At 47.0% G+C, this 265149-nt stretch overlaps 1 protein-coding gene across 1 annotated transcript; it reads left to right on the plus strand.

Annotated features, from left to right (window-relative positions):
• Positions 1–59142: 59142 nt before the first annotated feature.
• On the plus strand, positions 59143–240591 carry LOC147724856 (uncharacterized). The gene is made up of 21 exons (XM_086966351.1): positions 59143–59540; positions 86676–86739; positions 113750–113908; positions 114643–114765; positions 117042–117182; positions 120678–120803; positions 135051–135173; positions 137321–137443; positions 140338–140460; positions 150758–150880; positions 151334–151456; positions 156491–156616; positions 168250–168378; positions 178901–178993; positions 188005–188100; positions 189347–189442; positions 205361–205456; positions 213616–213717; positions 217160–217265; positions 223386–223502; positions 239756–240591. Exons 1-21 carry the CDS (start codon positions 59430–59432, stop codon positions 239841–239843), a joined length of 2388 nt encoding a protein of 795 aa, XP_086822477.1. The 5' UTR covers positions 59143–59429; the 3' UTR covers positions 239844–240591.
• The last annotated feature ends 24558 nt before the right edge of the window (positions 240592–265149 follow it).

Here is a 265149-nt window from a genome sequence, read left to right on the forward strand (position 1 = left end):
CGATTATGGGTTTGCAGAAGACTAGTGGGAAATACAGAATAGTGCAGGATCTTCGGAAGATTAATAATATCGTTGTTTCATGTTGTCCAGTGGGACCGAATCCATCAGTGATATTGTTTCAGATACCGTTCCAAGCTGAATGGTTCACAGTGATAGACTTGTGCCAGGCTTTCTTTTCGATTCCTTTAGATGAGGAGAGCCAGTATCTGTTCGCTTTTAAGCTGGAAAATCGCGTTTTAACATGGTATCGTATTCCCCAGGGGTATACAGAAAGCCCATCGATTTTTAACCAGCTGTTGAAGAAAAATCTTGAAAGCCTAGTACTGCCCAAGAACTCGGTTCTAGTCCAGTCCATAGACGACCTCCTAGTGGCGTCAGAAACTGAGGAAGCTTGCAAAGTAGACACCATCACCTTACTAAATCACTTGGCCGAGAACGGACACAGGGTGTCTCCAAGTAAATTGCAGTATTGTCTCACCGAAGTGCAATACTTGGGCCACAGGATTGAAAAGGGAAAACGGAAGGTGTCTCCAGACAGAATAGAGGCGATCATGAAAATGAACGCGCCTAAAACACAAAGAGAAGTCAGGATGTTTCTAGGCATGGTCGGTTATTGTCGGCAGTGGATAGCCAACTTTTCACTGAAGGCAAAACCTTTACTAAAACTGACGCACAAGGGAGTAAGTGATCCGGTACCATGGGACAAAGATTGTTTGATGGCATTTTTGCAGCTGCGGGAGGACTTATGTCGTGCCCCGGCTTTGGGAATGCCTGATTACGAAAAACCATTTTTGCTTTACTGCTGCGAAAGAGAAGGTTGTGCTTTAGCAGTTTTGGCCCAGATACACGGCAATGCGCGTAGGCCAGTTGCTTACTTTTCGGCTACATTAGATCCAGTAGCCGCAGCGTTGCCCGGATGTCTCAAATCCGTTGCTGCAACGGGTGTCAGCATTGAAAGATGTGAAAATGTGGTAATGGGACATCAGTTAGTGGTGTACGTACCGCATTCTGTGGAATTGTTAATGACCAGGACTAAGACTCAGCATCTGACGAATAGCAGGCTCACACGCTACGAGCAAGTCATATTGGCTGCTGAGAATGTGACCCTAAAGAGATGCTCTGTCTTGAATCCTGCTACTTTGATGCCACTTCCAAATTATATTGATGATGAAATTTGTACAGATCATGACTGCCTTGATGTGACTGAACTATGCACCAAACCGAGACCAGATATCGTAGATGAGCCATTGACTGACCCCGATGAAATATTCTTTGTTGATGGTTCATGCGTAAGAGACGATATCGGTCAGCTGAGAGCAGCATATGCAGTTTGTACAATTACCAGAGTTGTGGAAGCCGCCTGCCTGGAAGGAGTACATTCCGCTCAGGTAGCTGAAATCATTGCTTTGACCCGTGCTTGTTTGGCAGGTAACAAAATTCGAGTCACCATATACACCGATAGCCAGTATGGTTTCGGGGTAGTTCACGACTATGGGCAGTTATGGTCTCAAAGAGGTTACATGACCTCCTCGGGTTCTCCTATTAGGAATGGAGAATTCGTGAGATTATTGTTAGAGGCATTACAAGGTCCGACAGCCATAGCGGTTGTCAAATGCGCCGCGCACACGAAGAATACAGACTTTGTGTCGCAAGGTAACCGTTACGCAGACGAAGTTGCACGTTATTGTGCAGAACAGGGGTATTCTCACACCAATGTAGAAGTGGGGGGAATACAAGAAAGAACTGAGTTGACTATGTTGTTAGATACTGTAGATACGTGGGACGAATTAAAGTGTGTTCAGGAAAATGCTCCAGATGATGAGAAAAAAGCATGGGAGACAGCTGGATGTACCAAAAGTGAAATGAATTTTTGGATTTCTGCAGATGGGAGAGCAGTTTTACCAAACGAACTTGTTAGTCCAATGGCAAGGAGATTGCATGGACCAGCACACATAGGTAGAGATGCTATGGTGAGAGTATTCAGACAAACGTGGTATAACCCGAAGTTTAGAGTAGCGGCAGAAGCAGTATGTCAGCGTTGTGCGATCTGTCAGCAACTAAATGTAGGAAAGAGAACACCAGTTACTTTGAGTCACATAGGGAGGTCTGGGGGGCCTTTCAATAGAATGCAGCTGGATTTCATTGAAATGCCCAAGTGCAATCGACTCAGATATGTCTTAGTGATTGTCTGTATATTTTCCAGATGGGTTGAAGCTTACCCGACACGTAGGTGCGATACACTTACAGTAGCAAAATTGTTGATTAGAGAGTTGATACCGAGGTTCGGGGTGCCATCCTCTTTGGAATCGGACAGAGGAACTCATTTCAACAGCGAAATAGTGAAGATGCTATGTTCAGCCTTGAGTATAGACCAGAAGCTCCACTGTAGTTATCGACCAGAAGCTTCGGGGATTGTAGAGCAAATCAACAGCACAATTAAATCCAGACTCGCCAAAGTTTGTTCATCGACATCTCTGAGTTGGCCTGATGCACTTCCATTGGTTCTTATGAGCATACGTAGCACACCAGATAGAAGAACAGGTCTCTCTCCACACGAGGTGCTAATGGGAAGAGCTATGAGATTGCCATCGGTTCCGACTGCAGCGTTGTTGAACATCACAGACGATTTGATCTTGGACTACTGCAAGGGACTATCTGATGCCATTCATTCTGTGTCCCTCCAGGTCCAGGCTGCAGAGGTTCCATCAGCACAAGACTTGTGCCATGATCTGTGTCCAGGGGACTGGGTCCTGGTGAAGAAGCATGTCAGGAAGAACTGTCTAGACGTGCGCTGGAGAGGACCGTTCCAAGTCATACTAGTTACGAACACTGCAGTAAAGTGTGGAGGCTTGCCCAACTGGATACACGCCTCACACACCCGAAGAGTTCCAGCACCTCTGGAAGAAACAGCTCCTCTCTCGGATGAGAATCCAGCGGAAAGCGGAGAAGCCACAGAGGGGGAAAGCCAAGCTGTAGAGGTGATTGAAGAGGCTGAGCCTGTGTCGGAGCAGGCCGACGACGGTCAGGACACCAGTGAGACCGAAGTCGTCTCAGAAGAAGAAAGTAGCTGGGAGTTCGAGTCAGATACCGAACAAGCTGCAAGTGATCAAGAGACGAGTCCAAGAACAAGGAGCAGGAGGACAAGGAATGGAGAAGCTAGTTGGCCGGAAAGAAGGAGAAGGTCAAGCTTAAGAGTAAATCCAGAGAGCACCCTTGTCCCGATCTCCGAAGATTCAGAGCCAGACGAAGAAGCTACGGATTCAGGCTCTGAGAGTCCGAGAAGATCAAGAAGGGTACGTGTGCCCTGCAGAAGGTACGCCACCCCAGAGTGGACTTATCTAGCAGATGTCTTGGGGACAGAGATCTGGGAAAGTGAGAGAAGTGCAAGTGATCAATCTCAATCCATTTGTGGCAGTGGAGATATGGATGTTGACGCCTGGAATCGAGACTGAGGGGTTACTGACTTTCACACTTCCCATTCCCCTTTACCTAAGTCGGATCAAAGATCTAGTGCTGAATCGATTAGAGTTTCCGACTTTTGGGCATCAAATACCAGAACAAAAAGAAAAAGTCATTCGTTTAGAAATATTGGAACATGTTATTAGAGCTGCAGGTACGAGAATCATTGTAGATGCATAAAGACTTTTGTGTTTAAGCTATAAAGAAGAAGATAACCTAGCGCCGAGTGGAAAAAAGAATAAAATTAGGGATTACATTTAGAGGACGGAGAAGGGTTAGGGTTGTCTATTGCTGAAGATAAAAAGACATTGTTATGAAAAGAGACTTTTGTTGATTAAGAGCGCTTCACAGACTAAGAAAGCAAATAAAGCAAGACAAAGACTTGGAAAGAAAACTTTTCTTCGAGAAGGAAAGAGCTACGCTGTTTTGATAACATGGAGAATGGCAACCCAAACCGAAAAGCCAAATGCATAATAGGTACACTAATAGCGGTAGTAATTTTTCTTATTATTACAGTAGTTACCACATCGTACATGGTAGGACATGCAAGTGAAAAAGAGACAACAGATGTAAAGCCTGTAACGACTTTGAAACCTGCTCTTGTTGGGAATAAGGAGGAGAGCAATGTCATCCGTGAAAAGACGTTACTGGCAAATGAAGCTCGTAGGTTACACGTAGACGAGTCGCAGGGAAATTTTAGATCAAATGCATATGCCAAGCTATTGTATGAGTATATTGATGCCATGGAGGCCAAGGATTGTTATGTATGCATGCAATTGCCGGCTTCCGTAGACGAAGGCATCAGATATCATCATCTCCTACTGACATATGGGATAACATGTAGTTTATTGCTCAGTATATTTTATGGTAGAGAAGGGTTCGAGTACTACTTTTCAAATTATGATTCGGTACTGCCTGAAGTCCCTAATTATAAACAAATGAATAAGTGGGACTATTATAAAAAGGAAGACAGATTAACAAAATTCTTTCTTCCTTGGGATACATTAGATACTTCATATGCACGCAGAAATAATCTGACTTGCAAAGTGTCAGAGGTAGAGAAAAAGTTCATAGGACAGGTAGATGACCGATACAGAAGGCAGAAGATTCTAAAAATGTCAGGACAGTGGAAAACAGATTGGACCGAAGAAGAAAAAGCACACAAGAAGAAGGGTAGCAATGGTCCAATAGCTTTGGATAGAACGCAGAAAGGAAAGTTATGTTTAACTCGAAGCAAGACGTATTATGAGAGTGTATTTGTAGGTGAAGTAAATTGCGAACATGCTTTTCGATTAGAGTACTATACGAAAGATTTTATGAAAGGGATGCAAGCGATTCCTAATGTATATTTTGTATGTGGAAGAAATGCCTATGTAAAACTGCCTGACAATTGGTATGGTTCGTGTTACTTGGCAATTGTCTTCCCCAAAATATATCATGCAAAGGATTTAGCGATCATAGAAGGAAAGGCTTCGACAAGAACGAAAAGGGAAATAGGAGATGCTGAAGTAGTTGGAGACATATTTGGAGCAATGTTTCCTATGTTAGGTTTAATACTTAACGATGTTAAGATCAGGAGACTAGCTACAGTTGTAGATAGATTGTCTGCAAGTACTGCAAGGTCATTAATGCTAGTAGAAGGAGAGATGCAGTCGATTAGGGCAATGGTTCTTCAGAACCGTCTTGCTTTAGATGTTCTGCTAGCAAAAGAGGGCGGAGTCTGCAAGGCTTTGAAGGTCCAAGAATGCTGTACTTACATTCCAGATAATTCAAAACCACTTGAGAAAGTCATACAGAACATTACAGAGATACATAAAGAAATCGAAGATTTAACAAAAGTAAATGTTTGGGAAAAAGTAGATCATGGAGTGGGAAAAGTTGGTTTGCCAATCTTGGTAAAAGTGTTGTGTGGTACATATTGAAACCTGTTTTGATAATATTGATTTGCATAATTACATTGTTGGGTTTAGTGAAACTGTATAAATGGTATAGGTCGAACCGGTTACAAAGGTCCATGAGTGAGCAAGAAAGGAGATTAGCTGCTTTACAAGATCAACAGTATAAAAGTTTAAGAGCTCTCGAAACGATAAAAAGAGGGAGTCTTGTAACTAGTTCTGTGTAAAGTGTCATTCAAATTGATATTAGTGATGACCCCAGAGGTCATCAAAGGGGGGAACTGAGAGAGCGCAATTTGAATGAAAAATATATCTGTACCATATTTACAAGCATATCGCATAAACGTAAAAGTTGTAACATGAAGTAGCACTTGTAGCGTATAAGTTAGCCGATGTAACCTAAGTAATAGGAAATGTATCTGTATTCACTTTAGAATATGCCTTAGAAAGACCGTATATGTAGTGGTCTAATATAGAAATGTATAGAAATGCTTAAGAACGTTAGAATGTGCTAAACTGAATATACGTATGTAATCATTAGACGGAGAAAGAAGACAAAAAATAATGTAACATGGATTCAAGTATAATCACCGATTCGCTAATTCGATATATATATAAATGTGTGTTAAAGGTTATACTGTGTAGAAGAGTTGAAGGAGTTTTAGAAAGTGTGGTCATGTGTGATTTTAACCTAACTGACCAAGAGTTCGCAAGAGCGTAGTCCGCTGTATGTAATTTAGTGGGCTCACAGGAACAGGGGATAGCCTTGATCTGAACGTGCGAGACAAGAGTCAAAGGTCTTGTTAGATTTAAGGTGACAATGCTGGACGAAGTTTATGGCCTAAGTGAGATAAGAGACGCTTGGAATTTGGGTCTTGTTTAGAAATGACCGTTCACAGGACCAAACGAGGTTACGAACACAAACGTAAAGAATGGAGTTCTGTTGAGGTGATAGACTTTGCTCTGAAAGTGTCAAGTCAAGTCAAGTCAAAACATTTGTATAGCGCACTACATACCCAGAGGGTTTCAAGGCGCTTAGGAAGGGGAGTTGGATTATTTGTCAAATATCCACGTTTTAAGCTGCTTTCTGAACGCTAGGTGATTCTGGGTGAGGCGAAGGTAAGCGGGGAGTGAGTTCCATGTTTTGGCAGCCAGGTATGAGAAGGATCTGCCTCCCATGGTGGTCTTGTTGATGCGAGGTACAGTGGCGAAGGCTTGGCTGGAAGAGCGAAGTTGGCGGGAGGGGGTGTAGAAGGACAGTCGAGAGTTGAGGCAATCTGGTCCGATGTCGTAGAGTGATTTGTGTGCGTGGGTAAGCAGTCGGAAAGTGATCCTCTTATTGACGGGTAGCCAGTGGAGGTCTTTAAGGTGACCAGAGATGTGTTCGTTGCGTGGGATGTCTAATATGAGCCTGGCTGAGGCGTTTTGGATTCGTTGTAGTTTCTTCTGGAGTTTAGCGGTGGTACCTGCGTAGAGGGTGTTTCCGTAGTCCAGTCGGCTCGTGACTAGAGCGTGGGTGACTGTTTTCCTTGTTTCGGAGGGGATCCAGCGAAATGTTTTTCTGAGCATGCGAAGAATGTTAAAGCAGGAAGAGGATACGGCGCTGACTTGTCTGTTCATTGAGAGTGAAGAATCCAGGATGACGCCAAGGTTCCGTGCGTGGTCTGTCGGGATGGGTGCATTTCCGAGGGCTTCCGGCCACCAGGAGTCGTCCCATGCAGAGGGGGATTTACCTAAGATGAGGACTTCTGTTTTGTCTGAGTTCAGTTTCAGACGGCTTTGTTTCATCCATTCGGCGACTTCTTTCATTCCTTCGTGTAGGTTAGTTTTAGCGGTGCTGGGGTCCTTGGTGAGAGATAGGATCAGTTGAGTGTCATCCGCGTAAGAGATGATGTTGAGGTTGTGTTGTCGGGCGATGGCCGCGAGGGGGCTCATGTATACGTTGAAGAGGGTGGGACTGAGTGAGGATCCTTGTGGTTCGCCGCAGATGATTTCAGAGGCCTCGGACTTGAATGGTGGGAGGCGGACTCTCTGGGTTCTTCCGGTGAGGAACGAGGTGATCCATTCCAGTGCCTTTCCTTGGATTCCGATGTTTCTGAGGCGTTGTAAAAGGGTGCTGTGGCAGACTGTGTCGAAGGCTGCAGAGAGGTCGAGGAGGATGAGGGCGACTGTGTCTCCATTGTCCAGTAGAGTTCGAATGTCGTCTGTTGCTGCGATGAGGGCGGTCTCAGTGCTGTGTTTGGCTCGGAAGCCGGATTGTGAGGGGTCGAGTGATTTGTTGGCTTCGAGGAAGGCGGCGAGCTGGTTGTTGACCGCTTTTTCGATGACTTTGGCCGGGAATGGAAGAAGCGAGATGGGGCGGTAGTTTTTGAGTTCGGTGGGGTCTGCTGTTGGTTTTTTCAGAAGGGCGGTGAGTTCAGCGTGTTTCCAATCTTCTGGGAAGGTAGCGGAGTTGAGGGAGCAGTTGATGACGTCTCGGAGGTGCGGAGCTATGACGGAGTCAGCTTTGTTGAAGATGTGGTGGGGGCATGGGTCTGTGGGGGATCCAGAGTGGATGGAATTCATCAGGCGGATGGTGTCCTCAGTGGAGATTGGGTTCCAGGCGTTAAGGGTGTTAACGGGGGGAAGATGGTCAGTTGATGGTAGGGTGGGTTGGTCTCCGGGTTGGTTGTCAAAGCTGTTGTGGATGTCAGCAATCTTGTTGTGGAAAAAAGAGGCTAGGGAATCGCAGAGGGTTTGAGAGGGGGTGATGTCGTTGGAGTTGGCCGAGGGGTTGGAAAATTCCTTGACGATGTTGAAAAGTTCCTTGCTGTTGTGGGCGTTGTTGTCAAGTCGATCTTTGAATGCTGTTTTCTTGGCTTTTCGGATCAGTTGGTGGTGAGTACGGATGGCGCTTTTGAAGGCGTCCTTGTTGCTGGTGGATGGGTCTTTTTTCCAGGCCTTTTCAAGGGAGCGGCACAGTTTCTTGGATTTCTTGAGATCATCGTTGAACCATGAGGCCAACTGGAATGTCAATGAAGTCGCCAGCAAGATGACGAAGATGGTGCCTAAGAAGCAAGGTCAACTTAACGGACGACGCGAAGAGATGAAGCGATGGAAAAACCCAAGAATGAGAGCATGTGTAAATGTATACGTGGTGGGCGTCAAGGGGCGTTCCACCCATACTGTGATTGTGTATTTAGGGACAGCACCCCGGGGAGAAGTTAGCGCAGATGGCCTGAGGAGTCAGAGAGAGAGAGAGAGAGCAGAGCGCAAGAGAACAGTAGGCCGAGGACCCTTAGAGAGTGGATGGGTAGGCAGAGAGGGTACTGTTTCTCGATATAAGTTACCATTAGAGGCTAAGAGAGTTTGAACTTCTTTGGAAGCCAAACTGCTGACACCTTTTATAGGTAAGGAACTTGCGAAGTAGGGATGCCACCTAGTATAGAGTAGGGACAGAATTAACTTGTTATTCTCTTTTTATAGATGACACAACGGATCCACTTTGTGTCTATGCTTTTTAATCTGTTGATTCTGGAATTGATTTTAATTGTATTCTTTTGTAGACTTAGATTCTTTAGGGAATTTATGTTCCTTTTAGTTCCTGTATACTTGTTGAATCTTATCCTGAGAGGATTGTATATGCAATTAATTCTGATTTTATATTAAATTTTTAAAACTTTATCAGTCGTAAGTGGTTCTTCAGAGTTGCGTCAGTCTATGGGGTTGATTTAACCTATGTGGGTTTGCCTTTTACTCAATAACAGAAAATAATCGATCCAAAAAGGAAGAATGAGATAGGTATCTAGGTAATCAGAAAAGGTATCAAAATCTCATTCCCCGCAACTGCACATGCCATGCCTGCTGCACTGGCAAGGACATGAATGGAGGCAGCGTGACCCTACTGCTCCCAGCTAGACTTCTGCAAATACAGGTAATGGTTTCTGAAGATTACCATGTTCAACAGTTTTACTGTGGAATGTAAGAATTTTCCTTCCTTCTGGAGTTTTGTTCTCATCTCCCCACCCCGTAGGGTCCACCTAGCTTCAGGAATTATTTTTCAACAAATGGGTTCTCCCAGATCCAGCAAAAGCAGAGCAAAAACATTCATATAAGTATGTATGTATGTATTGGTTTTTATTAAGCGCCTATCTCACCCGTAGGTCTCATAGCGCTAGCTGAAAGCCAGATCAGGACAGAGTGTTTAGAAAAGCCACGTTTTTCAGGCTTTCCGAAATGACTTGTGGTTGGTTTCAAGACGGAGCTGTAGGGGTAATGTATTCCATAGCTCAGGCGCGGTTCTGGAGAAGGACCTGCTGCCGTTTTTCACCGTGCGGACCTTGGGGATGGTCAGAAGGTGCTTGTTGACCGAACGGAGCGTTCTTACTGGCTGATATTTAGTCAGTTTCTTTGCCAAATAGGTTGGGCCATTGTTGTTAATTGTTTTATGTACTAGACAGCATATTTTAAAATTAATCCCCTTTTTAATAGAGAGCCAGTGAAAAGTCTTTAGGCTGGGAGCCGATGGGGAGCGTGGAGGGAGATTTAACACCAGCCTAGCTGCGGTATTCTGCTGTACTTGGAGTTTAGATAGGAGCTTATAATTTATGGGTGCAAACAATGCATTTCCATAGTCCAGGCGATTTATAATTAATCCCTGAACAAGGGGCAAGCGAGAGTGAAGTGGGATCCATTTAAATTTTTTCCTGAGGAATCGCATTATGCCATAGCATGTGCGCGTAATGGTATTTACGTGGTCGGCCATAGAGAGTTTGTTGTCCATTATAACTCCTAGGTTGCGGACAGCTAGCTTGGGTGAGGGGCACGATCCTAATGAGGGTGGCCACCAGTTAGGGGACCAAAGGTTTTGGGCATCACCAAAGAGCAGAATCTCTGTCTTGCTCTCATTAAGCAGGAGATGGTTGTTGGACATCCAGTCATTGATGGTTATCATGCACTGTATGAATCTGTGCTGCGTATTGATATGATCGGGGTCAAGAGTGATCAATAGCTGTGTGTCGTCGGCGTAAGACACGTTATTGAAACCATGTGCTCTGATTATTTTAGCCTAGGGTGACATATATAGGTTAAAAAAGGGTAGGGCTTAAGATTGATCCCTGGGGAACACCCATGTCGATAGCCTGGCTTTTGGGCGAGAATCCATCAATTTTAACCCTGAAAGACCGGTCTGAGAGATAGCATTTGATCCACTGTATAGCGGGGCCTTCGACACCACACTCCCTAAGGCGCTCCAGAAGGATGGTATGGGATATGGTGTCAAAAGCCACCGATAGATTTAGCAGGATTAGGATGGCGGATTGCCTGGCATCTAGAGAGAGCCTGATGTTGTCGGCAATCTCGACTAGGGCCGTTTCCGTGCTGTGATGGGATCGGAAACCCGATTGTGATGGGCCGAGGATTTTGTTGTTTTCTAGATGATTCGATAATTGCTTATTGCTCATTGACTCTATTATTTTCCCAAACAGGGGGATCAGTGAGATAGGCCTGTGGTTCGATAGTTGTTTAGGATCAGCAGATGGTTCTTTCATGATTGGCCTAACCACGGCTTCCTTCCAATGAGAAGGAACTGTTGACTGCGCTAGTGATAGATTTCGGATTTTGGTTAAATTGGGGATGAGAATTTGTTTAATTTTAGATAGGATTTGTGGGAGCTCTGGATCCGCTGGCAAACCGGATTGCATCTTCCTAAGTGTTACTGAGGTGTTTTTCCTCTGTTATTGGATTGAAATTTTTCAGGTAGTTGATAGGGCTGGGGAGGAATTCTGCAGATTTTTGCTATGGTGGAGTGTTGTTTGTTAGAGGGAAGGCTTTATGGATATTATTTATTTTGGTGATGAAGAAATCTGAGAGGGAATCAACCCATTCCTGGGAAGCAGTTTGGGATGGTAGACTGGAAGGGGGATTGGTGAATCTCTTCACGATCTTATATAGTTCCTTATGGGAGTTTGCAGCTTGGTTGATATGGTTGCATAGATATGCTCTTTTGGTTGTTGCTATACTTTCCATGTAGTGGTGGTGTAAAGTTTTATAGTGTTGCCTATCCATGGTGTATTTTGTTTGTCTCCATTTGCGTCCTTACGATGAGTTTTTCACTTTTTAGATCAGGGATGTACCATGGGGATAGTTTCTTCGGACATTTGGTTATTTTCTTGGGAGCAATAATGTCCAGGGATGTACTAATCGCTAGGTCAAAGCTTTTGGCAGCCTGGTTGACATTCGTTATTTCAGAGACAACAGGCGGAATTTGATTGGCAGCGGAGGACTCTGGATTAATTTTATTCCAGGATCTGCTTAGTTAATATTCTTTCGTGGAGTGGGATTGTGTTAATAACCCATTCAGGTGAAACATTTTTACATGGTGGTCGGACCATAGGATGGGGGTAGGTTGCTCTATTTTAACTTTTGGGAAGTTGGTAAATAATAAGTCTAGGGTGTGGCCTGCGACGTGTGTGGGGCCGGTCACCATCTGTTTTAGACCTAAGGTTTCAAGACTGTTGATAAGGTCTGTATTAGGCTCGGCATGAAAATTGAAGTCGCCTAGTAGCAGAAAATTATCGGCAGCTAGGACATGTGGTGCTATCGTCTCAGTAAGGTTGCTAGGGAAGTGGGTTTTATTTCCGGGTGGCCTATAGAGAAGGGCGCCTTTCCAGGTTCCCCTTATTGCGTTCTCCATTGAAAAAATGCAGATTTCACACCAAGTGGCTTGCACGGCCTCTGCCATATGAATTTTGGTAGTGGTTCTAAAGGCAATGGCTATGCCGCCGCCTTTTTTGTTTTTTCTGTCCAGTCAAATTATTTAATAGTCAGGTGGGAGAGCCACTGAGAGGTCGGGTTGCGAGTGTTCGTTAAGCCATGTCTCGGTGATAAAGAAGAGATCAGGTTTTTCTGTGTCTAGAAGAGACCAGATCTCAAGTGCGTGTTTACGAGAGAGCGTGCGTTACAGTATAGACCAGTTAGTTGTTTGTGTTCTGGTTGTTCTGGCCTTAATTTTGTTTTTTATTTGTTTGTCTTGTCCTTTGATAAGAGGATGTTTTTGAATAGGAGTTGCCCTGATGATATAAGTGGGGATGGGGCCAGCTGCCAATGGGTAGGCTTTGTTGAGTGAGAAATGCTCCTTGCTGGTATATTGAATCGGAGTCATTGTTAATGGTACAGGTCAGTTAGGTGGGAGTTGTGGATGAAAAGGGCAGGGTGTCTGGCGTTTGGCGTCGGTCTGGCGAGGACGGGCGCAGACGGGCTTGCTTTTGGCGTGCCTTCCCGCTGCCCGCATCCGCTCGGCGCACCTCCTTGTAGCTAGAGGAAGTGGGCGGGACTACACTGGTGCATGGACCGCTGACCTAGCGTCCAGGGTGGCAAGGGAGCAAAGATGGCCGTGTTGATCCCCCTCCGCACAAACAGCACAAGCTGCGGCGGACCAGGGAGAACACGTACAAGGCAGGTAAGCGGCGCAGAATACAGTTTTTCTGAAGTGAAGATAAAAGCGCGTTGCTCTGTCTGACCTGGTGAATTTTTAAAAAGTTCAGTAGTGTGTCCGCTTGGCGCACCTCCTTTTAGCTAGAGGAAGTGGGCGGGACTACACTGGTTCATGGACCGCTGACTTAGTACATCCTGAAAAATGTATTTCAAATTCATAGATCGTTTATGGTGCCACCCTATGACGGAACATCTTAATTTGTAATCACAGTTCCTTACACTACAAATACAACAAAAAAAGTTTACCATTTCAAGTGTGGATTAACATTTTTTAATTACAACTATCTTTTAAAGTGTTTGTGTGATTTCAACGAAACCACGAAAAGCCTCTTCTCTTGCAAATCCCCAAAATGTTATATCAAATATGTTTTAAATGGTGGTGCGACTGGTTTGGTAATTTAATCGGTGCAAAAAATAACATTGGGATTTCATATGTGCACCCATGAAGTAAGTTTCCCCCAAGAACCTATGACTTCCTTCTCTAGTTCCACAAAGATTTTGAATGAGGGATTAGATTGCTGAAACCTGGACGAAATTTCATGTGGATTTGTCCAATGTTTTTTCCCGAAACAAAAATAACTTTTGCTACATAAAGTTCAACTTAACCATAACTACAGATGTCCCAAAGAGGAACAGATCTGCTCTGGACGCCTTCCACTTTGCAAATCAGTTACAATTTCAACTTTAGAGTCTGTAACATTTCAATGGTTTGCGACAAGAGTTACAATTGCAAACCATTAATACATCAGTGTACAAATTGCAATTTGGAACTCCCCTTCCAAAGTATTATTTGTAATCTTTGTCCAAGTACCCTTACTGGCTCGGAAAGACTTTCCCAATCGGTATTTTAGTTTAGTAAATACAAAAATGCTTGTCAGCTGTCACAAACCTCTGACTCCGAGGGATTGCAACTGTTAAAATGTTTCGTACATCTGGCCCTTAATTCTTCGAGACATATGACCATCACTTCTGGTGTTGGGAATGTCCTTCCCCACCATCCCTTTATATTTTTGGTAAAGCAGTGCTATGCACACTTTCCCTTCCTCTCCTGGTGACAAATGAGGTGAAGGAATAAGAGATTCCTTAGCCCATCACAGAGCCGACATAAGTAGCGGAACAATCAGTGAAACCTATCACTCAAGTCTGTTCAAGGCTTCTATTATATCTCGTGGTAGATGGTTGCTAATCTTTGTTAAAGGTACACCCTCACTACTTCGACCTACCACTATATCGACATCGACCTACAACTACGTAGCTTCCACTACATCGCATAGCTATACATCATCTAGGATAAGTTATATAAATGGGGCATATTATCAAGCCCTCTATCGCCACGTTATCGGCACTTTTCTGCCGATAATTTTATAGCCCTATTATCAAGGCAGCTTTAAGCCATTTAATGTGGCTTAAAGCCACGTTAATTGGCTTAAAGCTGCCTTGATAATACGGTCCCTTTCACAATAAACTTATTGGGAAAGGGGGCTTGCAGTGGGTGTTGCGGCGGGCGTTTCACCGCAACACCCATTCACTTCGACGCTGCCACCTATTATCAAGAGAGGTGATAATAGGTGGCAGCGCCGAACTGAAGACCAGAAAAACCCAGGTGGCGAGACGAGGAGAAATGCTTCATTTCTCCTCGTTTTTGCAAAATGCCTTGGTCTGTTCTTGTAGAGGAAGGTGTCCTTTCCAGTACATAAACAAACCTCTTTAAAAAAATGCCGGGGGCGAACCCATGATGGCGACCGCGGCAGACGCAAGTTCATGAGGCTCCTGGTCCCAGCCCCAGTTTTTGGCCCATGAATAGCTCTTAACCCCCCCCAAGACAACGCTTCTTGGGGCTCCCAGCACGGTGGTCACTGAGCTCAGATCGCCTTTGCAGAAAGGACCGCAGCGGCTGCCCAGCGCGACACTCTGCTTCCTGCGGCGCAGAAGCTGGCCGTGCGCCACGCCTCCTGGGTGAGACAGAGCCGGGGGATACAGCGCCTGGCCCAGCCTACTGACGAGAGCGGGGACAGCGGAGGCTGAGTGGGCCCGGAGCACTGAGGTCGGCAGCATTTCAAGGACAGCGGCCCTATTAACGGAGGTGAGCGGTGGGGTGAGCGCTCCCGGTCAGAGCTGACGCAGACCGCGGGAGCGCGAAAATCGATGTCCAGGCTTCGGGGCCTACCCCTGGTGGAGTGGACGACGGGGAGAGCGTCCAGTGTCCCGGGTACAGCAACGGAGGGCTCCCGAGGGTCCCCTTAGCAAGCGGTGGCCAGCGGAGGACGGTGAGGAGCGAGGCGGAGACGGCGACTGAGGAAGGAGACAGGCCGAGAGCGGGAGGCCTCCGCGAAAATTGAGGCCCAGGTTCTGAGGCCTACATCCAAGTGATTGGTTGGAGGTGGCTGCCGCGTAGTGGGCATCAGCAAAAATCGAGGTCCAGGCTTTGGGGCCTACGCCTGGGGGACTGTTGCATGGTTGCTGCCCCACCGTCCCGGGGCCCAGCGCTGCTCAGCGAGGGAGCTTCCTCACGACCGCGGTGGCCTGTTGGGGCTGGCTCGGACAAAAAGCGGCAGCATCTGGGGTGTCTCTGGAGCGCCCACTGCCGAGTGGCGAGGGGGCCCAGCAAGACGTGGGGGCCCGTCCATAGCTTGAGGCCCGGGCCTCAGGGACTATCAGGAGGGCCCTTCCTCAAGGGATCAGCAGGATTGCCGTGGTCTGGAGTGGACAGGGGGCACCGCCGCAGGCCAACAGAGAACACGCCACAAAAGGGGGGATCACTGCCTGGGAGCTGCGACTGGAGGGGTACGGACGCACATTCCCCTTGAGGGCCAGGCAGTGAAGGGAGTAGGGGCCCGGGAGTGGTGAACCTCCCTGAGGGTCTAGGACGATTGGGGCCTAGCTGACCAGGATTGTGATATCCCCGGTTTGGAGTGGTGCGGTGCGGTGTGATACTTGTGGAGACGGCTGGCCCACGAGACAGCGGTGAATCCAGTGCAATGGTGGACTGGTGAGGTGTCATATCTCTTCTGGAGCTGATCCGCAGTGGGGCCCCTGGGGAACCAGTGCGTGGATCGCCATGTCGACAGGGCCATGCAGGGGAGGCCGTACTATAACAGACATGCTGATGAAAGGGGCCCCTAAGGGGGAGAAGAGCCCGTCGGGCCCGGCCGGCAGTGGCCAAGGACACAGCAGGGCGGGAAGATGAGGGAGCCCCAATAACCAAAACATTCCTGGAATCCCTCTTCAACTCCTGGTGGGAGGATTTCTAAACCCTGAAACAGGATATGGCGGGCGAGTATTGTGAGCTCCACCAGGATGTGGACGGTCTGGGGGAGCGAGTGGCCGCAGTCGAAGATGCTGACCAGACACGGAGTGAGGAAGTGGAACGCCTACAGGAACAACAGGTGGACTTGTAGGCCCACGCGGAAGTTCTTGAAAATCGTTCCCGACGGAACAACATAAGAGTCCGTGGTGTGCCATCCCAGGCAGAAGGGGATAGCGTCACCCTTTATCTGCAGGGCCTTTTCAGGGTGATCTTTGGGGAAGGTGAGGACTTCATAATCCGCATTGAGAGGGCGCATAGGGTAGGCCTGGCACGCAGAGCGCCCGCTCCTCCCCCGGATATCTTAGCGTTCCTGTCTGACTTTCCATTGAAGGAGCGCATAATGAAGGAGGCATGTCAGAAACAGCCTCTTCGCTATCAAGGACAACGAGTGGCACTCTATTAGGACCTCTCAGCTATCACCTTGAAGTCCTTCAAAGTTGCCACTACGTTCCTACATGACAAGGGGATTCCGTATTCTTGGGGTCACCCCTTCCGACTTGTTTTCAAGTGGAATGGCGCCTTACAGCAATTCTGGTCATTGAGAGATACTTGTGCCTTGTTGGGGAACGACATGACCGAGAATTCGACAGGCAGCGAAGACGCAGGAGGCTCTTCACAGGGGAGATCCCCACGCTCCTCGGAGGATGGATGGCAGTGCGTGCGGCGCAGACGGTCAGCTAAGGCGTCACTCAGGCCGGACCCGACGACGATGGCACAGGAGCAGGCGGCGGCCATCCAAGAGGTGTCCAAGGACACAGCAACATCGGATTTAGGCACTTCCTCACGAAAGGGGGGGGGTTTCTCCTCTTAGCTCTACCTCCATGCGAGTCTGACAGGGGTTGGGTGGGGTCCATTGGGGTCGCCAGTGCCACGTTTCCCTCTACTGACTTATACCATGGACCTGAACAAGGTAGTGACTGGTCCGGGACTATTTTGAACAATTGAGGGTCCACGGTTGAGGTTAGGGAGGGCACTGGGTGGGGGCTGGGAGTTGGGGGGCAGGGGTTGATATGTGTTCTTAGGGTTAGCGTTGATGGGTTGGGGGAGGGGTTCAGGTCCGAATGTGGTTGGATGTGTGTGATGAGGTGACCCCGCAGGGGGCTGGTATTGGGGCATGGGAGAGTAAGGCGGTGGAGGCATGTCCAGGAGCAGGGGGCGACAGGCTGTAGCCAGGGCAATGTATAAGGATGCAAAGCTTGGGGGGTTGATGTTTGTCTATGCCGATGACTGAACTGCGCCTCCTCCCTTTGAATGTGCGAGGCCTTAACAACCCAGTAAAGTGCAGGGCGGTCTTGTCGCTCCTAGAGAACTCAAACGCAGATATTTGCCTCCTCCAAGAGACACATCTACTGCCCAAAGATTGCCATAGGTTGAAATCTCGCCACTTTCCAACGCAATTTTTCTCTTCCGCTCCTACAAAGACTGCAGGAGTGGCCATATTGGTGTCCCAACACTTTAAGGGTAAGGTCCTACAGAAGGGTGCTGAAATTAAAGGGCGGTTGCTTTCCTACAGGTTCTCACTGGAAGATGACACCTTTATAGCCAGCTCTGCCAACGCACCTAATGAGGGGCAGGAGAACTTTTTTCAACAAGTGCTCAGCGACACGGCCACCTCATCCGATAGACACATTGTCGTGGGGGGCGATTTCAATTTAGTCTTTGATAACCTTCTGGATAGGTCAGGGCAGCGCTCCTCGCAGTCAGGCACCCTATCAGAGGGAGGGCATTGTAGAATGAGAGAGTTGGGGATGACTGACCTTTGGCGGAGCTTTCATCTGGGAGTCAGGGATTACACGTACTACTCTAATGCTCACAAGACATATGCACGACTGGACTACCGATTTACATCCACTTCCCTCATGCCGCTGGCGTCTCAGACAGATATAGGGGCAATGGCGCTTTCAGATCATGCGCCGCTCACGGTAGTGTTCGCCTTCCCTCCCCTTACTCGCACTCCACGCTGCTGGAGACTGCGTGACGCGTTACTCCACCGGAAGGAAGTTGTACACAAAATCAAGGGGTCCATAATAGATTATCTAGCATACAATCAGCCCACTGATACCTCACTGGCTACACGCTGGGCGGCGCTTAAGGCAGTACTATGGGCGAGTTTATAGCGCTTTCGGCGGCGGAGAACGTGGAACGGGCGCGCAAGAGGGAGGAAATAGCGGCACGCACTTGTGAACTGGAAAGGATTCATCAGCGAACTGGGGCGCCGAGGGTCTGGAGACAGCTTTGGTGCGCCAACAGCTGGCATCTGTAGACCAAGATCGGGCCGAATATGTGGCCCTGAGGGTGAGTCACATGTATTACACGGGCGGGGACAGGTGCGGGCGCCTGCTGGGGCGAGCGCTCAGAGAACGGCAACAGCGACACACGGTGCAAGAGATCACCACTCCGGAGGGATGTAGAGTGTCTGGGGACAGGGACATAGTGAACGCCTTTAGCGATTTCTACTCCTTGTTATATGCCGGAGCCCGGCTTGACCCCGACGGATAGTGCAGCTTTATTGCAATCTGTCATACTGCCAGCCCTGTCAGCGGAACAGTCTGAATTACTGGAGGAGCAATCCGTCTGGATGAGGTAATATCAGCAATATCGCGCCTCAAATTGGCTAAGGCACCAGGCCCGGACGGCTTCATCGCAATTTTTTACAAAACCTTCTGCTCCCAGCTGGCACCGCTGTTAACCGCTCTTTTTAATTCATTCTCAGACCCAGGTGCTATCCCGAGGGACCTGATGGACGCCACTATCTCGGTTATCCCTAAACCATGGAAAGACCGCACGCAATGCGGAGCCTACCGGCCCATATCCCTCCTTAACATGGATCAAAAACTTTACACTAGTATTCTTGCGGCCCGATTAGCGCCGCTCATGCAAGGTCTGGTCGACCCGGACCAGGCGGGATTTATTCTTGAACAACAGACTGCCGATAATACTAAGAGAGCACTCCACTTGATTGAACGGGCCACGAGATTGCCCGGGGGATACATGATGCTTGCAATTGACGCCGAAAAGGCGTTTGACCGGGTCCTTTGGCCATATTTGGAACAAGTGCTAGTAAAGGCTGGGTGCCAAATTCCGCACTTGGGTACTGAATTGTTATACCTTCCCCATGGCGACGGTGCGCGTTAATGGGTGGTCGTCACCCCATTTCTCCATAGAACGCGGGACCCGGCAGGGGTGCCCACTCTCCCCTCTACTTTTTGCACTGTACATGGAACCACTGGCGCAGGCCTTGCGGACGGATCCCAGAGTTGAGGGGATCAAATTTGGCGCTTACACTCATATAATCAGTTTATATGCTGACGATGTACTCCTCTCTTTGGCCGCTCCAAGAGAGTCTTTGCCGGCCATTGTCGAGTTTTCTAAATGCGTACGCAGAGGCATCTGGTTTTAAGGTTAATATGGCAAAATCGTTGGCTCTTGATCTCTCTCTGGAACACCAGACTCGTTCCTCCCTGGAAGAGTGTTTTCCCTTCCACTGGTCGTCAGAGGCAGTCCCCTATCTGGGGGTACAGCTGGCAGCGACTCTGCAAGATACGGTGCGTATCAACTATGCCAACCTCCGCCACACCATCCGCACAGAATTGGGGCGTTGGCGGCATTTACCGCTCTCCTGGCTAGGGCGGGTGGCAGCGGTGAAGATGACTATTCTTCCACAGGTCCTGTATATCTTCTGGCTGTTCCGCTTCGACCCCCTGAAGGCTGGATTCGCCAAACCCAGTTCGAACTCGCACAGTTTATCTGGAACAGGAGGTGCCCTAGGATGAAGCTGCGGCTGGCAATGCTTACTCCCGAGAAGAGGGGACTGGGGCTGCCTGACTTGATGCTGTACTACCAAGCGACGCAACTCCGAACCCTGGTGGAGTAAGTGGGAATCGGAGCGGCACTGGCTTTTCCAGGACCAGGCGGTGGCGGGCCGCCCGCTACAGGAAGTCCCCTTCCTCCGTAGACAGCACCGACTTCCTAACCTATATTCATCCTATATCACCAGGGTGCCATTGGAAGTGTGGGACCAGACTAGCGTCCGGCACAACCTGACGACTTTCCCGTCGCCCTTGACGCCCTTGTTGGAAAATCCGGACTTTGGGCCCGGTAGAGATGTACGGGCCTTCGCTCGGTGGCGCCCGGCAGGTTGTCGGTTCTTATTCCACATGTACTCTGGTGAGGGAGTGGCACCCTTTAAGTGCTTACGTCGGGATCATGGCCTACCAGAAACCCTTTGACCAGATTTCCGACGAGCCGGAGCGTTGATTTCACAATTGGACCTTGAACCAGAAACCGTTTTGCATATTTGGATTAACACGTGGAGCAAGTTAAACCAAGGGATAACCTGTGGAATCCCCAAGGATACAAGTGATTCTGTACCTTCAAAAACATCCTCTGCGCTTTCTCCATTTATTTTATGAGGGTCTTTCATACTGCATTTAAAAGATTACCGTCCTGATGATGGTCTCTGGATCTAACGTGTGAGACCGAAACGTCGACACCAAAAGTCTATGTCTACATCTACATCAAACTTTCTGTTTATCTTTAAAAGGAGTTTTTTGTTTGTTCACTTACAGACTAGACTTTCTCTTATGTATTGATGGATTGATTTTACAGTTTCCCTATACCTAAGAGCTATGTGCATTTTTTTCTCAAATATGTACCCTTTTATAATTTGAATCTGATTTGAATAGATAAACAAGTTTCTTATAAATTATTCATTGTGTTGCTTTTTCTTTTTTTCCTTTTCTCATTTGTTGAATAGACCTACCAGTACAGTTGGTTAATTTGTCTAGGCTAGTGTGGTAGCCTTGTGCAAGGTCTTAAGTCAAAAAAAAAATTTCACAACAGTGGCTGATTGCTACGGTCTAATAGTTTCAAGTAATAGAGACTATACCATATTGTTTTCAAATAATCTTTTCCATAAAAAAATCCCTTGCTGGAACCTTTCTTTAATATCCTACCAGAAACAGAGCGTCTCCGCTACTTACAAGTGCGTCATATGGCGCTCAATCCGCAGGTTCGAGAAGGGGCTGACCGGAAGCTCAGTCGGTATGAGTACTGGCTGATTACACGGACGGTGGACAAACGATTCATGTCAGACCTCTATCGCATGTTATTGGAGCGATATTCCTGTGTCTATAACGTGGGGAGGTCGCGCTGGGAGAGGGAACTTGGAAGGGGCCTGAGCAATAAGGAGTGGGAGGACATTTGCTATCGGGCCAGACACTCTGCCTATCACATGGGACTGACGGACACTTTCACTAAATATGTGACGTACTGGTATTACACGCCTGAACGGTTGCATGAGATGGATCACACCAAGGACGCGTCCTGCTGGCGGGGCTGCGGCGAGACAGGCACACTGACACACCTCCTGTGGGATTGCACACACATTCAAGGATACTGGAAGTTAGTCCTCGATGAGATCGACGCTCACTTCGAAACAGAGGTCCCAAGATTTCCGGCCTATGTTCTCTTAGGGCTCCCCAATGTTATCACTTTTCCCTTGAGAGCATGCAGAGGCCGATTAATTGCAATAGCGTTGGGCTCCGCCACCCAGAACATTGTGGCCTTGTGGCGCACCTCACAGGTCCCTACTTTTCAGGGTTGGCTGAGTCTGCTTTGGTCCGTCCTGGGTATGGTAAAACTGTCCTTGGTTAAAGCAGGGGAAGGGGCTAAGTATGCAGAGCAGTGGCAACCCTTCTTGTCTCTGTTGGCCACGGAATTCAGGGAAGTGACATATCCCCGATACCTGCGGTTGCTGCGATTATCACAACCTGATGCTTGACTTAGAGTTGAGAGACTGGATGCGTGATTGGTGTGCGGTACTGGACCTGGACCGAGGGTGGAGGGTGGATAGGCCAGGGGATGCTTAGGGTTCGGGGGGGTTGGGGATGGGGTTGTTCCTTTTATCTGGCTCTTCTGATATTGGTTCTGAACCAGCTGCTTTACCGACTATATCATGAGTCTTTTTGGCAATATGGGCCTCCTAGACAGCTCTGTTCTGATGTTATCGCTTTTGGTCTGGGACTCATTGCTTATGCTTCGTATGCTGGATATTTTCTGCACTATGTGAGAGCCTAGTTTTCAATAAAAAGATGTAATACTAACAAAGTGCCAATTTGTGACTTACATGTGTGCTGCATGAAGCAGCACACATGTAAGTCGGAAAATTGCATTTAAGGTTTGTTTATGTACAGGAAGGAACACCTTCCTGTACGTAAACAAACCTTCCCTGCTCGCAGGCCCCCTTGCACTCCGGTGCAAGGGGGCCTGCGCTGGCGATAAGTGGTGTTACTTATCGCCATCGCAGGGGGGAACGCTAGGCTGCACCATATCCTTGGTAATATGGGGCAGCCTGGCGTTTCTGAATTGGCGAAGAGAGGCGTTAAGCCAAGACGGCCAACGCCTCTCTTCACTACATCTTTGATAATATGCCCCAGTAGGTTTTGGTCAGGGCTTAGTTAAATAAAAAATTGAGTCAACGTTTGACTTAAAAAAGAGCAGTCAGGAGGTTCTCTGCTGAGACAATGTACTGTGAGAGGATGTAGTGGAGTGGAATTAGTGGCATGGGATGATGTAACATACAACCCTGTTTCAGTCTGCTTGTGGCTGTTGATGGGGCAATTATGAGGGACAATTAGCTCCACTGAGTCATCTGTGGGCAGTCTCAGCAGTTTTCTACTCAGACTTCCCAGGCCTCTTAGTAATTCCAGGAACAGCTCTTCAGCGTGACATTCCTCTGAAGAGGAGACCACTGCCCTGAGTGGACAGAGCCCCATAGCTAGACACATTTGAGCATGCGCGTCATTTAGGGATCACCGGGGTTGCAGCTGCAACCCTTGGCTTGCCTCTTGTAACCCCTGGGACTTCCTTTGCGACCACCTGGCCTCAGAGTTGGTAAAGGCAGTGGCAAGAATAGAACAGAAGGTAAACGATGCTGCAATGTGCCCAGTTTACTTTCTGCAGCTCCATCTGTGAACCAAGGCTTTCAATTTAAAACAAGTATACAGAAGTGCAGTATAACATTATGAAAAATAAAAAATATAAATTTTTATACAGGATGTTGCATATTTTGATTATTGTGAGCATGTTCTGTTATGTTATAGGAGTTTATAATGGGTGCGGATACTCATGAGTGTCCCGGCCCGGTGCCAAACAGGGTAAGTGCAGTAGGCTTCAGGTAAATAGATGTGTTTTCAGTTTCCTCTTGAACGCAACATGAACAAAACCATGGGCCTGATTCACAAAGGGCCTCCGCACTCGCGGCCAAGGCCCCTCGGATGTGGGGGAGTCTCCGCACTCAGGTGGAATATCTACAATGAGAATTCCCATTGCGGAGATTCCGCCCAAGAGCGGAGACTCACCTATGACTGAGCGGCCTCCGCCACAAGCGCAGAGACCATTTGTGAATCAGGCTCCGAGCGTTTAAATAAAAAACTATCCCATGTGATATAATGAGCTACACTAACCAAAATGCATTAACAATGTTAAGGAACTACTTATGTCAATAACATTGTTCGCATTGACCTAAAAACAAAAATTCCAGTGGACAAAACCAATAATGTGTTTGAAATCTTTTTGTGTTTCTTTCTGTAACTTTTCAATTCATTTTAAGCTGATGGTATATACTAAGGAAACTAAAATCAGGTGTTTGAGGAGGCACTTCCCAGCATTTTAGTGCCTATAGTTTCCTCTTTCATCAAACACATATATTTATTTTTAAACTATATGTCTTGTTTTTTTGCAGACCTACAGTAAATATTTGATTTCCGTCATGCATTTGCTGGTTAGCAAGAGTTACATCATAAATCCTGATGCAGATACTCCCAGTCCCTCCTTGAGCCCTTCATCCATCTCTCTCTACTGCCCCTCCCACCAAACACATCATTTTTGAGCAGTAAAATAAACAGAGCTGTGAAATGTACCAATCGTGTCAGTACCCTATTTAAAAGATAAGTGGTATATAAAGTGGACAATTGTAAATTGAATCAATATGTACCTGTGCACATCAGAGTGTCTTATTTTCAACAATATCAGTTATTGTAATGCCATTGGGATTACGATCATGTGGCATCACTTCCTGGGAGAATTCAGTGTCAGACCATATGATGTCACCTCCTGTGATGTCTTTGTGTCAAAGGGAAGTTATGTAATGCCACTTCTGCTACCCCTGGCATTTTGGTGAATTGACGCCTATGTATTTGAGTGCCAGATCTGAAGCTCAACTAACAGCCGGCCTGCAGCAGCATCGATGACGTAGACTAGACGTCATGGTGCCTTTTAAAGGCGAAGAAAAACCAGGGTTTATTGGAGACATAGTCTTTGCTGGCCATAGTCATGTAGCACCTGACATGAAGGTAAATTCCTCACCTGTCATGACATTCATGGTGTCCAATAGAAAAGGCCTCTTTGACCCCACTTTCAAGAGCCAGCTTGGTTTTATCATCACGTTCAGTCAAACACTGCTTCCCATGAACAAGATTTTCAATTCTTGTCTCTCACTGTGTTCAGGGGATAAAGTTTGGTTGGATGTGCTGTTTTTCCTGACTGATTTCTCTGGTCAGTTTTTAGGTCGAGCCCTGAGCCAGCGTGCAGGCGCTGCTCTGGGGTTAATCTGTGCTAGTGTACTACATGAGGGAAGCCCTGCCCATCATTTCTATTGGCATGTGTCTTTGTCCTTCCAAAATGCTGCCTTCCTATTGGTTTAGAGGCTTGTTAGTCCCTCCTTATGATGGTCATGTCGTCATTTGTATCCTTCCATGGTTACTGGGCCTTTACTTTGAGAGTTGCATGGTATGTTTTATTTAGATTGTGAGCAAAAATGTTTTAATGTGCCTTCTCTCTCTCTCCACTCTCCCCCGCATTCTGTGGCTTCTCACCCCGCCCACACACCATTTGCAATGCAATAAGTCTCTTGTAAATGCGAGTTCTATTGCATTGCAAATGCTTGTTAGATCTGGTAGCAAGCTTTAGTGTTGTGCTTTTTATATTTTGCCCGCATGTGTTACTGCCCACGCATGCATTTCCTTGATCTGGCTAGCTGTTGGGTTTGCCACTGCCCACCTAAAGTGTGACTGCTAAATTTGACTTGACTGATGATTGCTAATCCTGAGCAGCGTTTGATTTCTGTATCTCATCATTCTTTTTATTGGATGTTTATTTTTGTTTATGCTGGTCTGTCTGAACTTATTCTGTCATTTTGGATAACCCCTGGTGAGTATGTATTTTTATAATTTGGCATTGCAAACACTCCAAATGACTTTAGGCTTGCGTCTGTAATAAAACTCCCTAACATTATTCCTGACTGGAGCTTTCTTGAACGTCAAATGCATCATAATGTTTAAAGTTATTGTTGTTGGTGGGTTTTGGTTGATGGTTCTACCACCCTCTATTACTGGGTCAAAAGAGCCATTTGGCCTCAGAGTGCGTTTGATGGCTGCAAAGGGTGAAAAATGCGACAGCACAAGCTAGAGGTCATTTGAGACATGCGCACTGCGAGATTTCAGACAGACGTCTTAGCTTGCCAAAGGGGAGATGACAACATAAGTGGTGCAGCCAGTCACCTAAAGGACATGAAAGGGTCTGACTGCATGTAATCAATGCAGATACAGTTTTTGACAAGTAGGTGCATGCCCAGAGCGTTGTGGTTATGACGCAGCAGGTCACACACCTCACTGCAAGGAAGGACAAGTGCAAGTTTTTTCGGGAGGGTGTGGATTATTTTTGTCACCATATTTACTGCAAAGGAATTGAACCCAAAATCAAAATTTTAGATGCCATCCAAAATGCACCTTCACCCACCAACAAGGATCAATTGCGTTCTTTCCTAGGACGTGTGGAGTACTATGCCAAATTTGTATGGAATTTTGCTGATAAAACTTCCTGTTTGCGTGAGTTACTAAAAAAGAATATTAAATTTGTGTGGTGCGAAAAATGTGTTAACCAATTTGATATGCTTAAAAGGGAAATCGTGCAAGCTCGCCCCTTGAAATTGGTTCTTCCGATGCAAGCAATATTGGCTTAGGCGCTGTTTTGATGCAGAAGAGGAGTGACGGTTGTGAGGAGATCATTGCGTTTGCTTCCAGGACACTTCATGGTGCTGAGAGTTCTTCCTCCACCATTGAGAAAGAGGCATTAGCTTTATGGTGGGGTGTCCAGTACTTTCGGAATTTCCTGCGGGGAAACAAATTCATTCTCAGGACCGATCACAAACCTTTGGTTGATCTTTTCACCACCAAAGGTGGTGGTCGTGTCACTCCACGAATTGCCACATGGCAATATAGATTACAGGAATTCAACTATCGTTTAGAATATGTTGCTGGTGTCAAAAACAACATTGCTGATTGTCTTTCCCGTTTACCCCTTGCTAAAGACATCAGCGAATTTTCTGAGGAGGATCTTGAAATGGTATGTGCTGATGGTGCTATTGTTGACATGGTGAAAGGTGCACTTTCTGAGCATGAATGGTTGAAAGCTCTATCTGAGGACAGAGATATCAAAATGGTTGTGGACTTTTTGGTTCGGGGGTGGCCTGCCAACAAGGACTTTCTTCTGAGTTAATTCCTTTCAAAAGAGTTTGTGAGAGTTATCTTTGGTGGATAGAATTTTTTTCAGAGGTGGTCTTTTGGTTGTTCCCACATGTATGCAGAAAAAAGTTTTATATCTTGCCCACGAAGGTCACCAGGGTATTCGAGCCATGAAACGCAGAATCCGTGAGAACTTTTGGTGGCCTGGTGTGGATAGGTCCATCGAGCGTTTTGTCAGGGACTGTTGTGCTTGTGTTCTCAGCGATAAGACTCAGGTGACCCATCCCTCCCCCATTGATCCTGTGATTGTCAAAAATGTACCTTGGTGCAAACTAGCTTTTGATGTTGCTGGCCCATTTGGGATTTCTGGTGGTTCACCTCTGTATGCTATGGTCTTGGAAGATTATATGTCCAAGTGGCAGGAAATTAAATTTGTAGAGTGTGTGAACTCTTTGTCTGTCATCAATTTCCTCAAAGAAGTGTTTCTCCAGGAGGGGTTTCCTGAGGAACTAGAGACAGATAATGGGACTCAATTGGTGTCTCTAGAAATGCAACATTTTCTCTAAGAACATGGCATCAAACATGTTCTAACCTCGGTTTATCATCCCCGCAGCAACGGATTAGTTCAGCGCTTTAATCACGTTATCAAGGATCAACTGCAATTAGCTTTGGTGAATGGCTTACCCTGGCGAGTGGCTATGGCAGACATGCTGTGGGCAATCAGAACCACTCATATTAGTACTGGGATATTTCCTTTTATATTGCTTAGAGGAAGAGTTGCTGGTTCCAAGTTGAATAAAGATTGGAGGTCCACGAAGAAGGTTCACCAAACTAAACTCAGCAAGGTAGTGGATGTAAGAACCGCTGTCCAGTCCAAGTACACCACTGTTTCTGAGAGAGTTTCTACTGTGTGTGTTGGCGATTGGATAAGAATCAAGAAGCCTGGTTTCATTTGCAAGGGGTTTTCTCGGTTTTCAGCTCCGGCTACAGTGAGAGAAGTAAAAGACAGTGTGGTAGTATTAGAGAATGGTAAGATTTGGAATAAATGTGTCATTTCTATTGTTCCTCAATCCAAAATGGTGTACGTTGGGGGGAAAGATTGGTGTTCATTTTGATTCCTCTCATGTAACTTCTGTTCTTCCAAGTTGTTCTTCTCCGAACGCAATTCCTCCAAATAGGAATGATCATCCGAACTATTCTTCTTACAGAAGATTTCCTTCAAGGATGAGATCTACACCTGCTAAGTTTCAAGGCTATGCCATGTATTGAGTATATACTATGTTTTCTTTCAGGTTCTGATCTTTTCCAGTAAAAGTCTGGACATGTTTTGAAATGTTGGTATCTTGGTTGTATATTCTTGCTCTTTTGTTTATCTCATTGCTCTGTTGTATATCTTTCTCTATTTTTAATTTCTTTTTTTGCTTTCATTTTGTGGGAAGGAAGGTGTGTTGTGTTGGGATCTCGAGCACTGTCCTCTCGTGCATTCCTTCTCGGTGTTCCCTGTGTGGAACCTGGAATGCGGGGATCGGACAGTTGCTGCCGGGGAAGCTGTGAGACCGGACTGTAATAAAGAAGACTAGGAAACTTACCTGGTATACCGTCTTCTTTTCAATGTGTACTCCAGTTGACTTCCTCCATCTACTTCTCTCCCTCTGCACTCTGTGTTGCTATTTGTCGCCTGTGTGGTTCTCCCCGACCATTCAATGCAGCACTTCCCCTCATGTACTTCTCCACCCTGACTGCTTTTATAACCTGTTTGGCTCTCCATAGCCTATTTTACGTTGCTTTTTCTTCTCCCAATCCCATTCAATTTGCTTCCATTCCTCGCTCTCTGTGTTGCTTTGCACCTCTTGAGTCCTTCCAAGTTGCTTCCTACCAACCATGCCCTTCATGTTTTGATGCCCTGCCAAGCCCATGATGTTTCCCTGCCCACATCCTTTGTGATGCTCTCCAACCCGCATCCTATGAGATGTTTTTCCACCCACCTCCTTTGTGATGCTCGCCCACCCGCATCCTATGAGATGTTTTCCCCACCCACCTCCTTTGTGATGCTCGCCCACCCGCATCCTACGAGATGTTTTCCCCACCCACATCCTTTGTGATGCTCTCCTACCTGCATCCTATGACATGTTTTCCCCACCCACATCCTTTGTGATGCTCGCCCACCCGCATCCTATGAGATATTTTCCCCACCCGCATCCTTTGTGATGCTCTCCAAAGTGCTACTTATTTTTTTTTATATTTACGGATCCAGTTTTTTTGTTTTTTAGCATTGCGGATGCTGTACAACATGGATAGAAACACTGGCAAAGCCAGTAGGACCCAAATGCGAGTCGTATTGGCTTTGCTAATGCTTGTAGTAGTTCTTGGTCAGCCAACAATAGGTATTTTGCTACCAGGCAGCTTGCACTGTGTGGTGGGCTTGACCAAAAAATTATAGCATTCAAAATGCTACTCACCCAAAACATAAGACTGCCTGTGACACATGGTATGTGGTATCGTGCAGGTATGTCTGTATACCTCTGTGTCTATACAAAACACACCATTTAAATGACTTGAGGTCCTTTGACACAAATCAGTCAAAAACTTTAGAAAGAAAAGCTGAATATGCTCTTCTTTGTCTTCTAAAACATCAGGAGTGCGGTATTGATGTGTCACTAATATCTTCTTTATTTTGCATTCGTTTTCATGTAGTCTTCCAGCTGTTATAGGAAAACTACAAGTCCCAGAATGCCCAGTGTTTTCCAGTTTACATTGGGAATACTTGAAGCAAGAGTAGGGTGACCAGGCGTCCTGGATTTGCCCGGACAGTCCTGGGTTTTCGTCAGCTGTGCTGGCAGATTTCAGGAAATTAAGCTCATGTCCTGGTTTTTAGAGAGGGTCGGCCGAAAACGGTGGGGAAATCTTTTTATGTTTTGCAAAGCAGGGATAAGAAAGCTATTTAATTAACAGGCATGCTACTGGCTTTTAAAAAATTGCATGTTATGTATGTTCTTACTGCCTCTTCTGTAGATCTCTGCTAAGAAGCACTGTCATTCGGTGCGCTAGGTTGAAGTAAAATTGTGGTCCTACTTCTATTTTTAGGAAATGTCCCGGTTTTTGGCTTTAAAATCCTGTTCACCCTAAGCAAGAGTCAAATTTAAAATCGGATGTCTAGACAATAAATGCCCCTGAAATCACTTGATGAGTACACTCTGCATGTCAGGCAGACAAATAGGTCTGACGAGCAGAGACTCTCTGCACTCAAATGCACCTAAATTCAGAATGACCAAGCCCAACAACAAAGGTTTTGAGTCACTATCACTCTCTTCCAGCAGGTGTAAGGACCAAAACTGTTTATTTGTCCTTCAAACGACAAGTAAGTGCACACCTGTTCTGACTGCACTTGAAATGAGAATGTCTTTCTGATTATTCCTACCCAACCTCTTCTGCACCCTGGATCTCTGCTGTGAATGATAATTATCTGTTGGAAAGCAGCTTCATACCAGGTGCACAGGAATCCTACCTACAAATGTTAAAGAAATAGCTTTTGGTGCCTCAGTGTGCGTGCCAGGCACACTACACCAGCGCCTAGAAACCCTCACGGGTGACACGAAGTGCTCTATAAACCTACTGATTGATTGATTGGCAATGACTGTTACATTTGAGGCATTTCTTCCTATCGAAAACTTTATTTTCCGCAGTTAGAAGACCCAGCGCGCCAAGTAGGTGTAGACTTTCTACTCCAGCCTCTCTTTGCCACCTTCAGCTCACACCAGGGGCCGTATTACAGATGATGCACCGGGAGCGCAGTGGGCGTTTGCACCTGCTTTGCGCGCCCCCCCCCTGGCACTTTGGTATTATAGAAGGGGGCATAGATGCTTGTGCGTCCCCTTCTATAATACGGATAGCGCTGACTTTCTGCAGCCGATGGACGAGCAGACGCGCAATACAGCGAAAATTGTTACAAACGACTCGATTAAAGGATTTTGCACCAAATCGGTCCAGGTGACTGATACGCACTTGGAACCGAGGACTGTCGTGCCCTGTACACTTGTCTTGAGAAAGACCCGCCGCGACCTCAAACATTGGCGCCCTAAGGGTCAAAACATCGACATATCTTCATAGGCCTTAGAATTCCAGAATTCTAGCGAATTGAAAGAAACAAATAGGATTCTGAAAAATCATACTAACGGATGGCCTTTATGAAATTAACATTTGTATATATTTGTATAGATTGCTTATATTGAAATGCATTATTATTGTATATATTGCATTTGTCACGTGATCACTATTCACCATTGTCACTTTTTGCACTTTTATCAATGTATTGACAGTCATTTTATTGATGGTATAAATTGTTCTAAATTAATCGAATTTAGATAAATATAAAATACAACAAGTTATATACAGGCTTTCTTCTCATTTATTGTAAGAACCTGTCTTGTGTTTTGCTTTTGTCAGAGGGAGGTTTCTTCGTTGCATGGAATAGCATTTGTATATCATTTGTGTTGTCACCCGACAGAACCCCTTTATATTTAACCATTGATTACCCAGGTTCTGAGGGCCACAGGGTCAACCCAGTCTTTCATATAAAATGGCGCACTTAAAGCGCCACGCTATCAACAGAGGGTGTTCCATATTATGCAGACCGTACATCCTTCAACCACACTCTGAGGCCTCTCTCCTTCCATCTGAGCGTTGGGTTGGATTTGCCATCGCCCTACGCCCCAAGCTCGCAGAGTCCATTCATACCTGTTGAAACGCGCTAAGACCTCAGTTCTTGGTCAGGGTATTAACGTTACAGAGCATTGGGTTATGTTGCCTTTCTAAGAGGTGTTCGATCTGATCTTAAATCAATGTTCATGCTTACTTGACGTACACACACTTGTATCCCATGTTGTACATGTTCATACTGTGACTTACTACTGCTCCTTTTTATCTGTGGCAACTTTACACCTGCAAATCTGGCTTCACCAGATTTCAGGGATGAAGACATGAAAGTCTACACTTTTGAGTAACGACCATAGTAAATGTGAATAGCCCAAAGTAGTAAAGTTACCCAAAAATGTAAGAGTAAACTTACTCTTGTAAATTTACTCACATGTAAGTGTACCTTTGTGACTAGTGCTCACAATGTAAACATGTGCAACAAGCACTGGCAAAGCCAATGGTTTTACCCATGGAAGTGTTATTGGCTTTGCCAATGTCTTTGAGCCATGTTGTACAGCAGCGTGGGGTGGAGTAGAGTAGATTAGAGTGGCTTGGCATAAAGTGGTGTGAAGTGGCTTTGACTGGAGAGGCGTAGAGTAGAGTGGAATAGAGCAGCTTGGTGTGGCGTACAGTGCCTTGGTGTGGCCTAGAGTGGTGTAGAGTGAAGTGACGTAGAGTGGCATACAGTGGAGTGGAGTGACATAGAGTAGAGTGGAGTACAGAGGTGTAGAGTGGATTGGCACAGAATAGAGTTGAGTAAAATAGAGTGGGGTAAAGTGAAGTGGGGTAGACTAGAGTGGCATAGAGTGAAGTGGCATGGCGTAGAGTGGTATGGTGTAGAGTGGCATTGAGGGGAATAGAGTAGAATGGCGTGGAGTAGAGTGATGTAGAGTAGAGTGACACTGAGCGGAGTGAAGTGGGATAGAGTGGTGGAGAGTGCCACTGTGTGGAGTGGAGTGGCATAGAGTGGAGTGGCATAGAATGAAGTGGCATAGTGTGGATTGGCGCAGAGTGGACTGGCATAGAGTATAGTGGCATAGCGTGCAGTGGTGTGGAGTATAGTGGTGCATAATGCTGTGGCGTAGAGTAGAGTGGAGTAGAGTGCAGTGATGTCGAGTGCAGTGGCATAGAGTGGTGTAGAGTAGAGCTGCATATAGTGCACTGGGTACACTGCAGTGGTGTAGAGCAGAGCGCAGTGGAGTAGAGTGCAGTGGCATAGAGTGGCGTACAGTCCTGGGTTGTAGAGTGCAGTGGCATAGAGCACAGAGGCATAAAGTAGAGTGGTACAAAGTAGAGTCGAGTGGCATAGAGTGCAGGGGCATGGAATAGACTGGTGCACAGTAGCACATAGTGCAGATGTGCACAGTAGAGTAGATTGCGGTCAAGTGGAGTGGCATAGAGTGAAGTGGCATAGAGTGCAGTGGCATAGAGTGCAGTACTGCAGATTACAGTGCACTGGCGTAGAGTGCAGTGGAGTAGTAGAGGGCAGTGGCGTATAGTGGTACAGAGTAGCGTGCTGTGGCGTAGAGTGCAGTGGCATAGCGTAGAGTGGTGCAGGGTAGAGTGCAATGGCAAAGAGTGCAGAGGTATAGCCTGAAGCCTGAAGCAACACAGAGAGGATTAGAGTGATGTAGAGTGCATTGGCATAGAATGTAGTGGTACAGAGTAGAGTAGAATGATGTAGAGTGCAGAGGCATAGAGTTCAGTGATACAGAGTAAAGTGTCTTAGAGTGCAGTGGTGTTGAGTGCTGTAGAGTGGTGTAGAGTGCAGTGGCATAGAGTGCAGTAGCGAAGAGCAGTACAAAGTAGAGTACAGTGGCGTAGAGTGCATTGGCATAGAGTGCAGTAGAGTAAAGTAGTGCATAGTAGAGTGCAGAGGAATAGAGTGCAGTGGTGTAGAGTTGAGTAGCTTTGAGTGCAATGGCATAGAGTGGTACAGAGTAAAGTGCAGTGGCATAGACTAGAGTGGCATAGAGTGCAGTGGTGCAGTGTGGAATGGTGCAAAGTAAGGTGCAATGGTGTAGAGTGGTGCAGCATAGAGTGCAGTGGTGTAGATTGAAGTGGCATAGAGTGTAGTGGTGCAGAATAGAGTAGAGTGATTATGAACGGGACACACTCCCTACCTCACCTAGGTCGCCATGTCGCTCAAGATCCCGGACATCTCCGACCGATCCTCCGGCCTCTCAAGCATCTCGGACTCCACCCTTCTCTCCTTCTTTGCAGGACCCAATCACAACAAGCGGAAAACCGGAAGGACGCCCGAATAACCCCGGAAGTCCATTCCCCTACTCGGAGCCGGAACACGGAAAAGACGGAAGCGAAGACGGCAGTTCGTTCAAGGAGTTGGACTCGTGGCAGGAGACAGCTGACGGTGTACCTAAGACGAGCATCGGTGAAGACGAGGAAGACGAGGAAGTTTGGACCGAGGACTGGTGGAGTCCCGTGGAGGACGCTGGAGAGCGGCCGCAACTCACGGGAGAGTTGCGGCGGGGCAAGTGGGTAACGAACCCTTTGTATAATGAAGAGTATAAATATCCGTAGCTTAAAACAATCACGACCGCATGTTTGCACTTACCACTGTATATATTGTATAGTTCACGTTCCGTCACGGACGTCGCTGTACAGAATCCCCGCACTTGTTCATGGCAGCACCAACCCCTCTTTCTCCCTGATACTCTTTTCCTCTCCATCTTGTCCCGTTCCCCGCCCTCCTCACGGTTCGTTCTTATCCCACACACCTGGTGACGGTATTCGGTATCAAGGCAACCTACAACAGTCAAACTAACGGCCCTTTCTCTTTCTCTCCTTCCCACACCTCCGAGGAACCACCATCCCGGCGAACGGCCAACCGGACCTGCTGGACGACCCCAACCAACGCCTACCCAAGAACCAACCCTTCCAAGGAACTACTGAGTGGTCGCTCCCCTGCCTCCCTGGCGAACTGTGGTATCGTTGTTCCGCTTTATCTCGAATAACTGCCTCCTATTGTTGCCTGCAGTCTGCCCTGCTTGCCGCTTTACTTAATTGCATTTTAAAAGCGCTATTGTAATTTTATCAGTATTTGCGCATTTCGCCCCAAGCGCTCCGCTCCGCTGACCCCTCCGCTGCCATTTTGGTTGTTGTGGTCGCCCTCTGGAGCCCGCCCCGCCTCCCAGCTGAGACGCCCTCCCACTGCCTACAAACAGCGCTCCGTGACCTAAACGCACTGTGACTCGCTTCGCTCCCAAGCTGAGTGGTCGCTCCCCTGCCTCCCTGGCGAACTGTGGTATCGTTGTTCCGCTTTATCTCAAATAACTGCCTCCTATTGTTGCCTGCAGTCTGCCCTGCTTGCCGCTTTACTTAATTGCATTTTAAAAGCGCTATTGTAATTTTATCAGTATTTGCGCATTTCGCCCCAAGCGCTCCACTCCGCTGACCCCTCCGCTGCCATTTTGGTTGTTGTGGTCGCCCTCTGGAGCCCGCCCCGCCTCCCAGCTGAGACGCCCTCCCACTGCCTACAAACAGCGGTCCGTGACCTAAACGCGCTGTGACTCGCTTCGCTCCCAAGCTGAGTGGTCGCTCCCCTGCCTCCCTGGTGAACTGTGGTATCGTTGTTCCGCTTTATCTCGAATAACTGCCTCCTATTGTTGCCTGCAGTCTGCCCTGCTTGCCGCTTTACTTAATTGCATTTTAAAAGCGCTTTGTAATTTTATCAGTATTTGCGCATTTCGCCCCAAGCGCTCCGCTCCGCTGACCCCTCCGCTGCCATTTTGGTTGTTGTGGTCGCCCTCTGGAGCCCGCCCCGCCTCCCAGCTGAGACGCCCTCGCCCCTCCCCCTCCACTATCCATATATGACAGTTGTTCCCGCGTGCAGCGTCCACGCGCAGCGACCGCGCCCAACCCGCGCCGAAGGTGCGCCAAAGGTAAGCCCGTCTACGCCCGTCCGCGCCTGGACCGCGCCCAGGGCCAGACCCCCTGCCCCTTGCGCTGCCCAGCCCTCCCGCATTACCTACGATGCCGCCTCCCTCCTAACCCTTAACCCCGGTCGCGCCCCCGACTGCGTCCAAGCCGCTCCTGGACACACCCATGGACCTTTCTCCTGCTACTCCTGCAAATTCTCCGGTACCTTCACCAACTACGCTACGATCACACCTCAGATTCCCGACCCCAACCACCTACATTGCATCCTGCTCAACACCCGATCGGTCCACAGGCACGCCATTGACCTATGGAACCTACTAGACACCATCTCTCCAGACGTCGCCTTCTTAACAGAAACATGGATGAACGCTTCCTCCGCCCCAGACATCACCATCGCCATCCCTGAAGACTATAAGATCACACGCAAGGACCGCACCGGCCACACAGGAGGAGGAATCGCTATCGTCCATAAAAAATCAATCCGCATCTCAACCAGCTCTGACGCCAACCTCGCCAACTCCGAACACCTTCACTTCCAGATCCACATCGACCCCAAGACCACACTCAGAGGCACCCTCCTCTACAGACCACCAGGACCCCGCGCAAAATTCAGTGAAGACATCACCGACTTCATCACTCCACACGCGCTCCCCTCCAAAGACTACATCCTTCTGGGAGACCTCAACTTCCACCTTGAAAAGATCAACAACCGCAACACCATCACGCTCTTGGACAACCTCGCCAACCTCGGACTTAAACAACTGGTCACTTCCCCAACCCACATCGCAGGTCACACACTCGACCCCATCTTCACCTCCAGCAATCATGTCTCCTTCAGCCACACTACGGATCTCCTCTGGACTGACCACAGCTGCGTTCACTTCACCTACAACAAGCCAAAACCCATCAACCACCTCCAACCAACTCTGCAAAGAAACTGGAACAAAATCACCATCGACCAGATCTCCTCATCGCTCCTTTTAAACACCCCAGCCCACTCTTCTAACCCAGACCAAGCCGCCGCCAACTTCACCCTATGGTTATCCAACACCGCCGACACCTTAGCACCACTGAAAAAACGTCCAAACAAACCTGGCAACAAGAAGGCCTCATGGTTCAACGATGATCTTAAAAAGTCCAAGAAACTCTGCCGCTCCCTTGAAAAGGTCTGGAAAAAAGACCCAACCACTAGCACCAAGGACGCCTTCAAAAACGCCACCCGCACACACCACCAACTAATCCGAAAGGCCAAGAAAACAGCATTCAAGGATCGACTTGACAACAACGCCCACAACAGCAAGGAACTTTTCAACATCGTCAAGGAATTTACCAATCCCTCGGCCAACTCCAACGACATCACCCCCTCTCAAGCCCTCTGCGACTCCCTAGCCTCATTCTTCCACAACAAAATTGCTGACATCCACAACAGCTTCGACAACCAACCCGGAGACCAACCCACCTAACCATATGCTGAACATTCTACCCCCTTGAACACCCTCAACGAGTGGAACCCAATCTCCACTGAGGACACCATCCGCCTTATGAACTCCATCCACTCAGGATCCCCCACAGACCCATGTCCTCACCACATCTTCAACAAAGCAGACTCCGTCATAGCACCGCACCTCCGAGATGTCATCAACTGCTCCTTCAACTCCGCCACCTTCCCGGAAAGCTGGAAACACGCTGAACTCACCGCCCTTCTGAAAAAACCCACAGCGGACCCCACCGAACTCAAAAATTACCGCCCCATCTCGCTCCTTCCATTCCCGGCCAAAGTAATCAAGAAAGCTGTCAACAACCAGCTCGCCGCTTTCCTCGAAGCCAACAAATCCCTCGACTCCTCACAGTCCGGCTTCCGAGCAAAACACAGCACTGAAACCGCCCTCATCGCAGCAACAGACGACATTCGAACTCTACTGGACAATGGATACACAGTCGCCCTCATCCTCCTCGACCTCTCTGCAGCCTTCGACACAGTCTGCCACAACACCCTTTTACAACGCCTCAGAAACATCGGAATACAAGGAAAAGCATTGGAATGGATCACCTCGTTCCTCTCCGGAAGAACCCAGAAAGTCCGCCTCCCACCATTCAAGTCAGAGGCCACTGAAGTCATCTGCGGCGTACCACAAGGATCTTCACTCAGCCCCACCCTTTTCAACGTATACATGAGCCCCCTCGCGGACATCGCCCGCCAACACAACCTCAACATCATCTCTTACGCGGATGACACTCACCTGATCCTTTCTCTCACCAATGACCCCAGCACCGCCAAAACTAACCTACACGAAGGAATGAAAGAAGTCGCGGAATGGATGAAACACAGCCGTCTGAAACTGAACTCAGATAAAACAGAAGTCCTCATCTTAGGTACATCCCCCTCTGCATGGGACGACTCTTGGTGGCCGGAAGCCCTTGGAAAAGCACCCATCCCGACAGACCACGCACGGAACCTAGGCGTTATCCTGGACTCTTCACTCTCAATGAACAGACAAGTCAGCGCCGTATCCTCATCCTGCTTCAACATTCTCCGCATGCTCAAAAAAACATTTCGCTGGATCCCCACCGAAACCAGAAAAACAGTCACCCATGCTCTGGTCACGAGCCGACTGGACTACGGAAACACCCTCTACGCAGGTACTACCGCTAAACTCTAGAAGAAACTCCAACGAATCCAAAACGCCTCAGCCAGGATCATATTAGACATCCCGCGCAACGAACACATCTCTGGCCACCTGAAAGACCTCCACTGGCTACCCGTCAATAAGAGGATCACTTTCCGACTGCTAACCCACGCACACATCACTCTACCGCATCGGACCAGAATGCCTCAACTCACGACTGTCCTTCTACACCCCCTCCCGCCAACTACGCTCCTCCAGCCAAGCCCTCGCCACTGTACCTCGCATCATCAAGACCACCATGGGAAGCAGATCCTTCTCATACCTGGCTGCTAAAACATGGAACTCACTCCCCACTTACCTTCGCCTTACCCAGAACCACCTAGCATTCAGAAAGCAACTTAAAACGTGGATATTTGCCAAGTAATCCTCCTCCCCTCCCTAAGCGCCTTGAGACCCTCTGGGTGTGTAGTGCGCTATACAAATTCTCTGACTTGACTTGACTTGACGTCGGACGACCCCACATCAACCCGGAGCCACCCCTGTCCTTTTCTTTCCTCACGAACTGAAATCTCTGTACACTAATAATAAAACCCGGCTCCGAAATAGCCCACTATATACGGCCTCCACGCCTGTTATTCCGGTCCGCACACAGCCCACGATCACAGGTGGTGTCAGAAGTGGGATCGTCCGGAAGCATGGAGGCCGCTGTAAAGAAACTAGCGGAGACCCAGGAGCAGCTGGGAAAGATGATGGAGCAGTTTCTTAAAACTGCCGAAGACGACCGAGGACAGCTACACGATGTCTTGAAAGGCCAAGGGGCAGCCCAGGATCAAGCTATGGTACGCCTCACCGATGTACTAGGCCAACAAAGACCTGTCGCATCACTCCCCTCGGTGGTTCTCCAAAAGTATGTACCCGGTGAAGACCCAGACTTTTTCTTTACTAATTTCGAGCGCCTGGCCCAAGCTGCTGCCTGGCCGCCTGATCGTTGGGGTCACTATCTGGGTCCACTGCTAACGGGCGAGTTACAAGCAGCATACCAACAGGCCAACATTCTGGGGCAAACCCCTTACGCTGATATTAAAACCTGCATTCTCGAACGTCTAGGCATAGATGATGAAACCTACAGGTTGAGCATACGACAGGCCAGAGAAGGGCCTCAAGAAACATCTAGGGCTTTATCTTTTCGTATTAAGGACTTGGCGGACCGTTGGCTACGACCTGACACTGCCACAAAGGAAGAAATCCTCTCTAAAATCTACCTGGAGCAGTTTCTGGCATCCCTGCCTCCCTCCACACAAAAGTGGGTTCGCCAACACGCCCGCCTTACCCTCGAGAACGCAATAGAAATCGACAGTGCCTACAGCCGAGCACAGGAATTACAAAAACCAAAAGATGAACAATCGCACCGTCCCCAGCCCCATAACCCGAACCGAGTTCCGAGACCTCCCCTACCCAAGAAACCGGATCCAATACCGGTACTCCCTTATCCCGTTATTCCCCGAGCACCTCTCCCCGGTCCTCAGTGCTACCACTGTGGAGGATATGGACACATCGCCCGAGTGTGCCCCCAGAAAGAAGAACCAATGGAGGTGGGTCTCGCCCAGAACTTTTTGTGTCTCACTGCGGACTCTAGCCCACCCAGATTTCACTGCCCGGTGAAGATCGATGGACACCCAGTCCTAGCCCTTGCTGACACTGGCTGTAGACAAAGCGTACTATGACCCCAGGAGTTCCCAAAAACCGTGGGACCAGTGACCGGTAGAGTGGCCATTCAGTGTGTACATGGGGACACAAAACTGTATCCTAACGCCCGGGTTAAGGTTCAACACCCTGCCGACCAAGGAAGCACACTAACTGTTGGTCTGATACCCAACCTACTGGAACAAGAAATATTGGGCAGTGACTACTCAGGACTCCCCCGTCTTCTCCATGATACCACCGAGTCCCTGGAAAAATGGTGGTCGGAAGCTCCATTTCCCCACGGCCAACCATGTCCGGAGTCATCAATCAGACCTCATAAAACCAAAAATCAAAAGAAGAAAGAAAAAAGAAGCTACGCAACAGTTTGTCCTGTTCGAGTAGAAGAGCATCCCTGGGAAACGGACAGGGAGTTTCGTGCTGCACAACAGGAAAACCCCGTCCTTCAAGATGCATGGGGGCGGGCCCTTGACAATGAAGACCCGCTACAAGTAGGCCCCTACTTCTTTAAAAAGAACGGCCTTTTGTACAGAAAAGGGGGGGCACAACAAACACCACAGTTGATAATACCAGGGCCCTTTCACGATAAGGTGTTGTTTCTTGCCCACAGCCATTTGCTGGGGGGTCACTTTAGCGACGAGAAGACAGGGCAGGCAATTCTGGAAAAGTTTTATTGGCCAGGTGTCTATCAGCAAATAAAACAATATTGTCGTGCATGCCCGATATGCCAAAAGAATAGCAGATACAGACCCCCCAGAGTACCTCTGCAACCCCTACCCGTTATTGATATACCCTTCAGCAGGGTAGGGATGGACATCATAGGCCCCCTCTTGCCCTCCAGAAGCGGGTGTCGGTATGCTTTGGTCTTGGTTGCCTATGCCACTCATTTTCCTGAAGCCGTCCCTTTAAGACAATCCACGGCTCAGAACATAGCCAAAGCCCTGATATCGATCTTCGCTAGGGTAGGTTTCCCTAGAGAAATCCTAACAGACCAGGGGACCCCCTTTGTGTCCGCTCTCATGTGGCAGGTGTGTTCTCAACTAGGCGTTAAACAGATAAGGACGTCCGCTTACCACCCCCAAACGGATGGGCTTGTTGAGCGCTACAACGCCACCCTAAAAACTACCCTGAAAAAATTGCTAGCCCTTGAGAGTAGGAGGTGGGAAGAAATGTTACCCCTAGCCCTGTTTGTGATCCGGTGCAAGGTGCAAAGTAGCACCGGATATTCACCTTATGAACTCCAGTACAGGCGACCCCCATGAACCCCGCTAGATATGGCCAAAGAAATGTGGGAGGCTGAACCAGATAGAACCAAACCGCTCCCCGGGTATGTGGAGAACCTCAAGACCCATTTAGGCCAGATACGGGATATCGTGCGGCAGAATTTAGTAACCGCACAAGCAAACCAGAAACAACAGTATGATAAGGGTACAAAACCGCTGTCTTTTCTCCCAAGAGACCTGGTTCTTCTCTTAATGCCCTCCTCAGACCACAAGTTGCTAAGTCAATGGCAGGGTCCTTTCTCTGTCCTACGACAAGTAACGCCGGTTACATATGAGGTAGAAACCGACCCTAGCCGGCATACCTCCCAGATCTACCATGTAAATCTACTTAAAAAATGGGTAGGTCCTCGTCCCGTACTATCCAGCACAGAACCCGAGAAGGCTCTGTCATATGAAGTCTGTATGGATCAGGATTTGACAGAAAAACAGAGACAGGAGCTCCGTAAATCCCTGAGCCCGCTGCAACAGATTTTCTCATCATACCCCGGTCGTACCTCTGTGATCGAACAAGCCATCATAACAGAACCCGGGAAAACAGTACAACAACGACCCTATCGGGTTCCTGAGGCCCATAGAGTTGTCATCAAGGAAGAGATTGACCAGATGATGCGTTTGGGCGTCATAGAACCGTCTATCAGTAGTTGGAATTCACCCATAGTCTTGGTCCCAAAACCTGACGGCTCGATCAGGTTTTGTATCGATTTTCGTGAGGTGAATAAGATCTCGTCCTTTGATACATACCCCTTGCCTCGTGTGGACGAGATGATCGAACGCATAGGGAGGGCCAAATATATCCGTACACTCGACCTCTGTAAAGGTTATTGGCAGATCCCATTAAGAGATGAGGACAAAAAGAAAACCGCATTTTCCACTCCCGATGGTCTGTATCAGTTCACCATGATGCCTTTCGGCCTTCACGGTGCTCCCGCTACTTTCCAGAGGGCCATGAATCATGTGTTACGGCCTCATTCCCAATATGCAGGCGCTTATTTAGATGACATAATCATTTACAGCGACGATTGGGATCAACACCTACATCATCTACAAGAGGTAGTCTCCTCCCTTGGTTCTTATGGCTTTACCATTAACCCCGCAAAAACCACCCTAGCTGCCCAAACAGTCAAGTACCTGGGTTACCTTTTAGGCGAGGGTGTTACCTGACCCCAGAACAAGAAAATCACTGCCATACAAGCAATCCCCTTTCCACGAACAAGAAAAGAACTCCGTGCATTTCTAGGGCTCCTGGGGTATTATAGGAGATTCATACCTAACTTTCGCAGACTGCAGCACCCCTGACTGATCTTTTGAAAAAGTCTACGAAGACTGAGGACTCTCTCAAACACTCCGACCCCCGTATGCTACAAGAATTTCACCAACTGAAGCAGTCCCTGATGTCTGGTCCTGTGCTCATCAGCCCAGACTATTCCCTACCCTTCATCCTTCAGACTGATGCGTCGGAACAGGGTTTGGGAGCCGTTCTGTCCCAGAAGGACCGCAATGGTGAAGAACGGCCCATTCTTTTCATGATCAGGAAGCTATTCCCTAGGGAAATGAACTACGCCGTAGTTGAAAAAGAGGCCCTGGCCATCAAATGGGCGGTTGAAAGTCTCCGATACTATCTAGAGGGGCGAGAATTTGTTTTGTACACCGACCACGCCCCGCTGGAATGGATGGCCCGCAACAAAGGACACAATGATTGCGTCCTTCGTTGGTTTTTGTCCCTACAACCTTATAGGTTCAAGACTTTGCATAGAAAAGGCATTGATCAGGGAAAGGCTGACTACCTCTCCCGTTATCCGCCCCCTCCACCCAGATCAAGAAGGACAGCTATGGGAAGGGGATGTGAACGGGACACGCCCCCTACCTCGCCTAGGTCGCCATGTCGCTCAAGATCTCGGACATCTCCGACCGATCCTCCGGCCTCTCAAGCATCTCAGACTCCACCCTTCTCTCCTTCTTTGCAGGACCCAATCACAACAAGCGGAAAACCGGAAGGACTCCCGAATAACCCCCGGAAGTCCATTCCCCTACTCGGAGTCGGAACACGGAAAAGACGGAAGCGAAGACGGCAGTTCGTTCAAGGAGTTGGACTCGTGGCAGGAGACAGCTGACGGTGAACCTAAGACGAGCATCGGTGAAGACGAGGAAGTCTGTACCGAGGACTGGTGGAGTCCGGTGGAGGACGCTGGAGAGCGGCCGCAACTCACGGGAGAGTTGCGGCGGGGCATGTGAGTAACAAACCCTTTGCATTTTGAAGAGTATAAATAGCCGTAGCTTAGAACAATCACGACCGCACCTTTGCACTTACCACTGTATATATTGTATAGTTCACGTTCCGTCACGGACGTCACTGTACAGAATCCCCGCACTTGTTCACGGCAGCACCAACCCCTCTTTCTCCCTGATACTCTTTTCCTCTCCATCTTGTCCCGTTCCCCGCCCTCCTCACGGTTCGTTCTTATCCCACACACCTGGTGACGATATTCGGTATCAAAGCAACCTACAACAGTCAAACTAACGGCCCTTTCTCTTTCTCTCCTTTCCACACCTCCGAGGAACCACCATCCCGGCGAACGGCCAACCGGACCTGCTGGACGACCCCAACCAACGCCTACCCAAGAACCAACCCTTTCAAGGAACTACTGGGACGTCGGACGACCCCACATCAACCCAGAGCCACCCCTGTCCTTTTATTTCCTCACAAACTGAAATCTCTGTACACTAATAATAACACAGTGATGTAGAGTGAATAGACAAAGAGTGCAGTGGTGCAGAGTGGAGTGAAGTGTCTTAGAGTGCAGTTGTGTACAGTGCTGTAGAGTAGAGTGGCGTAGAGTGCAGTGGCATAGAGTAGAGTGATGCAGAGTAAAGTAGATTGGTAAAGAGAGCAGTTGCCGAGAGTAGAGTGGTGTAGCATAAAGTGCAGTTGCATAAACTGCAGTGGGGTAGATTATGATGGTGCACAGTAGAGTGTCATAGAGTGCAGTGGCATAAAGTGCAGTTGTGTAAAGTGCAGTGACGTGGAGTGGTGCCAAGTTGAGTGCTGTGGCGTACAGTGTAATGCTGTAGAGTGGCTTAGAGTGCAGTGGGGTATATTACTGTAGGGTAGAGTGGCATAGAGTGCAGGTGGCATAGAGTAGAGTGGTGCACAGTAGAATGTCATAGAGTGCAGTGGCATAAAGTGTTGTGGCATGGACTGGTTTCCTTTTTTTTAGTTTGATGCATTATGGCACTTGCACTATTCATGGCACGTATATTCTGTTCTGTACATAATCTAAGTGGCTTTGGCCCCGCCTCCATCAGTCATTGGCTTAGGTCATCATACTAGGAGTAGCTCTTTTGTGCTAAACAGTATTCTTTGGAGGCTGCCTACTCCTAGCACCCCATGCCTCTGGTTCTCTTCCTCAGGTCTCCCCTGAGGTTTTGTGGTTAAACATTGGCTTAGTTGGCTAAGGACTGTTTCGCCATTGGTTAGGGACATTGTTAATCACTCTTTAACAGCCTACGTGAGTATTTTATACTTTCTGGCTTTTGATTGGCTGTTTGGATATATCCTTTTGGACGAGGGCCCATTTTATCGATAAAAGTTACACTCTGTAACAGGCCCGGTTCTAGCGGGTGGGCCAGGCCCACCCAAACATGAGCCTGGCCCACCCAAACAGGAGCCTTGGCCCTCAGCAGTGAGGGCTTGAAGGCAGGCGAGCAACGCACAGGTCGTGAGTGTCAGCCCAGGCCGAGACAGCTTCCCGGGCGCACACACAGAGAGAGTTTTAGAGATGATCGCAGGCGCACCCGAGTACATCACAGGTCTTTAAAGAGCATTAACATGTTAATGAGGCTTTGTTTATTTTTTCACCCCTTTAATCTCTGCATGGTGAAAGGTGACAAATCCTTTCTTTGACACTGGTAACCTTTGGTAACCTTTGCCTACTGTCCTGCTACATGGATATTTCTTTTTCTATGCAGCACAGGAGAAAATAAGTTTGTTTATTCCTAGTCACCTTCCCTAACCCCTGCAGCGGCTTATCACATCAGGCTGTGACACAAAATTTGACTAATGGAGTAGGTAAGAGAATGTGTTACTACATTTTTTTCTTTTTAAAATCTGCACAGGCCCAGCAAGACACATACTTCGTGTGTGCTTCATTTAAACAGTTTTTATCATTATCATAGCCAATGCAGGACAACAATAAGACAATACTCAATGCTTGCATGTGTCAGCTTGCCAATTGGATGAAAGAGCACTGTCTTAAATTAAATGGCACAAAAACGGAGGTTCTTATAATCGGGGGCAAGGAGACAAAATGGACGAAACAATGGTGGCCCAACTGTTTGGGTCCCTTGCCCACTCCCAACCGGGAAGCCAAAAACCTAGGTGTCTGGGTAGACAACAAGTTGTCTTTTAATAGTCATATCAAGAAAACAGTAGGCAAATGTTTTGGAGTAATGAAAACGGTTAATCGCACCTTAGACTTGCTGCCTCTGAATTCCAGGCGGACCATGACACAGGCACTTATCACATCCCGTATTGATTATGGGAATGTGTTGCTCCTGGTTACATCTGCTAAAAAAATCAAGAGGCTACAGGTCCTGCAAAATTCTGAAGCACGCCTGGTATTAAGACTTCCCCGTAGAGCCCCCTCGGGTCCCTCTTTGGCCTCCCTCCACTGGCTGCCTATTAGCAAGAGGATTGTTTTCAAAGCTCTACTATGGTGCCATAGGATAATTCATCAAAAAGCGCCGGCTTATATGTCGGATCTAGCATCCCTGTATGAACCTAACAGATCCCTTAGATCTAAAGGGATGGGCTTGCTCAGAACATCTCGCCCCAAAAAAGCCAGAATGGGAGGCAAATCCTTTCGTTCACTGGCAGCCAAGCACTGGAATCTCCTTCCAATGAACATTAGGCTAGAGATCAATGAGGCCTCTTTTAGAAAGATGCTGAAAACCTTCTTATTCACTTCTTAATGGTCCTGCTTTCCCCTCCTAACATTCTCTTCTCCACAGCGCGGAGACACGCCGGGAGGCGTCACCAGGCGCTTTATAAACTCCCTTAAAAAAAAAAAAAATACAAAATGCCCAGATAACGCTGGTGTTTAATGATCCTGCTGGAGAGCAATCATTTGTCTGTTAGTAGTTTTTAAATGCAGATGAACTGTATTTTATGTGGATAGCTCAGTGGGTTACTGCCTTTGTCACAGAGATCTAACTTGCAGTTCAGAAGTTACAATCGTATCATAGAACAGTGACCTATGAACTGTCATCGAAGAGCTGCCCACAAACATGAATGGTATAGTTAGAACTTCGCTTTTTTTTGTTTTGTGATACAGTTTGAACTTCCCCAGTCTTTCATTATTCTAATATTGCTAAAATGAGTATGTTTGGACAGATATACATTTTTATCAGTAAAGCTGACCCCCATGGAATACTCTTTAAATCCTAAGGTTGTGTTTCCCCATACCAAACCCTTTTAAAATAAACTGCCCACCAGTATGGATGACATGTGATTCATATACCTTGTAATCCTCATTGGCTTATGTGACATTCCCTATAGACTGATTTACATACTTGTATGATTCATTGTCTCTGTATAATGTGTGTGTGTGTGTGGTGTAAAGTACTGCGACACTCTACACTGATATGAGTAGCGCTATACAACAAATGAAATGTGTTAGACCTGTCCGCTTCTGGGGATGTTCTAACCATTATTATTTATTTTTGTCCCCCTTAGCCTCCCAGAGTTTCTATTTTTATTTCTATATATATGTCCACCAGGATTTTTCAGTGCTGTCAGGGGGCTAGGTGTTCCTTGGCTATGACGCCATTTTTCCCTCATATCCTATGAGGCCTAGTCAGCTCTTGAAAATCCAGGAACAACCAGAAACCTAAAATGGTGTCCACCAACTGCCATAACGGACACTACTGGAGGACAGGCCCATAGGCTAACATGAGGAACTGAGCCGGAACCCGCAAGAAGCACCCAGCGCGTCGGAAGTGCCCCCACCTAGGCTGACCAAACCCCACTGTTTCAGCAACCAACTTCAAGTTATCAGAGACTCTGCGACAAGTCTGTCAAGAACTGTAATCCCTGAAGTGTGGCTACCAGGGACCTGTTAGACCCATCCTGAAGGTCGTGTGCAGAGGGGGCGAGCTGAGACCCAGCCCCAAGCTAACTGACCCTAAAGTCAGGGGATAATAAACGGAGATACACGCGACTGCAGCGCTCCAGCTTGACACCCTCCCCTGACGGTGAAAGCGGCAGAACCAGCTGTCGTCCCTACCTGGAAGCGACGCTGCCGCCGAGTGCATTTCCTGACGTGAGGGCAACGGAAGAGGGAGAGCCCAGCTGTCTTGCCTCGTCATTCGAGGAGCTCCGTTGAGGCGCCGGAAGAGGCGGGAAGCAAAGCAGAGCCCAGCTGATTGTCTGCGTGGTGGTGAGGAACGCCGTCGCATCGGTAGAGGTGCGCTGAGCCGGAACCGGCAAGAAGGACCCAGCACGTCGGAAGAGGCGGGCGCAAGGCGGAGTCAGGAGGGGCCGGACGCGTCATCGGAGGTGCGCCAAGGCAGAGCTCCAGTCAGCGAAAACATCGAGGGGGCAGAAGCGCCACAACGGACGCCTCGGTGGAGCACCTCGGACTGGAGTAGGCTTCTCTGACACGCTTCGCCATCTGCGGGAAGGCTTCCCTGACACCGCGTGACACGGGCAACGCCAGCTGCATCGACTACAACGCCACAAGTAAGCTGGGGAGTGAGGGAGTGGGAGGCGGCTGTGCCGGCATTGAATAAACCCTGTGACTGAGCAGCAAACACGGCTAAGAAGTGTTGAGGCCTTCCCAGTAGACCTTGGGGAAACTTGACTTCAGATTATTAACTCCAGGCACGTTCTGTCAGGTTCAGGTACTTGTGCCAGTGGTCAAGGGACTGGGCATTAGAAAACCATTGAAGTCAGAACTTTCTGTCAGGTTCTCGATCATCACACCCCTGGAGTTGGAACCCTTAACAGAGAAGTGTAGCCATTCAATAAACAAGGGGGGGAAGCCTTATTAACTCCTCTTGTCTCCTATTTAGCTTTTAGTTGGCTGTAAGCTCTGAGGACAGCACTGCTGGGGGTAGGAGATTGTCGTGCTTGAACAAGAGCGCTGAGATCAAGAAGGGTAATGAAATGTACATGCCAGGTCTGTAATGTAAATGTGTAACCTGTATAGTGAATATTCCTGACTGTGCTGACTGATTGATAAAGTAATTTTGTGGGATTGATAACAGTTTCTTACAAAGGAAATGTACCTATGAATTAGCATTCCTAGAGTGGGAAAAATACTGTGGTTGGTGTAACACAGGTGCATTATTGCTAAACTAATTGTAAACCCATTTTGCAAAAAAGAAGAGTCATATTATTTTTATAAAAGGTAATGGTATTTTTCCAAAAATCGGTGTTGTGTCTTTTGTTTTAGTGGTTAATCACTGAGTTACTGTGAGTGGGTTTTGTAAGCACTTAACCAACGCCTTGAGTTTAGCTGTATCCACTACTGTGCCAGGCTACCCTATGTAGTCTAGGATACCCTAGGTCCAACATAATTGGTGTTGCAGCGGTGGGATCACGGATTTGTGCTTACACTCACTTAGGAGTAACGCAGTGCCTACCACGGGACCTCACCTGGAGTTTTCTCCCTGCGGCCCTCCTAATCTAAATTTTGCTTTTTCTAAATTAACTACTGGTGGTGGGTGGAGGTTGACCCCAGGTCGCTTTTTGGATCCCTCCTGTGTAAAAGTTTATACTCTAAATAGAAATGGAGATAAATGTGGAAGAGCTGGAAAATTATACCGTGACCCAATTGAAGGAATGGTGTCAGCAGCAGGGGGTGCTTTTTAAGAAAGGCGCCAGGAAAGTTGAGCTGCTGACCAGTATCCGGGCATGGGTGGAGGCTCATTCCGGGGAGGAAGTAGATCCTGAGGGGAGTGACAGGGACACTGTCCTGGAGACCGCAACACTGTACCAGGCGGGAGGGGGGAACCTTTTAACAGGTCCTAGGACACCTTCCAGAGTGGGCAGTAGTGTCTCGGAGAGGGGTTTGACCGACGCCGAGTTAGAGGATAGGAGGGAGGAGAGGAGGATGAGAATAGAACTAGCCAGGATGGACATGGAAAGGGAGGACAAGAGGTTGGCGCATGAGCGGACCATCAAAGAGATGGATTTACAAGCCCTAAACCTAAGAACCCCCAAATCAGAGAATGGTGGCAGCGATACCCAGACCAACATCAGAGAACCCAGACCTTACCTACCAAAAGATATTATGGCATGCTATGTACCCAGTGATGACATTGCAAAATGGCTAGCCGCCTACGAGGTTTCACTGAGGGCCCATGGGATCTTGGAAGCCCACTGGGGGGGTGGGTTATATAAATACATGCCCCCCACTGGCAGGGATACTTTGTTGGCCCTAGATCAAAGTGAACAGACCTACTACCCGGCTATGAAGTCAGCACTGCTAAGAAAGTTTGGATTGACCCCTGAGAAGTATAGGCAAAAGTTCCGGGGCAGCCACAAACTAGGCACGCAGAACTGGGTAGACTTTTTGGATTACTCCAGGAAGGCCCTGGAGGGTTGGGTGAGAGGCAGCGAGGTAGGGGACTATGAGGGACTATATGACCTCATACTCAAGGAACACCTACTCGAGAAATGTCTCCCCGAACTACGACAGCATCTGGTGGACAGCAAGCTGACCAGCCCCAGGAAGCTTGCTGAGGAGGCGGACATCTGGGTTAGTACCCGGGTGTCAACTAAGGGGACTGGAGGGGATTCCCAGAAGCATGGCCAGGGCGCCCCCCAGAAGAAAGAGGGAGGGGATAATAAGAGGGAGTTCTCAAAAGGTCCACAAAATACTTCGCAAGGAAGGGGCAGGGGATTCATCCCTAAGAGTAACCCCCCTCGCAACCCTACCCCTGGCCAAAGCCAGCAGCCAAGGGTTGTTCATTGTTTTGAGTGTGGTGGTGTGGGACACTATAAAGGAGATGTGAGATGCCCAAAAAGACCACCCCCTCCCACTGGAGGAAAAGCCCCGGGAATAACTAGTGTAGTGCTCGGGGAGGAGATGCCTTTGGGTAACGGAGGGGAGCGGGCGGGTGTCACTTTAGTGTCCCTGGGAGATAAGGAGATGGTTCCAAAGACCCAACTGCCCTCTAATACTACTAAGTATGAGCAGTGGGTCACCATCAACGGCCGTAGAGGGGAGGCTCTGAGAGATACAGGAGCCAGCATGACTATGGTAAGGAGTCAGCTGGTGTCTCCAGAGCAGGTCATCCCAGATGTACTCCATCCCGCCGTGATGGCTGACGGCAGATTGGGCCACTACCCTGTGGCTGAGGTTCCCTTTGAGTGGGGAGGGGTTGCAGGTCCACTTCGAGTTGCCGTAAGCCCTACCGTGCCTGTTGACTGCCTGTTAGGGAATGATATGGAGCACAATGCTTGGAGGAGGGTGGAGTACCAGACTCACTCTGAGATGCTGGGACCCCCTGACTGGACTTGTGTCAGCACAAGGTCCGCGACTGCCCGAAGGGGGAGTTCACTTACGCTGGAGCCTGGAACAATGGCCCAGCCGGCTGCCAGAGAGGAGAAGGACAGGAGGCCGGAGGACCCTGCCTCGACATCTCCACCTCGTGAGACAGACGGGTCACCTGCGGAGGTGGATCTGGAGTCCACAGGGGAGGATGTTGATTCCCTGGAGAACCTACCCATCCCTACTGAATGGCATGTGGAGGGAGGTCCTTCCCGGGAAGAGTTCTGCAAAGCTCAGAAGGAGTGTCCTACTCTCGAGGGGCTGCGGCAACAGGCCAAAGCCCAGGCAGCAGGGAACATTGTAGGGAGCTACCAGATTTACTGGGAGGATGGACTCCTCTACAGTGAGCCCAAGGCACCTGGACATGATTCATCCAGGGCCTTGGTGGTCCCTCAATGCTTTAGAGCCTTTCTTTTGGAACTGGCTCATGAGATACCATTGGCAGGACACCTAGGACAGGACAAGACCTTTGCCCGGCTTGTCCCCCACTTCTACTGGCCTCGAATGAAAGTGGCGTCTGATACATATTGTCGGACGTGCGTGTCTTGCCAAGCCAGTGGGAAAACAGGGGTGAAGCTAAAAGCTCCCCTGGAACCACTACCTGTCGTTAGCACCCCCTTTGAGAGGGTGGGCATCGACATTGTAGGGCCATTGGATCCACCAACTTCAGCTGGTCACCGGTTCATACTGGTTTTGGTGGATCATGCCACACGGTACCCAGAGGCAATACCTCTGAGGACCATCACTGCACCTGCAGTGGCAAGGGCCCTGATGGGGATCTTCACCCGAGTGGGTTTCCCCAAGGAGGTTGTGTCCGACAGGGGGACTAACTTCCTTTCAGCATACATGCGGGCTATGTGGAAGGAGTGCGGCGTTACCTATTGGTTTACCACTCCTTATCACCCACAAACCAATGGTCTTGTGGAAAGGTTTAACAAAACCTTGAAAGGTATGATACGGAGTCTACCTGAGAGCCTGCGGAGGAAATGGGACGTCCTCCTACCCTGTCTCTTGTTTTCCTACAGGGAAGTGCCACAGAAGGGAGTGGGCTTCAGCCCCTTCGAACTTTTGTACGGGCACCCTGTAAGGGGACCTCTCAGCCTGGTGAAAGACGGATGGGAACAGACTCCCAGGAAGCTTCCCCAGGACGTGGTGAACTACATGCTGGCCTTCCGGAGCCAAATGGCTAAGTTGTGGAAGCAAGCTTCAGACAACTTGGAGGCCAGCCAAGCAGTTATGAAAGAGTGGTATGACCACAACGCTCACCCAGTGGAACTGGAGCCTGGACAGAAAGTGTGGGTAATGGAACCTGGAGAGCTAAATGCCCTCCAGGACCGTTGGACAGGCCCCTTTGAGGTTTTGGAGAAAAAGGGTAAGTCCACCTACTTGGTGGATCTTAAGACCCCGAGGCAGCCCCACAGGGTGCTGCATGCCAATCGCCTCAAGCCACATCATGAGAGGCCCGAGGTTGTCTTAATGATGGTGACTGATGGAGCAGAAGAGGAGGAAAGCGAACCTCTTCCTGATCTTCTCTCGTCCCAAGAAAAGGATGGGTCGGTGGAGGGAGTGATTCTCTCGCCATCCCTGACTCCTGAACAGCAGAGTGATTGCCGCCAGATCCTGGAGCAATTTTCTTCTCTGTTCTCCCTTGTCCCGGGTAGGACCCACCTGTGTACCCATGACGTGGACACAGGAGACAGCCCACCTGTGAAGTCTAAAATCTACCGGCTGTCGGACAAGGTGAAGGCCAGCATCAAAAGTGAAGTCGCCAAGATGCTGGAGCTAAGAGTGATTGAACCTTCTGGTAGCCCTTGGTCTAGCCCGGTGGTTTTGGTACCAAAGGCTGCCCCACCAGGCACCACACCTGAATTGAGATTCTGTGTGGACTACCGAGGCTTGAACTCAGTAACCAAAACTGACGCACATCCCATCCCACGGGCGGATGAGCTTATTGACCGGCTGGGAGCTGCCCAATACTTAAGTACCTTTGACCTAACTTCAGGGTACTGGCAGATTTCCCTTACCGAGGAGGCGAAGGAAAGGTCAGCCTTCTCTACACCTCAGGGACACTACCAATTTCGTGTGATGCCCTTTGGGCTCAAGAACGCCCCTGCCACTTTTCAGCGGCTGGTGAACAGGGTCCTTTCTGGAATGGAAGCTTTTTCTGCTGCTTACCTGGACGACATTGCTGTCTTCAGTAGCGGCTGGGAGGACCATTTGCAGCACCTGCAAGCTGTTCTTCATGCCCTGCAACAGGCTGGCTTGACAATCAAGGCCAGCAAGTGTCAGATCGGACAGGGGTCGGTGGTGTACCTAGGTCACTTGGTGGGCAGAGGGACGGTGCAGCCCCTCCAGGCAAAGATTGAGGCTATCATCGCCTGGGAGCCCCCCAAGACTCAAACTGAGGTCCGAGCCTTCCTGGGCCTCACTGGATACTACCGTCGCTTCGTGAAGGGGTATGGCACCATTGTGGCACCCCTCACTGAACTTACTTCCAAGAAACAACCCCGACGGGTAGTCTGGACGGAGGCTTGCCAGCGAGCCTTCATGACCTTGAAACAAGCATTGTGTTCCCGCTCCCATTCTCAAGGCCCCTGATTTTTCTAGAGAATTCATTGTCCAAACAGATGCGTCAGAACATGGCATTGGGGCAGTGTTATCGCAGCTAAATGATGAGGGCTTGGATCAACCCGTGGTCTTCCTGTCCAGGAGACTACTCCCCAGGGAAAGGAGATGGAGTACAATTGAGAGAGAAGCCTTTGCGGTGGTTTGGGCTCTGAAGAAGCTGCGGCCATACTTGTTTGGCTCGCACTTCCTAGTTCAGACTGACCACCGCCCCCTTCGTTGGCTGATGCAAATGAAGGGGGAGAATCCCAAGTTGCTAAGGTGGTCCATCTCCCTACAGGGAATGGACTTTAGGGTGGAACATCGACCTGGGACGGACCATGCCAATGCAGACGGTCTATCCAGGTATTTCCGCCTTAGTGATGAGGACTCCCAAGGGGTTGGGTAGTTCTCCCCACTTTCAGCTGGGGGGGACGCGTGTTAGACCTGTCCGCTTCTGGGGATGTTCTAACCATTATTATTTATTTTTGTCCCCCTTAGCCTCCCAGAGTTTCTATTTTTATTTTTATATATATGTCCACCAGGATTTTTCAGTGCTGTCAGGGGGCTAGGTGTTCCTTGGCTATGATGCCATTTTTCCCTCATATCCTATGAGGCCTAGTCAGCTCTTGAAAATCCAGGAACAACCAGAAACCTAAAATGGTGTCCACCAACTGCCATAACGGACACTACTGGAGGACAGGCCCATAGGCTAACATGAGGAACTTTCTAGAAACAACCAGTGACTTCTGCAGGTCCCAGGCCACTCTATAAAAGGCCAGTGACCAGCAGCCATTTTGGGCATTACTTGAGATGACCAGTGTGGAGAGAGGCGATTTGAGGAGGAGGATTGTGCACTAGTTGTGACAAGATCGACCTGCGGGGCCGGCTGTCGCTTACTGGGAAGTGCCCCCACCTAGGCTGACCAAACCCCACTGTTTCAGCAACCAACTTCAAGTTATCAGAGACTCTGCGACAAGTCTGTCAAGAACTGTAATCCCTGAAGTGTGGCTACCAGGGACCTGTTAGACCCATCCTGAAGGTCGTGTGCAGAGGGGGCGAGCTGAGACCCAGCCCCAAGCTAACTGACCCTAAAGTCAGGGGATAATAAACGGAGATACACGCGACTGCAGCGCTCCAGCTTGACACCCTCCCCTGACGGTGAAAGCGGCAGAACCAGCTGTCGTCCCTACCTGGAAGCGACGCTGCCGCCGAGTGCATTTCCTGACATGAGGGCAACGGAAAAGGGAGAGCCCAGCTGTCTTGCCTCGTCATTCGAGGAGCTCCGTTGAGGCGCCGGAAGAGGCGGGAAGCGAAGCAGAGCCCAGCTGATTGTCTGCGAGGTGGTGAGGGACGCCGTCGCATCGGAAGAGGTGCGCTGAGCCGGAACCGGCAAGAAGGACCCAGCGCGTCGGAAGAGGCGGGCGCAAGGCGGAGTCAGGAGGGGCCGGACGCGTCATCGGAGGTGCGCCAAGGCAGAGCTCCAGTCAGCGAGAACATCGAGGGGGCAGAAGCGCCACAACGGACGCCTCGGTGGAGCACCTCGGACTGGAGTAGGCTTCTCTGACACGCTTCGCCATCTGCGGGAAGGCTTCCCTGACACCGCGTGACACGGGCAACGCCAGCTGCATCGACTACAACGCCAGAAGTAAGCTGGGGAGTGAGGGAGTGGGAGGCGGCTGTGCCGGCATTGAATAAACCCTGTGACTGAGCAGCAAACACGGCTAAGAAGTGTTGAGGCCTTCCCAGTAGACCTTGGGGAAACTTGACTTCAGATTATTAACTCCAGGCACGTTCTGTCAGGTTCAGGTACTTGTGCCAGTGGTCAAGGGACTGGGCATTAGAAAACCATTGAAGTCAGAACTTTCTGTCAGGTTCTCGATCATCACACCCCTGGAGTTGGAACCCTTAACAGAGAAGTGTAGCCATTCAATAAACAAGGGGGGAATCCTTATTAACTCCTCTTGTCTCCTATTTAGCTTTTAGTTGGCTGTAAGTTCTGAGGACAGCACTGCTGGGGGTAGGAGATTGTCGTGCTTGAACAAGAGCGCTGAGATCAAGAAGGGTAATGAAATGTACATGCCAGGTCTGTAATGTAAATGTGTAACCTGTATAGTGAATATTCCTGACTGTGCTGACTGATTGATAAAGTAATTTTGTGGGATTGATAACAGTTTCTTACAAAGGAAATGTACCTATGAATTAGCATTCCTAGAGTGGGAAAAATACTGTGGTTGGTGTAACACAGGTGCATTATTGCTAAACTAATTGTAAACCCATTTTGCATAAAAAGAAGAGTCATATTATTTTTATAAAAGGTAATGGTATTTTTCCAAAAATCGGTGTTGTGTCTTTTGTTTTAGTGGTTAATCACTGAGTTACTGTAAGTGGGTTTTGTAAGCACTTAACCAACGCCTTGAGTTTAGCTGTATCCACTACTGTGCCAGGCTACCCTATGTAGTCTAGGATACCCTAGGTCCAACAAAATGCATATGAGAGAAGGGCTGTGTAAAGATGAGGGGCGCTGTTGGAGGTTGGCAGTGAGGGAGTCAGACGAGGGGGTCATGAGGGGGAGGTGCTACAGAGAGATAAGGGTTACTGATCGCCGAGGAGGAGGTCATGAGGGGGAGGGGCTACAGAGAGATAAGAGTTACTGATCGCCGAGGAGGAGGTCATGAGGGGGAGGGGCTATGGGGATATGAGGGGCACTTGTGGCGTGAGGCAGTGAGGAATCCGAGGAGGAGGTCAATAGGGGGGTCATGGAGAGATGAGGGGCACTGTTGGAAGGTGGTAGTAAAGGTATTTACGGAGAAAGAGGTTATTGGTGCGGTGCCAAAAAAGACTTTCGCATCAGCGCTAAAGCTGGCCCTGCCATGGCCTTTCTGTTTTTGTTTATTAAATTAGCAGTCGGGTCATAAAGGCTACTGTGGAACATAATTTAAAGTGCGTGCTAATTATATTTACTGCTATATTCAATGTTTTAAGTTTGAAGGTGATTTTTCTAATGTTTTACCGGGAAAAATGAAAGTGGATCCCGATGGTGCCTGATATGGGGCTGGGGCCCAATGTCAGCTGTGAGAAAAGGTGCACTGGAGAGGAGTAGTGGATATTCAAGCCTGTAAGGGAGTGTGTTGCAGAGTCCGGGGTCAGGTGGAGGTAGTAATGAAGAGGGATTCTTCCTGAAGGCTCGCCCAGAGGGAGCCCGAAAAGTGTCACTTGCCTGATACTCCCACCTCAGAAACCTCCTCTTCCCATCAAAGGAACATTACATGGAAAAAACACTTTTTGAGAGTGATAACATTAAAAAGAGATTTGGAAAAGTGTGCGTTTTACTGGGCCTAGCAAGACTAAGAAGAGATAAAGAAGGGTCCTGAAGCAAGCCTGCCCAGACATATATGTGACACATCGAGCCCCAGAGGCCCACCCAAATACACCCTCTGCTGTTGGCACTTTTGTTTCTTTTGTCGGTGCTTAAATGGAAGGGTGAAACCAATCAGCTTTGCCAGTGTTTATATATGTAGCTGTTAAACTGTGGAACTGTTTGTCAGACTCTGAGCTGTGGTACTGTTTGTTAGACTTCGAGCTGTGGAACTGTTTGTTAGACTCCGAGCTGTGGAACTGTGCGTCAGACTCCGAGCTGTGGAACTGTTTGTTAGACTCCGAGCTGTGGAACTGTGCATCAGATTCCGAGCTGTGGAACTGTTTGTTAGACTCCGAGCTGTGGAACTGTGCGTCAGACTTTGAACTGTGGAACTGTTTGTTAGACTCCGAGCTGTGGAACCGTCTGTTAGACTCCGAGCTGTGGAACTGTTTGTTAGACTTCGAGCTGTGGAACTGTGCGTCAGATTCCGAGCTGTGGAACTGTTTGTTAGACTCCGAGCTGTGAAACTATGCATCAGACTTTGAACTGTGGAACTGTTTGTTAGACTCCAAGCTATGGAACTGTGTGTCAGACTCCGAGCTGTGGAACTGTTTGTTAGACTTCGAGCTGTGGAACTGTTTGTTAGACTCCGAACTCTGGAACTGTGCGTCAGTCTCCGAGCTGTGGAACTGTCTGTCAGACTAGGAGCTGTGGAACTGTCTATTAGACTCCAAGCTGTGGAACTGTTTGTTACACTTCGAGATGTGGAACTGTTTGTTAGACTCCGAGCTGTGGAACTAGGCATCAGACTCTGAGCTGTGGAACTGTTTGTTAGACTCCGAGCTGTGGAACTAGGCATCAGACTCTGAGCTGTGGAACTGTTTGTTATACTCCAAGCTGTGGAACTGATTGTTAGACTCCGATCCGAGCTGTGGAACTGGGCATCAGACTCTGAGCTGTGTAACTGTTTGTTATACTCCAAGCTGTGGAACTGTTTGTCAGACTCCGAGCTGTGGAACTGGGCATCAAACTCTGAGCTGTGTAACTGTTTGTTATACTCCAAGCTGTGGAACTATTTGTTAGACTCCGAGCTGTGGAACTGTTTATTAGACTCCGAGCTGTGGAACTGTTTGTCAGATTCCGAGCTGTGGAACTGTGTATCAGACACCGAGCTGTGGAACTGTTTGTCAGACTCCGAGCTGTGAAACTGTGCGTCAGACTCCGAGCTGTGGCACTGTTTGTTAGACTTCAAGCTGTGGAACTGTTTGTTAGACTTCGAGATGTGGAACTGTGCGTCAGATTCCGAGCTGTGGAACTGTTTGCTAGACTTCGAGCTGTGAAACTATGCGTCAGACTTCGAACTGTGGAACTGTTTGTTAGACTCCAAGCTATGGAACTGTGTGTCAGACTCCGAGCTGTGGAACTGTTTGTTAGACTTCGAGCTGTGGAACTGTCTATTAGACTCCGAGCTGTGGAACTGTTTATTAGACTCCGAGCTGTGGAACTGTTTGTTACACTTGGAGCTGTGGAACTGTTTGTTAGACTCCGAGCTGTGTAACTGGGCATCAGACTCTGAGCTGCGTAACTGTTTGTTATACTCCAAGCTGTGGAACTGTTTGTTAGACTCCCTGTGGAACTGGGCATCAGACTCTGAGCTGTGTAACCGTTTGTTATACTCCAAGCTGTGGAACTGTTTGTTAGACTCTGAGCTCTGGAACTGTTTGCCAGACTCCGAGCTGTGGAACTGTTTGTTATACTCAACACTAAAACAGCGCATAAACACCACTACCCCTGTGATATATATACTACTTAATTAATGTACAACTACCCCTGTAGTATACAGCTTCATTAATTTGATGCTACGCAGTGTGTGCGCCTTGGGAGGATGAAAGGCGGAGTTCGGGTTCTATTTAGTGACCTGCAGCTCCCACCTTGGGCCTTATTTATGAAGGACTTGCGCCACTTTTACGTGACTTTTAAAATGGGAAAAAGACACGCACCGGTGGCGCAAGGCCTTCATAAATGTATTTAACTCGCTGAATCCTGGCAACACCTCCCTCCCCCGCTTGCACGGGACGTGCCCCACTTACACCCTCTCACCGCCCTTGTCCCCCTCGGACAGACAGCGCTCCCTCCCGTCCCTGCCTGCACCTCCGGCCGCTGCTTCCAGTCACCCCGTCCCCTTGGGCTGTCAGTCTTTCTCAGGCTTTGCGTGTACCCTGCTGATCGCATGGCCGCTCCCCCCTAATTACTAACTTCTGCTGCGCCTGGGGGTCTCTGCTGGACTTTAATGAGTCCTGGGAATGAAGACAAAAAGAGGGGAGGGGGGCTGAGACTCCACTTCCTGCAGAGCAGCTGTGAGTGTCTGCACTCTGCGCCTCAGCCTGCACAGCTCTGCAGCTCCAGCACCCCCTCTGCAGCCCCCACAGCTCCCCAAAGACCCTGCACGCATCAGTTCTAGACTCATCCGACGCGTCCTGGTCCTCGTCCATAGTTCCTCTAGCTCCTCACATTTCCTTCGTCCTCCACAGCTCTTCGGCTCCTCTACAGCTCCTTTATCGCTCTACAGTTCCTCCTCTGACCCTCCACGTCGCCGGTTTTCCTTCTCACCCCCCCCCCCCGTTCTCTCCACAGCTCGTGTTCTCATCCACAGCTCCAGTCCACCTCCATTCTTTCTCTACTCTCAAATTTACGTCTTCACACCTCGTTGGCCCCCTACAGCGTCTACGTCTTTCACATCTCATCTACCCTCTACAGCTCTTACAAGGCTCTACAGCTCCTCTGTCTAACCCTCCACAGCTCCAGAGCGCCTCCATAACTCCTGTGCTCTCCACAATATTACGTACCCTCATCCCTGCCCCTCCACAGGTCCTTTACATCTTCAGTGACCCTTTCCCCCTCCACAGCTCCCGAACACCTCCGCCCTCTGTCCTCTTTACGACTGTACATCTCCTATTCTTCCCTGCACCATCCCGCCCCCACCAGTAGGGGTCAGTGGTGTTTGGCAACTAAATCTACCCCGGAGGACACCGCCGCCCCCAGCAGGAGGGATGCTTTCTACCTGGAGTCCCACGCTGCCCCTGCTGCTCCTCCTGGCCTGGGGGGTGAAGTGCCCCGAACCCAGCCCGGCAGCAAGGACTGGAGGAGACCCCCCGACTCCGGTGAGTACGCCATCCATACCTGGTACTGCTCCAGGTGCGTAAAAGTAAATGTCACCACCTAATAGAGCGTCTGGCATGCGTAAACAACCGCCTTCCAAGCATCCGTATTTTGCCATTTAAATGACGTGAGGCCCAAGATAATAAAAGTGAGTTGTCCAGGATCAGACAGTCAGAATGTAGTTAACTGGAGGCGCCAAGATTGTATCTTCCTCTCTAGGGCGCAGCAGCTAACAGCCAAACTATAAACATGGATTTAAAAGCTTCCTCCGTTTATTTTGCTCGCCAAAACACTGAGACGCTATCTTATGATAAAGGCATTTATAGATCTATTAAAGCTTCTTGGAAGTGACGTAAGAAGATGTAGTTTGTTTTAAAGTTAGTCACTTTTTATTAGGTGTTTTTCCAAGGCCACCGATCCTGGGTTGCTTGTGTTCTGGTTTATGGAGGACCTGACCTTAGGGTGGAGGGGGGTGGGGGGTAGGGGGGGGGGGGGGGGGTTTGGGGGAGGGTGGACTGTTTCTATTGGACCAGGGTCAAGATCGATTGCCTAATGGCTGAGTCCAAATTAAGGTGGCATGGTGCGTAAAATAAGATGGACCCTCGAGTAATTCTGATATTAATTCAAGCATTCCATCATTCACTTTTTCTGTATACTTCAATCTTTCCCAAAAAAAGAAGGAAAAAAAATGTAAGACGTGATTACCATGTGAAAGAAAGTTAAATATTAATAGCGGTGGATGCTTGTCCACCACAAGTAACAAAGTAATTAAACTATTAGGTCAGGCAAAAATGTCAGTAAGTCTGGGCGGCGAACTCTGCTCCGCTAGTGGAGTTTGATGAGTTTTCTGCACTCTGTGTTACGCGGAGCTCGCAGAGTTACGAAAAACTCAGCTCCGCGTAGCGGAGTTTATTCCCTCACTCGCGTCAAGTTGGCAAGCGAGGAAAATCCACCTCCCGAAGAGATTTTTCCTCGTTTGCGATCGTTAACATCGAGTTGGCAAGCGCAAGCATGGAAAATCAACCTCCCGGCGAGATTTCTCAACGCGGGCGATTAGATTTCTCATTGCGAGTGGTCGTGAATGCTCGCGACCAGTCGCGTTGAGAAACCCGCCCGTTCGCGTTAAGAAATCTCAAGTAAAAATCTTCTTGCGTGGCAGAAAGGAAGCAGCGCCCGCTTGCCCTGTGCATGGTGCTGTTCACGACGATTGCACAGTACGGACAAGCACATGGTACTGAAAATCACCGCAAGTGGCATTTATCTAAAGAAACTCCGCCGCTTTCGGAGCTTTGCGTAGCGCGGCAGAGTTTTTTTTGCACTCCGCGGGGTTCCGCCCTGGCTTAGATTACAGTATTTTAAATCTGAGCTGAACTCCTGATAGCTATGACATATAGCAGACAGGCTTAATTTAGAGAAAATGTGTACATCATTTAAAAGTACCAAAACCAGATACAAATCAAAAATGCAACACAAAAAAATCTATGCCAATTTATCAAATTAGACCAAAATTGAATCAACAAAATGACACCAAAACAAGAAAAAAACAATAAGGGGAGATGGAGATCAGGGACATCTTAAGAATGTTGGGGGCCCTGGGCCAAACGTATTTGGGGTCCCTGTTCAGAACAGCTTTGAATTTATGATCCAATTTAGGTTTTGACATCCCCTCTATGGCCCACGCACACTCGTCTAAATGTTTTTAATCTAATATTCAGGGATAGTGCTGTGTGTTTTCAATATTGTAGCACAGCAGCAGCTCACTATTATTACAAGTAATCTCTGTGACACCCTCCCATTTCTCACATATGAGGTCCTGTTTTAATCTAAAGGAAATTTTATTTATGGATGTTGCATGAAACATAAACACATTTCTCTTCAAACTATCTGTAATAGGCTCTCACACATCACCTACAATAAAAAATAATTTAAAGGAAAACGGTATTTAAAACAAACCCTTTAAGAATTATTCAAGGTCATCAGGGCAAGGCTTACTCCAGAACAGACAAGGCTCTATCAGGGCCCCCCCCCGAAAGATTGGGTTCCTGGGTCAGGGCCCACTTTCCCCATGCCTTGAATTTTTAAAAATATAAGAGAAAAAGCGCCAAGAAAAAGTAAAGCTCAATAGAAGCTACTCTCAGCGTGTGACTGGGTCATACGTGTAATTTCAGGCCGACTGCAATTGAGCGCGGGCTGGATGCATCAAACAGATTCATCCCGGTAAAAAGATTTTACCTTTTGTCTTAATCTCTGAAGTGGAAGTCAAAACCCTCCAGCAGGGCAGGGCTGCAGGTCGTATCCTGTGATCAGCTCCTCGATGCAGAGGGCCCACTCAAATGGATTTACTCCTGAGAGGAAGCTCCAAGCGGAATAAACTGTTTCTTCAGCCCAGAAAATTTGTGCCTTGGCCAGTTCAGCTCGGGTGGTTGGTCCCCGTTTCAGGAAAAAGGCCTCTTGCAGCCTATTGTGTTCCTGTAGCCATACAGGAGGTCAGCCAACTGACCCTTGGAGTCCACTTCTTTGTCCTGAGTATAAGTACGAGGAGGTTCAGCTCTTTAGGTCTCCATACAAGTCTCAAGCTGGCTGTGCAGTCATTCTTCTGTCCTTTCAAAGGTCCAGAGATTTATCTTTGGAGGGTGCTTTAGGGTGCCACATTTCTGATTGACAATAGCTAGTGCGTGTGGGTGACTCATAGCTCATCCCTAACCAATGGTGTAACAGTTGTCAGGAGTAACCATACCCACTTTTTCAGAAGTCCCTGTTTGCCCTAATGCGAACAATCCCACAGCGAACCTTACTTCTAAAGATGGGGAAACCCTTTGTCCCTTTTGCAGAGCCTGTTTGCCTGCCCAGAGGTGTGCCCAGTGACATGAGTAGCCTCGTCCTTTGTGGTCACTTTAAACTTGTTCTCGGAGTAGCTTCCCTCCACCTGGTTAGGAGCCAGCCTGCCTGGCGGAACAAATGTTTACCTTCTGCAGGTCTCACCTTATACTGTCTTGTGAAAGGTCAGGTTCTTTTCAAGTTAATGAACTTCCTGGGTCCACCCTGATTGATCTTTCTCCAAGGGGTAGAAAATCAAATCCCCACACCCAGGCCTTTGTTTCTGTCTGTGAGCAGTTTTCATACCCAAGCACACACAAGAGAAGTAGGAGTATATGAAAACAAGCTGTTATACTTGGTGGCAAGCGTAATTTGTTTAAACCTGCCTTCACCCACAAATTGTGGTATGCTTCATCATAGGGCTTATTAAAAAGCACCCCCGCGCAGACCAGCGCCTGAGGTGGAGCAAAAGGGAGTGGTAAGAGAATACAAACATAAAATTTAGGGATAAAAAAAAAAGAAAAATTGGTGCAGAACATAGAGTTTAAAACTGGCTCAGGAATATCCGCCTATATACTTTATTCCTGGCCTTCATGGTCATGATTAAAATAAATATAGGATGGTGGTGACAGGGATTATTAGTAGCCCTCCACCCCTCCTAACTACATACACATCAACATGTTTCAGCCGGTTTTATGTAGCCCTAAAGCGGGTCTTTACGACTTTCGCCATGACCTAAGATCCCCTTTATTCCCCTACTTTCCTACCTTAATTCAGTAGGTTGAGGATAGATCCATTCTGGTCTTGGGCTGTTTATACACACTGCGATAATACTGAGTGTCACTATTGTTGAAGCATCGAAAATGCACGGGAGCGATGGCGGCTCCCTGTAGTCAAACATTCATCAAGGTGAGGCCGCTGTCCCTGTACTTCTCTCCGCGCACCATGTGTGCTTGGATATTTGTAGGGAGGATTAATGTAGGAGTCTTTCCTCTTCCATACACCATTTAGGTCAAACACTGACAGGCAGCTGCTTCAAATAAGCTTCCCAGAGCTTCAGGCAAAGAAAAGGTAACTTTCTAAAAGTAACTGTTCCTAAATATTTATTACAAATCTTAGTTTTCCATAAGATTTGATGATGAATAAATATTAAAAAATAGGGGTTTAATAATTTTCTAGCTGGTTCCGAACCCAAAATATCAGAATTTATATTTAACCTGTAATTTTCTCAAAGGACAGCCATAGTCTTCCAAAGTGAAAATGGGGCCTTGCCACTGGAGAGACTTGGTAACATTACATTTTTACGTATCCAACTTTTAAATACAATGCACCCTACCTTGTTGGGTTACAAAGCCTACATGGGAGTGACTTATTAATATTTACAAGGAAGGTTTTTCTTCCGCCAGGTCAGGTTGCAAGTATGAACTGCATCAGTCAGGCTTCAATGGTATTCCTGAAGCCATGTTTTCCTTGTTCTTGGCACAATGAGTGCTGCAGTCCACAGATGATATTTAGCATTCCATGCCATTGGTGTAGTTTCTACACCATATACTATGGCCCTAGAGGAGCGTTAACTATGCCAACAAGTGGTTAGCCAATCTAGATGTTTTAGGGGCCAGAGCACATACACGGGGCACGGGGCACTGGGCTGCTGTGTCCAAGTGTGCAGAGTCTGAAAACCAACAATGAAAGGCAGCAAAAAATGGAGTTGACCATTGTTAGAGTTGGCATCTTTTGACACGTTTGCCAAGTCTTTTTGCTTTCTGACCTCCTGGTTTTTAAACTGTTTTTGCTGGTTTAGTGTCTCTGCGCACTTTCTCACTGCTGTTCAGTGTTAAAGTGGAAGTGCTCCTGTTGTAAATCTTGTTATGGATTGGTGTTTCCATGATAGGCATATTTGATTTACTAGTAAGTCCCTAGTACAGTGCACTCAGTTTGCCAGGGCCTGTAAATGAAATGCTACTAGTGGACCTGCAGCATATATTGTGCCACCCACAGAAGTAGCCCTGTAAAGGAAACTTAGACCTGCCACAGCAGAGTCTGTGCACAGTTTGTAACTGCCATGTCGACCTGGTAAGTGCACCCACTTGCCATGCCCTACTCTTCGCTTTTCTTACATATATGTCACCACTAAGGTAGGCCCAGGGTACCCTTGTGGGCAGGGTGCTTTGTATGTTGAATGTAGGATCGTGTACTGGTGTGTGTGGCACATCCTGGTAGTGAATTACAGTGCATTTCGTTTTTCATAATGGAAAGGAGATCTGTCCCATAGGGTAGAATGGGAGTTTATTTATAACATCTTATAAATACAACTTCCCATTGGGACTAAATGGGGAAATGGAGTTTAGTATGCCTGGACTCAGAATGTAAAAATGCATCTTTTAGTAAAGGTGATTTTTATGTTCTGTGTTCTGTGCTTCATTTAGAGTAGTAAGAGGAGATTTATTTGCACCTGAATGGGCCTGGTCTGCCTTGAAACAATGATGTGTCCACCTCATGCCAGGAAGCTGGGCCAGATAGGACAGAACCGGTTTGGGCTAAGCACAGACACTCTCTGCCTGAGAGAACAAAGGGATTTGGAGTATAAATATTGGGGCCCAGACCCCAGAACTTTAGAACTTGCTGGAAGCAAGGAACCTGACAAGAAGAAGAGCTAGAAGAGTTGCCAGGAAGAGTACTGTCCCTTTACTGTGTTGTTGCTTTGTTTGCGTTGGCCTGCTGTTGTTGCTTCTGCCTTGGGCAGGGAAAAGGATGGACTGAACTTTCTTTACTTGTGCTGAGTATCTCCAAGAGCTTGCCTCCTGTTCTGAAGTCTCAGGGACTGCAAAGACTTTACCAACCTCTGGGTACCGCTTCTGGGACCGCTGTTTCAGTTGCCACAGAGAAGGGAAATGTAACCGACTCCGTCACCAACTCCGTCGCTGGCTCTGTGTCCGGAAGGCACAGTAGAGGGCACCTCTGCATCTCACACCACAAGCCTAGTCTCACCGACAACCGCCGCCAACGAGCTGCGGCTTGCACTGTGGGCAACGCACTCTGCACAGCTGCTTCACTTCGCCGCCCTAGTCTCACTGATACCGTCTCTGCACGCTGAACGTGACTTCGGTGACCGCATTGTGGCTTGGGTGCACCGCTTGTAAGTCACACGACGCACCGCAGTCCAGACAGACCAATGCCAGCTTCCCGCAACCGGCTATGTCTTATGCACGTAATCTGTCAGCACTGCAACGAGCACCGTCTTCCCTCCGCACTGCAGCCCTTGTCTCACCGACACCATTGGCCGACAGTCACCAAGCCGTTGCCTGCACTGTGAATTGAGGGCACTGCACGCCGCTCCGCTTCACACAGCAACTGCGGCGGTTGCCACGACCGGCTCGCACCAACGTGTTGGCAGCAACACAAAAGCTATTGTTTACAAGTCTATTGACACCCCTGACCGACGCGGTCAGACAGAACTGTTGGATTCTGTTGTTTACAGCACTGCTGTAGCACCAGACAAAGCTACTGACTCCAAGGAATTGTGTTTTTTTAAGTATTCTTGCAAAGTGCAAATGTTTAAAGTACTGTATGTTGGACTTTTGTCATTTTGGTCTTGTTTTAGATATATAAAAATATTGCATATTTTTCTAAACTGGTGTGGTGTCCTTTTGTAGAGTTTTCACTGTATTATTGTTGGTTATGTGCAAATGCTTTACACATTGCCTCTGACATAAGCCTGACTGCTCGCACCAAGCTACCAAGGGGGTGAGGAGTGGTTATTTTAGGAGTGTAACTCCCTTACCCTGACTAGGAAGAAAGGTCCGTACTTGGATAAAGGTGCAAACCCTAGCCAACTAGAGACCCCCATTTCTAACAACCGTACAAAAAGGGGCGATTTCTCAAAGAGTGCATAATTGGCCAAATGGGGATACCAGGGATAAAAAAACGTTGTGCAAGGTTCACAGTTTCCAAATAACCCACTAAATCACAATTGAAGTCGCAATCCAGAGACCTACCTACCCCAGAAAACTGTTACTAAGTTGTGAGCTGCTGGGTACTCCTTCCTTCAACAGAGATACCTTGTGTGGTGGAGGCATCATGAGTGCATGGTGGTGCAATGTAAGCATGTTTTTCAAGAAGAGTCCAAGGTGAGGTATCCAGATTAGATATGGCATGGCCCAAGGGTCCGCTGTTACAATCTAATATGTTTTTTGGTGGCAGAAAAAGCCAAAGGGAGATTGGGCTGTTTGCGTGCCCTTTATGCCCCTAAACATGGCAGGGACACGCACTGCATTAAGAAGGTCTATAATGTGTTTGGAGTGATCATCATGTGAATTCTATCCACTAATTCCAACAAAGGGAGATTTAAGGAGGACTCTCGGTCCATGATATGTTGACAGGATTCTGGGAAGGACTCCCAGTTGGTGGCCACTGCTGAAGTACTTTGTGAATTTTACTTCTAAAGAATAAAGGTGAGTAAAGGATTTGGATTCATTTGATGAGGTCATTGTAGATGCCATGTCATCTGAAAGCATGAGGAATGGACAATGAGGAGGCTAGTTAGTTCACTGAAATGTGTATCATCATAGCACACTTTCAATAACAATGTTTATTACATAGAAAAGCTTGTGTGTACCACACGGGTGAAAGATCAGCAGGTCGAGCAGACCTAGCAGGAGATAGGGGGAGTTATCTAAGCAAACAGTAATTTGATAAAGCTGTCTAAATTTTTTTTTTCTTCCAATGTACTCTTCATTGCCAGATCCAGGTAGGAATTGCAGTCACCTTCAGCCATTAGGTAATTTTATCAGTCATTGGCAATGATATTTGCACTCTCTTTCCAAAACTGTGTTCAATCTGCATGGGAGAACAGATGTTAAGAACATGAAACACACAAAATGTGTTAGGAGTAATTCTTGCAAATAGTCTAAACCACTGGAAATTGCCCGGGGGAGCATTCTAACCAAAACTTTTACAGCCACTGTGCCACTCTCGACTGAGGCCAGCCTTATGCAGATCAGTACTGACCCTGCTCCTCATGGGAACAGTCCATCGCGAATGGCAGAAGGGAGCACAAGCAGCCCTAGAGCTCTTATGGCCTTAGTAGGCCTCAACAGTGAGGTCCAGCTTGGATCCTGTGGCACGGCGAGCAAGGGAACCAGATCTGAACACAGCATGGGCCACTTGTGGTGTTAGAACAAACACACAGAAGGTGATCAATCAATCAATCAATCAATGACATTTATAGAGCGCACTACATACCCGTAGGGTCTCAAGGCGCTGGGGGTGGGGGGGTGCCGCTACTGCTCGAACAGCCAGGTCTTCAGCTTCTTCCTGAAGGAGAGGTGGTCTTGGGTCAGGCGCAGGTCGGTCGGGAGGGAGTTCCAGGTCTTGGCGGCCAGGTAGGAGAAGGACCTTCCTCCTGTAGTCGCTCTTCGGATGCGGGGGACGGCGGCGAGGGCGTGGTTGGCTGATCAGAGGTGGCGTTTGGGAGCGTAGAAGTTGATTCGGCTGTTGAGGTAGCTCGGGCCTTGGTCATGTAGGGCTTTGTGTGCGTGGGTGAGGAGGCGGAAGGTGATTCTTTTGTTGACGGGGAGCCAGTGCAGGTCTCTCAGATGTCCAGAGATGTGGCTGGTTCGAGGGATGTCGAGGATGAGTCTGGCTGAGGCGTTCTGGATCCGCTGGAGTCTCTTCTGGAGCTTGGCGGTGGTACCGGCGTAGAGGGCGTTGCCGTAGTCCAGTCGGCTGGTGACAAGGGCCTGGGTGACGGTCTTCCTGGTCTCCGTGGGGATCCACCAGAAGATCTTCCGAAGCATGCGCAGGATGTTGAAGCACGACGAGGAGACGGCGTTGACTTGCCTGGTCATGGAGAGGGAGGAGTCCAGGATGAAGCCCAGGTTGCGTGCGTGGTTCGTCGGTTTGGGTGCGGTGCCCAGGGCGGGAGGCCACCAGGAGTCGTCCCAGGCGGAGGGTGAGGAGCCCAGGATGAGGACCTCCGTCTCGTCCGAGTTCAGTTTCAGGCGGCTGGTCGTCATCCACTCGGCTACCTCTTTCATCCCTTCGTGCAGGTTGGCTCTGGCGGCGGCGTGGTCGTTGGTCAGGGAGAGGATCAGCTGGGTGTCGTCGGCGTAGGAGATTATGTTGAGGTTGTGTTGGCGTGCGATGGCCGCGAGGGGGATCATGTAGACGTTGAAGAGGGTGGGGCTCAGTGAGGATCCTTGAGGGACGCCGCAGATGACTTCGGTGGCCTCTGACTTGTACGGTGGTAGACGGACTCTCTGTGTTCTTCCGTCGAGGAAGGAGATGATCCATTCCAGCGCCTTGTCCTGGATTCCGACGTTGCTGAGGCGCTGTACTAGGGTGCGGTGGCAGACCGTGTCGAATGCTGCGGAGAGGTCTAGGAGGATGAGGGCCGCTGTTTCTCCGTTGTCCATCAGGGCTCGAATGTCATCGGTGGCGGCGATGAGGGCGGTCTCGGTGCTGTGATTGGCTCGGAAGCCGGACTGTGAGGGGTCGAGGGATCCATTCGTCTCGAGGAAGGCGACCATCTGCTTGTTGACGGTCTTCTCGATGACTTTGGCTGGAAACGGGAGGAGCGAGATGGGGCGGTAGTTCTTGAGTTCGGAGGGGTCCGCTGTGGGTTTCTTGAGTAGAGCGCTGAGTTCGGCGTGCTTCCAGCTCTCAGGGAAGGTGGCGGTGTCGAAGGATGTGTTGATGATGTCTCGCAGGTGGGGTGCGATGACAGCGTCAGCCTTGTTGAAGACGTGGTGAGGGCAGGGGTCGGTCGGTGATCCGGAGTGGATGGAGTTCATCGTGCGGATGGTGTCTTCGGTGCTGATCGGGGTCCAGGCGTGGAGGGTGGTGGTGAGGGGTGGTTGTTCGGTCTTGGTGTGCGTTGGTTGGTTGTTGAAGCTGTTGTGTATGTCCGCGATCTTGTTGTGGAAGTATGAAGCGAGGGAGTTGCAGAGGTCTTGCGATGGGGTGATGTCGTTGTTTCCTGCGCTGGGGTTGGATAGCTCTTTCACGATGTTGAAGAGTTCCTTGCAGTTGTGTGCGTTGTTGATGGGAGGAGTGCTTGCAAATAATCCAAACCACTGGCACACTTGCTTCCTTCACTCCCGCCAAATACTGCATGCAATGAGTGGCAATAAATTGGGTGTAGGCCCTCTTGATTTCTTTTTCCAAGTACCTTATAAACATATAATACTGGGACACTCTTATTTTCTCTACAAAACAGTTATTTTCGTTCATAAGTGCACAGAAGATAATCTACACTTTTATTCAGATCAGTGCCACCTGCGCTGTTATGTTTCACTTGTGTGATCTGTAACTTTTATGGATGTAACTGGAGCCCTCCTATTGTAAACGGTAAAACACCGTCACTCCGCATTTTTTACTCCGCATACCTTTACTCCTCATACCATGATAACGCAGATACCGTTACTCCGCATAATTTTACAACGAATGCCATTATATATTATATGCTTTTACCACGCATGCTTTTACAACGAAATTCGTTGTAAAAGCATGATTGGTAAAAGCATATGTTTTTTATATTTAAGTGTAAGGTAAGTATATGGTTTTAGTTTGGGGGTGTTGGAGTATATGTTTTTGGGGTTCAGGGGTATTTTAAGAGTGGGTTTGGGTTATGGGGTGCAGGGGTATTTAAGGATTAAGGGAAGGTATGGGTTTTGGGGTACAGGGGTATTTTTAGGGTTCAGGGGTAGGTTTGGGTTTTGGGGTACAGGGGTATTTTTAGGGTTCAGGGGTAGGTTTGGGTATGGGGTACAGGGGTATTTTTAGGGTTCAGGGGTAGGATTGGGTTTTGGGGTATAGGGGTATTTTTAGGGTTCAGGGGTAGGTTTGGGTATGGGGTACAGGGGTATTTCAGGGTTCAGATATAGTTTTGGGTTTTGGGGTACAGGGGTATTTTTAGGGTTCAGGGGTAGGTTTGGGTTTTGAGGTACAGGGGTATTTTTAGGGTTCAGGGGTAGGTTTGGGTATGGGGTACAGGGGTATTTTTAGGGTTCAGGGGTAGGTTTGGGTTTTGGGGTACAGGGGTATTTTTAGGGTTCAGGGGTAGGTTTGGGTTTTGGGGTACAGGGGTATTTTTAGGGTTCAGGAGTAGGTTTGGGTTTTGGGGTACAGGGATATTTTTAGGGTTCAGGGGTAGGTTTGGGTTTTGGGGTACAGGGGTATGTTTAGGGTTCAGGGGTAGGTTTGGGTTTTGGGGTACAGGGGTATTTTTAGGGTTCGGGTTGGTTTGGGTTTTGGGGTACAGGGGTATTTTTAGGGTCAGGATGGGTTAGTGTTTAAGGGTGCTGGGGTATTAATATAGATATAAATATAATGTAATTTAAAAAGAATAATGTTTCATTTTAATAAAAAAAATATGTGTATATATTTATATTTATATATATATATATATATATATATAATATATATATATATATATATATATATATATATATATATATATATATATATATATAATATATATATATTTTTTTTAAATAAAGTACTTTTACAGAGTCTATGACTTCACCACAAATGCATTTGCGTTGTAATTGCATGCGTAGTAAAGTCATATGCGTTGTAAAAATTTGAGGAATTATGGCTTGTGGACTTGCGTACTAAAAAATGCGGAGTGATGGTATGCAGGATTTTTTAATGCGGAATGGGATCATATATTCATTGTAAACTGCTCGTATGACGTGGAACTTGTCCTACATGAAGTGCTCTGATACTCTTGGCTTATGTTTGCGTTGTGTAAAAATGCAAATAAATAAATATATCAAGACAGGGTCAAGAGCCCCCAGGCGTGGCTATGGGGCACTACGTCTGGCACCGAAGACATTAGGCTTGTGGTAGCCTATGCTTAGTGATTCACAGAACACAGGCCAGGGGATACCGGGAAAGAGGCAAAGTGGAGGTGCTTGAGGGTGGGCCCCACAACAATGAACAAACAGAGCAGCCATTATTAGCCAGAGACTACTCAAACTCACTGAATTGCCAAGTAACCCCTATTTTTGGCCACTTTGAGTTTCATGGGATAGTGAACCCAGAGATTGAAGCCTAACTCTTGGGGACGGGGTAAACATCAGTTTTAGAAAGGGCCACTGGAATTATGCAGCAGTGGAAGACCAAATTGTGCGGCAGGGTTGACTAAATTGCGCGGCAAAAAAGACCCACTCTATGCGGGCTATTTTGTGATAGCATTACTTAATTAATTTGTCATTTTTACATCCTAGTAACAGTGTAGGAAAAGACTGCTTAGTACCTCAACACTGCAATAAGCAGCCTAAAGATGAACAGTTCCTTGCGTAGGGCCTTCTGGTGCGCAGGACCAAAAAGCCGCCACAACTTTAGACCTAAAAACATTTTTTTGTTTGTTAAAATCTGCAGATTATGCTGCCGATGGAGGATTATAGTATAAACAATGATGAACCTGGTATTCTTATCATTTACACTTGTTTTGCTTAAAACAAACCATGCTATATTCCTTTATTGATTGGGTTTATTTAATCACCCTATTTTTTCATAATTTCATGATTTCTTTTGGGGAAGGAATCTGGCCTTCACATAGCTACACAACCAGTTTACAAACATATACAACATACATTTATATATAACACAATTTACATATATATATACAAGGAAAACAGATTATGACCACTGAAAAAGACTGTTACAATACTTTTCACAATACAACCACATAAGGAACAAAACCAATGTGGAACAAAGATTAAACTCTTTTTTTTATACACAAAAATTGAGTAAGAGTTCTTTTTTAGGTCTCGGGACCGTTAAGCTGCGAAGCAGCTTCCGGTCAGGAGAATTAATGTCCTCTAGTGGGGCTTCAGAACCCGCCTCCCTGCTCTGTCTCTCCACCATTGGCTGGCTTCCTAAAAGGAGGCCAGCCATTGGAGGAGAGAGCCGTCCCTCCAAAGAAGCTCCGTCTTTTTCGGATTCGGGGGCGTGATTTTTTGCATTCTTTAGCCCTGTGACGTCGTCTGTCACTCAGGGCGCAAAAAACACGCCCCCGAATCTGAAAATGGTGGCGCTTTTCTTTTGGCCATTTCTCAACAACAGCCGCCCCAAGAAGTCGCGGCCTCCTCCACCTAGCAGTCTCTGTGTGCGAAGATAGCACCCAGAGTCGTGGATGCACCAACAATAACAGTAAAACATATTCATTAAAACCCACTATGCTGTAAACATTGGGTAAAACGTCATTTCAGATTCAAAATGATTGCATTCTCGAGACCTCACAGAGGTAGGTTATGTACTGTTTGCAACATGCAACTTCAGTTGACTCAACTGTTACTGCGGATTTTGTCAATGCTTATTTTATTCCGTTGTTTCTTGCTTCATAACTATGCTCGTGCGTAGCCCTAGCAATACATAAAACAACAAGGAGTGACTTGTAACTATTTAGAGCGCACGCAAGTCTCCCTTATCAATGCTGCCAGCCAAGGAAACTGCTACTTGACAATCGTAGACCCTTGCTTTCACGGCGGAGCTCTCACCTTCTGAAGCGCCAGGGTATGGCCGGCTGGAGAGCCGGGCCTGGCGGAGAATGAGCGCTCGCTGCCGATTCTGTTCTATTTTCGCACGTAACGCGGCCGGCAGCGGTGCGGCTTCTTGTTCCTGCTGCTCCATGTTAGCATCCAGACTCCCGGCTGTTTCTAACCGAACCTCCATGTTTACGGAAATTAGATTTGATGGGACGCTATCGCTATTTTGTTTTCTTTTGCAGCTTTGTACAGCGCGAACTCGATTCGATTACGTAGCTGCTAACTTTTCACATTACTTACGTGTGACATTTTGTTGGTTTTCAGTTAAATCATTAGTGACATTCTATTGCTAAATGCGTGACACTTCGATTGCCACTTTGTGTGCGCCCGGCTCCTTTTATTAGGTCTCGGTAATTGCAGCGCAGTGGAAATGTTATACAAATATGTCTTTATTAATGCCACAAAAAGTACTTTAATTATATTTACGAAGATCAGAAAACGGGGTCACCTGAACTTTTCTTGAGATTCACAGCCGTGGGTCTGTTTTCATAAACTGGTTGCAGTTATGTCCAGGATGTTACTGTTTGTGTGCCCGGCGTTATTTTTCCACGCGCTTAAAGGGATGTATATTTAGAGAGGGATGGAGAACGCATGAGTATACGCTTGATTATTAGGTTGCATTTTTGTTCATCCGTGTTGTTTATCTTCCTATTGTTGTGGGGCAGTTTCTAACGTGCCATTATTTTCGCAAAAATGGATTTCCCCAGTGTTAAGTTCTCGGAACTCCGCCACTGAATTAGCCGTGCAGGCGGGAACTTTACTATAGCGTTATAAAATTGAATTTGTTATCCGGCTGGTGTTTGTGTACGTCTCCATCTCAGAGGGTGTTTTTTCTTGACCCTATCCGTGGCTTTATTGAAAATGGGGAGGGAGGGAGGGGGGAATGGACGCCGACATCATTTAGAGGGTTTTGAACGGCATCCAGAAAGTTCTTGCACCGATTCCTCAGAGATTATGTGGTACTTAACTCCTGTTTCTTGTGTGTATGAGCGAGCACTTTCAGACTTATTTACCATGTTTCACCCCGTGGAGTCCTGTATCTCTGCCTATTGAACGAGGAAACTCCATTTCCCAGGTGTGTGTGCAAAGAGCTGCCGACCTCCCGTCTTGGGCTGTGAAATACCTGTCCCGTGGGGTGCCTTGATCGTCCTACCAACGCCAGAGGAGGCTGCCATGGCCTCGGCACCCCACATGGGGGGCGGCCACGTCGCTTCTTGGCAGAGTGTGAGTGCAGAGTAGTGAGTGTGAGTGCAGAGTAGTGAGTGTGAGTGCAGAGTAGTGAGTGCGAGTGCAGAGTAGTGAGTGCAGAGTGCAGAGTAGTGAGTGCAGAGTGCAGAGTAGTGAGTGCAGTGGTGAGTAGTGAGTGCAGTGCAGAGTAGTGAGTGCAGTGCAGAGTAGTGAGTGCAGTGCAGAGTAGTGAGTGCGTAGTGAGTGCGTGCAGTGGTGAGTAGTGAGTGCAGTAGTGAGTGCAGTGCAGAGTAGTGAGTGCAGTGCAGAGTAGTGAGTGCGAGTGCAGAGTAGTGAGTGCAGTGCAGAGTAGTGAGTGCAGTAGTGAGTGCAGTGCAGAGTAGTGAGTGCAGTGCAGAGTAGTGAGTGCAGTGCAGAGTAGTGAGTGCGTAGTGAGTGTGTGCAGTGGTGAGTAGTGAGTGCAGTAGTGAGTGCAGTGCAGAGTAGTGAGTGCAGTGCAGAGTAGTGAGTGCGTAATGAGTGCCGAGTAGTGAGTGCAGAGTGCAGAGTAGTGAGTGCAGAGTGCAGAGTAGTGAGTGCAGAGTGCAGAGTAGTGAGTGCAGAGGAGTGAGTGCAGAGTGCAGAGTAGTGAGTGCAGAGTGCAGAGTAGTGAGTGCAGAGTGCAGAGTAGTGAGTGCAGTGCAGAGTAGTGAGTGCAGTGCAGAGCAGTGAGTGCAGTGCAGAGTAGTGAGTGCAGTGCAGAGTAGTGAGTGCAGTGCAGAGTAGTGAGTGCAGAGTAGTGAGTGCAGATTAGTGAGTGCAGAGTAGTGAGTGCAGTGCAGAGTAGTGAGTGCAGTGCAGAGTAGTAGAGTAGTGAGTGCAGTGCAGAGTAGTAGAGTAGTGAGTGCAGTGCAGAGTAGTGAGTGCAGTGCAGAGTAGTGAGTGCAGAGTAGTGAGTGCAGAGTAGTGAGTGCAGAGTGCAGAGTAGTGAGTGCAGAGTGCAGAGTAGTGAGTGCATTGTGCAGAGCAGTGAGTGCAGTGTGCAGAGCAGTGAGTGCAGTGTGCAGAGCAGTGAGTGCAGAGTAGTGAGTGCAGTGCAGAGTAGTGAGTGCAGTGTGCAGAGCAGTGAGTGCAGAGTAGTGAGTGCAGTGCAGAGTAGTGAGTGCAGTGCAGAGTAGTGAGTGCAGTGCAGAGTAGTGAGTGCAGTGCAGAGTAGTGAGTGCAGTGTGCAGAGTAGTGAGTGCAGTGCAGAGCAGTGAGTGCAGTGTGCAGAGCAGTGAGTGCAGTGCAGTGAGTGCAGTGTGCAGTGCAGTGTGCAGAGTAGTGAGTGCAGTGTGCAGAGTAGTGAGTGCAGTGTGCAGAGTAGTGAGTGCAGAGTAATGAGTGCAGTGCAGAGTAATGAGTGCAGTGCAGAGTAATGAGTGCAGTGCAGAGTAATGAGTGCAGTGCAGAGTAGTGAGTGCAGAGTAGTGAGTGAGTGCAGAGTAGTGAGTGCAGAGTAGTGAGTGCAGAGTAGTGAGTGCAGAGTGCAGAGTAGTGAGTGCAGAGTGCAGAGTAGTGAGTGCAGAGTGCAGAGTAGTGAGTGCAGTGCAGAGTAGTGAGTGCAGTGCAGAGGAGTGCAGTGCAGTGCAGAGGAGTGCAGTGCAGAGGAGTGCAGAGTAGTGAGTGCAGAGTAGTGAGTGCAGAGTGCAGAGTAGTGAGTGCAGAGTAGTGAGTGCAGAGCGCAGAGTAGTGAGTGCAGAGCGCAGAGTAGTGAGTGCAGAGCGCAGAGTAGTGAGTGCAGAGCGCAGAGTAGTGAGTGCAGAGCGCAGAGTAGTGAGTGCAGAGCGCAGAGTAGTGAGTGCAGTGCAGAGTAGTGAGTGCAGGTGCAGAGTGCTGTGTATTGGCAATGTAAATGACAATGGTATTTATTTATGATTTAAAGAAAAAAAAAGAAATGTCATGAGCAATGCCAATAGCTCTACCTTTAATGATGCCGAGACCATTGCATTGTAAATGCTTGTTTCAAATTGAGACGCGTTTCAAGCCCCACTGTTCTCTCTGTGGGCTCTCATCAGGGCATCTTATTTTCCCACATTGGACTCATCTGCCAATATGGTAAAGCTTTTTTTTCCTTCTGTATTAAGCTCTTTTAGTCCTCAAGTAAACCTTATTTTGGATGGACCTGCACTTCTGATTGTTCGATAGGAATTGTGATTTCAAATTTATAGGCATTCTCTCTAGGCGTTTTTCACTATTCACCGCCTGCTTTCTTTATCAGCCCGCCAGTGTGCAGAGTAGTGAGTGCAGAGTAATGAGTGCAGTGCAGAGTAATGAGTGCAGTGCAGAGTAATGAGTGCAGTGCAGAGTAGTGAGTGCAGAGTAGTGAGTGCAGAGTAGTGAGTGAGTGCAGAGTAGTGAGTGCAGAGTAGTGAGTGCAGAGCGCAGAGTAGTGAGTGCAGAGCGCAGAGTAGTGAGTGCAGAGCGCAGAGTAGTGAGTGCAGGTGCAGAGTGCTGTGTATTGGCAATGTAAATGACAATGGTATTTATTTATGATTTAAAGAAAAAAAAAGAAATGTCATGAGCAATGCCAATAGCTCTACCTTTAATGATGCCGAGACCATTGCATTGTAAATGCTTGTTTCAAATTGAGACGCGTTTCAAGCCCCACTGTTCTCTCTGTGGGCTCTCATCAGGGCATCTTAATTTCCCACATTGGACTCATCTGCCAATATGGTAAAGCTTTTTTTTCCTTCTGTATTAAATCTCTTTTAGTCCTCAAGTAAACCTTATTTTGGATGGACCTGCCCTTCTGATTGTTCGATAGGAATTGTGATTTCAAATTTATAGGCATTCTCTCTAGGCGTTTTTCACTATTCACCGCCTGCTTTCTTTATCAGCCCGCCGATGGAGGATTAGCACATGCGGCAAACCCATAATTATGCGGAGAATGTCACAGCAGCATTATCTCATAATTCCGCTGGCCCTGGTTATAGATAAGGGCCCTCATTTATGAAAAGTGACGCATCGCTGCGTGAAAACAGCGATGCGTCACTTTTTATTGCGCCCTCCTTGCGACACCAATGATGCGTCATATTTACATTATGACGCATCATTGCGCAAGGAGTTACAGATACGTCAGTATTTCTGACGTATCTGTAAGTGCAAAAGTGGTGCGTTGCTGGAGTGTGTCACAAAAGTGACGCAGCTCCAGCAATGCGTCCTTTCACATGGGCAAGCCCCATGTGAAAGGGCCTGTGTCAGTCTTACGCCTGCTGTGAGGCAGGCGCAAGATTTTGACGCAACGGCGTCCTAGAAGTGACGCAGTGAAATCTCATAGATTTCACTGCGTCACTTCTACGACCCTTTCTTGTGTCAATACGCCCCCTTGCATACATTATACCTGGCACAGGTATAATGTGGCGCAGGGGTTTACAAAGTGACGCATCTTCCTAGATGCGTCACTTTGTAAATATGGCGCAACAAGGCGCATTTTTTACGCCACTGGTGCGTCACAAAAAGTGACGCACCGGCGGCGTAAAAGTGACGCAAGGGCTCATAAATGAGGCCCAATGTATTTAGATTGCAATAAATACATTGTCTAATCAGTGTATTTTTGTTGTAAAATCAGTCTTGAACAGTGTTAATGTTATGCAAAAGGCTACAGCCCAAGTGCGTAAATCGGGTCATTAGTATATGTATCTCAGCAGTGCAGCCACATGTAGAGTGTCGTCTGTGGGATTAGGACAAAGCATCCAGGAAAGTGTTCAGTGCATTCGTACCGCTCTCACACTCATCAGTGCACCACTGTCCATCCGCAGTACTGGGGCTCGCGACTGGTCACATCCGTGGCCATGCACTGGGTGTAAAGGTGAGATCCAGAGCAAAGGGGAGGAAAGAACCAGCAAAGAGTCCAGGTAGAGCACTGATTTATTTATTTATATATTTTTTATTTATCTTGTAAAGCGCCCGAATCACCCCCGAAGGGGTATCTCCACGCTGTGGAAGTGCTAACAGGTCAGCAAAGGATTTTGGAGGGAGGTTACCGAGTCAGCAGGGAGATTTGGAAGGGTTCGGTTTTAAGAGACCGACGGAATTGTAGATAATTGGTACATTCGCGAAGGTGTAGAGGAATTTGATTTCAATATGAGGGGGCCAAGTGATAAGGCTTTCCCCCTGAACGTAATTTCTTTATCCGGGGCACCACAAGAAGAGATTTAAATCTGGATCGGAGTGTTCTTGAAGGCTGGTACCGTAAGAGTCTGTCAGCCAGATTGCTGGGGGCATTGCCAAGTAAATGTAAATGTCCAGTATTTGTAAAGCGCAAACAATTACCCGAAGGTGTCAAGGCGCTGGGGGCCGTCGGGAAGATTAAGCAAGCTATTGCCCAGAGTCACATGGTGCTGGGCTAATCTGCCGCCGGTGCCGGGTATCGAACAGTGAGTCCCCGGGTTCCAGAGTCAGTCACCCTGGCCGCCGCGCCACACCTCTTCCCGAAGCGCCTCATGTACTACACAACATATTTTGAAGTGGATCCACTTGGGAACAGGTAGCTAGTGTAGTCCCTGGAGTAGGGCAAGGAAGCAGTCCTAGCTGGAGAGTTGGAGGCCACTCGGGCGGCGGTATTTTGAACTACCTGGAGTCTGTTAAGAGAGGCTTCATTGGCTGATTACATTAGTTGAGACGACTGACTACTAATGCCTGTAGTAGGGTTTTTGCTAACTATCATAGGGAGGAAAGGGAAAACCTTCCTTAGAAGACTTAGCATATAGAAACAAGAGCTCACAGTGGTTGTGACTTGCTCTTTCATAGAGAGTTTCTGGTCTAAGTGTACTCCTAAGTTTTTCACCACTACTTTTGGAATAGGAGCGGGCCCTAAGTTATTGGGCCACCATCCTGGAGACCAGAGTAGGGGCGCTCGCCAAAGAGCATCATTTCAGTTTTGCTGGCATTCAGCTTTAGAAAGTTGATTCTCATCCAGTCCGAAATGGCAGTCATACCTTCAGAGACTGCAGACTGGGTATTGATGGGATTTCTGTCTAATGCCATTAGAACCCGGGTGTCATCCGCGTAAGAAATAGGGATGAAACCCAGATTCCTAAGATGATCTGCAAGAGGGGCCACATAAAGGGGAAACAATGTGGGACTCCGGCATGATCCCTGAGGCACACCTTTGGTCAACTCTGATGTAGTCGATTGGAAGGTGCCCAAATTGACAGTGCGATGTTTTAAAAAGTTTGACAGCCATTGGAAGGCTGGAATTTGAATACCAGCAATTCTTAATCTAGTTAATAGAATGGGATGGGATATTGTGTCAAATGCTGCAGACAGATCCAGCAGCACCAATAGTACTGCCTGTCCATTATCTAGGAAATGCCTGAGGTTATCTGTGAGTGAGATTAGTGCTGTCTCTGTGCTAAATATGCGACGGAAGCCGGACTGCGAGGAGTCAAAGCCTCCTGTTGCGTCAATAAAGTCCGAGAGCTGCTTATTCACATGTTTCTCTAAGAGTTTGCTCAAGTAGGGTAGCAAGGAGATAGGGCGATAATTAGACAAATCGTCTGGAGGAGCATTGGGTTTCTTCCTGATTGGAATTATTTGGGCTGCCTTCCATTCGGAAAGTAATATGCCCTTGGTCAGAGAGGAATGGGGCAGATCAGGGGAGTCAACTGCTTGTGAAGTTATGAGGATACCTTAACGGGTAGGGCATCCTGGGGTGAGCCAGATTTAACTGTTTTCATTAGGGACTCCACTATGTCTGTTGTGAGTGGTGGTGAGCAGAGGGGAAGCACCCGAGGGTCTAGGGTAGGAGAAGCAGCGCACTGTCTGGGGGTGCAGTGTCTGGGGTGCAAGATACAGAACAGAAGCCATGAGTTGGTTAAGAAAGAGTCCAGGAGAGCACTGATGAGCAGGGAGGAAGCACCGGAGGGTCTTGGGTAGGAGAAGCAGTGCGGTGTCTGTGGGTGCGGTGTCTGCGGGTGCAGTGTCTGGGGGTGCAGTGTCTGTGGGTGCAGTGTTTAGGGGTGCAGTGTCTGTGGGTGTGGTGTCTGCAGGTGCAGTGTCTGAGGGTGCGGTGTCTGCGGGTGCAGTGTTTGGGGGTGCAGTGTCTGTGGGTGTGGTGTCTGCGGGTGCGGTGTCTGGGGGTGCGGTGTCTGCGGGTGCAGTGTTTGGGGGTGCAGAGTCTGTGGGTGTGGTGTCTGCGGGTGCAGTGTCTGGGGGTGCGGTGTCTGCGGGTGCAGTGTTTGGGGGTGCAGTGTCTGCGGGTGTGATGTCTGCGGGTGCGGTGTCTGGGGGTGCGGTGTCTGCGGGTGCGGTGTCTGCGGGTGCAGTGTTTGGGGGTGCAGTGTCTGCGGGTGTGGTGTCTGCATGTGCAGTGTCTGGGGGTGCAGCGTCTGTGGTTGAAGGGTGCAGCACATGGTCCATGAGTGGGTTCAGAAAGAGTCCAGGGAGAGCACAGCACCGGGTGAAGTGGCCCACCCCACTGGAGCCAGGAGGTGAGCATCGCCTGGGTCCAGGAGGAAGGGCCGTACAGCGCCCAGGCCACTACAGCGCAGGGCCGCTACTTACATAGGCAGCCCATGGGCTCTGGACATTGGCCCTGGCTGTCACACAGACCCCTCTCATTATCAAACTTCTTTAGATGAGGAGGCGGAGGAGGCCATCTCTTGCACTTCAACAACTCCCCACACCAAAGTGTGGAGCTGAGGATCCACTTCCACAAGCACGAGTTAGCTCTGTAATTTCCAGAGACCAAGACCACTACAGACTGTCCAAATTGTAATTCCAATGAAATATACCCAGGGTGAAGAACCAGACACAAGCCAGGGATGGGTAGAGGGGACACCCAGTCCTAGGTCTACCTCTCCTGCGCACCTTTGTGCAATGCCATCATCGCTCACGTCACTATTGCGGGTCACTGCGCCTCTACCTTTCATGTGTTATCTAATCCAACCATCTGGCTGCCATTGCATAGTGGTGAGGCCAAGTGCATAAAGTGGATAGATGTGTTTGTACTGCAATGAATGGATGCTTCACCATCCAAGCATTTCAATGGAAGCACTTCTTTTCATTGGTTGTGGAAGATGTGTTGGAATGTAACACAGTTATGTGAGGGCACCATCAGCTGCCCACTGCCAGTCAAGAGGATCATGTGCATTAAAGGGGGCATCTGACTAATACATATAGGGCTTAGGGTACAGTCCTCATGGGTTCCTGGATGTGGTAACTGGTGTAATTAGAGTCAAGTTCCAATGGAAAATCATAGACTTGCTTGATAAAATAAGGGTGGCTACTTTCATTATCGCACTGGACCTCTTTAGGGATTCTGGCCTTTCATACCTGGTGCCCCAGCAGGCAGTTACATACAGAGCCTCTTATGAATGTGCAAACCCCACCTTCTAACCCATGCCTTCTCCTCAACAGCGCAAGTCTTTTCATGCACTGATGGTCACTGATGCTCTGCTCACAGGCTGCCCACCTCATCACTGGCAAACACAAACAAGACCACAACTGCTCCACCCTGGGGCTCTTCATTGCTTCTCATTCAAGCATGCATCAACTACAAACATCTGTTGCAAGATCATGCACGGCTGTAAACCAGACAGCTCATCTGATATATCATGTTTCTGATAACAACTGCATAACACACATGACAAAATGAGAGACCATGAAGGCATCAAAAGAACAAACAAGAAAATAGACCTTTACTGCTACTCTCATCACCTCCACCAAATAATTCCTTCTTCTGATACTAGTCCACATTTCTATATCCATCCAGCCAGAAGATGCTGCTGTCTCCTTTGGCTGCCATGGAAGGCATGAGTAACGTAGAGGGCAGAAGTGGGGAAGCAGCTCGCGCTGAGCTGTAGGTGGTTTTATGAAGAAAAACCAAAGGAAATGATGGACGGAGCGTTGACAATACAAGCACTCACCCCCAGTCAACTGATCTGGGTTTAATCCATCACCGTTCTTTAGCCCACTCTGCCTCCCGAGTTCAGACATGGCCATATGCAAATCAGTCTGACCCTGTGCCTTATGGGAACAGTCCAGCCCGAACTGCAAAGCCATGCCTTCCCTGGACCGTAAACAAGCTACCAAGGACCGGTTTCTGGCATTTCAGCCGTCGTCAGCCCGGCTTGCTTGAATCCAGTGGCAAAGTGAGCAAGGGACTCACGTCTGAGCATACCCTGCCAACTTATGGTGAACAAAGAAAAACCAAAGGAAATGATGGACGGAGCGTTGACAATACAAGCACTCACCCCTAGTCAACTGATCTGGGTTTAATCCATCACCGTTCTTTAGCCCACTCTGCCACCCCAGTTCAGACATGGCCCTATGCAAATCAGTCTGATCCTGTGCCTCATGGGAACAGTCCAGCCCGAACTGCCAAGTCATGCCTTCCCTGGACCGAAAACAAGCTACAGAGGACCGGTTTCTGGCATTTCAGCCGTCTTCAGCCCGGTAGCTTGTTTCCGGTCCAGTTGACTGGGGGTGAGTGCTTGTATTGTCAAAGCTCCGTCCATCATTTCCTTTTGTTTTTCAGTGGTTTTATGAAGCCTATGTGTTAGGGTACACATGGTGAAGTAGTGTGCAGGGCAGTATGTTGATGGTGCTGTAGGGTCTATAGGGTGGTTTAGGCATTGGCATAAGACACAGGTGGTGGGTGGTGTAGAATGGTTAGGCAAGGGTGGTTGGAGTGTAAGTACATGTGGACGTTAGGTTTGGTGTCAAAATATTGTGAAGTAAATGTCATCCGATACAAATATTGTGTCCTAAACATTGTTTACAAAAATATGGCCCCATTGGAGTTACTAAGCGGGAGGACGCTCATTCAAGCATAAGGCTCCTCTACTTTGGAATTCTATCCCTATACAAGCACGGTCCACTACGCATCATCAGTGTTTCCGCAAGCTAATTAAAACTTGGCTATTTTCATCAATATAATTTCGCTGTGCTGTGGAGGTTGGTATTACACTCTCTCTCCTCTCGCAGCCTCACAAACCATTCAGTCATGCATGTCCGTTGAGCGCTGGGAAGCCCCGTTGCTGGGGTAGCCATGCGCTATAGAAAACAACCTAACATAACATAGCATAATAGAAAATCTATACCCAATGGAACTATATTTTGTAATTGAACTTTATTTCACAGTATTTATTTCAGGTGACATTTTTATCAACAGTATTATGACACGCTATTGGATGTTGACAGTAAGTGGTGGTGAGAGTGTAGGTATAGTTTGTAGGCTTGGAATTGGGGGGTCTATGAGTGGTGTAGGTAGAAGTCTGACGTAAGGTGGTGGTGCAGCGTGTGACTGTAAAGTGACCCTGTAGAGTGTAAATGGAGTATATGTAAGGGTTTATTATGTAGGCTGATATGATGTATGGTATGAGGTAAAGTGATATTGGGTGTAGATGAAAGGTGGTGGTGTAGGTGATTTAGAAAGTAGTGTAGGCATACTAGCCTCCTTGCCCCTAGGCCCATCCCCAGATTCACCCCAGACTTCAGCCAAATACATGGACAGAAAAAAATCAGACCATCCCCTTTCTTACACCAATGTGCACTGCAGTATGAAGCAAAGGATTAGAAGCACTCTTCTTGTGGGGGTGGGGGATGTAACACACACTGCTACTTTATTTTAGCCCAGGTCGTACACATGTAATAATGTATTTCTAATGATGGTAAGAGTCACTAGGGTAAAAATAAAAAGAGGGAGGAATGAGGGTGGGCATGTGCAAAAAGTGCAAGGAATAATACGGGTGTACTTAGGAAGAGGGTTGTAGAAAGCATTGGGAAAATGGGGTTTACTGGAGGAGGGAGAAAATAAATATAAGTGGGCTGTTAGATCTGGCTTTTTCAGCGGGTTAATTCCCAGACTTTTTGCTTTTTAGCCTCTTGTGTTTTTTACCCTGTTTTTGTTGGTTTTATGACTCTGGGCAATGTACCACTGCTGATCACTGCTAACATGCATACGCTCTCTCTGTAAATTGTAATTATGGATTGGTGTTTCCATGATTGACTTGTTTGACTTACTGCTAAGTCCCTAGTCTAGTGCACTGTGCGTGCCCAGAACCTGTAAGTCAAATGCTGCTTGTGGGCCTGCAGCACTGATTGTGCCACCCACACAAGCAGCCTTGCAAAAGGTTCTCAGACCTACCACTGCAGTGTCTGCCTGCAGTTTTTACAGCCATGTCGACCTGGCAAGTGCACACACTTGCCAGGCCTTAACCTTCCCTTTTATAACACGTGAGTCACCCCTGAGGAACGTCCGAGGTACCACTGTCGGCAGGGTGCAGTATATATGAAAGCTCGGTCATGTACTGAAGTGTGTGACATGTCCTGATAGTGAAATACAGTGTATTTTGTTTTTCACTAGTGAAAGGCTATCTATCCCATAGGATAGAATGGGAATTTATTTATAACATCTTATGAATATAACTTCCCATTGGGACAAGATAGGAAGGTAAAGTTTAGTATGCCTGAACTCAGAATGTAAAGGTGCATCTTTTAGGAAGGATGACTTTTACAGTCTGTGTTTGAAAATACAATTTTTAGAAAGTGGGTAGCTTCCTTCTTAGCCATCCTGTGTGCCTCGGCTGGTTTGTGGATTGACTGTCTGGCTTTGGAATGACATGGCCTGAGGATGTGCATTCACTGTAGACAGCCACTGTGGCTGTTGAGGTGTGTCCTGCCTTTCCTGAATTAGTCAGGGCTGGGCTGAATCGACCTGGACAGCATTTTGAGTAGGGGGGAAGATTTCCTTTCACCTGAATGGACCCGTTCTGCCTTACACAATGCTGTCTCCACCTCCTGCTGGGAAGCTGGACCAGAGAGACCAGAACTGGTTTTGACTGAGCATAGAGCCTCTCTGTCACAAGAGAACAAAGAGAAATGGAATAGAAATATTGTATTGAGGCCCAGACCCCAGAACTATAGAATACTTCTGGACTCAAGAGGAACCTCTGCCGAGGAGAAAAGCTGGGAAAGCTGAAGGAGAAGCACTGCCCCTTTGCTGATGGCCTCCAATGGCTGTTTATGCCAAGGAGAGAATAAAGACTTTGTTTGGTGCTGTTTCTCCTGCATGAATATCTCCAAGGACTTGAAGTAGAGCTCGCCTCCTGTTCTGAAGTCTTAGGCACACAAAGACTTCACCACCAGCTCCCCTTTACTTCCTTGCTGGGAGTTCTCACCTGCCAAGAGGTCCCTGTTGCTGTGTTGGGCCTCTGGAGGTTGTTCTTGCTGTTGGGAGCTGGAAAAAGGATGCACCTATGAGAAGCGCAACGCATCCGCACCCGCACCCGTTTCCGATGCATCGCTGCTGTGCGAATGAAGAAACCAACGCAGCAAACACCCGCGGCTGCAGAAACCGTTGCACGCCGAATCACGTGCACGATCTCCGAAGTCTGAGATCACTGCACCGATTCCGACGCAGGCCCAGCTATGCGGCTGCAAGAACCAACGCATTGTGGGACCGCGGCTGGAGAGACCAACGCAGGGCCGTTGCCACCGCACCGAGGAACTGACGGATCCACGATCCCAACGCATCGCACTGGGGCGCCAAGTCTACAAGAAGACTGGGGCCGCAGTAAGAAACTGACGCATCACCACCCCACACAATAAGAAACCGACGCATCACTTCCCCTGGAGTAAGGAACCAGCGCATCACCTCCCCTGCATGGCAGTAAGGAACCGACCCATCACCTCCCCTAGAGTAAGAAACCAAGGCATCACCTTCCCTGGGCATAAGGAACCTACGCACCACCTTCCCTGCAGCTGTTTTTGTTTATGACTGTGACGCATCCAAGGTACTTTGTTTTGAAAGTGTTGCATCTATAGTTTGCTATGGACAAAACAGTTTTTACCTTCTAAAAAGTCATATTTTGATTACCGTATTGTGGATTTTTGTCGTTTTGGTCTTGTTTGGTTTAGATAAAGATTACGTATTTTCCTAAACTGGTGTGGTGTCTATTTGTAGTATTTTCGCTGAGTAACTGTATGTGTGCACAAATGCTTTACACACTGCCTCTGAGATAAACCTTTTTGCTCGTGCCAAGCTACGAAGGGGGTGAGCAGGGGTTATTTTAGAAGTGTATCCACCTTACTCCAACTAGGAAGATGGGTCCCTACTTGATCAATGGTGCAAACTAGAGCCCATCCCTTATAATTGTATTTCATAATTGATCATATTACATCACAACTGAGATATTTCAAAAAACATTTTCCTATATTACAACATTTTATTTATATAATAACTCTCTCTCCACAACTGATTGCAGTGATAAGTGGGACTTCTCCCAATTGGGATCACTGTCTTTGTAAAATGTATCCTTTATAAATGTTGCATGATTTACAGGGTCTCACCTGAATGCTCGTTCTGCCTGTTGGCCATGGTGCACACATCAATGACTTTAGGGTGGTGTAGAGATTAAGTAAAAAGGTGCTGGGAACACTGCTTTCTTCTCTTAAAAATGTTTTCCTCTGAAGACCATCTCAACAATGAGCTGCTTGTGGGGGAGGAAGGTGGATCTGCAAGGTAAGCTGATAACTGCTGAAAATAGGCCTTCCTTTAAGAGGATTTAATATATTTCTGTCTCTGATGTCCCTCAATTCTTCTTTCCTCCACAGACATCCAATGATCTTCAGGGAAATGACATCCACATCATTACAGAATCACCCGCGAAGCTCACAGGTAAGTATGCGACTCCTGACAGACATTTTGTACATTTTCTTTAGGCAAGGTTCCAGTGGGATGAAGAACACAAGGTATAGAACAAAAAAAATCACACACGTCAGGTTGATGCTGTAGGTTTATGTACTTTGACCTTTGCAATCAATGAATCAGCATTTGAATATTGTAACACTGCCCCCCCTTGTGGTACCTAGGCGTTGTGGTTGCCATGTCTCTGTCAAAAAGTCAGGTCTTTAATTTTTTTCTGAAGTCTGCACGGGAGGGGGCTGTTTGGAGATGGAGGGGCAGGTTGTTCCAGGTCTTGGGGCAATGTAGGAGAAGGAGCGGCTCCCGCTTTGGCTGCGACGGATGTGGGGGGTGTGGGCAAGGGTCAGAGAGGAGGGGTGCAGGTGTCTGGTGGGTAGATGTAAGTTCAGTCGACGGTTGATGTAGGATGGTCCTTGATTGTGTAGAGCTTTGTAGGCGTGTGTGAGGATCTTGAACCGGCATCTCAGTTGGATGAGGAACCAGTGGAGTTTTCTGAGGTGGCGGTGATGTGGGTCCATTTGGGGAGGTCCAGGATGAGTCTGGCTGCAGCATTCTGTATGGTCTGTAGCCTTCAGAAGAGCTGGGTGGAGGAGCCAGTGTCAAGAGCATTGCCATAGCAAGAAGGCTGGTGACAAGGGCCTGAGTGATGGTCTTTCTGACGTTGAATGGAATCCATCTAAATATTTTGCAAAGCATGCAAAGGGTGTGGAAGCTGGAGGCGGTGACTGCATTGACATGTCGTTTTATGGTCAGTTCGCTGTCGAGGACGTTGAGTAGGTTGCGTGAATGGTCGGTTGGTGTGGGTGTTGGTCCGAGTTCTGCTGGCCAACCACTGCGGTCCCAGATGAAGGTGTTTTTCCCAAAGATCAATACAAAACACTTGTCGGAGTTGAGTTTGAGGCAGTTGTTTTACATCCAGTTGGCTACATTAGTAATGGCGGCGAAGAAAATGGTTTTGGCGCTGGAGGGGAGGTGAGCAAGAGGATTAGTTGGGTGTCGTCTGCGTAGGAAATTATTTTGAGGTTATGGGATTTGACGATTTCTGTGAGGGGGTCATGTAGGTGTTGAACAGGATGGGACTGAGGAATGATCCTTGGGGTATGCGACAATGATGTCCTTGGGTTTTAGAGGTGAAGGGAGGTAGTCGGATGCTCTGTGTTCGTCCTGTGAGGAAGGAGGTGATCCACTTGAGGGTGTTTTTCTGTATGCCAATTTTGTAGTCTGCTGATGAGGGTGTGGTGGGAGACGGTGTCGAACGCAGCAGAGAGGTCGAGAAGGATTAGCGCCACTGTTTCTTCTCGATCGAGGACAGTTCTGATGTCATCTGTGGCGACAATCAGATTGGTCTCAGTGCTGTGGTTGGTACGGAATCCTGCTTGAGAAGTAGGTGGTTTTAGTATTCGGTGAGCTGTTAGTTGATGGTCTTCTCCAGTACTTTGGCCTGGTAGGGAAGCAGGTAGATCAATAGATAATTTTAGAGTTTGCTGAGGTTGACGGAATGTTTCTTTAGGAGAGGTTTGACTTCTGCGTGTTTCCATCTGTCCAGGAAGGCTGCTGTGGAGATGGAGGAGTTGATGATGCTGGTGAGTTCCTTGCTGATAATGTTGGTTCTGAGGTTGAAAAGACAGTGGGGGCAGTTTGTAATAAGTTGGCAGGGATCCAGAGCACACTATATTTAGAAATGATATTCTCATATTAACGCATTCCTTCATTCGGGATAGATCACACCAAACGTAAATTTTCTAAAGTTTTATTCATAGCAGTGTTCACCTCTTGGGAATCACTGTACCTGTCACTCAAGCCTACACGTGTTTCATCACAGCATGTGGCTGTGACTCTTCAGGGCTGATCTTATTGAACAAGGCGCGTGGTCGGGGAACCGGTGATAATTCCAACCCGGTCCTTATCGGGTGGTTTATTATTTCTGAAAAGCGCGGCACCAGATGGTTGCTCCGGTTGCCGGAAAATAGCTTCTGTTGTATTTCGGTTTACACGAACAATTTTAAAGAAATAGGGCCATGTTCAGCCCGTATGTGCACCTCGTTAGGCGTCGGTCTCCAAGTGCGGGAACGCACTTGGAGACCGCCGCCTAACGAGGTGCACATACGGGCTGAACACGGCCCTATTTCTTTAAAATTGTTCGTGTAAACCGAAATACAACAGAAGCTATTTTCCGGCAACAGGAGCAACCATCTGGTGCCGCGCTTTTCAGAAATAATAAACCACCCGATAAGGACCGGGTTGGAATTATCACCGGTTCCCCGACCACGCGCCTTGATCAATAAGATCAGCCCTGAAGAGTCACAGCCACATGCTGTGATGAAACACGTGTAGGCTTGAGTGACAGGTACAGTGATTCCCAAGAGGTGAACACTGCTATGAATAAAACTTTAGAAAATTTACGTTTGGTGTGATCTATCCCGAATGAAGGAATGCGTTAATATGAGAATATCATTTCTAAATATAGTGTGCTCTGGATCCCTGCCCAATTAGAATAAGAGGGAGGTTCTTGTACCTCTTCTCATTGCAGAGGTTAAGGTTTTCCTCTGGCCAAGAAGCACCTACCAAGACACTAAGACAAGCTAATACTTTACCGTGAGCAGTTGAGCGCCACAATTTCTGAACACTTAAAAACCTACTCATAGACTATTCAAGTTTGTAATAAGTGTCATGGATTGTTGCTTTGTGGGTCAGTTTAGTGAAAATGTAAAAATCCTTGGAATCTAGTCGAAGACTAAAATTGGAATGAGCATATCGTGGGAACATTATCAGCCTCATTGTTCTGCAGAATTTGCTTTATCCTACTGAGGGAGTATCCTCGGCCTTTGTGAGGAAGTTTCCTATGCCCAACTGTGTAGAGAATGTACATATGTACGCAACTAACCTCTACTGGGAACATGTATTCTAAAAACTATGCATGAATTAGAACGAAGCCACACAACTCTCCACTAGCGACATTAGTTCAACAATTCAGAAGACTAAAAAGGTTACATATCCATTCATATTCATTGGCTACACTACAGATTGCAGAAATTTGGCGACTATAATCGTGGCCACTGTAGAATTATGGTTCGAACAATCCCAGATTGTTTTATATAGTGGAAAGGTTAGAAAGGCTAGAAAATATTTCTCAAAATGCACTAAAATCGATTAGAATTGCCCTGCTGGGTTTAGTATGAGAATAAGAACGTGTTATAACCAATGATATTTAAAACTTCACTGTCATTACAAGTCACCCTTTATTATGTTTTTATGATGGTGCTTTTGATGGTGAAATAAATGTGTGATGGTCAGCCTCGTTTATGATAAACACTGACTAGGAGACAGAAACCTAAAAAATTGATTGAAGACCAAAGTAATTCTGCAAGTCCCTAAGCTTTTACAGTGTCGACCACCACCATGTCCTCACACGCCCCTCCTTACTAGTTGCCCATTTAAATTTTACTAACATGGACAGCTGAAATGGAGAAGAACAGTTTAAAACTAATTTAAAGATCAGACACAGCATAAAAGCAGTTGCCCTTATTCTATACAAATGCATAAATAAGTATCCAGTAAGTCAACATTTAAAATCTTAACAGTATCTTTCGACTGCTTACACAGATGAAAGTCTGATTTCCTCATTTACAGTTACACGCATTCACTGAGTGCCCAATATCACCGACATTCTCACAGACTGTTAGAGAAAAGTACCATCAAAAAGGAAGCTTTACATGCAGATGTAACACTAGTTATTCCAGTCCTGAGAAGAACCTGGTCCGGGCCGAAACATGTTGATGCACTTATGGGAGATACAGTAGTCCAAAAGAAATAAATAATAGGAAGCATAAAGGGACATATTTTGCTACCATTGCCACCATTTTGATAATTTCCTATCCAAATTTTCACGTAAATAAGGTTCATACATAGTACCATGCTATGCATCGTCAGATTGTACTACTGAATATCGACACCAACAATTTTCTTATCATACTAATATTTAGGACAGAATATCAAGGGACAAAATATCGAAAGGTAAGTAGTTATAGGGATGCATAGATTTACTATTCCAAACTCTGCATCAAAGTACCTTGAAGATATATGTACAACGTAGATACATACATGTGGAGTTAAGTATAGAAAATCGTACTTACCTGTTGATATTTTATTTTTGATATTCGGTTCTCAATATTCTGTCCTATAGACATTGTTGATTCGTAATTCGGGGGCAAACAGTATCGTCAGTGGCAGCAAAGTCAATGTTGGTGGTTGTGACACAACCTTGTGATTGTTTTAGATCCAGTATTTATGTAATGACTGACTATGTGTACACAACTATAAAGAAATTGTTTGATATTGTGTTCAACATACAGTTTACTTTCAACGTGTTATGTTAATTTAACCTGAACCTTTAGTATAAATGGGCCAGTCCCATGCACTATAGTTTACCTGTTGTCATTGACCCTGTACAGTGCTCTGCTGCCTTTTTAGCTGGTTTTGCACTGAGTGATCAGGGGTGAGCCTCTTGTCAGGGATGAGCCAAATGGGAACGGGTCATGTTGAGTTAACTGGATAATGGTAGTAATGACCTAACTGGGAATGGAATTAATGAGCTAACTGGGGGTGGCAATGATGAGCTTACTGGGAGCCAGCATTGATGGACTAACTGGAAACTAGCAGTTAACTGCAATAGTGACCTAAATAGGCAATTATATGATGAGACAATTGGCATTGATTGGGCAATAAGGAGATACATTTGAGCTAGCAGCTGCGAACTTACCGAGAACTGGCAACATGTGCATATAGAGAAGGGCAATGATGAGACGAGTGGGTGCTAGGACTGGTCAACTAGTGGGAACTGTCAATATAGAGCTAACTGTGAGCTGGCATGGTTGGAGCTAACTGGAAACTGACAATAATCTACTTACAGCAGATCTGGTGCACTTTTTATTTATTTGTCCCTTTTACAATACACATCGGATGTTTTATCTTAAGGCTCACCTTAAAAAACTGAACTTTAACCAGGTTAGACCTGCAGTTTGTTATTTACAGATGCTAACTCACAAATGCACTTTATTTGTAGTAGGTTTTTTTAAATTGGCCATAAAATTTAGAAATAGCATGGAGGGTTAAATGCTCAGAACTGTTGTTATTGCTTTATCTGATTAACGGTGTTTGTAAACTCTGTATATGTGGCTTTTAGATATCTGATTTTATTTGTGTTTTTATCAAATTGTGCTTTTATGGTTGTTTTGTATGAATAACCGAATAAAGATTTTGACTATGACTACTTACAGCAGTCACTGGCAGTAGTGAGAGGAGGAAGCTTGACTCCTGCTGCCAGAGCTGCATCGATCGTGTGAAGGAAGCCTTCACTGCTGCGGCCCATCTTGTAGTGAGTGAGTGTGTGTGTAAAAGCTTGAGAGCTGCTCACCTAACTTTAGGAGTGGGGAGTTCTTTTCTGTGTGTGGGAGAAGCTTGGCAGCTGCTGCCGCATCTGCACCTGTCCTGTGCAGGAAGCTTCAGATGCTGCTGGCCATTGCATAGTCTTCTCTTTAGAAGGGTGCACGGCTGCTGCCCACGTGGTACTTGTTCCATGCGCCTCAATCACGATTGGGAAGCACATTTTCATAAGTATTCTAGGCAAACCCTATTGGATGGCGCCTGCCTCCGTGATGTGAACGGAAAATGAAGTCTCTACGTCATTTCCACCCTCCCCGCTTGAAAATAATTGCTTCCAGTAGTAATTGACATCAATAAACTGGATGGCGTTCTAAATTCAGGTTTCCATAGCAACCAGGATGATTCCAAAGCAAACATTTCCCAGGTTTTCACAACAAAGCAACAGATAACGATCGGATTTCCTTGCAGAATCGCATGGAAAAGTATTTTATTGCTACAAACCGCAACTATAAACTGTATTAACTGGCAGACAACGGGCATGATGAGGGAGGGGGGACCGGGGGCAAGGGGGGGGGGGGGGGGGGCGGTTTCTTTGAAGTCATATAAAAGCAGTGCAGGGGCCTATGACCTGGGACAGCTCAAGCCCTCGGATTCAATTTTTTGTTGTTGCAGTTTTATATACTGCGAAATCGACCTGAAGGTATTGGAGCGCTGTACATGAGCACCTGTTGCATTACAGATGGACACATATATTTTGAGATTAAGTGGCATATTTATGACTTTTGTGGCTGTGCGCTGCCCTGCATCACAGGGAAAGGGCAGGAATGGGCCGTGTTTATCCAATAGGCTGCATTTATGTCCTTTCCCGCTGCCCTGGAACCGTTTAGGCAGCATGGCGCCACACAGGCACGCTTGCACCAGGGTGCCTGTATAGTAGGCAGAAATGTTTTTGTGCAGGAAGGGGCATCTTCTTCCACAAAACAATCCTGAGAGGCCTTTTCTGCTTTCCATGCGTGCAGCACACATAGAAAGAGGAAAACCGGGGAGAAATAAAGATATATCTCCTTGTTACGCCTCTCCTGGGAAGGCATAAGATTTTGGCGCATTCCCATGTTAACAAATCCTTGTAAATCTGGGAATGCGTCAAAATCCATGGGAGGTGAGTGGTAACACCAAATGCAAAACCCATGGAACTGATAGAGCGCGCAGGTCACTGACTATAATTTTACCATACTCACCTGGGTCCATAATCAATAACTCATTTACTTAATCAGGTAACCTTCACTCTACTAACAGATATTGTTCCTACTAGGTCCTATACCATTGACTTAAAAAAATCCTTGTCGCTGGTACCTGTACCCTATTGGATCAGGGAGTTCGTTTTAAAGATAGTTCGATAAACAATAACATTTGCACTCATATAAAAACCACAGACGCGGGAAGTTTTAAACTCTTTATCTAAATTTCATAAATGGTCATGATCCAGAGATCAAACACAAAGAGACTCTCAATAATAAAAATCTGAATTAATGTATAACTATGTAAAAGATATATTATGCTAATCATTTATCAATAAGGGAAGGTAAGAATGGGGATCATGCTATATAATCAAACGATATGAGCTATCAAATTTAAAGGGAAGGTAAGAAAAGGAACACGCTATGTAAATCAATTTTATCATTCAACTATAGGGAAGGTAAGAAAATGGAACACACTATTAAATCGAAACAAATTGATCATTTACTAAGGATAGGTAAGAAAAAAAGGAACATGCCATCAAGATTTTTCTAAAAGATTTTAACCATAGGGTGGGTAAGAAAAGGGAATATATATATATATATATATATATATATATATATATATATATATATATATATATATATATATATATATATATATATATATATATATATATATATATATATATATATATATATATATATATATATATATATAATCAAAACTTTCACGTATAGGGAGGGTAAAGAGAAGGAACAAGTTATACGATGACAAACCCACACAGATTTTTATTTACCTAAAATGGTGTGAAGACCAACCCTGGCCACGGGTCAGTTTGAAAGACAGGAGAACCCCAAAAGTTGCAGTTGCCAGTAGGCGAGCAGGTGCAGATCAGAATCAGAACAGGAATACCAGATTTGGATCAGGTCAGGACCAGCAAAGGTTAAGACCGGCACCCGCAGTTCAGTTGCAAAGCCTGCACTACTCCCTCTCTGCCGCTAACAGTCAGAACCCCGAATGGGTTATCAATTTCACCGACGAAGTGCTTCGCCAGCAATTTCAGCTTCCCAGAACCCCGATTGGGTCAGCGAATCTTCTGACAGAGTGCTCCGCAGCCCTCTGCTCTTAGTCACCCATTGAGTGCGTTGGGTCAGTGACAGGTCAGCTATTCGGACAAGTCGGACAAATTAACTAGCTAAGCCTACCCTAGTTATACTATTTTCCAGGTCAGTGTACCACCCCCCAATGTTGCAAGTGTAAGGATCCCCAATTATGATTGGTCAAAGAGAGAGGATAGGTCATCACACCACACCAAATTTTGATACCTCACTGTTGAATATTAATTGTATGTTTCCGCCCATCAATTTATTTTCTTATGACATCTTTATTCCACCCAAACAATGGAGGTTTTATTGGCAAATACATTGTTATAACATTGTAAAAATTTGAGTTCAATAGTTCATGTCCCCAGGAGCATCTTCTAGTCAGTCAGCTCCTTGGCTGCAGTCCAAAGGTCTCTGTTCCAGAAACTTGAGATTTTCGCGCAGTCGCAGTTTCAGCAAAGATGGAGTACAGTATTCAGGCCAGTTTTCAGAGTGTAACATGAAATAGAAAAGAAACCGTTTTAGAACACAGAATAAATGAATACACTGTATACCATGCATCTCTACTCTACACCCATTATTTTATATTGAACTATAGCATTAGGATTAGACAAAACGAACAGCTTAGCAAAAGCAGCAGTGCAAACTTCTCGCATATGAGGACACAGAACAGCCATCTTAGTTTTAGTGCGCAGAAGCGACAGATTCCCTCCAAAGCAACGAATACGTCATGTCACGTGAGTATGACAGACGCATGCGCAGTAGAAACCCTTGCGTAGCACCAGCCATCTAAGGTGCAAGCATAATACAATTAGTAAAACACATAAGCAAGCTTCACTCGGACACCCAAATGTTTATGTAAAATGTGATATTAGTAAAACAAACATGTTGATTCATTTTATTAACGTTATTCAAGGCTCATGAATACAAGCAAGTCGCTTCACGTGCGAATCCTTGCTCCATCAGAACGCCTGCACAGGGCAGAATAGCACTACACATAAGCATGGGCGGAAAATCCGTTTCGCTCGCGGATTTTGCGGATTTTCGGTAAATTCGCAATCCGCGAGATTTGCGAATCTCCCGCAAAATCCGCAAATCCGCGAGCAGCGGATTTCATGGCTTGCTCGCACTGTTCGCGTGAGTTCGCGGCTTCCCAGTACAACTTCGCGCCCCGCGAATAAGCGCAAAATTGCAGAAATACGATCTTAGCAAAACTGAAACTACTTACCAGGTTCAAAAGTTCAGGCTCATCATTAGTAGCCATTTCCTGTAGTGCTTCCTGAGGGGCCCCTCCAGAGTTCAGTTGCCAGTTGCAACTATTATGTGACCCTGCTCTGAACCTCAGAATAGTTACAAATATGCCACAAAGGTCCTGAATTACAGCTAAGGGAGACAAGCAGGAGCCAGGCTGGAGGTTCAAATCCATTAATCAGCCCCTAATTCATTATTGTCAGTTGGGGCAGGGCAGGTGTTGTAACTAATTTTGCAACAATGAAAGCACTTAGCAAGTGCAAAAGATCACTAATCAGGAAGCACTAAGGAAGCAGGTGCCAGCTAAAAAAATATTCTGTGACACATTAATCAGCCCCAAATTAATTCAGGTCACTTGAGGCAGGGAAGGTGTGCTTGCGTTGCCACAATAATGTACACTGACTGGACAACCAGAGGGTGCTGTGATGAAACAGAGGGTGGCATGGGTGGGCCAGAGGGTGGCATGAGTAGTCAGAGAGTGGCAGTGGTGACAGAGAGTGGCAGTGATGAAGAAGAGTGTCCCAAACAGGCTGGACACGTAGAAACAACAAGTTCGCGAAACTTGCGACCCGACAGGTAAGTTCGCGTTTTGCGAAATTGTACAAAACCCTCGCGAACTGGCAGAAACCCGCGCGAACACACAAAAAAAAAAAATTCGCGGATTTTGCGGATTGCGAGTTCGCAAATCCGCAAAATTAGCAAACGCGAGATTCGCAAAATTCGCCCATGCTTAACTACACAGTGATTTGTGTTGTGTTGCTCTACTCCAGATATATCAGGCCACTCAGAGCCACGCAAAGTGGCTTTACGTGGCTTTATAAATCTGACCTAAAGGTTTGCATCACACATGTACTATCAAGTGTGGTGCAAACTCAACGCAAGTCTCCCATAAATATATGCCTAGAAATCCTCCTTTTTGGGAGTTTCCCCCCTCAGTTTAGGGAATCACTCTGGCCTGCCAGCGGGTCAATCCACTATAAATCTTGGGATATGGTTTGATGAGAATCTGTAATTTACTACTCAGATCAAGAAGCTTGCCGGGCACTGCTTCGGTATACTTAAATCTCTTTAAAATTTGCTCCTGCTCCTCCCAAGAGCGGCCAAGGAAACGGTTACTCGTGTCCTGATACTCTCTCGCATTGATTATGCCAACACCATGTTCATTGGCTTGCCGGGTTATCTGCTGAATAAATTGCAGGTAATTCAGAACGCAGCGGCCAGGATTCTTCTTAGCATCCCCAATAGAACAGCTCAAGGCAACCTCTGCACAAACTCCACTGGCTGCCTGTGCCCGAAAGAGTTAAGTTCAAAGACCTTGTCTTGGCACATTCTGCCCTGTATGGACTTGGTCCAATCTATCTAAGGAAACGCTTCAAGTTCTATATTTCTGCTAGACAATTGTGCTTGGCTTCTCAGCTTCTTGCTCATATACCTCGCTTCCGTCTTAAGAGAATGGGTGGCAGCTCTCTTGCTTTCATGGCTGCTTTGGCCTGGAATTTGCTTCCATTTGCCCTTTGTAGCACCCAGGACAACATTCTCTTAAAAAAAGACTAAAAACATTTCTTTTCATCTAATTCGGTCCTTGATTTACCCTTTCATTGCTCGCACCGGGACACTCCTTGTAGATGCTGTGCGCATCATTAGCTTCAATAACATAACATAACAGAATCACAGGATGTTGAGCCTCTCACTGAGACTCAAACCCAGTTCCCCAGCTTGAAAGTCGGCTGCTCTAGCCACATCGTCTTCTACTTTCAGTGGACTGGGGCTCTGGCCATGACAACGCTTCCAAACGTGCATTAAGAGGGAGATAAAAACATTACTGATCCGAATCCCCTAGATGCATGGAAGTTAAGAATACTACTTACCAAAGTCAGACTGTCCTCCAGAGTAATCACGCAGTGCCAGAAGGGCTGGTCTGACGGGTCAGTATGTGGTCCTCTTTTAGGTTCCGCTTGCACAGTGTTTGCAAAATCTCTTGGAAAGAAAAAACAATCTCAAAAGGGGCTTACAGCCCGCCCACTACTCACCTTTTCTTACCATTGGTTATTAACAACATCAACCTCCTATTGGTCAGCGCCGCCTCCTCTTCCTTGCCTCCGGCTTCCTCCTGGGCTTTGGTTCCTCATACTTGCTGTGGAGCATGGGCCGAGTACAGCTTCCTGTGGTCAGAGTCTTTCAACTGCCCACAGGCTCCTGCAGCATCTTTTTCTTGTTTTTACTTTGCGGCTTGCACTCTTAGAGATTTCATGTGTCTGCAGTCCTTCTCCTTCACCAATGTTCTCTACCTGCTCTCCATGTTTTCAACCTCCCCGCCTTCCTCCCGCTCTCTGTCATGTCAATCCTACCCCTATCCTCCTCCCACCATCCAATATTTTAAACCCGGCCTCCCCGCCATCCATTCTTTTTAAAACATCCCCTCCCTGCGAATGTTCTCTTTAATCCACCCTGCTGGCTACACATTCTTTGTTTCCCACCCTCCTCTCTCTTGTTGCCTGCTGCCCCCAAAACGCTGCGCTGTTTTAAGATATATTGCACAGCAGTGTGGGCTGCTGTGCAAACTGACTTACAGTAATAAAACGCGGTCTGCGCCATAGTGCTTTGTTTTTATTTACTTTGAGTCACATGCACTGCTTTGCAACATCTTTATCATCTATGATGGCTCCTGGAAGCTTTTGATATACTAATTCCACTAAAAACAACAATACATGCCAAACACCCTGGATGAAGGCATAACTGAAAAACATAAAACAACCAATGGCAAAACTGCAACACACCTGGCTCAAAACAAAAAATTCTCAGGACAACCTTCGCCGACACAACAGAATATACAAGTCATCTATATAAGTAAAAATAATCTTTATTCGGTTAATAAAACCATAAAAGAATACACAACATCAGGCCATTAAAATACAAAATTACTTAAAAGCCTATAGACATTCCTTGTGGAGATTAGACAATATGGTGACCTGTGCATAAAAAAGGCGGATACAACATATAAGTATATCAAGGGCTAAAACAGATCAAATTAATACATCAGTATTGTAAACATTACATCCTCACCATAAACCTCTACATTTATAACAATAGGGATAAACGATAAACATTTTTGCAAATATGCTCAATTTGCAATAGTGTCAGATTTGGCTACATGGATATTGTAAAAAATTCAATAACCTTCACAAAAATTAGTCCATAAAATCACTTTGGAAAAAAGAATACTAGACTAAAAACAGCATAAAACAGCATAAAAACATTCTACCTCATTAAAAAATGTTGCGTGAATTCTCCACCATATTCTTCAGACTTACGACAGCTGAAATTAATTTGTGGAACACTGTGCAAATATACTTGATTTGCAACAGCTACCTGCAAATAGAGTTAGTCTGGCATACACCTTCTAATATTCAACCTGACGTAAGGCATGACAACACATTTAACAGAAATCATGAGCATAAATCACATTAGATTAGGCCTAAGCCCATTATGCAGAACCCCAACAATATGGCCCTGAGGGAAAACATTAGGCATTGCATTAGCAGAAGGCCCATTGGGGATAATCATAGTATGTGCTCTCAGTAGGCCTGGACATATGCATGCAGCCCCCCAATAGGCATACCCCTCAGTAGCATGAATGCATTAGGCCTAAGAATAAAGCATCAGCACAGTGGCGTAATGAAACTTGAGGAGCCCCCTGCAAAGTACATGGCTTGGTCCACATCGAGGTCTGAACTTTCCATCACCCCAAGAGAGTTTGCACTAACACAGCGTCACCCACTTTGAGATTTGTCGTCTTATCACAATGGCGTTGTCTAGCCACTTCATTGCTGCATCGCCTTTATGCACAGACTGTCAACTGAAGGATGAGTAGTTAGGAATGAGTTCTAGAGTTTATTGCCCCCCTAACATCTCGGTACAAAAGAGGGGGGCGATGGACGGAGCATCTGAATCAATCAAACACTCACACCCAGTCAAAAGATCTGGGTTTAATCCATCACCGTTCTTTAGCCCACTCTGCCACCCCAGTTCACACATGGCTATATGCAAATCAGTCTGACCCTGTGCCTCATGGGAACAGTCCAGCCCGAACTGCCAAGCCATGTCTTCCCTGGACCGGAAACAAGCTTCCGAGGACCGGTTTCTGGCATTCCAGCCGTCTTCAGCCCAGCTTGCTTGAATCTAGTGGCAAAGTGAGCAAGGGACTCACGTCTGAGCTCAGAGCCCGGGGTGAGCACACGCTTTTGGCTGAGCCTCAGCGGACGGCCTGACGCAGACACGAGAAACCAAGAAGCCACACAAAAGTGTGCAGAGGCTCACGACATGTCGGAAGGCCAGCCAGACGAGATGGCAGAAGTACTGAAGAAGATCCGCGAATTATCGGCCATCCACGGTGACGACTGGCTCCACCCTCACTTGGGTAAAGGGAAGGAGAACAGACCAGAGGACCAGTGTCAAGGTTAGCGGCAGATAAACAACACAAGAGAACAAAACACAAGCCACTAACCTTTAGGGGTCTAGCCAGCAGGGACCACGGAGAGAAGATAGTCTTCCCTATACCCGATAACACTGACCCTCTCCGGTGGAGGTACGCACCGGAGACAGGTAGTCCTCCAGGTAAAGGGAAGGGGAGTTGAGCCGGGAAGGTTGTTGTGAAGACACCCCTCAAGATCTGGTCTATGGCAACGGAGGACTTCAAGGCACAACAATGTCTGTAAATGCAAGAACACAGGTTAGTAGTGCTCTGAGGATAAGGGATACAAGCAAACATACACAAGTTTAACCAAGGATTCACTTACGGTTGATTACCGCTTGATTTGTCCCCAAAGTCGGGAAATAACGAGGACTCGGATTCAAGCTGTAAACGGGTTCTGTTTTAGTCACAGTTAGCTACACCGACGGTGTAGAAAGGCGATTTCCCCTTCGAGTAGTTCTAGTCACTATCGAAAAAGGATATCGTTCGGAAGAGATAGGTGAAGAGAGATATACCATACAATACTCGTTGGCATCAATTACCTACTCTCAGACAGCACGGCCGTGCTAAATAATAAGGAGACCAGATCTCTACTTACGAGAATATCCAAAGTATCTCGGCGTCCAAAGCGGGAAGGCAAGCGTCCGCACTCCCGTTGCTCTCGGCGTCCAGAGCGGGAAGGCAAGCGTCCGCGCACCCGTTTCTCTCGGCGTCCAAAGCGGGAAGGCAAGCGTCCGCGCACCCGTTTCTCTCGGCGTCCAAAGCGGGAAGGCAAGCGTCCGCGCATTCACAGTTCTCCGAAGGCTAGGTCCATACACGATCAGGTAACCGGAAGGATTGACAAGCAACTTGGGATTGTGACGGAAGTGTTTTTATACTCTCTCTGGGGGCGGAGACTGTTTCGTCTCGCCCTGGAGCTTTCTGGGAGATGTAGTGCTGCCGCGATATTTCCTTACTCGAGCCTTCCAGCTCGTCACGATCACGACAGAACCCCCTCTCGAGGATCGCCGACCCGGCGGTCGACCCGGTTTTCCTGGATACAGCTGATGAAATTGCGAAATCAAGTCAGGGCAGTGCAAATTCTGCTCTGGTTCCCATGTTCTCTCCTCTACCCCAAATCCCTTCCAGCTCACCAGATACTGCACTCTACCCCTATGGATCCGAGAATCCAACAACTCTTCCACCTCATACTCCTCCAGACCTTCTACCAATACTGGGGCAGGATGGACGGGCAATCTTGTGTCCAGATGACAGGGTAGGAGTAGTGAGACGTGAAACACCGGATGTATCCTCCAGTTCTGGGGAATGGATAGTTTTAAGGCCACAGGGTTGATAACCTTCTCAACACTATAGGGACCTATATATCTAGGTTTGAGTTTGTTAATTCCCCGGAGATGAATGTTTTTTGTGGAAAGCCATACCTTATCCCCCACTTTGTAGACCGGTTCAGGAGTGCGTTTCTTGTCGGCATACCGCTTCTGCGTCGCTTGAGCTTCAGCCAAGTGATGTTTAGCGTCAATTTGAATGGCCTGGAGATGGGCATGATGTTCCTGGATGCTGGGTAGATTGGTCGTAACAGGCCATTCGAAGGGGAGAATGTTCGGATGATACCCAAACAGACAGAAAAAGGGAGAACATCCCAGTGTAGTGTGGTCAGAGTTATTGTAGGTGAATTCAGCTAACCACAAGAGGGTAACCCAATCCGTTGAGTTCTGCAATGTAAAACAACGTAGGTATTGTTCGAGAGTGTGGTTGAGCCTCTCTGTCTTGCCATCTGTCTGAGGGTGATAACTCGTGGAGAGTCTTGCGTCTATGGCCAAGGAATCGCAAAGGGCCTTCCAAAAACGTGAAGTAAACTGGGACCCTCTGTCGGTGATGAATACTCTGGGGATACCATGCGCTCGGATGAGGTGTTGTAAGATAATCATGGCTAGTTCGGCTGATGTTGGCAGACCCTCCAGCGGTACAAAGTGTCCCATTTTAGTCAAGTGATCTACTATCACCAGTACCGTAGTTTTTCCCTGACATAAGGGCATCTCGACTATAAAATCCATCGAGACCGTATGCCAGGGTGCAGGAGGAATGGGAATGGAGCGTAACAGCCCCGAAGGTTTGTTGTGTTTTGCTTTTCCTTGCGTGCATACTGAACAGTTCCGTATGTATTTCTTAACATCGTTTCGTAAGGTCGGCCACCAAAATGAACGTTCTATGGTAGCTATAGTTTTATACACTCCCCAATGTCCCCCCAACACAGAGTCATGTGCCCAATTGAGCACCTGCATGTGCAACCCAGGGTCCGGCACATATAAGGCATGTCGGTAGTACAGGAGGTCGTCTTTTTGTGTTCTCATTTGAGGATCTTCCGTTAACCAAGCCTGGACATCGATCTCTGTTACTGCCACTCTGGTATCCTCGAGGAAATCACTGGATGTGAGCAAGGCGATGGTGTTTTCTGGGAAGAATTTCTCAGGAAGGATGGTTGTTGGTTCCTCAGGAATGTCTAATAGGGGTTCTTGTGTGTCTTGATTCCTTGAGAGGGCATCGGCTTTTCCGTTTTGTGGGCCTGGCCGATATTTGATGACGAAATCATAATCTGAGAAGAATAGAGTCCATCTCAACTGCCTGGGAGTCAGCGCTTTTGCAGTCTTTAAGAACAATAAGTTCCGATGGTCCGTGTAGATCTCGATGGTATGTCGTGCCCCCAGTAGGTAATGTCTCCATTCCTCACACCCTCTCTTAATCGCCAACAACTCTTTGTCAGTGATCGAATAGTTGATTTCGCTTGGACTGAGTTTTTTGGAGTAGAATGCTACTGGATGGATTTGTCCCGTTTCCGGGTGGCGTTGCGAAAGTACTCCTCCCAATGCGTACTGCGAAGCATCTGTTTCTAAGATGAAAGGAAGTTGTACATCAGGATGTCTCAAGATAGGGGCCTTGGTAAAGCTATCCTTTAGAATGCAGAAAGAGTGTTCTGCCTCCTCTCCCCACTTGAAGGGAACGTTTTTCTTTAATAGATGGGAAATGGGGTGGATGATTTTAGAAAAGTCTTTGATGAAACGCCGGTAATAATTTGCAAAACCAAGGAAGCTTTGCACCGACTTCACGTCTTGAGGAGTTTTCCAACTTGTGATGGCTTCCACCTTTCCACTCTCCATCTGAAACCCATTAGCGTTTATCACATACCCCAAAAATGAGACTTCAGTGGCATGGAAGAGGCATTTTTCTAGTTTTGCGAACAACTGGTGTTGGTGTAGACGACTCAACACTTCTTTGACATGGTGTTCGTGTTCCTGGAGAGTACTGGAATATACCAGGATATCATCTATGTATACCATGCAGATGGTATCCAGTAGGCCCCTGAGCACCTCGTCCATAAAGAATTGGAAGGCCGCAGGAGCGTTGCATAACCCAAAGGGCATTACATTGTATTCAAATAGGCCGAACTTCGTGCGGAACGCGGTCTTCCATTCATCCCCCTTTTTCACCCTCACCAGATGGTAGGCCCCTCTCAGATCTAATTTGGTGAAGTAACGAGCTCCCTTTATTTGGTCCATCATGACAGGAATCAAAGGAAGGGGATATCTATTTTTCACTGTGATATTGTTCAGTGCTCTGTAGTCGATGCAGGGACGTAATTCTGCGCAGTCTTTCTTCGGGATGAAGAAGAGGGGAGACGAAGCAGGGGAAGTGGAATGACTGATGAATCCCGTAGCAAGATTCTCCTCAATGTAGTTCTGTAAATAGATGTTTTCATGTTCCGTCAGGGCATACACCCTGCTACAAGGAATAGAGGCACCGGGGAGGAGTTCGATGCAACAATCATATACCCTGTGCGGGGGCAACCCGGTGGCCTTGTGTTTGTCGAACAGAGAACGATATTCGTTATATATTTCTGGGAGTTTTGTCGTACTGCAGAGAGGTGTTTCTGAGCAAGCCACAGCCAGGTGTCTAAGACTGGGTCGTTCTTCATGGTCTTCTTTTTCGACAGGGGTATAACAATGTTCCATGCAATAGGGGGAGTTTAAGGTGATGGTACGAGCTGACCAACACACTACTGGATCATGTAACGTAAGCCAGGGCATGCCTAGGATCACACGAAACTGAGGAGCGGCTATCAAATCGAATTGTATAAACTCCCTATGTTCTCCGTGATGCATTCTCAAAGGGAGAGTATGTTTAACCACCGGCCCAGAAGACAAAATGGAGCCATCCACTGCTTTTACTTGTTCAGGTTCTGTCTTCTTTTCCCATGGTATCCCCAAGGAATCGGCGTAGTCAATATCCATGTAGTTTCCTGTGGCCCCGGAATCCAATAAGGCATCCATCTGAATGTAGTGATCTTGGGTAGTCCACAGAGAGATAGGCAAATTCATGTGTGCCACAGCAGGCATCATCGTATTGGCGAGTAAGTTGGAGATCCTTGTTGGTTGTTGGTCCATCCCAGAGATCTCAGTCGGGGTTGGACGTTCTAGTTTTCCGCCGTCTCACGGGATCCACTGGCTGCAGTAGTCTTTGGTCCCAGGGTTTTGTCCGTAAGTGGGGTCCGGGCTCGACATTCTCGTACAAAATGGCCCCCTTTCCCACAATACATACATAGCTTCATCTTTCTTCGTCGTTCTCTTTCTTCAGACGTTAGAGGACCTCGAATACCCCCAATCTGCATGGGTTCCACGTTATCGGCGCTTTTGGTGTGATCTTCGGAGGGGAGCTTGAATCTCGGATACCATCCGCGTCCATCACCTCTGTTTCGATCTCCTTTCCTCTCCAGGAGCCGATGGTCCAATTGTACAGTGAGGTCGATGAGTTCTTCGCATGTAGCGGGTAATTGGACTACCTGTGACAGGACATCTTTCAGTTCGCTCCGAAGGCCCTGGTAGAACAACGAGGTCCTTTTTTCTTGCGGCCAGTCAGTTTCGGCTAAGAGTCGATTAAATGAGGTGATGTACGCCAGTAGATCTTGTGACCCTTGTCGCAACGTCAGGAGTTCTTTGTCTAACGACAACATATGAGTTTTGCGATCAAAGAGTTTCCTTAAGGCTGTACAAAAGTCTGGGAATCGATGTAGAACGGGATCGTTCTTTTCCATCAACGGAATAGTCCAGCTCGCCGCATTCCCTCCCATGTAAGACATCATAAAGGCGGTCTTTGCGGCATCATCTTGAAACACGGTTGGTTTGCATAAGAAGTGGAGACGACACTGGTTTAAAAAGGTCTCAAACTTCTTAGGATCTCCGTAAAACCTCTCTGGGGCAGCCAAAGGTATTCCTGTATTCTGGATGATGTGCACTGTAGGATTGTGGTCTGTGGAGGATGAAGGTACGGCATGGGGATTAAAGAACCCCCCCCCTGAAGCTATTGGGGTTGATGGCTGGGATAGGGTTTGCCCAGGGGGAGGAAGCGTAGCTTCTCTAATATATGACCCACCCCCGGGATTTCTGCGGGACATACCAGCGACTTCTCTACGCATGGTATTCATGTCTTTTCTGAGCTCTTGATTTTCCACTCGGGAAGCATGTACTTCTTGTTGGAGTACACTAAATCCCTCGAGCAACGAGGTCAAGGCATCATTAGTATCCATGGCCCAGGCTGGTCTTTTTCCTTGGGCTTGTCAATCTGTCAAGGTTAGCGGCAGATAAACAACACAAGAGAACAAAACACAAGCCACTAACCTTTAGGGGTCTAGCCAGCAGGGACCACGGAGAGAAGATAGTCTTCCCTATACCCGATAACACTGACCCTCTCCGGTGGAGGTACGCACCGGAGACAGGTAGTCCTCCAGGTAAAGGGAAGGGGAGTTGAGCCGGGAAGGTTGTTGTGAAGACACCCCTCAAGATCTGGTCTATGGCAACGGAGGACTTCAAGGCACAACAATGTCTGTAAATTCAAGAACACAGGTTAGTAGTGCTCTGAGGATAAGGGATACAAGCAAACATACACAAGTTTAACCAAGGATTCACTTACGGTTGATTACCGCTTGATTTGTCCCCAAAGTCGGGAAATAACGAGGACTCGGATTCAAGCTGTAAACGGGTTCTGTTTTAGTCACAGTTAGCTACACCGACGGTGTAGAAAGGCGATTTCCCCTTCGAGTAGTTCTAGTCACTATCGAAAAAGGATATCGTTCGGAAGAGATAGGTGAAGAGAGATATACCATACAATACTCGTTGGCATCAATTACCTACTCTCAGACAGCACGGCCGTGCTAAATAATAAGGAGACCAGATCTCTACTTACGAGAATATCCAAAGTATCTCGGCGTCCAAAGCGGGAAGGCAAGCGTCCGCACTCCCGTTGCTCTCGGCGTCCAGAGCGGGAAGGCAAGCGTCCGCGCACCCGTTTCTCTCGGCGTCCAAAGCGGGAAGGCAAGCGTCCGCGCACCCGTTTCTCTCGGCGTCCAAAGCGGGAAGGCAAGCGTCCGCGCATTCACAGTTCTCCGAAGGCTAGGTCCATACACGATCAGGTAACCGGAAGGATTGACAAGCAACTTGGGATTGTGACGGAAGTGTTTTTATACTCTCTCTGGGGGCGGAGACTGTTTCGTCTCGCCCTGGAGATTTCTGGGAGATGTAGTGCTGCCGCGATATTTCCTTACTCGAGCCTTCCAGCTCGTCACGATCACGACAACCAGGCAGATGAAGAACCAGGGCCTTCCGCACCCAAGAAACACAAAAGCACGCCGATGAAGAGGACATCCAAGAGGAACCCTCCGAAGAAAGTACGCCAGAAACCTCTTCCGTCGAGACCGGATGTCGGCGACCAGGGTGAGACGACCAGCAAAGGGAAAAAGGGTGAGCATATTAGCAACATCGTAAAAGAGTGCTTGAAATCGCTGACGCCAGGGAACAGGGCAAGTAATAGCAGGGCCTAGGGAGCAGCGCGCAGAAGAAGCGGCAGGTCTGACATGGCATATGGTCGACCCAGGGTGGGCCCGGCAGACAAGAGTGCAAGAGCAGGTAGGCTTGTCCGCCCAAGGTGAACAAATCTCCCCGCTACCCGGGTGGGGTTACGGCCCTGCGTCAGGGAGCCCACCTCCGGGCGGGCTAGTCAACGATCCTTACATCAGGCCATCCCCTGGTCCGGCGTCCCTGACTACGAAAGCCACCGGTTTAGCATGCCTCATCCCCCTTGCGGTTAAAGAAAGGATATGGCGCAAGGAATTCATAGACATATTTTCACTACTTGAAATACAGCTAGAGGGGCTCGATCTAACCACGTGCGACAGGAAGGATGAGGACAGGAGAGAAAGGCGCGGGGCCAGAAAGGAGCGCACCTTCGACAATTGGTTGGATGCATTCAGAATCACGGCATGCATTATAGTGGAGAGGTTCCCCCATTGCGCTGCTGATTTGTGGCTGTACGAGGCCAACATCCACCTAGCACAGAGGCAGTTCCCTGGGGATGCCTGGTTGGAGTACGATAAAGGGTTTAGATTGAAAATGCAGAGGCACCCTGAAATGGAGTGGAATGAGGAGGATGTCTCGGGGTTCGTCCACAAGATGCTTACAGCCAAAGAGGTTAGGGCCTGGGCGGGCAAAAGCGACCAGCCCTTTCGGAGCTCGTACCAAAAGGGGAAGAATAGTACATATCAGAGGCGGTCTACCGGGAGATCTTACTCCCCAACCGCAACTAAGGCGATCTGTTGGAGATACGAGGCAGGGGATTGTAAGTTCCAACACGCATGCGCTAGCTGCGGGGGCAGGCATGCTACTGTGGCGTGCAAAGGTTCCAAGCGCGAGTCAAAAGGGGAAAAGAAAGAGAAGAGCAAGAAGCGTTAGCCCCAACGCAGGGAGAGGAGGGGATCTGGTGGACATTCGTAAGTGCCAGCTGGCCAGATCCCCCATTATTACACAGCAGCTGCGCAGATTGGCGAACAAATATCCGAACAGAGCACATGCCAGGTTACTGGTTGATGGTTTTGAGGAGGGCTTTGCCATCCCATTCCAGGGCCCACTCCCCTTAGCGAGGGCGAGCAACTTGAAGTCAGCAAGGCAACACCCTGAGGTTGTGAGCACTAAGATAGAGAAAGAATTTAACCTGGGTAGAGTCGAGGGCCCCCTCCCAAAGGAGCTGCACAAAGGCATAGTCGTCTCCCCGCTGGGCGTGGTCCCCAAGAAGGATGAAGGGCAATTCAGGCTAATACACCACCTATCATTTCCGGAGGGTTCCTCCGTGAACGACGGTATTGATCCCGAAGCTTGCTCAGTGGGCTACGCGTCAGGCGACAACGCAATTGATCTGGTGAAGGCGGCAGGTATAGGATCCCTCATGGCGAAAGCGGATATTGAATCTGCGTTCCGCCTATTACCGGTCCACCCCTCCAGTTTCCACCTACTGGGTTTCCAATGGGGGGAGGATGTGTTTATTGATAAAGCCATGCCCATGGGCTGCGCCATATCATGTGCCTATTTTGAACAGTTCGCCACTTTCTTGGAATGGGCGCTTCACGACAGGTACCAGGAAGGTGGAAAACTGCTCTACCTAGACGATTTCCTGTTCACAGGCCCAGCAGGATCCTCGGTGTGCGGTAGTACACTGGCAGCCTTCGAAGAATTAGCCAGGTCTCTCGGGGTCCCCCTGGCAAAGGAGAAAACGACAGGCCCGACCACGAGACTCACGTTCCTGGGCATAGAATTGGATTCCATAGCAGGAACTGCCAGGTTGCCCCCAGACAAAGTAAAGGAATTTCGCGAAGAAGTGTCGAAGCTACGGGGTCGGAAGAAGGCCACCCTGAGGGATATCCAAGGAGTGATAGGTAGACTTAACTTCGCGGCTCGCGTAATCCCTCCCGCCAGGGTATTTTCTAGGCGCCTAACAGGGCTAACGGACGGCGTCACCCACAAGCACCACCACATCCGGCTGAGTGCAGGCGTAAAACAGGACCTGCAGGTGTGGGACGAGTTCCTACAGGATTTTAACGGGGTGCGGATATGGAGAGAGGGGTGGGTGACGGCCAAACAGATAGCTCTTTACACGGACGCAGCCGGAAGCCTGGGGTTCGGGGCGGTCCTGGGAAACAGTTGGTGCGCCAGCCAGTGGCCAGACAGGTGGCATGCGCAGGGGCTCACTAGGAACATCACGTTTCTCGAGCTGTTCCCAATAATTGTGGCACTGACCATTTGGAAAGAGGAGATAAAAAACCTGGAACTCACTCTTTGGTCAGATAACATGGGAGTAGTGCAGGCCATTAACAGAGGCGCAGCGAGATGCCCTGACATGTTGAGGCTAATGCGGCGGTTAATTAAATTACAGCTGGAGGGGAATCTGGAGCTGAAGGCACGCCACGTGCCAGGGTCAGAGAACACGGCAGCAGATGCACTATCCCGGTCCCAAATGAAGCGGTTCAGAGAGCTGGTACCCGGGGCGGACAGGGAGATGACCCCCTTTCCACTGTGCCTTTGGGACCTGGGGGAGTAGACTTGTCCTGTCTAATAGGGCACTCACTTACCGCGGAGGCAAACAGAAGATACAGGACAATCAGTGCAATCGGATGACTTTATCAAGCGTTTTCATAAATCATTCTACTTCCTCATTTGCCGGGGCCCCCCAGTGTGTGATCTTGCGGTGCTTCACATCAAGGGCCTGGTAGCATGAGGCTATTTCTTGCTCATGAAAGGGTGGGCGTTGTCACTCTTGACTTCTAGGGAAAATCTTTTGGGGGCGAATATTTTTTCAAGTTTTGGGATCCCGTCATCGGTTGACTACCTCTACCTCGGGTTACTTACTAAAGACATCTATCGCAACAAGGAGGTTGAGGTTTCCAGCTACAGTGAAGTCTGCACTGAGTCCAGAGGGCTTCAGGGATGTCTTTAGAGGTGACTGGCGCCAGACAGTCAGACTGCCCCACCACTCGACATTGCAAACAGCCAGCTACGGTCTTCTCTACAAGTCTATGTAGATCTGGGAACCAGACTTTCTGCCTGCGCTGTACTTTGGTCTTGACGACACATTGACGAGTGTGATGGACAGTGCGCAAAAGATTGGGTTTCAGTTTTGTCGGGACAACAATGCAGTTGCCTCTCAGTATTATCACTTCTTCTACCAGTGACAACTTGCCACAAACGTGGTACACTGCGTGAATCTGTTTCCAGCTTCATATGTTCTGTTTGGCTGCTCTTTCAGGACGTGCCACCAGCTGTCGCTGATGATAGCTTTTTCTATTAGTTGAAGACATTCTTCTGTTTAGGTTTCTTGACATATTTCAGCTACTATCAGAGGCTTTGGCCTGGAACATTTAACTTAGAGGCCCACATACTCTTCAGTTTCTATAGCCACCTCTTTCTTCAATAGTGGCAAGACAAATAGTTCACTGGGTAGTCCGGCCAGGCCAATATACACCTTCAAAAGCTCAAATAAATGTTCTTGGAGTTGTGACATCCACTTTTCAATCCAAGGCTTGGACTTCAATGCTTGGAAAACAGGTACCAGATGTTTGTGATGGGTACACACTCAAAATTCATTTCCATACAGATATAAGTGGAAATATCTGCATCCTCACAGCACTGCAATGGTCTCTCGTTTGATCTGGGAGTTCCACTGTTCTGTGTTGGGCAGAGCCCAACTACCGTAGACAACAGAGGCCCATACCTCATTGTGTTGTGGCTGCACCAGGACATCCCCTAGTCCTGTAGCACTGTCTCCCACACCCAATCAGTCTTCTTCGAAGGGGTCATAATATTCAATCGTGGTTTCGGCCAACAGGGCGGCCTTGGTGTTGTCAAAAGCTTGCTGCTCTTCCAGCCCCCATGCCCATGGTGACCCTGTCTTGTTGAGGTCAAGTAGTGGCTTCATCAATTTTGTGAAGTTACATATGAACCGATCACAGTAAGTGACCACTTCTGACTTCAGAGATGTTGGTCGGAGGGCAGAGTGCAATGGGTTGTACCCCAGCAGTGGAAACATCCTCAAAGTCAACCGGACAGTGTTGCCATAGGCGTAGATCTTCGTAGTTGTGAGTTTCCGCTTTGCTGATGGACGTATGTGTTGGTAGTCAGTCACTGGCATCATGCACACGGTGGCGCCAGTGTTGATCAAACAGTTCATCCAACGCCCTTGAATTCGTATGCGACTTTGTGGCAGCTTTCTAGCGGTGCTTTGCGGGTGGTTATCTAGTGCTGAGAAAAGATGGACTTTCTCCTGGTCGGATAAGACTGTGCCATCAGAGCCCTCTACTACCTCCTTCTGGCCGACATCGGAGTCTTACCCAACCTTCTTTGGTGTTGCATCCTTCTTTGGTCTCATCATGCGCCTTAATCCACAGACCTCATAAAAATGGCTCATTTTCTCACAAGCAGAGAAGGTGTTACCTTTTGCTGGGCATATAAGTCCTCAATGTGCTACACCGCCGCAGGATCCACACGATTTGTTTGTGTTTTCTGCTGCTTCCGTAAAATGGCATGTGTTTCTCCCTTAAAATCAATTGTTTATGTTTCTGACTCGATCTGCACTCCAACAGCGTGATTCTGGGCAACTACTGAGTGAGATACATTGCAAGGCTGCATACAATGTTCACCTAATCTGAAAGGGGGAATTGGGAATATCCCGCTTAATATGGCTCATCGGAAATTACAGCTGACTTTGGAAGATGGAGAAAGTGGAGATGGCCACTGGGAAGGGGGCTTAGTGTGAGACCGGCTCTCGCACCCATCTCACCTCAGCTAAGTGCCAGGGTAATGTGCTAGAAGACCTGAAGAGTTGACTACATTCCTTGGAGGGCAGTGCCTGGGTCCATGAGCAGCAGCGCAGGGCTGGGAACATGTCACCATGTTGTTGTGTCATGCAGCCACAGTTATGGGCACATTGTTACTAGGGGTGGGCGATACTTTCGGCTTCACTGGCAGAGTTGGAGGAGTTTTGGCCACTCTGCGTTACGCATATAATGCACATTTTTTGTCAAATCCCAGCAACTGCTGAGTGGCACAGTTTTTCTCACATGCAGCTTGCCAATGGTAAGTTGGCGAGTGAAAATTGGCATCCCCTAGCACAATTTTCGGGCACTAGGAGGGCACCTGGTGAGATTTTCTCAATGCGGGCAGTTGCAACAGTTCGAGATGAGAAGCTACCGCTCGAGTCCAAAATCCGCTAGAGCGGCAGCAAAGAAACACTGCCCTCTGGTGCCCCTTGTGGTGCCGTTCGTGTGATTTTGCAGCACGGAACAAGCTCCCAGTGCTAAAAATCAGCACAAGAAGCGTGACGTGCTGATTTCCACCCCTTCACGGAACTCCGTGGAATGTCCCAGAGTTTTCAAGTAACTCTGCAGAACTCCGTGGAGTGAAACTCCATGAGTTCCGCCCACCCTTAATTGTTACACAGACGTTAAGAAATTACAAACACTTAGGGGCCTATTACGATGACGGGCGGATTTTGTCCACCCGCCACCACATTGGGGCACAGGACCGACCGCCCATGTCATGGCGGTCCCGCCATTCAGATAAGGATGCGCCCGCCACACTGGCGGGTGCAACCCTCATTTTTAACATTGCGGTGGGCGGTGCTTTAAACAGCACCCGCTGCAATGTGAAAAATGAATGTTGTGCATTTGCATGCACAACGTGACAGGCACCGCTTGATGTTTGCCACCTTGTGCATGACAATGCAGGGGGGTACCATAGGTACCCTCCATGTGCACCCTCCACCTCCCCCCCCAAAACCCTGGGGGCCCGCTACGGGCCCCCAACAGCAAAGACCGCAAGCCTTTTCATGGCGGCATCGCCGCTATGGAATGGCTGCTCACCGCCCACATCATAATATGGATGGCGGTGTCTTGCAGACACTGCCGCCATGTTATACAGGTTTTCTGCCCGGTCAACAAGTCGACTGGCGGAAATGCGGCGGATGGTCTTTCCGTCCGCCGCGGACCCCCCAGCCATCCTAATGTGGCGGGGGTCATTCATGACAGGATGTCCGGCGAATCACCCCAGCCGGGGGTTACCGCCGGCCCGGTGGGGGTGATCCGCCCGACATCCTAATGGGCTCCTTAGTGTGGTTGGTGGGCTCCATCTGCCTTTTGAGGCAGCATAATTATTTCTAAAGAAAGTTACACGCTACCACAATACCATTTACCGTAAGGGTACGGGAGGAGTCACAAGTGGACCAACAACATAACACTCAGTCTCCCTAAGAAGATATGGTATGCCTTGATTTGGACCTCAGGCTCCTTGTCCCTGAATTTAAAACTCACTGATGATCCCATTAAGGCCAAACCAACCCTGGGCCTATTTATTAATCTTGTGTAAAGACTGTGCCTGTACAATTTTACCCCTTCCTTCTTCTGAATGGCCTTCCTGCAAGAAGTTCACATGGGCACTGCTGGCCTTGGGGGCTCAGTAGAGTGTTCTAGAGCTGCTTCTGATAGTGAGGTGTGTTTTCTCGTTTCTCCCACAATAAAGGCTGCCTTCTTAAGTTTCTTTGTGTGAGGGCACTAGAAGAATTAAGAGGTTGAAGTCATCATCAGCTGGGGTGTGTGCCTGGCTGCTTCATGGTGCTCCGCTGCGTTCAGGCACCACACGCTCAGTGTTACTTCTCTCTTGTCTTCAAACAGAGGTGGTGCCGGAGGTGCGGACCACAGCCTGCCCTGGGAACCAGATCCGCCAGACGAGTGGCACGAACTGTGGCTGCCCCCCAGGCCAGCTGCTGGAGGGGGAGGTCTGCAGCTGCCCGGCAGGCTTCCAGCTCCACCCGGACACCCTAGAGTGCACAGGTGAGGAAGCACCCACACCTTTTCCAGATCTTGTGACAGCCATCCCTAAGTTATCTCCCTCAAGATGAGCAGATCGCCATGAATAGAATATTAACGTTTTCCTGTCGTTTCAAGGTTGATTCTGTGACTGCTACTGCCTCTTTTGTTTAATGTAGATTGACTTGCTCTAGGTTACCTCTTTTGCTTTGTTATCCAAGTATCTGGCTTCTCTTCCCCTTTGTTTCCTGACTTGGTGTGTGACTGATCTTGACGTCCTGGTTCACTTTGTAGGAATGACTGCACGTCTTTCCTGTCATCTGAATACTCAATGCGTGACTGCTCTTGGGTGCCTCTTTCCATTTATTTCATGGCTTGGCATGTGACTTCTTTTGGTCACATCTTTCTGTTTGTTTCTTGTCTGTGTATATATACACTTAGTCACCTCTTCTGCATCCGCTCTTTGTGCCATCTTTACCTTTGTTGAGTGGATCTGTGACTGCTCTGCTCCCTCTTTATGTTGGCTCTTAGGCTGAGTGTCACCTCTGTTCCTGTTTTAGCTGGTATGACTGCTGCTGGTCATTTCTTTCTACGTCTTTGTTGGCTGGTGATGCTACCACTCTTGACCTAATCTCTTGTTTCCCTTTTTTTCTTGTTGGGGATGTGACTTCTCCAAGTCAACATGTTATGTTAGTCTCTTGGCTGAGTGTATGACTGTTCCGGTGGCTTTTGTCTCATTGTCTGCTTCTCTGTTGTAGATGTGGATGAGTGCGCCCTGGTCCCACACCCCTGCGGACCACACGCCAACTGCTCCAACACCCCGGGCTCATACCGGTGCCAGTGTCAGCGTGGTTTCCTTCAGAGACTGAACACTTGCGAAGGTGAGAACTCCTGTCTGTATCACCTTGAAAAGATCCCATGTCTTTTTACGGCATGAATGATAACCCTGCTTACACTCAGGACTAAACTGTGGACAGATCAAGGAGTCAACTTGTTACAGCTGTTTAGTGTGCATTGGGGTGTGTGGTGTATCCTCCTATGTGATTATTTGTGGCTTTGCTGGTGCATTGTAAACAAGTGGACTCAATATCCAGGTTTGTCCCTAGAATCAATGCGGCCTCTAAAAGGTAAGCCACTGCTTCACACAGACACACAGCTTGTCATAGTGACTTCTCTGGTTAGATCTGACTTCTGTCCCATTGTTACCCATTCTTCAGTTTAAACTATTCCCAGAGTGGGAGTTGGCACCACCTAGATAGTATTTTCTTTGCGCCTCATGCTATTGGCTGTTTGGTTTGTGATTCCTCCTCCCAGGAACTGCTACCAACGAAATGCATGAGGGACTACTTTAAATCTGAAAAGTACACTCATGACACCTATTGTCATATTCTGTTTGTAATATTCCTTATACCTTCCATCCAGAAAGTAATCCTTTATTGCTACATTTCCCCCAGTATTGGCAAATCCTACAGATCTCACATTAATGTGGTAAACAGCAGCCTTTGTTTAGTGCCCAGCCATTAGGGCGTTGTCTTGATCTGGGCGTTCTTTTCGTATAGTTTATTTATTTAAACATTTGTAAAGCGCTACAAAGGCCCTTGGGCATCTCGGCGCTGATATCTGCTAAATTCAGCCCTAAAGGAGGATCTACTTATTGGTCAAATAACCAAGTTTTGAGTTGTTTCCGAAAGGACCACAAAGAAGGACTGTTCTGTATGATTAGCGGCAAAGTTGTGGCATTTCTAATAATTGATAGTATACGTTTCTTTTGTTTTTTTACTTTTGGCCACCAGGCATTTAGAGTATAATTTAGTAATAGTTTGTGTTGTTTAATATGAAATTAAATTCGTTTGATCATAAAGTTGCAAGTGGTGCTTTATTACCACACCTGGAAGTGTGGTAATATCACAATATTTTCTGGACGGCTGACCCCTACAAAAAGCAAGTAGAATATGTGCCTGGAAAAGACACAGGATTTGGTGTAGACATGAGGAAATCAGTGTGGGAACACAGATTTTCGCCTGTAAATCCCCATTCCGTAAATGCATTACTGGGGATTAGCTTGTGATCCCCAACTAAACCACTCGCAGGTATTATTCAATCAATCAGGATTTGTAGAGCGATTTCGGCCGTTACAGACCGGTATTTGGTGATTGAGATGTAGGGGACCTTAAATTTACAGATTCGGTATATTTACAGAATCGGTAAATTTACCGATTCTGTAAATTACCGAATCGGTAAATTTACCGACTCTCAAATTTGTGATGTAGGTGTGGTGGCACTGAAAACAGTGCCACGGCCCTTAAGAATTCGTTATTTACCATGACATACTATGTCATGGTAAATAACGAATTCCTGTGTACATGCACATCTGTGCATGTACACCTGTGCCATGTGGTACACATACATGCCCTAAGGTCATGTATGTGTGCCACATGGCACACAAGCCAGAATCAGGAGTGCAACAGGGTGTCAAAGTGACACCCTGTCCCCCTTGCAAATTCGGTAATTTTACCGAATCAGTATTTACCGATTCGGTAATTGACATTGATTCCTATGGGCCTTAAGGCCCATAGGAATCAATGGCAATTACAGAATCGGTAAATACCGATTCATTAATAACGGAATCATACCTATTCGGTAATTAATTCGGTAAAATTACCTACATCCCGATTGCCAGTTCTTAAATACCGAATCGGTATGATTCGGTATTTAAGAATCGGTAATCTGAGATTACCTACATCGGGCCCTTAGTCTTTTGTCATTGAGGTACGTGTTTAGTTCTCCATTCCTTGGACTCTCCAGTTTGTTTTCTAGTCAGCATTGCTAGCCTGGTCGCTATCATGTAATTTTGGAATTTTTTAATATATTATGCTTTTTAGTGCTGAATTAAAAGGCAAATCTGGAAACAGAATGGATTTTGGGGGACAGGTCATATGACCGTGTGTTAAGGTAGTCTGGAGGTGCATTGCTTGAATGTTTGTGGCTCAAGATCCTCCAGGGAAACCAGTTCCTCCATCAGACCCATTCTCTTGTAATTGCACATCCTTCCACAAGAAGGACAATGTCTGTTCACCGGGCAGGTTGATGCAGTTTGTGAATGAGTGCGGTTACCATCTGCCTGAAATAACTCTATGTCCAAATGTCCTATCTTCAGATGTCGATGAATGTGAACTGTCGCAGATCACCGGCTTGCAGGCATGCCTCCTGCACGCCACCTGCAAGAACACGCCTGGTTCCTTCACCTGCTCCTGCGACACGGGCTTCGTGCTGGCCCTGGACGGGAAGACCTGTGTGGGTGAGTAGCAGTAAAGACTAAAGTGCCCACTGCTTCATACCAAATGTTAACCAAGGAAGTATGTTTACCCAGTAACAAGTAACAACTTGTTCCCCTTTGAGGTAGTTCTCAATTTGCCTCCCAATGGTGTGCCTCAGGGCTCCTGATCTCACACCATGGGTGTCAACCGACTTTAATAACAAAGGTAGCATGAAGGCCATTACACACTTTGACCCCATCATAACATCACAGGGTTGCCTCCTTCTCCAAACGATTGTCAAGAAATGCTCTATACTCATCCAATTACCCCCCCTTCTTTTTCCTTCCATCTAAGACCCAGTCCTTAGTCCTTAGTCTCCTCAGTCTCTCCCCGCCTTGACACACGGAGCTGTTCTACTTCAGATTCACCGCCACCAACAGTCACTACGTCACTCGACGTGTATCCACCGACTAATTATTGTGTATATATTGTTAAGTGGTTCTCTATGGGCATTTACTCGCCTTTTCTGAATAAGCACATGACACCCATTATGTCACTCGTGTCCACGTTTGTCCACACTATTGTACTATGCAACGCCACACTTTGTACTTTGTTTTTTCCGCGCATTATTCATGACAATCATACCATGAGAGCGGCAAATACACAAAAGTCACCAATCACCACGCGCTTTTACTTGTCGAGCAAACTCTATACGCACTTAGGGTGATTCCTTCCCCTTACTCCCATTCAATACGTCAACGACTACGTTTTCCAAATGTTTTCCGATTTTTCCGTCACCCCATGTTTTGTATCCTTCCCAGCCCTGAAGTCACAGGACAATTCCTAGTGATGAAACACGTGTCGGCTGGTTGTTTGTTTCAATTCAGTCGTTGCTTCATTAAATTACTTTTCAACATTACACTGGTGTCGACCGTTGCAATTGTAATCCAAACAAGACTTTCATACCATTGTTATACCCCCACTACGTGTGCCCAGGACTGTGCTAATTTTCCAGTGTGGGTCCTTCGACTCACACACTTCCGGGGGTTATTGGGTAATTCCCCCGACCTGGCAGCACCATACCTACTCGGTTCATAGAATACACCACACAAACTAGTCTAAGCACCATTCTTCCTGACTTCACTAAAAACCCTACCCCTAGCTTTCTCCCATTGAAAGTGGCCTTGTCCCCTCCAGCGGCCTATTTGGACGCGGATCAAAAAAGAAAAATTGGGCTAAACCTGATGTCTCAGCTCTAAATAAATTATTAGTTGATAGCAAGCCAGCGGCATAACAGATTACTATTACCAATCGTGGTCTCATCCAAAATTGGATTGTTCTAGCAGTAGACACATGCCTCCCTATATCTAACAAGCACATAAAAAGACAACTGCCCCCCGCTCCCTGGTTTTCTAAAGAGTTGAATGAGTTTACCGGAGACCAAAACCAACATCACTGCCACCCCGGAGTTTGCTGAACCAGGGTCACATGTTCAAATTCCCCCTTCTAATAAACTGGAAACTTGGACCCTCCTGGAGCCCAGTTCCTTCGGCCACCTCTTGACAAACATGAAATTGGGTTCCCCTCGTGATTCACTCCCCTTTCATGTGATCAAGCAGTTGGACACGTCCATACTTTCCATATTTATGGAGCTCCTTAATGCCTCCTTGTCAGAGGGCACTTTTCCACAGGAATGGAAACACGCCATGGTCCACACTCTTCTTAAGAAAGCCAATGCTGACCCAACAATGCCATCTAACTTCCGCCCCATTTTGTTGCTCCCGACCTTTTCCAACATTTTAGAAAAACACATAAACGGTCAATTGACCACATTTGTGGAATCCCAAAATGCCCTCCACCCCTCCCAATTAGGTTTTAGAGCCAGTTTCTCTACCGAATCTACTCTTATTGGAGTGACTGAAATGATAAGACACAGGTTAGATGAGGGTGAAACTGTGGCCCTTATTGTATTGGACCTCAGCGCCGCTTTTGACACAGTGTCTCACTCTATACTGTTGAGAGCTTTGCAGGCGGTGGGCTTAGCTGGAATAGCTTTGCAGTGGATCACATCTTTTTTAGCCGATCAAACCTTTCAGGTGTTCTCTGCGTCAGCTAACTCCAACTCCTATCTGTCCCCTTATGAGGTTCCTCGGTGCTTAGCCCTTTGCTTTTTAATGTGTATGTCCGCCCATTGGTGGATGTCCTGGCAGAGGCTGGTCTCTCCCTTATTTCCTATGCTGACAACACCAAGATTATTTTTTCTCTTTCCTCGGCTAAGGGGTCCAACCCCTCTGCCATACAGTCAGGTCTGAGTAATGTTGCATCTTGGGTGCAAAACAATTTGCTCAAACTGAACGGAGGAAAAAAGAAGGTTATGGTTTTAAGAAAGGAACATGATCTGTGGGGTCCTCAGCACTGGCCCCCCGAATTGGGTATGCTGCCTTTGCCGGTACACCACGTTCGTAATCTGGGTTTCGTCATCGACAAGCATCTCTCTATGAAACAGCAAGTCACTAGGTTATATGCCATTTGTTTCACCATATTAAAATGGCAGAAAAAAATCTTATGGATGATCCCCCTCTCTGCTAAAAATCGGTAGTCCATGCCCTAGTTACTTCTAGGCTGGACTATGGCAATGTCCTTTACCTGGGCTCCAATAAAGCTGTAACCCAACGTCTTCAAGTTGTGCAGAATGCGGCCGCTAGACTATTTTGCCAGGCGCTTAAATCTTCATCAGTCTCCAGCCTCCTCTGGAGCCTTCATTGGCTGAAGGTGGAGAGCCGTATTAAATTTAAGGCCCTCTGCTACATGTTTAAAATCAAAACTGGAGTGGCACCCAAATATTTACAAAAATTAGCTCAGCGTTGCCAACCCTCGCGTCCTCTTAGATCCACCCATCAGATGAGGTTCTCTGTCCCTAAATTCAAACTCTCCCGCTTGCGAGGCCAGTCCTTTTCTCATTTAGGACCTACCTTGTGGAACTCTTTTCCGTTCTAACTTCGTGACGAAACCATTTACGGATTATTCGATTACACTTTCCCTGTGGGGGGGACCACACACACTTGACATAAGCATGCTCAAACCTAGATGTAGTATGCATACTATACTTTCACTCACAAAAAGTTATATTTAAACACACTCATAGTCTGAGGCTGTTGACAGACCACAATGTAAACTCATACCTGGGATGACCAGATGACTGCATGTCACTAGGACACCATTTTTCTCATTCTGGGTTTTAACTTACCAGTGCATTCTGGGAGTAGGAGTCTTGGTTAATTTTCATTGGGCCTGCACATTTGATATCAATGACAGATGAAAGCAAAGTCCTAGAATGGAAAAGTGGTGCCCGGTGACATGGAGCCATCTGTTCACCCTACTCCATCTGCCTCCAGCCCAGCCATTGCTATGCAACACCTTCACAAGTGTCACGTCTGTATAGGTTTAAGTGATACCTGTCAAGAGTATGTGTTTTAGAAAACAGAAACAAGTCTCTCCAGGGCTAACGTTCTCTTTTTTTGGTTGTCCTATTGAAGATATCGACGAATGTTCCTATGAGGAGCGGTGCCGCCGGGAGCTGGGGAACACCTGTGTGAACACTGTTGGCAGCTATGAGTGCAGCTGCCAGCCCGGCTTCAAGGCGCTGAACCTCTCCTGCGTGGGTAAGCAGCCTTCAAAGTGGCACACACTATTTCTGAGAGCAACAGTGACTAACTAAAAAGTGAACAACTGGGCCACCATATTCTGAGAATCGCTCCAGTGGGGCTGAAGCTTTTCACCATAATATAATGAAAATATAAGTTAACCGGTGGAGTTCATATACAGTTACGGAGGTTGAAGGACTGGGTTCTTTAAGACCCAGCGGTGCCAGGGCACAACACCTGAAACCTTCGTGGGTAACCTGCTCCGGCGTACAAGTCACAGAGACACGGGACACTTCCTTTGACGTCAAAGATTCAAGGTTTATTTGCTGCAGGGAACACAGAAATCACAGGAAGTACATCGAGTGTAGTTCGGGGAGACTGCTTCAAATTGGTTCTGTGGATCGCTCCTTTTATACAGTTTTTACCCATAGGATTACATTGAGCACAAAAGTTTACAACCCGGTTCCCACAATTATCCCCCAGAGGGGTCGCTTTGGTCACTTTGAAACACACAAGGTCCGGAACATAAGTGCGGAAACATTTGGCGGTTCCCAACTGTAAAAACCCATCTTCCCACCATTAGCAAATTCCAATCAGCAGTAAAATAGATCGAAATAGGAACGAAGACAGGTGCAGAGGAAGACGGAGACAGTGGGGAGATCGGAAAGGGTGTAAAAGGGGAGGTATCGGGAAACACGAGATACAGGCATCAAAGAGACGTGCCTAATGAGATGCACGGCTGAGACAATAAGTCCGTGCGGCAAGATGAGCCTCGAGCGGCGCCATCTGCCTTACAGTAGCATCCCCCTCGTCATAAAGACACTTTCAAAGAACATGTGTCTTCCGCAAATATCTTGGGAGTCCCAGGGTCGCGAAGCGGACAGCGTCCGTTCGCTGGCTACTTGAGGGCAAGAGACAAAATGGATGCCGTGTCTAAGATGGAACCCGTGGGTACAGATGAAAAACCCACATAACAAACGAACGGTTTAAGTTAGCGCAGCGAAACTGCGCACACTTACTAAACTCGTCATTTGCGGTTCATAGATACCAGACTCGACCATATTCGTGCGAGCCGAAAACACCACTTACAATCGTCACGGAACCTCAGACGCTCCTTTTGCCCTCATGTAGGCAAGCACTAGTCGGAATCATATTCGATATTCATCAGACCATCGAGATGTTGCTGTAGCATAGCTCTGTCCAACCGAGTCCCCTTGGTAACAGATGGTTGTCTCATACACGTTGTAGCACAGAGGCCACATAAGGCAGGACCACACTGCACACAAAGGCAACACGTGAACAGGAACACTACCACAACCCCAATGATCATCAGAATTTTCCAACCCCAAGTCGACATCAGGCCCCAAAACCATCCAAGTAGCGTCCAATCCCCTACATCCACGTGTATGGATTCGGAGATCTTATGCAACCTCGAGATGGCTTGATAGACAGTTGGAGCATTATCTGGAATGAAAATGCAGCAGCTCGAATGGATCACCTTACATACCCCACCACGGTCCTCTAAGATGACATCTAAAACCATACGGTTTTGTAACGTCATAAGTCTCTCCGCCTGAAGTTCTGTGGTGATATTACCAAGGGCACTGGCAGTAATATTAGCTGTCGATTCTACCACTCGAGTCAACTGTCTCAGGTTCCTACTGTTAACCATAGGTCCCCAAAACGGGAGGAAACCCTTGAAAAAGTCTCCCGCCTCTTGACCAGCAGTATCCTCTTCGCTAATTACGCCTCGTACAACTCTAGTCTTATGATAATCGGCATCTACAGTGAACGTCGGAGGCAACAAATTTGCAATAAAATATGAGCCCATGAAGTCTGCGGGCAACCATGTGTATGCACGATCATAACAGATAAAGTATGTACCCTTGGCAGCCAGAAACACAGGGGACGAGAACATTGGCAGAATGTAGTTTTCAGTGCAAGCACTTGCTCCAAGTCGGGCTTGCGATCTTCGGCCACGACCCATAAGACAAAAATTACCAGTGTGGGGTACGACCCATATTGGAGGCGAGCTTTTAAGCTGCTTTTCACTAGTGAACACACTATATTCACCTCTACTTAGGACCTTATAGGCTTGTACCTCTTCTTCAGGGATTAGCGAAGGATCATAGATCTCACTATCTAAGTCCTCTATGGCTATCGATAAAGGCTTCTGATACGAGGTAGGACCAGAGTAGGGGGAACGTGGTTCTCGAATGGGGTGGAAACCCAGTGCGCTTCGAAACATTGTTTGAAATGCTCGAGCTGACCCTTGGGAACTATACGGTAACACCAGATATGGAATTCCCTTGTCCGTAGTGTGTGGCATCAACCCACACACCCAACAATTAGTGGTGTTAACCACTAACTGATGCTGATGGAGGAGCTGAATAAAGGAATTGTTGCGGAATTCTACACGTCTAGCCTGCTCGTGTTCCGGTAACATGTGAAAGGAATGGGGAGAAACAGTCGAGGTAAGATTAGGGTAAGGAGTGGGAGTAGGTGTAGCAGGTAAGAAATAAGACATCGTGTAATACACCCCACCCGCCAATAGTGCAGAAGCGATCAAAAACATTACAAACAATTGAAATATGAAACATTTAGTACGACTAAGTTGCTGCAGCTTGAATCTATAGACTTGAGCCCCCTCCAAATCATTCAGCTTCGAGAATGCCATTCCCTACGACCGTCCGCAACGTTTCTTGACGCACTTCGTTCTGTGCAGCAATAGTCAATCCCCAGGAGTTCCTAGGAACCGACGGCCTTTAACCTAGCGTCAAGACCTACTGTCCAGAAGGAAGTACGCGCGCGGCCCTACGGCCTTCAACACACAATATGTATGTACAAGCACAATGTCTCTCAGCTGTGGAAGTAAAAAAATGCAAGGAAGGAAACTCAATGTATATATATGTACGCAATTCACAGTGATACGAATGTTCAAAACTGATCACGGGAAACGAGGATAATGCAGTTGTCAGTTTCAGCAAAGCAAGAAAATTTTTTATTTGTCCTTAGTGCGAGATCGCAGAGAATATCTGTGTTTCCCGGGACGTGTCTGCTCGTCGAACAAAGGATCCGTTGAAGAGACAACGTCCTGCTGATCAGTTGATTGTCCTGGTCTTGAGTCTTTTGCTAACAATTTTTCAACAGTGGCTTTCTGCTGCGCTGAGGATTCTCCAACAGGCTGTGCGTCGCTGAAAGGCACAAACGCCGGCAATGTTTCTGTTTCTGTTGACGCAATGCCTTTCCTTACCCACGGGTCTGCCGGCAAAGGGATAGGGACTCGCTTAGTATGGGTGGCATGCACCCAGTTTTTACGCCCCTCAAGACGAACGGCAGTCCTCGTGGCCAGGAGTACCTGATAAGGTCCGGTAAACCTTGGGTCCAGATTATTCTTGCGTGAAAAGTTGCGAGTTACCACCCAGTCTCCGGGCTGGAGCTGGTGGCCTGGACCCTCCGTCTGCGTCGGCAATGCGTCGTAAACCTGTTGGTGAATTAACCTCAGTTTAGCAGTCAAGTCATGTAAATAGTCAATCAACATTGGATACTCAAGATCAGAAAACATTCCTGGCCTAGGAACCCCCCACACATTCGCAGGACGGCCGAACACTATCTCATAGGGACTAAGCCCTACTCGGGAGTGTACAGTCGCCCTAGTTGACAGTAATGCTAAGGGTAAAGCGTCAGGCCACGAAAGACCAGTCGTAGCCTGAATCTTTGCTAACTTTAGTTTAAGGGTGCCATTGTACCCCTCAACTAATCCAGCTGACTGGGGATGATTGGCGCTGTGGAATTTTTGATTTATTCCAAGGCCCTTACACACACTCTTCATCACACTTCCAACAAACTCACTTCCGTTATCTGACCACACGACTCTAGGCATTCCATACCGAGGAAAATATTCCTTCAGTAGGATTTTCGCAGTAGACAAAGCAGTATTGTCTTTGAGGGGATAGGCCTCAATCCATCGGGAGAATGCGCAAACCACAACTAAAACGTATTTCAGGTTATTGCATCGCTCCATATGGATGAAGTCCAATTGAATCACCTCAAAGGGATACGAAGGAGGAGCAAAACTGCCAGGGGGAGTTGGGGTTCCTTTGCCAGGATTGTACATTATGCACACCATACAATTCTTCACCAGACGTTCAGCACATTTCGTAATGCCATCATTCTTCCACACAACAGACAGCAACTTACAAATACCTTTCGCGCTAATATGTGCTAACCCATGTGCCATTGTCACAACAGCCAGCACATACGCATCAGGCAACATCCATCTTTTCTGATCCGACAAATCAATCCAACAACCATTCGCATCCAACTTTCCCGTACTTTCTTTCCACTTCGTCTTTTCAATCTCAGTGGCCTCATTCTGAATTGCTTTCACACTCTCAATAGTGTCTTCACACATATTCGATTCTGTAGGCCACCTAACCGAACTCGTCACATACATTCGAGTGCTAAGGTTCCGGGCAGTCTCCTTAGCAGTCTCATCCGCAAACGCATTACCACGACCAACATCATCCGTCACTTTACGATGCGCACTACACTTAACAATCGCAACTTGTGTAGGCAAAGTCAATGCATCCAAAAGGTCGTTCACAAGCTGGCCATGCTGTATCTTCGTACCGTGCGACGTCAAGAAACCACGCTCTCGCCACAATCGTCCAAAACTATGCGCTACACCGAAAGCGTATTGACTATCAGTGTACACATTCACACGTTTCCCTTTCGCCAACACACATGCTCTAGTAAGAGCAATCAGCTCCGCAGCTTGGGCAGAATTCTGATTCAACCTTGCAGTTTCAACAACAGTGTTCAACGTTACAACAGCATAAGCAGTAGTCACATCGCCATTCGGCAACCTAAAACATGACCCATCCACATACAGAGTGCCATCCGGATCTTCCAATGGGGTGTTTTTAAGGTCCACTCGACCTTTCGTTTCCTCTTCAGTCCTCAAGTAGCAGTCATGTTCTGCTACTTCATCTGACTCTGCACTAATTGGTAACAAAGTTGCCGGATTTAGGACATTACAACGTTTTATCTGAATATGGCTTGCCAAGAGCGTCAATTCGTACCCAGACAACCTCGCACTCGTCAAGTGCTGAGTTTTCGTTCGATTCAGAAGAGTATCGACTGCATGCGGAACCATCACCGTAAGCATATTATCCATGACCAATCCTGCTGATTGTCGGATGGAGACCGCAGCTGCCGCAGTTGCTCTTAAACAACTCGGCAATGCTCTAGCTACTGGGTCTAAGGTCGAGGAAAAATATGCACATGGACGTTGCTTACCACCAAAAGGTTGCGTTAAGACACTCAAAGCACAACCTTCCCTCTCGTGAACATATAACGTGAACGGCTTACCGTAGTCAGGGGTACCTAACACAGGAGCCGAACACAATGAATCACGTAGTTCAGAAAAACTTTTCTGACATTCTTCCGTCCATGGTAAAGGAGTTGAGACATCCTTGCACGTAAGAGCCACCAATGGTTTCGCTAGCAATGAAAAATTAGGAATCCATTGCCTGCAGTACGACGTGATACCTAGAAAGGCACGCACATCCCTTTGGGTTTTTGGCACAGCCATTCGCGCAATCGCTGCAATTCTCTCTGGGGTCAATCTCCTTCCCTCCTTTGACAATAAGTGACCTAGATAGGTTACTTCTTGACAACAATATTGGAGTTTAGAAGGTGACACCTTGTGATTTAACTCACAGAGATGTTGCAGCAATGACACCGTAGCAATTTTGCAAATGTCCTGAGTATCAGCAGCCACCAATAAGTCATCGACGTATTGGATTAAAGCCGCACCAACCGGCAACCTAAACGCATCCAGTTGACCCTTCAAGGCTTGGCTGTAAATAGATGGACTTTCACAGTAGCCCTGAGGAGCGCGTTTGAACCGGAAGCTACGTCCTCCAAGAGAGAAACCGAAAAGGTCCCTGCTCTCTTCGGCAATCGGGATGCTGAAAAACGCATTTTTCAAGTCAATCACCGAAAAACCATGATGCAGTAGCTGGAATCAGAGTCAGTAACGCCGTGATGTCAGGCACAACAGGAAATTGAGGAACCACAATTTTATTTACCTCCCGTAAATCGATAACAAAGCGATAAACAGGCGGTTTGGTAGGATCTGTACGTTTAAGAATGGGCAGTACAGGGCTATTGCACACGTTCCCCCGAGTCTCTTCAATAACATCTTTCTCGATCAGATCATAGATGATCGCTAACAGTGCTCGTTCACCATCAAGGGAGATACGATATTGGGGAATACGTGGCAATCGCACATTAGATTTCAGTTGAACAACATAAGGAGAGATATCAAGCAGGCCCACATCATTTGGACCTGTTGCCCACAAAGACGCAGGAAGAGAATTCAATTCCGGTGGGAGCTTATCGAGGGACAAATACATGGGAGAGACTACCCTCTCTCCTAACGTAAGCTTTACACCCGCAGGAGAACAATACAAAGTTGCATACAAACGTTTAAGCAAATCCAGGCCCAAAAGATTCTCACCACAACCAGTAGTCAAAATCAACGGAGCTTGGAGCTCACGTGGCCCAATTTGAAGGGGCAAAGGGCGAGAAACTGGATTGCTAACAGGGGCGCCAGAGAATCCAACGGAAACATTTGTTAAGCCAGACAAAGGTGCGCCAGGGAGTTTCGAATGCATGATAGAACTTTTCGCTGCACCAGTGTCCAACAGAAAAGGCTCAACGACGCCCGATGTAGCAACTGCGACGTAAGGCCCTCTCTGATCAACCGGAACTGATACCACTCCCTCTCCTTGTCTATGGCTGTCCTAGTAATTACTGTCGTCAGTTCCCTGATCGACGTAATAATCGTCTACATTATACTGCGCAGATCGTCCTTGCGATGATCCACGTTGATCGAAACAGTTATTAGAATTAGATGAGTTGTCTAAACGATCGTTCTGAGCACCACGACCTCTACCACGTGATGCCTGCTGTGAACCCCCACGACCTCCTTTAGACGAGTTACCGCTATTACGTTCATTTAAAGCAGGACAATTGAATTTAATGTGTCCTTCCTGTCTACAATAAGCACATTGATTGTACCCTAACGAGGATCTTTGGAAGGAGGAATCATTACGGGTTTGGGATCTGTTCGATTGTGACTGTGATCTATTCTGTTGGGGTGCGTTCTGATTAGAACGCGGCGGATACGCTTGTTGCAACAACACTTTAGTTTTCAGTTCTTTCGTCTTTTTATCAGCACGGTCATTCTCCTCTTTCTCCCTATTCTCATAATATTGTGCCGTAGCCAATATCTGAGCTGAGGTAGAAACGGCCCATGCACTCTCTGAATTCTTTAATTTATTGCTCAAATCGGGCAACAAATTTGACACAAATTTATCCACAAACAACCTTTGGCCACCCTCAGTACCCATATCCTGTCCACTGTGGTCAATGAACGCTTCCTCAAACCTTGTAAAGAAGTCCGAAACACTCTCGTCTTTCTTTTGTTTGCAAGCTGACAATTTGTCCCAGTTTACCCTCATAGCTGGCATAAGAGTCTTCATCAGTGTAATGATTCGCTGGGGAAGAGCAGTAATCAATTGGTCGGGTTTAGCAGCAGCCACTTGTCCAGCATCTGCCGCTGTAATGGCAGCCCAATCACCGCCTAATTCATTTGCATGATCTTGGTGACGAATCTTAGCCCATACCGGTTGCGGTACGACATTGCCAAACAACATATCGATATCGGCAAGATTCATCACCGTAGCATCTACAAGCTGTGATAATTCTTTGTAATACCCAGTAGGATTCTTGCGTGGGTCAGGCAAAGATTGCTTCACCTGTAACACTTCCGAACGTTTCCATGGGAGATGTATCCACACTCTCTGGAAATGCGCCACTGTCGCAGGATTAGCATTAGGATCAGCCGGTACCCAAACCGGCGGAACTTCACGCATAGGATATTGGCCAGACTCGTCTAGTTTTTCAATATCCTCAACAAACAGTGCATGAGGAATGGGAGCGGGACGAAGAGATAGCAACCGCTCAATAGCACGTCGGACATTAGTATCTACTATCAGTCCAGTTGCGAACTGAAGCCGAAGTTCAGACAGGGCGGTCAGCACCTCGTCAGGCGCATCGGCCGCTATCTGGTCGTGTAGGAACTTGCACATTTCGTCAAACACATATCTCTGAGTTGGTATGTTGAATTGACTAAACGTTTCGAGGACAACACGGGGTGGATTTCTAAGAGGGTTTACCATCCAACCCATCGCCATATTATATAGCGCAACGCGTTCTCTGTTTCCAGGAAGCTGACTACGTCTCTGAGGACCGTCGGAACCAGCAGACCCATGAACAGGTCCGAGCGAATAAAAGAAGCTTGTCGCAAGGGGAGAATTGCGACTACGAGTAGAGGGAGAAGAATAAGACACAGGGCTAACAAGAGAAGGAGTAGAAACAGTAGCAACGACAGGGGTTAACAAAACAGGAGCAGTAGCGGGAGCAGGAGTATGTGGAAGCGGAGGAGCAGTAGGGATTGAAACAGACAAAGGAGCAGGAACAGTCGGAAGAACGGGTGCAGGTTGAGGAACAGGCGGAGGAACAATAGGTGGAAGAACAGGTACGGCAGGGACCACAGGAGCTGCGGTACCCTGTACGTACGGAGGTGGCGATTTCATAAGATAGGACATTAAAGGATCCTCAACTGCCTCTTCCTTCTTATCCGACTCCGTAGGCAAAGACGGATAACATTTATCTATGGACATACGCTGTAGTCTGTCAAACACTTCCTTATCCTTATCCTCCTTATCACGCTGGAACTGCTCAGCTTTCTTCACTATGGTAGCAACATTATCTCGCTGACTACGTTTATTCTGTCTGATCTCTTTCTGTCGGGCTTCTTTGCGCCACAACCGAAAGGCATCAAACATGGCCGGCCTTGATTTACGTTCGAACAATTTCATTTCTAGATTATCTAAGATCGACGCCTCGAAGCTACCGTGAGGTGGCCAACGAAGGTCGCCGTCTTTCTTTGTATATTTAATCCAATAATCATTAAAGGTAATCGGGCCTAGCCCATGTTTACTATACAAGTCATAAGTAGGAGTTCCAACCGGAGGTATCGGACACGAATCCTCCAGTCGGGAATCCGCACCACAAGGTCTAAAACAACTGAACAAAGTACTGCGACCAGGCATCTTGCACACTAGCCGAGTTTCACAAACTTCAAGGGTTACAGGATTTACCAAGTCCCAGCAAAGAACAAAACCCTCGGTTTTTGGCGGCTGCAGTCGTCAAACAACACAACAAAGTACGCTAGCAAAGTGTCACCGACAAAAACACTCACACAGCGTGAACAACAAAGACGCTCGCTAAAGTGTCAATCAACCAAGAACTCTGGGAGCGACCCACAAAATACTTAACTCAAAGATCGATGGCGTCACCAGGAAGGCCCGTCAATCGTCTCGCTATACCAAGGTCTACGCCAGGCGCCAAAACAGGTCTACAGTCAGGGCAGCAGTCCGTCGCAGCCGTCAGGAGGCGGGAATCTTCGCGGGAAAAGTCTTCGGGCCACTTATCTCGACAACAGGATCGATGAAGCGGAGTGCACCTTCCCTCGGAGATTTCACACGAAGTTTCTCACGATCGTCGGGCTTGGACCGGTACCACTGATGCAGCCCCACGTTGGGCGCCAACTGAAGGACTGGGTTCTTTAAGACCCAGCGGTGCCAGGGCACAACACCTGAAACCTTCGTGGGTAACCTGCTCCGGCGTACAAGTCACAGAGACACGGGACACTTCCTTTGACGTCAAAGATTCAAGGTTTATTTGCTGCAGGGAACACAGAAATCACAGGAAGTACATCGAGTGTAGTTCGGGGAGACTGCTTCAAATTGGTTCTGTGGATCGCTCCTTTTATACAGTTTTTACCCATAGGATTACATTGAGCACAAAAGTTTACAACCCGGTTCCCACAATTATCCCCCAGAGGGGTCGCTTTGGTCACTTTGAAACACACAAGGTCCGGAACATAAGTGCGGAAACATTTGGCGGTTCCCAACTGTAAAAACCCATCTTCCCACCATTAGCAAATTCCAATCAGCAGTAAAATAGATCGAAATAGGAACGAAGACAGGTGCAGAGGAAGACGGAGACAGTGGGGAGATCGGAAAGGGTGTAAAAGGGGAGGTATCGGGAAACACGAGATACAGGCATCAAAGAGACGTGCCTAATGAGATGCACGGCTGAGACAATAAGTCCGTGCGGCAAGATGAGCCTCGAGCGGCGCCATCTGCCTTACAGTAGCATCCCCCTCGTCATAAAGACACTTTCAAAGAACATGTGTCTTCCGCAAATATCTTGGGAGTCCCAGGGTCGCGAAGCGGACAGCGTCCGTTCGCTGGCTACTTGAGGGCAAGAGACAAAATGGATGCCGTGTCTAAGATGGAACCCGTGGGTACAGATGAAAAACCCACATAACAAACGAACGGTTTAAGTTAGCGCAGCGAAACTGCGCACACTTACTAAACTCGTTATTTGTGGTTCATAGATACCAGACTCGACCATATTCGTGCGAGCCGAAAACACCACTTACAATCGTCACGGAACCTCAAGGTCAGGATGTTTAGGCAAAATATTGGGAATCAATTTTTGTGTGGACAAAATATTGTGTCAAGAATATCGAGAACAAAAAGTTTGTGAAGGTAAGTTTCTATGGGTAAGCAAAGTTTTACTATTGATAACTCCACATCAATGTATCTTGACAATATATATATATATATATATATATATATATATATATATATATATATATATATATATATATATATATATATATATATATATATATATATATATCTTCCTGGTGCGTCGATTTGGAGTTAAGAATAGTAAATCTATACTTACCTATTTGCACTCACCTTCTCGATATTTTGGTCCTCAATATTTTTGGCACAATATTCAGTCCACACAATATTTTTGTTACTGATATTCTGTCTTGATCCCAAGTCAGGAATGCTCATGTAATGAATTAGTGGCACCCTCCATTATCCATAGCTGTGGAGTTTCCCAAGTACATGTATAATGTGACAGTTCAGATTTTTTCCTTTGAATTCTGGGACAGTCCTGTTTTATAAAGGAATAAAGAAGACTACAAGTTCCAGAATTCAAAGTAAAAACCTGGACTAATTTTAAACAAATATTTTTGCCATTTTGTCAAGCCGGGGGGTGACAATAAATGTTCCGCACCGGGTACCACCTGACCTTGCTACGCCCCTGGGTGACAAATGTTCAAGAGCAGTGGAAATCTCTTTGCAAAGGTTGACTGGTCATCTTTCATTTGGTTATTGCTGTATTTGAGTGTTAAAGCGGTACTAATAAGGTGACATTTTTGCCGAAACAGCGTTATTATGTGTAAAAATGTAAAAATAATTAAATAATGCTATTACAAAATGTATCGCATTACGTCACATTGCTTGCCTTTTCTCGATGCATAATTTAGTAAACCCTGCCACATATTTTGGTCCCATGCCATATTCCAGTGGCCCCGCCTATGAGCATTTATTGCCTCTAAGCGACGTTGTTCCTGGAGGGTAGCTGTGCAATGCAATGAAGTTGTGTCTCACCTGATGCTCTGTAGCGGTTTGCTTGGGTGGACACGCTGCAGAGCAAACTGAGCTGCTGCATGCAGTGTATGGCTCATGCACCCTCCAGTCGTTGGAGCAGATGGTGGCTCACAGGCGGATGGGATGCTTTGGCTAGCCTAATCTGAAAGAGATGGTAATCCTCTCTGGTGGCCCAGACATGTTGCCCACTTATTGTTGCTTTTTCCAAATCAGCTGCTTTCACCAGCCAGGTCCGGACCACACCAGTCCTTGTCGCTGCCCTTGAGACCCTCTGGTCCAGGATCAAAAGGACTCAGTTTCTTAAGCGCCCAACACTTGGACTTTCCTTAAAACCTGCCACAGCTCTGAGGGTCCTTTTCCATGTGGGAGGCCTAGCTGGAGTATGCTATGGGAGCGCTGCTGCAGCACCTACACTGAGCCCTTGGCTCTGCAGACTGGCTCTCCGGTCACTCTGACTCACTTTGTAAGGGCGGCGCCTATATATTTCTCAAAGTAACATGGTCATCCTGATTAGTAGGCCTGCGGTCATTGCCTGGAGTAGAGGCTCTTGTGTAGCATGCGGCCAGTAGTGGGTTTGTGTGCTGCCTAATGGCTACGGGTTTATGATCTTCATACATTTGAAAGACAGGTCTCCTGGCTGATTCTCAGATATCCTAGAAGGAGGTTTGTGCTCTATATAAATACATATAGTATTATTTATATATTCAGCTTTACAGAGTCACATGTTATGTATATTTGCAAAGTGCACTATCCCCTGTGAGCTTATACTGATGCTGAGCAGGTGTGTGTGCCTAGCCCTGCCTAAGGAAGGTTGGTGAAAAGCCAGGTCTTCAGCTTCTTGCAAAATTCAAGAAGGGAGGAGAGGCTCTGATATGGAGTCAGAGTTTGTTCCACATTTTATGAGCCATGTAAGAGGATGCCCATCCTTTCTGGTTCTGTATATGTGTGGGATGTGTGCGAGTCAGAGTCCTGCAGAGCGGAGGTGTCTGGGTGGTTAGTGGAAAGAGATGCAATTGTTCAGGCAGGTGGGGACTGAGGTCTGCTGAACTTTAACCCCTTCTGTGTTCATGACGAGCTCAGCTCGTCTTGAGGCACGGTGGCTGTGTGCTCATGATGAGCTGACATGACACGCGCGGCGCTCACACGCGGTGATAATTCCCCCGCTGTGCTGAGCGTTCTAAGAAACGGGTGTGGTCATGACGAGCTCAGCTCGTCATGAGCACAGCGCCACCGTGCAGCGTGACGAGCCGAGCTCATCACGAGAACCGTGGCGCTGCGCGCAACCCCCCTCTCCCAGCACCGCAGGGGAATTAGCCCCGCGGCAAAGGTGTTAAATGTGTGTGTGAGGAGTTTTAAATGAGTGCATCTTTGTATCAATGGAGCACCCTGAGATGTGGTGTGATGTGTGTTCTGTGTGGGAGGTCGAGGATGAGTCTGGCTGGCGAGTTCCCTATGATTTGTAGTCTTCTAGTGAGTTGGTTTGTGATCCCGGTGTAAAGGGTGCTCCCATAGTCCATCTTGCTGGTGAGCAGGATGTGTGCTGGGTGTAGGTCTGAGTTCTAATGGCCACCAGCTTGAGTCCCATGGTTGGGTGTGCTTGCCGAAGATCACTTCTTCTGTCTTGTTGGAGTTGAACTTGAGACAGTTGACTCTTATCCAGTTAGCGGCTTCGGCCATGCAGGGGGTGAACTTGTTTCTTATGTTGGTGGTCTTGTTCACGTTACTAGGTGGTGTGAACCTGTCATCATATAGGTTCATATAGAGAAGGAAGGTGCACCAGAAAGGAGTCAGTAAACTTCAAATAAATATATATCCTTTATTGTGGAAGTAGTGGAAGTAGTTTAAAATTGGACATCAGCCAAGCTTGAAAATCCGGATGAGGGACCGTTACTGTGGACGTCGACCTGTAACTAAACCTGTTTGTGGATATGGAGGATTCAGATTAACACGTTGGGCCATCCAATTTTGTAAGATTTTGGGACATTTTAACTGCATAGTTCAACAGACTTTGGCGCTTGCGAACTTAGGCTTCTATATATTTTGATTAAACCTTGGAGAATATATTGAAGCACCTACACCAATTGGACCGGGATTAAGATATTTGAGCCCTGACGAAGTTCCATTCGGAACGAAACCCGTTGGCTGATGTCCAATTTTAAACTACTGCCACAATAAAGGATATATATTTTGGGGACTTATATGACGCTTACTGACTCCTTTCTCGTGCACCTTCCTTCTCTTTATGAATTCATTCATCTGGTCTCCAGTGGAGTGGAAGTGCGGCGAACTTCGGAAGTGTTGCACAGACTCTTTAATTGTTTCTTTTTTTCAATTTAGAAATTGAGGTGCTGAACCGTGGTCAGCCACATCTTGTTTTTCTATCCTGTCATCGTATATGCTTTACTCCTCATCTCACACCTATAATTTCCTGGTGTTCGTACCTCAGATTGGTTGGTGCTCACACTTTTGATTGTTTGTTACTCTTACTTGTAACTGGTCAGTGCTTATATCCATGATTGGCTTCTGCTCATACCTGTGACTGGTCGCTGCTCATACCTGTGATTAGGCTGTGCTCACACCTGTGATTGGTTACTTCTTCTACCTGTGATTGGGTGCTGCTAACATTGAACCTCTTCTCTCTCTCTTCCAGATGTCAATGAATGCACCGAGCAGCCTGGCATCTGCCCTGGCCCGAGCGTCTGTGAAAACGTCCTTGGTAGCTACAAGTGTGGTTGTCCTGCAGGGTTCAGAGGCAACGGGTCCCACTGCGAAGGTCGGTACTCTATAAAGCACACTCCTAGTTATCTGGTGTAGCATATACACCAGATAATGTACACCCATCAACCACGAGGCAGTGATGAACATCAAACGCTGAAGGGACTCTCACAGTCTCAGTGTGTTTTGATGTTTAACGCTGTCGCATTGAGGATGTTTCACATCTGTTTCTCAATGTTGAGCAATGTTAAGTCTGTTTTCTATGTTCTGTGACAGCCAGCATTACTGGGTAGCGCATGGGGTGTGAATAGTCTTTTACCGCAGGTTTTCCAGAGCTACAGTACTTTTCCACGCCACTTATTTAGGATCCTGCCTGTACCTGCTTGACTTTCAAAGGTAGTGGGTGGAGCAGTGAAGGAATACTTCAGGAGCTACTAGTAGGTTTGAACCGCCTATTGGTGGCTGCTTTGCACCTATGGTCACATGAGCTGTGCTGCCTCATGACTTAGATTGGATTTGGTCCACCTGAAGATCATCACGGGTCTTTCTGTTACTCATGAGTAAGGACTAGAACGAGGAAGAGGGACGTACAGGTAGGGTCCCACTTTAGTTACCGGTAATCTTCATTACTCTTAGTCCTATTCGTTTCTCATCACAGGCCTTATGGCCCACCTCGGCCTTGGGTTGGACTTCTATAGCACCGGAGGATGCTGGGAACGCTGACCCTGTTTATTGCCAGGATGGGTGGGGAAGGCATTTTCAGGTTTTCTATTGGAGATTCTTGCCTCGGAGGTGGGACACACCTTGTAAGTGGAGACTGTAATAAAGAAATGTAGGACCAAGAGTAGGGATGATTACTAGTAAGGAATTGGAGCCTTCCCTGGAAGGGATACAGAGGAGGACAGAGACATTTCAGGCCCTAAATATGCATTGATCTGAAAAGTTTATATTACATTTTCTCAAGGGTAGAAGTATGGTTCAAAATATTAAAATATAAGTGAGATTCATGAACAAATTTTTATAGCAAAAGGCTGAAGAAGGTCAAAGAAGGGGTACGGATAGGGAGTTCTGTCTTAGGAATCCAGGGATAAGGTTTATAATCAGAGCTTCCACACTTCACCAAATCAGATTGAGTCTTGACATATTAGCTTCATGTGCCTCAGTTCCTCTCGCTGCAGACTTGGGAGCTCTTAAAAATAATCTGAGTAGCAGTGTTAAATAAGATTAAAAAAAGTGGGCATTGATAGTGGAAAAAAGTAGTTTATTGATAGAAACACAGGCTGGTCCCAACGCAACCTGGCAGCAGAGATGGAGGGGCAACCCCATTCACAGCATCTGAGAAGGTCTAGGATCAGTGCAGGCGGATACAGAATCATGGGCGGAATGCTGGAGATGGAGAGCGGCAAATGGTGGCATGGGGTGAGTGGGTGACCTAGTATGTCTTTCGTGCTGCTAAGACGGCTCTGTGTGTTAAGCACCTGCTGCTATCAGCGCAAGACCTGCAAGTTGCAGTTTTCAGCCCCGGAAGGACTCACTCAGCTTTTCATACCTTCGAATAATAAATATGAGTGCCATAATGGGTGATGTTGTTTCTATGCATAAATGTTCTAAATCTTATGTGTATTTGTAGAGCGCACAACTCACCTGGTAGGATATTTTGGCGCTAAATGTTTTAATAAATGTGTTATTTAATCAAAGAAAACAATTATTTCCAAACATAAATCATCACATTGATATGGCCATTACACAGATATGATCATTACTTAGATAATGGCCATTACCTCCACCTACAATGACCTCCAACTGTTGTGACCTGAGCTGGCAGATTTGCAATCTAACTCTAGTTCCAGCAGGTTGGATCCTGGAGACATGTTGAGGTCATGGAAAACCGAGTATATGGTCCTTTCTGTATACTTATTGTGTTAGTGTGATGGTTATCAAGGTAAAGGCGGAGTATCACCATAAATATCTTTTTTTCTGGTTTTAACAGCATTATCATAGCAGTGTGTAATTGCTGGAAGTATGAAGGGCAGCCACATGGGCCCGGTTGCCCTTTTCTGCCACTAATAGGTTGTAAGTTTCAACCGCGTCATTGCAATTGTAAGTTGCAATTTCTATCGCAAAGACTTCAGCCCAAGCTGTACATCTTGAAAATGCTGGTATCCCACCAGATAGCATGATTACAAGAAACATGTGTCTCCGCAGATGAGAACGAGTGCGCCCTGGGGAAGCACGGATGTGACACCAATGCCCGCTGTGGCAACATTATTGGCTCCTACTTCTGCCAGTGTTACCAAGGCTTCAATGGCGATGGGTTCACCTGTTTTGGTGAGTACAGTAACTTGAACATCTCAATGGTTTATTGAAGGGGTGAGGCAAAGAGTTTATTGTGGGGTTGTGAACCTTATTGTTGAATGAGTAATGATGAGTACATGACAACATTGGTACTTGTGACAGTGTTAGGCTGTTCTGCGGATGACCTGTTACCTGAAGTAAAGTTCAATTCACACTCACACTAGCTTGGTAATTCTAATGGGTTGGGGGTTCTGAAAAGGTGACTTTTTTCAGAAGTAGTTAGGGCTGAGGATGCTGTGGCAATAAGGCCAGACTTGTCAGTGAATGGGTGGTTCCACTGCAGTGTGCAGCATGATGGAATTGGTGCTTTTATGTGAGGGGGCTGGATATGTACCCCTCAAGTGGGGACACACTGCTTGTATCCACACTACTCGGACATACTGGTCCTTTTCCGAAAACACATCCACCAGACACTTGAATGCCATTTTATCACTGATCACCATCGCCTTGCATTACACCCACTCTGGGGCAGGTCATAAAAACCCAGTGGAATATACCACCTTCAAATACCTCCAGTCAAAGGTGGATGGTAAAAAATCCTGACATTGTCGGGAATGAAAGAGAAATTGTAAAACAGAACAAAGAAGCAAGGCCAACACAGTAATTCAAAAACCACAGTACATGCACTGTTTGACCTGAAAAAATAAAATCAGACACCTGCACACAGATCCAGATCATGGACGGATGAATTTCTCACGGGTTGCATGAAGCAGCTCACACTCCCACTCCATTGTACACCACCATGGATGCAGCACTACTAGGCCACTATATCATGCCATGCCAGATTTAAATTCAGCTACTATAAACTATGCAGCATGAGGATGAAAACCAGGCCACGAATGCACCTCAACTGGCGCAGCAACGAGGGACAAGGGGCAGTATTGATGGAGTAAGGCTGGAACCCATAAATAGGAGTCTGCTTGAGATCCAGCGATATACAGGCCTAATATGAACACCATTCAAAACATATTTTCACCTTAATGGGTTTCTGTGGTTCACAAGAGAGGGATCCACTGCTACCCCCCCCCCCTCCACTTCCTGAAAATGCCAACAGCGCTAGAATCCTTTACAACAGGCACCACAGAGCAGACAGTACGACTGATGCATGGGTTTTCTCAGTCAACCTTAAGCATCTGCGGGTCAATTGATTGCACTTGTGTACACCTGGTGGGCTCACATAGACATGGGCACCTGTACCGCAGCTGTAAAATGAAGCACACTATTAATATGCAAATACTGTGCAACATGGATCTGTGTATATTTTAGAAGCTCTGGACAAAACTACAGTGCCATGATCCCTAGCGCCTTGAGACCCTTAAGGGTAAGTAGTCGCGGTCAACAAACGCCTGATTGATTTTGATTGACTGCTGTGAAGCAACATTAGTCATGCTGTGGTGACACATCACCTTCAACATACTGGGTATACAATTAAACCCTTCATCGTCAAGATTACAATGCTTTATGACTGTGCAGCCCAATCTCAATAAATGCTAGCAGTACCAATTGAGAGTTGTTATCCTATTGTGGTAGCAGGTACATGGATCAATGCAAATATGTCAGACAAACTACATTGGTCACTGTTCCCAGTGATGATGATGTCAGCCAAGTCAACAATCACATATACTTCCATTACAACTCTTATGTCTCTTGACTAGGATTCCTCCGCCCTCGAGACATTCTTTTACGTCTTCTACTCGGCACATTTTGAGGATGCTTCTAATTGTCTTTCTTTCCATGCCTTGAGGAAAAGCTGAGGTGGAGAACTAGCACCATTGCCAAGCTTTAGTGCTTGAGCTTGGCAACTGGCCTAATTACCTAGCATTTCAAGGTTTGGAGCAAGTTTTAAGTATTCTTAATATCCTGTGGATATGCTGATACATTATTGATTTTGTCCATTATCTCCTTCAACAGGCATATTCTTGTGTTTGTTGGTGGCATGTTCAGGCATGAGATGTTACATTAGAGAGTCATGGAACTCCCTCCCCCTCAATATCCGATCCATCCCACTTTACCCTGAATTTCGTAAGGCCTTAAAAACCCATCACTTTCTGCAAGGATTCCCAGTCTAGCTTTCTCAAAGCTACCACTCAGGTTTTAAAGTCCCCCAGCGCCAAGAAACCGCTAGGTAAACGCGCGCTTTATAAGTGTTTTTAAATTCAAAAATTCAAATTCATGTTGTTTTATGACATCCCTGGCCAGGACCTCTAGCTCACACTGGTTTTCTGGGCATTTAGAAGTTCTGTCACAACATCTCGCGTAATTTTGTCCAGCTCGTAAACTTGTGCTTCCTTTCCTTCCTGGAGTCCATATTTGAAGAGTTTGGCAGTTTTCTTCTTATGGAAACTGAGTGAAATCAGAGGATGGCAATGGATTCTGTTTGTCTTGTTTGGAGGGTGCTATGTCCACACAAAATGAATGTCTGCACATTCCCACCGAGGAAAGAGTTGTTGGTGTTATAGAGGGTGTCTTCAGTGTTGCTCTGTCTGTTTAAGTTTTCTAGGGCAGTGCTTCCCAAACCTTTTAGAACCATGACCCAATTTTTAGAACAAGAAACATTTGTGGCACACCTAGAGTTAACGGACATGAGGTGGAGGCAATTTTTAATATAGTTGTAGACATGCTTTTAAAATGCATTCTATTACCAGAATATTATACCCTTTACAATTTTTGGTGTTCCTCTCTAACAGAAATTGTTTGTAAATGTCATGCACTTGACCGCTCCCTTCGATATGTCTGTATCTTTTGGAGGCCTGAGGTGGTTTGAGAGATCTGAACCAATGGCATTTTATGTTTGCCCAGGTGTGCTAGGGTTATTCTTTAGGCACCTTTTGCTGCGTGGACATCATGTGTTTTACTTCATTTTTTAGACATCGATGAGTGCTCACTTGGCAATGCAGAATGCCAGCACCAGTGCCACAACGAGATGGGCAGCTTCCAGTGCCAATGCAATCAGGGCTACACCCTTCACGAGGATGGCAGAAACTGTACAGGTAGGTTAAAATCTGATATGTGGTACGGCTGGATTGTAGGACAAGCACATATGGGGTAGGAAGGCATAGGTAAGGAAGTGATCCAGGAAGAACGAAGTAAGAGAACAGAAGGGAGATGTGTACATCACTGTACATTTTGCTGCAGGGAAGTGGTAGCCATGATTGCCCTCCTTTGGCCATTAGCCAGGGTGGCATGTGTAGTACAGTGGGGGTGCAGCTGTCAGCAGCTCTACAGAAGCCCATTGGCCTGCAGGTAATACACAATCGCTTCTGTTTAGAGGCAGAGCATCAGGTGAAAACAATTGTATCCTTGGTGTACTGCCTGTCTGAAGTGGACCATTGGATACAAGTGTGATTATCCAGTTCATATGTTTTGGTCTAATGTAACATCCTCTGTGAGTGTTAACCAAGCAGCTCACAGTGTAACCTGCAGATTCTGGAGACCCCCTTGGCCAGTGTGATAATATAGTCTAGAAGAAGACAACCTGCTGTCCCAGCCACCAGCATTGACTGGAATTAAAGCTGTGGTTGGTAAGTATCTGCGGAAACACAGCATTCTGCAAAACCATATCATTCTGAGGGCCTTTGACATATTGGCCTCAGCATGGAGGGTGTTTTCCACAATTGTGATGTCACAGTGGGCCAACTGGTAGAAAAAATCCCTTCTCTGGCCACCCTTCACTTCCACCTCCCTTAGGTTTAGGAGGCTTTGAACGTAAACATTCATTTTACCACAGTTGTACAGTGTGGCACTGGAGCCCCAGACATGTCTCAATGTTCACAACTGCTGCGGGTAGTTCTCCCCTCTCTAGTGAGAGTACCAGGGAAGGTGGGAGACATAGAGGACAAGCTTCTGTGCTCTTGGGATAGGTAGGATGGCCTTGGGAAGAATATTTGTGGAGAGCAGTCTTCTTTTGTTACATAGAACATGATAGCAGAAAACACCCAACAACTCCAGTCTGTCAGTTACGTCCTCAGGCACAGAGAGATTGTTGGTCTTTAGGTTTCCTCATACTTAATTACACCGCTGTATCTCTTGGTAAAGGTGTTGACATCCTGTGGATACTCATTCCTTCTCTAAAGCTGTTCTTTGCATTGAAAGCTTTTAATTGTAAAAATATTTCCTTTCTAAAACAAGATTCAGTTGCCTCTGTTATCCATCTTGTCTCTATTTTTCTCCACTATGTTCTTATAAAATATTTCCTTTTATTTGTTCCTGTATAACTTCAGACAATCCTAGTTTTGTTTGACAATTCTGGGATCTCATTGTGTTTATTGTTAATCAAATGCACCCCCGAAACCATGACTAAATATACGCTGAGACCTACAGTGGTAGTCATTAAGCTAAATATTAGCCCCATCCTCCCCCCGGAGCTGGACTCAGTACTCCAAATGTGTCCTAAAGCACTAGACACTCTACTTGAAACAGAAGGCCACAAGAACTGGAGAGACTTTCAAGAGCAGACACAGCACTCAAGATTTCCCCACTAGAACCAGATGCAATACTATGGATCCTACCAGTCGGCTGTTGGTAGGAGACGGGTAGGATCCAAGTGGGCATTTCTCCTTGACGATGTGTGACTACAGAAGGTGCCCCCCATAATAGACAATGAGGCGAAACACCACTAGAGTATAGGTATCTGAGCCAGATGCTAACCTCAGAGAGGTAGGTCCTCTCTGCATTTTCTAACGACCCTCTTAAACTCATTTTCTGATAGAGTAGAGAAGCAGGTATTAACCTGATAAACGCCCAAGACCTGTTAGGCTTTTAGGAAAGGGCAGAAACACGATGATTAAAGTTAGTGGTATGCAAGGATCATAGCATCCATTTCCATACCCAGCTATTAACTAACGGTAATCTTTTTATCTATATCCAGGGTACTACGGTAATAAAAGAATACTTTTGTGTTATACCCTACGATATTTTTAGCTAACAACTGGAACCTTGTTCTCTAGGAAAAGATCAGAATTTCTAAGAACTCCATCGGGATAGCCCATCTCGAGGTCGAGTCTGCTCTGGTTTTATCATCCAACCAGGGTGGGACGAGGTGGCCTCTGATGAAGCATGTCAAATTACGTGAGTGAGCCCACCTAGTCCAATTCTTGGAATTGTCACCTTCAGTAGGAGATAAAAAAAGCATAAGATTCTTCTTTACATTAAATACTATTGAATCATTTGACTTGCCTCTGGCATTTTCTCCAGATGTTCGCAATATGAGGACACCACGCTATCAAGTCAAGTCAAGTCAAGAGTTCTTTATTCGATGATTAAAAATCACCATAAAAGCACATATATATACAATTAATTAAAATCCAATTAAATCATTATCAAAACCCTGCTTGTAATACAATCTAATTTTTAAAAAAGAGAGAAAAGACCGTATAGATACATTGGAGGTCTTATCAATCAATCCCCCCCTGTAGTTACCCTCAGTCGGACCGCCACTTTAATGAAATTCATAATACAGCATAATGTAAAAGGGTCACTCGCTTGTAGTAAATAAATTATAGCAGCTCTAGCATATTTCAATTTAGCTTGTTTTAAAATATCTACCAAGAATCTGCGCCTGGGCATTGAGTAAAAAAAACACAATAATACAAAATGAAGGGAGTCCTGCGGGGACCTATTGTCGCAACCGCAGGTTCCCTTCTGCTCAATTGTAGTTAGAAACCCTGACGGGGACGCTAATAAATAAGGTAATAAATTGAGCCTAAAACGACACATTAAAAATCTGTCCTGGGCATTGTACATAAGGTATAAGTATGGCTCCATTCCCTATGTACTTTTAACAAGATTATAGTCACTCACAGTTTTTTTGGACCCTTTGACCTCAGCTCTATGTTTTATTTTCTGGGCTAAAAAGGCTCTCTTCACGATCACTTTATCCTGAGGTACAATTACTACCGGGTCGACAAAGAGATTCTTATAGCCCAGGATTTCTAGGGTGGCCTTTACATAATTGAGCCATGGGATGCTCATACATTTATTTCTTCCTAGGCAATCACTTAGAATTTCCCTACTTAGGGACGCCTCAGGATTTGTCCAAATTTTCAGCCAGGCCAGGATGGGTCTGAGCTTCACCAAATCTTCAAGGTATGGCCTCCCTAATTCACTGTGTGCTATAACAGCAGGGGTACTTTGTGGGACTTTCAAAATAGATCGTAGATATTTATTTTCTTCCCGCTGAATTTGCGTAATGTTAGCAAAGCCCCATACCTCTGCCCCATAAATGACTTTGGAGCAGTACATAGAGCCATAAAGGTTCATCACCTGTTCGGGGCACCATCTACCTACCCTCCGCCCATAGCTTGCAATAGCACCATTAGTGGCAATCATTGTGTTTCATAGTTACTGGAGAGGCAGGTGTGGGCCCTTCTCAGCCTCTTTTTCCCCCTTAGTGTTATATATACTATAGATTAGGCCACCAGAAACTGGATACACTGGGAAAGATTTTCAGAACCTGATACAGCGCTACAGATTAGTCTTCTGGAACTGGACACAGTGCTCCAGATTTGTCCTTTAGAACTAGATACAATACTTGAGATATGGCCAACAGAATATGATGCAATACACTGGGGGAGGCTTTCAGAATTGGATACCACGCTTAAGATTAGTCCTCTAGAAATGGACACAGTACTCCTGGTTTGGGCTGTATAAGTAGACAGAACTACTTAAGGCCACCAGAACTAGGCACAATATTCTGGGACAGGCTTTCAGGACTGGACACAGTATTCGAACCTTGGCCTGTAGAACTAGACACAATATTTTAGAGCTATCGCTACCAGAACTCTATATATGAATGTGGTATAATTATAGTATATTTATAGTACAAGTCTAGCCGAAGGCAGTGACACATGGCAGTCCTGCCAAGTACCACGGATCAGGCGTTAGACTAACACATTCCAGTGTGGTGGTCTGCATCACCACACTAAAATGGAAAGTCACACATAATAGCACCTTCTCATCTGTCAAGCGGAGCGCTAATAATCCTGCACCATACTAAGTGAAACAAAAACTGGAATGGCAGCATGCCGTCCGCGCTCCTCCCAGCAGGCTTAGGGGTTGGCTCAGAGTCCACAGCTCTAAGCTGCTACTATGTAACAGGATTCACCCAACAAGGCACGCTGCATTAATTGATACATTTCATTACTGACGTCTGAGAGTCAGTGCCCAATGGCTACTACCGATACATTCAGCCTAGGGGAGGTCAGGAGATGAGTTTCGTAAAAGACACTGTAATGGGCAGGACGACCTGCTGGTGCCCACAGTGGCTGCCGTTCGTGATTATGGTTTGGCAATGGCATGGGCAGTGCTCCTCACACCGTGTGTTGTGCCGCAGGTGGTTATTTTATCTAATTAAATCCCGCCACAGAACCCGACTCCACCAGATGAACACCTAACTGCAGCAGCCGCGGAGTGGATCAGCAGCCCAGAGCACACAGCTGAGTCAGAAACAATAACATCTGTCAATTCAATTCAATAAGCTTTATTTGGTTCATTAAAAAACAACCATAAAAGCACATACAGAGAAAGAAAAACATCAATAGAAATTCATTACTGTACAATTAGTGATAAAAATCCAACCAATGGTAAATACAATTAAAACATCATACTTTTCCTTGCTTGAATAGATTTAAGGATAAAAGTTGCTGTAAAAAAAAATATATCCTGTTATTGCATTGTAAAGATCAACCTCATAGCAGCATCTGTAGTGAAAGTGCAGTATTTTAAAAACAATGGTTTTAAAAATGCTATACGGAAATTCATATACAAGTCACAAATGAGGAGAAAGTGCAAGGTGCTTTGTTTGGTTTGGCCGTCACACAGGCAAGGGGAAGCTGGGTACTCTTTTATACGTGGAAATGCTACCAGATGGTGAGGAAGCCCGAATCTTAATCTGGTGAGTACATATCTGTGTGAGATTCTGGTTACCTGGCTCAAATAAGTTTGGAAACCCTCCGTATCTGAGTAAAGAATATAGAATTGGCAAGTTGATAAATGCTCAATATTTTTAATGTGCCTTCTTTTCCTATGGGACAGGAACAAATTCTTAATTTCTGATTTCGGCAATTCTACTACAGCATTAGGGTCATCCAAAATGTTTAATTTAAAAACTTCATTAAAACTATGTACAATATATTTCAGCAAGGGAATCTTAGGCCAATTATCCAGGCGGAGACAGTCTTTAATTATAATTCTGTTGAAAGTGGTCTCCTCCTTACGCCACATTAATCTCCAGGTCAGTAAGGGCCTAAGTGCTATTAAATCTGACAGTTAGCTGATGCCAACTTCCCTGTGAATAGGTTCTGTTGACGCTGAGGGCGGTAAACTAAGCAATTTTTTAAGAAACATATTTCCACGGTTTGTAAGTTACTATTAGAAAAGTGACCCCATACCCCCGCACCATATAGTGCAATTGAGGTCCTTCTAGACAAATAAATATGTAACATGTCTCTTATTCGGCGGTCACCCAGCTTCGCTGCAAATCTAAAAACACCGTGGGCGTTTTTGGCCATCTTTGCCCAGACGTTCAGCATCTCTTGAGACCATGTACAGTCCCCAGCAAAAGTTATCCCTAAATAACAGAATTTATCCACCGTCTGGATTTTCTGTCCTTCTATAAAAAAAAGGAATTGGTCTTTTTCCTGCTCGGGCACAAACCATAGCATAAGTTTTACTCTTGTTAATCTGCAACTTTCTCCCCATTATAAAATCAACAAACAAATCTATAAGACGTTGGAGGCCAAGTGGGGTCCTAGATAAGAGCACGGCGTCATCCGCATATAGCAGCACCGGCACATCTATGCCATCCGCCTGTGGTGCATCCGATTTCACTAATTTAAGAACTGCGTCAACCTCATTGATAAAACGTATAAAAAGCATGGGAGGTAAGACGCAGCCCTGCCGGATGCCATATCTTACCTTACATTTGGGGGTACATTCTCCTCTATGTCCAAACCGAACAGATGTTAACAATCTTTCATAGAGCCTAGCCAGAAAAAAGATTATGGGCTCTGGGGCCCCAAGGCCTAGAATGACATCTGTCATTTGAGACCTCAATGAGTAAACACTCAGGTCAGCAGCCCGGCCTGACTTGAGATTAGTACACTGTAGTATTTTGAATGAAGAGAAGAATCAGGTAAAGTAGTTTCTTGAAGATTTATTCCAAGAAGTAAAGCACGTCTGGTTAGATCCACAACCAACAGGAAACTAACCAACAGTAAAGTAAAGAACATACAGTGACAGCATGACTGGAATGTGGAACATGAGTGCATTCAAAGAATACACACGTCTTAAAGAGATACTTACTAAGAGTTATAATCCTACACACTATATAAATAATAAACTAATAATAAACTAACATACTACATACAGCAGTTACAGCTCTCGTTGGGCAGCTTAGCTACTTATAGCGTCATAATACCTCTAACTACGCAGCGATGAACTGCGATTCACTCTAGATTCCTCAGCTGCCTTTCGGACTGCATGGTCGAAAGGGTGCTGGTTCTATTTACACCTATTGGTGAGTGTTGAGTGAAGGGTGTGGAGATTGGAGTCTCACTTCTTTCAGGTTGGAGTAAACAGGCAGCTGAGAATAAGCAGTGGTCTGTGTCAAAGTTATGTGAATGGGAAGAGCCAGGTTTTTTTTGTACACAAAAAGTTCAACACTCACATTAAAAAGTTCCCTTTTCTAAGAGGAAGGAAATATAACTTTTTTCTCTTTATTAAAGCGAGGGGGAAGAGGGTTGCCTGCGACTCCATTCCCTCTGACACTCCTTCAACAGCCACCTGCAGCTGCAGCCCATCGCCCCCCCCCTCCCCATGCCTGCCGAATCATTGTTAAAAAAATCTCTGCATCAGCCTAGAAAGTGTCAATGGTCTTTCTGGAACCCCCCATTAAATGAAAATGATGAATTAAGCCTTGGTTAGTTGAAGGGGACTGATCCAACACCACAAACTTTCCAGTAAGTTTGAACCGCTCACCTTCTTGTTCTGTTGTAACCGTCTGTTAAGCCTGCACCTCCGTCCCTAACTCATTCACTACGCCCTCTGACTCCACAACCTCACTGACAATTCGCTCTTCCAGGACTCGACCCTAGCTTGGGTATCTCGGACCTGGTTATGCCTGTACATGTCCAATTTTCCCACTTATGGCTTTTGCTATTTTTAGGACCACTTCTATGCTCTTTTTTAAGTTCTTGCTGCGTCGTATGTGAGTCTCCTCCTCCTGCAACCCTCTACCCCAAGTTCCAACTTGGCCCATGAGAGAATCTTCTTCCTCCTCTCGCTGTTGTTCCGGCTCCATGCGGGTTTGGGGCCTGTTTGTTATTGGCAATGACACTTCCGTGTGCATGTACTTTTGTGCTTACTGTGTCTGCTGCCACCGGCCCCCCGTGACAGCTCGGTCCAGTTATTCACCCCAAGTTACCCGCAGCTTTTCACTCGTTGGGCAGGCCCAGCAGACAATCACATTTTTTAGCTGCTCCATGGTTGCTTGTGGATTCAAGTGCCTCAGTCTCTGAAACCTGCTCAAGTGACTAACTATGATAGTTTATTACGAGGCAGCTGAGACATCTGCCCTAGAGCGCCTCCCATCCTGTTCGGTACAGTCGGGTCCCACAGTGCCCTTCCATTCCTGGTGCTTTGCAGCAGTTTTAAGATGTTCTTAGAGTTTTTTGTTGGCCAATAGGTTTAATTTCTTATATTTATATTTTTGCCTTGTCTTCATTGCATGAATTTGCTTGATAGAAAGTGTCACTCATAGTCGTTGAAAGTCACTAATAATTACACTGAAATTACAAAAATGTCACGCATAAGCATTGTGAAACCTTGGCAGCTGTGGTGAAGCCAAGGAGGCCAACGCTGAACTCTGCCACTTCCTTGCAAATATGGCCCCAAGTGTCTTGCGATTTGGAAAAAGTTGGTATTCAAAGCTCTCAAGGTTCATGCCATTGAACCAGTTACAATGCTGAGCTTCTAGTAGGCGATGGTCATCCCGGTCTGGAGGTGGTGCAGCCAGTGTTCGAGAGGTTGGATATTAAAGCAGAGGAGACTTTCAGGTAGAATTTTGCATCCTCGGTATATTGGTGAATTGTGATACTGTTATGTGTGAGTAGAGCCTCAACTGGCTGCATGCAGAAGTTGAAGATGAAAGGAGAAAGTTTGAAACCTTGGGAACTCCGCATGTCATAGGGACTTTTTGACAGCTTGAGGTTCCCATGTTAATGAACTGGTGTCGGCTGGAAAGGTAGGAGAGGAATTAGTGAAGTATATTCCCACTGAATCCTATCTGAGTCTTCAGGTTATGGATGATGGTGGGATGGTTGATGGTGTCAAAGGTAGCTGGGAGGTCCACCAACCTCATGAGGCAGAGGTCAACGTATTTTGTAGTTGTCTATGTAGAATACAGGACACAATACACCAGAAGAGGTTTTCAAAATTGGATGCATAGGTTAAATATGAAGCACCACTAAGGATGTGTGCAGTTAACCCACACCCTCCACTTTTTTGCTCATTGATTAAGCCTCTCCCTTAATGTGAAAGGCTCTATCCTTTCTCAAAGTTTTGCCACAATACCCTCCTGTTCATCACTCAGATCTTCCCACCCATCCCTTAGGGCTCCACAGGATCTCTGCTCCCAAGTATATGACTTTGCACTTGTCTTCATTGAACCTGGCAGGCTGCCCTCTCCTAGACTCCTTTTCAAGGTTACCTCAGCTACACTCAATAATTGTCACGCATGGGGTATCAATGGCCCATTACATCCTTGTATCATCTGCAACATTCTTATCTCACCTGCTATCAGGATACTTCGGAATCCATTGAAGGTGCTCTTTGGGCATTGCCACCTGTAAATTTCCTTTTTTTACAGAAGAAAACTCCATATTAAGCTCTGTCTTATTTCCAGCAGGAGCTTCACCCTGAGTCGGTGGGTCTCTGATAAATTTTTCCTGCGTGTAATTGCACATTGAACTAAGGGCGAAAATACATTTTTCCCATTGTTCTGTGCAATTAGTCGCTGTTCCATGTAGCCCAGGAACCCACATCTGCTTTTTTGGGACGCATGGCTAAGTGTGATGGGACTCAGCTTGGAATAACACTGGGATCATCCATCAGACACAAAGCATCAGGAATCCCCACACATGGCAAATGGAATATTTTGTGAGCTGGGGGTGATCTCAGAGGAGCCTAAGCACTTTTTTTCAGTATGCAGCCGAGAAGATCCAGTCCCTGACCAGTCACTTTCTAAGGGGTGGGCCAAGGCGGGAGCCATGCAGAGGGGCAGATCTGTCTCAGATTGGTGACACATGGAAAGTGGCACCTTACTCCAGTGAGGGTGAAGGGCTCACCCTCAGGAGTATGAAGAAGACCAACCCCAGTAGCATGTGGGTTCTTTTGGTCCCTGAAGCAAACTAGGAGGCAATGTCCTTGAAAGAGATGAGAGGGAAGCTGGGTGTTTGCCAAACTGTTAAGCTCAGCCCAAGACCCATTTCCACAAAGCACGGTTATTAGGTAACAGGACGTGTCCACAAATCTACAAACTATGGAGAAACAGCAGCCGATTCACATTTCGACTCCAAGCACTTGGAAAATGGAGAGACAATTTCACTGGACGAAGTATGTCACTAATAGTTCGCCTCCTGAATATTCCCATTTTCCTGTCTAATTCTAGTGGCCAAAGCAGCCATTTGAAGGGGCAGGTAATGGACCTTTTAATGTGCGTGATGTGGTGTTATGAAGGTTTTGTGGTGTTATGAAGGTTTTGTTTGCCCTTGGGTGAGAATTGTGATGACAAGCTCTAAAACCCCAAGCTAGCAATTAAGTTTATGTTGCAGGCAAAAGATGAGGAGGAAGTAGAGGTAGAGGAGACTTCCAGGGTTCATTTTCTACAGCAGAAGTAAAGGTTCAAGTTAGCCCTGCTGAATCACGAATCACTCCAGAAATAGAGACACCAGGCAGAGGAGTCAGACCGTCCACAGAGCACTCCAGGTACTGTGCTACTGTATTGGAGTTTAATTGGAGTTTAATTCACGCCTCTGGAGAGTGCTCTCATAACCAGGTAATGACCCATGAAACATTTGCTGGGGTGGAACTTCAATTGGTTGAGCCTGGAAGTCTGTGTCTGAGCAGTAGGTCAATAACCTCATGAGATGTTTCTTCACAATGGTGGTGCTTCCCATGACTATGCTGTCTTTTTGAAGAATGGAGTAGACACCGTGCATCACCTGGAACTATCCCACTCCAGTGGATGCAGAACTCTTCTTGTTGTAGTGATCTTCTTCCCTTCTCTTGTAGATGTCAATGAATGCCAGGTGGAGAATGGTGGTTGTGGGCAGATTTGCCGGAACACGGATGGATCCTATGAGTGCTTCTGCCAAAAGGGCTTCCAGCTTCATGTGGATAAGAGGCAGTGCACAGGTGAGGCATCCCTTCTGCCATGGCTTCCTGCTGTTCTTCAGGTGATCAGTAGACCTCTTTGTGGCTTCAATCTGTAACACATTGACTGACCAGTTTACTCACCTATGTATACTTTAGCTGGATACCAACCCTCCATCTCAGTGAGCATTGCCAATGTAATTTTACTACTGCAAAATACATTGGCTAACTTTCAAGCTCTTTAAACATTTTTCAACCCACTCTGTCTATCTTTATGTACATTGACCATTAGTCAAAGTAAACTCTCTGATATTGATGGTGGGAAGATGGGCACCGCTCTATGACCCTTATAAAGTATCCTGCAGGATTAGTTAGGGGAGGGCCTGGACATTAAAAGGCAAAAGCAATATGGGTCGGTTCAAAGTGGAGGGTGTGATCCTACCATCTCTTGTATATAACTGGTCATAGCAGCTGTTCTGTGTCTTTCGTGCCTAGATGTCGACGAGTGCAAGATCCAGAATGGAGACTGCTCTCACACCTGCAGCAACACCCTGGGAGGACACGACTGCCTGTGCCCGATCCACCTCGCCCTGGACAGGGACAACAGGACCTGCATCAGTGAGTATGAGGGTGCACAGTACGTATTGGGAAGGGTGCAAGGCTCCCTGTTCCCGTGAAGAAATTGAGGGCAACAGGTCTACAGGGAATGGGAAACAGTGACCTCCTGCTTCATTTTAACATGTACTATTATTAGTTTTAAATTGAGCAGGATTACATATGTGCTGTTGATGTAGCTGTCTCAGCTATCTAGCTGTCTGGGTTGTGCTTTTGGTAATATTCACAGCTTTGGAATTCCTGCTATGGCTTCAGAGGTCTGTGTGAAGGTAAATATGTTCATATCACTTCACCAAATGTATGTAGGTGGAAGACACATCAGGAGTGGCTGAATCTCTCTTCTCAAAATACAGTGGTTAAAACACTTTATTTCTGAAGGAGAGTTCTTGAAATCAGATCTTTCAAAGTCTTCCATAGAATCCATGATTGAAGACACCACAGAATGAACTGCTGGTAAAAAGTCATTGAGAAACAACAGATAGACAGATAGCTTTTGCTGAAACTTTCATTACTAGGTTCCACCCTTGAGCCGGGAGTACTTTTGGCTTATTCATGCAATTTAGTAGTAACCCAGGAGTCCTACAAAAGTAAGTGACATCTATGCACAGCAAATTCATTTTAAATCAGGCTCAAAGTGCATATCTGCTCCCACCAGGTATGGAGAATTGAAAGACAGATCATTTTAAAACGTAGGCGTATATTAATATCAGCAGTAAAGCATGGAGTAAAAAGTGTGTTCCATTGTGACCCCGATGACACCACTAGATCCAAAACCTTTCTGTCAACAATAGTCTCCGAGGTGATCCTCACTAATGGGCCCCATCTTGTTATATGATTGCAAGTGTCGACAGGCAGCCATTTTGTCTTCATTAAAAGTCCATAGCACCTTTTTTGGTACAAAAAGGACTGGTTAACATTTAAACACATTTTGCCTCCACTGCAGGTGGATACAAGGGACTGACCCTTGGGTGTGGCTTTTTAAAACCGTGCAAATTACAGACTTTCTCCGAACACACTGAGGATAAAGATGATCCTTATTGCCAGTTACTTAACACACCAGTGGTGGTGTCCGGACCTCCGGCTCCTGTCCCAAGTGCCATGTAGGAGCCTTCTGTGAAGACTGGGTCTCCTGTCCAGCAGAGAAGATCCTTCATCACAGCCACAGAGCTTGACCGCCTGGCTCCTGAATCTATACAGAACTTTGAATCTACAATCTCAAAGCATGAATGTTTTAAAAGAGACAAAGAGTCCCTACCAAAGCCATCGTATGCATTTAAGTGTGGCATGCATAGAGATTAAACAGCACTACTTCCATTGTGCTAATTCTAGCCTACATGTTCCTCTTTATAAGTGCATGTGGCAGCTGTTATTGCCATAGAAACTGTCAAATGCCCTTCATTCCCATTTCACCCTTGAACATCTTCTTGCCAGTGTTAAAGATTTCCTACAGAAGATTGTCCCTCCTGGTAAATAAATATAGTCTTTCCGAGGCTTATGGTACCCAATTCTAACTCTTGCACAAGTCACGCCCACACTACATGTCTGGGAAGATAGCTTTTCTAGAGGCTCTAATAGCTGGCAAGCCATTCCACCAAAGCTCACAGCTTCTTGTAAATATGTTGCTCTTGTGTATTGTAGAACTTATCCAACTTTCGTTTCAAAGTTATTTCAGACTTTCGGATTACTCTGACCATGTCTTTACCTTTTCTCCTGCTAACCCGACCTCCCAGGAAAAGGGTTGCAGCATAATTTAAACTTTAAAGGAGCCCTAGAATTATTACCCTGATAAAAGATATATAGCATCAAAACATCTGTTTGTTAGCTACAGATCTATCCTCTCTGGTTTAACACTGACAAGACAGTCCATAGCTCGATGAATAATGTCCTGGGTCACTATTTTTTATCTAAATGACAAAAGACCCAATCAGAGTACACCAAAGGCATGTTCCACAAGAAAAATAGCTACTGCTGCTTACCTTATGAGAAATCACACTAGCGTCCCTTTTGTAACGGGGGACTCTGTGCTAACCTTGTTATGCAAAATTACCGGAATCACACCACGGTGCGTTATTACGCGTTCACACCAAAATGGTACCTGCAGCACGTGGGAATAACAAGAAGGGCCAGAACACGAGGAGCTGATGCTCGCGCCACTTGCGGTTTTTACACTAAAATATAGGGTGAAATGACGGATCTCGGCAATTACGTGTAATTTCACGTCATTCCTTTCAAAAGTTTGCATGATCACAAAAAAAGCAAATCACACATATTCCGCACACACCTACCCACAGCATACTAGCCAGCATACCTTATACCAAGCACAGCTCTATAGGAACTATTGTGAAGTTGTTTACCGAATTAAGCAACACAGAAACACAACGTCGCACACAATTTCTCTCTATAACTTAAAGCCTGAGAACAGCGTGGCACAAGACAAAAATAAAAAACAATTCTTGAGAGAACATTCTGAATCGTATTCAATATAAATTCAACACGTCATTCAGCCAGCCGGCACGCCCACCCCAGCAACCACTGTGGAGGCAATTGACTCAGATACACAAACAACTCATTAGGCACAACACCACACACATCCATTTCAAAGACACAGAACCACACACACACGTGTAACACAACTTATCCACTGCACGCAGACACCGACAGTGCACCCAAAGTACTGCCACCTTCCAGGAACGGACATCTGACCGGTTTGGGGTGTGTGTGTCTACAAAATCAGCAAAGCCCAGGGTACACCTTCCCAACACCAACATCACACACTTCAACTCCGTGAACCAGCCACCGATGCGAAACCAAGAGGCACACCAGAAGCACAAAGTAAAACACCAGCCAGAACTAGTGCAAGAGAACAGCAACCAGGGGGCTGCACGTCACAGCATGAAAACATCACGCTGCAACACTATTGTGTGCAGAACATCGACTAGCAAACTGTGCTATATCAGTGATCCAGATTCTGGACACAACATTTTAAATGATCTGGCTACGATATTTTAGTAACATGAGCATTCACTAAAACTCCATATTCTGGTACTTAACCTTCCAGAATGCGCCTCGAGTCCCTAATCTCAGGCTGCGCACTTTAGGAATGCCAAAAACGTAACATAAAATCGCAACACGCACTACGTAACAGGAGAAAATAAGTGATAAAACATGACAAGGGTGTAGCATACAATATGCGAGGACACCACTTAAAACAGTGATATTCAAAACACGTCATGAGATTGCATGTCTTGCCACCGTCCCGGGTTTACTGTCTGCGAACGTACAGCAAGGCGGAAGAGACACCGTGCGCGAGCAAAAGGGAAGCCGTGCCGAGCAAAGTATCCATTCCGGGTGGGCGAGCCCAAAAGGAGACAGGGAGGGAACAAACAAGCCTCTATCCAAATCAAAAGCCGGCGTTAAACTTACAAGTGTAAAGCGCGCCAATGAAAAGCATGGGCGGAGCTTCGACCCCACTTCCAAAAGAAACCAAACAACATTAGATCTCGCGGTGCAAACAGCGCATGTACTGCGCTGCTAGGCGAGACCTAAAAATGAACCTTCTAACCGACAATTCTGGACATTCCTGAATAGTGGAGCAACAGAATTCTTAAATAAAAAATAGTATCAAAATTCTTATTTGTAAAATGTGAGGCTTAGGTGCACCAATCTCTTCTATTTCTTTAGTGTAATAATGTTGTTGTTATTTTTCCAATACAAAAACTGGGGTATGCATGAAGCATTACATTTGTTGCAATCATCAGTTGACATTATCATGCACCTGTCATCTTATCAACATAATTTAGCATCACAGTTGCAACCACACTTAACTTTTCCTTTTTTCCATTTTGGGGATAAATTAATGTTGACTTTTCCACAAATGGGTTTTATTGTGCTTAAAAATAAATCTAATTAGTTTTATTAAAAAGAAAATAATCTCCCATATAAGCATTTTGTTTACTAAGCCATTTTCAGAAATAGAGACGCAAGCTTATGTCTCACAATTAGGCACATAGATATAAATATTCAAACGTGTACACATATAAAATGTTATCTATGATGGACATCAAGGCGTGCAGTATGTAAGTCATCTGGCACTCTCAGGGCAGCATCCACACCTGGGCTTAGGGTGTATAATGACTGCACCGTTACTTAGACATGTTTAGATTCCTGTAGTGCTCTATGTCAGACCCCCTAGTGCAAACATGGCAGATTAAATGGTTCAGGAATATCTTCTTTCTCTTTCTCTATCTGCCCCTATTACAAGCAAGGCTCAGTTCAGTGTGGGGTAGCAATGGGCGAGTCACGGGTAGTAGCTGTAGGGCAAAAACGTTTATTGTTTGGGTATGTTGGTTCATTCCTGTAGTCTAATTTCTCAACTGACTTACCCTTATTTCACACATTTCATTCTTCTGTTATAAATACGTTTATACATTTATTTTGTAGCAGCACCCCCAACTCCCCAGAATGGCAACCAAGTGCTCTAGGGAAACACATTGTCGCATTGAGTCAGGTTGGGGCAGCAAACAAGCACTTTACTCCTGTGCTTTACTAGTGGTAGACACACTTGAGCTCAAGTTCTTACACATCTCCAGATATTTTGTTTCAGATTGATAATGTAGACAAAAAAAATGGAAGACCGAAAGCTGATGATATTGTTAAATGAATTATGGTGACATACAGACAAAAAATTGTACTGTGGTTCTAGTTTTTAAGTGATATTTCTGTGAGGGGTTTCCTTGAGCAATTTATTATTGAAATTATTGGAATATTCAGTCTCTCTTGAATCTTTCTTTTGAGCGCTAAATTCTTAGAAATTATCCTGCCCACTCTTTGTCGGCCTCAGTCTCTCTACTAGCTTTCTTACTACAAACCACCTTTAACCACAACCGCTGACAATGTCACTCCTCAATATTTCTTCCAACGCACTACCAAGACAGAAAGCGGAAGTGTCTCTAGTCTCATATTCACTCTTGATTTGTGCTAGTGCCACTGGTTAAGAACGATCGCTGGTAGTAAAAGCATTGTCTTCCTTGCCTTCAGATATCACTTCCTGTGAGTTGCAGAATGGCCGGTGTGAGCAGCTGTGCACCGACAAGCTGGAAGGAGGATATGAGTGCAGCTGCCGAGAGGGATGGATCCTCAATGCCAACAAGAAGAGTTGCGATGGTAAGATGGCACGCGCCAGTGAGGAGAGGTAGACTCTGTGCTCAGAAATCAGCAGGCCATTTCCTTTGAAAAGACAGAATAGCTGGAGTAGAACCAGTCAAACCATCTAATAGCTATGGGTGGATGAAATTGAAATATCCCTTGCACAGTATTACAACACTTGCAACGTTTTCCACTTGTGTGTAAAAGCAGTAGACCTTAATAAATCTTTCTTGCCACTGCAAACAGGCAAGGAGGTAGTTCAAGGCTGGAATTAGAGTATGTTTATGGGTGACGTGTGAGGAGTGTTTAGCGTTAGCCCTGAAAGTAACCTCAGGCATCTTTGAAATAACAAAAGGCACTGATCCCATCAATCTTGTTTAGGTCTTGCCTACCAGGACCAGACAGCACTGTCTGGTTGTGAAAAGGCCTATTGTAAGCTTGCATTGGGTTTAGAGCCCCCTCCTCCCTATTCTTTACAATTGGTCGTCTTTATTGTCACTTTTTTTGCTTGGTTCTCATTCGTTAGCTTGTGGGCTTTCCTTCTTCTTATGTTTGTCCCTCCCCTGGAGCATGGCATTACTGCTTGTGTCCTTCCTCTGCTTACTTTGCAGGCACTACTTTTTTCTTTTTGGCTAAGCACTCCATGAGAACACATTTGTTTTCCCGCTGTCTTAGAAGAAAGTCCACAACGTACTGTACAGCAAAAATGCAGCTCTAATGCATCAGATTGTTTTCTGCACCTGTAATACCAGGGATTCATGATGCACGTCACTTTCCCTATCAATAGATGTTGCAAAGGAGCAAATATTAAAAGTACTGTGATTTTTAGCTGACCCTGGTTCACACTAGTGCTGTCCGTAAAGAAGGATACATAATGGTCGCTTGAACTCAGGAACACGTACTTTAGCTGAACTTCAAAAATAACCTCTATTTGCAACATGTTTCCCCTCAAAGCTAGGAGAAAATCAAGCTTCTAGAGAAAGCACTGCTATGACCTGCCCTGTAAGAAAAGAAAGATGACCTGTGAGGTGTGGAGATGAGAAGGCTCTTGACTAGAAGGACTAGGAGCAAAGCCCAGCAGACTGAAGCCTGCTAGGACTGAGGAATTGAGCTGCAGATGCCCAATGTGCTATGGGTGCCACCAAAACAAAAATTCTATTCTGCAGCTGGCCTTTTCTTTAGATAGGAGCCCCTGAGCCTTGGTACCATCAGACAACATACCTGAGGTGTTAGTCCAACTCCAGAACAACAACAACACTGACCAAAGACTGGTCTCTCCTGTACCGTATGCAGTGACCTTTACACTGGCCACTGGAGCCCTAGAGGACCAGTCCTCTTCACTTGGATATGTCTCCTGCACTTGACTGAGGTTCCACTTTGGGTTTTGGCTCTGTATTGGAGACACAAAGACTAGTGTTTTTCAGACCCACTGGCTCGACCCGCTGAGTTGAGTCTCTTTGCACCCTGGGCTGCCCAAAAAGCTGGTGCAAAAGGGCTGAATTATCATAGCGGATTTGATACAGGCACACTTGTCACATTGATGAGAACTTCTAAACTCTGTTGCAATTGTTGCAGCAAACAATTTGTGTACCAAGCGCTTCTCAAGAAAACTAGACATAGCCATGGGACCTTTTATAGTTAGATAATGGCCATTAGACCAATGTTATTTGATACAATAGAACCTTGCCTCATAAAACCTGTAATTGTTCTAGTAGGCACATCTCAGGACCAGAACCCACCAGTACAATCTGGTGTTTGTTCTGTTCCATATTGTAAGTGTTAACTGTCCTATGTATGTGTAACTAACAGACATAGTTTATAGCTGTTGCTCTGACATTGCTTATTGTAAGGAATCACTTGCGTCATACACAATCTGAACTGCAGAACCCAATACTGTATCCTGATTTGTCGGTTTTCCTGCTTGGCTTTTCTACATTTGGCGAACAAGTTGGCTATCCAGTTGGAGTAAATAGTATCTGAGATACTGGGATGCTGCTGGTTAACATCAATCTGAACATGAGCGCTGCCCAACAACCTGTTACTGTCTCAGGACTTAGAGAACAGACCTCACATTATTAAATATAGGATGAAGCATAAGGTGGGCATCTCTCCTGAAACTGATTCAGTATTGTATCTCATTCCCACATTTCCAGCTTGCTCGTCTCAAGTCAAGGCATCTGCATCTGTGAAAGATGCAATGCTAGAGGAGAAAAAGTTACACACCTGTCACTCCAGTTCTCCAGGGATGGTGTCTTTCGCAGACAGAAAGCACCAAGACAACTTTTTTTCTTAGGGTACTAGTGTACTCTGGAAGTTGTTCTTATTCAATGAGTCATATGTGGTTCACCCGTTTCCTTCCTGAGCATATAGAGACACACTCCAGATGGAATTTAAGTATCTCAATTTTTATATTTTTTTTTTATTGAGATGGTTCCGGGTATCAAAAAATACATTAATCAACAGGATAAAATCAGACATTGAAATTGCTATATACGTCTTATAATTACAATGATAAAAGACATAAAACCATGTTTGTTTTCGAACAGTAGTACATAAGGGAGTCAATCAACGTCGCCAATAGATCTGCTTACTCTGCTTACTCTTATTCATCTGACTTCTCTCCAATTTCTAAGAGGAGCCCATATCTTCTTACCATATTCTCTCGACCTCTTTCCTTTAAAATCGTACAAACATTCCTCTATATTATGAGTTCCCAGAAGCCTAGTTAACCACATCTGAAAAGTGGGGGCTACAGAGTCTTTCCATCCAGCCGAAATTAAAATCCTAAAAACAGCCATAGATAGAAAAATAAATGCTTCGGCCTCTTGCTCTAGTTTTAGGTTTTCATCCCTGCCAATCAAAACAATAGTAGGGGATAGAGTGATCTGTTGCTCTAGCAGCCCCGTTAGGAACCTTTCAATTTCTTTAAAAACTGGAGTGAGATTCTGACAATTATAAAACATATGGGATAGATCTGCAGGGCCTTGGTCACACCTGGGGCACCTATCGTTTTCTCTCTTACCCCACTTGAACAGCTTGGCAGGCGTCTTGTAATGCTGTGCTTTTAGATTTGAAGCTCTTAATATTTTCTTATTCATTGCTAAAGCATAATCAATGTCTATATCTGGATCCCCAATTCTTTGGGCCCAAGCTGATTCGATTTGTCCGATGTCATCTCCCAAACCCTGCAAGAGATCGCTATACCCGATTTTAATCTTCTTGCCACCATTCCTTACATAGTTCACAATCGAATTAGGCTCCTGAATTAATATCCTGGGTCTGATTGACTTAACTGTTTGCTCCAATTGTCTATATAAAAGCCATTGACTAGCAGGTATACCAAACTTTTGCTGAAGTGTGTCAAATCCCAGTAAATCATCCTCAACCATGACATCCCCCAAACAGCTAATACCCAGCTCCTTCCATAACCTACTATTACTATTCTGTCCAAGATGCACAAATGGGTTTGACCGCCACAGGTCTAATGTACTATTAATTTTCGGAATCTTCAGGAATCTCATTATTGACTTCCAGGTGCCCCAAGCACTAAGCATCACTTTACTTTTATTCCTTTTAAAATACCTAAAGTTTATTTCTCGTGTTAGGAGCCCCAATGCTCTTTCTCCTACTAGCAATTCATATATTGTGGGGGTTCTGTACAAACCAATCGGCACCGCTATATCATCATATTTAAATAGGACATTCATTTGCATCATTAAACAAACCCAGTGATACAGCCTCAGATTTGGTGCAGACAGTCTCCCTCTCTCCAGTGGCACAGATAGTCGAGCCAAAGGTCTACGTATTTTCCCATATTGCCACACAAATTGGGAGAAGACAGCTTCCATTCTCTTCATCAGACCCTCTTCTACTAGCAGAGGTATGGCACGAAATAGGTTCAAAAGTTTCGGGAACATTGACATCTTCAAAACATTCACTCTACCAATTAGGGATAGGTGTAAAACATCTATTCTTCTTAATTCTTTATCTATTGTGGCAATCAGGGGTACATAATTTTCTTGTATGATTTTCTCCACATTTGCATTAATCCTCACCCCGAGATATACTGCAGACTCCACATACCTCTGGTCGACTTTATAGATATTATTTGTGCTAATTATTATTGTTTTTTCTTCATTCAGCTTATACCCAGAGCGGGTTCCAAAAGCGTTAGCCAGTTGACTCAATTCCAGCATTGCTGTCTGCGGGTTAGTGGTGACAATTGCCAAATCGTCCGCATAAGCCAATAATTTGGTGGTATGCCCATTTACTATAACAGGGGAGATTTTATCTGAAGCTAGAATTTCCCTAATTAGGGGATCTATATAAAGTGAGAAGAGTATAGTAGAGCAAGGGCATCCCTGACGGGTACCTCTTCTAATTACCACCTCTTCCGACTGCAAGCCCATAGTTGTGATTCTAGCTACCGGATCCGTGTACATAGCCTTTATTGCTTTCCTACACTTATCTCCGAAACCTCTTCTGACCAGAACATCCCACATAAATTCCCAGACCACACGGTCGAAAGCTTTTTCGGCATCTAGGAGGATCATGGCCATTTCTCCCCCCGTGACAGCCATAGCATCAAATAGCGAGATCGCACGCGAAGTGTGATCCGTGGTACCTCTCCCTAGAACAAACCCATGCTGCCACGGAGAGACAAGTTGGCCAGTGATCCCCCCTAACCTCTTTGCCCACACCTTAGAATAAAGTTTGGTATCCGCGTTTATCAGCGATATTGGCCGATAAGAGCCCGGATTATCCTCTGGTTTACCCTTTTTATGGAATACTACAATATTGGTCTGTTTCCAAGAATCAGGGATCTTCCCAGAGCAGATTATACCGTTAAATAGGTCTACGAGCAGTGGAAGAATTTCCTCCCCTAAGATCTTATAAACTTCCATCGGTATCCCATCTGGGCCTGCAGCTTTACCTGCTGCTAGATCCTGTATTGCAGTCCTTATCTCCTCTAGGGTTATATCCTTTTCCAACTGCTCCCTGTCTTTGTCATCTAAAACCGGACATGCAAGCCCGAACCCTTGACTGGATGGTAACCCCCCGTCTCTTGATCATATAGTTTTTGGTAACATTTCTGGAACACGCCCATTATCTCTTTCGGGTCAGTATATTCTATCCCATTATCTTCAATCTTGAGGATGTTATTTTTATTAGTTTCTTGCCTAATGCGCAGCGCTAATGCTCTGCCGGCTTGTTCACCTGTCTCATATCTCCTTGCTCGAGACGCCTGATATTCTCTAATCTCCTTTTGCATAACCCCTTTTAAGATGTCTCCCTTGATCAGAGCCAAAGTTCTAGCCGTTTCGCTGCCATCCTTGCCTGACCCTATTTCCTCTATATGCTGTTTCTCTGACACTGCTAACTCTGAGATGAGTTTCTCCACTTTACTTCTATCCTCCTTCCTTAGCCTGGCGGAACAGCTAATCGTCTCCCACCTTAAGGATGCCTTGAAGGCTTCCCACACTCCATTTCGGGATGAGCTATATCTGTTGATGTCGAAAAACTCTTTCGCCCACTGTTTAAGGTGCTTTACAAACCTATCATCATTTAGTAGTTTCCTTTCGAATGTCCACCTTGTTGTTTTCCTCGGGATATTATGCACCTTGTATGTCAATATCAGAGGGTTGTGATCCGAGACTATTCTTGGAAGCTTGGCAATTCTAACATTGCATAGCTCCCCCAACGAAACAAAGAAATAATCCAGCTTAGAATATTTCTGAGCTGGATGTGAAAAATAAGTAAAACCTGGATCCCCAGGCACTTTTTCCCCCCATACATCGGCCAAACCATGCGACTGTAGTAGAGAGCCTAATGCCCTAAATACCTTATGTTTACGTCCTGTATATTTACCTCCCTGCCTCCAATCAGCCGATATATTCATGTCTCCACACACTACCATGGGGGTACCCCAATTAGCCACCTCCTCTTCCAGCTCGTCAAATACTGCTGGCTCATCTTCGTTTGATCCATAGATCACACACAATGTAATGCCTAGATTCAGTTCTACCAGAACCCATCTACCAGACCCATCCGTTTTGGTACGTCTCACCCCCCCCCACATTACATTTCCCCATAATGGCCACCCCCGTTATTGTAGATGATTGCGACGAGCATCCAAGCATTATATATCCGTGCATATTCAATAGCTTCCTTTTAGCCCAGGGCAGATGGGTTTCCTGTATACACAATATGTCTATATTATTAAATTTAGCAAAGTGGCTCAATCTCTGTCGTTTCTTCCAGTCATTTAACCCCCCTACATTGATGGTAAATATCTTAATGTTTGACATTATTATCATAGTTGCCACTTCTGACCTGTCTGTTATCCATGAATCTACTGAATGCCGACATCAAACCCATTTCCATCTCAAAGTTTTTCTCTTTTTTATTCCCCCCTCTCCTCCCTCTCTTCCCCCGCCACCCCCTCCCCCTCCTCACTTCCCCTCCCCTCTCCCCCTTCGACCCCTCCACCCCCCCTCCCACCCCCTCTTTTCAGAGGCGCTCAGACCTGCTGGTCTGTGCACGTGATGTTTCGCAGTAATGACCGAGGAGATTTCTTAATACCCCATCCTAGTACCTGTGACACTGTAGTCCCCACCACCCTAAACAACACACCACACCCCACACATTATTGCTGATTTCCATTTCACCCGATTTTGACATTGATCATATCTACCAAAAAGTTATAGTTGTTATACTTGATCACCTCTAAGGAATATTACTAAACCCCTTGTGTGTCCAAATATTCCTTAGCTTTCACTTCGGAGGAGAAATATAAGGTTCTCCCACCGTTAATTATTTTCAGCTGTGCCGGATTGATTAAGTACGCCTGCATACCCTTGTCCTGAAATGGTTTTATCATCTGCCTTAATCTCCAGCGTCTCTCCACCGTGACATGGCAGAAATCCGGGCGAACAAAAAAAGAGAAACCATCAACATTCTTTTTTAGGTCCAGTCTTGCCCTCTCTGATATTGCCTGCCTCAGATTAAAGTTACCAAGAAATATTAAAATTGCTCTGGGCTTATCTCCCTCCTTGGCATTTTTGTGAATTTTAAAGGGAATGCGATGCGCCCTCTGAATCTCCTTTGCCCAATCCCATCCCTTCAGCTCTGTGAAAGCATGTTCGAATAGTTTAACCACAAAGGCTCTCATGTCTGTATCTTCTGATCCTTCCGGTATCCCCAGTACACGCAGGTTATTCTGTCGAGACCTATTCTCCAACGCCTCCAGCTTCCATTGCACATCTATCATCTGCTCACCCTGTTGATCTACCTTGCTAAAGGCTGCCGCTGTCTCTGCTTCCGTCGACACCACTCTTTCTTCCAGGTTAGTGACCCGTTCTCCCAGATACACACACACCTTAGTCAATTTCCTTACCACTCCTTGCATTTTTTTGACCGCCGCCTGTGATTTGCGACTTTCCTGTCGAGCCTCCTCCCTATGTGCGATTATTTCCTGGTGTATCACCTCCAGAAGAGACATCTGTGCTGCTTCCCCTCCCGGGCTCTCCAGCACAGAATTAGTCGTCGGATGATCCCGTTTCTGTCCATGTATTTTTGCACCTGTATTGGATTTCACCGCGGTTGTCGGGGGGCTGAAATCTTCCTTCTCCAACTCACTGTCGGTAGTTGAACCACTGTCCTCTTGCTCCAGACTATCATCGTCTTCCTCCGACCATTCCCCCCCCTCTGAAACTGAGAAGAAAGCCTCACTGGGGGCTTCCTTCTTATCGCCTGTACCTTCGCTGGCCTCTTCTTCCAGCGCATCTTCCAGCACCAGGGGGGCTATATCGGAGTCCAGATTCAGAGACACAGTGGTATTATCCACAGCTTCTTCCACTAAACCAGCTTTCCCTTTAATGTCCTCCTCTTTATTTGTAGAAGCATCAAGCTGAGCAGGTATTTCCAACACATTTTCTGCAACCCCACCAGTGCCTTTAGGACTACCACCCTCCTCCGGCAACTCCGCGATAGCCTCATTATTGGAGTCCTTGTCTTTGATGAGTTTTTGAAAAATGTCTGAAATCGGGGTGGTGCCATGATTACCCTTAACTGCCCCTTGTTGCTGCGCCATTCTTTTAGCGGGGGATATTTGCTTTTTCTTCTTGTTCCCATCTGCCTCCCTCTCTGCCATTAGCTCTGCCTGCTCAGCTGCAGCCTTCCTTCTTGCAGCTGCTTTGGCACTTGCACTAGTTTTTGGAGCCATAATCTCCCTCCTCCTTTCCTTGTCTCCAAACTGCTCCTTACCGCCTGGTGTATTGCTCCACTTTCTCTCTTCTACCTCTGCGGCAGCCTCCAGGATGCTCCGTGATCTTTCCCCCGTCTTTTGCTGCACGCTCGTCTGCTGAAACTTCCAAAACCGCCGCCGCTTCCTCAACAGCGAGCTCCGCCCGCTACGCGAACTCCGATCCACTTGCTCGACAAACTCCGCAAGCAGTCCCGCTCCTGACACGCCTCCCGACGTGAACCTCCTCGCTACCTGCGTTAGCTCCCATAGAAGCCGCTTGAGCGGCCGGCGGCAGGTAAGGAGCATACGGAGTTTTTTTCTTTCCCTCTACCAGTTTTAATACGATCCTTTAAATCCTTTATTCGTCCTCGCTGATGGCAATTCGTGGGTCGTGGGTCTACGGTTGGTAGTTTCTTAATCCTGATTGCCGTACTATGTCCAAACCGACATCTCCTCGGTCTCGCTGCTTCCCGGCCGTCCTAAGCGGCCGCCATCTTGCCTCCACCCCTATTGTAAGCTTGCATTGGGTTTAGAGCCCCCCCGCCATTCTTTACAATTGGTCGTCTTTATTGTCACTTTTTTTGCTTGGTTCTCATTCGTTAGCTTGTGGGCTTTCCTTCTTCTTATGTTTGTCCCTCCCCTGGAGCATGGCATTACTGCTTGTGCCCTTCCTCTGCTTACTTTTCAGGCACTACTTTTTTCTTTTTGGCTAAGCACTCCATGAGAACACATTTGTTTTCCCGCTGTCTTAGAAGAAAGTCCACAACGTACTGTACAGCAAAAATGCAGCTCTAATGCATCAGATTGTTTTCTGTACCTGTAATACCAGGGATTCATGGTGCACGTCACTTTCCCTATCAATAGATGTTGCAAAGGAGCAAATATTAAAAGTACTGTGATTTTTAGCTGACCCTGGTTCACACTAGTACTGTCCGTAAGGAAGGATACATAATGGTCACATGAACTCAGGAACACGTACTTTAGCTGAACTTCAAAAATAACCTCTATTTGCAACATGTTTCCCCTCAAAGCTAGGAGCAAACCAAGCTTCTAGAGAAAGCACTGCTATGACCTGCCCTGTAAGAAAAGAAAGATGACCTGTGAGGTGTGGAGATGAGAAGGCTCTTGACTAGAAGGACTAGGAGCAAAGCCCAGCAGACTGAAGCCTGCTAGGACTGAGGAATTGAGCTGCAGATGCCCAATGTGCTATGGGTGCCACCAAAACAAAAATTCTATTCTGCAGCTGGCCTTTTCTGTAGATAGAAGCCCCTGAGCCTTGGTACCATCAGACAACATACCTGAGGTGTTAGTCCAACTCCAGAACTACAACAACACTGACCAATGACTGGTCTCTCCTGTACCGTATGCAGTGACCTTTACACTGGCCACTGGAGCCCTGGAGGACCAGTCCTCTTCACTTGGATATGTCTCCTGCACTTGACTGAGGTTTCACTTTGGGTTTTGGCTCTGTATTGGAGACACAAAGACTAGTGTTTTTCAGACCCACTGGCTCGACCCGCTGAGTTGAGTCTCTTTGCACCCTGGGCTGCCCAAAAAGCTGGTGCAAAAGGGCTGAATTATCATAGCGGATTTGATACAGGCACACTTGTCACATTGATGAGAACTTCTAAACTCTGTTGCAATTGTTGCAGCAAACAATTTGTGTACCAAGCGCTTCTGAAGAAAACTAGCCATAGCCAAGGGACCTTTTATAGTTAGATAATGGCCATTAGACCAATGTTATTTGATACAATAGAACCTTGCCTCATAAAAATTGTAATTGTTCTAGTAGGCACATCTCAGGACCAGAACCCACCAGTACATTCTGGTGTTTGTTCTGTTCCATATTGTAAGTGTCAACTGTCCTATGTGTAACTAACAGACATAGTTTAAAGCTGTTGCTCTGACATTGCTTATTGTAAGGAATCACTTGCGTCATACACAATCTGAACTGCAGAACCCAATACTGTATCCTGATTTGTCGGTTTTCCTGCTTGGCTTTTCTACAGTTGGCGAACAACTTGGCTATCCAGTTGGAGTAAATAGTATCTGAGATACTGGGACGCTGCTGGTAAACAGCAATCTGAACATGAGCGCTGCCCAACAACCTGTTACTGTCTCAGGACTTAGAGAACAGACCCCACATTATTAAATATAGGATGAAGCATAAGGTGGGCATCTCTCCTGAAACTGATACAGTATTGTATCTCATTCCCACATTTCCAGCTTGCTCGTCTCAAGTCAAGGCACCTGCTTCTGTGAAAGATGCAATGCTAGAGGAGAAAAAGTTACACACCTGTCACTCCAGTTCTCCAGGGATGGTGTCTTTCGCAGACAGAAAGCACCAAGACAACTTTTTTTCTTAGGGTACTAGTGTACTCTGGAAGTTGTTCTTATTCAATGAGTCATATGTAGTCCACCCATCTCCTTCCTGAGCATATAGAGACACACTCCAGATGGAATTTAAGTACCTCTCTTTCATTGGCTGTATGCCAAATCAAACAGGAATTTACATAAACCAATAGATTTCGCCTATCCAAGATCTATTGACTTTGCCAGTGCTTTTTAGACATTTTGCAGAGCAGCAAATGCTAATGGCAACCAAACGACTAAGCAGGAGGGAGTGAGAGTGACAGAGCAAGCATCAATGTCGAGAAAGGGGGTGGGGACAAGCAACAAGGTCACGGGAGAGGGTGAGAGGGACTGGGGCAAGCAACAAGGACAAAGAAGTGGGACGGAGGGATAGAGAGGGCCTGCAAACACAAGCATTCTAATGGACTGCTATATTAAAAATAAAAAAATACCTCTGCAAGCGCTTCACCACACTGGCTGCAGACAGGAATCTGCACTTGGTCCATGCTCCATGGAAGACAGGAAGAGAAAGTGGAAGCAGGAGGAGATGACCAGTGAGAATCTATGGAAATTAGAGTGACTTCAAAGCAAACCAATGGTAAGTAATGGTCAGTAAGAGGTGGGCTCTAAGGTCATTTAAGCTTTTTATTTTGTTTACAAGAGATTTCGCATTACCGCATGTGCTGTCTGAGGCGAAACCTGAAAATGAGTCTATATTGCGTACTGTATTAAATGTTTGCCTTTAATACTATAAAGTTCAAAGAGGATTCACAACTTGATGATGAGAATAATTCAAACATGTGAATGTATGAAAGACACTAATGCTGGATAATTGTTGTTACTGGTAAGTACCTTTTTCATACAAGACTGATCTCAGGCTTGCTGCAGATAAACATACATTGCACCATCTTCTGAGGTTCTAGGGAGAGGGGTATATGTTCTTTCAACAATTGGCCGCATATTATGCTTATTATATCCTAATGTTACTAATGGATGGAGTCCCAGCACCTGTGATCCCCTCTCTTCCTCTGAACACTCTGCTTCTTCCATACAGATGTTGATGAATGTGGAGACTTCACTCGCGGAGGCTGTGAGCAGGTCTGTGAGAACCACCCCGGGGCATACAACTGCAGCTGCTCCCTGGGCTTCGTTGTACGCACTGATGATGCAACCAAGTGCAAACGTAAGGAAGTGTAATTTTCTTTGTGATTTCTGGTGCCTGCTTACACTGTAGATGGACAGCAGTAAGAGATAACAAGCAATGGCAAAGACAATAAATTGGTTTTTGTATAGTGAAAAGTTTTTTTCAGAATCTTTACTATTGAACAAATAACAGGTAAAGCAGATATAACAGCAGTCTGTGCTTCACAGAGACAGGCCCTAGTTCACAAATGGTACAGTACCAGCAGATTTCTTATGCACACAAACTTGACAGCATTACAGAAGCAGCAGTGCCCCCTTTCCTTACTCATAGTGTATGTACACCACATGGACAGTAGCAGTGCAAGCTTCCTTACACAAGCAAGATAGGTATAGAACATCAAAACAATGATAGCTTCATACAGATAATGTTCATTGTGTGCAGTGGTGGTGTGCAAAACAGGTACAGCATGTCAGAAGCAACGCAAGCTTTACTAGAGGTGATCGAGCCACGTAAACCGCAGGCCAAAGGCCTGCCTCTGGCTGAGCTCGAGGTCCTCTGGGAACCTCAAGCCCAAAAGCTAGCCGAACTTTCAGTGACAGGCGATGTGGGCTAGTGGCTACAGCTGATGATCATGTATCACCAGGAGCTGGGTTCCAATCCCAGCCTGGGTTCAGCATCCTGTGAATCCTTGCAAATCTCCCCGTGCCAAAATAAAAACAAGTAGCGTAGTCTGTGGCTGTTGTGAAGGACTGTTATGTCCTTGGGTAAGATTTGCGCTATGTAAACTTACTAAAAATACAATGTGGATTCTGCCTATTACCCATGCTATAATCTCTAAAAAATAAGCCAAAAGCATTAACATTTGATGCCAGAAAGAGATACCAATATAGTGGCTGAGTTGCACATTGTGAACCTGGAAAATCTGGGATCAATCCCTATTTGACCAAATTGTGTGAGCCTAAGCAAATAATTTATTTCATCAAATCTCCTTTTTGTTCATTATCACATATCAGAGCACCTTTAAAGACTTGCGTTCAGAATGTGTGCTGTTCAAAAACCTCTATTTTTTGGTTTACATTTCTTTATTTGTCTTAAAGCATCACAAATGGTACAGGGCACAATAATGAGCAATGTGTATCAAATGGGCAAAAAGAGCCATAACATCAAGTATACATTATCAACTGTGTGGAAGCAGGAACTGCAATAATATGTAGGATGACGAGGCACAGGTAAAGAATAGGATGCCTTCCCAGTTCTACATAATACACCCTTCACCATGGAGGAGAAGCCAATGTGTATTCCAGAAATAAAAAAAATTAAACAATAACCATAGGAACCTTCTGACTGGGGCTGCTATTTGCAGCCAAATAAGGCTGTGGCCTCATGAATGGAGGAGTACGCTGCCAAAATGAAAACAAATATAGCCGAGGGGTCATGCGGGGGGGAGGGGACACCAGGAAAAATGGTATGAGTAGGAGTAGCCTGACCGTAGTCCATCCATCTGGACGTGGGGTCCCCAGTGATAGCCAGGAAGTGTGTGTGCACACGGGAGCAGGACACCCAAAGGCTCAGTCCGGCTTTTTCCATGGTACGATCCTTCTAGCTTCACTGTCGGTGTGGGGGAGGGAGGGGAGGTTCAGACAGACAAATAATTTGAGGATATAGGTGTCCCAGAGTGTAGCCACCCCTCAACCCCTTCGCAACCCACGGTCATGTTTCATGGCATCCACCTCCGCCAGGGCACACCTGTGAGTCACCTGTAGCCAGAACCTGATCGTAGGCGCATGGGTGGCTTTCCAGGCAAAGGCACTCGAAAATAACCAGTGCCAGATCTACTAGTTTCATGTAGTGTTTGTTGCGTTTAGTGCTTTCCGTGATTCCCAAAAGACACAGAGGTGGGCCCGGAGGCAGACAGACACCTATCACTGAGGATACCCCGACGGACCATGCACAAAACCTCAGCCTCGTACTTGACTCAGCATTCACGATGAACTGCCAGATCAACACCGTATCCTCTGCCTGCTTCAACACCCTCTGCATACTCCGAAAAACTTTCAGATGGATCCCCGAATCCAGAAAAACTGTCATGCTCACCCTCTTCAGCAGCAAACAGGACTACGCAACACTCTCTATGCCGGAATCAACAAGAAACTACTTTGAAAGCTCCAGACTGTCCAGAATGCCGCAGTCAGATTATTCCTAGACATCCCCCGCCACCACCACATCACCCAACACCTCTGCAATCTCCACTGGCTCCCTGTTGAAAGAAAGAAGAACACCCTTCAAGCTCCCCACCCACACCAACAAGGTCCTCCACAAAGCGGACCAGCATACCTTAATGACCGCCTCTCCTTCCACGCACCCAAGAGACACCTCCGATCAGCTGACCTCTCTCTGGTCACCATCCCACGCATGTACAAAATCAGAACAGGAGGCAAGTCCTTCTCTTACCTCGTAGCCAAGGCCTGGAACGACCTCCCCCTCCGGCAAACCCCCACACTGCCCCAGTTCAGAAAATAATTCAAGACCTGGCTCTTCGAATGACCCCAACATGCCACGGAGTTGCCCCCCCCCCCACCTTTATAGCGCCTTGAGACCCTCGCAAGCGAGTAGCTGCGCTCTATAAAACTCCTGATTGATTTATTGATTGAGGATGCATGTTCCATTACCTGGGTCCACGTGCTCATCAGTGGTGGGCATTCCCAGACTATGTGTAGGAACGTGACAACAGCGCACGCTGGAAACGCCAATAGGAATATGCTGTGAAGGCGGTGTGGAGTAAGGTAGGTGCGGTGTAAGTAATTGAGCAGGGTGAACTTCAAGCGGGCATTACCTGTTCCTGAGGCTCAGCCGGGAACGCGCGCGCTAGGCTAGTTGATACATTTGCGATTTTGGCTTTGTATTTTAAATATTCTGCGACAGTGTGTCATTTAAGCTTATGTTTAAAATCTTGTTGACAGTGTGATTTCGATGCTACTGTCTAACATTTCGATGCTACTGTCTAACATTTTGTTGCGCTGACATTGAAGCGAGCATTTTACCATTTTACCCCTTCCTGATCTTGCACTCCGGCTAAAACGTTGTTTACAGCGCGGCCGCCATCTTGGGTGTAATTGCGGTCAGCACGCTAGTCTTTAGCGCCCTCTGACTCACTTCCTCTCTCCTATATCCTATATCTTTTGAATGCCTCCGAGGACGCGCAGTGGACGAGTGCAGCGGGCGCGCCTAATGCGCGCCGAAGGTGCGCCAAGGGTAAGCCCGTCTGCGCCCGTCAGCGTCCTGGAGGCGCCGGTGTTGGGCGAATGGATGGATTTTTAGCCGCCAATCTTGGTAATATGCTCAGTTATGAGTCAGGCTACTTAAAAACTCTATGAGACAATATTGGTTGTTGCTGTCCTGTGTTCCCCAATAATCTCAAGGGCGACTTACGCTGCCCTTGCTGTGGTTGGACACACTTCAATGAACCATCTAGTATGGAAACTCCGAGTTCCCTATATCCTGATGCTTCGGACATGTCGGGGGAAAACCTTCAAAAAAACTACTCATGTATATTACTTAACACGCGGTCCTTGGGCAAACATGCCTTTGATCTGTTCAGTCTACTAACTGAGTCCAACCCCGCGTGTCTTTTCCTGACTAAGACCTGGCTTGGAGATTCTTCTGGCCCTGATCTATCTAATGCTCTCCCCCAAAATTATTATATTTTGAGGAAGGACCGGGCGGTGGGCAAGGGAGGAGGAGTTGCAATTGTGGTGGATAGCCGTTACACTTGCTCAATTGTTCCTACGGAAGATATTCATGGGGTGGAGTCTCTTGGTTTTTGTCTGTCGTTTTCGCCCCATCATTCTTGCTCCGGTCTACTGTTGTATAAGCCACCTGGCTAGGCAGGATCTTTTCACGATGAACTTCACACTGCCATCTCCTCAATAATTATGAATTTTAAGCACTGCCTGCTTTTGGGAGACTTAACATCCATATGGATGTGGCAGACGCGGCAGATACCATTAAACTTCTGGATGTTACAACTCCCTTTGGCTTTATCCCTTATCTAACCACAGCCACTCACAATAAGGGTCACACTTTAGACCAAATTTTCTCTACTATTCCTATTACTTCTTCCCCTCCTTTACCTTCGGTGTGGTCGGATCACTATTTAGTGAATTTCGACATCTCGCGTGTGACCAAAACGGCCATTAGCGGCTCTAGCCCGCAGCCCACTGCCACTCGCTCTTTCCATCGTGTGTCGCCTGATAAAATTTACCATAAAGACATCATTACTGAGAAAAAGTCTAATTTTTCTAAAAGAATTGAAGCAGCAGCAAATACTAGTAATGAAATCTTTGCTATAGTCAAGGAATTTCCCTCCCCTTCTACTTCAATATCCAAATTTTCTCCCTCGGAATTATGGATTAAACAATTATCCAACTTCTTTGCTGACAAAATTAAAAGCATACAAGCCTCATTTATGTTGACTTGCCCACCAAATGATCCTAGACCAAATCTCCCTGCCCCTCTCTTGACTCCCGAGCGCCATTTGCTCACTAACTTTCCTCCCCTCTGCCCACAAGCATCACTGGAATTTCTATCCAAATTAAAATCTGGCTCGCCGGCGGATCCATGCCCCACGAAGTTCCTGGCCAAGATAGCGCATGTCATCAATCCTCTAATCAATCCGGTTCTTAATCTCTCTCTTAAAACTGGTATTGTTCCTAGCCCTTGGAAAAAGGCTCATATCCTCCCACTTCTAAAAAAAAACCAACCTTGACCCTGCTGTCAATCTTAATTATAGACCGATTTCGTTACTCCCGGCCTTTGCCAAAGTTATAGAAAAACAAGTCCACTCCACCCTTTCAAATTTTTTAGAGGCTCATGATATCCTCCATCATACTCAGTCCGGGTTTCGCTCAAATCTGAGCACGGAAACAGCGCTGCTGGAGGTTATTGAATCTATTAAGGAGGTCTTGGACAACGGTGGGAAGGCGATGTTGGTTCTGTTAGATCTGTCGGCGGCTTTTGATACCGTCCCCCACAACCATCTTCTCCCAAGACTCCAGGAGATCGGTCTGAGGGGGACGGTATTCAGTTGGTTTGCGTCCTTTCTATCCAACCGCCAACAATCAATCTGGGCCCCTCCATTCTTAGCCCCAGTTCCACCTTTGGAGGTGAAAGTCCCACAGGGATCAATCCTGAGTCCTACTCTTTTTAATATATATATGTCCCCCTGGCTGTTCTGGTCGAGTCTTATGGAGCCCAGATTATATCCTACGCCGACGATACGCAGCTTCTTTTCACCTGTGATAAGAACACAGATTTTAACGGCGCTAACAACATGAGCTGCCTCGAGGCAGTCTTCTTGTGGTTCCAATTGTATCAACTCAAGTGTAACTCTGATAAATCAGAGGTTCTCTTTTTCGGCTGTCCCCCAGAGGCCAACTGGAAATTTTGGTGGCCTGCCGACATGTTTCCTCCATCTTCTGCTACCTCCATGGCGAAAAATCTGGGTGTGAAAGTGGACAATGGACTGACTCTCAAACCCCAGATTCTCAGTGTAGTAGGACAATGTTTTGGCCTTCTAAAAATTCTCAGGAAATTCCTTCCCTTTCTGTCACATGCCCATAGTAGGATTACCGTACAGGCCTTGATTGGATCACGGTTGGATTACGCCAACATACTCTATCTCGGCCTCCCGGAGTATCTCCTCTCCCATCTACAATCTGTCCAAAACTCAGCCGCAAGGGCAATCTTTGGCCTCAGTCGTAGGTCCAACATCTCTGCTCTTTTAAACTCGCTCCACTGGTTGCCGGTGCGCGAACGCATTCTTTTTAAGACCCTTACCATGGCGTTTAAATCTCTTCATGGCACTGGCGCTTTCTATTTAAGAAAAAGAGTTTGCTTTTACTATCCGTCCAGAAGCCTTCGATCTGCTTCCCAGGCATTGGCTGTTGTTCCTGCAATTAAACGAGCCCGCTTGGGGGGACGTTCATATAGACTTCTGGCACCACAGCTTTGGAACAAACTGCCACTGTCCCTCAGGAAGCTAGACAACTTGCTCTCCTTTAGGAAGGAGCTCAAAACATGGCTGTTTGGACAGTAGCCTTCTGCGTTTTTCGGTCCTGGCCCTGCAGGTCTCATAGTGCCGGGACACTTTTCCCGAGTAGCTGAGTGCTCTATAAGACCACCTCTTAACATAACATAACATTACTCGATATTCACTTTCCTGCCCAAGGCCATGGTCCACTGTTTGGTGGTCATCTCGGTGCCCAGGCTCTCATCCCATTTGGGTTTAGCCCAAAGCAAAAAATCTTTACAACCCGATGCAGTGCTACGTACAATGCCAATACCTTCTGGCGACTTGAACCATGAGTCAAGAGACACTGCAGAACCAAGTGCAGCGGCGGCTCGGTTTGCCCCAGTGCCCAAGTGTCCCCAATCGCTGCCACTAGTGCATTGTGTGCTAGGAAAAGACCGTCTCCAAGGCCGGCATGCCCTGAAAGGATAACGGAACACCGACACTGTAAAGGTTGCCCAGCTGGGTAATCCCAGCCTCCCGCCAAGGAGTAGGATCATATCCCCGTAGTAGCACTTTCATAGCAGCATGCTCCAGAGGAGACCAGCGCTCGCTCTGTGGTCGGCACTTGTTGGGGTGTACATACCAGATCGAGACAAGTTTGGCCACATGCTTAAGCCTACCCAGTCCTCTAGCCGGTCGTTCTGTCAAGAGCAGCCATTCAGGTATGCTCATGGCTCCTAGTTCTGCCCTAACCAGCCCATCCTCTGCATTTCTGACCTCAGCGAGCCATCGCATAGAGCACTGGAGTTGGGCAACTGTGAAATACAGTTCCAGATCTGGGACCCCAAGCCCCCTTCAGTCATGGGGTGCTGCAGCATGAGAATAGAGACCCGCTTCCAAGCTGTCCCTCATATAAGCTCCGACTCTAGGCTCCATAGAGTCCTGAAAAAAGATTTGGTTGGTATCACTGGGAGACCTGCAAAGAAATATAAGTGCCTTGGGAAAACCAGCATCTTTGCTACCATTCCCAAAGGCGATAGGGGGAGCTGGGTCCAGAAGCGCATAGATTGGCGAATCGGTCAGCGCCCTACCGCGATCACCATCCAGTAAGCCCATGTCCCTGTGATGAACGTTCACACCGAGATACAGAAAGGTTTTGAAACTCCATGGGAGGCTCTCATAGGCCGGCACCGCCCGGTTCTCTGTTTAAACCCGGCACAACGGGAAGAAACAGAACCTGCCCCAGTTTACCTAGAGGCCTGCCATCTCCCCGAATAGATCAAATAAGTAAGGCTCAGAAAACTTCTATTGTTTTGACTAAATAGTCTGTAATGTTGCTCAAACCATATTAACAGTCCAGGCTACATAAAGGGTACACATGACAAGTGGCTTGCATTTAGTTCCCCCAGTGCCATAGGGCAGGTCAGGGCACTGCTGCAGACTTAGGATACAGTTTATCAAAAGGAGATAGGACACTTGTGACCACTTTTTCCAAGAGATTTGAAAAAGCCCTCATAAACGCTGCGTATCTCGAGAAGCGGTATATCTTATTCTCCGCCCCACGCAAGCGTTATGGCAACAGTCATTGGGCTTGATCAGTCAGTGTCTTGCCAGCCTCACCCGAGGCGATCTCTGGTTTTTTCGTGGCAGTATCCAGAGAAAAGCGAGTTACCCCACTGAAGCTGAGTGATAAAAATAAAAAAGTGTGCAGGTGATTATAGGCTTTATTCAGTTCACTTGACCACTTATTAAAAATTATTCGGTATGCTCTGGGGATAGTTAGGAATCCTTAGCATAGGTCAATTAGACAAAAAATAACGTCGACATGTTTCTGCTCTGTCGGCCCGAGGGTCTAAGAGCTTTCGTCAGGACAAATATACAAGAAAACACAGAGTGAATAAAAAATGATGTCACACTTTTGACATAAAGGGACTCTATTAATTAATAGTCTTACCCTTGAAGGTTTTCATATACCTTAAAAAGAAATCAACCGCATTTCAGCAGGAGGGTTCAGGCCGCTTTCGAAGCGTACTCCGCGTCTTGTGCTGGCTCTGCCTAATGGCGTCCAGGAGGCAGAGCCAGCACAAGACGCGGAGTACGCTTCGAAAGCGGCCTGAACCCTCCTGCTGAAATGCGGTTGATTTCTTTTTAAGGTATATGAAAACCTTCAAGGGTAAGACTATTAATTAATAGAGTCCCTTTATGTCAAAAGTGTGACATCATTTTTTATTCACTCTGTGTTTTCTTGTATATTTGTCCTGACGAAAGCTCTTAGACCCTCGGGCCGACAGAGCAGAAACATGTCGACGTTATTTTTTGTCTAATTGACCTATGCTAAGGATTCCTAACTATCCCCAGAGCATACAGAATAATTTTTAATAAGTGGTCAAGTGAACTGAATAAAGCCTATGATCACCTGCACACTTTTTTATTTTTATCACTCAGCTTCAGTGGGGTAACTCGCTTTTCTCTGGATACTGCCACGAAAAAACCAGAGATCGCCTCGGGTGAGGCTGGCAAGACACTGACTGATCAAGCCCAATGACTGTTGCCATAACGCTTGCGTGGGGCGGAGAATAAAATATACCGCTTCTCGAGATACGCAGCGTTTATGAGGGCTTTTTCAAATCTCTTGGAAAAAGTGGTCACAAGTGTCCTATCTCCTTTTGATAAACTGTACCTTGTTTCGGGGAACCGATAGGACAGCCATTCCTCTTCCTTCCTATTGATAACTAAGGACTTAGGATACAGACCAAGATGTTGATTGACTGACTCTAGCTCTGGTTTGTGAAAGTTTTGATTCTACAGCAGAAAAAGGGGCAGAACACCCTGTATGTACTTGGTCAATTAATTAAAAATCATGCCAGTGCTGAAGGGTGATAAAACTGAAAAAAAAAACATAGGAAGATCAATCTATGTGGAAGTATATCAAACCCTAATAAATGGAGGAGGAAAGGGGTGGAGAGAGCAATATGAATGTGTAAAACTCGAGGGCCCCTAAGTCATATTAAAGGTCAGTTTTATTAGCCAGTAATATAGCTCTGGTCTCCAAGTACCAATCAATTTAAGTTAATTTTATTCATGTATTTAAAACTTTTGGCAATTAAATGCGAGAGTGTAATCCATGGCTTTGTTAATGTGAATGAATATAATTGAGAGATTGAAATGTTTGTCCAGCCACTAAATTAACAGGACATTAACTTTGCTTAAAGTACAGTTTGGGATGTGCACGGGGCACTAGTATGTGTGCTTGGTTGCCTCTTTATTTAATCCTTAAAAAGCAACTACAAATGGGTACAAGTGATTTGGGAAATAGCGTCAATGGATTTTTATAGCCCTAAACAACACCACGGTGCAAGCGTGCGTTATTTGAAATACAAGCGGCAGTTAGAATACCTTGTGGGATTTGATGTCCTGCTGTGGGGCACTTTTCCTATCAAGGCATCTTCATGGAACGTCTTCGTGTCTCACCCACGTGTGGGATTTCAGACCCTTTAACAAAAAAAAAGTCTCTTCTGAAAAAGAGGCTTGTCTATAGAGTCCTCCAGATGATTGATTCCTTGGAATTTCTGTCCTACAGTCAAATGTATAACCTGAGACGGGCTCCCCAGAAGGGGCATTAGACTTATTAGTAGAGCAGGTGCAGGGACACAGGGGCCCGGATGCGGGAGCGACCCACTGCACCACAACTATGAGGGGTTTCCTTGGATTCTTCATTCAAGCAGGAGATGTGTAACTACTTCTCTTTGTAGTAAAGCTTCTCCTGGACATTTCAAATGTCACTAGTTAATGTTGAGCTTTTCCAAAGTGTAATTGTCATTCAAGGACATTTAGGTCCATCGCAGACATATGAGACTTGGGGTCTGATATTGAGTTGGCGGACAGGTCACTCCATCACAAACCTGACAGATATCCCTTCCTCCATATTACAAATGTCATAGGATATAAAAAGACTTGTAATACGGCTGATGGTCCGCCAAACTCTAAACTCTAAACCAGGCCCTTACTTTGTGGAGTGGTGTGGCTCACAGGTTAGAGGCGGCAGACCCGTAAGCAGAGAACGGCCCGGGACCAGGGTTCAATTTCCGGCGGGGCAGGGTCGTGGACCAGTGTCAAATGGACTTGATAATTCTCGCCTCGGTGCCTACTCTAACCAGGGAACACACTTGGCAACTCTGGGCATTAAGCTTGCATCATCTCTACAACGGCCCCCCACAGACGCCGGGGATGCCTGGTTTCACCTTGGAGACAGCCAGAAAGGGACCATCTTACAGGGAAAACCAGGACGGGTTCCCCAGCGGTCTTCAGCGCCAGGATACTCCTTGGAGTCACAGTGTGCTTTACAAGTACACCCACATGCACATTTACTTTGGGCATGTGGGTGTACTATTGAATATTTAGAACTTCTTCAGGACAATTGGGACTTCTTTAGGAGATGTGAGGATTCATGTGCTCTTTTAGAATCTCACTGGGGGCAGGAATGTACAGGGGTTAATGCTTACATCATCTTGAAATTAACCACAGGTGCATTTTGTTGTTCGTTTCTTCCAGCTGTGTGTAACCCTCCCTGCCAAAACTACGGAGTCTGCGTGGCGCCAGATACGTGTGATTGTCCCGCTGGGTATCCAGGGCCGGGCTGCTCAGGTAGGAAACATGGTCAGAAGAAGGTTTCCTGAACTGGATCTGGATCTGGTTCTACTAACATCGCTTTTAAAATATTTCAATCTACTGTGTTGTTTTGTCTTTTCCCCGTAGTTTTATATAGCGTAAACGTGACCCTAATGTATCAGGAATCAGAGCGCTTTACATGAGCACCAGTTGCATTACAGAAGGACACATTCATGTTTGTTACGCAGTGATTTTCCCCGGAATCACAGGGTGTTGAGCGTCATTTCCGAGACTCGAATCTGGTTCCCCAGATTTGAGATCGACCGCCCTAGTTGTTAGGCTACATCCTCTCCCCATAATTGTTAAATAAAAGGGCCTGTGGTGCTGTGGGGAGGGATTATCGGTTTTGACAGGTTCTCTCCAGCCCTCTGAAGCTTTTTGTTTTGGGTGAATGACTGCCTCCTTCTCCCTCAGTATTCTGCTTGAGTGTCCATGCTACACAATTCTCGGTGCTCAATGGTGTTCAAAAGTGTTTTACCATAAAGAGTATTATGCTTATTCTTGAAAGTTTAATAAACAAGCATTTACAATGCAATGGTCTCAGCATTCTTAAAGTTAGAGCTATTGGCATTGCTTATGACATTATTTTTATTTATGTTTTTGTTTTTAAAACATAAATAAATGGCATTGTCATTTACAATGCCAATTGCAGGACAGGAGAGCAAGCACAAGCAACGAGGGGGCAGCAAGCACAAGCAACGAGGGTGCAGGAGAGCAAGCACAAGCAACGAGGGACAGGACATCAAGCACAAGCAACGAGGAGGCAGGACAGCGAGCACAAGCAATGAGGGAGGGCAGGAGAGCAAGCACAAGCAACGAGGGCGGGTAGGACAGCAAGCACGAGCAACGAGGGGGCAGGACAGCAAGCACAAGCAACGGGGGGGCAGGAGAGCAAGCACAAACAACGAGGGGGCAGGACAGAAAGCACAAGCAACGAGAGGGGGGCAGGAGAGCAAGCACAAGCAACGAGGGGGGCAGGACAGCAAGCAAAAGCAACGAGGGGGGCAGGAGAGCAAGCACATGCAACGAGGGGGGCAGGACAGCAAGCACAAGAAACAAGGGGGGCAGGAGAGCAAGCACATGCAACGAGGGGGCAGGACAGCAAGCACAAGCAACGAGGGGGCAGAACAGCAAGCACAAGCAACGAGGGGAGGGCAGGTGAGCAAGCACAAGCAACGAGGGACAGGACAGCAAGCACAAGCAACGAGGGGGCAGGACAGCAAGCACAAGCAACGAGGGGTCAGTAGAGAAAGCACAAGCAATGAGGAGGCAGGACAGCAAGCACAAGCAACGAGGGGGGGGGGGCAGGACAGCAAGCACAAGCAACGAGGGGGGCAGGACAGCAAGCACAAGCAACGAGGGGGCAGGACAGCAAGCACGAGGTGGCAGGAGAGCAACTACAAGCAACGAGGGGGCAGGACAGCAAGCACGAGCAACGAGGGGGCAGGACAGCAAGCACGAGCAACGAGGGGGCAGGACAGCAAGCACAAGCAATGAGGGGGGCAGGACAGCAAGCACAAGCAACGAGGGACAGGACAGCAAGCACAAGCAACGAGGGGGGGCAGGAGAGCAAGCACAAGCAACGAGGGGGGCCAGGAAAGCAGCCCAAGCAATGAGGGGGCAGGAGAGCAAGGACAAGCAACGAGGGGTGGGGCAGGAGAGCAAGCACAAGCAACGAGGCACAGGACAGCAAGCGCAAGCAACAAGGGGGGGCAGGAGAGCAAGCACAAGCAACAAGGGTTGGACAGGATAGCAAGCACAAGCTACGAGGGGGCAGGACAGCAAGCACAAGCAACGAGGGGGCAGGAGAGCAAGCACAAGCAACGAGGGACAGGACATCAAGCACAAGCAACGAGGGGGCAGGACAGGAAGCACAAGCAACAAGGGGGCAGGACAGCAAGCACGAGCATCGAGGGGGCAGGACAGCAAGCACAAGCAACGAGGGGGGGCAGGATAGCAAGCACAAGCAACGAGGGGGGCAGGAGAGCAAGCACAAGCAACGAGGGACAGGACAGCAAGCACAAGCAACAAGGGGGCAGGACAGCAAGCACAAGCAACGAGGGGGGGCAGGAGAGCAAGCACAAGCAACGAGGGGGGGCAGGACAGCAATCACAAGAAACAAGGGGGCAGGACAGCAAGCACAAGCAACGAGGGGGCAGGAGAGCAAGCACAAGCAACGAGGGGGTAGGACAGCAAGCACAAGCAACGAGGGGGTCAGGAGAGCAAGCACAAGCAACTAGGGGGGCAGGACAGCAAGCACGAGCAACGAGGGGGGCAGGAGAGCCAGCACGAGCAACAAGGGGGTAGGACAGCAAGCACAAGCAATGAGGGGGCAGGACAGCAAGCACAAGCAACGAGGGGGGGGCAGGAAAGCAAGCACGAGCAACGAGAGGGCAGGACAGCAAGCACAAGCAACGAGGGAGCAGGACAGCAAGCACAAGCAACGAGGGGGGGCCGGAGAGCAAGCACCAGCAACGAGGGGGCAGGACAGCAAGCACAAGCAACAAGGGGGCAAGACAGCAAGCACGAGCAACGAGGGGGCAGGACAGCAAGCACGAGCAACAAGGGGGGGCAGGACAACAAGCAACGAGGGGGCAGGACAACAAGCACGAGCAACGAGGGGGCAGGACAGCAAGCACAAGCAACGAGGGGGGCAGGACAGCAAGCACGAGCAACGAGGGGGGGGCAGGACAGCAAGCACAAGCAACGAGGAGGCAGGACAGCAAGCACAAGCAACGAGGGGGGTCAGGAGAGCAAGCACAAGCAACGAGGGACAGGACATCAAGCACAAGCAACGAGGGGGCAGGACAGCAAGCACAAGCAATGAGGGGGGGCAGGAGAGCAAGCACAAGCAACGAGGGGGGCAGGACAGCAAGCACGAGCAACGAGGGGGTAGAACAGCAGGCACAAGCAACGAGGTGGGGGGCAGGAGAGCAAGCACAAGCAACGAGGGGGTAGGACAGCAAGCGCAAGTAACAAGGGGGCAGGACAGCAAGCACAAGCAACGATGGGGGCAGGAGAGCAAGCACAAGCAATGAGGGGGGCAGGAGAGCAAGCACGAGCCACAAGGGGCAGGACAGCAAGCACAAGCAACGAGGGGGCAGGACAGCAAGCTCAAGCAACGAGGGACAGGACATCAAGCGCAAGCAAAGAAGGAGCAGGACAGCAAGCACAAGCAACGAGGGAGCAGGACAGCAAGCACAAGCAATGAGGGGGGCAGGAGAGCAAGCACAAGCAACGAGGGACAGGACATCAAGCACAAGCAACGAGGGGGCAGGACAGCAAGCACAAGCAACGAGGGGAGGCAGGAGAGCAAGCACGAGCAACAAGGTGGTAGGACAGCAAGCACAAGCAACGAGGGGGGCAGGAGAGCAAGCACAAGCAACGAGGTGGCAGGACAGCAAGCACAAGCAATGAGGGGGGCAGGACAGCAAGCACAAGCAACGAGGGGGCAGGACAGCAAGCACGAGGTGGCAGGAGAGCAAGTACAAGCAACGAGGGGGCAGGACAGCAAGCACAAGCAATGAGGGGGGGCAGTAGAGAAAGCACGAGCAACGAGGAGGCAGGACAGCAAGCACAAGCAACGAGGGGGCAAGACAGTAAGCACGAGCAACTAGGGGGCAGGACAGCAAGCACAAGCAACGAGGGGGGGCAGGACAGCAAGCACGAGCAACGAGGGGGGCAGGACAGCAAGCACAAGCAACGAGGTGGCAGGAGAGCAAGCACTAGCAACAAGGGGGCAGAACAGCAAGCACAAGCAACGAGGGGGGGCAGGAGAGGAAGCACAAGCAACAAGGGGGGCATGAGAGCAAGCACGAGCAACGTGGAGGCAGGACAGCAAGCACAAGCAACGAGGGGACAGGACAGCAAGCACAAGCAACGAGGGGGGGCAGTAGAGAAAGCACGAGCAACGAGGGGGCAGGACAGCAAGCACAAGCAACGAGGGGGCAAGACAGCAAGCACGAACAACGAGGGGGCAGGACAGCAAGCACAAGCAATGAGGGGGGGCAGGACAGCAAGCACGAGCAACGAGGGGGGCAGGACAGCAAGCACAAGCAACGAGGGGGCAGGACAGCAAGCACTAGCAACAAGTGGGCAGGACAGCAAGCACAAGCAATGAGGGGGGGGCAGGACAGCAAGCACGAGCAACGAGGGGGGCAGGACAGCAAGCACAAGCAACGAGGGGGCAGGACAGCAAGCACTAGCAACAAGGGGGCAGGACAGCAAGCACAAGAAACAAGGGGGGCAGGAGAGCAAGCACATGCAACAAGGGGGCAGGACAGCAAGCACAAGCAACGAGGGGGCAGAACAGCAAGCACAAGCAACGAGGGGAGGGCAGGTGAGCAAGCACAAGCAACGAGGGACAGGACAGCAAGCACAAGCAACGAGGGGGCAGGACAGCAAGCACAAGCAACGAGGGGTCAGGAGAGAAAGCACAAGCAATGAGGAGGCAGGACAGCAAGCACAAGCAACGAAGGGGCAGGGCAGCAAGCACAAGCAACGAGGGGGGGGGCAGGACAGCAAGCACAAGCAACGAGGGGGGCAGGACAGCAAGCACAAGCAACGAGGGGGCAGGACAGCAAGCACGAGGTGGCAGGAGAGCAACTACAAGCAATGAGGGGGCAGGACAGCAAGCACGAGCAACGAGGGGGCAGGACAGCAAGCACGAGCAACGAGGGGGCAGGACAGCAAGCAGAAGCAACGAGGGGGGCAGGACAGCAAGCACAAGCAATGAGGGGGGCAGGACAGCAAGCACAAGCAACGAGGGACAGGACAGCAAGCACAAGCAACGAGGGGGGGCAGGAGAGCAAGCACAAGCAACGAGGGGGGCCAGGAAAGCAGCCCAAGCAATGAGGGGGCAGGAGAGCAAGGACAAGCAACGAGGGGTGGGGCAGGAGAGCAAGCACAAGCAACGAGGCACAGGACAGCAAGCGCAAGCAACAAGGGGGGGCAGGAGAGCAAGCACAAGCAACCAGGGTTGGACAGGACAGCAAGCACAAGCTACGAGGGGGCAGGACAGCAAGCACAAGCAACGAGGGGGCAGGAGAGCAAGCACAAGCAACGAGGGACAGGACATCAAGCACAAGCAACGAGGGGGCAGGACAGGAAGCACAAGCAACAAGGGGGCAGGACAGCAAGCACGAGCATCGAGGGGGCAGGACAGCAAGCACAAGCAACGAGGGGGGGCAGGATAGCAAGCACAAGCAACGAGGGGGGCAGGAGAGCAAGCACAAGCAACGAGGGACAGGACAGCAAGCACAAGCAACAAGGGGGCAGGACAGCAAGCACAAGCAACGAGGGGGGGCAGGAGAGCAAGCACAAGCAACGAGGGGGGGCAGGACAGCAATCACAAGAAACAAGGGGGCAGGACAGCAAGCACAAGCAACGAGGGGGCAGGAGAGCAAGCACAAGCAACGAGGGGGTAGGACAGCAAGCACAAGCAACGAGGGGGTCAGGAGAGCAAGCACAAGCAACTAGGGGGGCAGGACAGCAAGCACAAGCAACGAGGGGGGGCAGGAGAGCCAGCACGAGCAACAAGGGGGCAGGACAGCAAGCACAAGCAATGAGGGGGCAGGACAGCAAGCACAAGCAACGAGGGGGGGGCAGGAAAGCAAGCACGAGCAACGAGGGGGCAGGACAGCAAGCACAAGCAACGAGGGAGCAGGACAGCAAGCACAAGCAACGAGGGGGGGCCGGAGAGCAAGCACCAGCAACGAGGGGGCAGGACAGCAAGCACAAGCAACAAGGGGGCAAGACAGCAAGCACGAGCAACGAGGGGGCAGGACAGCAAGCACGAGCAACAAGGGGGGGCAGGACAACAAGCAACGAGGGGGCAGGACAACAAGCACGAGCAACGAGGGGGCAGGACAGCAAGCACAAGCAACGAGGGGGGCAGGACAGCAAGCACGAGCAACGAGGGGGGGGCAGGACAGCAAGCACAAGCAACGAGGAGGCAGGACAGCAAGCACAAGCAACGAGGGGGGTCAGGAGAGCAAGCACAAGCAACGAGGGACAGGACATCAAGCACAAGCAACGAGGGGGCAGGACAGCAAGCACAAGCAATGAGGGGGGCAGGAGAGCAAGCACAAGCAACGAGGGGGGCAGGACAGCAAGCACGAGCAACGAGGGGGTAGAACAGCAGGCACAAGCAACGAGGTGGGGGGCAGGAGAGCAACCACAAGCAACGAGGGGGTAGGACAGCAAGCGCAAGTAACAAGGGGGCAGGACAGCAAGCACAAGCAACGATGGGGGCAGGAGAGCAAGCACAAGCAATGAGGGGGGCAGGAGAGCAAGCACGAGCCACAAGGGGCAGGACAGCAAGCACAAGCAACGAGGGGGCAGGACAGCAAGCACAAGCAACGAGGGACAGGACATCAAGCGCAAGCAAAGAAGGAGCAGGACAGCAAGCACAAGCAACGAGGGAGCAGGACAGCAAGCACAAGCAATGAGGGGGCAGGACAGCAAGCACGAGCAATGAGGGGGGCCAGGACAGCAAGCACAAGCAACAAGGGGGCAGGACAGCAAGCACAAGCAACGAGGGGGGCAGGAGAGCAAGCACAAGCAACGAGGGACAGGACATCAAGCACAAGCAACGAGGGGGCAGGACAGCAAGCACAAGCAACGAGGGGAGGCAGGAGAGCAAGCACAAGCAACAAGGGGGGGCAGGACAGCAAGCACGAGCAACAAGGCGGTAGGACAGCAAGCACAAGCAACGAGGGGGGCAGGAGAGCAAGCACAAGCAACGAGGTGGCAGGACAGCAAGCACAAGCAATGAGGGGGGCAGGACAGCAAGCACAAGCAACGAGGGGGCAGGACAGCAAGCACGAGGTGGCAGGAGAGCAAGTACAAGCAACGAGGGGGCAGGACAGCAAGCACAAGCAATGAGGGGGGGCAGTAGAGAAAGCACGAGCAACGAGGAGGCAGGACAGCAAGCACAAGCAACGAGGGGGCAAGACAGTAAGCACGAGCAACTAGGGGGCAGGACAGCAAGCACAAGCAACGAGGGGGGGCAGGACAGCAAGCACGAGCAACGAGGGGGGCAGGACAGCAAGCACAAGCAACGAGGTGGCAGGAGAGCAAGCACTAGCAACAAGGGGGCAGAACAGCAAGCACAAGCAACGAGGGGGGGCAGGAGAGGAAGCACAAGCAACAAGGGGGGCATGAGAGCAAGCACGAGCAACGTGGAGGCAGGACAGCAAGCACAAGCAACGAGGGGACAGGACAGCAAGCACAAGCAACGAGGGGGGGCAGTAGAGAAAGCACGAGCAACGAGGGGGCAGGACAGCAAGCACAAGCAACGAGGGGGCAAGACAGCAAGCACGAACAACGAGGGGGCAGGACAGCAAGCACAAGCAATGAGGGGGGGCAGGACAGCAAGCACGAGCAACGAGGGGGGCAGGACAGCAAGCACAAGCAACGAGGGGGCAGGACAGCAAGCACTAGCAACAAGGGGGCAGGACAGCAAGCACAAGCAATGAGGGGGGCAGGACAGCAAGCACGAGCAACGAGGGGGGCAGGACAGCAAGCACAAGCAACGAGGGGGCAGGACACCAATCACTCACCGGAGGACTCGGCAGCTTCTCGACTTCTTGCGGCGGCGGTCGAGCAGAAATGGCGTCTGAAAAGCGCCGACATTTTCGCATTGGGGGCGTGGTTTTTGCTGTTAATTGACGGCTGACGTCACGGCGAGAAAACTGCAAAAAGCACGCCCTGAATCCGAAAAAGACGGGGCATGAACAGAGTGATGCCCCTCTCCTCCAATGGCTGGCCTCCGTTTTTGGAAGCCAGCCAATAGAGAAGAGGGGCGGGTTCAAGTCCCACTTTAGGAGACATTAAATCTCGGAGCGAGACTGCGCAAGCGCAGCCTACGGTCCGAGACCTAAAAACAGTGGGGACAACACGACTGGACAACTGAGTGAAAAGTTAAGTGTCTGATTGCCGCCTACTTAAGCAGCTACCTTTTTAAGCAAATTGCATCATAATTGACATTCCAGCTCATTCTGCAACTATTGATAGATTTGCTTCTACAAATTCTATTACCCTACTTTAGTTTGCAGTCTACATAAATATAAGAGACTGCCCGGGGCAAATGATATTTGCACCAGGTTAATACTGAGTTTTTGCAACCAATTTACACTTTTGTGTGAAAAATTGCTCATGTTTAGACATTCTTGTTTTCAGTTTAAACCTTGTTTTCAGTTTCCCTGTGATCTAGGAGAATGCGGTTCCTGGCGCAGAGGTGCATTTCTTGATTTTTCATCACTCAACTCAATACAGTAAACCCAAGAATCCACTGCATGTCCTCCCAAGCTAAAGGGGCTAAGTGCTAGATGTAGAGAGTCTATAGATGAGCCAGTAGTCGAGAGCTTTATGGATTGGTTGTGAGGATTTGTTTCACCGTGATTGACATTGTTACTTCTTAGCTGGGATTAGATGTAGGTAGTTGCTGGTTCTTAGCAGGAGAGCAAGTGCCACGCTTGCGTACAATGTGTGTGGCAGGTCTTCCCTACTTTGGCACCTGTTCAATCACCTCTAGTTATCAGGGCCATCTCAGCTTGTCACTAAACCAAATCCAAGCATTGCCAGTCTTGCCTGCTCTAATGCATCTAGGGAGAAATAAATCACATCTCAGCTGCATACCACTTAGATATGCATTTTAGCTTGGCAAGTTAACAGCAACTGAAAAATGGCTGAAATGGCACTTTTGGACCGTAAAGACAGTTCTCTGTCTTGCTACACACTAGACACTGGGTATAAGGAACACAGTCCCTTTGACATGTCCACTAGGCAGGTATTGTAAATAGAGCTACGGTGTCATGGAAGAGATGCATGACTTTTTCAAGATCCAGTGGGTGCCAGCGCCATTGTATACTGTGGACTCCTGAGGTCACCTATGCAAAGTGCACAATGCTGGAAAGCTCTGGATTGATGCTGGATTCAACGTACTGTACAGTGAAATTTCCATATCTGCTTTTTCATCCCTTTAGCGATGTGCGCCCCACCTTGTGCTCACGGCGGGACATGCATGCGGTCCAACACCTGCCTCTGCCCTACTGGCTGGACCGGTCCTGGCTGCCAGACAGGTAAGGCTATCTCATAAGTGCCTAGGAGGGTGCATATGCCAATGACCCTCCAACATTGCAGACCTTCAGGGCAATCAGGATACATGGTAATCAGTTCACAAACACCCCCTATCCAGCTTGAGGTCAACAAACATGAACTCCCAAGCAAAACTCATTTAGACGGTCCGGCCAGCATCAAATACAGATGTGGAGCGCTAAAATGCTATTTTACTTGTGTCGCAGCAAATTCTTCATTCAGTCTGTTAGTGGAGTCTTCAGGCTTTGATGTCAACGGTCCATTATAAAAAGATTAAGCACTACAATAGCATTTAGTGCCAACTGACTGGAAGGGCTTCATTGATAATAAACTGTGGCATGTTATTAGCATTTATATTGCACCCTTCAACTATTTGTATGTCACCAAAAAGTAAGAAATGGACTTTACAACTGCTGGCCAGTAACCTTCTTTCCCCACTTTGTAAATGGAGTATACAAAAAAGTGAAGGGTGGAATGCTTTAATCAATTTCAGCCACCTGTAATTACTCGGGCCGCATCCCAGTTCAGCGTACCCCCTCAGTTTGAAACCAGCCATATGCAAATCCGTCTCGACTCTGCTGCAATGGGAACAGTCCAGCCCAGACTTCCAGGCCCAGACCACCATGAACTGGAACTCAAGCAACGTTAGCTGGTCCTTGAGGAGTAGGGTCGGTACTGATTAGTGTAGGATGGACCTTTGGCTAGAATTGAATAGTGGGTGAAAAAGAATGGACTGGAATGAAGTTCTTTATTAAGTCAGCCAAGGAGGACAGAAAACCCCTTTCTTCCCATATTAGGTCTGCTGTCTAGCAGGCTAAAATGCTATTAAGGGCTATATTGATCACCTCTCTCAAGTTCATTATGGATGTTGTTTCCAGTTCAGGACTTTCGTTTGGTGGTCTAATGAATTCGTGCATTGACCTAAATAGACAAGCACAGCTAAAAACAATGATTTTTTAGTGCAAAGTTCAGGACAAAAGATACCATCCGTAGTGACTTGGAGAGAGGTACTTACTCTAACTACATGAAGCTGGAAATTTTCATGACACCAAATGGAAGTCCAGCATGTATCTCCTGGAGATACTCTGGTAATGCAGCCATCTGCTACCTTACATAGCCCTGCCACTGTACGAAGTGTGCACCTTCTAGCCAGGAATGTAAGGGTGGATGTAGGTCTGAAGATGGGGACAAAATGCCAGTGATTAACACGAATTTCTATATCCCCCCCAGCTGTGTGTGAGTTGCCATGTGCGAATGGAGGTCGATGCGTTGCTCCGGAAACCTGCCAGTGCCCCTCGGACTACAAGGGGGTCCAGTGCCTCACGCGTAAGTTATTCACAGCTGCTTTTGAAGGGGTCTCCGATTTACATTTTCAGTAATGTGGTGAACCCTGAGACCGAACCAACCAAATCAAAAGCACATTGTTTCCCACTATTCTTATTATGATGTATTGCATTGCAATATTTGGATCTTTGTAAGGCACTTTCTGCACCTATGTGAGGTCATGAAGCTCTTGCCTTCCTGGGTGGCATGCCGCACCATATTGAGTGTGTGGTTGGAAAGGTGTTGTCTTTCTTGTTGTTCCTGTGTGGGAAGTGTTTCATTGTCATGTGTGATAGCCATCAAGGTCCGATTATCATGTTATGGGACAAAGCATTTAGCAGTGTCGTGGATGTAGAGGTGTGTGATATTGACATGCAATTTATGGTTTTCATGAAGCTGGCAACTTTCAGCTACTCTACAGGCCCTACTATGGAATTTTATGTCATGATAGTCTATCTAGCTAGTTACCACACTGGGTTGTCCAATCGAAGGCAAATGGAAAGAGAAACAGTGGGGAAATCTGCTGGGATGGACTTGGTTTCTATGCGCCCATAACTGGTTGTCATTGTGAGATGTAAAGAAGCAGTCACAGTATGTAGCTAGCTGGGGCCTGTAGTGTTGGATGAGATTTGAGTCCTCTGAATGGCCAGCAGTATGTGACGGATTTCTTCTGTTATTCAATGTCTGTTCAGCAATGATGGCTGGTTTATGGGCTTGTACAGTACTGGATGATGCGCAAAACCCATAGCAGATATGTCTTATGTGAGTGTAAGAGGATTAAGCTCTATAAGGTACTTATTATGTAGCTTGCCTGAACTACAATCGGCGGCTGACCGCTGAGTGGTATTAGTATTAGTGCAGGTGAGAAGGGTTACTAATGAATTGACATTTCTGTATAATACCCTCACTAGCCATAGGGTAGCTCTTAAAAATGTATCTGCATATAGAAATTAATTTGCTTACTGGGCAGTTGCTTATATGTATACTATAGAGCGTAGATTGGACCTGAAAGTGCAAATATATTTCCGTATTCTATCACAAGGTTGTTGGATGTTGTAATTAGCTTGGAAAAAGCAATGTTTTCAACTGTCTTCTGAAGTGTATATTCCTTTGAATGCTTCGAATCTTGACTGGTCGCCAATACCAGTTCTTGGTGGTCTATACTGAAAAAGCAGTACCTCCTACGGGTTTCTTTTGGAAAGGTGGTATGATGATTGGTCATGTGAACCTGTAGTGCAGTGTCCTGTTTTCTCTGCATTGCTACAATTTAACTTGTAAATATAGCAGTCATTTTACTTGGGAGGCTCTGTGGACAGTGCAGAGTGCCTTGAACATGGCCTTCTAGATATAGGTCGCCAGTGGAGTATTGTAGGACTGGAGTCATGCTTTCTCTTGGGTGAAGGCAGAGAAGAAGCTTTGCTACAGCATGTTGGATGAGTTGTATTTTGTGTATGATAAATCTGGATGCGCCAAGGTAAAGGCTATCGGCCTATTCAATATTGGAGATTACGAGCATGAAGATTGATTGTAGCTTTTGTTGTTCGTTGTTCACAGGTCTAGGAAGATGTGCCACAGTGTTTTGATTGTGTAGAAGGTGCTTTGTGTGACCTTGTTGACATGCAGTATCATGGGAATGTCTGTATCAATGGTTACCCCTAGGTTTCTCACATCTTTGGGTATAGTTAGAGGGCTCATATTCTCAGGCCCATATGACAGTAGGGCGATAATCTTGGCATTGCCCTCAGTCATGATCTCTGGCATTGCGGTGTTAAGCTGCAGGTGGTTACTCATCATCCATTTGTTTATGGTACGAAGGCAATAAAGTTTTGAGTTGTCGAGGTCTTCTAGGCAATACATTTTCAGAATGATTTGCGTGTCGTCTGCATAGTTGTAATTAGTGAGGTTGAATGCTTTATTCAGATCTCCCATAGAACATAATGGGAATATGGGTACCCACAAACATTTTCCCGGGGGCCGCAAAGTTTGGTCTTTGGTGTGACTGAGGGCCGCACTGATGCCAGCGGGGGAGGAAGAGTGGAGTAAAGTGGGCATAGGAGAAGCAAAGCTTGTATATCTACAGGCTGAACTGAATTGCACAATGTGAAACCAGAAAACCTGGGATGAATCCTGGCTTCTCCACTTGACCATATTGTGTGACCCTGGGCAATTGTTTTATTTCAATTTCTTTCCTTTTTCTTTATTATCATATGTAAAAGGACCTCGAAATACTTGACTTCAGGATGCGTGCTGTACAAAACCATCTCCAGTGTTTGGATGTAATCACTAATGCCAATGTTGTCAGGGTGGGGGGTGGAAAGCATGATTGTTTCTAAATTCATATTTGAAAAACCATCACTTAAAAAAAATACTTCTGAATGCACTGCTATAATTTGATTTACTAAGGTGAAATGGTTCTACAGGCCAATTTTGAAAAGATTATTGCATTTTTACACGCTTTGGGTCTTTAAAAATGAAGGTATTCCTAAAGTTAAGGGCTAGTTACTTCTTTTTGTTTAACTGCAATCAACCTTTAAATAAGTGCTTGCTGTAGATGTAATTTTTTAAAAATGTTAGTGCTCAGTCGAGTTAAGAGCAGCCCACTGCTGCTGCTGCTCAGGGGGCCGCATGTAAAGGTCAAGAGGACCGCATGCGGCCCCCGGGTCGTACTTTGAGTATCACTGGTTTAAGGTACTTAAAATAAAACCCCATAATGTTAAATTAAATTATTTAAAATAGTTAGAAATATGAATGCATATAAATTAATGTTACAAAATATGTACAAATAGTACATATTGATTATTTAATGATAAAATAGTTAATATTTAATATTATGTAAATGATATGCCCATTATATATATTTTTTAAATTAATTTGTATTTATTTGCTCAAAAGTGCACTTTGTGAATCAGGCCCCTAGTTTAAAAACGGAGCAAGAGCCCTAGTGAATAGGTGACCCGGATCAGTGTGAGCCCTAGGCCCTATAACTAATACAAACCCTAGCTCTAAAACCAACAGAAACCCAACCCTTAGAAGGCCCAGCCCTAAAACCAATAGAAATTCTAACCCTAGCAATCTATAAGTACCCAAGTCCTAAGTTCTATAACCAATAGAAACCTCTACCACTACAACCAATGGAATCCCTAACCCTAGAGCTAATAAAAATCTCAAGCCCTCCTGAGAATGTATCAACTGTGGTTTTTTGTACATGGCAACCCTATCATCATGGTATCATCTCGGTCTGCTCTGGTTTCTCGAATCTTTGTTAATAAAAATATTTTAAAAATCTCAAGCCCTAAGACCTGTAACAAATTGAAATCCTAGCCCTAATCTGATAGTCATTAAAAATCACAAGCCCTGAGCCTTGAAACTATAGGCCTATGGCCAATATAAGTCTAAGCCCTAGTAGCCAATAGAAACCCAAGGTCTAAGCCAAACAAAAAATAGAAACACTAGCAACAATAAAAACACTTGTCTTTGCTTTAGAACCAATATAACACCGACACCTTGGAACCAATCAAGGGCCTCAGTTTCCGTTCCAGTCACAACTGTAAGTCATAAATCCTAGGTCCAAATAGGAAGCTTGAAGATCTAAAATCAATCATACATCCCTAAAATGGACCAATGGGAGCACTAGTCCTAGCACTCAGGTGACTAGTCCAATGTAAAGTCTAACTCTAGTGGCCAAGTGACCTTAGCTTCATGGGCATGTGTCAGTGGGAGGGGGAGGAGTAAACCCTGCTCAGGTGAACAAGGTCCCTGCCTACTCGCTCAGCCTGAACCTGATATGAAGTGGGGCAGGTCCCGCTGCTTTGCTCAGTTTTCCAGGATACAAGCAACCTCAATACACTTTCTGCTTCTGGCCTGAAACATATGGTGAGGCACAAACTAGTGACTTTGAAATGCTATCACACACTTTAAAAATCTTTGTATAAGACCCAAAAAGCAGTGCTATGCACAAGCTAAAACAGATTCAACACAGCAAAAGCAGATTACTTAGGGCCAGATGTACACAAACTAGCCACAAAATACTGGCCTCAAATTTTGATCACTATGTTTTTGCCACCAAAAAGAATCTTACTAATTGAGTGGTCCATAAAATTACAAAACATAGAGGATAGAACCAGACTTATCATGACAATGAATGCCGTAAATCACAGATTATGGCTCACTGCCATTGGAGGGCATCACAGGGAAAGTGGCCTGCTGGAGTCAACAGTGTATGATGTCCGTGACCTGTGTTAAATAAACCTTTCTTATAATGCAGCTGCTTTGCCTACAAGGTAACAGGGCTGGGTTTAAAACAGAAATTTGTTTTTGTTTGAGTTGACAGCTGTCCAGTGGACTACTGTCTTTTCCCCAACAAACCTTTTTTTCAGTTCACAAGGGGAAGGAGTCCCAGTGGAGCCTTTCCCTCTTGTGAATGGGTTACCACCTCCTTTAACACCTTCCGTGTGGCCCCGATTTCCTCAGTGTGCTGGGCCCCTATGTAAATGGGTGTGGTTGTGACGGAACCATTCCGTCATCAGCACAGCTCAACCGTGACTGATGGCGGAATGGTTCCGTCACCAGCATCGAAGGGGTTAAGGTCTCTGTAACTTTTCAAGGTGGCCTATAGCACACACCGTTCCAACACTGAAACAGTAACCATTCTCGATCCCATTTTAGGAGTCAGGAAAAACATCTGGCCCATAGCTTCTACATCACTGAACGAGGTTCTTTAAACTTTTTTGGGTTTTTCCGACTTTTGTAGACCTTCTTAGAACAGAAACCCTTAAAGAGGCGCACAAACAACAGATTCAAGTGAGAAGTCACAACACAGAAGTCGCCTGCTCTTACCAACTTCTAAAGATTTCAAGTTCTTCTACTTTACCATTTGCAAGGAAAAGCCTAACTACCATCCCCCTTGGGGCATTTCAGGGTTCTTTATAGAAGATGCATCTGGTTGTGGACAGCAGAAGAAGCAGCCAGCAGAGATCAATGAGCGTGGGTCAATCTATGGAACACCAGGGGTTCTTTAATGTTTAAGGTTAGTCAATGAATGATCTGGCTCGGGATAAATGGGTTAAGACCAAGAGTCACCTGCAGTATCAAGTTTGGTGGAGTGGGGGCTTCCCATAAAATGACAGAGGTACTGCTCACTCAAAAAGGGATTTTTATGCACTCCGTTTAGAGGTTTTGGAGTCGCTAATTGTATTCCGATGGAGCAACCACTGCCACAATTAATTGACAGCAAGAGTATAGTCATATAAAAAAATACCTCTAACATTGAATCATATTGTATTACATGACCGATCGAAACATACAACCCTGACCCGTTCATAGGGTGGTCTAATGGATTTGCTGCCCCAATTCTTCCTTTGTACTCTTGTCTTCTTTCAATCTCCCCTTCCTTCTTTACATTCATTCCTTATTTCTTCTGCACTAAGTCTATTTGCCTCTGATTTCTTTTTTTCCCTTTACCTTTTTTTTCTTTCTCCAACCATGTTTGTTTTTGTTGCCACCATTTGTCCCTTTTTAGGTCTCGCTAGAGACAGTGCATGCTCTGCCCTGGTGAGAAATGTAGTAGCTGGTTTTAAAAGTGCTACCCACAGTCTTTTTTCCAGCCCCCAGCATGCTATTACGCACACAAGTGCGCGCTACATGCACAGCTGCCATCTGGCTTGCTGTAATGGCTCATTAAGCCTTACAGCGCGCGCATGAATCTCCTCCACTCCCTTCTCCCACTCCCTCCTCGTCAGATTCATTGTTTTCCTTTCACGCCGCACGGCCCCCCCCCAACTTAATTCAAAAACTGCCATTCTGTACATCATGTCAGTAATTGTAATTATACATAGTTTCCGCATTCATGCCTGTATCGTATATCATGTATGCCAACTGCGAGACAATTTCAATTTGTAAATCAGCAGCACAACACATTTCTGCACTGTCTCTATCTTTCAGCGTCCTTGATTGCCACCTAGCGATACATCCTCTAATTGCAGTCCCAACATTTCTCAAGTGACTAACTTGGCAGTTCAAAAGGGGGTGGTGATGGACGGAGCATCTGAATCAATCAAACACTCACACCCAGTCAAAAGATCTGGGTTTAATCCATCACTGTTCTTTAGCCCACTCTGCCACCCCAGTTCAGACATGGCTATATGGAAATCAGTCTGACCCTGTGCCTCATGGGAACCGTCCAGCCCGAACTGCCAAGCCATGTCTTCCCTGGACCGGAAACAAGCTTCCGAGGACCGGTTTCTGGCATTCCAGCCGTCTTCAGCCCGGCTTGCTTGAATCCAGTGGCAAAGTGAGCAAGGGACTCACGTCTGAGCATACTCTGCCACACTTATGGCGGATAAAGGCGGTACAAAAGGGGGTGGTGATGGACGGAGCATCTGAATCAATCAAACACTCACACCCAGTCAAAAGATCTGGGTTTAATCCATCACCGTTCTTTAGCCCACTCTGCCACCCCAGTTCAGACATGGCTATATGCAAATCAGTCTGACCCTGTGCCTCATAGGTGGACAGAATGCAGAACAATGTCTTACATTCACCCCAGTACAAAGATCTGGGCCTAAATCCATCGTTTGTTTGCACTCCACACCACCCTAGGTCAGACAATGGCGATATGCAAATCAGCCTTGACCCTGTGCCTCATGGGAACAGTCCAGCCCGAACTGCCAAGCCATGTCTTCCCTGGACCGGAAACAAGCTTCCGGCGGACCGGTTTCTGGCATTCCAGCCGTCCTCAGCCCGGCTTGCTTGAATCCAGTGGCAAAGTGATCGAGGGACTCACGTCTGAGCATATGGCTGGGTTCAAACTGGAAAGGCATGGTGAGCAAAAAAACGATGGATTTAGGCCCAGATCTCTGTACTGGGGTGAATGTATGAAATTGTTCTGCATTCTGTCCATCATCTGTTGTTTTTGCTTTTGTCACCGCAAGTGGGACGGGTATGCTCAGACGTGAGTCCCGTGCTCTCCATGCCACTGGAATCAAGCTATCCATGCTGATGAGGGCTGAAAGCCCGAAACCGGTCCTCGGATGCTTGTTTCCAGTCCTGGGAGGACCTGGCTTGGCAGTTCGGGCTGGACTGTTCCCATGGGGCACAGGGTCAAGACTGATTTGCATATGGCTGGGTTCAAACTGGAAAGGCATGGTGAGCAAAAAAACGATGGATTTAGGCCCAGATCTCTGTACTGAGGTGAATGTATGACATTGTTCTGCATTCTGTCCATCAACTGTGTTTTTTGCATTTATCATACACTTCCAGCAGAGTAGGCTACCGCATTAGAGTCACTTAGGCCTGTATCAGCAAGCAGCAGAGTAGCCACATGCTCTAGATTAAACATGAGACTCACATCATCATGTCAGGATCAGCATTGTAATTGTAATTATCCTGCTAACATGCCGTTTTTATTGCACATATTGCAAGCACCTTATCGGGCCGTACTCATAACAGGAGAGTCTTCTCACTATGTCGACATAACATGCCTGACTTACTGTTTACAGTAAAGGAAATATACATGTCATTCCGGTCCCAGTGTGGTAAAAATGCTTTCTCATGTTAGCAAACAACATAGAACAAGCATTAAAAATGCAATAGGTCTCGCCTTTCATTAAGTTAGTCATTTGCTTTGCTATACAATATCATTAGCAAAGCAAATGGTTTTACCTTAATTAAAGGCGAGACCTATTGCATTTTCGATGCTTGTGTTATTTACGTCTGATTCTGTCTTGTGATGGCGAGGCACGGATAATAGTGAAGAAGGGTCATTAAGAACTATTTAATCTGTCCATTGGCATTGCTGGGTGTAGTGGGTGCATTGCTACACCATTGAGTGGTGATATCCCTTCCCCCACTAAGCCGCTGCTGAGAGTACATTGGGGAGGCCGCCCTACTAAGCTGTGCGGGGGATGGTGGTCCCAGGCAGGAAAAATCAACCAGAGAAAATTCCTTGAGTATCATGGCCATTATATTTTTTCTCAGCTACAAAGACTAGCTTCAAGTAGCCCTCTGCCACACAGGCAGCCTAGAGGGCTAGCCGCTCATCTTTAAATGAGGCCTCTAGTCTCTATGATACTGACAAATGCACAGTGCCCCAAATTCATAAAGCACTTACACACTCCTTTACTGCACTAGCAATAAGGGACAAATGCTGGTTATAAGGAACTCTAATTACCATCTCCAAAGAAGGTAACATTATGAGATTGTGTCACAGTCATCGAACCACATCAGCTAATCAATCATTATGTTTTATATAATGCCTAAGTCCACCCTACGGCAGCTTCTAAGCACTCTCTGCCTACAGTGGTTAAATGAAGGGTAGGAAAAAGTCATGGTACTTTTCCTAGTCTATGTCTGCAACATAACAGATCCTGGGATATTGGTTTTGTAACTGTAATTGTATAGTGTCCTTAGATATGCCTCACTGTCTGCCAATGTCCTGCCTGGGGAAGGGAGCTGCAGTGAGGGTCACATCGTGTGCTGTGCCTTGACACCCAGGACACAAGAGTGCAAACCTAGCGCACTGGTCCTATGGGATGCACACCGGCTTTGCCTCCCTGTAGTTGGAAGATTTTTGGACAGAAAGAGGCAGAACTGGAACAACAGGGGGTGTGATAAGAACCTTTGCACTATCATTCAAGTGCTGATTTACTTCAGGATTGGGGAGATGCCAAAACATACTTGGCGAGTTGTGTGAATCAATCATTTGAGGCCAGAAGACTAAACACAGTACAAGGAACTCTTTACCCTTCTATCAAGAGTTTATATCCCAAGTCTATCTTATAGTGTTTACAGCGGTATTGAATAGCACCTCTGGCCGTCTTCCTGCCAGCAAATTCATATAATTCATGAAAAAGTCTGTCTATGAGATTACAGCCAGTAGGTGGGGCAGAAGGGAACATAACACAGACAGGTGGGGTAAGCTACAAAGGAACGGCTGGAGCAAGAGCAACATGGACAGTGAGTGGGTGGCAAGCAATGGACAGTGAGAAGCAATAAGTACGAGCAAGGACGGGCGGGGATAAAACAACATAGAGGAGGGGGGAGGAGAAGCAAATGAGGCAGGCAACAGAACAAAGATTGCACTCTGGTAGAGGGCTTAAACACATATAAAAAAAAGTAGTGACTAACAAAAGGAGCAGTGGAAGGACACGTGTAATCTATGCCCCATGTGAGGAATGAACACATGATGAGGAAGGAAGCCTAACTGCAGCTGACCAATAAGAAGCAAGGAAATGAGAGTGACAGTGAAGCCAACCAATGATAGAAAAACGTGCAGGCTCTAAGCCCCCTGTAAGAAAACAAAATGCCTCACAAGCGACAGCGCATGTACTGCCTCATTATAGAGCTAAAAACGGAAACACCAATAGTGCTCTCAAGTTCTCTGGAGCCATGTGTGCGTAGTGCATTTAGCATAGGTTCTCTTGTTGCATTTTTGGATCCCTAGTCCTGTCTACCCCTTTATAAGACCAAGACTACAGACCCCAGAATGCAAAAAACACACCTGAACTCTTTGAGCTAATCACACATGGACCCGGGAAACTCGAGAGCCCTGCACTAGTCTGCCTCTGTCTTTAGCTGTCAATGTAAATTCCTACTCCTTCCAAGACAAAACAATTTGTTTGTCATAAGAAAGGCCTGGATTTCGAAGTACGGTGTCCCAACGACACTCTAAATGACAACCATCAAACCACCTGAAGACAACCAATATGCAATGGTTACACCGAACAGACACTTTACAAAGAAAGGATAAGCAAAATTGCAGCCACCTCTACAGCTCATTTTCTGTAATAGCAGGGTATTAGTAGAAGACTTTTCTATAGAAATAAACTTAAGGTGTCAAAATAAAATACATTTTCCCTAGTCAATGTAAAAATGAAAATGTAAAAAAAGACCAGCTAATCTACTTACATGTGAAACCATGAAATAGTTTCAGAACTTTGAAAAACACCCCCATGAGAAAGCTTGATTCTTTTCTTGATTTCCTATTTCACACCGCTAGTCTTCCTCCCTAACCACTACTAAATCTCTGCAGATTCCCAAACGAAAAGCATGTTGGGTATATATCACTCCATCGAAGAATATTCTACGTGGAGGAGCATAATATAATAAATGATTAGACGTTGTCTGCACGATGAGTAGACCCTGCATGTAATTAGACAATGTCTGCTGCATGAGTAGACCGACCTTGGCCTCAACTTAGACTATGGCTTCAGCTGATGTATGATGGAACACACCATTCCGCTGTAGAGCATGCTGTTATGACGTGATTGCCATTACCACACACAACCTTTACCATGCTTATTTTACCAACGATTATGATTTTACAACACATGCCTTTACAACTAATGTAGTTGTAAAAGCAAGAATATTAAAGGCATATGCATAGTAAAGGTTTTTCTTCAAAATGTAGATCCACCTCTCTCGATCCCAACCCTGAGCCCTAAAATTGGCCCCTGGCACATACCCCGCAGCCCGCAGCCCGCAGCCCCAGCCCCCTAAAAAAAAATCTAGCCCCAGCCCTGAGCCCTAAAACCAGACCCCAGCGCAACCCCTCTGGCCCCAACCCTTAAAAAACACCTGGCCCAAGCACTGAGCCCTAAAACTGGACCCCGGCGCGACTCCCATGCCCCCACCCTCTTGTGCAATCCCCCTTCTCTCTGGGATGAGGCAGCTGTTCCAGCTGACGCGCAGGTTGTTTTTTTCTTTCTTTCTAAAGCAGAAGCAGAAAGGTTTTCTGTTTTCTTAACAATGCTGATTGCCACGTATATGCCAAAAGCACCTGTGCCACAACCACCGCTTCCAGCACAGCACAGCCGACGCTGGACAGCTGGACCGCCCTCAGCATTGAGGACACCCTAAAGACCATGAGGACCACCCACTCAGGGGCCCCCACAGACCCCTGCCCCCACCACATCTACAACAGAGCCGCAGACATCATCGATCCGAGCTACAAAGAATCATCAATCGATCCCTCGAGACCGCCTCCTTCCCAGATGACTGGAAACACGCCGGGGGTCAACCCTCTCCTAAAGAAACCATTGGCGGACTCCACCGACCTAAAGAACTACAGACCGATCTCCCTACTTCCCAATCCGGCAAAGGTCCTTGAAAAAGCTGTCATCAGCCAACTCGCCTCCTTCATCGACGAGAACAACATCCTCGACTCCTCCCAATCAGGATTCACGGAAAACCACAGCACAGAGACCGCCCTCATCTCCCCAACTGACGACATCTGTTCTCTACTCGACAAAGGTGAAACTGTGGCCCTCATCCTCCTGGACCTCTCGGCGGCCTTCGACACAGGCTTGCACCGTACCCTAGCCCGCAAACTCTACAATGCAGGAGTCCGAAACAAAGCCCTCGACTGGATCTGCTCATTCCTCTCTGACAGAACGCAGTGGGTCGCAGTGGGTCAGACTACCTCCGTTTATCTCGGAGCCTACGCCAACCACCTGCAGAGTCCCCCATGGATCATCCATCAGCCCTACAATGTTCCACGTCTACATGGCCCCTCTCGCTCCCATCATCAGATCACACAGACTCAACATCGTATCGTACTTAGACGGCAGGCAACCCATCCTCTCACTATCCAATGAACTGAACATTTCGCAATACAACTTTCGAGAAGAAATGAAAGCAGTCCCCAGATGGATGAAGAACAGCTACCTACAACTGAATACAGACAAAACCGTGATCCTCATCATAGGCCCACATCCTGATGCCTTGAGATACCTGGTGGCCCACAGCACTCGGGAAACTACCCCCACTCAAGGACCACGCCGTCACCTTGTCCTGCTTCCACACCCTCCGCCTCCTACATAAAACTCTTCACTGGATCCCCCTTGAACACAGGAAAACAGTCACCCACACCCTCATGAGCAGCAGACTGAACTACGGCAACACACTCTACGCCAGGATCAACAAGAACCTCACCGCAAACTCCAGAACATCCAGAATTCTGCCGCCAGACTAGTCCTAAACCTAGTGCGCCACTGCTACATCACTCAACACCTACAGGCACTACACAGGCTCCCCATCGAAAAGAGAATCACCTTCAAGCTTCTCACGCACAAAGCCCTCCAAAACACCTGCCCAGCCTACATGAACCATCGCCTCTCGTTCAACGCACCCCACAGATCCCTCCGCTCAGCCCAACTCTCCCTCGCAACAGTACCATTCATCAAGAAGACCAGAACAGGAGGTTGTTCCTTCTCCTTCCTCATGGCTAAAGCATGGAACACCCTCCCTCTCCACCTCTGACAGACACCAACTCTCTCAAGTTCAAGTTCAAGAATTTGTATAGCGCGCTACTCACCCAGAGGGTCTCAAGGCGCTTGGGGAGGGGGTTCATTATTTATCGAATAGCCAGGTTTTAAGTTCTTTTCTGAAGGAGATGTGGTTTTGAGTGAGGCGGAGGTGAGTGGGGAGTGAGTTCCAGGTCTTGGCCGCCAAGTAGGAGAAGGATCTACCTCCCATGGTGGATCTTTGGATACGCGGGACTGCGGCGAGGCCTTGATTGGAGGATCTTAGTTGGCGGGTGTGTGTGTAGAAGGATAGTCGAGTGTTGAGGCATTCGGGTCCTAGTTTGTAGAGGGCCTTGTGTGCGTGGATGAGGAGACGGAATGTTATTCTCTTGTTGACGGGAAGCCAGTGGAGGTCTTTCAGGTGGCCGGTAATGTGATCTTGGCGAGGGATGTCCAGAATGAGTCTCGCCGATGCGTTTTGGATGCGTTGGAGTTTTTTCTGTAGTTTGGCTGTAATTCCGTCGTAGAGGGTGTTTCCGTAGTCTAGTCGACTCGTAACCAGTGCGTGGGTGACAGTCTTTCTTGTCTCGGTGGGGATCCAATGGAATATTTTTTTGAGCATACGAAGTACGTTGAAGCAGGAGGGTGAGACGGCGTTGACTTGTCTGGTCATCGAGAGGGAGGAGTCTAGGATGAAGCCTAGGTTACGTGCGTGGTCTGTGGGTATGGGTGCAGAGCCCAGATCCGAAGGCCACCATGAGTCGTCCCAGGCAGAGGGGGATGATCCTAGGATGAGCACTTCCGTTTTGTCTGAGTTAAGTTTTAGGCGGCTGTTTTTCATCCATATGGCTACTTCTTTCATGCCTTCGTGGAGATTGGTTTTGGCGGTGTTGGGGTCATTGGTGAGGGAAAGGATCAGCTGGGTGTCGTCAGCGTAGGAGATGATGTTGAGGTTGTGTTGGCGTGCGATGGAGGCGAGTGGACTCATGTAAACATTGAAGAGGGTGGGACTAAGTGATGATCCTTGTGGTACACCGCAGATGACGTCGGTGGCCTCTGATTTGAATGGGGGAGGCGGACTCTCTGGGTTCTTCCGGCGAGGAACGAGATGATCCAGTGCAAGGCTTTACCTTTTATGCCGATGTTGCTGAGGCGTTGTATGAGGGTGCTGTGACAGACAGTGTCGAAGGCGGCGGAGAGGTCGAGTAGAATGAGGGCCACTGTTTCTCCGTTGTCCAGTAGTGTTTGGATGTCGTCTGTTGCTGCGATGAGGGCGGTTTCTGTGCTGTGTTTGGCTCGAAAGCCGGATTGTGAGGGATCAAGGGAGTTGTTGGATTCCAGGAAGGTGGCGAGTTGGCCGGGAATGGGAGGAGGGATATGGGGCGGTAGTTTTTAAGTTCAGAGGGGTCTGCTGTGGGTTTCTTCAGGAGGGCGCTGACTTCGGCATGTTTCCAACTTTCTGGGAAGGTAGCAGAGTTGAAGGAGCAGTTGATGACATCACGGAGATGGGGTTCGATGATGGAGTCTGCTTTGTTGTAGATGTGGTTGGGACATGGGTCGGTTGGCGAGCCAGAGTGGATGGAATTCATTAGGCGGATGGTGTCTTCAGTGGTGATTGGGTTCCAGGCGTTGAGGTAGTTGGAGGGCGGTTTAGGTTCTGAGGGGGGTGGAGAGGATTGTTCGTTGGAACTGTTTTCGAAGCTGTTATGTATGTCGGCAATTTTGTTGTAGAAGAAGGAGGATAACGAGTCGCAGAGGTCTTGGGAGGGAGTGATGTCGTTTGAGGCTGCGGTGGGGTTGGTGAATTCTTTGACGATGTGGAATAGTTCCTTGCTGTTATGGGCGTTGTTGTTGAGTCGATTCTTGAATGCTGATTTCTTGGTGGATCGAATCAGCTGGTGGTGTTTGCGGGTGGCTGATTTGAAGGTGGTCATGTTGTCGGTGGTTGGGTTTTTTCTCCATGTTTTCTCAAGAGTACGGCTTAGCTTCTTGGATTTCTTAAGGTCATTGTTGAACCAGGGGGCCTTTTTGTTGTCTTGTTTGGTGTGATGGTTTTTCAAGGGTGCTAATTCGTCAGCGCTGTGAGTGATCCATTGTTTGAATTTGATGGCAGCTTGGTTTGGGTATGATGAGAGGGCGGGTGGATTCTGGTTGAGCGAAGTGAGGAGTTGGTCGGTGGTGATTTTGTTCCATTTTCTCCGGGGGATAGGTTGTGGGGGGTTGTGGGTCGAGGTGGTTTTGTAGCTGAAGTGAACGCAGCTGTGGTCCGTCCAATGGAGAGCTGTGGTGTGATCGAAGGAGATGTGTTTGCTGGAGGTGAAGATTGGGTCGAGCGTATGTCCGGCTATGGGTGGGGGTGTCAACAAGTTGTTTGAGGCCGAGATTGGCCAGGTTGCCAAGAAGGGTGGTGGAGTTGCTGTCGTTTTTCTTTTCCAGGTGGAAGTTGAGGTCTCCTAGTAGAATGTAGTTCTCGGAGGCGAGGGCATGTGGACTGATGAAGTCAGTGATGTCTTCGCTGAATTGTTTACGGGTTCCTGGTGGTCTGTAGATGAGGGTGCCTCTAAGTGTGGTTCTGGGGTCGGTGTGGATCTGGAAGTGGAGGTGTTCGGCGGTTGTAAGGTTTTCGTCGGAGCTGGTCGTGATTTTGATGTTGTTCTTATGGACGATGGCGATGCCTCCTCCTGTTTGGATGGTGCGGTCTTTCCGGATGATCTTGTAATTGTCAGGGATGGCAATGGCGATGTCGGGTGTTGATGATGAGTTCATCCACATTTCTGTGAGGAATGCGATGTCCGGTGAAGCAGTGTCAACTAGGTCCCAGAGTTCAGTAGCGTGTCTGTGGACCGAGCGGGTGTTCAGCAGGATGCACTTCAGGTGGTTAGAGTCGGAGTTGTGTTTGGGGTTAGTGGATATGGTATGGGTCTTATCGCTGGTAAATTTGCAGGAGCGGCAGGCGAAGGGGCCGTGGGTACGTCCCGAGGCAGCTTCGTAGCATTGTGGTGTGTGTCCGGAGTTAAGGGCGAGGAGAGTTGCGGCGTCATACATGAAGCGAGTGGGCTGGGTAAGGCGGGGACCAGGGGGTCTGGCACTGGGCGCGGTCCAGGCGCGGACGGGCGTGGACGGGCTTACCTTTGGCGCACCTTCGGCGCGCATGGTGCGCGTCCGCTGCGCGTGAACGCTGCACGAAAATGAATCTGTCATGTATGGTTAGTGGAAGGGGAGGGGCGAGGGAGGAGCAGCTGGGAGGCGGGTGCGTGGAGGATATCCGGCCAGGGGGGCACAACAACAACAACAAAAATGGCTGCAAGCCAAACACCGAAGCAGGATTGGGGTAAAGTCCCAGTGGGCGCAATGCAAGTACAGACACAGACGATCTAAACAGGCCTATGCAATTATAATATTCTAAAATCGCGCTCTATGGCAGTCTAGCGCTACGATTGAAATTCACTTGGCAATAATGAGTCAAACAGGTAATTTAGCGGTATTATGTACTTTAGCCGATATTTATTCTAAACTGTTATGAGGATACCCGGGTATGCTATTAGACTATGCCTGCAGCATGGTGATACCTGGGTATGTTATTAGACTGTGTCTGCAGCATCAGTATATCTGAGTACATAATTTCATATTGTGGTGTGTGAAAGATGACATATCCCTGGGATTTGTTTTCTCTCTTCTCCAGCGCTTTGTACACCTCCGTGCCAGAATGGAGGGAAGTGCATCGACGTGAACAAGTGTGTTTGTCCTGTGGGCTGGCAGGGTGCCCGGTGCCAAAAAGGTAAGATAGGATTAGCCTGGACCCACCCTATTTTTCACCCACTAGATGCCATGCGGGTGTGTCGACTCTCAACTCTAGAGCGGCAGTGCAACCTTATCCTCACAAAGGTGTCTTCAGCAATCATGCACAGTACTACTTCTACATATTGAAATTATTTCTCTTTGTGACTCTGTATAGAAGCAGTAGGTTAGAGAGGCTGTCCGATCTTTACTTTGCCCTCTTTCCGTTGCCTGAAATTTAGTCACCTGCCATTACTCAATAGCAAGTTTACTTTATTTGCATTTGCTGAGGTATACCACGACTTAGTCTAAACCATAAGGGGCCAGATGTACTAAGATAAGATTTGCAAAATTAATCGCAATTTGCACACCCACGTTTTATAAATCCAATGGTATTTGCGAACCACCCTATGTACTATTAGTTCCTTTCATAAAATACTGAAACGCAATGGGCGCAAATTCCGACCTACATCATGAATATTAATGTGGTAGGTTACAAAATGTGATTCACTACAATTCACTGCAATGACAGGAATGATGGACTGATGGGGTAAGCAGACCGCCATGTCTGTGATTGCTTTTAAAGAAAGCTATCTGTACGGCCCATTTTTCTTTACGGAAAACACATGAAGATTTAAAAAAGAGAAACGTTTTTCAAGCTAAATTTAAGAGTAGAGGAGGTACCTGGGCCATTTCCTAATCCTCCCAAAAGATTTTGGACAATTCACAAAGTAGATTTTGACCACCCCCAAGGGACCACTTTATGTTTGTGAATGGGATTGCTGCTACCTTGCAGTAGCTGGTAAATATTAATGTTGTGCGACCAGATTTAAATACCATAAATAATCACTATTTCAAGGAACACCCTAAAAAGGCCCTTTGTAATACCTAGTCATAACGGTTTGCTAATCCCATTTAGTGATTCGCCAACATACTACTGAATCACTAAATGGGTTTAGTACATTAAAAAACACATTTTCTTGTTGCAAATCCTTGCCCCTAGGAGTATAGTTAGCATTAAGTTTAATAAAAATCACTTATCTATCTGTAAATAAATTATGTTTGGACTTTTTTTAAATTTAGGATGGTTTTACATTTAATATTACTGTAATGTAATTCAAATTGGGGTTAGCATAAGGGCTGGTATTAATTTAAAGCAATATAACTACATAAAAAATATGAATAAGGTTGAATTGGGAACCAGCATAATGGTAACATCCAGTGTTAGGGAATAGACATGAAGGGAAGGTAGAAGGAAACAATGGGAACAAAGTAAAGTTTATTTCAAAGAAATGTATAGGTGTGTGATGTAAAGGAAGAATAAAGTAAAGGTGGGAAAGTGTAGCTGAAGGTACAGGGAAGTACAGGTACTAAAACGAACCTCCATGAGGGCTTAATTTAATAAGAAAACAGAAGCCAAAGAGGTGAGATTTTCAAAGTGGCGACTAGCAGCTAGATTCATGAAAGGAAATTGCGCTCGCAAAGGGCCAGATTCTGAGAATCTGGCCCTTTGCGAGCACAATTTTTGCATTTGGGATTCATCATCCCAAATGCAAAAATCGCTATTTGCGAAATAGCATATTTGCGAGGAATTGCATTTAAGGAATCTCTATTAGAGATTCCTTAAATGCAATTCATTAACCAATTTTAAATTGCGAATTCGCAATATTTGGCCGCTATTTACCACAAAGTCTGACTTCGTGGTAAATAGCGAAAAAATAGACAAATGCACTTTAGTGCATTTTTCTCTGTTGCATGTTACACACACACATGTCCTTTGGACATGTGTGTGCGCAACACCTGTGCAATTTTGCATTTCATGGGTGCTACAGGGTGTCCTTTGGACACCCCTGGCACCCTTGAAATCGCTATCTTATTTGCGATTAGCAAATTGCTAATAGCAAATAAGGAATGTGTAGGAATCGCAATTTATTTAGCGATTCCTACATGAATCCCGTTTTGCAAGTCCTTAATAGCGATTCCTTAATAATCGCTATTAAGGGCTTGCAAACCGGCTCTTTGATGAATCTAGCTGTAAGTGCTTTCTGTGACAAGTAACAGGACAATAAGGATGGCACTTAGTGCCTGACTACACAGGTTTGATCAGGCAATTCTTTTCGTCCTCTGTAGAAAGGCTGCAGGAATTTATATATGCAAGTGATATTTTTGCAAACAATTGCTTAGGTTTCTCATTGTGTTAGGATAAAGGCCCACTAAACCCTAAAAGACCTGCTGGCCTTAGTGAAATGATTTGAAATCATTGAGGGCCAAACGTATCAACATGTTGCACTAGTGTGATGTCACCATCAGACGTGATGCAAAGTATTGATCTGGGATATAATTTCTGCCACAAAAGCTGCTCTGGAGGGCAGCCCTAAACTAATGCAAAGTAACAGCTTTGCTGTACTCTGCGTCAAGGGGGCGTCCCATTTGTAGTTCGGACTGGACTGTTCCCATGGGGCACAGGGTCAGAGCTGATTTGCATATCGCCATTGTCTAACCCAGGATGGTGTGGAGTGCAAAAAAACGATGGATTAGGACCCAGATCTTTTGACTGGGTTGAATGTGTGACATTGATCCTCATTCGGTCCATCACCTGTTGTTTTTGCAATTCCGCTATAAGTGTACTGGGGATGCCCAGACGTGGGTCCCAGGCACTCCACACCACTGGAGTCAAGCTAGCCGGGCTGATGAGAGGTGTTACCTCGAAACCGGTCCGGTCCTCGGATGCTTGATTCCGTTCTGGGAAGGACATGGCTTTTGTAGTTCGGACTGGACTGTTCCCATGGGGCACAGGGTCAGAGCTGATTTGCATATCGCCATTGTCTAACCCAGGATGGTGTGGAGTGCAAAAAAACGATGGATTAGGACCCAGATCTTTTGACTGGGTTGAATGTGTGACATTGATCCTCATTCGGTCCATCACCTGTTGTTTTTGCAATTCCGCTATAAGTGTACTGGGGATGCCCAGACGTGGGTCCCAGGCACTCCACACCACTGGAGTCAAGCTAGCCGGGCTGATGAGAGGTGTTACCTCGAAACCGGTCCGGTCCTCGGATGCTTGATTCCGTTCTGGGAAGGACATGGCTTTTGTAGTTCGGACTGGACTGTTCCCATGGGGCACAGGGTCAGAGCTGATTTGCATATCGCCATTGTCTAACCCAGGATGGTGTGGAGTGCAAAAAAACGATGGATTAGGACCCAGATCTTTTGACTGGGTTGAATGTGTGACATTGATCCTCATTCGGTCCATCACCTGTTGTTTTTGCAATTCCGCTATAAGTGTACTGGGGATGCCCAGACGTGGGTCCCAGGCACTCCACACCACTGGAGTCAAGCTAGCCGGGCTGATGAGAGGTGTTACCTCGAAACCGGTCCGGTCCTCGGATGCTTGATTCCGTTCTGGGAAGGACATGGCTTTTGTAGTTCGGACTGGACTGTTCCCATGGGGCACAGGGTCAGAGCTGATTTGCATATCGCCATTGTCTAACCCAGGATGGTGTGGAGTGCAAAAAAACGATGGATTAGGACCCAGATCTTTTGACTGGGTTGAATGTGTGACATTGATCCTCATTCGGTCCATCACCTGTTGTTTTTGCAATTCCGCTATAAGTGTACTGGGGATGCCCAGACGTGGGTCCCAGGCACTCCACACCACTGGAGTCAAGCTAGCCGGGCTGATGAGAGGTGTTACCTCGAAACCGGTCCGGTCCTCGGATGCTTGATTCCGTTCTGGGAAGGACATGGCTTTTGTAGTTCGGACTGGACTGTTCCCATGGGGCACAGGGTCAGAGCTGATTTGCATATCGCCATTGTCTAACCCAGGATGGTGTGGAGTGCAAAAAAACGATGGATTAGGACCCAGATCTTTTGACTGGGTTGAATGTGTGACATTGATCCTCATTCGGTCCATCACCTGTTGTTTTTGCAATTCCGCTATAAGTGTACTGGGGATGCCCAGACGTGGGTCCCAGGCACTCCACACCACTGGAGTCAAGCTAGCCGGGCTGATGAGAGGTGTTACCTCGAAACCGGTCCGGTCCTCGGATGCTTGATTCCGTTCTGGGAAGGACATGGCTTTTGTAGTTCGGACTGGACTGTTCCCATGGGGCACAGGGTCAGAGCTGATTTGCATATCGCCATTGTCTAACCCAGGATGGTGTGGAGTGCAAAAAAACGATGGATTAGGACCCAGATCTTTTGACTGGGTTGAATGTGTGACATTGATCCTCATTCGGTCCATCACCTGTTGTTTTTGCAATTCCGCTATAAGTGTACTGGGGATGCCCAGACGTGGGTCCCAGGCACTCCACACCACTGGAGTCAAGCTAGCCGGGCTGATGAGAGGTGTTACCTCGAAACCGGTCCGGTCCTCGGATGCTTGATTCCGTTCTGGGAAGGACATGGCTTTTGTAGTTCGGACTGGACTGTTCCCATGGGGCACAGGGTCAGAGCTGATTTGCATATCGCCATTGTCTAACCCAGGATGGTGTGGAGTGCAAAAAAACGATGGATTAGGACCCAGATCTTTTGACTGGGTTGAATGTGTGACATTGATCCTCATTCGGTCCATCACCTGTTGTTTTTGCAATTCCGCTATAAGTGTACTGGGGATGCCCAGACGTGGGTCCCAGGCACTCCACACCACTGGAGTCAAGCTAGCCGGGCTGATGAGAGGTGTTACCTCGAAACCGGTCCGGTCCTCGGATGCTTGATTCCGTTCTGGGAAGGACATGGCTTTTGTAGTTCGGACTGGACTGTTCCCATGGGGCACAGGGTCAGAGCTGATTTGCATATCGCCATTGTCTAACCCAGGATGGTGTGGAGTGCAAAAAAACGATCGATTAGGACCCAGATCTTTTGACTGGGTTGAATGTGTGACATTGATCCTCATTCGGTCCATCACCTGTTGTTTTTGCAATTCCGCTATAAGTGTACTGGGGATGCCCAGACGTGGGTCCCAGGCACTCCACACCACTGGAGTCAAGCTAGCCGGGCTGATGAGAGGTGTTACCTCGAAACCGGTCCGGTCCTCGGATGCTTGATTCCGTTCTGGGAAGGACATGGCTTTTGTAGTTCGGACTGGACTGTTCCCATGGGGCACAGGGTCAGAGCTGATTTGCATATCGCCATTGTCTAACCCAGGATGGTGTGGAGTGCAAAAAAACGATGGATTAGGACCCAGATCTTTTGACTGGGTTGAATGTGTGACATTGATCCTCATTCGGTCCATCACCTGTTGTTTTTGCAATTCCGCTATAAGTGTACTGGGGATGCCCAGACGTGGGTCCCAGGCACTCCACACCACTGGAGTCAAGCTAGCCGGGCTGATGAGAGGTGTTACCTCGAAACCGGTCCGGTCCTCGGATGCTTGATTCCGTTCTGGGAAGGACATGGCTTTTGTAGTTCGGACTGGACTGTTCCCATGGGGCACAGGGTCAGAGCTGATTTGCATATCGCCATTGTCTAACCCAGGATGGTGTGGAGTGCAAAAAAACGATGGATTAGGACCCAGATCTTTTGACTGGGTTGAATGTGTGACATTGATCCTCATTCGGTCCATCACCTGTTGTTTTTGAAATTCCGCTATAAGTGTACTGGGGATGCCCAGACGTGGGTCCCAGGCACTCCACACCACTGGAGTCAAGCTAGCCGGGCTGATGAGAGGTGTTACCTCGAAACCGGTCCGGTCCTCGGATGCTTGATTCCGTTCTGGGAAGGACATGGCTTTTGTAGTTCGGACTGGACTGTTCCCATGGGGCACAGGGTCAGAGCTGATTTGCATATCGCCATTGTCTAACCCAGGATGGTGTGGAGTGCAAAAAAACGATGGATTAGGACCCAGATCTTTTGACTGGGTTGAATGTGTGACATTGATCCTCATTCGGTCCATCACCTGTTGTTTTTGCAATTCCGGTATAAGTGTACTGGGGATGCCCAGACGTGGGTCCCAGGCACTCCACACCACTGGAGTCAAGCTAGCCGGGCTGATGAGAGGTGTTACCTCGAAACCGGTCCGGTCCTCGGATGCTTGATTCCGTTCTGGGAAGGACATGGCTTTTGTAGTTCGGACTGGACTGTTCCCATGGGGCACAGGGTCAGAGCTGATTTGCATATCGCCATTGTCTAACCCAGGATGGTGTGGAGTGCAAAAAAACGATGGATTAGGACCCAGATCTTTTGACTGGGTTGAATGTGTGACATTGATCCTCATTCGGTCCATCACCTGTTGTTTTTGCAATTCCGCTATAAGTGTACTGGGGATGCCCAGACGTGGGTCCCAGGCACTCCACACCACTGGAGTCAAGCTAGCCGGGCTGATGAGAGGTGTTACCTCGAAACCGGTCCGGTCCTCGGATGCTTGATTCCGTTCTGGGAAGGACATGGCTTTTGTAGTTCGGACTGGACTGTTCCCATGGGGCACAGGGTCAGAGCTGATTTGCATATCGCCATTGTCTAACCCAGGATGGTGTGGAGTGCAAAAAAACGATGGATTAGGACCCAGATCTTTTGACTGGGTTGAATGTGTGACATTGATCCTCATTCGGTCCATCACCTGTTGTTTTTGCAATTCCGCTATAAGTGTACTGGGGATGCCCAGACGTGGGTCCCAGGCACTCCACACCACTGGAGTCAAGCTAGCCGGGCTGATGAGAGGTGTTACCTCGAAACTGGTCCGGTCCTCGGATGCTTGATTCCGTTCTGGGAAGGACATGGCTTTTGTAGTTCGGACTGGACTGTTCCCATGGGGCACAGGGTCAGAGCTGATTTGCATATCGCCATTGTCTAACCCAGGATGGTGTGGAGTGCAAAAAAACGATGGATTAGGACCCAGATCTTTTGACTGGGTTGAATGTGTGACATTGATCCTCATTCGGTCCATCACCTGTTGTTTTTGCAATTCCGCTATGAGTGTACTGGGGATGCCCAGACGTGGGTCCCAGGCACTCCACACCACTGGAGTCAAGCTAGCCGGGCTGATGAGAGGTGTTACCTCGAAACCGGTCCGGTCCTCGGATGCTTGATTCCGTTCTGGGAAGGACATGGCTTTTGTAGTTCGGACTGGACTGTTCCCATGGGGCACAGGGTCAGAGCTGATTTGCATATCGCCATTGTCTAACCCAGGATGGTGTGGAGTGCAAAAAAACGATGGATTAGGACCCAGATCTTTTGACTGGGTTGAATGTGTGACATTGATCCTCATTCGGTCCATCACCTGTTGTTTTTGCAATTCCGCTATAAGTGTACTGGGGATGCCCAGACGTGGGTCCCAGGCACTCCACACCACTGGAGTCAAGCTAGCCGGGCTGATGAGAGGTGTTACCTCGAAACCGGTCCGGTCCTCGGATGCTTGATTCCGTTCTGGGAAGGACATGGCTTTTGTAGTTCGGACTGGACTGTTCCCATGGGGCACAGGGTCAGAGCTGATTTGCATATCGCCATTGTCTAACCCAGGATGGTGTGGAGTGCAAAAAAACGATGGATTAGGACCCAGATCTTTTGACTGGGTTGAATGTGTGACATTGATCCTCATTCGGTCCATCACCTGTTGTTTTTGCAATTCCGCTTGAGGCTGGGGCAAAGTTGGAGAAAAGTTTTCTTTTCTTTAAACATATCTAACATAAACATATGTGCTGTACTGCACAGCACACATACAAAGTGGGAACAATTTAAAAGTCCAAGCAAGGTATTTTGTACTGCAGCACCCACATTTCATGGTAAATATGGCCCTTTCACGCAATTCAGTGCTGCGCTGCGTCGCTTGAAACAAATAGTAAATGTGGCCCTGAGTACTTGCAGTCAGGAGCACTGAAAATGATAAAATTTTACTGGCGCAAGCGCACCCACAGGTAGACAGATCTATAAAGTGGATCCCAGATGATTTATGTTACCTTGCAGTTTTGTTTTTCCACTGCTTTGGGCCTGGCCTATCTCTTAGAAAATGGTGTGATTAAATGTGCATACATGACAGTTAAAGATGGGGCACAGCTGCAGACAATATTCCCAGTAATCCTGGGCCCAACCAAGATGTAGCCCCACCTTTTCACCCCAGAGATGATCCCACCCGCTCCACACAGATCTAAACTGATCCATTCCCCATCTTTTACTCAGACATTGTTTTTCACTTCAAGTGTTTTTGTATTTTTCTGCCTCATCTAGAGCCAATTCTCTGTGAGAACCAATGCAAGAATGGAGGGTGGTGCAAAGGATTCAACAAGTGCAAGTGTTTGCCTGGCTTTGTGGGAGACCAGTGTGAAACAGGTGAGAAACAGCTCTTTACTACACTCTGTCTGTTTGTCCTTTAAGGCATGTGACAGTCTGTGCCTCCCACCAAGTGTTATGTGAATTTGAGGCCTTTTTCCAGCATGGCCTTTTTCTAGCCTGCCCTATCGTCTCCACAACTTATACCTGCCTCTTCCACTATATGTTCTTTGAGGCTGATCTCTTGAAAGGTATTTTTCCTACCCAGCACTCTATAGATTGTTTGAGGTTTATAAGGTGAAAATATTTATATGCACCCTGCTCCTCATTTTGTGTACTGTGTGGCTGGTGTAAAGCATGACTCATCCACAGTGTCCTTCAGTCTTTGTACCTTATGAAGTAGTTGAGATGACCGATTCCTTGATACACCCTGTACCTTCTTTTTGTGTATTGTGTAAGTCCTTTACCAGATAACATCGCCCTCTGCCGTGAGACTTTCCCTGAGTACTCTGCGTCGTAATCAGGGCCTGATTCACGAATGACCTTCGCTCTCGTGGTGGCGGCCTCGGAGTCGCGGGGAAGTCTCCTCACTCAGGGCAGAATCTTCGCAATGAAAATTGTGGATAATCCGCCACAAGTGCAGAGACTCCCCCATGACTGCGGGGCGAACACCACGATTGCAGAAGCCCTTTGTGAATCAGGCCCCATGTCTTTTCTTACCGTGTCGCTTCCTCCACACTTCCCTTTCTATAAAGTAGGTGCAGTAAAAATACCTTCCCTGCTCTACCCATTTTCTTGTGTCCTCTGTGAAGCTGGTGACAGCACTGTTTTCCACTATGAGAAACTGAGGGCCTCATTTATGAGAAGTGTTGCATCGCTGCGGGAAAGCAGCGATGCAACACTTCTCAGTGCACCCTCGTTGTGACATGATGGATGTGTCATATTAACTGTCTGCCGCATCATGTCGCAAGGAATGACAGATACATCAGTATTACTGACGTATCTGTCGGCCCAAAAGTGGCACATTGCTGGGGTGTGTCGGAAAACAGACGCAACTCCAGCAATGTGTTCTTTCATATGAGGCAAGCCCCATGTGAAGGGTCTGCGTCACCCGTACAAGGTTTTGACGCATTGGCATGTAAATTGTAAAAAACGTAAATTGATACTTGTATAGGGCACTACTCACCCGCAGGCGTCTCAGGCGCTTGTATGAATACCGCTGTGGATCCCGTCCTGGCTTTCCCTGTGAGGCGTCCACTCCTGGGCACCCCCAAGGTGGAGGCCAGGCATCCTTAGCATTGTGGGGGCCATTGTGGAGATTAATCAAACTATTGCCCAGAGTTGCAGAGTGGGACTCCATGATTGGAATAGGCACCGAGGCGAGAATTATCAGGTCCGTGGAATTTTGATCCCAAGACCCGCCGAGGTGGGGAATTGAACCATGGTCCCGGGCTTGACCTCTGCATCAGGGTCTGCCGCTCTAACCATTGAGCCACACTTCATCCTAGAAGTGGCTCAGTGAAATCTTATAGATTTCACTGTGCCACTTGTACGACTCTTTCTTGGGGGGGAATGCCCACCCTGCATACATTCTACTCGGCGCAGGTATAATGTAGAGCAGGGGTTTACGAAGTGACGCATTTGCCTAGATGCGTCACTTTGTAAATATGGTGCAACATGGCGCATTATTTACGCCGCCGCTGCGTCACAAAAAGTGATGCAACGGCAGCCCATAAGGGACGCTGTTGCTCATAAATAAGCCCCTACATTTTCTTGCTGCATACCACCAAATTGCTCCTTTTATTATTATTTGGTTTTCCTCTGGGCATCTGGTATTAGATTTTGAAGTGGCTCAGCCATGCTGATCAAGCTGCAGCAGTCTGACCTCTGCCCTGAAAAAGTTTTTTCTAATAAAAATGGACATAGTTGACACCTTGGTTAGTAAACTGCAATTTGGTGCCAAAGACTGTTTTGACAGCTCCACAAAGGTCAATGATGGAGTACAAAAGGGAAGAAAGTATTTTCCCATTTGTAACTAAAAGCATAACGGGGGCCTAAACATTATTGGTTTCAGGAGCAGGTTGTAAAGGCCCACTTTTAAAAGTTCATTTTTAATAAAAAACATTATATTTCTAATATTTGTTAGGAAACAGCTATAACCTTGTAGTCTACAGTGTATAGATTAATCAGTAATATCAAGAAACAGACTAGATTGTTATTAATTATTCTTGGAGGCACAGTAGTGGAGGATTAAATTAGGTGGAGTTGACTACATTATGTGGCAAAATCACAGCTAATGCAGCATTATGAAGCACATTCTGTTGTATTTGTAGCTCCTGGGAGTTGCTTCTATTCCTAGATCCAGCCCATGTGAAAAATTATGCCTGAAGAAAAAAATCTTTTCTGATAAGCCTCAGACTGACTGCATCTGCTGTCTTCAGCCAAAGCACGTGTGTTAAAATTTGTGCCATTTACCAATTATTTTCTTAATAATAAGGACCAGGCCCTAGATCATCTGCATACACAGTTCCTGGGGCCTCATTTATGAGAAATGACGCATCGCTGCGTGAAAGCAGCGATGCGTCACTTCTCAGTGCGCACTCCTTGCGTCATGATTGATGCGTCATATTTATAATATGACGCATCATGTCGCAAGGAGTTACAGATACGTCAGTATTTCTGACGTATCTGTAGGCGCAAAAGTGACGCATTGCTGGAGTGTGTCACAAAAGTGACGCAACTCCAGCAATGTGTACTTTCACATGGGCAAGTCCCATGTTGTTAGTGCCTGCGTCAGTCTTACACCTGCCATGAAGCAGGTGTAAGATTTTGATGCATTAGAGTCCAAGAAATGGCGCAGTGAAATCTTATAGATTTCACGGCGTCACTTCCATGACCCTTTCTTGCGTCAAAACGCCCCCCCTGCATACATTATACCTGGTGCAGGTATAATGTTGCGCAGGGGGTTTACAAAGTGACGCATCTACCTAGATGCGTCACTTTGTAAATATGGCGCAACAAGGCACATTTTTTACACCACTGGTGCGTCACAAAAAGTGACGCACCGGCTGCGTAAAAGTGACGCACAGCCTCATACATGAGGTCCACGGTCTTTTTCTGCTTCCACTTATGGAGCAGCTTGTGCTGTGTCAGACCGTAGACCATCTGCACACCTAGTTCCTGGTCTTTGTCTACCTCTGCTTCTTGAGCAGCGCGTACTGCCACAGACACAGCACACGAAGTTCCTTCTCTTTTTCTCCCTTTAATTCTGAAGCAGCATGTACTGCCCCAGATCATGAATCTGCTGCTCACACATTTCCTGCTCTTCTTCTATACCCTGGATCCTCTGCTCACATTGTTCCTGTGCTTTTTCTATCTCTATCTCTGGAGCTGATGCACTGCCCTGGACCCGGGATCCTCTGCTTACCTAAGCTTCTTTTTTATTCCTCTGCACATGTACTAGCATACAGTCTATTCTCACTTAGTCTTTTTTTCCCTCTAGCTGTGATCGAGCCATGCATCCCACCTTGTCAGCACGGTGCCATCTGCAAACAGTTCAATAAGTGTGAATGTCCAGAAGGAACTGCTGGCCATCGCTGTGAGAAGATGTGAGTTCAACAATCTGCCAACCAAAAAAAGAGTTGTATGTGAGGGGAGATTGTTATGCTCATGCAGGTATGCAGGTGGCGTGAAGTTAAAAGAGGTTTTATGCAAGCCATCCAAGACAGCGGACCGTGCACACCTGTCATTGCTCCAGCCTTCAGCAAACTGCAGAAGTCTGGAACCCTCACCAACATAACACACATCCACCCTCACAACCCGGAACAAAACAAATACAGGAAGATAAAGTAAGCCAGCAGCTTGTGATCAGTTACCAAAATGAATTTCTTCCCCCACAGAACAGTAGGGAAATGATTTGTAGCCCAAACTCAAGCCAGCGCTTCTTTTTCTATGGTGCTGTAGTTACATTCTGCTGCAGAAAGACATTTGTTAGCCAACTCTATGGTATACTCCTTCCCATCCACAAATTACAGTGGAGTGGTGTGGCTCACTGGTTAGAGGCGGCAGACCCGGAAGCAGAGATCAGCCCGGGACCAGGGTTCAATTCCCGACGCGGCAGGGTCGTGGACCAGGGTCAGCGGACTCGATAATTCTCGCCTCGGTGCCTACTCTAACCAGGGATCACACTCGGCAACTCTGCCATTAGCTTGCCTCATCTCTACAACGGCCCCCCACATATGCCGGGGATGCCTGGCTTCACCTTGGGGATACCCAGTAGGGACCATCTCACAGGGAAAACCAGGACAGGTTCCCCAGTGGTCTACAGCGCCACGACGCCTCAGGGCAGCAGTGCGCTTTACAAGACACATGCATTCACATTTACATCCGAACTGTTCCTAACCCAACTCCACCTGCATCAAAAAGCCGAATAGACTGTACATAATCCCTGAATATACCTAAAGCTGTAATTTTAACAATAAGATCTTTCAAATTTTCACACGCTGCACATTTTTCGGGTCCCAAACACATTGAACTACTTTTCCTAAGAGTCTCCTCAATAGTTCATTTTTCAAAGCTAATTCGTCTTTAAATGTGACTCAGACAGACCAAAGAAACACTTTAATTGATCCTTCATGTGCTGGACTACTTCTAATAACCTCTACAAAGTCAGTTTAGATTTGACCCCTTCACCAGAGATTCAATGACCCAAATATTCAGTTCCTCAACCCTAGTCCTACACTTATCCTTTCATACAGTAAATTAATTATGTTACAAAACATCAAGTACACTACCCAACACGTGTGCATGCTCCTCCATCGTGTCAGAAAAAAATGACATATCATCTTGATAGGCCAGTACATTTTTTAAATTCCCAAAAAGTTTGAACATCAATTTTTGGAAGACAGATGCCGCTAAGGCTAACTCAAACACCATACATAGAAATCTGAAGGCACTAAAGGGAGTGTTGAGCGCTAAATGAATGATTGTTTGTCCAATTCTACCTGAAGAAAACACATTCGCCCCTGCTAACTGAGCTAAGATTACTCGAATTCTAGGGAGAGGAAAACAGCCAACTAAAATATATCTGTTCAAAGACCTTAGATTGTATGTCTCCAGTTTCCTTCTTTGGAAAGGTTAAATGAGAGGTGTCTATTGGTCCTATGACCTTTTCTTCATAACGTATTCCTTAAACTTAATGGAACATGCCAGACTTTGTGTAACAGGAATAGCCTATTGTTGGAGGATGATTTTATGTTCATAGCCCCTCACCTATCATAGTCTATCTTCAAATAATGATTTGTGTTCTTCCAACAACTGGTGAAGCGATATGGGTTGAGTAGGAATATCCACCAGGGAATTGGACAAGTTCACAAATCGAGAACTGATATATGCTCAGGGGAGAAGCTGTGATTTCAGCACTTAACGCCCTGTTATTAAAGTGCTGAACAAGTGAGAATGTGTGAGTGCAGAGACTAAATTAGCAAAAACCAGAAAGATGTTCGTTTGATGAGAAAATGTGAGAACACTTAGAAACTAGAGCTAAGCCCATCTGAGAAATTGTGAATGCTCCAGACGAAGTTGTCTTCATCCTCCATTAGACTTATCCTCAAGTAGTAAAAAAAAAATTAATATGAGAAACCAAAGATAAGTCCTTGTAAAAAGATGGATCGTAACATTTCTGTTCTGGTATGGGCTGTATGTATATGTATGTATAGGCATTTATATATCGCACTACTTACCCGGAGGGTCCCAAGGCGCTTTGACCACTGCGAAACCCTTCCTGGCTTCCCTGAGAGATGGTCCCTTAATGGGTATCTCCAGGGTGAGACCAGGCATCCCCGGCGGTTTGGTGGGGCCGTTAGTGAAGATGAGGCAAGCTAATGCCCAGAGTTGCCGAGTGTGATCGCTGATCAGAGTGGGCACCGAGGCGAGAGAATTATCGAGTCCGCTGACCCTGGTCCAGAAACCTGCCGCGCCGGGAATCGAACCCTGGTCCCGGGCCGTCCTCTGCTCTCGGGTCTGCCGCCTCTCTGCAGCATTCTGACCTGGTTCATGGATGAGCTTTAACATTCTGACCTGGTTCATGGATGAGCTTTAACATTCTATCCTGGTTCATGGATGAGCTTTAACATTCTAACCTGGTTCATGGACGAGCTTTAACATTCTATCCTGGTTCATGGATGAGCTTTAACATTCTGACCTGGTGCATGGATGAGCTTTAACATTCTGACCTGGTTCATGGATGAGCTTTAACATTATGTCCTCATTCATGGGTGAGCTTGGTCCGTGCTCTAGAGTGGGCTGCTCTGTTTTGTCTTAATTCTACGACTGGCCATAACATTCAGTCCTGGTACTGAGAAGAGCTGTAATATTGTGCTATAGTTCTGGTGTGGAGTGTAATATTGTTTATTGGTTCTGAAATAGGATGTACATTCTGTCCGGGTATTAGAATGTGTTGCAATTTTATGCCCTGGGATGAGCTTTAACATTCTGTTCTGGCTAATTGATGAGCTTCAATTTCCCGCCCTGGTTCATGGATGAGCTTTAACATTATGCCCTGGTTCATAGATACGCGTTAACATGTCATTTAGTGTAAATGGTGGTGAGCTAATGCCCCTCATTTCCAGTGTCTTGCTAATCCCAGGTTCAAGATCAACTACAGCAAGTTGCAATCTGTGTGAGTGTGAAGTTGTACATGGTTTCAAGGTCACAAGAGTATCATTTGAAGGAGAGAGTGCTGTCTGGAAGTCCAGTCCTTATACTATACATTATGGGACATATTCAGGCGTGTCAGGAGCACTGATGGTGCTAGAAGTTGGGTGAACAAAAATAAATATATCCCACCTGATGAACCTATGAAGTTAGAGAACTGAGTATGCTGTATGCCTGCTTACAATTGATTAAGCCACCATTAGCTAACCTGTACCATACTCAGATCTACATCAATATGTTGCTTAAAAGAAAGCCAAACCACGGATTAGAGATGCCCAGTCAAAGAATGTGTGTTGTTGCACAGAAAAACTCAGGAAAGAAGAGACGACGTATCATACATTATGAGTCATATCAGGCTGAGAAATTCCCATCCGACCACCCTTATTGGCGGAGTATCGTCATATGGGAGTTGGTACTCAATCCAACTACCGCCCAAACCATCAAGTGACGGTGCGGATGTAGATGTTGAGAAACTCTAGCCAAAATAATGCTCAAAGAGTGGAAAGAATGAAGTGCAGTGCTCATGTGAAAGTGAAGATAAAATTAACTACTTAGACAAAAAATATGTTTAATGGAGATTGTCCAAGTGTCAAAATTAAAAACCACGCCCTGTAGTGGAGATTTATAACTAAAGAGTGGCGTTGTGCAAGATGATCGACATGTTTCAGCCTATAGGAACAATTATCCGGCTTTCTTCAGGACCAAAAGATGGAATAGCTACTGCATTTAGACATAGTGAAGTGAAAAAGTGTGAAAAAGTAGAATAAGTGAATACTTTACAAAACAGGAGTCTCACTGGACCTTGGAGCCCCAATGTATCCTTGAGACATAAATTTCCTTTCCCAGCTTTATGTGGGAGAAGACCTCACCTCAACCGGCAACCTACTCGGGAAATTGAGGCCGTCGGTACCTCTCTCGATCATCCAAGAGGAAGTGGAGGTTTAAAAGAAAGCCCCTTTGGGACCCTGACTTGGCTGAGCAACACGGCATATGGTGATAAATCAATCAAAGCCCGACCCATAAGGGTCTCAAAGCGCTGAGAGGGAGTGGGACGGGGGGGGGGGGGGTGGACTGCTGGTCCGTCGAAGGCTCTGTTGTTAAGTCGAACAGCCAGGTCTTGAGGTCCTTCCTGAATTAAAGCAGTGACGGTCTTTGCTGCGAGGTAGCAGAAGGATCATCAGGAGATGCCTCACAATGACCAATGGATTTGAACGGCAGCCAGTTCCTCCTTGGCACATGAACTGAGATCTTATCCTGATGAACCTGGGTAACAATGCTGAAGAATGTCGACACCTGCTTAAAGTCGAGAGACAAGGACATGGACTTTAGTTTTTACTACAATACAACAATGGTTATAGTTTTGGGTTGAACCCAGTGATGAGGGTTGACCTCAGGAAGCTTAACATCTAGTTCACCTGCTATTCTGATAAGTCTCACTATTGAGACAAAGGAAAATATCAAATTATTTTCAAACGTCTTAAATAATCTGGTTCACAAGTTGACATCGGTAAGGTCCACCTGATGTCACATAACATTTTGATGGTCGTTTTGCACCTGTTACTTCCAGTCAAGTGCCTCTTGTTTTTCTGGGATCTTATCCTAGTTTTGGTCAGATACATGCGCAATCCCTTTAAGGCCACACCATCCAGCGGCTTGAACTCCTCCCTAAGGAGACCTTTCTAAATGTTGTCCCAATTAATCTTTTTACTTGTATCCCCAAGGTGCTCACTGAGCCTCACCTGAACGAGGAAATGTATTTCCCACATTTGTCACTCATCAGCAGGCATTCTCTGCTTTGGAAACAATTCAAAACCTCCAAGACTAGAACCCCAGCTCTGCATTCTTCAGGCCAACATCTGTGTGACCTCTTGGGACCACCCCAGTTGTGGGTAATGCTGCCATTGTGATTTAGATCATCTTCCAATGCTATAATGTACATGGAAGAGGCCTGTCATCCAGTGTGTGAGAACCCTACCTGGAGCCCCTAGGCTTCTGTGGGATCCTGCATGCACATACCTGTCACAGAAATATATTGGGTGGCCACATGGGATTTCTAACCTTGAAGCAATCTGCAGACATTATTTTCTTGAGGCTTTCTCCGAAGTGATACAATATGTACCTGCTCGCTCGGGTGTGAGCTGTTGAATTCTGCTCCTCTCTTTCTATTCCAGATGCTGTGGAATCTACCCGCAGTTTGATAAAGGGAGAGAACCAGGACGTGGAAGCCGAATTAAGTTACCCTTATTGTGACTCCGCTCGTCGTGATATATGGATTTCTTCCATTATCAGCAGCTTCCCCCAGACCCCTCAGCCAAACAATACACTGACTCTGTACTGTCTTAATAAGAGGAGTGATGAGGATGTGCACATGGGAATGGGCAATACAAAGGTCTGTGAAACTGCTGTTGAAAAAGATACTTGTCCGCCATTAGGTGAAACTTGTACCTAAAGATTGTTAGTGGGAGGGATCCTATGGGTCCCCATAACTTTATAAGCAGTGAGAGATCCCACCACCAGGCAGAAATATGCAGTGCTTATCAATGCTATAACTATGCCTATGATGCAGAAATAGGATTACAAGTAACTTTTCTTTCTTGGATTTTTCTGGAATGGGCTGAGATATCCTTCCTAGGTTTAAAGGTAACATTCTATCTTGGCTGTGACAAAGGTTATAATATTCTATCCTGATTCTTGGACTGCACTGTTAGCGGTCTTATTGTCGCTCCGAACAGTTTGAACACAACTCTGCCGGCTCTGAAGGGCATTGTGGAGCCACAGAGAAGTTCCAGTAATAATGACTTTTAACAGGTCTCGTTATCAACCACTAATTGTTGGATAGATTGACTGTGGACGATACCGTGCGGGTGAGTGTGGCGTGCCAGGGAAATGAAACGAGGCAACTACGAACATGTTCCCCAGCTGGTAGCAATAACATTTATAGTAAAGTATGTGAAGCATAACCTTTGCCTTGCAGTTACGTAATACCAACAGTGTTCATGTACATCCTTCTCTAGGATTTGTCCAATTGTGACGACCAAGGTCAGCACAGCACGTGCCATCCGCCAGGGTGTGAAGGAAAGCTTCGTGGACCGCTGTGGGCCTCTTGGAATCCAACTGTGCACCAAATACAGGTGAGCAAAAGTGATGGGGTTAGCAGAAGCAACTAGAGGATGGAGAGCATGGGCGAGCCAGAGGGATCAAAATGCACGGATTTAACAAGAGAGGCAGAGCTGCATCTTTTCTCATTTCTTCCAGCGACACAATGTTGGCCTATTCTTGGGCGCATTTCGTTGCAAACCATGCAGCTATTGCCTCCTCCCCTGTTGAACCCTTCCCAGATATGGCAGAGTGCATTACTCATCGCGAGTGTATTCCAGTAAGGATGCATGGGTCTGGCCCAGAAAGGGCTGTCTGGGTGGCTGAGAGAATGGTTCAAGGTATTCCTGTAACATCAGTCTAGATGTCACACTATACCCTGCCCTATTGAAATAGGAAAGAAAAGCACCTAACATCTATATCTGTTGATTAAGAAGTTTACTAGTATGCAATGTTCAGAAACCTGCCCTCCTCTCAACTTCTTTAATTCTTAATTAAACCCTTCCATCCCAAACCAGTAATATTTTAGCCCCCAAATCACTTTCACTTGCTTGAAGAATACAGCAATTCAAGAAATGCAAAGTTTAAGTCTTGCAAAACAAACATCCATCTTTTACCCAGAGGAAGGGTGGATTGAGCAGTCAGAATAAGCAGAAATCCTCATTCTAAACGAGGAAGGAAAGCAGTTTTGATAGACCTGCTGGACCCTCCTATGCTACGTTGGACACCCGGAGTTGTGGCACACAGCTCCATTCACTCCAGGAAGTCCTTGCTCTTTCCCTCCCTGTCTAATGGATTGATAGCCTCAACTAGCGTCCACTGTTTGTTTTGTTGTAGCAGATGAAGTTTCAGGCAGTCCATGACTGAGCCAAAGAACAGTAGAAGCCATCTTGTGACTGAACTCTTGATTGTGAAACCAGGAAACCCAAGATTCTCCCACAAATGTTTATCAGTTAAACAGCAGATGGAAACATTACAACAACCAACACTACCAAAATGCTGAAATATTACTATGACCAAACAGAGCGCCAAATTGATGAAAGAATTATACGAACGTTTTATCAGGATTCACACTTTTCTCTTCCAGTCCCATCTGCCACCATTGCTCATAAAATGAGAGTAGCCAGTGTCAATGATTGCAATACTAAGGGGCAGCTTTATCAATACTTTGCGCCGGTGCAGCCGATGAGCAGCTTGGATGCAAAGACCCTGTAACTCAGAGAAAATTCATCTGATGGTGCGGCGCACCACTGGGGATCCATGGCTGTGTTCCCAAGGGGGTGCAAACGCCATAGCAAGTACTTGAAGATAAAGATGGTTTGGAGGTCCTACTTTGTTTATTTGTTGCATTTCTAATGCCTTCATTAACACCCAGGAGTTAAAGTACATAAAAAAAGTATGGCAACTGTGATCCTGAGTGCTGTCGTGGCGGGTCAAAAATGTGGCTAAAAAGAACAAAATATTCTTTTAGTATGTTGTTGGGTTTTTTTTTTCACCTTAAGCCAACTGCGTATAACATAATGCATGTTTTAAATGGAAAATAAAGTGAATTAAACTAATCATTAGTAATACTCTCTTTTACATCATGAAACCTAAATTGGTTAATGCGGTCACTGCAGGTGCCTGTTTGTGAGACCAGAGAGTTACAAATTTGAAACCTGGTTGGTGCAGTGCAAAATAGTGACATGTGTATTTATAGTGCTATGAAGTCCCTGCCTGTAACAGAAAGCACTGTGAATATGTAAGTCATACAGTTGTATTATATACATTATAAGATAGGCTGCCACAAAATTATTTGGTGTTTAAATTAAAACAAGTGCTTTCAAAGAATATATTTCAGTAATAGATAATTAGATTGTCTATAGTGCACACATTTTCTAAGACCACTAAAAGGATGCTTTCCAAAAGTCAACACTCTTATATCACCTCTCAAAAAGAATACAACTGTCACCATGAAGATTAAGTCACTCTATAAATTAAATCCTATACTCACTTTACATGTAAAGATTAACCAATCTCACACATTTACATTTCTCGCAGGCAGCAGATGACCTGATGAGAAAACCTGTTTCTTCTTTAGTTCTCTATCCCTCCATTATGTTTACATTAGACCGCCTCCCTCTTTTCACTTTCACCCAGAAGCCCTTAGAGGTCTTCACTAACCATTCAGAGATTATTGTTTTTAACATAAGTGTGGGAACTGTTTTGTATAATTAAAAAAGCACAGGAACCAGCGTTCCCATACACCCCACTTACTTCAACCACTATTCACATGCAGCTGTCGTTTCAGGGGTTTCAAGGGGGTGACAGGGATGAGACCAGCAGGATCCTATTAATCCGTAGAGCCCTGATCATCAGGACCCCTGGGGTCTCAGAGTAATGGCCATAGGGAAAGTGGAAAGGAGCGTGCTCCTTGGATAGCATCAAAGATATGGCCCAGGGGAGGGGGCACTATATGGGGGCTAATAATTTCATTTACGAATGGACAGAAAAAGCTTCCTCACAGAGACGCATGGAGAAAGATGGATATGTAGGCTCATTTAACTCACTACCATTAGTGCAGCAGGTATAGTGGCACTGAGGCAATGGTGTGAGGGCCACTGCACCCCGAATATGGCTATTTTACTATCAAAAATGGGCGTTGGGGCGCATTTTCTTGCTAGTGTTAGGGTCCCGATCACTCTTGTTGCACAGGGAACAGATCACAAGCACCAGTAGGGTGAGATAGGGGACCTTGTTTTTGTAGATACTGCTTTGATGTTCTTAAATACTGCACCCCAAGAACATACCACTCCAACTGGAATTGGGTATTAAACTATAATGAGGGTTATTCTCTAGCTGGTCAAGGGGGCTGAAAGAGGATTCATGGACAGGATATCCAAACTGTTCATAGGACTGGCACAGGTTCTGTCAAAGAAGACAGGACCAACAGTTTGCACCCAGAGATGATTGCAACACATCTGGATTCTGTGTATCAGACGTGCACTCAGGCATCTGGGGCACCCGCTGGACAAGCACACAAAAGAAACAGTTAAGGTGGCACCAATGTCACTAATTTAACAGGCTTAACACATGGAGATTGGGCCTTGGGACAATAGTTTAAACAGTCTAGGCTTCAGCTTGCCCAGACCCACATACTGTAAGGCACGCTCAAGGATCTAGAGGGTATGGTGAAACCTTTTTTTCCTCCGAGGCCCAGGAAAGAAAGCACCACAGTAGTGAAAGGAGTTCATGTTGCAATGCAACCAGTCGGCCACAGACTCAAACTCACACTACAGGGAAGTAGGGTAGATGTAGATGACACTTCTATGCTGGGCTAATAAAACAACTCACCAGAAGATTACAGACCATCCAGAACTCAGCAGCCAGGCGCACCCTCAAGCTTCCTCTAAGCACCCACATCACGTTGCACCTTAAAGAGCTCCACTCGCTCCCGATATACAAACTTGCTCATTTCAAACTCCTCACACTCAAGTGCAAAGCACTTCACAACTTGGACCAAGCCTACCTCAATAGCCACATATCCTTTCATAAGCCATACAGACACTCAACTCAGCCGGACTGCTACATGCACACATCACAAGCAGGCAAAAACCTAGATTTGGAGATCAGACCTACTCCTACATCGCTCCTACAGCGTAGGACTTCACATCAGAACCACCTCCTCTTTTCTAAAGTTCTACAAACATCTAAAGACCTGGCTCCTTGAATAATGCCTGCCTGCCCTTGGCATGGCTGTGAACCTGCTCAGCACCAGGATACTCTCCGGGTGATAGTGCATTCTACAAATATGTGGGAAGCCAAAGTCCTGTCATAAAATGTGCCAAATTCAAAATTAAATGCAACAGCTAACTAAAGCAAGGACCATTTTCACAGGCCCTTTCCTAGTCTATCTGAGCTGACGGGAGAGATTAGCAAGCGATGTCAGTGGGATGTGGGTTGGGAGACCAAAGCGAGACATTCTAAGTGTAGGCAGACTGATGACTAGCAGAAGAGAGCTTGCACTGGCCTCTCCAGAGTCTGTTAATCACAAGATCCTTGGCTAAATACATTCTATCTGAGAAACCAGATAAACGCAAGACTACACCGCGGATGCTCCAGGTAACCAGCCCCTCGTACTACAGTTGCTTCACTCTCAGAGGCCACATCCACACATCATCTGGATCTTCAAAGACTGCACTTACACAGAAACCAATCGAAGAAAAGGCCATGAGTGATGGGGACCAGAGTTGGTTTTCCTAAGAGAGAAAGGGCAGTCTCCTCTCCCCTTGGTGCAATTAAAAAGTCCTGCCCCCCCTCAAAAGCCACATAAAGCCATAAACCAGTAGTATCCACATAACCTAGTGAGAGGGCAGTAACCATTGTGCAGAAGGATGGAGCTACCCTTTTCTGTAGGTTTATTAATGCTTTTGCACGCCCTTGTGCAGCACAACACATTTTTGTGCTGCCCTCATAGGCCTGTCTAACAGATAGTAAGCAGGCGCTGTGATTTGCCTTGTGCTGTGCGAGCAGCTGCACAAAACTTTAGCAAATGTACCTCTTCGAGTGCATACCCCATCCAGCTCGTCCCCGTGAAGCAAGACAAACATGTGACGCTGGTAGGTGGAGGACGTCGAGGAGCTGGGGGAACAAGACACAAAAAGGCTGGAAGTGTAGGATGGCAGAAAGGCACAGCTGTCAGCATATTGAGTGCACATTCACCCTTACTCATGGTTCTACCTTGGGTCTCTAATACCCTGTGTATGGTAAATTACCACTCTCTATAAGGGAGCCCTATAGTCAATAGAGTTGTCAATAGAAATCCACTTCCTACTGTCTCTGATGTTAGAGGCATCTATTCCAGTGTGTCATGCACACAAGCATTTCTGCTAATTTACCCTCCCCGGCACTTGTCTATCTCCCATGAAGGGCTTTAGGATAAATAAAGTGCACAGATTTTTGTCTCTTCCAAATCACTCTGAAAATGAGGTGATTTAACCTCATCTACCCAGCTTCCCACAACCTATTCACCTATTTAGAGCCACATGTATTAACCTAGTTTGAATAACAAATGGTGCAAATCGCAAAATTTGGCAGTTTGCGAATGCAAAATAGCCTTTCAAGATGTATGAATTTTTTCAATTACCTATAATTGCGACTCCAAATAGGAAATCGCAATTTGCAATTCCCAAAGCACATGTTCCAAGCATTTTCTAAATGCAAACTGGTCATTTGGGAAATGCTATTACCACGACTCCAACTCGATGGTAACTGTGTAATTTTTGAAAAAAAATAGAAATGTTTGAAAAAATGCATTTTTCAAAGTGCCATGTAGTGCACACATGCTCCTAGGGCATGTATGCGCTTTACATGTGCACATTTTTTGGGGTGCTTCAGGGGGCCTTAGTTTTGAATTTCCTAATTTTCGATTACTAATTAGGTAATCGCACATTAGGTAATTCAAAACCATACGCACCTATGGGCCTTTCGGCCCATAGGAATGAATGGAGTAGTATTACCTAATATCAAGTCGCTGATTACAATTGCGACTCTGTAGGAATCACTATTAGGAAATAGCTATTTTCTTACATTCCATTTTCCATTCCCTGAATCTCAATTACCTAAAATTTGCTATTTAGGGAATGCAAAATGGAACTTTGATGCATGTGGTCCCTCAGTGTTTTAACAACTTTTGTGGCGTGGTCACCAAACATTGTCTGCAACAAAACCAGGGAGGATGGAATTAAGTAAGGGTAAAATGAAATATCTACAGTATTAATTATCAGGGGAGTGCACAGCAAATATAGTCAAATTGAAAAAGAAGTACGTTAGGCAGAATGAAAAGCCTGACAGACTCATAGAGAGGCAGGGGAACACACACATGACAAGAGGCTCAAGAACTGATGTGTTGCTTACGTGACTGCCTAGTCCCTCCCACAGCAGCTTCACCACCCAAAGGTGTATGCTTCGTACCAGGAGGGAGTAGGTGTGTGTGGGGGACGGGGGGCAGAAATAGCCTTTAAACAGGTCTGCAGGTAGAAGAACAAGCATTGGCATCAGAGCATGGCCTAAGGCAAGCCTGTCTGCGCCTGTCCATGACCCGACCGCAACCAGCGCCAGGAACCCTGGTTCTCCTAGACCCCTCGCTACGGCTTGACCACCCTCAACCACGCATGAAATGCCGACCTCGCAAGATCCTCACCAAACACTACCCACGGGCAGTTCTCCTGCAAACCCTGCCGCAGATCCTTCAGCGTTGACAAAGCTCCCACGACCGTCGACTGCCCGCCCGATGCAAGCACCACGGAGAGCCTGACTTACATCCTCCTCAACGTGCGCTCCCTGCACAGACATGCCGTAGAAATTTGGGACCTGATTGACACCCTCTCACCCGACGTCACTTTCCTCACAGAGACCTGGACCAACGCCACCTCCGGCCCCGACATCACCACCGCCATCCCCGAAGGCTACAAGTTCCAGAGAAAGGACTGCCCGCGAGGGAGACTCGCCATCGCGCACAAGACCGCACTCCGACTCTCCACCTCCAGCTCGAGTGACCACCAGTCCAATGCGGAACACCTACACTTCCAGATCCAGACCAGCCCCAGGACCAAGCTACGTGGCACCCTCATCTACAGACCGCCAGGACCGCGCACCCAGCCTGCAAAGACCATCGCCGGGCTCGCCGCACCCCACACCATCGCCTCCACAGACTACATTCTACTCTGGGACCTGAACTTTCACCTCGACAACAGCAACGACCCCGACTCCAGCACTCTCATCGCCAACCTAGGACTGAAGCAGCTTGTCAACACCCCCACCCACAGAGCAGGTCACACCCTCGACCCCATCTTCGCGAAAGGAACTAACATCCGCTTCAGCCACACTACCCAGCCCCCCTGGACGGACCACCACTGCGTCCATTTCACCTTCAACACCACCACTGCACACAAGCCCGCCCCACGCCCACCACGGCGGAACTGGAGCAAGGTCACAGAGGAACTCCTCAACTCCACCCCCGTCAAAACACCCCTGTTGCCACACCTGACACCAACACCGCAGCCAGGGAATTTAACCACTGGATCTCCTGCTGCGCGGACAAGCTCGCACCGCTCCACCTCCCCGACGAACAACACCCTCTGAAGGCCGCCTGGTTCACCACAGAGCTCCAAGAAGCCAGACGCGCCTGAAGATGCCTAGAAAATACCTGGCAAAACCAGAAAACCACGGAAGCGCGGATCAACCACAAGAATGCCCTAAAAGAATACCACCAGCGCATAAGAGACACCAAACGGACCTTCTTGAAAGACAAAGTCCAGACCAGCGTGACCAACGCCAGAGAACTGTTTAACGTCATACAGCAGTTAGCAAGACCCACCTGCAAAGCCACAGACATCACACCTGTCCAGGAACTCTGCGACAAGCTCAGCTCCTACTCCCATCCTAAGATCAAGGACCTCTACGACAACTTCAGCGAACCAGCTCCTGACGCCACCCCATACCCATCACCGCCGACAAACCGACCATCACATCCTGGGATCCCGCTACCATCAAACTCATCACCACGCTCATGAAGAGGACTCACTCAGGAGCACCTATGGTCCCCTGCCCACCACACATATTCCACAGGGCTGCCGCCGCCATCCCGCCCGAACTTGGTCGCGCCATCAATGCCTCCCTCACATCCAGCATCTGCCCAGATGATTGGAAACGGGCAGAGGTGAAACCCCTCCTCAAGAAACCTACGGCAGACCCCACCGTCCTGAAAAACCACCAGCCCATCTCTCTCCTCCCCTTCGCGGCCAAAGTCACTGAGAGACTCGTAAACACCCAGCTGACTGCCTTCGTCACAGATAACTCCATCCTAGGTGCCTCCCAGTCTGGATTCCGCAGCAACCACAGCACCGAGACCGTCCTCCTACCAGCCACTGATGACATCCACATGCTACTGCACCAGGGACACACAGCGGACCTCATCCTGCTAGACCTCTCTGCGGCCTTCAACACCGTTTCACATCACACACTCACAGCCAGACTTCACGACGCAGGGATATAAGGAGCCGCCCTCGACCAGATCCAATCCATCTCTCCGGTCGAGCCCAGAGGAACAGATTTCCTCCCTTCCGCTCCAAACTCAACGATATCAACTGCGGAGTACCTCAGGGATCTTCTCTCAGCCCTACGCTCTTCAACATCTACTTGGCCCCCCTCGTCACCATCGTCAGACAGCATGGGCTCAGCATTGTATCCTAAGCCGATGACACACAGGTCATCCTCTCCCTCACAAAGAATCCAGAAGACACCAGACTCTGCTTCCAGGAAGGAATGACGAATGTGGCAGCCTGGATGAGAGGCAGCTGCTTGAAGCTCAACTCAGAGAAGACCAAGGTCCTCATCCTCGGACCCTGCACCTCCACCTGGAACAACACCTGGTGGCCGTCCGCCCTCGGGAGCCCACCCATCCCTACCGACCAAGCCCGGAATCTCTGCACCATCCTCAACTCCTCCCTCTCCATGAACCGCCAGATCAATGCCATCGCCTCCGCCAGTTTCAACTGCCTTCGCATCCTCCGTAAGACCTTCAAATGGATATCCTCCGACTGCAGAAGGACCACTACCCATGCACTCATAACCATCAAACTTGACAACGTCAACACCCTCTATGCCAAAATCTACAGAACTCTTCTACACAGACTCCAAACCATCCAGAACGCCGAAGCCAGGCTCGTCCTCGGAACTCCACGGCACAAGCACATGACCCAACACCCACGTGGCCTCCACTGGCTCCCTGTCGAGAAGAGAGTCACTTTCAAACTCCTTACCCACGTCTACAAATCCCTCAACAACATCGGACCCAAATACCTCAACGAAAGAGTCTCCTTCCAGGCACCCAAGAGAAAGCTCCGCTACGCTGACCTCGTCCTGGCAGAGGTCCCCCGAATCCGCAGAAACAAAACTGGATGAAGAGCCTTCTCCTACATCGCAGTCAAGACCTGGAATGAGCTCCCGGTGAATGACAGACGCTCCCTGACCCTGCACACATTCAGGAAGGACCTCAAGACCTGGCTCTTCGACTGATCCGGAGCCCCCTCCCCAAACGCTTTGAGACCCTCATGGGTGAGCAGCATGCTATATAAACCCCTGATTGATTGATTGATTGATTGCGTAAACCAAAATTACGTTTACCGGGTTTCCTGCACTTCTAAACAATACAAGCACTTGGTGTTTCACTTACGTTTTTTTATCTGCCTCCAAAACTATTAAACAGTTTTGTAACTAAACAACTATAGTAGATAAAGTAAAAAGCAAACACTACCACATTCTTTGTAATTATGTTACTCTGCTGGTTTATCAAATCTTTTCATAAACAAATGTTTACATTACTTTGCAGGCTTTGGGTCATAAGCAATACATCCTTCCAATGCGATTAGGAATGTAAAAAATAATCTTCTTGAAACTGATGGCTTGTTACCATCAATAAAAGTGCAGTGATATGCATTAATGCCCACTTTACAAGTAGTTGTGTAAAGACAGATCTCCATTTCTAACAGTGCAAGTCGCACCAAATAAACAGCATATGCCACATTCGCATGAAGATTAGCTTGTGAAAATAGTGAGTACAAAAACGGAAAATGTCTGTAGTAAAAGACGCATAACATCAATAAAAGAATAAGAGCTAAACTGGTTTCCTAAAGCTTGATTCTTGCACACCTTTTTCTAAATTAATGGAAAAATTGTAATTTCAATTGCCGCACCTCAACATCTATTATTTGTATCTCCGCAACGTTTGTCATGAATGAATGGCACACACAACACTATTTAAGCCAAACCTAAAAATGTTCCAGTCTAATATAGACAACAAGCCTGTAGGAGTGTGCTGTTTTAGTAACAAGTAATACAACTGCGCCACCTGCTGCACACAACTGATATGACAAATGGAGAGTTTACCCAGCAAAAGCAACAAGCGCGGCCATGCTAATTACTAACAGATGGCCCCTGCTCGCAGCAGCTTGCTCCCGCAAGGTGGATGCCATGGCATGCACAAGTTTGTGAAAAGGGTAGACCGATTCCAAAAGGTCATCTCCTAGAGCAGCGCATGCGCGCTGCCTAGGCGAGACCTAAAAATAGAGAGTGCAGGGTTCTGCACCTAGCCTGAACACATCCTACTGCCCGAGGTAGAGAGGTTTTCAAGAAATAACCACAAACATAGCAATCGGGTAAACAACATTTGTGTCTGCGGTATTGGCAGTTCTCAGCAGTACTGGCATGTGTAACCAAAATTGGCCCATCACATAAACAGATAGGCGTCTAAAACGCTGACTTTTATCATCAGTAATTTACCCAGTCTGTAGTAAACTGCTTGATGCGAGCTTCATATAGTAGCATATGAAGAATTTTTGTTGTTGATGGTCGTAATTCAATAAATAACATTTGGCACAACACACTCAAATACAGCTGAGCACTTTTACAGACGTCAAATTCTAGCACCACTGTTTACATAATGAGACTCTATTTTTGAAGTTGCCTAAGAAAGGAACAGACCGCGTAAAAGTGAAGGAGAGAAAATCTGTAAAATTCTTGGAGAACACAGAGAGACCACAGAAATAGCTTCCAGATTTGCTACATGCTGCCACTAGGCAAGACAATAAGGCTCAGTCGCAAAGTGAAAAAGTGACTCAAACTATCAGAAAGTGACACACTGGTATTTACTTTCCAGTGCAAAATCGATTTTGGTGCCCTTGGCTCTGCAGAAAAACTGCATTGTGCTACTTTGCTTCAAGGGGACTATAACGGGGTGTTACTTGGGAGGATCACTGCTGCAACCCACAGACTTTGACACAAAGCACCTATCGACTAAAATTGCTAAACCGGGCTTTGTGTCAAAAAGTAATGACCCCATAAGGCTGGCTTTAGGAAAAATGCTTGTGTGCTGTAGTGCATCCCGTGGGCAGAATCCTTTTATGTATGTCTAGACGTAGGACTCTATACTGTAAGTATTAGCTTCAAGTACAAACCTTATGCTACACTGCACAAAATGGCCTCTGCAAGGCTGTGCATGGCGTAAGGCCGCATTTTAGAGTGCCAGCGCAGGCAGCAGGCCAATCTTAATCGATATAAAGCTGACCGTCCTGAGCTCCTCAGAAGCGGTCGCTCCTCACGCTGCTCCCTCCTCTGACCCAGAAGCTGGTATCGTAGCCCTGTACTGCCAAATTGCTCTTTGCTTTAAATCAATAGCGCATAGCTCGCATTACTTCTGCTTTAATGTGTGCCTGATTGATGAATAAATTATCGTAGCGCTATATTGCAGAATAATTTTATCATAGCACTATACTGCCAAAGTGCGCAATAATCATTAATCAATTTGCTGCCTTTGACTGTGTAATCGATTTGTGCCTGATTGTGCTGGTGCCATCTCCATTGCCATTGTGCCCCAATCTCGTCGTGTTAGGCTTTTTGCTTGCTGCCATTTTGTTTGTTTGTTGTTGTGCCTCTCAGCCCAGCTCTCCACCCCGCTCCCGCCTCTCAGCTGCTCCTCCCTCCCACTGAAGTTAGGCTCTACCGTCCTGTTCAGGCGCTGTGACCGTCCTGAGCTCCTCAGAAGTGGTCGCTCCTCACGCTGCTCCCTGCTCTGACCCAGAAGCTGGTATCGTAGCGCTATACTGCCAAATTGCTCTTTGCTTCAAATCAATAGCGCATAGCTCGCATTACTTCTGCTTTAATTTGTGCCTGATTGATGAATAAATTATCGTAGCGCTATATTGCAGAATAATTTTATCATAGCGCTATACTGCCAAAGTGCGCAATAATCATTAATCAATTTGCTGCCTTTGACTGTGTAATCGATTTGTGCCTGATTGTGCTGGTGCCATCTCCATTGCCATTGTGCCCCAATCTCGTTGTGTTAGGCTTTTGGCTTGCTGCCATTTTGTTTGTTTGTTGTTGTGCCTCCCAGCCCAGCTCTCCACCCCGCTCCCGCCTCCCAGCTGCTCCTCCCTCACCTCTCCCCACTCCACTATCCACATATGACAGATGCCTTTGCGCGCAGCGGTCGCGCCCCATGCGCGCCAAAGGTGCGCCAAAGGTAAGCCCGTCTATGCCCGTCCGCGCCCAGCGCCAGACCCCCTGGCCCCCGCAAAACCCATTCCACCCGCACAACATACAACGCCGCAACCCTCTTTGCCCTTAACCCCGGCCGCACACCACAATGCTACCAAGCTACCCCAGGACACACCCATGGACCCTTCACTTGCCACTCCTGCAAGTTCGTCTGCATCAGAACACACTCCAAATCCACAAACTCCAAACAGGGCTGCGACTCTAACCACCTAAAGTGCATCCTGCTCAACACCCGCTCGGTCCACAGACACTCCATTGAACTCTGGAACCTACTCGACACTACATCTCCGGACGTCGCCTTCCTTACAAAAACCTGGATGAACGCCTCATCAGCGCCCGACATCGCCATAGCCATCCCAGACGCCTACAAGATCATCCGAAAAGATTGCACCAACCAAACAGGAGGAGGCATCGCCATCGTCCATAAAAACACCATCCGCATCACGACCAGTTCCGACGATAACCTCGCAGCCGCCGAACACCTTTACTTCCAGATCCACACCGACCCCAAAACCACACTCAGAGGCACCCTCATCTACAGACCACCAAGACCCCGCACACAATTCTGCGAAGACATCATTGACTTCATCAGCCCACATGCCCTCCTCTCCGAGAACTACATTCTACTGGGAGACCTCAACTTCCACCTGGAAAAGAACAACGACAGCAACACCACCACCCTCCTGGACAACCTCGCCAATCTCGGACTCAAACAACTTGTAGACACCCCCACCCACTCTGCCGGACACACGCTCGACCCTATCTTCCCCTCCAGCAAGCACATCTCCTTCGATCACACCACAGCTCTCCATTGGACGGACCCCAGCTGCGTTCACTTCAACTACAAAAAGACCACGACCCACAACCCCCAACAACCCATTCCTCGAAGAAACTGGAACAAAATCACCACCGACCAGCTCTTCACATCGCTTCACCGAAACCCTCCTGCCAAATCATCGGACCCAAACCAAGCAGCCACCAACCGCACACAATGGATCACCCAAAGCGCCGACGAACTAGCACCCTTGAAAAACCATCTAATCGAGCAAGGTAGCAAAAAAGCCCCCTGGTTCAACGATAACCTTAAGAAATCCAAGAAGCTCTGTCGCACGCTAGAGAAAGCCTGGAGAAAAAACCCAACCACTGACAACCTGGCTACCTTCAAGAACGCCACCCGCAAACACCACCAACTGATCCGATCCACCAAGAAATCAGCATTCAAGGATCGACTTGACAACAACACCCAAAACAGCAAGGAACTATTCAACATCGTCAAAGAATTTACCAACCCCACCGTCGGCACCAACGACATCACTCCCTCCCAAGACCTCTGCGACTCTCTATCCTCATTCTTCCACAACAAAATCGCCTACATACATAACAGCTTTCAAAACCAGTCCGAAGACCAGTCCACTCCACCCACCTCCGAACCAAAACCGCACTCTAACAACCTTTGCACCTGGAACCCAATCACCATCGAAGACACCATCCGCCTGATGAACTCCATCCACTCAGGATCGCCAACCGACCCATGTCCCCGCCACATTTTCAACAAAGCAGTCTCCATCATCGCACCGCATCTCCGCGATGTCATCAACTGTTCCCTCAACTCCGCTACCTTCCCGGAAAGCTGGAAACATGCCGAACTCAGCGCCCTTCTGAAGAAACCCACAGCAGACCCCACTGAACTTAAAAACTACCGCCCCATCTTGCTCCTCCCATTCCCTGCCAAAGTCATTGAGAAAGCCGTCAATAGTCAGCTCGCCACCTTCGTTGAATCCAACAAATCCCTCGACCCCTCACAGTCCGGCTTCCGAGCCAAACACAGCACCGAAACCGCCCTCATCGCAGCAACAGACGACATTCGAACTCTACTGGACAACGGAGAAACAGCTGCCCTCATCCTACTTGACCTCTCCGCAGCCTTCGACACAGTCTGTCATAGCACCCTCATACAACGCCTCAGCAACGTCGGAATACAAGGGAAAGCATTGGATTGGATCATCTCGTTCCTCGCCGGAAGAACCCAAAGAGTCCGCCTCCCCCCTTTTAGATCAGAGGCCACTGAAGTCATCTGCGTCGTACCACAAGGATCATCACTCAGTCCCACCCTCTTCAACGTATACATGAGTCCCCTCGCATCCATAGCGCACCAACACAACCTCAACATCATCTCTTACGCAGATGACACCCAGCTGATCCTCTCCCTCACCAAAGACCCAAACACCGCCAAAACCAACCTACACGAAGGAATGAAAGAAGTAGCCGAGTGGATGAAGAGCAGCCGTTTAAAACTAAACTCGGACAAAACGGAAGTCCTCATCTTAGGGTCATCCCCCTCTGCCTGGGACGACTCATGATGGCCACCGGCCCTGGGAACCGCACTGATACCTACGAATCACGCACGTAACCTGGGCTTCATCCTGCACTCCTCCCTCTCGATGACCAGACAAGCCAACGCCGTCTCATCATCATGCTTCAACATCCTACGCATGCTCAAAAAAATCTTCCGTTGGATCCCCACCGAAACAAGAAAGATGGTCACCCACGCACTGGTCACCAGCCGACTGGATTACGGAAACACCCTTTACGCTGGAACCACAGCTAAACTACAGAAAAAACTCCAACGCATCCAAAACGCCTCAGCCAGACTTATATTGAACATCCCTCGACAAGCTCACATTTCCGTCCACCTGAAAGACCTCCATTGGCTCCCCGTCAACAAGAGAATAACGTTCCGTCTCCTCACCCACGCACACAAAGCCCTCTACGACCTAGGACCCGAATGCCTCAACACGCGACTTTCCTTCTACACCCCCTCCCGCCAACTACGATCATCCAATCAAGCCCATGCCGCAATTCCGCTCATCCATAGATCCACCATGGGGGGAAGATCCTTCTCCTACTTAGCGGCCAAGACCTGGAATTCTCTCCCCACCCACCTCCACCTTACACAGAACCACCTCTCCTTCAGAAAGCAACTAAAAACTTGGTTATTCGATAAGTAAAGCACCCCCCTCCCTCAAGCGCCTTGAGACCCTCTGGGTGAGTAGTGCGCTATACAAATTTCTGAACTTGAACTTGAACAGTGTTTTTCCTCTTTTACAGTGCAGCTAATTTGGTTGCTGCATTATGTGAATCTGTTATAAAATATACATTTAAGTATGTCTACCCGACCATATGTATGTGCATGTCTGTACCTCTGCATTACAAGGAAAAAGTGATAATGTATCAGTCGTATCCATTTCTTAAATGTCAAGTGTTTACGTTGGCGGCAGTGGTCTCTCTTATCCTTGAAGTAAAGTTTGTTACATTCAGTGGCGGCCGCTCCTTAATAGGGCGGTGGAGTAGTAAATGAAAACAAATACCACTTAACTTCATGCCGGCTGCCGCCTCTTCGTCACTCCAGGAGCAGGAAGGTTCCAGGAACTAGGAAGCACACAAGCGCCCAGACTCCACTAGCCAATCACAACACTGCATTACAGTAGCGTTGTGATTGGTCTGAGCACCATGGTTCGGCGCTCAGACTGGGCATGTTCTACAACCATACAGTGCTGTTTGGCTGGCCAAAACTGTCAGGTGCACTTAAGAGAGCGCCACCATTCCTCCCCCTGTTCCTGTGATATCAAACGCCGCCCCACCCCAGCCCTAACCAGCTAAGTCACGACTGAAAAATAAAAATGATAACATTTGTTATCATCATTTTTTTTTTCCTTTTTCATCTACTCACAGAGCAGTGGGGCGACGCTCTCTGCCTTAGCTGGTTACATTGATTGCAATTGAATAGCGCATAAACTGCCAGTCACCCTCAAAAAATAAGCAGAAAAATCATTTTCAGATAACACCCTGCACAAGGGGATATCATGGAAAGAGGAGACAGCAGGAGATGTGTAAAGGTAAGCAGAAATCATAAACTAAAGGGGATGAGTAAAGCAAACAGCATAAATGTCGTAAAGGGGCTAATGTGTACAGGATTATGTTCAATGAAGTCTTGTTAAAATGTCAATATTCGGAAGTGAAGTGCATTGCCTGGAGTACACCTTTGGGTAGGGTGTGTATTTGCATTTCACCCACATAATTCAGGCGCGTCAGTGCGCCAACTTGTGCCTTAATGTAAAAGCCTATGTAGTACCATATTACTCGATTGCGGCACCTATTGGACTGATGCCTACTTCTTTCTCTGTTCCTGCAGAATTAACCAGGTGCGTGTGTATGTCCAGGCCTACATGGTGGGATACAAAATCCAGTGTCCTGCCAAGACTGAGAAGAAGCAGCCGTAATAGCGGTGTCTCCTTTGGTACATTCCTCAGCTCACAATGCCACCCTCCAGCAATCTGTCCTGACCTCAAACAGAAACCTGGCGAAGGAGAAATTGTTGCCACACCAGCAAGAAGACTCTTGGCCGGAGAAACCCCTAAAGACAGAATGGTCCAGTCTAAGTGGCTCCACCCCTCTCTGCCATCCAATCAGGTTACTTTTACGACACCATCAGCTTTGAAGATAGAGAATCCACATGGAAGACTAGCCTGAAAGCCTCATATATGGACTAAGAGCAAGATGCCCAACCACTTCAGTGAAATTATTTATATGTGTGTATCCAAGCCGCATTAATAGAAAGTTGTCCTTAAAGCTTAAAAGGGGGTTGGATGTCACCATATTGTCACATGCTTGAGCAGGTACCTTCGTTGATGTTTGAATCACGTTAAGGTATCTACCACTAGAGATGCAATAGTTAAAGTTCCAAAGTCACTTTTATACCAAATCCACTTTTTTACTTGCTTGTGATTTTGTACTTGATTGCTTGATTGCTCAATTACATAAAACTCCACAATTCCACATCACAGAAAACATTTAAATGGTTGAACTAATTAAAACCAGACATCTCACAAGCCTATATGCCATAGCGGTGAAGTGTCTTTTGGGGGTTTGGCGTAGGGTGCTCTAGACATTTTTTAAGTAGTTCCTGAAAGAAATGCTCTTTTTCTTCTGGCATAATTACGGCTTCTTATAACAGTCAGTCACTTGATATTTTAACGAATGCTGTTTTTCAAATAAGGATTCCGTCAAAAGTAAGAATATTTTGTAATATAAGGAAGCATAAAGGAAGGTTAGTTGACAAACTCATTACACATGGAAAGACACTGGAAGCATTTTTACAGGCATGAAAATATAGTAGCGCTATTTTCGAAAACTGTATATACATTAAAAAATCTTTACAGAACGTGGAAATTATTTTGCAAAATAGCTAGTAAGACAACGGTATGTAATTTCATAAATTATATATATTTGAAATGTAATTTAAGATACAGCTAAATTCCCCAAAATGTTATTGCTTTACAGTTCTAGTTGTTTTATCTTGCCTGGTTTATCTGACAGCCTAGGAACACTTGCAGCAGCTTCTAGGAGCATGGTCTGGCAGAACATATGCATGTGTCTGTGTGTGCTGGCTCAGACTAATCAAATCAAAACCTAATTAGCGTTGAGTGTACATATACTATGTACCATTATGGTAATACCATCAAAAAGTAATGCAAAAGTTTTAGGATTAGTGTGTTATCTTAACGCCACATAAACATACACAACCGTGATATCCTATATGACATCACATGTCACGTTGTCCTTGAAATTGTTAATCGCATTGCATGCACTATTCTTCACTGTGGACCATTTTGAAATCGATAAGAGCCAACAATGCATACAGTATATTGTGCCTAGTTATGGTATGGAGAAGGAGACCCCTCTAGTTACGCATTGGTTGCACCAGTCTGCTAGACGTGTAGCATGGCAGTAAGAGGCCACTATTGGCATGGGTCAGACCAGGCTACCAAACACAGTCTCTCTTACAGACCAGTTTGACAATTTGTTAACTTTATATTCATAGTGGTGGATATGATTAACCGCACATCCCACAGACCAGATACGTATGTAAGTAGGTGCGTCATCAGATGGCACCGTACTACCAGAAGGGTGAAGCCGGCTATGGGGAATGCCTCACTCACAATACTGTATGTAAATCAATAAAGGCTAGCTAGTTTAAGGGAAGTATTAAGGAGACTCTGGTACGTCAGCAGTGACAATATGTGGGAAAAACACTGTTTTCCTTTGAAAGCCCTCACCCACCGACCTAGTCGGTGGCATGCTTCATCATCGGGCCCACCACAGTGGCACCGAATGTGCCCCGGGTGTGCTTCAACGCCAGGTGACTGCGGAGCTGGTATGTTGCTGAGTGTGCAGTGAAGGGGTGTGAAGGTGAGAAATTAAAATGCTATCCAGGAGGTCCCAGCACCCGAGGGTATTAGCAATATTTAATGAACTGGGCCTCTGTTAGCAGGTTAAAAGGCAACAGGACGTTTTAAGGGAGAGTTACAATGACCTCCAGCGTCCAGTGTGGTCTACATGTTTCAGCCAGTGCCTTTGTTATAAGCTGGCTTTCCTCAGGACCAAAAAGGGTGAAAAGTGCAAATAATAATAAACTATATTAAGTGAGTGTTGTTGTTTTCTCTATGTGTCGCGCACGCTAAGGCGCTGTAACTGTTAGAGGGGGATTCCCTCAAGCTTTTCTACACAGAACACATAGGACAAAGACAAGACGTACAAGGAAGAGTCATATTAGGTTTACATTGAGTAAAAGAACCACTTTTAGCCGACTTGTAAGGTGGTGTTCGACCTATATGCGGCTAAGGTGAGCTCATTGGGGACTCCATAGAGCTTGTGAGGGTATATTCAACCGTTAGTGAGGGGTGGTGGGCTAAAAACGAAATCACAAGGTGAGGTACAGGGAAGTAATAGTACTAAGTCCTCACTCTGTTATTTCAGTGTAAAAAGCCTCATGGGTCGCCTGGCAGAGAAAGAGACCCTGTAGGGATAAAAATGAGACATACAAGGCTTTCTAACCTGTAGGGAGAGAAAGTTCTTACCCCATTTGCCGGATTTAGAGGGTTACTCACGAGTAGTTCGGTCTGGTTCCTCCTAGGACCTATTCATCCATCCGCGGCGCCCGAAATGCAGTGACTGGGCCGCAATGTTTGTCTTTTTATGCTCTAATCGTAATCTATTTCACCTGGTTAGAGTAGAAAGAGAAGGCGGTATGCGCGTAAAACGCCCTATCATGCTGCGACCAACTGCACATGTGCAGGGGAGCAGCGCGTGGGCTCGCGCATGCGCGGAAGGCTGGGCGCATCGATGCGCATGCGCAAGAAACGGGGCTCTGGGCATCGCCGGGTGAGCGCTGCAAGCGCTGGGATGTATGAGCAGCCTGTGTGAGAACAGGTGTGCATAGCGCTGGATGTGCGCTGGCCTGAGCGTTGTAATAGACAAAGTATTAAGCTCTGGCACAAGTAAATAAACACAAGCGCTGGGCAAAGAGAACAACCTGTGAGTTTAACAGGTGTGTGTAGCGCTGACTATGCGCTACCTAGAGGGACATTGTGAACGAAATATTGGGCCACTGTGTAGAGAATGGGTAATGCCCATCAAGCTTAGGAAATACTAAGTAGAGGGGGGGGATCACTAGTTGGAGAGAAGGGGTCAGGGAGGACGCTCATGCAGGGGGACAGGGGCACAAGTGTCTCACATGAAGTGCTAGGTGCTACTGAGTAGGACCGGGGAGGTTATTACTGGCTCACAGCCCAAGCTGTATGGGTGGGCATGATATGGTTATACTGTTAGGCTATTCCATGGAATGGCATCGTTCAGGCCATGGATGTGTGTGGCTAGGCGGTAAATCCAGCGTTGCTCTTTTTGTAGAAGGAATCTTTCGTCTTTGGCATTGTCAAATTTCTCAATGACAGTCCAGGAGAAATCATTTGGTGTGTGGTTGTGGGTCAGGAAGTGATCTGTAAGTTTACTTATATTTTTCCCACATCTTATTGTACTCCTGTGTTCGGTCATTCTTGTGCGTACCTTACGAGTGGTCATGCCAATGTATCTCAGGCCGCATCTGCACGTTATCAGGTAGACAAGGTTGGTAGAGTTGCAGTTAGTGAAATTTCGTTGTGTCCAGGTTTTGCCCGGTTCCAGATTGAGGGTTTTGGACGGGGATGTTAGGTGGCATACGCTGCAGTTGTTACAGGGTTGGTGTCCGATGATCTTGGGCAGGCCCCATGCGTTAACAATTGTGTTGTCTCTGTTCTGGTTGCTGGTGCGTGGCCTGGTGTTGACTAGCTGGTCTCTTAGGTTGGTCGATCTTTTGTAAGCAATGCGTGGTTTTTCCCATTGTCTTGTGCCAGAGTTGATAATTTTCCAGTGCCGTTGTATAATGTTGGAAACTTGGTTCGATGCTGCGTTGTACGTTGTTACACAGGTGAGGACTGGTTCTTCCTCAGGTTTGTCGTAATTTTCCAGGAGGGCTTCTCGATTTTGATTCCTTGCTCTTTTGCGGGTTTGGTTTATTATCCTGGTGGGGTAACCACGGTCTCTCAGTTTGTGAACTAGGTCATTGGACTGTTGTTTATAATCCTGGATGTTACTGCAATTGCGCCTAATGCGTAAAAACTGCCCGTAGGGCAAGTTTTCCCTCAGGTGTCGAGGGTGAAAACTGTCAAACCTAAGCAGTGAGTTCCTTGCTGTGGGTTTGTAGTAGGTGGTGGTGGTTAGCTTCCCATTGTCAGGTTTGATGTTCAGGTCCAGGAAGGGTAGTTCAGTGGTACTGCTGGTGCATGTGAAGCGTAAGTAGGGGTCCAATTGGTTGACCCAGAGCATGAAGCTGTCCAGTGATTCTTGGTCTCCTTTCCATATTAAGAGTATATCGTCGATATACCGACGCCACATCCGTATGTTGGCAGAGAAGGGGTTAGTGGGTTGTTGTACGTGGGTGTCTTCAAAGTGGGCCACGTACAATCCTGCCACACTAGGGGCAAAAACACTGCCCATGGACGTAACGGTTGAATATACCCTCACAAGCTCTATGGAGTCCCCAATGAGCTCACCTTAGCCGCATATAGGTCGAACACCACCTTACAAGTCGGCTAAAAGTGGTTCTTTTACTCAATGTAAACCTAATATGACTCTTCCTTGTACGTCTTGTCTTTGTCCTATGTGTTCTGTGTAGAAAAGCTTGAGGGAATCCCCCTCTAACAGTTACAGCGCCTTAGCGTGCGCGACACATAGAGAAAACAACAACACTCACTTAATATAGTTTATTATTATTTGCACTTTTCACCCTTTTTGGTCCTGAGGAAAGCCAGCTTATAACAAAGGCACTGGCTGAAACATGTAGACCACACTGGACGCTGGAGGTCATTGTAACTCTCCCTTAAAACGTCCTGTTGCCTTTTAACCTGCTAACAGAGGCCCAGTTCATTAAATATTGCTAATACCCTCGGGTGCTGGGACCTCCTGGATAGCATTTTAATTTCTCACCTTCACACCCCTTCACTGCACACTCAGCAACATACCAGCTCCGCAGTCACCTGGCGTTGAAGCACACCCGGGGCACATTCGGTGCCACTGTGGTGGGCCCGATGATGAAGCATGCCACCGACTAGGTCGGTGGGTGAGGGCTTTCAAAGGAAAACAGTGTTTTTCCCACATATTGTCACTGCTGACGTACCAGAGTCTCCTTAATACTTCCCTTAAACTAGCTAGCCTTTATTGATTTACATATATAAACTGGGGATACAGGCTAGCTTATCTAGTCCTCTCTCTCTTGTTGATCTGTATATCACTCACAATACTAACAGATTGTCTGGAGCACAATAAAAAAGTACACTTAAACAGAACTAGTGGTAAAGATAAATCAAACAATCAAAGACTTGTGATGAGGTCCTGTATTTTACAATATTTGGCGTAGAACGTATTCCTTTGTTGTATCACAGAAGTTACAACGTTTGTGATAGTGATAGAGCGCGCAGGTCACCCGGGTCACTGAGTTTACCAGATTTCCACGCACTGGGCCCTGGCGTGAACTTATGATGACAATGCCTTGCATGAACCGGGTGAAATCCTTAGCACGCTACTATGAGTAATTCGGGGGGTGACTCCTACACCACTTACTATTCATGTACCTGACTTACCACAGGCACATTACTCCTGACGGATCAGGAGCTAGCAGTGGACAGGTGACAAGATTCCAAAAAGGAGTAGAACATCTTATACACTTAGTACATTATCCACACTTTATACTGTAAAATGACCACAAACACCTGATGAGTTTTTTAAGTTTATAAAGAAATTTCAGAATGAATATGCCAAGATAATGAGGCAAATACAAATCAACACATCAATTATTAAAATCAATGCCACAAAGTAACTATGGATTAGGGCTAGTACCATTAGAGTAATTGGGAACACTACAGGGTAAGAGTATTAAGAAACAAGCTATTCACTACAAGTTAAAACCTAGGGCATGGGACATGAGCAGGACCTAAAAATGTGTACTTAAACTAGGCTACTTGTGCTATTCTTACTAAATTCACTGCAACCATGCTAAAGGAGAGGGAAAAATGGAACACACTAATGAAATATGACAGTTAATAATATCCTACAGGTAGGGAGAGAAGTGGAACACTTCTAATAAACAATTGCATATAATTTGCTATCAAAAGTGACAGGGCAATATTACAGGCAAGAGTGCTTTATTGAGAAGAGAAGAAAGAGTGATAGAAAGACATAAACCCACAGTCAATAATTACCTAGGTAGGAACGAGGACTAACCCTGGCCACGGGTCAGTTTGGAAAGACGGGGACAAGGACCCTCAATGATAGGAATACCAAAATGCGAGCAGGTACAGCTCACGGATAGTCAGGACAGGATACCCCTCAGGATTTGTGTCAGGACTGGGCTCATCAAGGTACGACCAACACCTACAGCTTCGGATGCAACGCCTGCGTTACCCCCTCTCTGCAAGTAATCCACCAGTAACCCCGATTGGGTTTTCGAATCTTCCCAGCAAAGTGCTCCGCCAGCACTTAAGACTATTTCCACCCCTAGGAGCTTGTGGAAAGTATGGACAGAGTGCTCCGCAGCACTCTATATCAAACACCTATAGAGTTCGTAGGGTCAGTGACAGGTCTGCTACTCGGACAAGTCGGACAATTTCTCTAAGCTACACTAGGCTAGTTATACTGTTTTGGGACCCCTAGACCACCCACAAATGTTGCAAGTGACAAAATTCCCACGTTATGATTGGTCAGGAGAGGTGACTTTGTCATTGTCACCACCTAGAATTCAGTGTTCTCATCATTAATATTAAATTTTGCATACCCGCCCCTTGGGTTCACGTTCCCAGGCATAGGAATATAGAAAACAATGACAGTGCACAGTATATAGCAACAATGTAGCGCGGTCAAGGTAGACTGCAGCATCTTCGAGGTGGGTTCCCAGGCGCATCGTGCTTCAGGAGCCAGCTGGCTTGTTTCAGCTTCTGCGCAGTGGGTTTTTTCCCATTTCACGTGACGGGGTTTAGAAGAGCTTCAATATGGATCGGCTCCCCGTCCCCCCGGCCCATTGATACGCGGTACATGAAAAGTAAGCGAGAACAAATTAGAATCATACGAAAAAATGATTACACTGTATACCGTTATAAACTTCACTGCACCCCTTACTTTATAATATCTATAGCATTAAGGTTTAGTGCAAAAAGACAGATAGGCAGAAGCAGCGGTGGCAAGCAGAGAGCATGGTTAGAGACAAGCGGCCATGTTTGCAACAATGCGCATGAGCGAAAAAAAATCCCTCCAGAATGCGAGTGAGTCACATCACGTGGGCATGACCGACGCATGCGCAGACTGGTTTTCTGCGAAGCAGCCATTTCCGTAGTGCAAGCATGGTTAGGATGAAAAGACACACAGGCAAGCCTCCTGGGGACACCCGCGTGTTGGGGAAAATGCTAAATAAATGACGGACAGGTTGAATTAATATAATTACAAGTTAGGCGAGGTTCTTGAATCAGAGCAAGTCGCTTTACGTGCGAATCCTTGCTCCATCAATCCCCTCTTTGATGATATTTACTATCATCACTATAAAGGAAACAGATGCCAACTTTCATTCTTTCATATCATCCATCTCTATTTCAATAGACTTATTGTTGAGTTTTCTTTCGGCTTCTCTATGAGAGTGGTGATTTTTCGCTTTTTTATAGATTTGATTCTTCAATTCTTCTAATTCTAACTCATCAATATTTCGTTTCACTCCTCTCTTATTTACAGTGTACTTTTTGCATTTTTGCCATTTACAGCAAATGAATATGATCAGTGCAACCACACCTATTCCAGCTATTGGCATCAGTATTTTCCATAGAAGATTTTTACCTAAGTTAGAAAACCAACTACCTATAGAGGAGAGACCTCCAGTCAGTCTCGTCCAGGCACTGTCAACCTCTAATGGTTTGAGTTCCTTTTCCAAATTAGTTATATTTTTTACATATTTCTTAAGTTCGATACTTTTGTCAGGTATGTAGGTGCAACAATGTTGCGCCTTTAGCATCCTGCAGACTCCGCCCTCTTTTGCCAATATGGTGTCAAGAGCAAGGCGATTTTGTAAAACCATTGATCTGATCGCAACCATTTCAGTATTGACCAGCAGGAATCCAGCAGCAGTGTCAGTTGATAACCGATCCACTACTGTAGACAATTTGCAGATTCTGTGAGTATTCAGAACTACCCCCATTCCAGGTATCAGTGCACTAAAAATATCACCTATAATTTCTCCTACACTTTCACGTTTTCTACGCGCTAAGCCATTAGTCTCTTCATTGCTTCCAGCAGCATTATTCACATGGTATATTTTTGGGAAGACAATGCCAAAGTAGCAGCTTCCATACCAGTGATCTGGCAATTTGAAATAAGCCCTGTTCCCACATATATAATAAATTCCGGGAAACACAGGTTCTGACCCATTTTTGAAACCCCAACCTCCAATTACCTTGTAATTATGTTCACACTCGCTGGAACCGATGAATACATTGTTATAATATTCTGTCCTTTCTCTATGGAGAGAAAGTTTCCCTTTCCGTTCAAAATCCAGCAACAAAGCAGGATTAGCTTCGCCTTGTGAGGTGTTGTCCATATGCTCTGCCCACCTAGGGACTCTATCCTTTTCGTCATTTGCCTTTTTCTGAAACTTTTCCCTCCTTCTGTCTGCCATGTTTATAAACATCTTTTCCTGCTCTTGCAAGGAACAGGTCAGATTAGCTTGTCTTGCTTCGTTTAAGTCTATTTCACCTATGGTCAGGAAATATTCTCCCATGTAGCGGGTCACCTCACTTCTAATATGTACAAGGTTCAGGTTTCCCCGAATAGGGAGTTCTGAAAAGATTACGTCAGTGTTTGATTAGTAGTACTGTAAAGTGCTTCTATAAAACAAGCTGGCTAATATACTACAGGAAATTCCATAGGTTAGGGGTAAATGGTGATAGGTCACACCTTCAGCTACAGAAGTGGGTAGCTTCATGCAGACATAACAATCTTCTATTTCCATAGCCTCTACATAATGCACTAAAAGGTTAGCGAAAACATTTAAATGTGTCCTGTTTCTCATTTTGCGAAAATGCAGTCCTCCCTCATCTGATGCTTCTAATTTAGGTCGTGTGTGTCTCATACTAACTGCATTGTCACGTTTTTCTAAACTTTGTGGTGTTTCTTCAGTCGGTACAGCGTCTGTGTCTAGCGTCTCAGGTTCAGTAGGGGACAAGTTAGGATCTTTACTTATCATAAAAGGTATAAAGACTGTTAATCCTATCCATATCACTATCAACATAGCTATACTACATAAGCATATTTTACAGCAGGTTTTGCAACAACTAAATCTGGACCTTCCATTGACACTTGAATCAGACATTATAGCTTACAGGTGGTTTTTGCAACCCCTCTTGGTCTCTTTACACCAAAGGCTCACTCGGGTTTGTCTCAAGGAGGGTCTTCGTCAGAACTCTGATCAGCAATGGACTCTTCGTCACTTTTGCCACTGTGGTTGGGCTCATCAATTTCTTCCAATACCAAGTAAGTCCATTCAGGGCTACGATACAATCTGTTCTGTTTCTTTACTCTGTCGCCTTTTCTGATAGACTTTCCTCGGGCTTCTTTCCTTTCACTTTCAGCCCTTTTTCGGTCTTTTAGTTTTTCTTCAACTGTCTTTATTCGGAGTCTCAGTCTTTTGATGTATCGGGGTTCACCCTTGCTTTTGTAGCTTTCAGTGGTCGAGGAAACTTGGCCTTCCTCGTGCCTTCTTTTGCTTTCACTTCGTTGTGGCACTCTTGTGTTGGCAGAGTCTATTTCCCTTCCTGTCTGACTAGTTCCAGGTCTTTCATCTATTTCTTCTGCCTGGTCCCTAAGCTGGCCTTGTTCAGGTTGGAATTGTATTTGTTCTTTAATTTCAGGCGATCTGGATTCTGTCTCCTGAACACGTTCATCTATTTCTATCTGCTCCTGTTCATGCACTTGGTTCCCTTCATTTTCTTCCGCATGAACTTCAACTTTGACCACTATCTGTCCCTTTCCAGACTCCTGAGTTTCAGGAGGAGTGTCGATGGCTTGATCTGTCCCTACTTGGCCTACTTCCTGATCAGGTTTGATGTGATTCTCGATGACCTGACCTTCGTCCTCTAGTTCTGTCTCACCTGCACTATCCCACTCACTGTCTAGGTAGGAATATTTTCTGGTTCGTATTGGATCAAGAACCTGGCCGTCAGCAGGGAACCAATCAACGTCTTGACTTGTGCTCGGTAGTTCGATGTCAGCGAGATCCGGACCCTCTTCGGGAGTCTCCTCAGCTGGACTACCTTCAGCTTCAGTCGCGTTTTCTCCAGTTACCCGCTTCGTGTGGCTGGCATGGATCCACTTCGGTACACCAGCACACTTTACAGCAGTTGTGGTGACAAGGATCACTTGTCTAGGCTTTCCCCACTTTGGTCCAAGGCAACTCTTCCGGGTGTGTTTCTTTAACACCACCCAATCACCAGGTTGCAGTTTATGTGCTGGAGTCTTTGGCCAGTCGTCAGCTGTCTCTCCAATCTGGTGAGAGATAGAACGCACTTGGTCACCCAGCTGCTTGCAGTATTCTAGTACCAAATCATCAGAAATACTTAGCAGTTTGTGTCCAGGTACCCATGCCTGTCGCATCACTCTCCCCATTAGCACTTCATGGGGGCTCAGGCCTGTTTTTCGGTTCGGAATACTTCTCAAACTCATCAGCACAAGGGGCAAAGCTTCTATCCAGTTCATTTTGGTGGAATCACACATTTTCGCCAGTCTGGACTTTACCGTGCCATTTATCTGTTCAACTATCCCAGAAGCCTCTGGATGGTATGCACAGTGCAGCCTTTGCTTCATCTTAAATGCTGTACAGAGTTCGTTTAGGACATCGTTGGCAAAATGCCCACCTTGGTCTGTTTCAATCGTCTCAGGAATTCCATACCTAGGTATCAACTCCCTGAGTAACAGTTTGGCTACAGTCAAGGCATCATTTTTCTTTGCTGGGTAGGCCTCCACCCACCTGGAAAACAGGCAAACTATGACCAGGACATATCTATATCCCTTGCATCTGGGCATTGTTATAAAGTCCGCCTGCATCCTGACAAAGGGACCTACTGCCTTTCCAATGGTACTCTGTTCTACTACAGTCCTCTTTCCTGCATTGAATTGCTGACACACTAGGCACCTCTGGCAAAGCCTTTCCGCTTGGTTTCTGAATCTTGAATTATAGAACACCTTGTCAAACACACGACACATTGCGTCCCTTCCCATATGTGTTGGTTCATGTATCATTCTGACCATGGGATCTACCAGGCTGTCGGGCAGTACAGGCACCCCAGTTGAGTTTACCATCACACCATCATTCCTTATTCTGCATTCATTCGCCCTCCATCTGCCTTTCTCTTCCCTGTCTGTTGCCTGTTGTAAGTCTCTCAATTCCTCCCACGTTGACACATTTTCAAACAACATCAGTTGGCAGCTGTTTCCACCACCCCATAACCCAATTTGGAGGGACATTTGGTGTCGGGCACAAAACTGGGCGATTTGGTCAGCGTACCTGTTTCCGGCTGTCACATTATCATTTCCGGATCTGTGAGCCGCACATTTGACCACAGCCAATTCTTTGGGCAATTGAATAGCTTCCAGTAAGTTTTGTACCACCTTTCCATTTCTGATAGGGGTACCTGAGGAAGTCATGAATTCTCTTTGTAACCATAGTTGGCCGAAGTCATGAACAACCCCATAACAGTACTGGCTGTCGGTATAAACAGTTATTCTTTTGTTCTTACCCCGCTTACAAGCTCTTGTCAATGCGATTAGTTCTGCTACTTGGGCAGACTTTACTTCACATAGGTAAGACGCTTCCAGGGTTGTCGTCAATGTGACTACAGCATAGGCAGCACTCAGACCTCCATTCTCATGTCTTAAACACGAGCCATCCACAAAGATTGTAAGATTCCCATCAAGTAAAGCTATTTCTCTTATGTCAGGACGGGGCTTAGTGCTGAATTCTGTTAAATCGATGCAGTTATGCTCCATTTCATCTTCTGCTTCTACGTCCAGAGGAACAGGTAACAGTGTTGCAGGGTTTAAGACATTGCACCGGGAAATTATTACATTCTCAGCACCAATTAAAATTCTCTCATACTTAGTCAGCCGACTAGGTGTAAGATATTGGGTCTTGGTTCTCGTCAGTAGGATTACAACAGAATGTGGAACATACACAGTGACAGGATGTCCCATGACAATATTCTCACTCTGTTCTAGACTGACGCAAGTAGCAGCTACTGCCTTCAGGCATCCGGATAATCCAGCAGCCACTGGATCTAAAGTGGCCGAAAAATAGGCCACGGGACTCCTGACCAGCCCATGCTCCTGGGTCAGGACTGAGAGTGCACAATTTTCTCTTGTGTCACAGAACAGTTCGAAGTTCTTGGAATAATCAGGCATACCTAATGCAGGAGCGGTACATAGACAATTTCGCAATTTTACCCAGGCGGACATGCTTTCACTGTCCCAACTGACTGGGTCTTCCACTCCCTTCTTGGTCATTTTTATCAAAGGTTTGGCTAGAGCTGCGAATCCTACAATCCATTGGCTGCAGTACCCCACAACTCCTAGGAACATTCTTACTTCTTTCTGCGTTCGTGGTAGGTCCATTGTTTGAATTATTTTGATCCTCTCTGTAGTGACTTTTCGGATCCCTTTCTCTATCTGGTGCCCCAGATATTTTACTGAGTTTCTACAGAACTGTAATTTGTCTGGTGATACTTTATGTCCTCCCTTTCCTAGGTGATTCAGCAAGGCAATGGTGTCCGTAACACAGTCAGTTTGAGTTTTAGATGCCACTAAAAGGTCGTCTATGTACTGCACCAAAACGGACTCTCTTGGCAGTACTAAAGATTCAAGGCATTTCTTTAGGATCTGGTTGAAAATCGATGGACTTTCAGTGTACCCTTGGGGGACACGATTCCAGACATAGACATGGCTGTCAAATTCAAAACTAAAAAGGAACTTGCTTTCTGGATGCAATGGGATGGAAAAGAATGCATGGCACAGGTCAATGACAGTGAACCATTCCGCATTCCGAAGAATCTGATATAGTATCACTGCAGGGTTGGGCACAATGGAACAGCAAGGTACAACAATTTGGTTTACCTTGCGTAGGTCCTGCACTACCCGGTACTTTCCACTAGGCTTTTTAATCCCAATGATGGGCGAATTGCAGGGACTGCTCATTACTTCCTGTATGATGTCTGCTTCAAGCAACCTGTTAATTTCAATTGCGACTCCTGCCTTTACTTCTGCACTCATTTTATATTGTCTTGTTCTGGGGTATACAGCATTTGTTTTTATTGCTATTTTAACTGGGTCCACATTTGCCATTAAGCCTACATCTCTTCCCGTGAAATCCCATACTTCGGGTACCACTCTTAACTGGAGCTCTTCAGGTAAGTCATCAACAGACAAGGGTCTAATTTCAGTGTCAGGTCTCACTAACATCAGTTTATACAAGCCATCTTCATCGGGGGTCTGAATTTCGACACCTTTTGGTGTGCAAAAGATGGTGCAGTTCATTTTGCACAACAAATCACGTCCTAACAGGTTCACAGGACTGGAATCACAGACCACAAATCTGTGCATTTCTTTAAAATTTCCTATGAAGATTTCCATGGGTTCAGTTACTGGAGTACTGATTATTTGATTGGAGACACCCACTACTTGGATTGCTTCTCCCGAGAGGGGTAGGTTAGGAACATCCACTGTTCTCACAGTGGACCGGGTAGCACCAGTGTCCAACAGAAAGGTGACGTCTTTTCCCTCAACCTTTCCTTTAATGTATGGTCCAGTCTGGTCTACCGGTAAGGAGGCGCCAAGTACGCACTCCTTGTCCTCCCCCCTCAGGCCCCGTCAATCTTGATCATCACAGAGGAAGGAATCACTTAACAAGTACTGCGGAATTACTGCATTTCTCTCATTCTCTCCTTCCCATACCTCCGCCCTTTCATTCTGCTGACCCTGATTCTTATAATTCTGTCTAGGAGCACGAGGTACTGGAGGTAGCTTTACCTGTTGCTGGTTCTTTCTTGTCCCCTCTTTCTGCACCTGTGGATTTAAACCATTTATAGGGGCATTACCAGCCTGTAGGTGTGGACACTCGTCTCTCCAATGCCCTATCTGACCGCACCCATGGCAGGGGAACTTCTTCATAGCCTCTTCCCGACTCATTTTTACCCGGGGCTTTCCTCCTCCCCCAGCATTGGTATTCTGGGCATTATTATTAGACTTTAATTTACTTAACTGTTTTTCTTGCTGTTCAGCCAATTTCACTTGTGCCCACATAACTTTCTCCTTGAGGGCTTTCTTTTTATTTTCTATTTCATCCTCGCAGTACTTGGCGTACTTGAGGACATCATCTATGGGCTTTCCCTGCCAACTGATTTTATTGTCTCGAATCCATTGGGATATTTCAGGCCTTAATCCTAGCACGAATCTGTAACTGAAATGGGTCATGTCCTTCATGTCCACATTATCGATTCCACTGTAAGTTTTGAATACTTGCAGCAACCTTTCATAAAAGGAGTGGATGGTTTCATCGCGCTCTTGGGTAGTTCTATCTATCCGGGTCCAATCGATTTCCTTTGCGGGCACCTTTTTCTTGAGGTATTGTATGACTTGATCATACTTCCTCATTACTTCGGGTGAGGGAGCCCCGGTTCTGGGGTCTCTCGCATACTCGTCATTGGGCCAATCAATTTCAATTTTGCACTCGGTCCACAAATCTACCGGTACTACAATGTCGAAAAACCCATCCAGGTCTTTCAAGAGACATTTCTGAACTTTTATGAAGCGCTCGACCTGTCTGTACCAGTCGACTGGCTTCTCCCGTAATTTCGGGAAGTCATTAGTAAATGACACTATGTCTTGTCGGGACCAAGGAACATGGACGTATTTCCCCCCCGGGACTTCTCTCATGGGACACAATTTCTCTGCGGGACCTACTTCTTTAAGCACGTATTCTGAAGCTTGGGATTTTGCCCTGCTGTCTTCCTTTTTCTTTGCCCACCGAGTTTTCCATTTTTCTACATCCCCCCATTTCTGTAGGAGTTTCAGCAATTCTTTTATCTGGATTTGTTTTCCTACTACATTCAAGCTCTCTAAGTCTTTGTCGGAAAAATCTGCTCTGTAGGGTTTCTGAAGGATTTTTGAACGACTGACATCTATTCCCATGTCTGCGGCAGTGTCCATCAATCTCTCATGGATCAATCGAGCGTTCCGGGTAAGGTTTTTGCTGATAAACAGTAACTCTTCTTCATTAAAGGAGTTTAACCGGTCTAATCCTACATTACCAGCCATTAGTTCCTCTATTTCTATCCTTAGTTTATATATTTCTAAGGGTTTCGGTTGGGGTGTGGTCTCTTTCTCCAACTCTTTGGTCCATCTGTCCAATTCTTCTGGAGATACTACTGTGGCACTCCTGACCCCTGATGTGCTTTCAATCAGAACTTCTTTTGCCCTACTCTGACTTCTTGCCCCTGGCATGCTGGTTCTAGATTCCCTAATGGGCATATCCATTAGGACTACTGACTCACAGTCACTTTCTTGATCATCGACTATGAGTGTCTCCTTTCTTGGGGGCGGAATACTTGGAGTTGGCATAATTGGGGTTATAACAGGAGGACGAGGACTGGCCAGTCTATCCCCGTAAAGAGGAATAGCGGGGCCAATAGTTACTGGGATGGTCAGTGAATCTGGATGGGGATGTATCTGGGCTATGGTCCGAACTAAATCATCTCGCTGTCTAGCTATAGCTTCCTTCTCTTGCTCACGTAAAGCCTTTTCTGCAGAATTGTCATGCAACACTTGGGGTACCAAGGGAGGGTAAATACTTGGGGCTGTCGGAGTAACCAACCGAGGTGGGTCTTCTCCAAACGGGCGGTAATTCGGGACCGTAGAACTAGGTTTGCAAAACCCATCCCCATCACTGGTTTTACTATCCGTTCCCGTTCCATCTGTCTCACTATCCCTCCGACATCTAGGATATCTAGAAAACGGGTTTGGTGAACTCAGGGGCTCTGACTCTGCAACATAGGGAGGGGGGTTTTTCATCAACAAATCCTCTAGGTGTTCATCTTCAGAGTCCCCCACGGCCATTAAGTGATGGGTTTTCTCTTTACATTTCCCTTTCCCTTGTTCTAATACCCCCATCATTGGAAACAATCCCTCTACCATCATATTTTGTCTCCACTGTTTCATTTTCTGCTCTTTGGTTTCTCTATGGACCCTCGGATACCATTTGCTTACTCCCTTGTCCACCCGGGGTCTATCTCTTTCCAAAGCCTCAATTTCCCATTCTTCTAGGGCTTCGTACTGGGTTAATCTAGGTCTGGGATGTAATTCGTTCATGCGGGTCCTCAAGTTAAACAGGATCCTGCCATTAAACGTACCATCAATAGGGAATGCTAGGACTCTGTCATCTGCAGTATACTTTACCCAGTTTTCTAACCATACACAGGTATGATACCCTTTCTCAAACATCATGAAGGAGGCAGGAGTATTTGGTGGAGGGATGATTACACCCTCCCTCGTTCTAATGGGCTTGTCCGTTTAAAAAAAATTCTTTATTTTATCGGCAAATGACATTTTTCTTTTTACTCCATACATTATGCGCGGTCTACCTCGTAGAATCTGTTCCTTATAGAAGCCTAAGTTTTGTGGATTAGGTAAGAACTCAGGATACCACATACACCTTTCCAGACCCCTCTCAAGCTCCTGTTGATTAATTTTGTTTACCTTTGTGCTTCCAATGCTAACGCGACTTCTATTTCGCAGCAACCAATCAGTACTGTGTTTACAAAAATCCCTGTCCAATGGGTGCGCGGCCTTTTCGCGAGACGAGGTCTCACGCTCCGGCACTCACCCCTCCCTTACAATTTCAGCTTCACTACACACCCGCTGTTTCTACCAATACCAGCGCGGCACGGAGTGACGTCAGAGCAGTCTTCCGACCGACTCCCTCCTTCACAAGGTAACGGAAACTTTTAACTTTTCCTAAAGTGCGAGTGCAAATTTTAGTCAACAACACACAACGTTTGCCACTGTGTCTGAGTGTTCTAAATAGATAGAAAAATTTTCTTTCACTACAAGTAAACCACTTCTGTCTACTTTTCATTCACTCCGGATAGACTTCTCTGCCTAACCTCCCACACGAGTAATATAGAACCTGCTACTCCTCTGACTCATCCACTTCTTTCTGGGATATATACTAAGTCAGATTTTCACCAGCGGACTATTTTACTTACCATTCAAGCCTCGGAGACCCTATTACTCCTTCCGCATGTGACCCTTACTAGGTGATATCACAATGGAAGTTTTATACAAAGGACTCGTAGCTATCATTTATTCAGATGGCAACAGATCCTAATTAGTGCTTCCAGGTATTCCTAACCCTGCACTAATGACTCACGACAAGTGACCTTACCAGCCAACCGGATTCTGCTCACCGTTAGCTATATACTTCCCCGGGGATTCGGACTACACTGAACACTTACAAACAATTTTTGTTAATATCACATATAATACTTATAGCAGCAATGCAAAAATCATTTATATATACATATAAATCCTTTAAAACATTTGCGCAATATTTGAATCAATGCAATCAATAGAACAGCAGCACATTTATTTTCACGGTTTGTTTATCAATTATCTTGCCTACCTATCTTAACTAGTCCTAACCATAACTCTGCTACCAGAAAATTACTGATAGAGCGCGCAGGTCACCCGGGTCACTGAGTTTACCAGATTTCCACGCACTGGGCCCTGGCGTGAACTTATGATGACAATGCCTTGCATGAACCGGGTGAAATCCTTAGCACGCTACTATGAGTAATTCGGGGGTGACTCCTACACCACTTACTATTCATGTACCTGACTTACCACAGGCACATTACTCCTGACGGATCAGGAGCTAGCAGTGGACAGGTGACAAGATTCCAAAAAGGAGTAGAACATCTTATACACTTATTTATTTATTTTATTTATTTTAGCGATTTCTAAAGCGCCTGGTGACCCAAGGGCATCCCCGCGCTATGTAAACTTGAAATCCTAATGAGGGGGAGAGAGGGGGGAAGGCGACCGAAGGGTGTTATTTAGGAAACAGATGGGTCTTTAGTTTTTTGCGAAAAGCAAGGTAGTTGGATTCTAGTCTGAGGGCGCGAGGGAGTGCGTTCCAGCCCTTAGCCGCTTGAACTGAGAATTGTCGACCTCCTGTGCGGGTTCTTTTGAATCTGGGGGTGCTGACTAAATTCTCATTTTGAGACCGTAGGGATCTGGTTGCTGTGTAAGGTGTGATCATTTTACTGAGGATCGCTGGACCAGATCCGTTGTAAAGCTTGTGTGTTGTACACATTGCTTTAAAGTGCACCCTTTGGCGCACGGGAAGCCAGTGCAGGGCTTTGAGGGCTGGCTTGGCGGACATTCTGGAGGGAGTGTTGGTAATCATGCGTGCTGCCGCGTTCTGTGTCCGCTGGAGTTTCGTGATAGTAGACTCGGGGGCTCCCAAGTAGACCAGGTTGCTGTAGTCCAGGCGGGACAGCACTAGTCCCTGGATGAGGAGCTTCCTGGACATAGGTGGGAGTAAGGGCAGGATTTTACGGGTCGTGCGCATGAGCCCAAAGCATGTGCCCGAGGTTTTGGTTGCTTGGGTTTTCATCGTGAGCTGTGGCTCAAGCCACACCCCGAGTGTCTTGATTTCGCGTTTTGGGGGGGGAATTTCTCCGAACACATCGGGCCATAGTGTAGGAGGGATAGTTGTCCATTGCTTGCCAAGTAGCATTACTTCTGTCTTTGTCCCATTCAATTTTAGTGATGATCCAGTTGTGGATACCTATGAGGCAGTTAGTCAGATTTTCAGGATGGTCAATCAACTGGGACAAGGAGACGACTAGTTGGGTGTCGTCAGCGTAACTCACCATTTTTATGTTAAATGGTGTTAGCACGTCCTCGAGGGGGGCCATTTAGACATTAAAAAGCGTCGGGCTCAGGGAAGAGCCCTGGGGGACGCCGCTGGTGAGTGGGAGGGTGGATGAGTGATGGTTATCGTCCCACACTTGAAAAGTGCGTCCTGTAAGAAAGGATTCGATCCATTTGATTGCTGTCCCGGTAAGTCCTGCATTCGCCAGTCTATGCAGAAGGACACTGTGGTTGACCGTGTCAAAGGCTGCACTTAGATCCAGGAGGATCACTGCCACTGATCCTCCTGAATCCAGTAAGCCCCTTGCCTCTTCAATGACTGCGAGGAGTGCGGTGTCCGTTCCATGGCCCGGGCGAAATCCGGTTTGGGATTGTCGGAGCAGGTTATTAGTTTCAAGGAACTGGGATAGTTGGATGTTTACCAGTTTCTCAGTGACTTTGCTAATGCCAGGAAGTAGGGATATTGGTCTGTAGTTGGACAGGTCCGATGGATCTAGCTGAGGTTTTTTTAAGAGTGCTTTGACCACAGCACTCTTCCAGCTGTCGGGAACAGTTCCGTGGGCGAACGAGCAGTTGATGAGATCCGTGATGGTAGGTACAATTACTGAGGCTACGGTCTTGAGGAACCTGATAGGGGCAGGGTCCAAGGGTGATCCACTTTTCATTTTTGTTAGGGTTCGCTCAACCTCTAGGGGGGTGACAGGTCGGAATGTCTGTAGCGTGGGGCGACAGATGCTTTCAGTCTGTTCGAGGGGAGTACGGCTTTCCGTGAGGCTGGGGGAGCTGGTGGGTGGGAGGGAGGCCAGGATGCGGGTGATTTTATCGTTGAAGAAGTTCGCTAGCTCGTTACTTCTGTCAACTTTGGGGGTGTTGGAGGGGGAGGTGGTGGGGACCTTGATCAGCTCTTTGACGATTAAAAAGGATTCTCGGGCTGAATTAGATGCTTCTTGTATTCGCGTATCATAGTATGAAGCTTTGGCTGATTTAATGGCCTCTTTGTAGAGTTTGACCGTAGACTGGTAGGCTTCTTTATTGGCATGTTGCCAATTTTTTCTCCAGAGTCGTTCGGCTTTTTTGCAGTTTTTGCGAAGTGTTCTTAGATCTGCGGAATACCATGGTGCTGAGCCATGTTTGCCGTTTTTGTCTTCCCTATTTCTGAGTGGGAGTACTAGGTCTAGGGAGGCGGTAATCCAGTCCCTGAATCTTATGTCTGCCGTAGTTGGATCTCCAGCGTGAGCAGGGATGTTTTTTTCAAGGGTCTTAGCCCATTCATCCGTGGGGAGTCTGGACCAGGTCCTGTCCTTACTGAAGGTGGGGGGTATTCGGTTTTTCCTGAAGGTTCCAGGTAATTGGAAGGGGACAAGGAAGTGGTCTGTCCAAGGGAGGGGAAGGGCCTCCTTTGCTAGCATCGAGGGCGAGCTGGTAAACACAGGGTCTAATAGGTGGCCCTTGGTGTGGGTGGCTCCGGAGTTTAATAGGCGGATGTCAAAAGCCGCTAGATCTTGAATCAGATCATTGGCTACTGAGTCGGCCGGATCTTCTAGGTGGATGTTCAGGTCCCCAACTATCATATAGTTAGATAGGGAGTGGGCCTGAGTTGTGACTAGGTCTAGAAGAGAGCAAGTGAAGGGGCCTGGGAGGCCGGGGGGCGGTAAACAAGGAGTCCTGTTAGAGAAGTGGTTGGGTTGAGTGTAACGGTAAAATGCAGACTTTCTGCGTCGGTAATCTGTGCGTCGTGGGTTTTGCAGTGGAGATGTTCTCGATGTATGATAGCTACACCACCTCCTCTACCTAGAGGGCGGGGTAGGGATTGGATACAGTAGCCCTGTGGTGTTGCTAATACCATGTCTGATTGCGAGTGAGGGCCGAGCCACGTTTCCGTGAGGAAGAGTATATCAATTTCATGATCTTCTATGATGTCGGTAATCTGTGTCGCATGTTTTGGAAGTGAACGACAGTTTAGAGAGGCAAGGTTAAGGGTGGCGGGTTTGATAGGTTTAGTGGGGAGCGTGAGCTGGACTGGCTTGCATAAGGAGCAGCGAGTGAAAGGTCCCTTGAGATCATGGGTGTAATCACAGGAGGGTGGGGGGGGTCTGAGGCTCAGAAGTTCTCTACGAGAGTACCTTATATTTGGGTGAGAAGATTCGGGCAGGAGTTCTGGCCCTAGGCCCGGTCGTGCGCGGACGGGCGCAGACGGGCTTGCCTTAGGCGCTCCCGCTGCGCTCGTCCGCTGCGCTGGTGGGGGCGGCACATTTGTAGTAAATGGTAGAAGGCGTGGCCTCGCAGGGGGCGTGGCTACACCTTTGCCGCGCTGGCGGAGAGGGCGTTTTCCAAGTCGATCTGGGGGTCTGGCTGGCGCTGAGAGGCAGCGCTTCAGCAGGTGAGCTCGTGAAGTTAAGTGGTCTGAAATCAGAATTACAATTTTTAAAAAACAAATAAACAGTGCGTGAGCAAGTAGCAAACCTCCGGCATCCGCCTCAGAGGGAGTTTCAGGTTATATGATTTCGTTGCGCTTTCTAGCGTTTTTATACTGGTTCCTAGGTGGGCGTGGCCTCGCAGGGGGCGTGGCTACACCTTTGCTGCGCTGGCGGAGAGGGCGTTTTCCAAGTCGATCTGGGGGTCTGGCTGGCGCTGAGAGGCAGCGCTTCAGCAGGTGAGCTCGTGAAGTTAAGTGGTCTAAAATCAGAATTACAATTTTTAAAAAACAAATAAACAGTGCGTGAGCAAGTAGCAAACCTCCGGCTTCCGCCTCAGAGGGAGTTTCAGGTTATATGATTTCGTTGCGCTTTCTAGCGTTTTTATACTGGTTCCTAGGTGGGCGTGGCCTCGCAGGGGGCGTGGCTACACCTTTGCCGCTCTGGCGGAGTGGGCGTTTTCCAAGTCGATCTGGGGGTCTGGCTGGCGCTGAGAGGCAGCGCTTCAGCAGGTGAGCTCGTGAAGTTAAGTGGTCTAAAATCAGAATTACAATTTTTAAAAAACAAATAAACAGTGCGTGAGCAAGTAGCAAACCTCCGGCTTCCGCCTCAGAGGGAGTTTCAGGTTATATGATTTCGTTGCGCTTTCTAGCGTTTTTATACTGGTTCCTAGGTGGGCGTGGCCTCGCAGGGGGCGTGGCTACACCTTTGCCGCGCTGGCGGAGAGGGCGTTTTCCAAGTCGATCTGGGGGTCTGGCTGGCGCTGAGAGGCAGCGCTTCAGCAGGTGAGCTCGTGAAGTTAAGTGGTCTAAAATCAGAATTACAATTTTTAAAAAACAAATAAACAGTGCGTGAGCAAGTAGCAAACCTCCGGCTTCCGCCTCAGAGGGAGTTTCAGGTTATATGATTTTGTTGCGCTTTCTAGCGTTTTTATACTGGTTCCTAGGTGGGCGTGGCCTCGCAGGGGGCGTGGCTACACCTTTGCCGCGCTGGCGGAGAGGGCGTTTTCCAAGTCGATCTGGGGGTCTGGCTGGCGCTGAGAGGCAGCGCTTCAGCAGGTGAGCTCGTGAAGTTAAGTGGTCTAAAATCAGAATTACAATTTTTAAAAAACAAATAAACAGTGCGTGAGCAAGTAGCAAACCTCCGGCTTCCGCCTCAGAGGGAGTTTCAGGTTATATGATTTCGTTGCGCTTTCTAGCGTTTTTATACTGGTTCCTAGGTGGGCGTGGCCTCGCAGGGGGCGTGGCTACACCTTTGCCGCGCTGGCGGAGAGGGCGTTTTCCAAGTCGATCTGGGGGTCTGGCTGGCGCTGAGAGGCAGCGCTTCAGCAGGTGAGCTCGTGAAGTTAAGTGGTCTAAAAACAGAATTACAATTTTTAAAAAACAAATAAACAGTGCGTGAGCAAGTAGCAAACCTCCGGCTTCCGCCTCAGAGGGAGTTTCAGGTTATATGATTTTGTTGCGCTTTCTAGCGTTTTTATACTGGTTCCTAGGTGGGCGTGGCCTCGCAGGGGGCGTGGCTACACCTTTGCCGCGCTGGCGGAGAGGGCGTTTTCCAAGTCGATCTGGGGGTCTGGCTGGCGCTGAGAGGCAGCGCTTCAGCAGGTGAGCTCGTGAAGTTAAGTGGTCTAAAATCAGAATTACAATTTTTAAAAAACAAATAAACAGTGCGTGAGCAAGTAGCAAACCTCCGGCTTCCGCCTCAGAGGGAGTTTCAGGTTACTTAGTACATTATCCACACTTTATACTGTAAAATGACCACAAACACCTGATGAGTTTTTTAAGTTTATAAAGAAATTTCAGAATGAATATGCCAAGATAATGAGGCAAATACAAATCAACACATCAATTATTAAAATCAATGCCACAAAGTAACTATGGATTAGGGCGAGTACCATTAGAGTAATTGGGAACACTACAGGGTAAGAGTATTAGGAACAGAGCTATTCACTACAAGTTAAAACCTAGGGCATGGGACATGAGCAGAACCTAAAAATGTGTACTTAAACTAGGCTACTTGTGCTATTCTTACTAAATTCACTGCAACCATGCTAAAGGAGAGGGAAAAATGGAACACACTAATGAAATATGACAGTTAATAATATCCTACAGGTAGGGAGAGAAGTGGAACACTTCTAATAAACAATTGCATATAATTTGCTATCAAAAGTGACAGGGCAATATTACAGGCAAGAGTGCTTTATTGAGAAGAGAAGAAAGAGTGATAGAAAGACATAAACCCACAGTCAATAATTACCTAGGTAGGAACGAGGACTAACCCTGGCCACGGGTCAGTTTGGAAAGACGGGGACAAGGACCCTCAAGGATAGGAATACCAAAATGCGAGCAGGTACAGCTCACGGATAGTCAGGACAGGATACCCCTCAGGATTTGGGTCAGGACTGGGCTCATCAAGGTACGACGAACACCTACAGCTTCGGATGCAACGCCTGCGTTACCCCCTCTCTGCAAGTAATCTGCCAGTAACCCCGATTGGGTTTTCGAATCTTCCCAGCAAAGTGCTCCACCAGCACTTAAGACTATTTCCACCCCTAGGAGCTTGTGGAAAGTATGGACAGAGTGCTCCGCAGCACTCTATATCAAACACCTATAGAGTTCGTAGGGTCAGTGACAGGTCTGCTACTCGGACAAGTCGGACAATTTCTCTAAGCTACACTAGGCTAGTTATACTGTTTTGGAACCCCTAGACCACCCACAAATGTTGCAAGTGACAAAATTCCCACGTTATGATTGGTCAGGAGAGGTGACTTTGCCATTGTCACCACCTAGAATTCAGTGTTCTCATCATTAATATTAAATTTTGCATACCCGCCCCTTGGGTTCACGTTCCCAGGCATAGGAATATAGAAAACAATGACAGTGCACAGTATATAGCAACAATGTAGCGCGGTCAAGGTAGACTGCAGCATCTTCGAGGTGGGTTCCCAGGCGCATCGTGCTTCAGGAGCCAGCTGGCTTGTTTCAGCTTCTGCGCAGTGGGGTTTTTCCCATTTCACGTGACAGGGTTTAGAAGAGCTTCAATATGGATCGGCTCCCCGTCCCCCCGGCCCATTGATACGCGGTACATGAAAAGCGAGAACAAATTAGAATCATACGAAAAAAATGATTACACTGTATACCGTTATAAACTTCACTGCACCCCTTACTTTATAATATCTATAGCATTAAGGTTTAGTGCAAAAAGACAGATAGGCAGAAGCAGCGGTGGCAAGCAGAGAGCATGGTTAGAGACAAGCGGGCATGTTTGCAACAATGCGCATGAGCGAAAAAAAATCCCTCCAGAATGCGAGTGAGTCACATCACGTGGGTATGACCGACGCATGCGCAGACTGGTTTTCTGCGAAGCAGCCATTTCCGTAGTGCAAGCATGGTTAGGATGAAAAGACACACAGGCAAGCCTCCTGGGGACACCCGCGTGTTGGGGTAAATGCTAAATAAATGACGGACAGGTTGAATTAATATAATTACAAGTTAGGCGAGGTTCTTGAATCAGAGCAAGTCGCTTTACGTGCGAATCCTTGCTCCATCAATAGCATGTACATTTATTTACACAAACTCTGATCTTATCTCAAAGTATATTGTGTATGTGTGTGTATTGATCCTTGTAATGACAGCACCAGCAGCATTACAAAACACAGCCAGATATTGGTACAATAAGTATCAAAGACATCCATGGTGAGTGTAGATGCAGCCAACACGTGTATCGTCAAACTGAATTTTTCAAGCCTGTAAAATATACATATGCAGATATTGTGGCTCAAGTGGAA

Source organism: Lissotriton vulgaris, chromosome 4_1 (assembly GCF_964263255.1).
Source record: "Lissotriton vulgaris chromosome 4_1, aLisVul1.2, whole genome shotgun sequence".
In the NCBI taxonomy this organism is placed as follows: Eukaryota; Metazoa; Chordata; class Amphibia; order Caudata; family Salamandridae; genus Lissotriton; species Lissotriton vulgaris.

Coding starts and splice junctions, on each gene's coding strand:
- LOC147724856 (XM_086966351.1), top strand. CDS start 59,430: ATGCTTTCTACCTGGAGTCCCACGCTGCCCCTGCTGCTCCTCCTGGCC. Junction 120,804..135,050: donor GCTGAACCTCTCCTGCGTGG/GTAAGCAGCCTT, acceptor TCTCTCTTCCAG/ATGTCAATGAATGCACCGAG. Junction 137,444..140,337: donor CGATGGGTTCACCTGTTTTG/GTGAGTACAGTA, acceptor TTCATTTTTTAG/ACATCGATGAGTGCTCACTT.